The sequence below is a fragment of the Microcaecilia unicolor genome, chromosome 5 (assembly GCF_901765095.1).
Source record: "Microcaecilia unicolor chromosome 5, aMicUni1.1, whole genome shotgun sequence".
NCBI lineage: Eukaryota > Metazoa > Chordata > Amphibia > Gymnophiona > Siphonopidae > Microcaecilia > Microcaecilia unicolor.
This window is the reverse complement of record NC_044035.1, coordinates 147,836,561-148,124,918: the sequence shown is the minus strand read 5'-3', so window position 1 is coordinate 148,124,918 and position 288,358 is coordinate 147,836,561.

The window sequence follows — 288,358 nt, the reverse complement described above, 5'->3', positions numbered from 1 at the left end:
AGAGAGCTCAGTTTGATAGGAGATACTATAGGATGTCATTCTGAGGCCAGGCTAAGTCTAAAGCAGGAGAAGGTATTCTCTGCAGCCTATCTGTGAGATGGAAAATGCTCTCTGAAGCTGCTGCTATAAGTTGTTAGTTTTCTCCCCCTGAAAGAGATCCAAGCCACACCCACGAAGTTCAAACTGTCAGTGGGGAGGGTGAGGGGAGGAAATGGCAGTGCTTGATGAAAAAGAGAGCTCAGTTTGATAGGAGATATACTATAGGATGTCATTCTGAGGCCAGGCTAAGTCTAAAGCAGGAGAAGGTATTCTCTGCAGCCTATCTGTGAGATGGAAAATGCTCTCTGAAGCTGCTGCTATAAGTTGTTAGTTTTCTCTCCCTGAAAGAGATCCAAGCCACACCCACGAAGTTCAAACTGTCAGTGGGGACGGTGAGGGGAGGAAATGGCAGTGCTTGATGAAAAAGAGAGCTCAGTTTGATAGGAGATATACTATAGGATGTCATTCTGAGGCCAGGCTAAGTCTAAAGCAGGAGAAGGTATTCTCTGCAGCCTATCTGTGAGATGGAAAATGCTCTCTGAAGCTGCTGCTATAAGTTGTTAGTTTTCTATATATATATATATATATATATATATATATATATAAGAGGCAGTCTAAACACCTTATGGAGAAACCATGATGACGCAGTGAAGCGGAGAGAGGTATGTGTTGAACAGTGCTAACATCGTGCTATTAAAACAAAATAATCTAAATGATAATAACGTGGGTGGTAAAATCACACAAACGGGTCAAAACCATTAATGAACTGATATCAGAAATAAAAAAATCATAATTTTACCTGCACAAAAGCAATAAATGACTTGTGTGGTTTGCTGTTTCTTATGTGATCATGTGTGATATTCAGCACTGAATCACCTAAGCAATGCTGCATAAAGATAGGACTGTTTTATATACAGTTTGATTTGGCTGCCTAACTTAAGGCCCCTTTTACAAAGCGGCAGTAAGCCCAATGGCTTGATTTTGTACGTTTTGCACGTGGATGTTTTTTTTTTTTTTTCGAAAATGGACCAAAACAAAAAGTCCAAATCACTACTACTACTACTTATCATTTTTATAGTGCTACTAGATGTACGCAGTGCTGCAAATCACAAAACGTTGTTCAAAACAGTATTTTTGAAAAAAAAAATAAGCGTTTTTCTTTTTTGAAAATGACATTCTTTCCTATTCGGATTTTGGACGGTTTTTGCAAAACGTCCAAAGTCGGACTTAGACGTCATATCAAAAATGCCCCTCTTTTGTCACATAGAAGTACGTACATTCTTGTCAATGCACATGCTATATAACACATGGGATAATTTTATAAGTAGCATTTATATATCTATACTGTCATATACATATGCCTTTACAGTGGCGTTTTTAGGGGGGGGGCGGTGGGTGCGGTCCGCCCCGGGTGCACGCCGCTGGGGGGGTGCCACACGCCTGTCGGCGCCGCTCGTTCCATGCTCCCTCTGCCCCGGAACAGAGGGAGCAGACAGGCGCGTGGCACCCCCCCAGCAGGTAAAGATGCAGTGGGGGGGGCGCATCGGCGATCCGCCCCAGGTGTCAGCCACCCTAGGAACGCCACTGTGCCTTTATAAAGTTACCTTCATGCAGGGTAATTATATAAAGTATGGGAAGCGGACAGACCTTCCAAACTTCAAGCCATAAATGGCACCAAGAGTTCAATTAGTGACTCGAAAGTTTATCGGAGCTTCACCAATATAAGGTCCTGTTTATCTTTCTGCCCTCTCCCAGGTATAAAGGTACTATTTACCTGCAAGGTGGAATGTCCAGCACTCCAGAGAATATGGTCCTAACACCACCAGGTGGAGAGACAGAAAGACACAGAAGGCTATAGTAATAATATGAGAATAATTAATAATTGTTTATTACACTTACCAATCAGGAATACAATTAGACTACATAATATAATTAATTAATTCTCATATGAGACAGCTACTGGGACACAAACGTGACCTCTGACATTAGCTCTCTGGTTGCCTCTCTCCATAATTCTCCTTTTATACTCTTTTCTCTCATAGACTAGTATTGGAAGTACAAAGTTAGCATTTCTCTTATAAGCTAGTATTAGAAGTACAAAATCAGCATTTCTCTCATATTCCAGCCCATTCTAGCAAATTCTATCTTTACATAAGTAAGGTCCTTCATAACATATTTGTTTATATAAAGTAAGGTCAGTAAAATTATCCTACTTTGCAAAAACCATCTTCCCAGCAACTAAAGTTGTGTCTTTTCCATTATCTGCTTTTCATGGTCAGCAGCAAATTTTCCCTCTTACATTATAGTATTCTCTGGCCACACATATCTTTGTTATGATTACATATCTGTCTGTCTCCTCAGCAGAAGGGCAAGCTGACATGAGACTCACATTCTGTATAATTTCTTATAATTTAGCTTCTCAGTGATTCTTAACCTGTTCATAGCCTGTTCACAGAGGCATAGCTGTGCTCATAATTCTCAATTGACACAGATTCTAGAACAATGCAGTACTGCTGGGATAGCATGTAGTAATTCCAATTTTGGTGCACCGAATCCCGCAGTAGAAAATCATTTTCCATTTTCTACTGTTGGGTGTGTTCCTGATGGTAACTCGCAGTGCGCCCATATTGGCGCATGCTGTATGATTACTACATGGGTAGCGAGTGAGCCCTTACCGCTAAGTCAATGGATGGTGGTAAGAGCTCAGGCCATCAATAGTTGTGCACTAGTTTTAATATTAGCTTAGGCCTATTTCCCGGCCCGTTAAAAAATTGCCTTTTTCCCTGCTGTGTTAAAAAGTGGCCCAGTGTACGCCCAAAAGACGTGCCCACACTACTGCAGGCCACTTTTTACTGCGGCTTAGTATAAGGGCCCCTATATCAAACAATGAAATTTAAAAAGGATAATGATACTGAACCAAGAGCAAGAGGACAACGAAAGAAGCATTAACACAAAAAAGCCCTACCTAAAATAGCCATAGTGCCGAATTTATGTGTAGTATATCCTCCACGGGAAGAAAATATGCTAAATTAATGATAACATAGCTAATAAATAATAACTGATTTAAAATAGATAAAAATCTGCAAAACACTAAGAAATAATGAATAGCAAACAAAAACTAATTGTAACTGTTAAGTGAAAGTAACTATAAAATGCTAGAAAATAACAGCAATTGTGACAGCATCTTGTTAAACAGAGGCTGAAAAAAAATCTCATCAAAACAAGGCACTAACAGACTAAATAAACACACTATTTAAAGGACCAAAAATGATAAAGAACAGGGTTATGCACTTAAAAAAGTTAACTATTTTGTTAAAAAACAGTTGGCAAACAAAAATGGACAGTTCTAAAGATATATGCTGGTAAGAAAAATGGTGTTGTTAACCTTCCATAGTGTAATCAAAGGTATTGCTTCAGATAATTGTTATGAAACAACACCCCAAGAAGGATGAATAAAGAAAGAATAAACCACAAAGTGCAAAGATGCAGATACTAAAAATTGTTACTTACAACAAAAATACGAAAAATATACGCACTGTACTTGAAACTGGAATCAGCTAAAAAACCTAGGGGGAAGGAAGACCAAACAACAGCTGGCATGGTTAAAAAGTGAGGTGAAGAAAGCTATTAAAGCTAAAAGAAAATCCTTCAGAAAATGGAAGAAGGAACCGACTGAAAATAATAAGAAACAGCATAAGGAATGGCAAGTCAAATGCAAAGCGCTGATAAGGAAGGCAAAGAGAGACTTTGAAAAAAAGATTGCATTGGAGGCAAAAACACATAGTAAAATTCTTTTTAGGTATATTAAAAGCAAGAAGCCGGCAAAAGAATTGGTTGGACTGCTAGATGATCGAGGGGTAAAAGGAGTGCTCAGGGAAGACAAAGCCATAGCGGAGAGATTAAATTAATTCTTTGCTTCAGTCTTCACTGAGGAAGATTTGGGAGAGATACCGATGCTAGAAATGGTACTCAAAGCTGACGAGTCAGAGAAATTGTATAAAATTTCAATAAACCTGGAGGATGTAAAGGCGCAATTTGACAAATGAAAGAGTAGCAAATCTCCTGGACCAGATGGTATCCATCTCCGAGTACTGACAGAATTGAAAAATGAACTTGTGGAACTATTGTTAGTGTTATGTAATTTATCTTTAAAATCAAGCATGGTTCCGGAAGATTGGAGGGTGGTCAATGTAACACCAATTTTTAAAAAAGGTTCCAGAGGAGATCCAGGAAATTATAGATTGGTGAACCTGACATCGGTGCCATGCGAAATGGTAGAGACTATTATAAAGAGCAAAATTACTGAGTATATTCAAAAGCATGGATTAATGAGACAAATCCAACATGGATTTAGTGAAGGGAAATCTTGCCTCACCAATCTATTACATTTCTTTGAAGGGGTGAACAAACATGTGGATAAAGGTGAGCCAGTTGATATTGTGTATCTGAATTTTCAAAAGGCATTTTTCAAAGTACCTCATGAAAGACCTCATGAAAGACTCCAGAGAAAATTGGAGAGTCATGGGATAGGAGGTTGTGTCCTATTGTGGATTAAAAACTGGTAAAAAGATAGAAAACATAGAGTAGGGTTAAATGGTCAGTATTCTCAATGGGGAAGGGTAGACAGTGGGGTTCCCCAGGGGTCTGTACTGGAACCACTGCTTTTTAACATATTTATAAATGATCTAGAGATGGGAGTAACTAGTGAGGTAATTAAGTTTGCTGATGACACAAAGTTATTCAAAGTTGTTAAATCGCAAGAGGATTGTGAAATATTACAAGAGGACCTTACGAGACTGGGAGACAGGGCATCTAAATGGCAGATGATGTTTAATGTGAACAAGTATAAAGTGATGCATGTGGGAAAGAGAAACTCGAATTATAGTTATACTAGTAAAAAAGGCCCGTTTCTGGAACGAATGAAACGGGCGCTAGCAAGGTTTTCCTGGGAGTGTGTATGTTTGACAGAGAGAGCCAGAGTGAATGTGCGGGTGTGTGACAGAGTGAGACTGTCTGTGTGACAGTGTGTGTGTGAGAATGAGAGTGTGTGGCAGGGCCCCCTCCCCTGTTCCTAATGACCCTCACCCCGTTCCCTCCCCTCCTTTTCCTCCTCCTTCCCACACTTTGGGTTCCTTAAGGCTTTCAAAAGTCTATGTACCCCCGTGGCCCTAACGCCCAGTATCTGGATACCCCACCGCTTTCTTCCTCACCCCTCCCCCAAGATGTAACACTTTCACGTCCTTCATTTTTTAAAAAGTGTCCTATCTACCCTGTGTCCAAATGCCCGGCATTCAGATTGTGTTCCTCTCGTAAATTTTCATTTCTTTCATTCATTCAGAACTCCCCCCCCCCCCCCCCCCCCACCGAATACTTTCGGTTCTTTCAGTCTTTTAAAACTCTGCTATGTACCCTGTGTGCTAATGGCCAGCATTGAGATTGTTTTCCTGTCCCAAAATTGCATGTCTTTCAGTCGTTCACAACTCCCCCCTCCCTCCTTCTCCAGTTTAACACTTTCGTTTCCGTCAGTCTTTTAAAACTCTCCTATGTACCCTGTGTCCTAATGGCCAGCATTCAGATTGTATTCCTTTCCCAAATGTTCATGTCTTTCAGTCGTTCAGAACTCCCCCCCCTCCCCTCATTTAACACTTTCAGTTCCTTCAGTCTTTTAAAACTCTCCTATCAATCCTGTGTCCTAATGGCCAGCACTCAGATAGTTTTGCTTTGCCAAATTGTCTGTCACTGAGGTCACTGAGGTCAGACGTCAGTGCGTGCCTGCCTAGCAGACCACTTCCGGCAGGCACGGTCCCAGGCACATCCTGTTGGAGGTGAGAATTATTATATAGGATAATGCAAGGTTCCACATTAGGAGTCACTGACCAGGAAAGGGATCTAGGTGTCATCGTTGATGACACGTTTAAACCCTCTGCTCGGTGTGTGGCAGCAGCTAAGAAAGCAAATAGAATGTTAGGTATTATTAGGAAAGGAATGGAAAACAAAAATGAGGACATTATAATGCCTTTATATTGCTCCATGCTACAGCTGCACCTCGAATATTGTGTGCAATTCTGGTCACTGCATCACAAAACATATAGTGGAATTAGAAAAGGTACAGAGACGGGTGAGGAAAATGATAAAAGGGATGGGATGACTTCCCTATGAGGAATGTCTAAAGCAGCTAGGGCTCTTCAGCTTGGAGAAAAGACAGCTTTGGGGAGATATGACAGATGTCTATAAAATAATGAGTGGAGTGGAACAGATAGACGTGAATCACTTGTTTACTGTTTCCAAAAATACTTGGACTAGGGTGCACACAGTGAAGCTACAAAATAGTAAATTTAAAACAAATTGGAGAAATATTTTTTCACTCAACATTTTTATTTATTTATTTTTAGATTTGCTCACACCTTTTCAGTAGTAGCTCAAGGTGAGTTACATGCAGGCACAGTGGTTATTTCCCTGTCTTTGGAGGGCTCCCAATCTAATTTTGTACCTGAGGCAATGAAGGGTTAAGTGACTTGTCCAAGATCACAAGGAGCAGCAATGGGATTTGGGTCAGTCAGCTCTGGATGTCAAGATTGGTGCTTTAACCACTAGGCCACTCCTCCACTAAGAGGCAGATGCAGCAACCAAACGTAAAAAAATCTAAATCGTTAAAGTCCCTAACGATTTTAAAATAACGAAAAATGCACCAAAAAAAAAAGTCACACATGCTGAGATCGGTATTGAAACGTACAATGTATCAAAGAATCACAATACACATCGTTAATCGGCCCCCAAATCATGCGCAGAGCAGCCAAGCGTTATGTTAGCTGCTCTGCGCATGCCACAAACAGTCAAAACACAGTCAAATCACAAGCACATGGCTCCCAAATCAAAACAAAAATAAAAAAAAAGGGTCGGGAGGGGGCAAGGACGCTCATCAGGAGCGTCCTGTACGGACGGCCTTGCCCCCCCCCCTGCTGCTCCCCACTTTCCGCCGCTCCCCCCACCCCGAAAAAGCAAAATTCAAGCAGCCCCTGCCCCCTCCCTTCCTCACTACTCTCTCACCTCAGCTCCGCCTCCCGACATCCTCCGTCCTGTGCCCCGCCCCGATGGCGCGTCTTTCTCCTGCTGGGCCCGCCCCTGTCTGACGTCAGTAACCTACGTAGGAGCGGGCGCAGCAGGAGAAAGACGCGCTATCGAAGCTGGGCGAAGGCAGGCATCAGCTTTCTTCTTGCCCGTGCAGCGCCTTCGGACAGAGGAGAGAGGCGCTGCACGGGCCCGGTAAGAGGGAGGGGGGCCCGATGGAGGAGGGGAATGGCGGCGACGACCCCAAAAGGGGGCGGGGCACAGGACGGAGGATGTCGGGAGGCGGAGCTGAGGTGAGAGAGTAGTGAGGAAGGGAGGGGGGCAGGGGCTGCTAGAATTTTGCTTTTTTGGGGTGGGGGGAGCGGCGGAAAGTGGGGAGCAGCGGGGGGGGGGGCAAGGCCGTCCGTACAGGACGCTCCTGATGAGCGCCCTTGCCCCCTCCCGATCCTTTTTTTTATTTTTATTTATTTATGTGTTTTCTGACGTCCTTTGGACCAATCACAGCGCTTTTAGCTCTGCTAATGCGCTGGGATTGGCTCAAAGTTTGTTTATTTTTTTACTTAATGATTTTTCCTGGCACAGAGCTGTCCTAACGAGTGGTCCAGACCTCTCGTTAGATTTCCTGCCTTTTTCCTGCGTAAAGGCAATCGGAAAAGGTTAGTGCATGTCGTTTCAATGGGGTTTTCACACTAATTGCTCATCTCCATTCCGTTTTCGTTAGCTGCTGGCTTCCTCGGTAAAAGCCCTTTGATGCATGCAACGGATCAAATTTTCCTCGTTGGAGAGTCATTAAAGGCTCATTTAGCTTTAGTGCATCTGCCTCTAAGATAGTTACCATACTGAATAGATCCTTTTTATCTCAAAGTCCTTTTTCTTTGGAATGCATCTACCATCTTCTCTATGGATGGAAACAAATGATCAACTCATTTGTAAGCTAAAAGCATGGCTTTTTCTTCAATAGTTTGAGGTTTGATCATCACTGTTGGGGATAATTGCCTGTTTGTTCATGATCTGTGGGAAGAGAGATCAAGTGTTAATGTGTTTTTATTTGTATTGAATGTATTTATAAATAGATTTTACATATATGGATTGTGTTTATTGTGTTGTAATCTTTGGCAATCCTAAATTAATTTAAATTAAATTAAGAGCCTGATTGTGAGAAGAGGTGTAGAGTTTATAAGCACTGGTCTAGACATGGCGGCAATGATCTGACTTATCAGAACAAGGCAGGCTGGGGACTGGAGCAGGATCACACAAAGCATGAGGAGGGGAGAACCAAGGTTTAGGATGCTGCAAAGAACAGCTACTTTTCCTGTTTGTTAAATAATGGAGAAAACAACCCTAATGCAAGGCCTATCATTTCACTCCTAAAATTATACCAGAAATAGCATAGCATTTGATTTAAGTTATAAGCAGAAACCCCAAATTCAAAAGCGATTTCTAATTTACACTCTTCTTGACAACCCCCAAGGTCTTTTTCAAGACCAAAGACTCAACTTTCAGTGACTCTTTCTGGTACGCATTGTCAGACATCTTTTTGAGTCAAAGCAATCAGACTCCTGAGGAAGGCACGTGTAGTGCCGAAACAGGGTACCTTGTAGAATCTTCAACTAATAATATTGTTTTGAACTTTGACTGTTTCCGGTCTGTTTTTGGAAGAGCCTGGTTCTGCTCCCACTCCTTTTCGCCTTTGACAATACTCGTGGGACACCATTGTTCTTTGTCCACTTCGGTGGTCTTCTTACTCCTACAATTATACCAGAAATAGCATTTGATTTATTTAAGTTATAAGCAGAAGCTCCTATAAACGTTGCTAAAAGTTAGGTGTGCCAATTGGGTGAGCGATTATAGAATAGGGAAAGTTACACACATAACTTAATTTGCTAATTCATGCTAAATTGGCACTTAATTGGCAATAAGTATCAGTAATTGGCAATAATTTGTGGTTATGTATGTAACTGTCTTATGCCCCTAATCTATAAACAAAGCGCCTAATTTCTATGCTGAACAGCTCCAAAGGGGACGTGGACCTGGAAGGGATATGAGTGGGTCAGGGACGTGCCAAGAAATTAGAATACTGTCAATTATGTACCTAACTGCCAGTTCTTAGGCATGTGCATTTATATCAGCCTTTCACCTGACGAAAATGCTCACACTTACAGCTAGGTGGGAATGTCACGGTTGTGCCCCTGTTTCATACTCTCATTCACCTCGCCCCCTGGTGGTTAGACCTGGTGGCTGCTATGGACTGACTGCTTGCTGTTTCCCTGTGTTCCAGAAGATATTCCGGTCTGGTCTGGATCTTCCAGCCTTCCAGACTGTTTTGGAACTAAGCAGTACCCGTACTTGGTGAACTCCCTTGTATGTTGCCTGGGAACTTTCTAGTTTGCCTTGCAACAGAGGTCGTCTGATGAGTTTCTCGTCAGTGAGTGTTGTTGCAGTGCTACCCTGTTACTTTTATCCTGACTTAGACCCTGTCTGGTTTCTGGAGTATTCTACTGCCTGCTGCCTGCCTTTGACCCTGGTCAGTTCCTGGTATATGCTACTGTTCGCTGCCTGCTTTTGACCCTGTCTGGTTCCTGGAATATTCTTCTGCTCGCTGCCTGTCTGGGACCCTGGTTCGGTTTCTGGAGCATTCTATGGTTTGCGGACCGGCTGCTGAACCCTGCAGTTCTGACTTCCTCCTCGGTCTCTTAGTCCTGCCGGCCGCCCGCACCTTGGGGCTCAACCCCTGGGGAATGGCGGTCAAGCGCAGGTGAAGTTTGGCTGATTCCTGTCCTACTTGCTCCAACTTGCGTTGCCTCGGCTGCAGTTTTCAGTCAAGTGGTTCCACTCTTGGGTTTGCCGGTATGTCTGTTCTGCCTTGTCTTGTGTTTGGGTGATTCTCCTGCCACTGCCGCTCCTCGGCAGTGGTCCAAGAGCTCACTAACCCAGTCATTTCACGAGATCCCTGACAGGGAAAATGTGGACTTACACCAGTATTCAACAGAATTTGCACTAAAATTTCAGCGCCATTTCTTGAATTTACTCCAAGGTGCAGAAGACATAGCTAACACATGCAATAAAATAAATAAATAAATTGTACAGATTGTATATTATAATTGATGTGCGTTAACACGTGTAACAACCACAACCACTTGTTTTATATTTAGACCTACTAACAGGAGAAATAGATTAGAATATAGTGGAAACATTTTTACACACTGAATCCTACCTCCTCCCCCCCCCTTTGTCCCATCTCGTCCGTAGCCCAGTGAAACATTGTCCATAGGAATTTATAAAGATGGGATTCTAAAATACTGCAGCAAGCCTGTTACAGTCAGTTTTATTTCATATATCCACCTCAGGTCCACATCGTTGAAAAGTAGTTCTGACTTTTGACAGTAGTGATAAGGAAAGCTCCCAAGTTTGATAGGAACTGTCCAGCATTTGAGACAGCTATGCCATTGCAGGCGTTCAGTGCATTTGATTTTACACAAAGCGCTGTCTGGTGGAAGATAATACTAATTTAATACTGGGCAGGGTGCCACATAAAAGACAAATTTAAATTAAATATTGCAACTGTCACATATTTCAATAACTGTAATGAGAAGAAAATATGCATTTTCCACCTTTGAATTTTTTTTGTCTTCATGTGACACACATTCTTTTTTCTATTTCCATCTTATCTGACTCCTTTTAATTTCTTCTTCATTTTACTTTTCCTTGTGCTTCTCCTTTTCTTTATGTCACTCTTCTGTTCTGTTTCTTTAGCATCTCTCTTTAACTGATCTCATGTCTTCATTTTGTTCTTTTTCATCTTTATTTTGTATCTCCTCCATAACTACCTTTTCACATCTCATCTCACCTAACCTCTCCTGTCTTTGCTTTTTGTCCTCTATCTCTCCTCTGTCCTCTCCCACACATTAGTCTCCCCACTCCTACCTGCTATTCTCCCCCTAAGTGCCTTTCTCTGCACCTCTTTGGTTCTCAGTCCTCCCTGTTTCTTACCTCCACTGTCCCCTATGCAACATCTTTTTCCCTGTTCTCTGGTTCTCCACCCCTTTCAAGTTCTCTGTTTACATCCTGTACATCCTGTACATACATCCAGTTTCTCATACACCTGCACGCAACTATGGAATGAATTACCGATTGCCATAAAAACAACACACGATCTGACAACCTTCCGAAAGTTATTAAAGACCTACTTATTCATAAAGGCATACAATAAAGATTCCCCATAACGATCTGACTTCCTAATTATTCCAATCACAACTATTAAGGAACCCTCCTATCTGTTCATCCTAATTACATCCTCACGACTGAATAGTATATCTTGTCCTGATATCATTATGTTATGTTATGTTGATCTTTCAATCCACTTCCAATCCAATATGATTTACTTATGCACTCTTATTTGTAATAATTGTAAAATTATTATTCTGTTAATATGATTGCTTTGATATTCTATGTACCCATCTGTATCTATATTTTGAAATTCTTATCCTATAATGTGTATATGTTGCTATAACATTTTGTAAGCCACATTGAGCCTGCAAATAGGTAGGAAAATGTGGGATAGAAGTGCAGCAAATAAATAAATAAATTCTCTAAATCTCTACCCACATCATAATTTCCTAGCTTCAACCAATATGCCCTCTCAGCTTTTATTTTTCTCAACCTCATGTACCCCATAGCTAGCCCTTTCTCCCTTTTTCTCTAAACTAATCCTCTAATCTCTGTTCCCTTCATAACACAGTACCCCTCTCTCAATCCCCAGTCCTTGTCTCTCCCTCCTCATCCCCTCGCCTCTTGCCCTAACCAGGTAGCCTTATTTAACCCTCAATACCATCTTGCTATTGGGAGTCTCACACATATGGTAAGCATTTTCCACACAGGAATCTTATATGGTAGGAATTTGGGTTAAAGTAGCAGGAATCTAGGAGACTCCTGCCAGATGTTGATGATTTGGAAGGCATATGCACTTCGCAGAGGTAATCTTGCATACTTTCTTTGAGTGTAAAATGCTGTTTTTGGTACATAGAAGGTTTTTAAATGCACAAATTAATTTTATTTTTCTCAAACTTTACATTTCCTTTTATATCTTGTTGAAAGCAGCAATATCAGTGCTGTGCACATAATCATCAAACTTGGTGATCTCCTCCTCAAGCATGTCAGTATCAACCCTGTCATCCTCCACCACACACTGTATCTGGAGCTTCCTAATACCGTAGCCAACAGGAACAAGCTTGGAGGATCCCCAGATCAGACCATCTGTCTGAACCATCCTCACACACTCCTTCAAGTCTAGCCATGTCTGTCTCATCATCCCACAGCTTGACAACATACAACATACATAGAAGGGTTTTAATAAAACTACCTCAGGCAGAAGGAATGTGTCAAGAAGATATTCACTTTTACACACCTCAGACTAGATTCATTAAATAGCACCGAAAAATCGGAAAGAATTATGCGTCGAGCTCTATTCTATAAGAGGTATTTGCACTTCATAGAGTAGCGCCTGAGCACCTAATCCGCACCTAACTTAAGCCGCCTGCATTTACGCCTGCGGAAACCAAGTGTAAATTCTGGTGCCTAAATTAGGCACGGATCAGGCATATTCTATAAAAATGTACGTAACTCATAGAAATGCCCTGAAACACCCCCAAAACATGCCCTCTTGAAATTATTTACTATAGGAGTTAGGCACATATCCTTACAGAATACGGCATATGTGCAACGCCCAATTAAGCTCAATTAATGTCAATAATTGGTTGTTAGCAGCCATTTATTGGTGCTGATTGGCTGATTAAACAATTAAATTGCGTGCGCAAGTTGGCTATGCACACTGATTTGTGGTGCAACTTTAGTCATCTTATAAAGAATCTGGGGGCTCACATGTAGGCTTGTTCTGGGGCACAGTTTGGGTGGAATACAGGTGGAGTCACTGTTTATGCAAATACTTAATAAAATACATGTGTACTTTCTCCATAATTCTATAAAAAGCGCTAATAATTGCTGACACAAATTTGGGGCGTACAGAAATTGTGCATGCAATTTAATTGAATGAGCCAATTAGCACCAATCATTGGCTTGTTAACAAGCAATGATTGGCACTAATTGAAATCAAATAACACGACTGTGCATAAATTTAGGCGTATGATCTGCTCTTAAATTTTATACAGAAATGGATCGGTCATGGGTGTTTAGGAGCATGGACATGGATTCCAGTTACATGTACAGTTATGGAATAAAGGGGTTCCACACATAAATCTAGGCGTTGCATTCACACTTCGTTTTGTTGGTGCAAATGGATGCACCTAAATTTACGCACGACCCCTGCACTTAAGCACTGTTCTATAAACCATACAATAGCACTTAAGTGGGGGGTTTTTTCCTGCCAATTTTTTAGGTATCATTTATAGAATTCATCACTTTGGGCTCTTTTTACTAAGCAGCGGTAAGCCCAACGCATGCTTACTGCTCGCTATACAGGAAGTACCGCCGGGCTACCGCAGCAGCCCAGCAGTACTTCCCACCCCTAGTGCGCTGTCATTTCTGGTGCTACAAAAATGAATTTATTTTTGTAGCGCTGGAGTGTATACCCAGGCAGTGCCACGTGCTGCCTGGTTACTGCCAGGTTAACGTGGGAGCCCTTACTGTCACCTCAATGGGTGGCAGTAAGGGTTCCCCCTGAAATGGCCACACGACAAGTGCTTTACTTGCTGCCCGGCCATTTCCTGTAGGAAGCGAGACTTCCATTTTACCAGCTGCGGTAAAAGGGGGTCTTGGTGCGCCTGTAAAACACGTGCTGATGCCAGCGCCAGCCCCCTTTTGCCGTAGCTTGTTAAAAGGGGCCCCTTTATTTGCTAACATTTACATCTGCTCTCCAGCAAGAAAGACAAGAGCAGAGATATGCTACCAGTTTCAAATCAAGGGTTTCTGTTCCACTAGGTGAAACACTCCTTGTTTCATAAATTAATGTAACAGGGAATTCAGGGATCTCCCCAAGATCCTCTCTCAGTGCATCATTGGAAGAAAATGCAGAAAGAAAGAAACTTCCAACAGTTTTGCTGTTTGGCAATTGAAGAGTTAAAAGGAGCCTCTTGCTGTTTTTTTGTCACTTTGTCACAGATCTAATGACCATTGATAATAGTTGAATAAGAATTGATGGGGAGATAGATTTAATTAACCCTGGTGTCAGCAGCCCAGCACTGCTGCCTGGTTTTGTGTTAATGGAACATCTCAAGGCAAAACTCTCCAGAGCTTTGAGTGGTTCAGCTAGAGGGAAGAAAAACTGTTTGTATTCATCAGATTTCCCCTTCCAAACAAACTCTGTGCTGCCTACCAAAGCCAGAAGCTCAGCAATAGCACATGTTCAAGGGTGCATGCATGTAAGCATACACCGAAGACCAATAGTGGGACTGGCCAGCCAACCTTCAGCCCTCTCTGTGTACTATGCAAACAGAGAGGTCAATCTTGGAACACAGGAAAGGTCATTAAAAAACATATTTCCACAAGTGACACAGTGTTTTACAAGCAGAAATATATAAAACTGCTCTAATAGAATTATGTATATAAACTTAGATGCTTACAGGCTGTATAAGCATATTTACCTGGAAAAAGGGGAGATATTCCTGGGAGAAGGGGTCAGGGAGGGAGTAACATATATGCACATACTGTACTTTATAAAATATGCATGCATGCACTTAAATTAAACCAGGAAATTTGTACCTGCTAAACAGCAGGTATAAATATACCTATTTTCTTGCATTTTACTGCTCACATTTTGGAGCAAGAAGCTGCTTCACTGTTAGTACCCTGGATTTGCATGTTTTCTCTAATATCATCTTTCTACCTTAAACTGCAGCTGACAAAACATTTTGAACCTGACACGGCCCCAAGTCGGGTCTTTCCAATTTGGGTACTTTGTCAATAAAACTTTTGGTTGTTTATGCCTAGCTGCTGGAAATTCTTTGGTTTACCCCTATCCCTTCTTCAAGGTGTTCTTTAGATAGGGCTTCTTTCCTTCTCCATTTTTTTTGGAGCTTGGGATCTGCTGATAAATATATGAGCGCAAGTTCCCTGGGATAATTTTGAAAGTTGAAGTATGTGCATGCTTTCAGTTTGAAAAGTTGCCATATCGGCATGATGAACAATATGCATGCATTATTTACCAGTGCATTAGTTATAAACCTACTCTTTAAAGCAGAGGTTCTGAATTCAGTCATCGGGACACACCTAGCTAGTCAGGTTTTTAAGCTACCCACAATGAATATGCATAAGAGAGATTTGTATACAATGGAGGTAGAACATGCAAATTTATCTCATACATATTCATTGTACTATATTCCCACAACTATAAATTATCTTCAAACATTTATTATATACTACAAAATTAGTTTAAAATCTATCACAACCACTATTACATCATTGTAGTGCTGTCTACACACATACTCCCTTCCTCAAACTTCCACTAATCACATTGCCCCTTTTGAAACATGACCCCCACACCATCCTACTTGGGAAAATGGCAAATTCTAATCACACAGTGGTGTACTTAATCTCCACACTGAATCACATCACGATGCCAAAGTGTGATTGTCAACTGTCCAAATGCTGTTCCATAGAAAAAGTACAGCCGCAGCTCCACCACTGCCTGAATTGGATACATCAACTTAACAAATTGAAATACTTCCAAAGTCCCAGGAGCGGTCAAATGTCACACTATTGATCCTGAAGCTGAAATGCAGTCACAATATTGCTAGAGCTCATTTCATACAGATACCGAACCCAACACGGTCCGTGTTTTACTCCATTACGCGTTATGAGGGGTCGGACATCTTGAAATAGAATAACAATCACTAGACAATATCCCCCATCCTACATATGCAGACAAAAATACATATACTACATAAGTGGAGGAGTGGCCTAGTGGTTAGGGTGGTGGACTTTGGTCCTGGGGAACTGAGGAACTGAGTTCATATCCCGGCAGAGGCAGCTCCTTGTGACTCTGGGCAAGTCACTTAACCCTCCATTGCCCGCCGCATTGAGCCTGCCATGAGTGGATGAGTGGGAAAGTGCGGGGTACAAATGTAATAAAAAAAAAAAAAAGTAAATATCACAATATACCTTACAATGCTGTATTGGCTAACGGGCGGAAACAAACTCGCTCCAAGCCAACACACTGCATAGCGGGTCTGCCACAAGACACCTACATTGAGGCTTGCCGGAAGTTCAGCTTATTTTAAAACCCCAAAGTTTGCCCTTAAGGTGTTTTACCTTAAAGGCAAGTTTATAATCTAGGTGCCTGCCTTTATGTGCCCCTTGTATGTGTAAATGTATAGAATGCTAGCACTTATGCATGTAAGTGTACACTTACCCACTAAAATGCCATCGGGGTGCTTGTACTGTTCTATTGGTGTGTGTAAGTGCAAGGGGGGGCATATGTATGGACAGTACTGTTCCCTCTAAGCTGTGTGTGATTCCTCAAACTTCATTGCTGCCAGTGGAAGGTGGTGCTTCAATATTGTGTGTTTTAATCACTGGGGACAGGAAGGTTCCCTGGAGTCCTGCAGAGCTTGCCTGTCCCTTACTATTGAAAATATGATGGTGAAACAGCACCTCCCATTGGCAGGACTGTAGGTAGAGGACTCCCATTCAGCTTAGAGGAAACAGTGATGGAGAGGGCATGGGCAGGAAAAACAGATGTGTTCTGCTCTTTGTGGACTGCCAGAGCATGGGCAGGACATGAGTGTGGCTATCACGCATGTAATTTATATAATCCTATAAATTATGAGGGCCCTTGCCACATTTACATGGCTGCAGTTATGCCCTATAGTTACACATGGGCACGTAAATATAAAGTGCACCAATATAGGCTCCACCCTGCATCCTTGAAGAGGGGTATGCCAGTAGTAGAAATGCCCCCTTATATATTTATGCATTTATTTTACCCAGCTTTGATGCCTAGAGGGAAATGTGGATGTTCAAAACTGGACATACTCATATATCTGCATTTATTGAATTACATTCACAGATCAGGGCCGCCGAGAGACATGGCCAGGCCTGGGGCAGAACCAGACTGCTGCAAACTGCCCCTACCCCACTTGTGCCCCCCCCCCATGCACCCCCCCCACCTTTTGTATTTGCCTCTGGGGGAGGGGGATACGCTGCCAAGCCACTTCTTGTATACCTGCTCCAACAGTCTGTCCTCTCATGCTCCGGTCCATGCTGGGAGTCAGGACCTGGATAATTGCATTAACACGATATCATGCTAATACAACTAGCCAGGTCCTGGGTGGCACACAGGAGCAGGGGAGGACAGACCCGGAAGCAAGCAGCAAGAAGAAACTTACTGGCGCTGAGCTCGGTGCTGGGGAATATTGCCCCCCATCCCCCCCTCTCAGCAGCCCTGTCACAGATCATGATAACCCAATCAAGGGAAAGTTAAAATGAATGACTGTCATATTCCCCCAACCCCAAAATCCTGGGTTCTTCTTATGATGATCTTTGAGAGAGATCTGATAAGCCCCAGATGCCTAAATTATGGATAATTTTACAGCACATCTTTAGAAAGAAGTATTAACCCATCTTCAGATCCATGAATCTTGAGAACGGCTTGTCACATAAACAAATATTTACATCACCTGAAAGCTGAGATTCACAGCTTTCGAATGATCTAAGGCTTGTTTGCGTATGTCGAGTGAACCTTGGTAAATCAGCTCATGAAAGATTGATAAATTATAGACCATTACCCCTGGAACTTAAATAGAATCGGTGTATATTGAACTAGAGGTAACAGGAAAGCCTTGAATAAATTGGATATGTGATGTAAACTGAATGCTGCAGGGATAAATAAATATAAATTACAGGTATATATATATATATATATATATATATATATATATATACACACACATACATACAGTGCAATCTGCTTAAGTGCAGGGGTCTGGGACCAAAGAAAATGCATGCAGTTAACCAGAGCATGCACTTAACCGTTGTGACCCAAAGAAGCTTATGTGACCCAAAGAAGCTTGACATCTGATAAACATATGTACAGTACTGTTTATTATTATACGTACAGTATACAGTCTCAGTTAACTGATATTAGACTTACTTGAAGTAATCAGTTATAGTCCTTTGTACACTCTTGGGTCTGTGAGTTCCATAGACCACGTCTGCCAAACAGTAAAAACTGTCATAGCACTGACATCCAGTGGCCTCCAGATAGGCTCGCACGGTGTTTAGACTCTCCAGTGCTCTTGCAAAAGTGACAGGAGGAGGTTGTTGAATTTTGTCAGCATGTGCTCGCTGCTAATTTCTTCATCTGTTCCATCATCAGCCGTTGTTGCCTGCGTGTAGGCACATATCTCGACATCAGTGCTGTCTTCAGCTGTTTGTAGATCGTAATCAACAGCTACGTAACGATGGAACTCCTCTTCAGTAACACTGGCTGGGATGTCAATAACCTCTTCATCTGACGCGTTTGCAACAGCTGCATCTGTTTTGTCCCTCTCCACATCCTTAACAAAGCTTGCCTGCTTGTAGCAGTTCACAATGGTTGCCTGTGTAACATGATTCCAGGCTTCTTTCTGCATATGTAAGGAATCCAACAGTGATAGATTACGAGCCAGTTCAACAGCACGTTTATCCTTGCCAGTCTAGTCATCCATAACGCTCATCAGACGACGTAGCACAAGAGCCCGATAATGTCTTTTGAAATTGGCTATTATGCCCTGATCCATAAGTTGGATCAGAGAGGTAGTGTTTGGTGGCAGGAAGACAGTCTGATATCATCCCTGTGTGCAGCACAATTATCACAAAGCAGCAAAATCTGACGCTTTTGTGCCCGCAATCTAGTGTCTAACTTCTTTAGCCACTGCTTCCAAATTTCCCCAGTCATCCATGAATTTGCATTAGCCTCGTATGACACAGGAAGTCGCTTAACTTTCTTGAAGCAATGGGGCTGTTTGCGCTTTCCAATGATGAGGGGTTCCAACTTCTGACTCCGATCCATATTGCAGCAAAGGAGGATCATCAGTCGGTCCTTTGATGTTTTACCTCCAGTAGTTTCGGCATGTTTGAATGCAAGTGTTCCATCAGGAATCGCTCGCCAGTAGAGACCATTTTCATCAGCATTGAAAATGTCATGAGGTGAAAACTCGTTCAAGATGGTAGGAAGAACTGAAGCAACCTAATTTTCAGCACCAAAGTCATCAGCGTCTTGTTTCTCACCATGCTGTTTCTTGAATTTTATGCTGTTCCTCTCCTTCCATCTTTCCAACCATCCAACAGTGGTTTTGAATTCAGTTAGTCCAAGACTTTCAGCTAGCTGGTTAGCTTTCTCCATAAGCAGTGGACCACTGACAGGAAACTGTCTGCTCCTGACTCGAGAAAACCACCAAAGAAGAGCATCTTCTATCTCCTCAGCTTTTCTCACCCATTTTTGTTTCTGTTGTGGATTTGTATTGTTTTGCCAGTCTTCCAGAAGCTGGTCTTTCTGAAATTTGACTGGGATTGACACCATATTCTTTAGCAATAGATGCTTGACTTTTGTTTGTTTTCTAATTTTTTAAGAACTTCTATTCGTTCAGCCAGTGTTAAAGTCTTACAGTTCCGCCGCGATGACGACCCCGGTGTACACTCTAACAACATTCTTTCACTTATTCTGCCTGTGGCAGTTAAAAAGGAAGTAAATTTGAAATCTCGTTGGTTGTCACACGCCAATCGGCTCCCATATTCCATGCGCGCGCTTATGCGGAGTCTTTCCTGCAGAGGAGCGGTCTTGAACCATGCATATAAGTGAATCTTGCACTTATCAGTGGTGCGCTAAACCAAAGTTTGTTCCCATAGAAATTGATGGTTCCAAAAACGCGACCGAAGTACAGCATGCAATTAAACAGAGCATGCGCTTATCCGACGTGCACTTAAATGGAGTGCACTGTACATACATACACACACACCCTATATATATGGATTTAATAACAATTACATACAAACCTTAAGTAACTATTACATAAACTTCAAGGAAGTATTATCTATCTATGGGTGAACAGGTTTAGGATGCAGAGAAAAAGTGAAATCCCACTATCAAAAGTTCCTGTCAAACTGGACACTTGTAATATGACCAACAATACTACTAACCAGTACCTTTGCTAATGCATTAACTCAAACAGTCCAGATAACAACATTTAAATAAATGAAAATGCCCTCAGAATATTTAATCACATACAGCTTCTCTATGGCATCTCAAATTTTTAAGATACCAATATTTTATACAGTTCCTAAGATACATAAATCTTTAAAGTCACCACTGAGTCACCTTATCATGTCCTTAAGAGATGTGGTGTTCGAAACTTTATCATAGTTTTTGGACTTATTTTCTTACAACCTTTGGTATTCAAATCAAGATCCTATATAAAATATACTGTTTATTTTTAAAGAAACTTGCAGGAACTTAGTAACATAATATCTAATATGTTGTTGGTCACTTTGCATTTGAAGGCCTTGTATTCTAATATTCCTCAAAGAGCTGCTATGCAAATATTACAGTTGAAGTTACAGGGCCAGCCCAGGATGCCACAAGTATGTACAACATTTTTGTTGACTGTTGCGGACTTTGTTTTCGGACACAATTATTTTTGTTCTGAGGATGTATTCTATTTACAAATCCATGGAATATCAATGGGTACGACATCTGCACCTAGAACTGCTAATGTATATGTTAGTGACTTTCAAGATAAATATTTGTATAGTTCCATATAGTTCCAGAGAATAGTGGTGTGGTATTGTTTTCTGGATCAGCAAGAAAAAAAGAAGCACAAGTGAGCCTTCAAGACTGGAACAGCTTTCATGCATAGAATTCACGTGTGGCCGTAACTTGCATGATAAGCTGGTCCATACCAGTGGTCATGTTTTAATCAATGATTAGTGTAATAACATAGGACATTAAGCATATGGTGACCTATCATCTGAGCATCAACTACTTGTACATCTACTTTTGTAGTATATGTTATTCAATGCCCATGTTACAAAATGTATGTGGGAAGGACAGCCATACAAATGTGGATCTGTTTAATTGAACACAAGAGTAGATTGCATACTTTGATGGTCACAGCTTCATTAGTACCATGTTGTGTGGAATTGGGATATCAGTTAGAAGATCTCACTAGGTTTATTATTGATTAAGTAGCCCCCATTGTGAGAGACAGAGATCAAGAACTTATGTTAGCAAGATGCGAGCAATTTTGGATTTTTGAACTTAACCCAGTTTTTCCTAATGGACTCAATGAAACCATCGAATGGAATTCTATCATTTAAGTATCGATTTTTTATGTGGATGTTTGTGCCTTGCTAGTTTTTGAATTCATATACAACATGTTTATATATGCGAATTGCTTAGAGTTGGAGGGGGGAGGTAAAGAGATTTTTTGAGTTACATGTATACCACAGCTATTTTCATTTAGTATGTGAGCTGCTATTTATTAGATTAACAACAGCATTCCTCTCTACATTACAGCATGCAGTTGATCAGTAGTTAGGTTTCTATGTAGCTTTTAAAAAAAGTTTAATGATAGTGCATATGACGTCAGGAAGTAAGCTGATGAGTCATCATGGAGTAGATGTGCAGTGCCTTCTGGGATCTCTTATATGACTACTAATGCACGATTTTATTTCAGGACTGCATTATGCCCCTGATGTTCTTTACCATGAACTCTGAAGTTGGAAGGACACTTGAGCTGCCACCTGAGTCCTTGAGAAAGTCATCAGGGATGAAGCCTGTGGTTGGGCGTTTGTAGGAGATAGCCAAAGTTTCAATGGGGCTACTCACTAGAGCTTAACTGAAATGATTGTTTCATTGGCTGTACAAAGCAGCATGACATGAAGAGCACAGATGAGATAAGTGGACTTTAAATATTTTTGTTAAACACAAGGGAGCATTATTTATTTAAAGTTTGGGTTTTAGATTTTTTTGTGACATCTAGTTGTCCTCTCTTCCTTTTGGCACCTCTGCTCTTATGGTGCCATGTGAAGAAAGACAAAGAAGTAATAAGGGAGAGAGAAGAAAGATAGGTTATAAGGAGTGGACAGACAGGCTAGATAGGAAAGGAGTGAGAGAGCTTAACAGGTTGATAAGCATGAATAAAGTGTGTGGTATTATCAAAAGATGATGGACAAAAATTTGGTAGAGAACTGGTAAATGATAAGAAAGCTGGAAGGAGAAAGCAAATGAGATTTAAGAGGAACATGAAAAGAAAGAGACAGTCTGGCTGGAAAAGTGATTGAGTCATACCAGATGAAACAGAGACAAAAAAGATAAGACAGTGAATACAGGAAAGAAAATGTGGATGGAGGAGACAGGCTGTGATGAGAAGAAAGACAGGCCAAAGAATAGAAACAGTTTGAAAGGAATAAAAGAGATTTTAAAAGATTCAAGCATTACATGAAAAATAGACCAAGCCAAGAGTTAAACAGAAAATGAAGTGAGATTAGGGAGGAAAAAAAAAAAGGAAACTGAAAAATATCTCAGGAAAGAGAAAAAGAGTGAGGTAATGAGAAAGGATAGAAGTACCCGTCAACAATAATCTGAAGCCAGTCACATACAGGTTTGAAAAATGATTCTATCTTCTGAATGATCATGTTACAGTTTATATCCAAATGTTTATGGGATTTTTTCTTATGTTATCTTAAAATTCTGCTCTCCAGGCACCTACAGAGGAAAGTATCCCTCAATGCCATGGGCCCTGACTGTTCTGCCTATTACTTACCTTTTGGTTAATCACAAGCAAACCTGTAGAAGGGACAAGGGATCAGTAGATTTATGTTTAGGACGCATCTGAAGTAGACTTTTACCCCAAAATTCTATATAGCGCACCTAGAGATCCGCGCGGAAATCCAAGTTGATTCAATAACAATGCATGTAACTTAATAAGCTAATAAGCACTGATAACAGCACTTAACAAGCAATAATGAGCACTAACTGGCACTAATTAAAATTTACGCGCACAACTAGCTAAGCGTAGTCTGTAACAAAGTGGGCTGAACTTCTAATGCGCGCAGGTAAAAAGGTGCATGGTTATGGGCGAGAAATGGGCATTTTGTGGGTGTTCTGAAATGTATGTGCATAGTTATAGAATATGGCCCACTGTGTGTAAATCTATGTGCCGGGATTTATGCCACGTTTTCGTTGGTGAATATGGAGGCACATAGTTTTAGGCGCTGAGATATCAACTAAGCGTATTCTATATACTGTGCCTAAATTTAGACGCCGATTATAGAATACACTTAGTCGGCACTGATTTTAGCACTGAGTTTTTAGGTGGAAAACAGAAAAGCAGATCAGTGGTAGATATATATATATAAACTTTATTAGCGGTATTGCCAATGCAATTTTTCTAGCAAAAAAGGTGCTAGTACTCAAATGCCAGGGCACCCTTCAGGGGTGGGGTGATCACTGAGGGACTCACCCCACAATAGCCAGGCCCCCTGCAACCAGTCACAGAATCTATGACAAGGCAGCATTGGTGTGTTGAGCCTGAGCTCTTTCATTAAAACTTGTGGTCCATGGGTCAATTTTAGCAGACACTGGAAAAGGTGCTGGTACTCAGTACCCCCGAGTACCCCCTCAAAAAAAGCCCTGGATATTGCATACAGGAATATTGCCCGACACAGGTTTTTTTCAAGATTCAGGTGATCAAGTAAGTGTCATTTTTAGATTCTACATTTTATACGTTCCAGTTGTTAAGTAAATTCAGTTTATTTTTAATTTTGTTTTTGCCACATAGCATCAATTGCTGTAAAATACAACCTTCTTACAAGCATTTCATAATACAGTTTATTCAATAGGTATGTGTCCTATCTGGATTTTCCTTTATATACAGACAAACTTTGTTATACTTTCTCTAATCTGAGCATGTATTTAAGTATGTAATATAGACGCTTTGACTTTTATGTGATTTATTTATTGTTTTTTTTATATTTTACATTTTTTGTACTCATTACTTTGATCTATGTAATTATAGTTTTTAATTAATAATTATTTATTAATATTGTATATACATTTATATATATATATGTATGTGTGTGTGTGTGTGTGTGTGTATGCATTTTTGATATAACACAATGTGAGTATGTTTACTATGTCATGGTCCTTCAGCTGTTATGACGAGTTTTTATATTTTATATCATTGTTTATATTTGTTATTTTATGTGTTTTATTATTCTAGCCCCTGACACAACCCTGCTGGGCAAAACACAGCCTGTGTCGGGCAATATTCCTGTATGCAATACCACTAATAAAGTTTATATATATCTACTACTGATCCGCTTTTCTGTTTTCCACGTTGGAGTTTGCGGATCGCTTGCCTTGCTGTTTCTTGAGACCTGAATTTTTAGGTGCCATATATAGAATGTCCCCCATAGTGCCCAAAGTTGTGCATCCAATTTAATTGACTATTGAGTCAATTAGTGCCAACAATTGGGTGCTAACAATCCATGATTGTTGTTAATTGGCAACAATTTGGATTTGCATGTGCATCTTGCTAAGCGTTGTTCTATAAAGGTGCACACGCAAATCTTTTAGCATGTAGCTGAAAAGTGTCGTGGCCATGGGAGGGCCATGGATGGGTCAGGGGTGTTCACTAAAGATCTATGCTCAGTGATATAGAATTTGGGGGATCCACATCTAATTTACACATGAGGATTTACACCATCCTGTGCAATTTTATAAATGACGCTCAACTTGGAGTTCAATTTATAGAATAGAGCTCAGCGTGCAATTTTTTCAGCACCCAAATTTGGACGCCATTTACTGAATCTAGTCCTTATTTCATAAAGGGAGTTCTTAGTATTTTTTGCATCAAACTAGAGACTCTCTTCATGAAATCAATGTCTCCTTCACTCTATCCTCAGCCTAATCTTGCTTTTTCTTTTCATAAGAGGAAGGGGAGGTTTTGAGAAAGGAGAGAGTTCCTTCAATGAGATCCTTTGCTACTGCAGATGTTTGCAGTCTTAGCATAGCATCCCTCCATCAGCCTAGGGATTAATACTGTGAAACCTGAGCTGTTTGGTGGTTTAAATGCTGTGTGAATTTTTTTTTTTTTTTTTTTTTTTAAAGTGGTATAAAAGAAAGAGGACTTGTGTTTTTGCTGCTTTCTTTTACAGGTTTCCCCCCTTTTAAGAAGAATTCTATAAAAGATATCTAAACTTAGGTGCCAAATATGCACAAATTTATAGAATAGGTGTGAATGATAGCTAGGTGCTATTCTATATAATCGGCGCACTAGTTGCATGTCTCGTAACAGCAAATGGGCTGTACCAGTGGGCGGAGCATGGGTGTGTCATGGGTTTTCCGCCTAGCAATGCACTCAACTTATACAATAGAATCAGATGAGCACATTGCAAGATGCACCAGCTTATGCCTGCTATTGACCTGGCATAAGCTGTGATGTTTATGTTTCAGCATGCCAAAGTGACTTTGCACAACTATTCTGTAGCAGCTTAGGTATGCTTTAATGCAATTATAGAATTGTCATTAAGTGCACTTCTTTGTCGCACCTACATTTAGACATCACTTTATAGAATTGCCCCCAATGTAGTCACTATTTCTGCTGTTAATGTGAGATGTAAGATCTAAATTAAAGTTTTTTTTTAATCAGAGACATAAGTGACAAAATCCAAGTTTTACTCATGCGAAACCAAACTCTTTCTTTTTTTATTTTCTGCACGCCGAGGCACAAGCCCCTTAATTCTGTAAAAGTCACCAAAAATTGTATGTACAAATTTGGGCATGCACCCAATATGCATGCGCAATTTAACTGAATAATGAGCTAATTAGCACCAATAATTGACTTTTTAACAAATTACTGGCACTAATTAGATTTAATTAGAATTTATGCACATAAAGTTTATGCGTGATCTGAAAGAGGGTACGCGGAATTGAGAGGGTCATGGGTATAATGAAGGCATTCTTAAAATTAATTATACTCTTACAAAATAACAGGGATACACATCTAATTTAGGTGTGTAAATTTGCACCACGCTTCTGTTGGTGCAAATGGCCGCACCAAAAGTTTGGTGTGATTCCCGGGCATAAGCGATATTCTATAAACCATGCCTAAATTTAAGTGCAGCATATAGAATAGCGCTTTTTTCAGCACAGATGTTTTTTCTGCACCATACATAAAATCTAGCCCAAAATGTTTCAATGGCACAAGCAGAATATGCCACAACTCATACACCAATAACCTAATAGCCCCTTAAGAACTTTTCATAATGAAACCCGTGGTTTCGGGCCTGGATTTGTTTAAGGGGGACTCAGATTATGACCTTGTTTGGAAGCTGGAGCCTTTATAGATGCTCAACTTTTCGCATGGTGGCAACAACGTGTAATAAAGCGGCATGGATATTCAGATGTCATTACTTTTTTCTTTTAAGTTTTGCTTTTGTCATACTTCTAATATATAGCACTTTATTCATGCTTTATGGTAAATTTATAGGCACATTTTTACATTTAGCACTTTACATGTGTACCTTTTGATTCACTATCAAGGGACTCAATGCAAGAGATAAAGCCCATAGACCCGATAGTAAACCCAAGAGTATATAGGGTGGACGCTTGGGTGATCTATAAAGTCTGAGGGTACCCTTTACATCATTTATATATTCCTTTTGCAGTAAAACTTTTTTTTTTTGTGAAAAATAGAAATATTTTTTTACTGTGGTTTCTTACTCTTAGTCTTTGAGGGTTTTTTTTTTGACCACTTATACACAACATAGACAATTAAGAACAAGCATCTGTTCAATGTGGAATTTCTTCTCGGCTTTCGAGGTTCCCTAGTTTAAGTGGAAGTGTTAGGGTATAATGGGCAAACTTGTTTGAATCTGTTTTTTGTATTCGCTCTGCTGGGGATCTAAGGACTTCAGATTACTCAAATGATCTGCTTTTATTGATGATGCCTCTGCAAGCTGTAAATGGGAGGAAGGGGAAATAGTTCAGTGGATAGGCTGCAATCGAAATCAATTTTGCTGGTCTGACACCCTCCACATCCCTCTTCACACCTCAGCTTTTTTTTCATTTGCAGATGTGATTGGTTTTCATGCCTCAACACATACCTGTCTTACAGTTCTGCCTTACAGAGTAGACTTTTAGTCACTCAACAAGAGCCTGGCTGACAAGTTGTCAGCATCAACTGGAGGAAGATAAGGGAGAGGAAAGAAAAGGAACCGCCTGACTGGTAAATACAGAGCTAAATCACAGTGTACAGTGCACACTGAGCATATAAAGGTACATATGACTAATGGTTTCCTGGAAAGCTCTGGGAATGATTCATTTGAGAAATTATGGGGCTCATTTTCAAAACACAAAAAAGTCCAAAAAGTGGCACAAAGTGGCAGATGGACATTATTTTTGCCAAAACATTCAAATCACTGTTTTCAAAACTCAGTTTTAAGATGTGTTTCTATGCAGTTCGTCTGCAGTGTGTCCATATCACAAGGGAGCATGTTGGGGGAGAGATTTGGGCATTCCCAGAACTTGGACGTTTTTCTGCCATAATGGAACAAAACAAAAATATCCAGGGCAAAAAATGAGATGTTTTAGTCTAGACCTGTTTCAATCATGGCAAAAGTCACAAAAAGGTGCCTTAAATAACCACTGGAGGGATTAACGCATGACCCTCCTTACTCCCCCAGTAGTCACTGACCCCCTCCCATCCCCCAAAAGATGTGAATGAAACAATACATACCAGCCTTTATGACAGCCTCAGATGTTTTGGCCAGTCCTATTAGAGCAGCAAGCAGGTCCCTGGAGTAGCCTAGTGGTCGGTGTAGTGCACTGTAGAGAAGGGGACCCAGGTCCATATCCCACTCTAGCTGGTACACTTGTCATGGGACATGTGAGCCCTCCAGAATACACTAAATATCTACTGTACCCGCATATATGTGACACCTGCAGACATAAAGGTTATCATAGTGGTGTAATAGGGTACAGAAGGTTTTTGGTGGGTTTTAGAGGACCCACCATACAATATACAGGGGTAATGGTGAGATGTGTACCTGGGACCATTTATGTGAAATCCACTGCAGTGCCCCACTGCTCTGCTGGGATGTTTGTGTGGCCAGTGTACTAAGAATGCTGGGCCCCCAGAAGTCACAATAGCTTGTTTTTGTATGTTTTTCCCTTGGATTTTTTATTTTTTATTTTGAAAGTGGTCACAAAAGTAAAATGCACTGAGCACAACATATCTAGGAAGTAGCCATTTTCAAAACAAAATGTCTTGAAAATGGCCATGTCCGCCACTTGATTTTTGTACATTTTCTGCAACACGCTCAAAATCGGATTTAGACATCATATAAAAAATGACCCCTCACATCTTACTACTGAGGGTTTCCCAAATATCAGTTGCTGAGAAAAGAAATGTTCAGTCTCTATTCCGGATATTTGGTCAGAAAACTAAGATATTTGGAAGATGCAGAATGCAGAGACTCTTACTGGCTTCTGTTTCCATCCGCTGCTGGTTATCTACCCATCCAATTATGCTAGTTTAATTTGCGTACCAGGGTTGTGCTTGGAAAGATTTTGGTTTCAGTTTGTTTAATTTGAGTTTTGTTTTTGTTTTGTTTATATTATCTTTTTCTGAAGTTTGGGGGGTTGTTTTAGAAATCCAATTCATGATTTCTATATGGGAATACTGGCATCTGCAGGTTTATATCACATATATGTGTAAAAACTAATTTCAGAAAGCTGCAATTTGTACATGGAAATCAACATAAGATAGAGATTTAAAGGGGGCGTGGCTTAGACATAGTTTGAGTGGGACTAAAATCTACACCTCATGTCACAAGGAATACACAAATATGGGGAAAAGTTCCACAGTGGCTTTTACACCTACTCAATTGCATGTATAGGTTTTGGTCAGCCCTTTACATGAGAGATCAAACATAGTAACATAGTAAATGATGGCAGAAAAAGACCTGCCTGGTCCATCCAGTCTGCCCAACAAGACAAACTCATATGTGCTACTTTTTGTGTATACCCTACTTTGATTTGTACCTGTCCTCTTCAGGGCACAGACCGTATAAGTCTGTCCAGCACTATCCCCGCCTCCCAACCACCAGCCCCGCCTCCCACCACTGGCTCTGGCACAGACCGTATAAGTCTGCCCAGCACTATCCTCGCCTCCCACCACCGGCTGGCTCTGCCACCCAATCTCGGCTAAGCTCCTTAGGATCCATTCCTTCTGAATAGGATTCCTTTATGTTTATCCCACGCGTGTTTGAATTCTCAATTTTACCAAACTGGAGCAAAAGGGGGCCTTTGCTGGTGTTGGCGCATGTTTTACATGTGCGCTGAGGCCCCCTTTTACAGCAGCTGGTAAAAGGGAAGGTCTCGCTTTCCTGCAGGAAATAGCCGGGCGGCAAGTAAAGCACTTGCCTTATGGCCATTTTGGGGGTAGTCCTTACTGCCACCCATTGAGGTGGTGGTAAGGGCTCCTGCACTAACACGACGGTAACCAGGCAGCATGCGGCACTGCCCGATTACCACCAGGTACAGTCTGGCGCTACAAAAATAAATAATTTTTTTGTAGCGCCGGAAATGACGGCTTGGTAGGGGGTACCGCCGGGCTGCTACGGTAGCCTGGTGGTACTTCCGTTACAGCAAGCGGTAAGCCCGCATTGTGTTTACCGCTGCTTAGTAAAAGGAGCCCTAAGGGAGTCATTCTCTGTAATCTCGTGTAATCACCTTTATAATAAAACCTTCTTAAAATTGCAACTTCACTACTTAATTGTTGGCACTTTTATGTGTAGATTTCACATGGATGTATTGGCACTTGTACATGGCGGTTGTGAGTTTGCCATTTCCATGTGTACATGCCAACACCATGTGGACGTTTCCATGTCCATGCCGTTCATTTGTTTCAACTTGTATCTTTGTAAAATGGCTGCTCCTGCTGCATATTATTATTATTATTATTAGCATTTGTATAGCGCTACCAGACGCACACAGCGCTGAACACCTGATACAAAGAGATAGTCCCTGCTCAAAAGAGCTTACAATCTAAATAGCATATTCTGGCAAATACATGTGAACTCATGCAGGTATTTTAGAAATACTCTACATCAGCAGATCCTTTTGTAAAATATCACCAGATTTGTCCTGATATGGACATCTCAATTCCAAGCTCTGTGTTCTATGTAATATAGGGTGCTTAAGGCCAGATTCTATATAAGGTGCCTATAAAATTCACGCAGTAAACATTTCCGCCTAAGCGTATTCTATAAGCGGCAGCTAGATTTAGGCACGGTGTATAGAATACGCTTAGTTGATGTTCCAGTGCCTAAAACTATGCGCTTCCATTTACACCAGTGAAAATGTGGTATAAATCCCTGCGCGTAGATTTATGCACAGTGGGCCATATTCTATAACTACGTGCGTAAATTTGGGAACACCCATTTCCCCGCCCATAGCCAAGCTTCTTTTGAATTACATGCATTAGAATTTAGGAGCAGTTCATTACAAAATACGCTTAGCGAGTTGTGCATGTACAACTGCTTGCCCTGGAATTTTGAAGCCAAGCCCCCTCCCTATCCATCTTCAAATCCTTGCTTAAAGCTCACCTCTTCAATGCTGCTTTCGGAACCTAACCTTTCGAACATATAGACTGCCCCAATCCGCCTGACCTATCAGATTGACAGTACATTTGTCTCTTAGATTGTAAGCTCCTTGAGCAGGGACTGTCCTTCCATGTTAAATTGTACAGCGCTGCGTAACCCTAGTAGCGCTTTAGAAATGTTAAGTAGTAGTAGTAGTACATTCTAATTATTGCTCATTAGTGCTGTTATCAATGCTGATCAGCTTGTTAAGCCAATTAAGTACCACATGTTGTTATAGAATACGCTTGGATTTCGGCATGGATCTCTAGGCACTTAGTGTGCTAGAACAACAGACATTAAACAAAAAGATATTTCATTGTTTGGCTGTGTTGTTTCAAAATGGGAAACACCACAAAAAGAAAGAAAGAGATGCCATTGTGATTTCCTGGCTTTTTAAAATGAATGTGTATCTCTACTGCTTTTTCAAGGCTGCTTCCTGAATATATTTCTTTATAGTATTTATACACCACATTATCTCAAACAAGTTCGGGCTCAATGTGGCTTACTTCAAACTTTAAAGCAAAGTACAATAAGGATTAAACAAAAGTAAAAGATAATAAGCAGCAGAATGACTCTTCCCATAGCAGCAGAATGACTCTTTTGAAAATAACAAACTGGCTAAGAGAATTGTAATGGTCAACAGTGGAAAGGAATTACCTAAAAAAAATTGCTTTCAACAATTTACTATTTCAACTAACTGCTGATTCTTGCCACTGAGGAATACTCCTATAGTAAATACAGCAAGGATTCTTTTAATCTATGGAGGAAAAGACTTCAGAAACTCTGTATTCACTATCTGAGATAACATATTCACGATATCTCAGATAGTGAATACAGAGTTTCTGAAGTCTTCTCCTCCATAGATTAAAAGAATTCTTGCTGTATTTACTATAGTAGTTTTCAACAATTTACAAAATTTTAGGTAATCAGAAACATGCCTAATTGACTTTGGGAAGGAATTCCATTGCTTAGTACCTTGGTATGAGAAACTGGCATCATGAATTGATTTGTAACGGAGATTCTTACAATTCGGAAAATGGAGAAGTAGATGGGCACTACGTGATGGTAATTGCAGCTAGTGTTGCACATAATCAGGTAGAAGACCGAACAAAATTTGATAAACAAGGGCACACAGTTTAAAGGTGACTCTTGTGTTTATAGGAAGCCAATGCAACTTGATTACAAGAGGGACTAATTTGGTAAACCGAAGGGCTTTGCATACAAGACGGGCTGCAGTGCAGTGGCGTACCAAGGGGGGGGGGGGCGGTCCACCCCGGGTGCACGCCGCTGGGGGGGGGGGGTGCCGCGCGCCTGTCGGCTCTTCGTTTTCATGCTCCCTTTGCCCCGGAACAGGTTACTTCCTGTTCCGGGGCAGAGGGAGCATGAAAACAAAGAGCCGGCAGGCGCGCGACACCCCCCCCCCCCCCCAGCGGCGTGCACCCGGGGGGGGGGGGGTGTCGCGCTGTTCCGGGGGGCGGGGCGCATCGGTGATCCGCCCCGGGTGTCAGCCCCCTTAGGAATGCCACTGCTGCAGTGTACTGGACTGTTTGAAGTTTTTGGTAAGAGAGATTTTCAAACCGGAGTAAACAGCATTACAATAATCAAACTTGGACAACACTAAGGATTGTACTAAAGAAGGAAATACTGAATTTAAAAAGAAAGGCCTCAGTCTTTTTAATCTCCATAAGGAATTAAACTCACTAGAAAGTAGCACAGAAACCTGTGGTTCAAATGATAAACATTGGTTGAATTATTCTCAGGATTTTCAAGGTAGCAGAAAAAGGGTAAGACACATTATCAATAAAGAAGTATTTGTGAGCAGAATTAGTTAGGATTAGGAACTTGGTTTTGTCTCTATTTAGCTTCAATTTGAAAGCAGCAGCCCAAGATTCCATCAAATCTAAGCTGGATTTAATTCTAGGCAGGACTTCATTTAAGTTCTCCATAAACGGTAAGTAAAGTGTCACATCATCAGCATAAATAAAGGTATTAAAGCCCCTCAAATCTAGAAATCTACTAGGGGGTGCATCATTATGTTAAACAGAATGGGAGGAAACGAGGAACTCTGGGGCACCCACATACAGAGAGCCAGGCGAAGATAAATTACCAGATAACTTAACTTGATATTGCCTAGAATTTGAGAAACCAGTAAACCATTGCAGGACTTCTCCGCAAATGCCAAACTAATCCATCAGGCCCAATAAAATATCATGGTCCACTGTATCAAAAGCACTAGACATACCAAATTGTAGGATCAAGACTTTCTTGCCCCGACTTAGATCCATTCAGAAGTTGGTAATCATGAAGGTAAGAACTGTCTCTGTACTGTGTGAGGGTCTAAACCCTGACTGAGAACTATTTAAGATTGTATGAGCCTTCCGTACCCTTAACTAACAGTGGTATGGATACTTGACTCATGCTAGCCTTGGTGTTCATAGGAACAGGCATGAGAATTATTTTTCCTTTGTCTGCAGGGAATAAGCCCTGAGACAGCTACTACTACTACTACTACCGTGTTTCCCCGAATATAAGACACTGCCTTATATTAATTTTTGCGCCCAAAAAGGCGCTAGGTCTTATTTTCAGGGGATGTCTTGATATTTCGGGGAAACACGGTTGGCCCAGCCACCTTCCCTCCGTCGCTCCTGCAACTACCGGTAACCCCCCACCCGAGGTCGCCCCCCCCACCCGAGATGGCGCTCCCACCCGAAGTCGCCGGACCCCACCCCCCTCCGTCGCTCAGAAACTAACCTGAACTTAAGCCTCCTTTCACTTTCCTTCCAGTTCACAGGAGCAGCAGGGCAGGGCAGGCCTCTCCTTCCTTCTGAGCCCCACCCTCGCCTGATGTTACGTTACATCAGGCGAGGGCGGGACACGGAAGGAAGGAGTGGCCTGCCCTCCTACTGCTGCTGCTTGCTGCGAACTGGAAGGAAAGTGAAAGGAGGCTTAAGTTCAGGTTAGTTTCGGAGCGACGGAGGGGGGTGGGGTCCGGCGACTTCGGGTGGGGGCGCCATCTCGGGTGGGGGGGGGCGACCTCGGGTGGGGGGGGTTAGTTTCAGAGCAATGGAGGGGGGGCCCGGCGATCTCGGGGGGGGGGGGGGCGACCCTACTTACCGGGAAAAGAAAAACTTTGCTAGGCCTTACTTTCGGGGGAGGCCTTATATTTTCCAAGGGCACCAAAAACCTCGGTAGGTCTTATTTTATGGGGATGCCCTATTTACGGGGAAACACGGTACTATTTAGCATTTCTATAGCGCTACAAGGCATATGCAGCGCTGCACAAACATAGAAGAAAGACAGTCCCTGCTCAAAGAGCTTACAATCTAATAGACAAAAAATAAAGTAAGCAAATCAAATCAATTAATGTGTACAGGAAGGAGGAGAGGAGGGTAGGTGGTGGTGAGTGGTTACAAGTGGTTACGAGTCAAAAGCAATTTTAAAGAGGTGGGCTTTCAGTCTAGATTTAAAGGTGGCCAAGGATGGGGCAAGACGTAGGGGCTCAGGAAGTTTATTCCAGGCGTAGGGTGCAGCGAGACACAAGGCGCGAAGTCTGGAGTTGGCAGTAGTGGAGAAGGGAACAGATAAGAAGGATTTATCCATGGAGCGGAGTGCACGGGAAGGGGTGTAGGGAAGGAAGAGTGTGGAGAGATACTGGGGAGCAGCAGAGTGAGTACATTTATAGGTTAGTAGAAGAAGTTTGAATAGGATGTGAAAATGGATAGGGAGCCAGTGAAGCGACTTGAGGAGAGGGGTAGTATGAAAGAAAGGTTAGACAAAAGACAACTAATGAAAAGGTCAGGTGCCGACTTCATTAGATAAGTAGGGCACACATCAAGAAGACAATGAGAAAAGTACTTAGAGAGATAGAATTTGACAGAATCAATAATTGGCAGAGAAAAGGATAACCAAACCCTATCTGCAGGTAAGCATAGGGAAAAACCATTAGTAGAACTCAGATGGTTGGTGAAGGAAATGTTAGTATCACTTAGTTCGCTTCTAAATTTTAATAATTTTCTGCTCAAAATAGCTCGCAAGCTGGTCTTCAGATGGGATAGGTACATTCACCACGGCTACTGAATTGGAGTTGACCATGGAATTAACCAAGAAGTGTAACTTCCTAATGCTTAGTTTGGGGCCACCTATATATTTTGCATAGTAAGTTGTTTTGACTTTCCTACTTACATGCTTCTACTCCTTGCACAGACTCCTCCAGGTGGCCCAATTGTCCTCAGATTTAGATTTAGCCCAGATCCTTTCTTGACACCTACATTTTCACTTCACCTCCAGAATTTCTTCTGTAAACCAAGGGGAGGATTTCCTAGAAGACCTCAGGTTCATTTTCTCAGGTGCAATTCTAATGTCATCCCCAAATTGAAAGAAATTAGATGAGAAGGAAGATGACATATGAAGATGATATCCATTGCCCCAGGTACAAATAAGTACCTGTATATAATATGTAAGCTGCATTGAGCCTGCCATGAGTGGGAAAGCGCGGGGTACAAATGTAACAAAAATAAAAATAAATAAAATATAAGGTTCCTATTCCAAACAAGAGGAAATCCAGGAAACTTTCCTTGAAATAAATTTTCACAAAGTGTTTTCTGAACAGAAATGGGACTTCGGGTAATTGTTTAGCACATTAGGGATGTGTACAGACAAAATGCTTGGAGAGTCTTTATTTTAAATGAGGTTTTAGCAAGTTTGATTTTTGTGTGTGTTTGTTTTTTTCGCATGCATTGTGTGGGAAATTCAGTAAAGGTTGCCCAAAGTTAGATGCGTGGATAATACGTACTAAGTGCAAATTTTAAAATGGTAATTCTGCATAGCTTAAGTTTGCATTTTCATATAAGAATAGCCATATTGGGTCAGACCAATGGTCCATCTGGCCCAGTATCCTGCTTCCAACAGTGGCCAATCCAGGTCACAAGTACCTGGCAGAATCCCAAATAGTAGCAACATTCTGTGCTACCAATCCCAGGGCAAGCAGTGGCTTCCCCATGCCTGTCTCAATAGCAGACTATGGACTTTTCCTCCAGGAACTTGTCCAAACCTTTTTTAAACCCAGATTTGCTAACTGCTGTTACTATATCTTCCTGCAAAGAGTTCCAGAGCTTAACTATTTGTTGAGTGAAAAAATATTTCCATCTACTTGTTTTAAAAGTATTTCCATGCAACTTCATTGAGTGTCCCCTAACTGCTGTCAGTTAGGTGCAGAAATGCAAGTATTCTACAACACCGCACCTAAATACTGGGCATGCCTCTGACCCGCCCATGCCCCTACCTTGGCCATGCCCCTTTGGAGATGTGCACTATACAAATTAGGCACGCTGGTTATAGAATAGTAGCATAGGTTAGATACATGCACAAGTACTAAAGACTGGCAATTAGTTCTTCTTAAGGACAATTATTGGTAGCACTAATTCAGCCAATTAGTATCTGATAATTGCGTGCAAATATAAGCACCTAACTTTGCTTTCTTTTTACAGAAATCTGGAGTGCATTTGCTCAAAGAACTTTATTGCATGGATAAATCAATTGCACACAGGTAAATTCATGGGTATGTTTATGCACAAGCAATTTAAGTGCACTTTAAGTTTTAGGCACTCATTCAAACCGACTGTGTGTTCACAAATGCATGCCTCTATAGCATATATAAATGTGTTCATAAGGTGAATACGATCACAAGAACATGTATGTATTAGGGGGGCATTCCTGTGTATTATTTTGGGGTAGGGAGTGCATTTAGATGCATACTTTAAAGCAGAGGTTTTCAACTCAGTTCTCGGGGCACACCCAGCCAGTCGGGGTTTTCAGGATATCCCTACTGAATTCAATGGCAGTAAGTTAAACACTTGCCGTGCAGCCATTTCCTGGGGAAGTCCTTACTGCCTCCTATTTAGCCTGGTGGTAACTGACAGTGCTAATTACTGCCAGGTGTGCCCCCATTGCCTTAAAAAGAACATTTTTTGCGTGCCAGAAATGGCATGCAGTGGGGGCAGGAACTACAACCAGGCTTCTCCAGAAGCCCATCGGTAAAGCTGCATTTCTGCATGGCAAGCCCAAGGTGGGCTTGCTGCGCCTTTGTAAAAGGGCCCCTAAGTTAGGCAGTAACTGTCCTTATTCTGTAAATTGTGATCACAACAATGCGCACTAACCCCGAATACTATAAAAAGCTCTAAAAATTGCAAACACAAATTTGGAATGCATCCAATTTGTATGTGAAATTTAATTGCATAATGAGCGTTCAAAAGCGCATGGTTCGGAACAAGGTATCTTTCAAAGATATTACCAAAACAGGGAAGATAGGGTATCCCGATAGAGAGGTTGCAATAGAGACCATAGTAGACCAGGTGTCTTTAAATAAAAAGTGGACAGATTTTCAAGATTGCACATTATCACTGTCAACTGCTGAGCAAGATGTAAATAGGAGCAACAAACATAGTTTGAAATGTCTGGATGCAAATGCCAGAAGCCTAAGAAATAAGCTGGGAGAGTTAAATATATTGCACTAAATGAAAAATTAGATATAACAGGCATCTCTGAGACCTGGTGGAAGGAGGATAACCAGTGGAACACTGTCATACCAGGGCACAAATTATACCATAGTGATAGGGTAGATCAAATTTGGTGGATCAAATTATATCGTAGTGATAGGGTGGATCAAATTGGTGGAGGGGTAGCATTGTATGTTAAGGAGGGTCTCGAATCAAATAGACTAAAAACTCTGCAGCACCCAAAACACATCTTTGGAATCCCTATGGATTGAAATTCCATGTGTCAAGGGGAAAAGGATAGAAATAGGAGTGTACTACCGTCCACCTTTCTGAGAAGTTCTGAGAGAAGAGGACATTTCTGTAGGTAAGTGATATTATTTTATTATGTGCTTGGTAACTTAAAGATTAGGTTTAAAGGAGGAATTGTAGGATATTGATAAACACAGAATTAAAAAAAAAAAAGCAAACTTTATTAGCCAGTCTCCATACCCTTTTCCCATAGTTTTAAAACTTAAATTTTCTGCCACAGCATTAACAGATAGTCTCTCTAGAAGGCACAGTAGGGCCTAGTTCAGGAAAAAAAAATAAAAATAAAGGAGGGAGAAGCAAGCATTATTAACTAGTTTCAATAGTGCACAAACCTTTTCCCCATAATTTTAAACTGAAACTTTCTCTAGAGGTAGAAATTTAACAGCCAAGAGTATAAAAAAGATAGTAGCAAGGCTTAAACTGTACTAAAAGAAAGTTATTTTCTGTTCCTGCCTGCTAGAGAGGTAGCACTGCTACTGACCTGAATTACGTGTTAATTAAAGTGTGAGGAAGAATATTTGCAAAGGTTTCTAAGGGCAGTCTGATTTCTGGGCTAGCTTCAAAGGCTTTGTTTGAAACAGTCTCCTTAGAATCCAAACCATATAGAGAGAGGAAAGGTCCCACTTAACTTTCTTTCCGAGAAGTTCTGAGAGAAGAGGGCATTCTGTGGGTAAGTGTCCCGTCCCGGGCCCTTACCTGGGCTCCCGCAGCGGGGAGCGAGAGTCAACGGAGTCCGCGGGAGCCAGCACGGCGAAGACGAGCCGCCGACGGGGCCGGCGCTGCCGCGGGTCGGTCCGAGGCCGGCGATCCACTGGAGCGAGTGCCGGCCTCGGAGAGGGGGATACGCCGGCCAAGATGGCGGCGCCGGCGTCATCATCTCCCTGCTCTGGGGCGGACCGGCGAGCCAGCTCTGCCTACTCGCGCCGGATTGGCGCATTGATGGGGAGACTCCGCCTGCCAGGCAGGCTGGCCACTCCAGGCGTCCCTTGCCTGCCTAGGCCGGGGGGATTGGCTCCAGCTGTTGAGAGGGGATGGACTGGCGGGAGATTTAAGCAACGGAACGGGAAGAGCCCAGTGCTTCCGTTTCGAATGTCAGAAGCCGACGCAGAGGATCAGGAAGGGTTCACCTTCAGAGACGGTGTTCCCCTTCCAGCTAGCTGTCCTTGCTAGCCACCTTCAGAGACTGTGTTCCTCTTCAAGCTAGCCGTCCTTGCTAGCCACCTTCAGAGACTGTGTTCCTCTTCCAGCTAGCCGTCCTTGCTAGCCACCTTCAGAGACTGTGTTCCTCTTCCAGCTAGCCGCCCTTGCTAGCCACCTTCAGAGACTGTGTTCCTCTTCCAGCTAGCCGTCCTTGCTAGCCACCTTCAGAGACTGTGTTCCTCTTCCAGCTAGCCGTCCTTGCTAGCCACCTTCAGGGATTGTGTTCCTCTTCAGTGCTAGCCGTCCTTGCTAGCCACCTTCAGAGACTGTGTTCCTCTTCCAGCTAGCCGTCCTTGCTAGCCACCTTCAGAGACTGTGTTCCTCTTCCAGCTAGCCGCCCTTGCTAGCCACCTTCAGAGACTGTGTTCCTCTTCCAGCTAGCCGTCCTTGCTAGCCACCTTCAGAGACTGTGTTCCTCTTCCAGCTAGCCGTCCTTGCTAGCCACCTTCAGGGATTGTGTTCCTCTTCAGTGCTAGCCGTCCTTGCTAGCTGCCCTTCAGAGACTGTGTTGCTGACTATCAGCCAGGCCGGCCGTCACCCCGCGGTTCCAGCAGTCCTGCTGGCTGCCTGCAGCTGGGGGCTCAACCCTCGGTGAACGGCGGTCGCCGCGGGTGAAGATTCGGGGTGCGCGGCGGTCCTCTGAGGTCTCACCGGGCCTCAGGGAACCTAAGGGCTCACCAATCACCCGAACAGGACAGGAAACGGAAGCCATTAGCTCGCCTACGCAGCCTGATCTACGGGACCTGGCCAAGGTACTTCAGCAGCAGCAGGAGCAGCTGAACGCCCTGTCAGGGGCGCTCCAGAACGTATGCTCTCAACTTTCAACGCTTCAGGTACAGAACCAGGCCGCTGCGGTCCAGGGGGCCGCAGCAGCTCCCCGTTCGGGAGGGTTCCGCACGGGACCTCGGTTCCCTGAACCGGCACGATACAATGGGGCCCCCGGAGGTTGCCGGGGGTTCCTCAATCAGTGCAACCTGGCCTTCCGGATGCAACCGGAGACATTTGCTTTGGACCAAAGTAAAGTGGGATATATCATGGGCCTATGCGAAGGGAAGGCCCTAGCCTGGGTGGCCCCACTAAACGAACAACTGGACCCCATCTTGGATGACTATAGTGAATTTCAGCGCCGGTTCCGTATGGTGTTCGACCTTCCTGGGAGACCATCTTCCGTGGCGTCGGAACTGCTGCGAATTCATCAGGGGGACGGGACGGTGGCCGATTATGCCATTCGTTTCCGGACTTCAGCCACGGAGCTCCGCTGGAACCCGGAGTCCCTGATGGCAATTTTCATGGAGGGGTTACAAGAACGAATCAGGGACGAATTGGCAGGACGGGAGGTCCCAGGCCAATTGGATGCCCTGATTTCGCTCTGTATCCAAGTAGATACCCGGTTCCAGGAGCGAGCTAGAGCCCGGGCAGAACGGCAGAAGTGGGCGCGGGGAACGTCCCGGACTGCCAAGGGGCCGTCCCCTCGCCGTGGGAACCGGGACTCCGAGGAGAATGGGGAGGAGCCGATGGTGATGGGCCGTCAATGGCTAGCTCCCTCCGACAGGAAGAAACGCTTGTGGGACGGACTGTGCCTCTATTGTGGTGAGGCTGGACATTTTATCCAAGCCTGTCCCTCCCGGGCGGGAAAACGTCTCCCCCAAGGCACCCTGAGGGGAGGGGTCTTGGGGCATTCCGCTCCCCTGCCGGATTCCCTGATCACACTGCCAGTTATACTACGGTGGCACGAGACCATGATCCAGACCCGGGCCCTAGTGGACTCTGGGTCGGGGGGCAACTTCATCGGGCACGAACTACTGCAACAGATGGGCTGGCCCACGCTCCTGCGGCGGCCGGCGCTGCAAATAACCTCCATCCAGGGAACTACATTACCGCAGCCGGTCACGGAGATCACCCCCTTTTTGGAATTACAGGTGGGGGAGGATCACCGGGAGGAAGTCCAATTCCTGGTTCTATCCCGGACCATTCATCCGGTGGTCTTAGGATTGCCATGGCTACGGAGTCATAGCCCGGTTATTGACTGGACCGGGGGAAGCATCCGAGCTTGGGGTAGTTCCTGTCGAGAGAACTGTTGTAAGGGCCGGACCGGCAGCTGCCCTGCCCTAGCTAGTGTGCCCGGGGGGGCACGGATTGAGCTGGGTTCCCTGCCTATGGACTATAGAGACTTTGCAGATGTGTTTAGTCCAGTAGAGGCGGAGGTTCTACCGCCTCATCGGTCGTTCGACTGTGCCATTAACTTGATGGCAGATACCATGCCACCGCGGGGCCGACTGTATACCCTGTCCCGGGGGGAGTCCAAGGCAATGCAGGAATACATCCGGGAGAATCTGCGAAGAGGCTTCATCCGGCCCTCTACGTCCCCGGCCGGGGCCGGATTCTTTTTTGTTACTAAAAAGGATGGCTCCTTGAGGCCCTGTATTGATTATCGGGGGTTAAATGCCATCACGGTAAAGGATCGCTTTCCTCTACCGCTCATTCCCGAACTCTTTGACAGGCTACAAGGAGCCCAGATGTTTACCAAATTGGACTTGCGGGGGGCCTACAATTTAGTTCGAATCTGGCGAGGGGACGAATGGAAGACGGCTTTTAACACCCACGAGGGACATTTCGAGTATCTGGTGATGCCGTTTGGCCTATGTAATGCCCCTGCGGTGTTTCAGCGACTTATTAATTTTGTGCTCGAGGATTTGCTGAACTCCACGGTGATCGTATATCTGGACGACATCTTGGTTTTTTCCCAAAACCCCGCGGAACATGTGAGTCATGTTCGCGCAGTGCTGCAGCGGTTGCGGCAATACCGCCTGTTTGCTAAGCTCAGCAAGTGCGCTTTTCATCAGAGGTTGCTACCATTTTTGGGACACATTCTGTTACCCGGGGGGCTACAGATGGAGCCGGAAAACTCCGGGCGATTCGAGAATGGCCGCAACCGCTGGGATTGAAAGCACTACAACGTTTTTTGGGATTCGCGAACTACTATCGCCAGTTTATTCCTCAGTATTCACAACTGATGGCGCCGTTGACAGCGCTCACTAGAAAAAACGCGACTGTCCGGGACTGGCCGCCCGAGGCGCAGGTGGCTTTTCGCCAGGTGAAGGAGGCATTCAACTCAGCGTCCATTTTGTTAGCCCCGGATCCAGAGAAACCCTTTATTGTGGAAGTGGACGCGTCCGCATTGGGAGCCAAAGCGGTCCTCTCACAAGTGAATTCCAAGGGCCGGCGCCAGCCTTGCTCTTTCTTCTCTCGTAGATTCTCCCCGGCGGAATGTAATTATACAGTAGGGGATAGAGAGCTCTTAGCATTGAAATTAGCCCTGCAGGAATGGAGACATCTGCTGGAGGGAGCGGAACATCGGTTCACGGTGATCACTGACCACAAAAATCTACTGTATCTGCAAGAGGCTCAACGGCTCAATCCCCGACAAGCCCGGTGGTCATTGTTTTTCGCCAGATTTGATTTCCAACTGGTCTTTCGGGCTGCTGCTCAAAATACCCCTGCGGACTCTCTCTCCAGAGCATTTGAGGTTCCAGAAGAGACAAGGGAGATCCATTCCATGTTGGATCCGGCATGCCTCAGCGCGGCCGTGGGGGAGGTCGCTCCTACGAAAGAACTAGTGCCGGCCGCTGATCGAGCGAAGGTAATGCAATGGGGGCATTCGTCCAGATGGGCGGGACATTTTGGGTATCAAAAGACTCTGCGTCTCATTGCCAGACAGTATCAATGGCCTCGGATGAGGCGGGACATTCTTCAATTCGTCACCACCTGTCCTGTGTGCGCCCAGACTAAACCGGTAATCGGGACCCCCATGGGGAAGTTACAACCGCTGTCCGTACCGACAGGCCCCTGGACGGAGCTTTCCATGGATTTTATCACCGACCTCCCCAGTTCCCGGGGACACATGGTGATTTGGGTGGTAATTGACCGTTTTTCCCGGATGGCCCATTTTGTTCCCCTGCCGGGACTTCCTTCGGCAGTCGCCTTAGCCCAACTCTTCATTCAACACGTTTTTCGACTGCATGGACTGCCTCTTCGGATTATTAGTGACCGGGGCCCCCAATTCACCTCGCGTTTCTGGAGGGCCTTGTGTACAGCATTGGGGGTGAAGACCCATTTCTCATCAGCGTACCATCCCCAAACCAATGGCATGGTCGAGAGGACGAACCAAACATTAAAAGGGTTCCTACGAGCATTTGTCAACAAACGCCAAGATAACTGGGTCTCCCTACTTCCTTGGGCCGAGTTTGCATATAACCACAGTGTCCACTCGGCCTCGGGAGACTCTCCATTCTTCTTGGTGTATGGACGACATCCTCGACTTCCAGCACCTTTCCCGTCTGGATCTCTGACCCCCATGGTTAATGTAACTCTAGCAGACCTGCAAAGAGTCTGGGAGATGGCCCGAGAACAACTGCAGAGGGCAGCTACCAATTACAAGATCTTCGCAGATCGTAATCGGAGAACCGCTCCCGTCTTGCAACCAGGGCAGAAGGTATGGTTAAGCACGAAATACCTCCGACTCCGGGTGCCCTCCCGTAGATTGGGACCTCGGTACATTGGACCGTTTGCAATCCAATCCCGACTTGGAGCTGTGACATATCGATTGCGGTTACCTAGTACCCTGCGGGTGCATAACGCTTTCCATATTTCCTTATTGAAGAGTTTTCGAGGGTCTCGATGGCACCCCCAACGACAGGAAATCGAAGATCTAGAAGCAGATCCCGATCCAGAGTATGAAGTGGACGAGGTTCTGGATTCAAAAAGACGGCGGGGGAAGCTATATTACTTATTGTCCTGGAAGAATTTTGGTCCCGAGGACAACTCCTGGGAGCCCGCGGCGAATGTACATGCGCCGGAGTTGATCAAAGCTTTCCACGCCCAGTCGCCTTCCAAACCCGGGCCCAGGGAGAAGGGGGCATCCGGGGAGGATACTGTCCCGTCCCGGGCCCTTACCTGGGCTCCCGCAGCGGGGAGCGAGGGTCAACGGAGTCCGCGGGAGCCAGCGCGGCGAAGACGAGCCGCCGACGGGGCCGGCGCTGCCGCGGGTCGGTCCGAGGCCGGCGATCCGCTGGAGCGAGCGCCGGCCTCGGAGAGGGGGATACGCCGGCCAAGATGGCGGCGCCAGCGTCGTCGTCTCCCTGCTCTGGGGCGGACCGGCGAGCCAGCTCCGCCTACTCGCGCCGGATTGGCGCATTGATGGGGAGACTCCGCCTGCCAGGCAGGCTGGCCACTCCAGGCGTCCCTTGCCTGCCTAGGCCGGGGGGATTGGCTCCAGCTGTTGAGAGGGGATGGACTGGCGGGAGATTTAAGCAATGGAACGGGAAGAGCCCAGTGCTTCCGTTTCGAATGTCAGAAGCTGACGCAGTGGATCAGGAAGGGTTCACCTTCAGAGACGGTGTTCCCCTTCCAGCTAGCCGTCCTTGCTAGCCACCTTCAGAGACTGTGTTCCTCTTCAAGCTAGCCGTCCTTGCTAGCCACCTTCAGAGACTGTGTTCCTCTTCCAGCTAGCCGTCCTTGCTAGCCACCTTCAGAGACTGTGTTCCTCTTCCAGCTAGCCGCCCTTGCTAGCCACCTTCAGAGACTGTGTTCCTCTTCCAGCTAGCCGTCCTTGCTAGCCACCTTCAGAGACTGTGTTCCTCTTCCAGCTAGCCGTCCTTGCTAGCCACCTTCAGGGATTGTGTTCCTCTTCAGTGCTAGCCGTCCTTGCTAGCTGCCCTTCAGAGACTGTGTTGCTGACTATCAGCCAGGCCGGCCATCACCCCGCGGTTCCAGCAGTCCTGCTGGCCACCTGCAGCTGGGGGCTCAACCCTCGGTGAACGGCGGTCGCCGCGGGTGAAGATTCGGGGTGCGCGGCGGTCCTCTGAGGTCTCACTGGGCCTCAGGGAACCTAAGGGCTCACTAATCACCCGAACAGGACATAAGTGACATTATTTTATTCTGTGCTTGGTAACTAAAAGATTGGGTTTAAAAGAGGAATGGTAGAATATTGATAAATTTGTTGCCAGAGAATGTGGTAAAAGCAGTTAGCTTAGTGGAATTTAGAAAAGGTTTGGATAACTTCCTAATAGAAAAGTCCTTAGTCCATTAATAAGATGGACTTCGGGGATGAGCTCTGAGCTCAGATCCAAGATGGCCGATTGAACAGGTCGCAAGTCTTACCGCTCTCTCTGTGAATCCGCGATGCCAAAACGTCGAGGGAAATCGGCGGCCATTGCTCCCCCAGACCGACGAACCTCAACGTTATGTGGCCCAATAGATTCCTTTTTGCGGGGACTTCAGGTGTCCGAGACTCGATCGGTGAGCGGCGGAATGGTGGCGCCCAGGGGGAACGGAGGACCTGTGACGCCGCCTTCGCTGGATGTAACACTCAGCCCCGATCAGCGAACCCCTCCCCCGCAACCCCAGAGCGTTTGCTCACCAGTGCTGGCGTCGTCCCTGAGGCAGTTGGAAAATAGGGCCACGGGAGAGACGATGGGAGCTGGAAATCTTGACCTGGAGAGCAGAGGAGCTGAGAGTGGGGTTTCCCCTCAGTCTACCCTGGTGATTCCAACTCAGTTTGCGGGAGGCACGATGGCTGATGTAAGATCAGAAGGCGAAATTGTTTCTACCGAACATACACCAAGCCAAGGTACTTTTAAATTTCTTGAGGAGAAACCTGCAGAGATTACCTTAGAAAGCCTATGGGCCTTAATAGCTAATTTGGGCAAAGCTTTATGTCCACAAATTAAGGACATTGAGACTCGAGTTATAAAATTGGAAGAAACTATTACAGCAGTTGAAGCTGATAAGAAAGAAATATTGATTAAGACTAAATCTCTAACTGAACAAGTAGAGAAAGTACAAGAAGTACAAATAAACACGATAAAAGATCTCACTAGTATGAGAAGAAAAATTGAAAATCTAGAGAATGCTCAAAGGTCTAATAATTTGAGATTTTTGAACTTTCCGAGGACGGTGACAACTATTCCAAGGGAAATGTTGCATAGATACCTTAAAGAAATACTGGGATTTACAGATAATAATATTCCTCCTATAGAGCAAGTTTATTACTTACCAATTAAAATTTCTGAAACCTCAGTACAACAAACTGATCAACCCTTGGACGTCTCTGCTATATTAGAAGCTTCAACAACAGACTTAACTACATCAGCAACATTGGCATTATCGTTAGATAAAGCCTTGATTATGAAAATGTTCTTTAGAAATAGAGAGAAAACTTTCTTGGGCTTCAATGTCCGTATATTTCCTGATGTGTCTAGAGACACTCAAAAAAAACGAAGACAATTTCTTTTGTTAAAGCCAGGTGTTCTCCAGTTAGGAGCTACATTTCTTTTACGTTATCCTTGCAAGTGTATAATTTGTTATCAGTCGGTTAAGTATGTTTTTTTTTGAATCTATACAACTTTCTGAATTTATTTCAGCTAGAAGGTCTTAGAGGTTAAGCATTGAAATTGTAAATGGATACCAAAGCGACCTGTCTTAATTTCTTATTGTAAAATTTGGTAAAATCTCCGCATTGTTAATCTTGGATCTATATGGTGGACTAGAGTGTACTTTGTTCAATATTTTGCTTTTTCTTTATTTAAAGATGTCTTATTTCAGACAAATGTACCTTTACTGATTCAAGTGTAATACTTGTTTAAAAGTTGAAACTAATAAATATAAAATTTAAAAAAAAAAAAATAAGATGGACTTCGGGTATATCCACTGCTTATTTCTAGGATAAGCAGCATAAAATTCATTGTACTGTTTTGAGATCTTGCAATTAGCTCTGATAACAAACAATTATTGGTGCTAATGGGAATTAATTAAAATGTATGTGTGTAAATTTAAGTGCAGGATCCACGCATGGGTCCATAAAGGGGACACGGCCATGGGTGGATCTGGGGCGTTCCTTTTATTTACGCACATTTTTATAGAATAAAGGGGATCCATGCCTAATGTAGGCATGGGGATTTACACCAAAGTTTCATTGGTGTAAATGCCTAAATGTAGTTGTAGTTCCCGGCGCAAAGTGCTATTCTATAAATGGCACCTAACTTTAAGCGCCATTTATATAATAGCATTAAGTGCTTTTTTTGGCGTTGATTGTTTAGGTGTCATTTATAGAATTTAGTCCTAAGTGTGAAGGAGGCTGCCCAGCTTTATAGAATTAAGGGGAAATGTGTTATTTTTCCCTGCTTGTTTTCATTTGGTAATGTAAACAATATATCCCAGGTCATTGCAAATGACTTCCCATCCCTATGTACAACCAGGCTTAAATGTTTACTATGTGGATTTTATAGGCGCCTTATATAGAATCTGGTCCTAAGGGAGAATTGCCATTATAGAATAGAGTATAAGTTGGCATGCACATGCCTAGCTTTAGGCAGGAGGATTTGTGTTGTAGCAAAGGCTGATGTAAATGCTGATTGCCTAAAGTTGGCAGTTGCGCGTTCAAATCTTAGTATTCTATTTACATGTACAGAACTGCAAGACATGCCCCTGACCAACCCATGTTCACACCCTCTTTGTAGTTGTACTATAGCATTTAGATGCTAAGGAGCAAATTCTATAAGTAGTGCCTAAAAATCAGCGCCAAAAATGTAATGCACTTAGCATGATTCTGTAAGGATATGCATCCTTTATAGAATCACGTTTAGGCATAAACTGTGCCTAATTGTAGGCATCTGCAATTAGGCCTGCTATAAGAAGGCTTAAATGCCGACGTTTTAGTTAGGTGCAGTTTGGCCATATTCAATATCAGCATGCATCAGGAGTGGACTGACAGTGGGTGGGGCCCCCAGGCAGTAAAGATCATTGGGGATCCCCCGGCCACTGATCACTGCCCCAACGCTGCACCACTGCCCCCTTCCTGCACACTACAGCCCCCCTCCCACACAATACAGACCCCTGAGCCAAAGTGGGACCTCCCCAGTCCTACCTTGAAGGGCTATGGTGGTCTAGTGGCATCTTTGGGGCAGAAAAGAGCCCCACTCTTTCCTGCCCATTATTGCTACTGTGCCCAGCACCACTGTGTTTTCAAAATGGCTGCCGAGACTTCCCGCAGTAGTCTCGCAGGTCTCGGCAGCCATTTTTAAAACACAGTGGTGCTGCCAAACAGAGTAGCAGCAGCGGGCAGCAAAGAGTAGGATTCTTTCCTGCTCCCGCCAAGACCATTAGTCCATCAAGGCCCTTCAAGGTTGGACTGGGAAGGGCCCATTGAGGCTAGGAGGGCTGCAATGTGTGGCAGTGGGTAACCGGGCAGAGCCTCTGGGCCCTCGGGCACTGCCCATTTGCCTGAATTGTCAGTCTACCCCTGATGTGTATAAAATTTGGGAACGTCTCAGAAACGCCCTTATCCATGCCCCCAAATATATATGCAAGTTATTATTTACAGGCACATTGTTATAGAATATGATATGCATATAAATTCAAATTATTGCCAATTAGTGCTGATAAGTGGTTGTTATCATCCAATTAGCACTGATTGGCTCATTGCTCAATTAAGTTACGTATGTAATTGGGCACGCGCCCAATTTAACTTTCCTAACTCATAGCACCATATATAAACTCCGGCCCTAAGTGTATAGAATAGTGCCTAAGTGCCATTTCATGTGTAACTACAAACTTCTGCCAATTAACATCAATTAGTTCCACTTAAGGCTATTACTTGTACTTACAGTCAATTGGTGTCTAATTTAACAATTAGGTTAGGTGCACAACTGGAACTATTCTACAGCTTGCACACCCAAATTTTTATGTTGTCTTGTCCACAAGGAGGGTGAGCCCTTAGGTCCCGCAAGGCCCAAAAGGACCTCAAAGGACAGCCGCGCAACCCCAAGTCTTCACCCGCGGCGACCGCCGTTCACCAAGGGTTGAGCCCCCAGCTGCAGGCGGTCAACGGGACTTCAGGAACCGTGGGGTTACCGGACTGGCCTGGGCTGGAATCGGGAGAGAAGTGGGCAGGTGGAAAGAAGAGTCCAAAGACTGGCAGCAGATCAGGACCGGTAGCAAAAGCGTAGTCGGGGTCAGGCAAGAGGTCAAGGCCGGCGGCTAGTAGAGAAGTCAAAGTCAGGCTGGAGGTCGAGGCATGCAGCTAGGCAGAGATACAAGGAAACAGTCCAAATTCCAAAATCCGCAAAACCAGGAAGACAACCAAACACAGGAACCACGGAGGTAGGCTTCGGGAACAGAACCTGAAGCAAAGTGCTAGCTCAGTTCCCTTCTTTAAATACAGTACAACATCAGCCGCCCCGCCCCCGTAGGAGCAGCCCACCAATCCGGCCCTGGGTATCGGCAGAGCCCCTCTGATTGGCTCTGTCCGATTTCCCAGGCGGGACCACCAACTTGGCCTCCCAATCCGGCGCCTCAGAGGCGGAGCACCGAGCCCTCCTGCCCAGGAGGGAGGAAGATGCTGACCATCGCATTTTGGCGCCGCCTCCTTCGGCGGCGCGAACATCGCCTCCACAACCGGCGACCGAGAGACCGGCGGCCGCAGTCGCCGGCCTCCGGTCCCGGCCGGAACAGCCATCACTGCGGCGGAGCCCGACTCCACACCGAGGCCTACGGGCCGCTACCCCTCGCCACGGAGGACGCTGGCTCCCGCCCTCCGCGGCGGAAGAGCAGGTAGGGGCGCGGGACGCGACATATGTAATTAGAAAGTTGGGCATGCAACTTTATAGAATCCAAGTGTGTGTGTACGTGTTGAGGCAGAGCAAGGTGGAGGAAGGACATTTGGCAAACTATACAATACAATAAAATACAATTGATGCTTATATGCTGTAGGTACCAGAATATGGATCAATGTGGCTCACAATCACTAAAAAAGAGAGGGACATTCCCATGAATTACAACTTAGTAATATTAACTAGCTTCAATTACTTTACAAGGAATTTGTGAAAAAGTCAAGTTTTAAGTTACGTTCTAAACATCAAATAATTAGGTTGATAATAAACATTTAAGGGAAGCATATTCCACCATTTGGTGATTTGAAAATAGAATGTCCATTCCAATTCAGATTTATAGATCATTTTGTAAGGGGAAGGAAATTGAGCAGTGGTAAAATTCCACTGCTATGCATATAGGTAAGCAGTTTAATTTAGACTAGCAAAGAGGCTGTCCTAAATTAAACTGCTTAGCTGTATCAATGGGGTAATTTTATAAGCTAATGTCTAGGTTTAGGTGCTAGGAACATGCATACATGTTGATATTTTAGTCTTTTACATGTGCAAGTGGCAACTTTTGTCCTTAAATGACCTCTTATATAATAGTGATCACTGTAAAAGTACAGGTAGTGGAGCACATGGGCAGAGTTTGGGCGGAATGTGGGTGAATCAAGTAAGTATCTGTGTGGATTGTAGAATATTATAATTTACCTGCATTCTTGCAAGAGGTGCAGTCATTTACACTAGCAATAGCGCTGGTGTAAGTGATCACGCCTAAAATTAAGGCATGTTTTCTGTGCCTACACCAGTATTTTATAAAGAAAAGTTGGCACACACTGGTCAATATTCAAAACAAATTTGAATAAAGAAGCTGACCGATTAAATCACTTATTCGGGGTTATCTGCTAAATTTCTGCAGCATTTAAGTGGTTATCTCCACTGAAAATTAGTGAAAGTCAGCTATTTTGGGCGTGTTCCAGGGGCAAAGCCAGCACTTGGCTGGTTAAGTGCTGATATTCGCATAAATGGGACCACGTAAAAGTCAGTCCTATCTTTATACGGCAACCCATGGTCGGTTAAGTTCTGAACATTGACTTAACTGTGAACCGCCAAGAATGTTAGATGGTGTAAGTAATACATATTTAAATAAATGTGTTAGCTGGCGCCGCATAAATAGGATATTCAATGACGAAGCCTGGATATGGCCTGGCGCTGAATATCCAGGAATAATGCCGGCAGTAGTCAGTAAAACACTCAATGCGGCTGATTGAACACTGACCCCCAGATCTTGAGGGGAGGAAAGGACATACGCAAGGTGAGTAATGATCATGATAGGAGATCCCACCTAAAAGAAAAGAGAGCTGTTGTTTTTAGAAAGTGGAATCACGTATTCCCTCCATTTTCCCAGCTTTTTCTGGCCTCATGTTTCTCCCACATCTTCCCACTCAGCTTCTCACCTTCCTTCTTTCATCTGTTTCTAAGATGTTTTCTGTCTTTTTATCAACCAGGCAAAAGAAGAAGAAGAAAAAAAAAAAGGGACACTCATAAATCAACACAAAGCTGCCAATAATATGCTCCAAAAATAATCTAAAAGGCCTTCAGTATCCATCAAATGGAACCCATTCATCTCATTTTTGTGAAAGAACAAGAAGTGTGTGTTCTTGATGAGGGACATCATAAAGAAAGTGTGTCATGTGGTGTAAAACCACTCACAGAACGTTATTAAATCATCAAGCCTTCATCTGTAGCAGGGTGGTGGAAACACATAGGGAAGAGTCTTAAAACAACAAGAGCAACAATAAATGCCTACAAGCCCACATATTCACTGCACAGTACCTTACATATACCAAATCCAAAGAAGAGGGGAGGGAAATCAGAAATGTCAAGCCCCTCTGATCTGGATGATCCAGGTAGAGAAATAGACTTAAAATATCATTACAGCTGCTAGATTTATTATCCATAGCATTCTGCACTGGCAATCCAGTTCTTGAGAAACTTAAAAATCAGACCTCCTCAAAACAACCAGATAATACTGGCGATAATTCTACTAGTGGACCAAATGCTCCATCACGAAATGGCAATGATTTGCTAGAAACACAGAAACATATAATCATGACAGCAGATAAGGGCCAAATGGCCCATCCAGTCTACCCTTCCTCAATAACCACTAGCTCCTCCTTTTCCTATGGGATCCCACGTGCCTGTCCCATGCTTTCTTAAATTCCGACACAGTCCTCGTCTCCATGACCTCCACTAGGAGGCCGTTCCACGCATCCACCACCCTTTCCATGAAATAGTATTGTCTTAGATTCTTTCCTAAGCCTATTTCCTCTTAACTTCATTCTATGCCCTCTTATTCCAGAGTTTTCCTTCATTTGGAAAAGGTTCACTCCTGTGTATTAACGCCATGAAGGTATTTAAATGTCTCTATCATATTCCCTCTCTCCCGCCTCTCTTCCAGCATATACACGTCGAGGTCCATGAGCCTGTCCCAATATTTTTAATAGTAAATTCTAACAGAAACCAGAATAGTAGTATATATTATAGTAAAAGATAAAAAAACAAAACAAAAAAGGGAAACAAAACAAAAAAAAGAAAAAATAATTATTATTCTATAATAAAGTTGTGCTCAGTTTTTTTGGTGTACATACAATGACCCAAAGGCTCAAAGTGTAAAACAACACATCATTGCACGCCCTACCTCCACCCTAATTTTAACATAACCAGCTGAAAATAGTTATTTATAAAAAATGCAAAAGATGTTCGCTACTTAGCTTGGATGGTATAAAATATGTAGCTATTTGCTTGACGTGCAGATGCAGATGTTTATGTAGCTCCTTGGTCACTGTAGTATTTTTTCATTTCAAAATTAGTGTTTAGCTCCAGTGTTTAACTCAGTCCATAACTTCAAACTGAAGTCAGTGTTCAAAGTTCCTAGTCCCTATTAGGTGAAAGATGTTTTCATTTGCCTTCTGCAAGATTTTTCCAGCTGGAATGTGCTCACTCACGAGCTTTTTCTTATTCATTGGCTTGGTTATGAAATAAGCTGCTTCCTGTAGTGATACCCATTAATGATCTTTTAAGTTTCTATAAGGCTGTAAAAACTCATTTGTTTTAATGAGTTCTGATGGACTGTTTAATTGTTAAGTTGGCAGATTGGTTTAATTGATTTTATGTTTGTGTGTATTGTGTGCAATTGATCTTAAGTTGTATGTCTCGTGTTCTTATTATGGATGTAAACCATGTAACCTGTTCTGGACAAGGTCGACAGGACGGACTATAAAATAAAATACAATAAATAAATAATCTAGATAACAGACTGAATATCGCCACTCTCTGGATAATTTGCTTACGCTTCACTCAGCAGCACCCTAGAATTATCCAGATAGTACAGAAGCAGTCTGGAAGAATTTTCAGTGACATTATCTGTGTGGAGTGTAGTTTTGTATCTGGACACTTTATTTACGGGCCCTTTTATTTGCCACGCGCCAATCTGGAAGTACTGTCAGGATACCGCAGGAGCCCGGCAGTAGTTCCTGAAAAATAATAAGATGTAAAGAAGAAAAAGGGGGAATGAAGGGATATAGTTGAGGAATTACATTAACTTGCACTGTAAGGTTTAAGGACATGTGCTCAGAACATAAAGATCAGATATTTACCTTTAAAATGTTTATTTACAATACAGGTAATGAAATAATGCGAAAAAGGCAGTTTTTAGGGATTTTACACAAGGGAAATGTGCCACAAGATAAATATTGTTAGAGAGTCTGAATTATAAATTAGGCTGGATTAATAGTAACTCACTTTGAGGGGGGCTGCTGGTTGAAGTAGTGAAGGAGGTCCTTGCTGGAAAATAAGTCTTTTTATTGCAGAGTTGTTGCTGGAGCCTGGAAAAAATCTTATCTTGGATGTGTCTGTGAAGTTCAGCAAGGCCCAGGTATTCAGTGAAGGTCCAGTGAGGTGAAGATCCGGAAGAAGCAGAGAGAGAACTGAGAATGTTCCAGTTTTTTTTTTTATAATTTCTTGTTGAACCATAGGCTGAAGTCCGGTGAGGTGTATTTGATCCAATGAAAAAACAGGGGTAGGTTCTCTTCTGGCTTTTGAAAATGGAGCAGGGTAGCTGGTCACATGTTTAATGACATCATAAGAGTTTCTGGCTGGACATCTGCTGGTACTCAGAAGGTATTTGACAGGACTAAAAGAGTCATTGTCTGGAGTAGATGGGCTTTTCAGTCTCTGAGTCAATATCTGTGAGTTTCATCCAATCTTTTTGATTGCTGACAATATGCAGACTTTTGTTCTTTGGAGATGTGGCGATTGGCGTTTTAAGTATCCATCCGGCTAGCCTGGTATCAGTGGTCTTCAGGGGGAGGGTGAAGGTCAGACCAGTTTATATGATACTGCTCCATGAAGTCTTTGCAACTGTATATATTACATTTATATAGGCAGTGCTTTTTTTGTGCCGGTACGCAATGGTACGGCGTACCGGCACCTTTTTTCACAGGTCCATCCAGCGATTTTCCTCCATCTCCTGCCCTCCCCTCTCCAGCGATTCTCCTCCCTCCCCTGCCCTCCCCTCGCCAGTGATTCTCCTCCCTCCCCTCTCCCATGTCAACTCTGACGTCATTTCCTTTCGGCGAGGGCGGGCGGGATGCACGCTGAGAAGGAAGGGAAGCGAAGGACGACGGAGGAGCTTGATGCCTTGACAAGCGCCGCCCACCAGTTCGCCGCTGCGACTTGGTTAGAGACAGTGAGTGGAAGGGAGTTTGACATGGGAGAGGGGAGGGAGGAGAATCGCTGGCGAGGGGAGGGCAGGGAAGGGAGGAGAATTGCTGGACATGGGAGAGGGGAGGGAGGAGAATCGCTGGACATGAGAGAGGGGAGGGAGGAGAATCACTGGACATGGGTGGATGGCAGGGGGGACGGGGGGGTCGCTGGACATGGGAGAGGGGAGGGCAGGGGAGGGAGAAGACTCGCTGGACATGGGAGAGGAGGGCAGGGGAGGGAGGAGAATTGCTGGCCATGGGAGAGGGGAGGGAGGAGAATCGCTGGCCATGGGAGAGAGGAGAATCACTGGACATGGGAGATGGGAGGGAGGAGAATCACTGGACATAGGAGAGGGGAGGGCAGGGGAGTGAGGAGAATGGCTGGACATGGGTGGATGGCAGGGGGAACGGGGGGTTGCTGGACATGGGAGAGGGGATGACAGAGAAGGGAGGAGAATTGCTGGACATGAGAGAGGGGAGGGAGGAGAATCACTGGACATGGGTGGATGGCAGGGGGAACAGGGGGGTTGCTGGACATGGGAGAGGGGATGACAGAGAAGGGAGGAGAATCGCTGGACATGAGAGAGGGGAGGGAGGAGAATCACTGGACATGGGTGGATGGCAGAGGGAACGGGGGGGTCACTGGACATGGGAGAGAGGAGGGCAGGGGAGGGAGGAGAATGGCTGGACATGTGAAAGGGGAGGGCAGGGGAGTGAGGAGAATGGCTGGACATGGGTGGATGGCAGGGGGAATGGGGGGTCGCTGGACATGGGTGGATGGCAGGGGAGACAGGGGGGTTGCTGGACATAGGTGGATGGCAGGGGGACAGAAGGGTCGCTGGACATGGATGGATGGAGGGGAGGGCAGGGAAGAGGAGGGCTGCTAGACATGGGTGGATGGAGGAGAGGGAAGGGAGAGAGAAGAAATGCTGGACATGGATGGAGGCGAGGGAAGAGTGAGGAAGGAGATGAGATGAGGGAAAAGGAAGAGAGGAGAAAAACTGCACATGGATGTAGAAAATAGGCAGAAGCTGGATCCACTGGACAGTCAAGTCTGCGGAGGACCCAGCTTTTACTTACGGATGTAGGGCAAGAAATGAAGAAGAAAGGCGGAAAGTAAAGAAATAAATGAAAAGGAAGCCCTAGAAATGGAGTTAAGAGAACAAATAGAGAGCAGCAGAATCGGAGACTAGGACCAATATGGATAGAAAAAACAAAATCATCAGACAACAAAGGTAGAAAAAATCATTTTATTTTCATTTTAGTGTTTGGAATATGTCCAATTTGAGAATTTACATCTGTTGTCTTATGTTGCACTGGGAATACTGGAGCTGTAACAACTTACAGAAATTATTTATAATGAAAACAAATCACGTTATTTTTTTCACTCATACTAGTATATTTTCAATGATGTCTGTTTATATGCGCTATGGCTGGTATAAGGGGTGTGGCTGATGTGGGTGTGGCTATAATAGGGGTGGAGTCATATGTGGTGACTCTGCCCACAATGAGTACCGGCACCTTTTTTTCTACAAAAAAAGCACTGTATAAAGGTAAATATATATATATATATATATATAGTTAAAAAATATATATATATATTTAGGTAAAAGGGGGCCTCAGCACGTATCAAAATACGCACTGATGCTAGCGCAGGCCCCCTTTTACTGCAGCTTAATAAAGGGACCCCTTAAAGAGGCAAAAATGCATCTATTTCAAAAAGTAAAGCAGATGTCCACTTTTCTTATAAAATACTGGTATAAGTGGCTAAAAGTGGACCTTCATTTAAGGCACAATCACTTACATCAGCCCTATAACTGATGTAAATAATGATGGCTTCACATAGCAAAAACACACATAAATTATAGCATTCAATAATCCATGGATGTACTTATCTGCACTGCCCAAACTCTACCTATGTTCATGCCCACAATGAAAGTATGCGCCAAGCAAATGACATGCATAATTTTACACTGGTATGTTGTCTTATGCATATAAATGACAAAAATACCAACATTTCCACTCATTTTTGATGCCTCAAATCAGGCATCATCTTACAGAATTAGCCCCACAGTGCTGCTGAAAATCCACAGATAGTGCTGGCTAGTGCAAACATCAGGATAATGGCAGCATTTATATGGATATTTGCTTTTCGAATAACAGGGTCATTAGAAATCCTATATAATAAAACGCACCTCCAACATTCTGAAGCCAAGAAAGTGAAGCCTTCAAGCCTTGAAGCATTCCTGCAACGTTCCGGAACTACGTGTCATCAACTGAGGAGATGGAGCCTTACAGAGCGCACGAATGCTTCAAGGCTTGAAGGCTTCACTTTCTCACACACACACACTCACTTTCTGTCTCTCACATACACTCTCACACACTCTCTCACTCACACACACACTCTGTCTCTCACACACAGACTCACACACACACACTGTCTCTCTCACTCATTCTCTCTCACATACACACTCCATCTCTCACCCACACACTCTTTCTCAAACATACACACTCCGAGGAAAGGGGAGCATGGAACACGCTGGGGAGGAGAGGGAGGGAGGAAGGGGGCCAAGAACTCGGAGGAGAGGGAGGGAGGGAAGGAGGGGGGTCATGGAACTTGGAAGAGAGAGAGGGAGGGAAGGAGGGGGTCATGGAACTCGGAGCCCCCCACACACACACTCACTCTCACACACACATACACTCTGTCTCTCACTCTCTCTCTCTGTCTCTCTGACACAAATACACACACACTCTGTCTGTCTGTCTCTCTCACTCATTCTCTCTGTCACTCACACAGACACTTTCTCTCTCACACACACACTCCGAGGAAAACCTTGCTAGCGCCCGTTTCATTTGTGTCAGAAACGGGCCTCTTTTACTAGTAATAAAATAAAATGAAACAATGAAGATTTGAGGTCAATATTCAAAATTGTATTGTACTAACATTTTGGAGTATAATTCTGCAATTTTCATCTGGTATACAATCCACTCTTATAATATCAAACCAGATAAACACTTTTAACCTGATTAAGAATAGTGTAATGTGCTCAGAAACTAAATGTGACCAACTTAAATGTGAATAAACCACATCATAAAGCCACTAGTATCTATCATCGCACAGAGGCTTGCTAGTCAAAATCATAAAGTCTTTATATTGATGAATCAAAAAAATAATAAAATAACTTATCTTGCTCTTCCTGGTCTCTATCCAGCTTATTTTCGAATGAGATCGCCGGCCATCCTCCGACACAAATCAGGAGATGGCCGGCGATCTCCTAAAGCCGGCCAAATCGCTATAATCAAAAGCCGATTTTGGCCTGCGCCAACTGCTTTCCGTCGTGGAGCTGGCCAAACTTCAAGGGGGCGTGTCGGTAGGGTAGCGAAGGCGGGATGGGGGCGTGCTTTGAGATGGCCGGCTTCGCCCAATAATGGAAAAAAGAAAGCTGGCCTTGACGAGCATTTCGCCGGCTTCATTTGGTCCCTTTTTTTTTCACGACCAAGCTTCAAAAAGGTGCCCCAACTGACCAAATGACCACCGGAGGGAATCGGGGATGACCTCCTCTTACTCCCCCAGTGGTCACCACCCCCCTCCTACCCAAAAAAAATAGTAAAAAAATATTTTTTTGCCAGCCTCTATGCCAGCCTCAAATGTCATACCCAGCTCCCTGACAGCAGTATGCAGGTCCCTGGAGCAGTATTTAGTGGGTGCAGTGCACTTCAGGCAGGTGGACCCAGGCCCATCCCCCCTACCTGTTACACTTGTGGTGGTAAATGTTATGTCCTCCAAAAAACCCCAAAACCCACTGTACCCACATGTAGGTGCCCCCCCTTCACCCATAAGGGCTATGATAATGGTGTACAATTGTGGGGAGTGGGTTTTGCGGGGAGGGGATTTGGGGGGCTCAACACCCAAGGTAAGGGAGCTATGCACCTGGGAGCAATTTTTGAAGTCCACTGCAGTGCCCCCTAAGGTGCCTGGTTGGTGTCCTGGCATGTGACCTGTGCACTGCAAATGCTAGCCCCTCCCACGACCAAATGCCTTGGATTTGGCCGGGTTTGAGATCGCCGGCCTCGGTTTCCATTATCGGTGAAAACCGATGCCGGCCATCTCAAACCCGGCCATCTCTGACATTTGGCCGCCCCAACTGTATTATAGAAACAAAAGATGGCCGGCCATCTTTTTCGATTATACGGTTCGGAACTGCTCTTTGCGGCGCAGGCCAACTATTTGGCCGGCACTGTTCGATTATGCCCCTCCACGTCACTTCTTTCCGACCTTCACCATTGCTGTTATTATAAAGTCTATGTACCGATAGATCTGGCTGGTCTTTGTTTTTTTATTTTTTCAATTGCACAATTTTTCAATACCGAAAGATATTCCTATGAGCATCTCAGCGTTTACCACCAGCTGATTTCTACCATGAGTTAAAAATGCTGCCGCACCTTAGTAAAAGACCCTTTCTATCTCTAAAACAGAAGACTTCTAATCTCTAACTAAGTGGAAGAGGACCCCCCCCAGAGTAGGACAGGAAACTAAGATAGTGTGAATGCATGCATCAGCTCACTTCACCAGTTTTAAAGAGGGGCCATCAACACACCGTGTTCCACTGAGCGAAATTTCTATTTAAAGGAACTGGGAGCAAGACCCATGAATGTCATGAAAAAGCAACCATCTGGATTTTAAAACATCAGAACCAAGGAAGTCATGTAAAGCACAGAAACAGGAGAAATATGTTCATTCACTAAGCGACCCATTAAAAGGCAGGCTACTAAGTTCTTCACAAGCTGAAAGCCTTTAACTAAGAGGTTGAAAGGCTATAAACAAAGAAAAAAATAAATTCCAATAATTCGGAGGTGCTACGATCAAAATCTATAATGCATCCTTGAAATCATTCAGAACTGGAAAGGGTTTTATAATCTGTAAAAAGTGGCCTTTGTTACAGTTTTGGTATAGAGTTTAAAAGTTAAAGAGTAATGAAAGAGAGCATGCAAATTGTGAACGTCAGGCAAATTACAGACAGTGTGGTCATCAACAGAGAAAGAGTGCAGGCAAGTTGACTGTTTCAAAATGATTTACCACCAGTATTTGTTTTCTTTAAATTCAAAGCCAGATTATTTGATAACATTCAAGTGCAAGCTTCCACAATGGAAGAAATTAACCCTGGGATTCTATATATCGTGCTGAGATTTCCATGCGGAAATTGAAACGTATTCCATAACAACACACATAAGCTAATCAGTGTTGATAATTGGATGTTAACCAATTATCGGTACTAATTGGCATTAATTAGAATTTACGCCCTGTTTACTAAGCAGTTTTATAGGCATGTTAATGATTTTAACACATGTTAACCATGTATGCGCATTAACCATGTACATGCCTACAATATCCCTATAGGCGCCTACATGGTTAGTGCATGTGCTAAGTGTAGGTGTGCTAAAAACAATAGCGCACCTTAGTAAATAGGGCCCTAAGTGTAATTTGCAACGTTCTAAGTCATGTAGCTGAAAAGTGGGTGTGGCCATGAGCATGGAATAGGTGGGTGAAGGGTGTTTCTAAAATCTATGCACATTGTTATAGAATACACCCAGTCCATGCATAATTTAGGTGTCAGGATTTACACCATTTTACTTAACATAACTGCCCATGACTAAATTTAGTTGTGCGAAGCAGCGCTCAGCATATTCTATACAATGCGCAGAAATTTAGGCTTATTCTATAAAGTACACCTAAATTAAGGTGTACACTCTTAGGTGAATTTCATTTTGGTGCCGTTTTTTAAAGTGTGATATATAGTATATAGTCCTATATGTGTTAATTTTGTTTATTTATTTATTAGGAATTCACTCAAGGCGGTGTACAGTAAGAATAGATCAAACATGAGCAGTAGGCAATTAGAGCAGTAAAAATATTCGAACAACAATACAAAGTATGGCATGGTATACTACTTGCAATGACAACACAATATATGTACTAGAACATTATAATTGGTAGTGAAGGGTAAGGCAAAGTTGTAACACATAGATGAGTACGAAAGTAGGAAGAATTAGAAAGTAAGGTGATTGGTTTGAAGAAAGTTGCACGTGAGGTCAGAGAGATGGTTAAGTATTATCTCAGCTAGGGTAGGAGTGGATAAACATGTCCCGCTGCAGTATGTGCATTCCGAGTCAATCCTTGTGTGTGAGTGAGACTAACAAGTTAGTTACTTCTTCCGTTAAAGGCTTGGTTGAAGAGCCACGCTTTCACCTGCTTCCTGAAGTAGAGGTAGTCTTGTATTAAGCGGAGCCTTTCAGGCAATGCATTCCACAGTGTGGGGGCTACTCTGGAGAAGGCTTGCTTGTGGGTATCACATCGTGTAATGTCTTTTGGAGAGGGTGTAGTTAGTGAAAGTCCTTGGGAGGACCTTAGTGTCCTTGGTGTTGTGTGGAGGATCATCCTAGCGCTATAAAAGTGATTAGTAGTAGTAGTAGTAGATATTCAGGGCCATTTCCTTTCAGGGCCTTGAAGATCAGACATAGAGTTTTAAATTTAGCCCTGTATTGCACTGGTAGCCAATGAAGTTTTTGCAAAAATGGACAAGTCTAGGCTCAATGAACAGGTAGAAACAGCATTTAACAAATAGTAGACCCCATGTTTTCTCAGCAACTCACAGATGGGAACTTAGGGCCCCTTTTACTAAGCTGCGGCAAGAGGGGGCCTGTGCTTGCGTCGGCATGTGTTTTTGATGTGCGCTGTGGCCCCCTTTTTACTGCAGCTGGTAAAAGGGTAGTCTTCCTTTTCTGCAGGAAATGGCCACGTGGCAAGTAAAGCACTTGCCGTGTGGCCATTTCAGGGGGATCCCTTACAGCCACCTATTGAGGTGGTGGTAAGGGCTCCTGCACTAACCTGGTAGTAACCGTGCAACGCACGGCACTGCCCGATTACCACTGGGTACACCCCGGTGCTACAAAAATATTTTTGTAGCGCCGGATATGATGGCGCGCTGGAGGTGGGAAGTACTGCTGGGCTGCTGCAGTAGCCTGATGGTACTTCCTGTTTAGTGAGCGGTAAGTCCGCGTAGGCTTACCGGCACTTTGTAAAAGGGGTCCTAAGTGTAACCCAGGGCCCATCCTATTCACCCTGTAGCTGTTTGTGCTCTTTAGGAGCCCAGCCCATATATCTTGAAATTTCTGGGCTTGTTTTTGGGACTGAGCCCTCTAGGATCTGCAGTCAGTGTGGGACTTGTTCCTATTTCTCACACACACACTCTCTCTTGAGAAATTGTAAATTCAAAGCCAAACCAATCTTGTTGGGAAGCTTAAATTAAACAAATTTCTTAAAAAGATGGGTTTTTGTATTTTTCTTAAATAAGGGGAAAGATGACTGACATATAGAAATCACTCCAAAGCCTTGATGCTTGAGCTACAAGAAGTCTATCATATATTTTAAATCTCTTCACTCCCTTAATAGAGGGAGAAACAAAGTGTGATTTGTAACAAGATCTTTTGTTCCTAGTTTTAGGAGTAAATTCTAGATGATCTATTTTATAAGTTAGGCATTTACCATTTAAGATCTCGTATAACAGACAAAAGAATTTAAACACAATCCTCGCCACTACAGGCAACCATTGTAGTCCTACAAAATATAAAAAAATCGTATCCTTCTTCTATAATGTAGCCCAAAATTTACCAAAAAGAAGACAAGGTTCAATAACAAACAGCTTTACTGACATATACACATTAAGGGGGTCTTTTACAACGGTGTGCTAGCGTTTTTAGTGCGTGATAAAAATTAGCACACGCTAAACGCTAAGACTGCCATTATATTCCTATGGGCGTCTTAGCATTTAGCGCAAGCTAATTTTAAGCGTGCACTAAAAACACTAGCACGCCTTTATAAAAGGGGCCCTAACTGCATTGTACACTGTAGCATATAATGACATTTACAAGAACATAACCATAAGGTTGATCGATAAGCAAATATTAACATAAAGCATTCAAATTAGTTTCAAACATAAGGAACCTTTAGCCTTGCAGCGCTGGTACAAGTCTGCAGGGAAGTTCAAACCAAATTAATCAATAGAAAAAAGAGAACTTGCAGGCAAAAAGGGCTGAACAACAACAAAAACAAATTAAACCTCTTTTTATGGTGTGTACACAGTTCAGACGGTGGCCACTGTAAAATGTAGGAAATGTTAGTTTCTTAGGGCCCCTTTTACCAAGCTGTGAGAAAAGGGGGCTGGTGCTGGCATCGGTGTGTGTTTTACACGTGCGCTGAGGCCCCCTTTTACTGCAGCTGGTAAAAGAGAAGTCTCGCTTTCCTACAGGAAATTATCAGGCGGCAAGTAAAGCACTTGTCACGTGGGCATGTTGGGGGGGGGGGGGAGTTCTTACCGCCACCCATTGAGGTGGCAGCAAGGCCTCCCACGTTAACCTGGCGGTAACCGAGCAGCCCGCAGCACTGCCCGATTACTGCCAGGTACAATCCGGCACTATAAAAATAAATACATTTTTGTAGCACCAGAAATGATGGCGCTATAGGGGTGGGAAGTACCACCAGGCTGATGCGGTAGCCCGGCGGTAATTCCTGTATAGTGAGCGGTAAGCTCTCAGTGGGCTTACCGCCGCTTAGTAAAAGGAGCCCTTAGGTAGTTCTGTGAGCACACTGTGGAGCCTTTTACCAAATAGCGGTAAAAAGTGGCCGTTAGTATGGCTTTTTTTTTCCAGCTTCAGTGACGGAGTACTGCTTTGTGATTTCAGCACATAATAGGGACTTGCCGTCTGTGCTGTTTTTTTCTTCTTTTACTCTTTCTTGTCCTTATATGAGTATTGCAATTGTTCCTTTTGGGAGGATACATTTTAGCCCCTGATGCAGCCCTCTGTGGGCGAAACACGGCCTGTGTCAGGCAACTTTCTTATATACGATATCTCTAATAAAATTCTTTGGATGTCACTTTGATCTGCTCGTTTATTCTCCACGTTAGTCTGGCCTTACATGGATCATTCCGGCATGCTAAGGCCATTTGTACCACTTGGGTAAAATGGCAGATTTTTCTGTCTTCCATATTAATGGCCATGCACTAATTTTATGGACGCTTATAGGACTAGATTCTATATATAGCACCTAAAAAAAATCGGTGCTGAAAAATACTCGCTTAAATGGTATTCTGTAAGCCACACCTAAAATTCAGTGTGGTTTATAAAATAAACACTTAAGCTGAGAGGTTGTGCATAAATTTAGGAACAGCTATTTGCACCAACGAAAATGTGATGGAAATGCTTGTGCCTAAATTTACTTGCAGAGCACCCATATTCTGTAATGTGTATAACTCAAAACCGCACCCCTATTCTGCTCCAAAATGGCTATAACCCTCCAATTTCCATGCCCCTTTTTTGGGCCTCAGATAAAGTTTTGCCAAAAGTGGATGCGCAGAAAAATGAAAATTGCCCGTGTATTCATTTTGGGTCTGAGACCTTACCGCCAGCCATTGACCTAGTCTCACGCGGTAACCGGGCAGTAATGGTCTACGCACACAAAATGCTGATTACCGCCCATGTGCCAGAAAATAAAACTTTTCTGGTGCGCATAGCAGGCGCATGTCAAAAATGAAATTACCGCAAGGGCCACGCGGTAGCTGGATGGTAACTCAAAACTGACACACGGCGCGTGTAGTCACCAACGTGGCTTAGTAAAAGGGCCCCTTAAATATACAGAGTTTTATCTATTATCATTCACTTTGATTTTCAGCAAGAGAAAAAGACCTCAGATATCTGGGCCTTCACATATTCCTTATTACTATTTGTGTCTGGCCAAATGGACTAGATGTAAATCATTAGTCTAAAAAACCTTCTGCTATTTAGCTAAGTGCACACAAAAATTCCAAAAATGTTTATTCTCTGCACAAATTATTCCAAAAGTGCATATTATCATATATCAGTCCAAAAAAAACCATACATTCGCTTGGCAACACTTAACTTAGCTGCACCATTCCGACGGGGATCTCAGTTTCACTTTTATCAAGCTTCCTCAGGGGATCCAAATGTGGTGCTGCCACAGTCATCAACACAGAGCATAACAGTAAGCTTCCTCCTGCAATAAAAACAAACTATTAAAACTTGTGTCACACATAAAAACTTTAACACTAGGTGGGCATTCAATGTTAAACTTTTTGTGTGTGACAGAATTGTAATAGTTTGTTTTTTTTTTATTGCAGGAGGAAGCCTACCGTTATGCTCTGCATTGATGTCTGTGGCAGTACCACATTTTGGATCCCCTGAGGAAGCTTGATAAAAATGAAACAGAGATCCCCATCGGAATAGTGCAGCTACGTTAAGTGTTTGCCAAGTGAATGTATGTTTTTTTTGCCTGAAATTTATGGACTGATATAGGAATATTTTGTGTGGAGAATAAACATTTTGAATTTTTGGGTGCACAAATATTATTAACAAGGAATGTGTGAAGGTCCGGACAGCTGAGGTCTTTCCCCTCCACTAAGTATCAAAGTGAATGATAACAGATGAAACGCTGTATATTTTAAAACATTAGAAAGGTTTTTGGGAGTTACATTCAATAATGTTTTGGTTAGGCATTATCCAGCTTTGAATTTGTGCATGTGCTAATTTTTCCATTAGCTCGTGAGTCACTGTTGCCACCCATTATGTAGGTGGTAAGGGCTGACACACTAACACGCTAAGTACATGCTAATCAGTTTAGTGTGCGGCAAAAGTAGCTGCACTAAACAATTAGCATAGAACATACCAATCTAAACCCCGAGACCCACCCCCCAGTGCTAAAACATATGTAGATTTTTTAGCACTGGGGTAGTGCACACATATCCCAAAATTACTGCAGGAAGCCTTCACTGCACCCTGTGGTAAGCTATTTTGTGCTGTGGTAAGCACTCATTTATGTTTTCTGAAGCTTTGTAAAAGGGTCCTTAATGTGGGTAAAGCTTTTAAACATGAGATGAGAAACTTAACCATATGCTCTCTGTGTAATCTGTGCAGAAAGCCAATACCTTTCAAAGCCCTACTTTGTCGGTAGTCTCTTCCTGAGCTGAGTGGCCTCTAATGCAGCTCATTCCCTTCTCCTAGAGACAGTGAAATTTATACAGGTTACTTCCTGGGTTGTTGGCCAGATGCAGCTCCACTCTGGATTCAGAGGAGCCTTTGTCAGCAAAGTCAGGCAATTGCCTTTGTTCTCCTTATTCTATGAGACTGGATGGCAATTCCACTCGCCTCCTTTTGGAAACTCTGTTACTTGCTGGACTCTGGAAATCAGGGCCAAAAGCTCTGGGTCACTGCAGACCAACCTTCAAACCTCTACTCTCCCTTGGTTCCCTTTCAGCCCTCTGCTTTCAGCTTTCAACTTTCAACTCCAAACTCCCAGCTCCGAATGACACACTATCAGGCTTATTTTCAAAAGAGAAGGGCGCCCATCTTTCGACACAAATCGGGAGATGGGTGTCCTTCTCTCAGGGTTGCCCAAATCGGCATAATCGAAAGCTGATTTTGGGCGTCCTCAACTGCTTTCCGTCGCGGGAACGACCAAAGTTCACGGGGGCGTGTCAGAAGCTTAGCGAAGGCGGTACTGGGGTATGCCTAACACATGGGCGTGCTCAACCAATAATGGAAAAAAGAAGGGCGTCCCTGACGAGCACTTGGGCGACTTTACTTGGTCCATTTTTTTTTACGACCAAGCCTCAAAAAGGTGCCCGAACTGACCATAGTAAACATAGTGGATGACGACAGATAAAGACCTGTATGATCCATCCAGTCCGCTCAACAAGATAAACTCATTTTACATGGTATGTGATACTTTATATGTATACCCGAGTTTGATTTGTCCTTGCTTTTCTCAGGGCACAGATCGTAGAAGTCTGCCCAGTACTGTTCTTGTACTAAGTTCTGAAGCTAACATCGAAACCCCTTAAAATTTACACTCCAGCCCATCCCTATCTATTCAGTCATGATCAGGGCATAGACCGTAGAAGTCTGCCCAGCTTCCGTTTTGTTTCCAATTACCGGCGTTGCCACCCAATCTCCACTAAGATTCCACGGAACCATTCCTTCTAAACAGGATTCCTTTGTGTTTATCCTACGCATGTTGAATTTTATTACCATTTTCATCTCCACCACCTCCCACGGGAGGGCATTCCACATATCCACCACCCTCATCCGTGAAAAAATACTTCCTGACATTAGTCCTGAGTCTGTCCCTCTTCAACCTCATTCATGTCCTCTAGTTCTACCACCCTTCTCGTCTCCGGAAAAGGTTATTTGCGCAATAATACAGATGACCACCGGAGGGAATCGGGGATGACCTCCCCTTACTCCCCCAGTGGTCACTAACCCCCTCCCACCCTAAAAAAACCTTTTAAATATTTTCTGCCAACCTCAAATGTCATTTCCAGCTCCATGACAGCAGTATGCAGATCCCTGGAGAAGTTTTAGTGGGTGCACTGCACTTCAGGCAGGCGGACCCAGGCCCACTCCCCTACCTGTTACACTTGTGGTGGTAAATGTGAGCCCTTCAAAACCCACCAGAAACCCACTGTACCCACATGTAGGTGCCCCCCTTCATCCCTAAGGGCTACAGTAGTGGCGTACAGTTGTGGGCAGTGGGTTTTGGGGGGGGATTGGGGGCTCAGCACACAAGGTAAGGGAGCTATGCCCCTGGGGAGCAATTTCTGAGGTCCACTGCAGTGCCCCCTAGGGTGCCCGGTTGGTGTCCTGGCATGTCAGGGGGACCAGTGCACTACGAATGCTGGCTCCTCCCACGAACAAATGGCTTGGATTTGGTTTTTTCTGAGATGGGCGTCCTCGGTTTCCATTATGGCTGAAAATCGGGGATGACCATCTCTAAGGATGACCATCTCTAAGGTCGACCTAAATTTTGCGATTTGGGCATCCCCGAGCGTATTATCGAAACGAAAGATGGATGCCCATCTTGTTTCGATAATGCGGGTTTCCCTGCCCCTTTGCGGGACGCCCTGCGAGGACGTCCTCAGTAAAATTTGGGCGTCTCCGAGCGTATTATTGAAACGAAAGATGGACGCCCATCTTGTTTCAATAATACGGGTTTCCCTGTCCCTTTACGGGATGTCCTGTGAGGACGTCCTCAGGAAATCTTGGGCTCCCCTTTCGATTATGCCCCTCCACGCGTCCCTTTCACAAAGCTGTGGGAGAGCTAATGTGTGGGTAGCATGTGACAAATCGGCACCACCACCGGGGTAGTGCGGGTGCCTGGCGGTAATTCTGAGTTTGGCCTGCGCCGAATCCCACGGTAGAAAATATATTTTCTCTTTTCTACCATGGCGGTGTTCCCGGCAGTAATCAGCAGCACATTCATGTTGGCACGTGCTGCATGGTTACCACACGGGTAGTGTGTGAGCCTCTACTGCTAGGTCAATAGCTGGTGGTAAGGGCTCAGGCCATAAATAGGCATGCACTAGTTTTAAGTTTTGTGCACGCCCATTTCCCAGTCCATTAAAAAATACCCTTTTTCTCAGCTACAGTAAAAAGTGGCCCAGCGTGCGCCAAAAAGACACATCAACACTACCGCAGGCCACTTTTTACCATGCCTTTGTAAAAAGACACCTATATTTGCCTCAGCAGTCGCCTAGAATTTAAAATAGCCTGTACAGAAGTTAACCCTGTTGCTGGTGGTAGAAGCAGAATGAATTCAGCAACTTTCTGTGAGTTCCACTAGCATGATTTCATATTTAGCTGCCTGCAGGCTATGGTGTGAGTCCCACATCAAGCACCTGTGCCTCTGTTTCTGGATTTATTTTAACCAGGGAAAGAAAACTGCAGAACTTGGCAAGGTTAATACTTGGTTCTTTATAACCTCCAGGGGGCTGGAACTTCCCTGTAGTGAATCCCTCACATAAGTAAATTTTAAATAATACAGCAGCCAATGCAGAAGTCTAAGATACACCATATTGCAGGATATAATTGTCATAAAAGATTTAAACTAAGTGAGTATAGAAGAACAAAGGCCCAGGACCCTTGAACAGCTAAGCAAAATGGGAGAAAGTATCAAATGCAGATGATAACATCTAATATCACCAAACTGTAGGCAGTGCCAATATCCAAAACCTGCCAGAGCACATTTAGCAACAATAACATTAAAGTCTTTGTAATGTTCTCTCAGGGACCTAAAATTTGAAACTCATCCAAAAATCCTTGGAGCTGGTTCAACACCACCAATCTGATTAATTTACTCCAGAAAGGAAGACTCAAAATTGGTTGATAACTACTGCAATTAGAAGCATCTAATGATAGCTTGTCAGAATGGATTGAACGACTGCTTTCTTAAATGAAAGGGGTAAATACTAGAGATCAGAAAGGCATTGACTATCTAGGACTATGTATCATCCACTAATTCACTGATGTTTTTACTACCCAGGTGGGACATGGATGTAAATCACAGGTTGTGATTTGAGAAAACAATTTTATGATCTCATGCTTATTATTAAAGGCATATGCATCCCAATGAACAACTTTGAACATGTCAACTAATTGTTTTTTCCTGTACCAAAAACATCACAATCAGTCTTATTCAGATAAAAGCTAGTTAAATCTAGTAGCTAATTTCTGAGGCAGTATGTTTGATTTCTGTTCATGTACTTTAGGATCTTGGCAATTGCTCCAAGTCCAAGGGCCACCAATGGGTTATGTTTTTTATGATATTCCTAATGAATATGCATGAAAGAGATTTGCATGCCTTCTACTTCCATTGCACGAATATAAGAATAGCCATACTGGGTCAAACCAATGGTCCATCTAGTCAATCCAGGTCACAAGTATCTGGCAGAAACCCTATTAGTAGCAACATTCCATGCTACCAATGGCAGGACAAGCAGTAGCTCCCCCCCCCCCCCCCCCCCATATCCATCTCAATAACAGACTATGGACATTTCCTTCATGAACTTGTCCTTACCTTTTTTAATCCTAGATATGCTAACTGCTGTTACCAAATCCTCCGGCAACTAGTTCCGGTGCTTAACTAATCTTTGAGTGAAAAAAATATTTCCTCCTATTTGTTTTAAAAATATTTCCATGCAATTTCATTGAGTGTCCCCTAGACTTTTTGAAAGAGTGAAAAATTGATTTACTTCTACCCATTCTATACAACTCAGGATTTTATAGACCTCAATCATATCCCCCCTCAGCTGTCTCTTTTCTAAGCTGAAGAGCCCTAACCTCTTTAGCCTTTCCTCATATGGGAGGAGTTCCATCACCTTTATCATTTCGGTCACTCTTTTTTGTACCTTTTCTAATTCTGCTACATCTTTTTTGAGATACAGTGACCAGAACTGAATGCAATACTCAAGGTGAGGTCACACCATGGAGCAACACAGAGGCATTATAATATTCTTGGTCTTATTTTGCATCCCTTTCCTAACAATTCCTAGCACCCTGTTTCCTTTTTTGGCCACCGCACACTGGGCAGAAGATTTCAGTGTATTGTCTACAATGACTAGATCTTTTTCTTGAGTGTTGACTCCTACGATGGACAATCATTCAACTATCTGAGGAATTACAATCCCTTATGGAGGAGCTGGCTAATTACTTTAGAGACAAGGTTGAGAAAATTAGGTCTGCATTATTAAAGTCAGGAGTTGATTATACTAGGGGGCCTCGAGATGCATTAACAAAGATAGATATTGGTATTGTAGCGAATCAAATATGGTCTGATTTGATCAAGTTTCAGCAAGTGAGGTTAATTCTACACTGGAAAAGCTGGCTGGCAAATTTCATTTTCTTATCACTTTCCTTACTTACCAAATAGTATTCCAGTTGAGTCAGTTGAATGGTTAACATCATTAGTGAATACAATGCTTGGAGAAGGTAATTTTCCTCTAGAGACATGGAAAATAATTTTAGCTATGATACCAGACTCAAAGGATGCTGACTTGTATGAGTGGCTATTTTCATCCAGTGGCAAGTATACTTTGGCTTGCAATCAAAGTTTTCATAGTTTTCATAATGGCTTTAGACCTATGCATAGTACAGAATCTTTACTCGTGACAGTGTTTACTACGGTTAAGATACTTTTGAGCCAAAATATTCCCTCAGTACTATTGCAGTTGATATATCCTGTACTTTTTACATCGTGGATCATATTCTGCTGATAGGATGAGTGAATGGGATTCACTGAAACAACTTTGAAGTGGTTTCAACGTTTTCTCGGTAATTGGCATAGTGCTAGGAAGATGGGAAATCAATCAAATAGTTGGAGCCCCAGTTTTTGGTGTCCCTCAGGTTTCCCTGTACTGTTCAATATTTTTATGAGCTCCTTGGGAAGTTTTCTAAATTTGTCTTTATTCTATATTGCATCATATGCAGATGATATTTTTACTTTGTTACCATTATTAACAGTTTCTGATGATATAGAGAAGTTGATTTCAGAATGTATTGACAGGACTCATTCCTGGGCATCACAAAATGAGTTAAAACTTAATACAGTAAAAATGAAGCTGCTTTATTTTAACACATCCTTAGCAATGTTCCACAATAATGTAGCACTCAGGACAGGAGAATGTTTAATTTTTGATACTTCCTCCCGAGTCCTGGATTTTATATTAGATACACAATTAACAATGGAATATCAGATTAATAATTTAAGTGGGAGGATGTTTTTTTTAAATTAAACAGCACACAACAATTAGATCAACATTTTTTCTGGCTCAATTTAGATTATTGGTACAGGCTATTACTTTACCACAATTGAACTACTGCAGCTCTTTATGGGGGTCTTTTACTAAAGCTTAGCTCACGTAACCTGCAGAAGGCTCATTTTATTCCTATGGGCCCTGCTGCAGATAACACAAGCTAAGCTTTAGTAAAAGACTCCCTATATGTTGGTTTTAATCAAGTTCTTCAGAAGATGTACAGGTTTTACAGAATTATGCAGCTAGATTAATCGTCAAAAGAAGTTTGATCATGTTACACTGTTGCTCAATGATCTACATTGGTTGCTGGTTAGGGCCAGAGTTGACTTTAAGATCGCCTGCATGGTTTACAATATTTATTATGGCTATTGCCCTGTAGACCATATATTTTTAGTGTCCTACCCATTGTCTTGTCAGTCTTCTTGGTACAACTATTCTTTGAATTTAAATCTCCCAGCACTTAATAAGATCTGATATAAACACTTACATGATAGTTCTTTTAGCAGTTTCACAGTTAAGTTATATTTGATCCCAATCCAACTTCATGGTATTGTGGATTACTTTCTGTTTAGGAAAGCTTTGAAAACCTTCCTATTTGATAAATATTTTGAAATATGACATTTAAATTGTACTGATTTTTACTGTAACCCACTATTACTCCTGTTGAGAAATTTGTGGGATAAAAAAGCCAGAAATGAAATGGAGCCTATGATTTGGATTATTCTTCCCATTGTGCATCACTTTGCATTTGTCCACATTAAATTTCATCTGCCATTTGGATGCCCAGTCTTCCAGTTTCCTAACGTCTCCCTGCAATTTTTCACAATCCACTTGTGCTTTGACAACTTTCAATAGTTTTGTGTCATCTGTAAATATAATCACCTCACTCATCATTCTGTTTTCCAAATTATTTATAAATATGTTAAGTAGCACTGGTCCCTGCGACACTCCATGATTCACCCTCCTCCATGAGAAAAATGGCCATGAAACAGTGTGGCAAGGTGGTGGCCATAGCCAGAAGGATATTAGATTGCATAGAGAAAGGTGTAACCAGCAGAAGAAAGGAGGTGTTGATGCTCCTGTACAAGTTGCTGGTGAGGCCCCACCTAGAGTATTGTGTTCAGTTTTTGAGGTTGTATCTTGCTAAAGATGTAAGAAGGCTTAAAGCGGTCCAGAGGAAGGTGACAAAAATGATATGGCGAATGCACCAAAAGACATATGAGAAGAGACTGGAAGACCTGAATATGTATATTCTAGAGGAGAGGAAAGACAGTGGAGATATGATACAGATGTTTAAATACTTCTAAGATATTAATGTAGAAACAAATATTTTCCAGAGAAGGGAAAATGGTAAAACTAGAGGACATGAATTGAGGTTGGAGTAATATCAGAAAATTCTTTTTCACGGAGAGTGTGGTTGATGCCTGGAATGCCCTTTAGAGGGAGGTGGTGAAGGAAAAAAAGTGGCGGAATTCAAAATGGCATAGAATAAACACAGATGATCTCTAATTAGAAAATGAATGGTATAAAATGAAAACGTAAAGGGCTGCATAAATGTTTCCAAATCAAGTGGTGCTTAGATGGCAACTCTGGCTGTATCAGCTAAGGCTGGTGCTGGGCTGGCTTGTACTCTTTCTAAAAATACACACAAAGAAGCTACTAAGTAGTACATTTAAAACAAATCAGAGAAAATATTTCTTCACTCAACGAGTAATTAAACTCTGGAATTTTGTTGCCAGAGAATGTGGTAAAAACAGTTACCTTAGCAGAGTATAAAAAAAGGTTTGGATAATTTCCTAAAAGAAAAGTCTATAAGCCATTTTTCAGATGGACTTGGGAAAATCCAGGGATATACAGCATTTAACTAAATGGAAGATTTGTCCACAGCTCTATTGTTTTCAACAAGAGAGTGCTTCTGTGAATGTTTCCAGAGTAAATGGATTAAATTGAAAAAAAAAAAGTTGTTCTGTGAGCATGTTGGGAGTTAACTCACATTGTCTGTCGTTTGCTCAGTGTCAAGCAGCTCTTTTTAAGATGTGTTAATTTTTTTTTACCATGGACATTCTTAATTTGAAATAAAAGGTTTATAATGAAAAACTCTTTTATAGCCTATCAGAGTAATTTTAATTGAAACTGACATTTGTAAATTTCAAAGGTTATTTTGGGAGAAAGTCTGACATGCATATCATTAATCAGTTTAATCATCAGATTGTTCTCTTTTAAGCGGTGCTACTTTGAAAATGTATTTGCATTTGTGTAAATTAATACAATTTCTTATGTTTAAATCTTAATGAAACCTGGTGAAAGTTGGTCCTGTACTACTTGCATCTTATTTCCTCAGTTCCATTGGTGTTAAAAATGTTTCTAAATTCTTTGGTGGCAATTCTATAAATTGGTGCCATAAATTAGACACCACAAGAACACCACACTTAGGGGTCCTTTCACCAAGCTGTGGTAAAAGAGGCCCTGCGGTGGCATCAGCATGTGGATTTGCCACGTGCTAAGGCCCCATTTTACCGCATTGCGTGAAAAGTTTTTTTCTTTTAAAAAAGGAAATGTCGGTGGGGTAAGTTAAACACTGGCTGTGCAGCCATTTCCTGTGGGAGCCCTTACCGCCTCCTAACCCGGCAGTAACTGGGCAGCACGTGGCACTGTCCGATTACCACCAGGTAAACCCCGGCACTAAAAAAAGAATATTTTTGAAGCACTAAAAATCGGGATGGCGCACAACGGAACTACCGCTGGGCTCCTGCGGCTTTGTAAAAGGGCCCCTTAGTGCCAACTCTATAATGGCACTTAGGCATGCTTAAACTGTTACAGAATACAGGCGTACACCATAGCCATAGCTACTTATGTCAATTCAATAGCAGGCATAAGTGGGTGTGTCTAAGTGCACTATGCCACACCCACAATTTATATTATTCTATAAGTTGTGGGTGTTGCTAGGCGAAGCGCCCATGACACACTTATGCTCCGCTCACTTTAATGCCCCCATGCAGTTATGCACGTAAAGGGTCCTTTTACTCAGCTGCGCTACAAAGTGGCCTTAGCGCACCCTTATGGGGATTTTTCCCGCATGCTCAGGTCAATTATAGTGGAGATAGAAAATGGCCACTTGTCCATTTTCTGAAATAATGGCCAGACTCTAATTTTTCCATTAGCGAGTGGCCATTTAAAAACATTAGCACTTGAGCCCTTACCACCACTTATTTTCTAGGCAGTAAGGGCTCTTGTGATCATCACATGCTAATTAGCATGCAGACGCACTAATTGATTAGTGCAGAAATGCCAGATCTCCATCCCCAGACATACCCCCTCAGTAAAAAAATAAAATTTTCTTTTGTAATGTTAAGCTGCCTATTAGAATGATTTAGAAAAAGATGTGAAAGAAACAGTACATTCCAGCCTCTATGACAGCTTCAGATGTTATAGCCAGTCCTATTAGTACAACAAGCAGGTCTGTGGAGTAGCCTAGTGGTTGGTGCAGTACACTATAGAGAAGGGTACCCAGGCCCTTATTCCACTCTGTTACACTTGTGGAGGAAAGTGTGAGCCCTCCAAAACTCATCAAACACCTGCTATACCACATATAGGTGACACCTGCAGACATAAGGGCTATTGTAGTGGTGTATAGTTGGGTACAGTAGCTTTTAGGTGGGTTTTATTTTTGGGGGGAGGGGCTTACCATACAATATAAGGGAGCAATAGTGAGAAGTATACCTGGGACCTTTTATATGAAGTCCACTGCAGCGCTCCTAGGGTGCCCCATTGCTCTGCTGGGATGTCTTTGTGGCCAGTCTACTAAGATGCTGGCTCCGTCTACATCTCAATGACTTGATGTGTGTGTTTTTACGTGGATATTTTTTCTTCAAAATGGTCCAAAAAGGAAATGCAGTAAGTGCATTGTTGTACTTACTGCATTTCCTTTTTGGACCATTTTGAAGAAATGTCTAGAAAAGGATATTTTTCAAAACAAAAAGATAAAAACATTTTTCATTTTCAAAAATCACTATATTCGCCACTTGAATTTTAGATGTTTTGAGCAAAAATTGATTCAAAAAGTCATTGATAACAAATATAAATATATGATGGTATTGGTTTTGGGAGGTTTTTCAGACCAGTGATTACTTTTTAACTGATGGCTGTATTTCCTTCCTGTCAGTTTTTAATAGCCTCTGGTCTGTGATTTGATCATCACACATTTGGATTACGGCAATACTGTGCATACTCTTACGCCTGCAGTAAAAGGACAATCAATGATCTTAAACAATCACTAAGAATAAAAGAAAAAAAAATTACTACTTCTGTGCTCTCAAAGGAGTTTGGAAAGAGTCATGCCTGTTTGGCTCACCTCTTCAGTGGTCAGCTGCTTCCCATGGCAAAACTCTTACCCTTGTTCTCAGTATTGCAATGACATTGACAGGTTGGAAGAGGGGGCCAGGTAGATCACAAGTCGCCACAACTACAGCTTACTAGGCAGAATCCTGGTAGGGACAATGCAGGGAAAATATTCTCTCTCCAGTTCCCCCTTTGCTTCCTCTACGGTGCTGACTTCCATCTCCCATAACATGCCTGGTGTTGGCACAGTGATGATACTGGCAATTTGGGGGCAAAGGCATGTAGATCATGATGTTTGGCATTGCATATTCTTTGACAACAATACTACTAAATAGGGACAAGCTAAACCCACTAGAGTTACCCAACATTCATTGATTTACACCTGGACTCCAGTATATTTAAAGTTTACAAAATATCTTTATTGAAAAAGTGTGCCTTTGACAATCAGCACTTATCCTACCTAAAATCAACAATACACCCATTCATTCACCAATCACACTCAGTACCTGACTAAAATATCCATCAGTGCAAACTCACTTAAATATACATAAAACATTATCATTCGCAGTTATTACAGAGTTATAAGTCTTTGGATTGCTGTTTCAATCTCCAGTTTAATCTCTCAACCCGGCTTTCCACTCAGGCGTTTTATTCAAACTAAGCTATACTGGTTTCACCTTCAGTCCGCTTAGTTTGATCCCTTGTATAATCCACCTTTGCAAAATGTAATCTCTTTAAATCCCATATACAGGTACATGGTGAAAGGTAACAATCCCAATGTTCGTCATAAATTGTTCCTCATGCACATGTCGGTTCCCCAATGCTGGACCGCATTTCGTTCACTTCATCAGTAGAAACCACCACCACATTTTATGTGGTGGTGGTTTCTCCTGATGAAGTGATTAAACTGGAGATTGAAACAGCAATCCAAAGACTTATAACTCTGTAATAACTGCGAATGATAATGTTTTATGTATATTTAAGTGAGTTTGCACTGATGGATATTTTAGTCAGGTACTGATTGTGATTGGTGAATGAATGGGTGTTTTGTTGATTTTAGGTAGGATAAGTGCTGATTGTCAAAGGCACACTTTTTCAATAAAGATATTTTGTAAACTTTAAATATACTGGAGTCCAGGTGTAAATCATTGCATGTTCTTTCCCAGCAGTTGCAGGTTACTAAGGAGGTTTCTTGCATGAACAATGTTAGGAAGTCCTTCTCCATACAAATCCCCACGCTCTTCCTTTCTGGCTGCTATCCTCCATGTTCCACAGCATTGCTCTGATGGCCAGCATTGCAATGGCAATGACATTGGCTAATTGAGGGTAGGGCCTTGGAAATCACAGTTCAAAGTGCAATAAAAACCCTGCCGCTCTAGGAGCCCTGTTTACTAAGCAGCGTTATAGGCGCGTTAACATTTTTAACGCATGTTAAACATGTACACGTGTTAACCATGTATGTACCTACAATATCCCTATAGGCGCCTACATGGTTAGCATGTACGCTAAGTGTAGGCACGCTAAAAACACTAACGCACCTTAGTAAACAGGACCATCGGCTACTGGGTAGAGTCCCAGCAGGGACAACACTGACAGCTTCTTTGCCCCACAGCTCCCTATCCATTTTCTCTCTGGCTTGGTCTGTGAATGTTTATGTGCCAGTAAACAAGTTATTAATTACACTTACCACTATTTAATATGTTCATTACTGTAATTTTTTACTTTTTTTTATTTATAGGAAATAGAAATAACACAAAACAAAAAAGAAAAAAAATGATACATTTTATTGGACTAACAATACATTTTTAATTTCAAATTTTAAAGAACTTTTGAAAAAGTTCATATTTCAAATAATGATGAAAAATTAATTTACTTTGAGTGCTATCTTATAAAAGGTAGACTGAAAATGTCCAAACATGCAAATCTTTGAATTAAAAGTAAATGTTAATGATTTGTGAGCCTGTGCTATTTCAGTCTGGGAATCCATGATATAGGTGTAGGACTGTGCAAAGATGGAAGGAGTTATGACGAGGTGTCTTCTAGTGAGTTACAAGATTACTTCTGATGAGCTGGAGTCTCTGAAGGGATGATGATGAACTTGCAAGGATCAGTAATTCTTCTTCTGGGGAGTATAGTTAGCTTCCACTAAATCTTAAAATCTACAGCCCTGCTTTTCATTCAGTAATATATCTTTTGCAAATGTTACTTTCATTCCTTCCAGACTAAGGGTGTTAATTTAATTTCCAATATGAGTAGGAACACTTATTCCTGAACACACTATATAATGATCACCTCTCAATTCCAAAGAAGCTACTCTCTCCTATACTATATTTTAAGGGTCATTCATTAAAGTGGTCCTAAATTTAGGTACCAATAATGCACATATATTTTGAGAATAATAGCACTTTTGTGGGTAATTGGTGCCAATAATTGACAGTTATATACGTAAGTGCTCAGAGTAGTGAGGTCTTTTGAAAAAGCATGCAGCAAAACGGGTCCTTGATGAGACCGACATTGACTTGCTCCTGTGACTGTGTTTATGCGGCACTACTACTACTACTTAACATTTCTAGAGCGCTACTAGGGTTACGCAGCACTGTACACTGAGTAAAAGAAGAGCAGAGCTGCACGATGGCATTTTGAACCCATAAGAAGAAAAGTGGTTTTTCAGCGTCTTTCTAAGGGGCTCTTTTACAAAGCCGTGTAAGTGCCTACATGTGCCCAACGCATGCCAAATTCAAGTTACCACCTGGCTACTGTGTGGCCCAGGCGGTGATTTCAATTTTAATGCGTGTCCCCTACGCATGCCAGAAAATAATTTTTATTTTCTGGCGTGCAGCGCTACCAGGCGGTAAAAGGTATCTGATGTGTGTAGGCCATTACCACCCAGTTAACGCGTGAGACCTTACTACTAAGTCAATGGGTGGCAGTAAGTTCTCAGAACCAAAATGGACGAATGCAATTTTCATTTTGCCGCACGTCCATTTTCGGTCAAAATTTAAAAAAAAGGCATTTTTACAGGTGCGCTGAAAAATGGATCTGCGCATGTCCAAAACCCGCGCCTACACTACCGCGGGTCATTTTTTCATTCCATGTTAATAAAAGGACCCCAAAATGATATTGATTCAAAAAGTCATTGATAACAAATATAAATATATGATGGTGTTGGTTTTGGCAAGTTTTTCAGATCAGTGATTACTTTTTTTAACTGATGGCTGTAAAAAAATAGTGTCTTGTTGAAGGTTGCAGCCTTAGTTTCATGAGGTCTTTTCCTCCTATTTTTTTTTTTTTTTTTGCATTTTTTGGATATTTACAAAAATATATTGAAAACTGTAAAAATTGGTGATGTTTATATATGTGTGCAAAACTTTTCAAGAATCTAGTTTACGTTCACTATAGAGTGTATGCAGATGATATTCAGTTCTTTTTTTCATTTGATGAGATTGCTGATGGTATACAACATTATCAGTCTATATTTGGTGTTGTTGCATACTGGATGACAAGAAATAAATTAGTGTTAAATGAGGATAAGGCAGAAGTGATGTTAGTTGGAGAAATATATGAAGAACTAATTCTCAGTATAATAATCTTTGTGGGTTGAAGAAGTTGGAGGGTAAATCCTTTCCGGTTGGCCGTGAGTGGTTTAATAGAACATGAATTTAAAAGAACATATTGATATATTGTTATTTGAGTTAGGCATTTGTGTTAATTTTATTATTTGTATCAGGCTGTTCTCTTGAAGATATCATCTGACCGAAACTTGGGTCCATGTCAAAGGGAATAGGAAAGAGAGTTTGATTGAAGCACCAGTTTTGTTAATATGCACTCACTAGTGCCTGCTTTTGAAGAACACGCGGTTGGGAGCAATACATCGCCACTCTCAATACCTGCTAGATCGTTAGCACTACAAGATAATTGAACTTAATACAATCATTGCTTGGAAGACATTTTAGAATTTGGCAGGCAGGGAGGGCAGTGCTATGATGGTTGTAACGAGTGTCTGATTTGTTTCTGAAGGTTCACCTTCAGTATATGGCACGACACCATTGATACACTGAGCACCAAAAAAAATGTAAAAATATTTCTATATTTGATTTTTATATCTTTAAAATTTAAGTTTTTGATATTATTAAAATAAAAATGTTTGATCTAAAAACCTGGAATGAATTATTTAACACAGTATTAATATATTGTAGTTAAAATGTAATGCCAAAAACTGGAGAGTGATGTACTTGGGGTGCAGAAATACAAAACAGTTGTACCAGATAGGAGGGGAGAGGTTGGTAAGCTTGACTCAGGAGAGGGACCTTGGGGTAATGGTGTTTGAAGATCTCAAGGTGACGAAACAGTATGACAAGGTGGTGGCCACGGCCAGAAGGATGCTAGGCTGCATAGAGAAGGGTATAACCTGCAGAAGAAAGGAGGTGTTGATGCCCCTGTACAAGTCCTTGGTGAGGCCCCACTTGGACTATTGTGTTCAGTTTTGGAGGCCTTATATCACTATGGAAGTAAAAAGACTTGAGGTGGTTGTGATGAAAATGGTAGGGGGTTTATAAAGCAAGATGTACATGGAGAGACTTACTGACCTAAACATGTATACCCTGGAGGAAAGGAGTAACAGGGGTGATGTGATACCGATGTTCAAATATTTTATTAATCTGCAAAGAAACACGGGAAGGTGGCAGAACCAGAGAGCATGAATTGAGGTTGAAAGGGGGCTGACTCAGGAATAATGTCCGGAAGAATGTTTTTCACTGAGAGGGTAGTAGATACCTGGAATGTCCTCCCACAGGAGGAGGTAGAGATGAAAACAGTAACGAAATTCAAAAATGCGTAGAACAAGCACAAAGAAATCCTGTTTAGAAGGATCGGATCCAAAGAAGCTTAGCGGAGATTAGGTAGTAAAGCAGTGTAAATGCTGGGCAGACTTCTACGGTCTATGCTGTGATCGAGGCTGAATACAGTTGGATGGACTGGAGTGGACATATTCAGGGACTATGGCAACAACTTCAGAAATTTTGGAACGGAACCAGTGCTGGGCAGACTTCTACAATTTGTGCCCTAAAAAAGGCAAGGATAAATCAAGATCAGGTATACATGTGATGCATCACTTCATACCATATGTAATGTTTAACTTATTGGGCAGGCTGGATGGACCATACATGTCTTTATCTGCCATCGTCTACTATGTTACTATATTATCCAACTGGTGATACAGTCATTCATGCCAGGATGGTATAATGCTCCAATACCACAATTGTTTCTATTATATAACAGCTGGAACTCATTGCTGGAGGATGTGGTGGTAGCGGTTAGTGTATCTGGGTTTAAAAAAGGTTTGGACAAATTCCTGGAGAAAACATCCATAGTTTGTTATTGAGACAGACACAGGGGAAGCTACTGCTTGTCCTGAGATTGGTAGCATGGAATGTTGCTACTATTTGGGTTTTTGCCAGGTACCTGGATTGGCCACTGCTGGAAACAGGATGCTGGGCTAGATGGACCATTGGTCTAACCCAGTATGATTATTATGAGAAAAAAGGCTTCAGTTTCCTATATATAGCCCATTCATATAGGGGCAACAGATAAAACCCTCACAGACCGAAAAACCTCCACTTATACTCAAACACAGGGATTCCTTGTTGGGCATTCATTACGTGTTGCCAGGAGAGATAGATTATGAATTAGAAGAAAGAAGAGGTGGCTATAAATTGGGCACCAGCATTTACACTGGCTTTTGGCAGGCATAAATGCTGGTGCCCAAAGGTAGACAAAAAAGGCCCAGATTCTATATTTGGTACCTACAAAATCAGCACTGAAAAAAAACACGCATAGTGCAATTCTATAAGGGGTATGCGTCCATTATACAATTGTGCTTAGCACATAACCATGCCTAAATATAGGCACGATTCTATACTTGCGCGTGTAAATTTTGGGAACACCTCCAGAACACCCCTAACCATGACCTCATATAGCTACACATGATAGAAGTTAGGCACAGCTCGGATACACATGTTGCATTATATACGCAGATCTGATATGCCCCTATCTCCTAATTAAGCCCAATTAGCACTGATAATTGGTTGCTACCACCCAATTAGCATTTATTGGCTCGTTATTCAATTAAATTATGCAAGTAAATTGGGTGCACACCCAATTCAATGTTCGTATCTTTAGATGCTATATACAGAATTCGGGGGAAAATGTGTGCTAAGCTAGGGCATTCTGCATGGAGCACCTTTTATAGAATACTTGCTTTTCTGGGAGATCATGTGATGCAGTGAAGAGAAAGGACATGTGTTTGACTCTCTCCAGGGCTCCCGTACTCCCTGGGCACTTTCCGTTTGCATCTTTATTTGAAGTTTTTGTTCCAAAGAATATAGCCTGTAACATATGGACAGATATCTTACCAGATCGGTGGTTTCGATGTCGGGTAAGCTTGCTAAAGCAGACAAAAACAAGCAGCATGAGAGAGAGGATAATATGGTGGTGGAGGCCTCTGTGCCGCTCGCGTTTTCTGCTCAACAACTTACAGAAGCTGTGGGGAAGGCAATGGAACCGCGCATCAGACAACTCTCTGAGCAGCTCCATGGTATAGAAACTCTACTTGCTGAGACCACGAGATGCACAGGAGAGTTAGAACAGCATCTATCGGCGGTGGAGGATGCGGGGATGGAGGCCGGGAAATCACTTGAACATATAGTGCAGAAAATAAAAACCCAAGCAGGGAAAATTGTAGAGCTGGGAAATTGCTCTAGGAGGGGTAACCTTCGTATGATTGGATTGCCTGAGCACCTCCCGGAGCGCAATTTAACATCTTTGCTGGATACTAGGCTCCAAAAATAGTCTGCCTTAACAGATAGTGTGGTGTGCTCTGACTGGAGCAAGTGCACCGCATGGACCGGTTTCAAGAAGGGCACAACAGGTCCTGAGTGGTGCTTGTCAAAGTATAGAATTTTATCCACAAGCAGGAAATATTGCAGGGCTACCAACTCAAAAAATCTCCTTTGCACAATGAGGGAGAACCCATACAGATATTTCAAGACTATTCAGTGGAATACAAAAGCACAGTCAATTCAATCCTGTTCCCAGTTACATGATAAGCAATATAGGTCCATGCTATTGTATCCTGAACTACTGAAAGTTAACTTTGAGGAAAAATGGCAGACCTTTGATTCCCAACACAAAGAAGGTCCAAGTCTCCCGCAAAAAACACACAAAACAACAAAAAGAGCGGAAGAAAAATCAAAACAGACCAGAAAAAAAAACATTCAGAATAAGAGCACCAAAGAAGTTTATTAGGACCCTACACGGTCCGTGTTTCGGCCAACCGGCCTTCTTCAGGGGTCTAAAATCAAACAAAACATTACAGGCCAACATACATATACTCTTAAACTATATGTGAATGCGCATATATAAATAATAATAATAATAATAATAATAATAAAAATAGTATAAAAATATACAATTTAATTACAAAACATCTAAGAATACTCATATTTAAAAAATAATAACATCTGTAGTATTAGAAACATGACACTGTAGAAAAATGAAATGAGATTGAGAATAAAGAGTGCTATATCGAGCAACCAGATACTCATAAAGGCCAATATAAAAAAGGCCAATATAAAAAAAGGCCAATATAAAAATGAGGACACATATAAATATGATGATATAATATAATTCAAAATTTACCCTTGCCCAATTACATCATTAAATCTAGAAGTGTTCTCACAACCTGACAATGTAGAGAAATTTTCTAAAATGAAATAGTGCTAAATCAGACATCCAGATACCCATAAACATATGCTGATATAATAGTATGATATAATTGAGGATTTACCTTTGATTCCCTCCAAGCAGTGCTCAGATTGCGTGTTTGACTGATTTGTCCTCTGATGCTACCTATTATATAGTATTTCAGTTTTATTTTACTGTTAGTTTGTTTAGCACAGTTGGATTGAATCTGGGATGTGTCCAAATGTTGTTAAGGCAGAGGGTTGCTTTATAGAATACTTCCTTAGCGTGGATCATACTGGCACCTAACTTTGAGCAAGGAACACAGAAGAACAGTCCACCATAATCATCAGCACAGAAAGAAAACAACAGAGGTGACCAAAATAGGAACAATACACAAAGGTACACAACAGTGGAGGAGTGGCCTAGTGGTTAGGATGGTGGACTTTGGTCCTGGGGAACTGAGGAACTGAGTTCGATTCCCGGCACAGGCAGCTCCTTGTGACTCTGGGCAAGTCACTTAACCCTCCATTGCCTGCTGCATTGAGCCTGCCATGAGTGGGAAAGCGCAGGGTACAAATGTAACTAAAATAAATAAATAAAACACTCCTTTCTTCAAAATCTTATATTGACTTGATACAAGCTGTGTTTCGGCTTAATGGCCTGCTTCAGAAGTCTGAAGATCACAGTTTCCTGGATAAAATCAACATTCAAGAATCAGGTGCATCTGATAACTGACAATACAACTCATATCAATTCAGAAAGTTTCAGACTCTCTTTGAAGACTAGCTCCAAGGGACCTAGGCAGGCTGTTTGAAAATTGTCTTCATAAGACTCCCTCCTCTTTTTGTTCATTAGTTTGGGAAAAGACAATGTATGAACCAGGGGCGTAGCCAGACAGCAGATTTTGGGTGGGCCTAGGTAAGAAGTGGGTGGGCACCAAGTGTCCTTCCCCACCCCACACACCAGCTGGCGGGAAAATGCTTCTCCCCACCTTGGCAGTCTGCAGGAGGCATGCACTGAAAACTGAGCATGTGCAGGTACCAGTATCATGGAGAGCAGCATTTTTGTTACCATCAGGGGAAAGTCTTCAGCTGGTGGAGCTTGGGATCCCCAACAGATACTGCTCAACGTGTGCTACTGTTGGGTGGGCCTGAGCCCTAACTGGGTGGGCCTTGGCCCACCCAGGCCTACCTGTGGCTACGCCACTGGTATGAACACAATAAATGCTAACTAGCTTTCCCATCATTTTGGCTTTGTTTGTCATACTTAAAGTCTACCACTGCATGCATGTTTCAAAGTTTAAGTTCCTTGTGATGTCACGGTCATAACCTCACTGCATGAGTGTGACTTAAGACTCTAATTCTATTTGAAAGAAATAAAAAGTAGGTGTCATTTTCTTTTCTGAGTATTGACGTAGGATAAAAAAATTGCAGCTAATAGGAAACAAATAGGATTCATTCCAAACAGATGAGTTCAGCCAGAGTCTGAGAAAAACAAATTGTTCTGTGACAAATATATTTTGACAGTGCTGCTGAAGCTGCTGAGAGAATTATGACCGAGTAGGAGGAATAGCTGATGGGGAGATAGCCATCTGCTTGTTTTCTTTCATTCTGACTGGTCTCTCTAACAATGTGTGTCATTGCCCATTCCTGGGAAAACATCCTCTGTTTAGTGCTACAGAACACACTCCAAGGTAACAGCCACTTCCTGCTAAACTACCTGCCAACAGCTGCCTGGGAACTGGTTGAGCAGACACCACAGCTTTCTGAGGTATCCCGTAATAGACAAGAATACTTAGGTAGCTTATTCTAGTCTAATTTCTAATTTAGCAATATCTAGGCTTGTTATTCACGTGTTAGTTAACCCAAACAAACAAAAAAAAAATCTTACCTTGGTCACAAGACCTTACTCTTTGCTAGGTCTCTAGCCAAGCTCATTCCTTGCACCCCTGTGGTATCAGCTAGCTGCAACGCTCGAAAACAAGTTGAATATGCTGCAAATTCCACAGATTTCCAGCTTTTTTTCTTTAAATACCTGAATTTCTCCTCAGTGTGTTGTTCCTTTCTGTAAATTTACAGATACGTTTGCTCTTTGGATAAATTCTTTCTCTTTGGCCTCTCAGAGAACATTGAACTCTATACCAGTTTAATATACTTGATTCTTAAATTTGATGTTTTGCTCATGATTTACAGTCTCTAAGCAAATCACAATATAAATGTCCCGCCTTCTTCTGACGTCAGAAATGACGTCAGAAGAAGGCGGAACCGAGTGAAGGGAAGACACGTCGGGGCGGCCGGGGGAGCGCCGCCTCCTTCTCACTAACGCTGCCTACGCTGCCGCGCGCCGGAGAGGTAAATTTAAACAAACAAAAAAAAAGGATCTGGGGAGAAGAGGGCGAGGTAAGCATGGTGCGGCGGGGCGCCCCCCAGAGGATGGCGCCCTCCTGCCATGCTTACCTCGCTTACCGCGTCGGCATGGCCCTGGACTGAAGGGGAGAGAGATGGCTTAGTGGGAGACCTGTGAGAAGCAAGTTGCAGTAGTCTAAGCGAGAGGTGATAAGAGTGTGGATAAGGGTTTTGGTAGTGTGCTCAGAAAGGATATAACTACCTGAGACCGCTCCTGCCTGAGTCACGCCCGCAGCAGCACTTATTCAGCAGGCGTGCTTCACTGCTAATGCTGGCTCTCCTGCACATCTTCAGATCTGAACTGAGCATGTACGAGAGATTCAGCATTAGTTGCGAAGCATGCTTGCTGAATAAGTCCTGCTTATAACATTATCGGCTGAGGCTGGCAATCTCTTAACCACGCCCCCACCCTACCTTCGCTACGCTGCCGACACGCCCCCTTGAACTTTGGCCGGCCCTGCGATGGAAAGCAGTTGAAGCTGGCCAAAATCGGCTTTCGATTATATCGATTTGGCTGGCTTTAGGAGAAGGCCGGCCATCTCCTGATTTGTTTTGGAAGATGGTCGCCCTTCTCCTTTGAAAATAAGCAGGATGGTCCTATAAACCCTGATACAGCTATTGTGAAACACTGGCCACCGTTGGTGGAACCACTTCACCAGCCAAAGAAGTTCCTAAGGAATTTCCTGCAGATAAGTCATTTCTCTGCTGTATTTATTGAAGTCTGTTTTCCACTGTTTGCAAAACTTGCACTATTTGGAAGAAATTTGAAAGAATTGGACTCTAGCACTGACTGTTAAGTTATATTTGACTTGTATTAAAGTATTGGGAGTTTATTTAAGCCGATGATGTGTCTTTATCCGAGATGCCTCAAAGCTTGACATTTATAGCTCAGGGTGGGTTCTGAGGCTTTTTCTTCCTTATCTAATAAGCTCTATTCCTGTTTGTTTGAGGCAGTCTAAGTAAATAGTGGGGTTCCCCAGGGGTCTGTGCTGGGACTGCTGCTTTTAAATATATTTATAAATGATTTAGAAATGGGAAAAATGAGTGAGGTGATGAAATTTGCTGATGACACAAAGCTATTCAAAGTTGTTAAATCACAAGAGGATTATGAAAAATTGCAAGAGGACCTCATAAGACTGGGAGACTGGGCATCCAAATGGTAGATAACGTATAATGTGAGCAAGTGCAAAGTAATGAATGTGGGAAAGAGGAACTTGAACTATAGCTACATGAGGCAGGAGGGATGTTTGGCTGGGGGGGGGGGGGGGGTGGAGCTGGGTATCCCCGCAAACCAGGAAAGCAGAGGGGTCCTGAGCTGAAAGTGAGGGGGCCCAGACTCCCGAGGCTCCCCCATTGCTATGCCACTGCTTAAAACAGGCTAAATCAATGTTATAAAGCAGTGCAAAACAGCATCAGCTCAATTAGGTAAATAGCCAAGTTTTAATTTTTTCAAAAGTCATAATAAAAATTCTTGGAACAAATATCCAGAGGGACAACATTCCATATTCTCAGACATGCAATAAAACATCATCCACTGGGCCCTTTAAGTGTTGGCATCCAAGGTCTTTGATATGTTATAGAAGGGCAGGATTAGACAAAATGACATCACTCACACTTGTTCTAATAGTTGAGAACAAGGTAGCCGCCATGTTTTTGGAGCTGGTTTAGCGTGTTAATGGTAATGCTTTGGTAAAGTTGTTTATGATCAGGGCAATTTTTGGAGGAAGAGTGTTGTGAGCCTGTTGAGTTTTTGATGCCATTTTTTGTATTTTTAGATGATATAGAGGGGCAAAATCGAAAGGGGCTGGCCATCTATAAGGGCGGCCATCTCTAATGACGGCCCCGTTAAGCTGCGTACCCGACTGTATTATCGAAACAAGATGGCTGGCCATCTTTTGTTTCGATAATACGGCTGGAGCCGGCCAAATCTGAACATTTGGGCTGCCCTTAGAGATCGCCGGCATTAGAGATGGCCGCCATTGGTTTTCGCCGATAATGGAAACTAATGGCGGCCATCTCAAACCCAGCCAAATCCAAGCCATTTGGTCGTGGGAGGAGCCAACATTTGTAGTGCACTGGTCCCCCTGACATGCCAGGACACCAACCGGCACCCTAGGGGGCACTGCAGTGGACTTTACAAAATGATCCCAGGTGCATCTGGTCCCCCTGACATGCCAGGACACCAACTGGGCACCCTAGGGGGGCACTGCAGTGGACTTCAGAAAATGATCCCAGGTGCATAGCTCCCTTACCTTGGGTGCTGAGCCCCCCAACCCCCCCCCCCAAAACCCACTCCCCACAACTGTACAACACTACCATAGCCCTTAGGGATGAAGGGGGGCACCTACATGTGGGTACAGTGGGTTTCGGGTGGGTTTTGGAGGGCTCACATTTGCCACCACAAGTGTAACAGGTAGGGGGGAATGGGCCTGGGTCCGCCTGCCTGAAGTGCACTGCACCCACTAAAAACTGCCCCAGAGACCTGCATACTGCTGTGATGGAGCTGGGTATGACATTTGAGGCTGGCATAGAGGTCGGCAAAAAAATGTGTTTACATTTTTTTTTTTGGTGGGAAGGGGTTAGTGATCACTGGGGGAGTAAGGGGAGGTGAACCCCGATTCCCTCCGGTGGTCATCTGGTCAGTTTGGGCACCTTTTTGAGGCTTGGTCGCAGGGGCGTAGCTACGGGTGGGCCTGGGTGGGCCCAGGCCCACCCAATTCCAGCCCAGGCCCGCCCAGCACCAGCGCCAGCTCCCATTGCCGGCCACTGCTGCTTTTCCTGATGAGCAGCAGGGCCGGCGCCCGGTGCTACAAAAAGAAGAAGCGCTCAGCTGACTGAGCTGAGCGCCAACGCGTCGCTAAGGACAAGAAAAAATGTTTTTAAAAAAATGCGGAACCGCAGGCAGCCTCGAAGCATTGGCTGCTGGCTCTGTGCAGGCTCCTCCCATCTCTTACATCACTGCCCCTGTAGCAAAGCAGGGGCAGTGACGTAAGAGACGGAAGGAGCCTGCAGAGTCAGCAGCCAATGCTTCGAGGCTGCCTGCAGTGCCGCGTTTTTTTTAAAACATTTTTTCTTGTCCTTAGCGACGCGTTGGCGCTCAGCTCAGTCAGCTGAGCGTTTCTTCTTTTTGTAGCCGGCCCTGCTGCTCATAAGGAAAAGCAGCAGTGGCCGGCAATGGGAGCTGGGGCTGGTGGGCCTGAATGGGAGAGGGAAAATGGATGGCAGGATGGGGAGAAAGAGGAAAAATGGAAGGATGGGGAGAGAAAGAGGGAAAACAGATGGGAGGATGGCAGAGAAAGAGGGAAAATGGAAGGATGGGGAGAGAAAGAGGGAAAACAGATGGGAGGATGGCAGAGAAAGAGGGAAAATGGAAGGATGGGGAGAGAAAGAGGGAAAATGGAAGGATGGGGAGAGAAAGAGGGAAAACAGATGGGAGGATGGCAGAGAAAGAGGGAAAATGGAAGGATGGGGAGAGAAAGAGGGAAAACAGATGGGAGGATGGCAGAGAAAGAGGGAAAATGGAAGGATGGGGAGAGAAAGAGGGAAAACAGATGGCAGGATGGGGAGAAAGAGGGAAAATGGAAGGATGGGGAGAGAAAGAGGGAAAATGGAAGGATGGGGAGAGAAAGAGGGAAAACAGATGGGAGGATGGCAGAGAAAGAGGGAAAATGGAAGGATGGGGCGAGAAAGAGGGAAAACAGATGGGAAGATGGCAGAGAAAGAGGGAAAATGGAAGGATGTGGAGAGAAAGAGGGAAAACAGATGGCAGGATGGGGAGAAAGAGGGAAAAATGGAAGGATGGGGAGAGAAAGAGGGAAAACAGATGGCAGGATGGGGAGAAAGAGGGAAAATGGAAGGATGGGGAGAGAAAGAGGGAAAATGGAAGGATGGGGGAGAGAAAGAGGGAAAACAGATGGGAGGATGGCAGAGAAAGAGGGAAAATGGAAGGATGGTGGCGAGAAAGAGGGAAAACAGATGGGAGGATGGCAGAGAAAGAGGGAAAATGGAAGGATGGGGAGAGAAAGAGGGAAAACAGATGGGAGGATGGCAGAGAAAGAGGGAAAATGGAAGGATGGGGCGAGAAAGAGGGAAAACAGATGGGAGGATGGCAGAGAAAGAGGGAAAATGGAAGGATGGGGAGAGAAAGAGGGAAAACAGATGGGAGGATGGCAGAGAAAGAGGGAAAATGGAAGGATGGGGAGAGAAAGAGGGAAAACAGATGGGAGGATGGCAGAGAAAGAGGGAAAATGGAAGGATGGGGAGAGAAAGAGGGAAATGGAAGGATGGGGAGAGAAAGAGGGAAAACAGATGGGAGGATGGCAGAGAAAGAGGGAAAATGGAAGGATGGGGAGAGAAAGAGGGAAAACAGATGGCAGGATGGCAGAGAAGAGGGAAATGGAAGGATGGGGAGAGAAAGAGGGAAAACAGATGGCAGGATGGCAGAGAAAGAGGGGAAAATGGAAGGATGGGGAGAGAGAAAGAGGGAAAACAGATGGGAGGATGGCAGAGAAAGAGGGGAAAATGGAAGGATGGGGCGAGAGAAAGAGGGAAAAACAGATGGGAGGATGGCAGAGAAAGAGGGAAAATGGAAGGATGGGGAGAGAAAGAGGGAAAACAGATGGGAGGATGGCAGAAAAAGAGGGAAAATGGAAGGTTGGGGAGAGAAAGAGGGAAACAGATGGGAGGATGGCAGAAAAAGAGGGAAAATGGAAGGATGGGGAGAGAAAGAGGAAAAACAGATAGCAGGATGGGGAGAAAGAGGGAAAATGGAAGGATGGGGAGAGAAAGAGTGAAAACAGATGGCAGGATGGGGAGAAAGAGGGAAAATGGAAGGATGGGGAGAGAAAGAGGGAAAATGGAAGGATGGGGAGAGAAAGAGGGAAAACAGATGGGAGGATGGCAGAGAAAGAGGGAAAATGGAAGGATGGGGAGAGAAAGAGGGAAAACAGATGGGAGGATGGCAGAAAAAGAGGGAAAATGGAAGGTTGGGGAGAGAAAGAGGGAAAACAGATGGGAGGATGGCAGAGAAAGAGGGAAAACGGAAGATGGGGAGAGAAAGAGGGAAAACAGATGGGAGGATGGCAGAGAAAGAGGGGAGATGGATGAAAGGATGCAGAGAAAAAGGGGAGAGTGGAAGGATGTGGAGAGAGAAGGGACACTGAACAGAAAAGGGTAGAGAGATAGACACTGGTTAGAAGGAGGGAGAGAGACATTAGATGGAAGGATCAGGAGAGAGGGTAGATGGGTGGAAGGATGGGGAGAGAAAGAGGGAAGACGCTGGATGGAAGGATAGGGAGAAAGAGGTGACACTGGATGGAAGGATGCAGAAAGAAAGAGGGGAGACTATTGGAAGGATGGGGAGAGAGAGGGGAGACACTGGAAGGATGGGGAGAGAAAGAGGAGAGCTGCTGCATGGAAAGGGGGAGTAGTGAAAGATTGGAGAATAAGAGGAAGGGGCATGGGGAGAACAAGGGTGAGAAAAAGATGAAAAGCCATAAGTAGATGAAGGAAATTAAAGAATGGATAGTAAGAATGAATTAAATCTGGACACAGAGAGAGGCAGAAAAATATTGAAGAAAGCAAAGAAAAAGGAGAGAAAAATGACAAATGGCCAGGAAACCCTGGCAGAAGAGTCAAGCGAAAACGAAGGAAAGCAGAATCTAGAGACTGGGAGCAACACAATGAGAAAAAGTAAATGGCCATACAACAAAGGTAAAGAAAATAATTTTATTTTTAATTTAGGATAAAGTAATATGGTGTTAATAAAGTTTCAGAGACCAATACTTCCTTCCTTAGGTCAGGAGAGGATACAGTAACAGCATTATACTGACCTGAGGCAGGAGGTTTTGGCCTCTGAAAGCTCACTGAAAAGGGTGTTAAGGCTATTAAATAAATTTTCTGAAATCTGATGCACTGAAAAGCAGCACTTTACCCTGTGTGACAAATGCATCTGAGTGTGACTACATTTTGCTGGGGGGGGGGGGGGGGGGGTAGAGAGAAAATTTTGTGCCCACCCACTTTGGGTTCAGGCCCACCCAAAATTGGCAGTCTGGCTACGCCACTGCTTGGTCGTGAACAAAAAGAGACCAAGTAAAGCCGGCCAAATGTTCATCAGGGCCGGCCTTCTTTTTTCCATTATCGGCTGAGGCTGGCAATATCTTAACCATGCCCCCACCCTACCTTCGCTACCCTGCCGACACGCCCCCTTGAACTTTGGCCGGCCCTGCGATGGAAAGCAGTTGAAGCTGGCCAAAATGGGCTTTCGATTATATCGATTTGGCTGGCTTTAGGAGAAGGCCAGCCATCTCCTGATTTGTTTCGGAAGATGGTCGCCCTTCTCCTTTGAAAATAAGCAGGATAGTCCTATAAACCCTGATGCAGCTATTGTGAAACACTGGCCACCGTTAAGTATAAGAACTGCTGGTATAACCACAAACCATGGCTGAAGAAACAGCATTTTAACTAAGGTACAGAGCAATCACGCAGCTCAGTTCAGATCACATATCTCCATGGTATCAATTCGTATAGACACCTGCAGAGACACACATATAATTACACGCTCCCCTACAGGGTTCTTTGGGTGGCTGCAATGCAGAAACATTATGCGGCATAGCTTTTGTCTCTGTATCTGAGTGCTTAGCTTTCTTAACCAGTGTGAATCTCTGCCACCTCGAGGTCTGCTGAGTATCTTTCTGTTTAAGTAGCTTATCTCCTCTGGGAGATTCTCCACATTCACTTGCTGCAGGGCCCACCATGAGCCATCAGGTGTTTGCACCCTTTTTGTAATTCCATTGCCAGTGAAAGTCATCCAAAGGGAAACCCCCACTTATACTTAATGTTAGCAGACCGTAGAAATGTGGTGACTCTTGTGAATTCCTGTAGCGTTATGGAGGATAGATCTTGAACAACTTCTACTTTCAAAGCTTCTACTTTCAAAGCTCTGGTGGATCTCAGAATCTTTTCTTTGAGTTGATAATTGTGAAGACAGACCATGATATCTCGAGGTGCATTGTCCTGCCTAGAACACAGTGCCATGTGCATTCCATCTCTTTCCCTGAATCAAGCTCTGCAGTCTGTAGCAAATGCCTAATGATGTCCTGCACCACCTGTGCACTATCTGCATCTCAAATTGTGCCAACATAATCTATATTCCAGATCTTCAATCCAATCCCAGAGCACTTTGGTGTCAGTACTCTGAGAATCGTGATAAGCATGAAAATCTGCCATGTGTTCCTTGTATTGAGCCACTCTCTCTTCCAATTCCTCCTGCTTGGTGGATAGCGTGTTGATTTCTTTTTTAATTCCCTCTAGGGCTTCCTTCAAATCCTGCCTCACCAGCTTAAAGTCTGATTTAAGGTCCAACATTCACTTGCACAGTTCACAGCTTCTCACTACTCCCGCAGCACCATCTGAATCAGTCTTGCCCTCTACCTCCAACTCCAATGACACTATTTTGCCCATGCCGGGCTCACCCACTTGAGATCTCCAACCATCTTTTTTCGCATTGAGGGAGAGCTGATTTGGGAGTCTCAGCTTTCTTTCAGGTTGTCATCAGGTCAGGTACCAGTAAAACTCAAATAGAGTTGTGGAGGAGGTTGACATGGGGAGATATAGTTGTATGTTAAATCAGCCTACACTGAGCTTCAGCCCCAGGCTGCCATTTCTGGCTGCCTCCTCCATTCGATTACTTGATTGTATTAAGAAAAGTACTGTTGCATATAGAGAACTGTCTACTAAAATGGAGTAAATGAGTAATAGCTGAAGGTCATGGAACTTCCTTGTTTTATAAACTATTGTGTGACAACCTATTCCTGTCTCGAGTTGGATTGTTGAAAGTCTGGATAGCAGATCTAGGAATTGGAATAGGCAATGGAAAAACTTTTTGGGTATTTGTGAATAGATGTAATTTGTTCTCAACCCAATCCTTGAGACACATTCAGCCAGTCAAGTTTTCAGGACATCCACAATGAATATGCATGAGATAAATTTGCATGCACTACCTTCACTGTATGCAAATATATCTCATGCATATTCATTGTGGGTATCCTAAAAACCTGACTAGCTAGGTGTGTCCCAAGGACTGTGTTGAGAACCACTTGATTAGTCCAATCTCTACTTTTTGACTCATCAATGGTGTGGACTTCTTTGATTGGAAGTTATGGAAAGCAGGTCTGCTTGCTACTAATAAATGTTGACACTATCTGCAGTAATCTGGTATTTTTTTTTGACATGGTATATGACTATCCTGCTCTGCAACCTTTCTCTAACAGTCTATTTAGAAAAAAAGTCAGGCTATATTTAATATCCAAGAGATGTTGATGAAGGAGATAGTACTTCTCAGATCATTGAGCCAGGCTGTAGATATTCCACCTGTGCATAAAAAGCTGTTTGACATCTTATTAGCCTTAGCTCTATAACTGGCATTATTGAACTGGAAGTCTGTTTCTTGCCTTAATGATATTGGTGGCATACAGTTTCTAATCCCTCAAGACAAGTTGACAGATACTTCTCTTCAATTTGATAATAAAGTTTGGAAATCTCTGGATGACTGGCAGTCACATAACTCCCACTGATCTGTATACGGAAGGTGCCCCCTAGTGGTAGTATTGCAGAACTAAAGCTAGGGGTCAATGGCTAATTTTGAATCACAGCACAGTCCTGGGTGGCAGCGAAGGGGGGAGATCACTGCTGTCCGGGACCACTGAAGCACCAATGTTGACCCCTGAGGTAAGTCTCGGGGGAGGGGGAGTTTGAGGGGGAGAGAGAGTAGGCCTTGGGGGAGGAGTGGAGTTTTATGTTGGGGGCAGAGCCTGTTGAAGAGGATCAAGCTTGTTTGGATCAGGAGTTGGGTGCTCATTGGGAGGGATGAATTGGTTGGATCGGTGGGTCAGGTGCTCAGTGGGGGAGGTGGGATTGGTTGTATCAGGATGCCGGATGCTCATCAGGGTTTGCTTTGTGTCTGTGTGGGGATAGTTGACCTTATGTGTATGTGTGTGTGGGAGGGCGGGGCAGAGGAGATAAGCCATCGGAGGGATCCTGCTTTAGGGGAACGGCAGAGTTGTTGACATGGGGAGGTTATCAGAAATCATGAAGAGAAGTGTGTTGGGAGATGGGTTGTGCTACCATGCCTATGCTTTCTTGCTTTTTGTTTAAGAGGGTCCACACCCTATCTAGCACTGCAGGTAACTTAGTGCCCATGTGTTGTCATCCCGCACAGCCTTGTACTTATTGCACAGTAATTGTTTTGTTAACCATACAGTAATACAATATTTACCACACTTTAGTAAAAGAACACTTTAATTACTTAGAAGAGATACTTATGTTATCTCTGTCTGTAAGATTATCCAAAATAAAGGATCTAAAATACTTCCTAGGAATAAAACAAAATCATTTATAAATACACTCAACTGTAAAATTAATTTGTACACTGAATACAAATGCTCTGCTATCCAATCAATGGTATTCAAACCTCTCTCTAATTTCAATTGCCCATTCAGAAACTGTGTAAATAAATACAATTACATAAATAAATGCACAAACAAATATCTATCTATAGCAGACTTATATAGTAGGTATGGAATTATCTATTGCTGTGCTTTGGATAAGTCATCTGAGCTGCCACAGTCGCTGCTCTCTTTTTTTTTTGATGCAAACAGATCTTATTGTGTCATAACCAAGTTTCAATCATCTCACTCAGAGTGTTGTTACTTTCTTTGCCCAAGTAGCTATGAGTGAGTGGGCAGTAGCCGTAGGATGGTTACATATAGAAATGAAGAGTATTATTGGATGATTATCTTTCTGCGAAGTTGAAACTTTTGCAATCCAGCCCCTACTATAAATAATGTGGTCAAAAAGGAAGGGCCTTACAGGCATATCTTGCACTGCTGAAGATGTCAATATATTTCCCGCTACAGGGAAGTATGTGTGGTGAGCATTTTTTGCTTAGATGCAAATGGGAAAAACTCTATTACATATAGTTTCTTTTCGTCACAGTACAAAATAGCCACAATGTAAATTTTTCCATAGACTGATTTTAGAGGAAGCCACACCCTCATGTTCTGAAGTACCTGTGGCAATAAATCATTTGTATAAAGGTGTTCCATGTGTGTGTAGGAAACACCTAATGAACCCTGGTCAGTTTTTATGTAACTTGCTGGAGATAGGATGTGAGATCACTTCTGAAAGCATGGCCATTTCTGGAGCTAGGGAGGGAGTCAGATGGAACACCTGTCCAGGGAAGGAAGGAAGGAAACAGGATGTGTGAACAAATAAGAGGAAGAAAGAGGTTTTATTCATCAACTGGTTGTATTTAATGAGAAGCCGAGAGAGGATTTTTTTTTTCATTCAGTAGAGAGGATCGATTTGTCATCCTCAAGTCAAAAGAAAAGGTGAGGTTGCTCCCAGGCGAAAGAGCTGGAAGTGTAGGGCCTGTGTCCAGCAGTCCACTTTAACATAATTTGCATCAGCACCATGGCGCTAGCTTCAGACAAAATTAATAGAACTGGAAGTCCCTAGTTTACCTGTCTTATGGGTTTTCTACTTTAGGCAGACAAGTTAAAATGTGATTGAAATGATCCTCGAGGACAGCTGTAAGATGTGCAGCCAATTAAACCTTTCTTCACTCTTCAGCAGGCTAGAAACTGTATTAACATGTAAAATAATGTAAGGATGCAGGTGGGTTTATGGCTGATTAAACAAGGGGGATGCTTCAGTGAAAATTATCCAATTTAATGCTTCTGTCCTGCTTTCTCCAGGCACCCAGAACAATACACGTAGCCAGTTTGAAAACAGCCATTATCAAAGGACTAGAGCGTTAAGGAAAAAGTGACCTTAAATCCCCCATCTCCTGCATCTTGGAAAGATGATGTGGTGGGTCTGTGTCTCCAGGATATCTCTGGCTCTTCAGAGACAGCAGAGCAAAAAGAAAGGAAAGAAAGAAGGTGAAAAAGTCATTGAAACAAAAAGAGAGGAAAGAAAGAAGGTGAAAAAGTCACTGAACTCTAATATTTTATTAAAGTTGGTTTTGCATTTCCTTATACTTCTCAGCTGTTCACCTCTTTATTGATTACTTCTAGAAATGTGAACATGAAAAGCTTTTGGTCCTTTTTCAGATAATTTTCATATTTTTCTCCAGTTTTTGGACTTATTTACCTCCCTGTTTACTAAGCTACGCTAGCCATCTGTGTCAGCATTATCGCAGCGCCAGCTGTTAGCGTGGTTTAGTAAACAAGGGGATTAGTTTGTTTCACACATAACATTTTCTGATGCTTGTTTAAAATGTTTTAATGAGTTTTATCTGACTTAGGGGTCTTTTTACTAAGTTGTGCTAAAAAGTAGCCAGCGTGGGGCTTCCTGCATGCTGACGCCAGTTTTAGCATGGCACTAAAATGGCCCCATTTTCCATTTCCCCTATTAATGGCCACACACTAATTTCCCCATTACCGCATGGCATTAGCACGTGAGCAGTTACTGACACCTATTTTCTATGTGTTAAGGTGTCACACGCTAATCATACGCTAATCAATTAGCATGTGATGATGTAGCTGTGCTAACCGATTAGCACAGTACATGCCTATTCTCTGCCCCAGTGCTAAAAAAGAAATTATTTTTTTTTAGCAAATGGGAAGCGCACGTCAATCTCAAAACTACCACAGGACACCTGAGTGCGCTCCATGGTAATGATTTTTACCCCGTGGTAAGCACACATTACAGCAGCTTGGTAAAAGGGCCCCTTAATGTGCTTTCATTTCATTTCTTTTTCATTTCATTTAAGTATTTATATATCGCTTAGACCTAAGCAATTTACAGTTTCATTTTAAGTTAACATGTGGTTAGATTGTTTTAGTGCACACTAAACTTTTGAATGCATGCTAATGAATGCACATTCCTACTTCCCAGTTTTAGATACCAAAGTACACATGTCAAGGAAGAGAGTTTTGTCTTTTCTCTAACACATGAGGGCAATTCTATAGCAGGGCATCTACAATTAGGCATCTAGAGGGCACCTGATAGGGAACATATTCTACATAAAAACATAGGCACCTATTTTTCTTTATAGAGTACTAGCATAACCGAGTATAAATGTACCTAACAGGCATGAGTGCTTACGCCAGATTTAGAGCTAGTGAGTCACCACCTAAGTGGTGCATCAAAAAAAAGTGTTAGAGATAGGTCTGAAACTTACTGTACTCTGTAAGGCAGGGCTCAACAAATCCCAGTCCCCAGGTTTCCATGGTGCCTAAAAATTGCACACTGGCACCAGGGCTTTAATGCACCTCCATATTTTAGTGTGTGTGTGTGTGTGTGTAACACTACCCAGCATCTGTTATGCTTGTGCAGTACAATTTGGCTCTGTATGTAAGTTTATTGGCAATGGAGGAACCAGCTACACATTTTCATGATGTGGGAAGCTAAAGAGGCAAATCTCACTATCGAAGAATAATCCGAATCATAGCTACCTGATGCTAGGGTCCACCTTGGGGGTCAGAGTTCAAGAAAAGATCTGGGTGTCGTTGTAGATAATGTATGCTGAAATCTTCTGCTCGGTGTGCGGTGGTGGCCTAAAAAGCAAATAGGATGCTAGGAATTATTAGGAAAGGGATGGTGAATAAGACCGAAAATACTATAATGCCTTTGTATCTGCACCTTGAGTATTGTGTTCAGTTCTGGTTGCTGTATCTCAAAAAAGATATAGCGGAATTAGAAAAGGTTCAAAGAAGAGTGACCAAAATGATAAAGGGGATGGAACTCCTCTTGTATGAAGAAAGAGTAAAGTGGTAAGGGCTCTTCAGCTTGGAAAAGAGACAGATGAGGGGAAATATGATTGAGGTCTATAAAATCCTGAGTGCTGTAGAACGAGTAGAAGTAAATCAATTTTTCACTCTTTCCAGAAGTACAAAGACTAGGAGACACTCGAGGAAGTTACATGGAAATACTTTTAAAACAAATAGGAGGAAATATTTTTTTCACTCAACGAATAGCTAAGCTCTGGAACTCTTTGGCAGAGGATATGGTAACAGTAGTTAATGTATCTGAGTTTAAAAAAAGGTTTGGACAAATTCCTAGAGGAAAAGTCCATAGTCTGCTATTGAGACAGATATGGGAAGCAACTGCTTGCTCTGGGATTTGTAGTGTGGAGTGTTGCCACAATTTGGGTTTCTGCTGGGTATTTGTGACCTGACTTGGCCACTGTTTGGAAGACAGGATACTGGGCTGGATGGACCATTGATCTGACCCAGTATAGCTACTCTTATCTTCTTATGTAAATGTAGAAAGTGATTTTTAGCAATATGGGGCACCTACATTCAGTCCTTGGCCCTAAGAAGTCAGAATCTTGCTCTGAATAGATTGCACTTGAAATAAGTTGCCTTAGGCGCACATCTGTTTGGTGATGAGTTAATTTACAGATGGGGGTAGGGGAGGAGGAAACAAGAGGGTGAGATGGGGGGGGGGGGGGGGTTAGAGTTAGATTTGATATTTTGTTTACAGGGTGGGAGGCTATAAGAAACAAAGCATCTAACCTGGGTTTCAATTAAGGTACAGGAGAAAATTGCTAAAATAACTGGTGTAAAGTCTTTTATAGGGTAGAACATGGTTGTACAATGTTGTTCTTTGTGGTTCCTTTTCATATTGAATCTGTTGCTATGATAACCTAATACAACAGATGTTAACTAAAAATACTAAGAGGATTGTGACTGTTCCATTATGGATGCCCTATACAAAATCAGGTTTATTGGAAGTTATTTTAGAAGGTCTGTGCAGCTCTTACATGTGTAAATAGCAGCATTTGCATGGAAACAACCAACACATGTAAATAGTTATTTTAGAATGGCAATATTTACACACATATCAATTAAAAAACCCAGCGCACAATAATTTATTCCAGTTGTATGTGGAATAATGAAGTATATACACTGAGAAGTGCCTCAGTGGCAACTCTTCACTGGCTCATATTAATCTCACATTGAACTTAAATATAATTCATTGTCATGCAAAAATTATTTTAAAAATGTAAAAATATATGCAACTTATCTTAAATATTCATGACTTGCCATATTCATGAATTGTATAGCACCTCCACCAACATGGGCCATATTTCACCACTGTTGCTTGCAACCACACCAACCCACTCCTGGTATCTAGTTATTACTTTCCAATATCAGTATTTACACATAACCACAGCATGCACAGTTCCAAAGGGGAATGCTGTAAATGTATTTTGGGTATGTATTTCTGATTTTGAAGGCCAATATTAATATACTTAATCTCTCTATATAAAAAGCAACACCAACATTCTATGAAGCCTCCAGCCGGAAGTGTGAAGGGGGCGAGATATCCGGTTTCCCTATGAGTGTCTGCCCCGCCCTCTCTGTAACACAGTCAGTGAAGGAAAACAGCAGAGCACGAAATCAAATCGCTGGTTCTGTAACAGTGAAGGACTCAGAGGGGGGAGGGGAGAGAGGCCAGAGGGCAGGGACTCACACACTCCCACATGCACACAGAAGAAAACATTGCTAGCCCCCCCCCCCCCCCCATTTCATTTGCATCAGAAACGGGGCTTTTTTACTAGTTTAAAATAAGTCAGCTACTTGCTCCTTTCAGCCTAGGATTTGCTTGCATGATTGAGGGTCCAACTGTGTTTCCCTCTGTAGAGTTTAAACTCCAACTCAAAGACTCAAAAAGAAGGTTCTTTTTTCACTTACTTCCCCAATTTGCTCTTCCTGGATATCTAGTTTTTTAAACTTCACACATGTGTATGATAGTGCTTACACATCCAATGCCCTGAGCGATGTCACCTTTCTTTTGAACAACTGGAGGGAGTGCAAATCTCGCTCATGAATATTCATTGTGGGTATCCTGAACCTGACTGGCTGGGGTTCCTCCAGGACCAGGCTTGGGAAACACTGTTCTATAACCTCCCTGTTTCTGGAAAAGGTTTGTTCATTAATGTCTTTGGGATATTCAAAGTGATTTAACTGACCAGGAATGACTCCTGGCTGATTAACCTGCTTATTTTCGAAGGAGATCGCCGGCCATCTTCCGCCACAAATCGGGAGATGGCTGGCGATCTCCTGAACCCGGCCAAATCGGTATAATCAAAAGCCGATTTTGGCCGGCGCCAACTGCTTTCCGTCGCAGAGCCGGCCAAACTTCAAGGGGGCGTGTTGGTAGGGTAGCGAAGGCAGGACAGGGCGGGACGGGGCATGGTCATGAGATGGCTGGCTTCCCCGATAATGGAAAAAAGAAAGCCAGCCCTGACGAGCATTTCGTCGGCTTCACTTGGTCCCTTTTTTTTCAGGACCAAGCTTCATAAAGGTGCCCCAACTGACCAAATGACCACCAGAAGGAATCGGGGATGACCTCCCCTTACTCCCCCAGTAGTCACCAACCCCCTCTCACCCCCCCCCCCCAAAAAAAATATATACTTGCCAGCCTCAAATGTCATACTCAGCTCCCTGACAGCAGTATGCAGGTCCCTGGAGCAGTATTTAGTGGGTGCAGTGCACTTCAGGCAGGTGGACCCAGGCCCATCCCCCCCTCCACCTGTTATACTTGTGGTGGTAAATTTTAAGCCCTCCCAAACTCCCCAAAACCCACTGTACCCACATGTAGGTGCCCCCCTTCATCCCTAAGGGCTATGGTAATGGTGTACAGTTGTGAGGAGTGGATTGGGGGGGGGATTTGTGGGGCTCAGCACCCAAGGTAAGGGAGCTATGCACCTGGGAGCTATTTTTGAAGTCCACTGTAGTGCCCCTTAGGGTGCCCGGTTGGTGTCCTGGCATGTCAGGGGGACCAGTGCACTACAAATGCTGGCTCCTCCCATGACCAAATGCCTTGGATTTGGCCGGGTTTGAGATCGCTGGCATTAGTTTCCATTATGGGCAAAAACCGATGCTGGCCATCTCAAACCCGGCCATCTCTGACATTTGGCCGGCCCCAACCGTATTATCAAAACAAAAGATGGCTGACCATCTTTTTCGATAATACGGTTTGGGACTGCTCTTTGCGGTGCCGGCCATATAGATGGCCATATAGATGGCCAGCGCCGTTCGATTATGCCCCTCCACATGAGCTGGTCAGGGCTAGCCACTAATTTTCAATGGCACTTAACTAGTTAGTGCTGCTGAAAGTAACCAGTTAGTACCATATTGAAAACCAGCTATTTTGGGTGAGTTTGTGGACAGAGTCGGCACTTGGCCAGTTAAGCGCTGATATTCAGCACTTAACCAGCCAGATTAACTGCAAAATTAATACTGCATAAAAGTCAGTCCTATCATTATATGGTAACCTATAGCTGGTTAAGGGGTGGGGTGGGGTCTTTTACTAAGGCACACTAGCATTTTCAGCTTGCGCTACAAATAGGTGCATTCTAAATGCTAGAGATACCATGGGCATCTCTAGCGTTTAGCGTGTGCCTATTTTTAGCATGCACTAAAAACGCTAGCACATCTTAATAAAAGACCCCCTAAGAGCTGAATATCACACTTAACTGGCTGTGCATTAGCCAGCTGCAGAAACCTAGAAATTCAACGCCAGTACCAGGACATGACCTGGCATTGAATTTCTGGGTTTAACACCAGTGGCAGTCAGCAAAATGCTGATCGCCGCTGGCTGCATATTGGGCCTTTCAATTTTTAAATGTGCATGTCATATCGCCCATATCCCTGCTGTCCTCCAGGATATACATATTCAAATTTTCAAGACTTTTCTCATACGTCTTGTGGCACAGACCAAATAACATTTTGATCACTTGCCTCTGACGGCTTTGAATCCTCCTTTGTCCTTGGCAAGTTACAGCCTCCAAAACTGAACATGGTACTCCAAGAGTGGGCTCCAAGGGCATTATTACCTCTTCTTTTGATGCCATGGACTCTCAATTCTTGATGTCTTGGGAATACTGCTGCCATTGTAGCTATCTGCCATCATGTATTAAGCAAATTTGATTAAAAATGGATAGAAACCCAAACTGTTAGAATGCAAACTTGCTTGCCCTGTTGACTAAGGACCTGAATGATCTGATTAATTCAGAATCTGAAAATAAACTGAACGGATTGGTAACCCAACAACAAACTGAACCAAAACTTTTTCCTATGCACATCCCTACCAACTAGCTATATCACAGACTTTTTGTGTCCTCAGAATGGGTAAAATGGCCCCATAGTACTTTTGCTGTAATTCCTGGATATATTGCAAACTCTCTTGCAAAAATGGTTGCATCATGGCTAGAGCATTCTCAGTAGGCAGTGCTAGACTGTGAGTATAAGATTCTTCTCTGTCACATATTCAGTGGAGACCGTGGCAAGTTGTTTACCCTTTTCTTACCACTTTGCCTTATTTCACTCTGCTCTTTTTTTTCTTTCTGGAACTGAATTTAAAATTCAGATACAAAAATATGCTACTATGGCATTCACCCTGGATGTGGCTGCATATATGTTTCTGTAGACTACTACCAAACAATTGTACGTGCACTGCAGTCTTTTTAAGATGGAAAATTACTGTAGAAATCCAAAATTATTATTAGCAGAAGATGAACTGTGAAGTAAGTTTGCCAGAGTGTTACTGTTTATATAAAACGCACCTCAAGTGTCAGGTCTATCTGTACTGTTATATCATCTAAAATTCTAGGTTATGCAGTTATATAAAATTTATAGCAAAACCCCACTGAATTGCTAGATACTTTGGCATAATATAATTTGATATCTTGGGAAGGAAGATGCAGTCTCTATGAATAGTCTCATCACAAAATCAAAAATAGAATGAATTCTGGCAGCTTTCCCTGTTTGTGCTTAAAGAAGATGTTCTATTGTGGGGTTCTAGTGAAACCACTGGTGCTTCATCCATGTTTGAAGCAGCCAGCAGTGTAAATATCCATTAGGGATGTACATTTAGGGGGTCTCCTACTAAGCCACGGTAGCATTTTTAGCTTGCAATAGAAATCAGCTGGCGGTAAACGTCGAGACACTCGTTATATTCCTATGGGCGTCTCGGCACTTACTGCTAGCTGATTTCTACCGTGAGGTAAATATGCTACCCCGGCTTAATAAAAGACGTGGAGAGGCATAATCGAAAGGGGCGCCCAAGTTTTCCTGAGGGCGGCCCCGCAAGACGGCCCTGTGAAGGGGCGGGGAAACCGCTATTATTGAAACAAGATGGGCGTCCATCTTTCATTTCGATAATATAGTTGGGGATGCCCAAATCTTAACATTTAGGTCGACCTTAGAGATGGTCGACCTAAATGTTGAGATGGTCGACCTTAGAGATGGCCGTCCCTAGTTTTCGGTGATAATGGAAACAGAGGACGCCCATTTCAAAAACGACCAAATCCAAGCCATTTGGTCGTGGGAGGAGCCAGTATTTGTAGTGCATTGGCCCCCTCACATGCCAGGACACCAACTGGGCACCCTAGGGGGCACTGCAGTGGACTTCATAAATTGCTCCCAGGTGCATAGCTCCCTTACCTTCGGTGCTGAGCCCCCCAACCCCCTCCAAAAAAAACCCATTCCCCACAACTGTACACCACTACCATAGCCCTAAGGTGTGAAGGGGGGCACCTACATGTGGGTACAGTGGGTTTCGGGTGGGTTTTGAAGGGCTCACATTTACCAGCAGAAGTGTATCAGGTAGGGGAGGATTGGCCTGGGTCCACCTGCCTGAAGTGCACTGCACCCACTAAAACTGCTCCAGGGACCTGCATACTACTGTCATGGAGCTGGGTATGACATTTGAGGCGGGCAAAAAATATTAAAAATTTTTTTTTAGGGTGGAAGGGGGTTGGTGACCACTGTGGGAGTAAGGGGAGGTCATCCTCGATTCCCTCCGGTGGTCATCTGGTCAATTTGTGCACCTTTTTGAGGCTTGGTCATTAAAAAGAAATGGACCAAGTAAAGTCGCCCAAGTGCTCGTCAGGTACACGCTTCTTTTTTCCATTATCGCTTGAGGACGCCCATTTGTTAGGCACGCCCCAGTCCTGCCTTCGCTACGCATCCGACATGCCACCCGCGACGGAAAGCAGTGGAAGACGCCCAAAATCGGCTTTCGATTATGCCGATTTAGGCTACCCTGGGAGAAGGACGCCCATCTCCCGATTTGTGTCGAAAGATGGGCGCCCTCCTCTTTCGAAAATAAGCCTGTAAGTCAACTTAATGTGCATAAAATGAAATTAATATACATAAAATTGATTTACACTCATTAACATTTTTACTTGTTTTTTTTTTAAATATCGTTAATATTGAACAAAATGCATAATAACAAAGTACTTTGAACACAATAGAAAAGAGACATGAGTACAGACAACCAGCCAAGATCAGAAGAAGTAGAAAGGTAGTATAAACCAAATAGCCTGACAAATTAGTCCCAGCTGATCTACCACAAGGCTCCTCTTAAACCAAGGTTACTATTGATACAGTGCAGATAAAGAGGAAAGCAACACAATTCTCCACTTCCCCCTCCAATCTCATAGAAAAGTTCACTAAGCTACAGCATTCTGATAGTTCTCAGATTTTTGCCCCTCCCCCTTTCCTCAACTCCCCCAAATTCCCCCTGCTCACTAAGGCCTGCTAGCGGCTACTGGTCCGGTAATGCTGACACAGCCCATTCAAAGCGCCCTGCAGCAGTTTCAAAGTTGGCGCACACCGTTTCCTGTGGTAGAAAACGTTTTTCTGTTTTCTACCATGGGGGCATTCCTGGCAGTAATCGGCAGTGCAGTCACACTGGCACACACTGCCTGATTACCGCACGAGTAGCACGTAAGCCCTTACTGCTAGGTCATTGGGTGGCAGTAAGGGCTCAGGCAGTATATAGCCACATGCTACTTTTGATTTTACTGCATTTCCATTTACTGCCCCCAATAAAAAAAGCCCTTGGCTTTTCCCAGCCACAATAAAAAATGGCCCAGCGTGCACCAATTTTACACATCCACACTATCACAGGCCACTTTTACCACAGCTTAGTAAAAGGATCCCATGGTTTTTCTATGTTGATTCTGGTTTTCCTTCTACTTATAATATGGGCACACGAAAGAAAAAGATTTAAGGGGCCCTTTTACTAAGCCGCGTGGGCGCCTACGCATGCCCAACACGCGACAATTCGGAACTACCTTACTCAAAGTCCTCCTCTTCAATGTCGCCTTTGGCACCTAACCACTACACCTCTATTCAAGAAATCTCGACTGCCCCAACATGACATTTCGTCCTTTAGATTGTAAGCTCCTTTGAGCAGGGACTGTCCTTTTTGTTAAACTGTACAGCACTGCGTAATCCTAGTAGCGCTCTAGAAATGTTAAGTAGTAGTAGTAGTAGTAACTACCACCCAGCTACCATGTGGCCCTGGTGGTAATTTCATGTTTTACACATGTCCACTACGCGTGCCAGAAAATATATTTTCTGGCACGTGGTGCTAACCAGGCAGTAATCGGCATTGTACTTGCGCAGATGATTACTGCCGGTTAACGCGTAAGAACTTACCACTAAGTGAATGGGTGGCGGTAAGGTCTCAGGCCCAAAATGGATGTGTGCCAATTTTCATTTTGCCACATGTCCATTTTTGGCCAAAAAAAGGCCTTTTTACAGGAGCACTGAAAAATGGATCTGTGCGCATCCAAAACACGCGCCTACAGTGGCACAGGCCATTTTTCAGCACACCTTAATAAAAGGACCCCTAAGTATACCCTTAACAACCTTCTTCTACTCCACTTTACACAATATTGGAAGACTTCATTGTCTTGATTCATAGTTTGTTTTTTCATCGTCTTGTTTTATGATGAACTATTTTATTTGTTAACTGTAAATTTACTAACAAAATTATTGTGTTATAGTATGTTGGATTTGGTAGCCACTGAGAACAAATTATTCAGATTGACAGACTACAAACAATTTTAAATAAATAAAATCAAAAGCATGAATGCTGGTCGCTTTGTCAAGTGCTGAAACCTGCAGCGCCCCAGTGAATCTGACAAGAACAGGGCCGTGCCGATGCGGTAAGCGAGGTAAGCGCCGCAGGGGGGCGCCCACCTCTGGAGGGCGCCGCCGCGGTGCTTACCCCTCACCCCGCCGAGGCCTTTAAATCTTTTGGTCGCCCCGGGTGTCACCAGAAAGGGGGGTGCCGCCGCTCCTCCCGCTGCTCTTCATCCTGGCACCCCCCCCCCCCCCCGCACCAGCCCTTTAAATTTATTTACCGACGCGATAGTGAGCGCAGCACCTCGTGTGGAAGTAAAGGAAGCGGATCCGATCATCTCATTGGGCCTTCCCTCACTGTCCCGCCCTCCTCTGACGCAACTTCCTATTTCCTCTAGGGCGGGACAGTGCAGAAGGCCAATGAGATGATCGGATTCGCTTCTTTTACTTCCACACGAGGTGCTGCGCTCGCTATCGCGTCGGCAAACAATTTCTTTTAAAGACGGGTGGCAGGGAGAAGACGAGGCAGGGTGAGGGTGGGGGACAGATGGGGTGACCGTGAAGGTGGGGGAGGACTCGGATAGCAGAAGGGACTGGGTGGGAGACAGATGGGGTGAGGGTGGGGGGCACTTGGATAGCAGAAGGGACTGGGTGGGAGACAGATGGGGTGAGGGTGGGGGGCACTTGGATAGCAGAAGGGACTGGGTGGGAGGCAGATGGGGTGAGGGGGACTTGGATGGGCAGAAGGGACTGGGTGGGAGACAGATGGGGTGATGGGGACTCGGATGGGCAGAAGGGACTGGGTGGGAGACAGATGGGTGAGGGTGGGGGGCACTTGGATAGCAGAAGGGACTGGGTGGGAGGCAGATGGGGTGAGGGGGACTCGGATGGGCAGAAGGGACTGGGTGGGAGACAGATGGGGTGAGGGGGACTCGGATGGGCAGAAGGGACTGGGTGGGAGACAGATGGGGTGAGGGTGGGGGGCACTTGGATAGCAGAAGGGACTGGGTGGGAGGCAGATGGGGTGAGTGGGACTCGGATGGGCAGAAGGGACTGGGTGGGAGACAGATGGGGTGAGGGGGACTCGGATGGGCAGAAGGGACTGGGTGGGAGACAGATGGGGTGAGGGGGACTCGGATGGGCAGAAGGGACTGGGTGGGAGACAGATGGGGTGAGGGTGGGGGGCACTTGGATAGCAGAAGGGACTGGGTGGGAGCCAGATGGGGTGAGGGGGACTCGGATGGGCAGAAGGGACTGGGTGGGAGACAGATGGGGTGAGGGTGGGGGGCACTTGGATAGCAGAAGGGACTGGGAGGGAGACAGATGGGGTGAGGGGGACTCAGATGGGCAGAAGGGACTGGGTGGGAGACAGATGGGAGAAGGGGCATGGAGCTGGAACTGGGGTCTGAAAAGTGAGCAGGAGGGAGAATGGGGTCATGCCTGGGGCAGGGGTGGATGGGAGAATCAATGGATCTGGAACTAGGGGCAGCCGCAGGTGGGAACTGGGAGCCGAAAAGAGGGGGCAGTGAGAGAGGGGGGATAGATCCTGGATGGAATGGGGAGTGAGAGGGAGGGCAGACCCTGAATGGATGGGAGGGGGAAAGAGAGAGGGCAAATGGTGAATCGAAGGAGCAGAGAGAAAGGGCAGACAGTGGATAGAAGGGAGTGAAAGAGCAGACAGTGGATGGAAGGGGGCAGAGATAGAGGGCAAATGCTAGAGGGAAAGGAGAGAGAGAGGGCAGATGGTGGATAGAAGGGGGAGAGAGAGATGGCAGACTGGGGCAGATGGTGGATGGAAGGAGCAGAAAAAGAGGGCAGATGTGGATGGAAGGAACATTAGAGAGGGCAGACACTGGAGAGCAGAGAGAGAGCGAAGACAGATGCTGGATGGAAGGAAGACGGTGAAAAGAAGATAAGGAAAGCAGAAACCAAAGACAACAAACTGTAAATATATATTTTTATTATTTTGCTTTAGGATATAGTATTTAGCTGTGTTAATAATGTTTATAAATAGAACATGTAAATAAGGTAATCTTTTTATTGGACTAATTTTAATACATTTTGACTTAACTTTCAGAGAACAAAACCCCCTTCCTCAGATCAGGATAGGATACTGTAACAGCACTATACTGTATTGACCTGAGGAAGGAGATTTTGGCCTCTGGAAGCTAAATGTATTAGTCCAATAAAATGGTATTATTTTATTTTCTGTATATGTTTTATTTCTATTTGTTAATTTGTAAAGTGGTGATTGGTATTTGTTAGTTTTTTCAAATTTACATCTGCTGTCTTTATATTTTGCACAGTACTAGGGGACATTTTCTGTTTCTGTGGTGTTGCATTGTATGCAGAGTCTGGCATCGGGGGTTCAGTTTAATTTTTGTCTAAATAGAAAGTTTATGATTACTTATCCTATAGTGGATTAGGGTGTATCTGTGTTTGAAAAAGACATGGCTTTCAGTTGGCATTGACTGTGCAGGATCTACGATCTGTACTATTCTGTCTGGTTTCGTTTTACAATAGGTGAATTGATGTTCTAGTGCTCACTGTAGTGTTTAAGATGCTTTCCTTTTCCTTGTGTGACTCGTAGAAACGACTGCTTATGGTATGGTAAAATTGCTCTATAGGTCGTGAGTGTTTTGTATTCTCGGTATGCCTAGTACTGGATTTGGGGGGGGGGGGGGTGTTAAACAATGACCGGCCCCGGGTGTCAACTACCCTAGCTACGCCACTGCTGCCGACGTCTCCCTTCCCTTGCACTCGTTGGTTCCCTCAGTGTCCCGCCTTCTTCTGACGTCAGAAGAAGGCGGACACTGAGGGAACCAAGAGCGCAAAGGGAAGGGAGACGTCGGCAGCGCTCCGCTTTCACCTGACCGCTGCTGCGACGGAAGTAAAAGATTTAAAGGCCCCAGGGTGCGGAGGGAAGGGCAGAGAGGCATGGATGGGAGGGCAGGGCCCAGGGAGAGGACAAATTGCTGGAAGGGAAGGGGAGGGGAGAGAGGATTGCTGGCTATGATGGAGGAGGGAAGGGCAGAGAGGGACAAGAATGGACATGGGGGGCCCAGGGAGAGGACAAAGTTGCTGGAAATGGAGGGGAGGGGATAGAGGAGGCAAGGATTGCTGGCTATGGATGGAGGAGGGAAGGGCAGAGAGGCCAAGGATGGACATGGGGGCCCAGGGAGAGGACAAATTGCTGGAAATGGAGGGGAGGGAGAGAGGAGGCTTGCGGGCTATGGATGGAGGAGGGAAGGGCAGAGAGGGACAAGAATGGACATGGATGGGAGGGCAGGACCCAGGGAGAGAGGAGAATTGCTGGAAATGGATATAGAGCAAGAAATGAAGAAGAAAGGAGAAAAGTAAAGAAATAAATGGAAAGGAAGCCCTGGAAATGGAGTTAAGAGGACAGATAGCAGCAGACTCAGATACTGGGCCAGCATGATCGGAAAAAAGAAAGTCACCAGACAACAAAGGTAGAAAAAATTATTTTATTTTCATTTTAGCATTTGGAATATGTCCACTTTGAGATTTACATCTGCTATCTTATTTGCAATGTATAGCCAATTTGTTTCTAAGAATATTGCTGACAATTCCTTTCAGTGTGGCAAGGTGGTGAGCGATCATTTTCATGGGGGGGGGGGGGGGCGTGATCATTTTCACGGGGGGGGGGGGGGGGGGGGCGCCAACTGATAGTCTGCAGGGGGGCGCCAGAGACCCTAGGCACGGCCCTGGACAAGAATGACAAGTTTTGACCAGATGAACACCATAGAGGCTGTGGAAGGATTGGAGGTGTTTAGCTTCAGTGAGGGAATCTGCTTTGCTAATCTCTACAGAAAGAGGTGCTTATGCTGGGAGATTTCAATCTGCCGGATGTAGATTGGAAGGTTCCATCTGCGGAATCGGAAAGAAGTAGAGAGATCGTGGATGCTTTTCAAAGTGCTATGTTCAGACAAATGGTGACAGAATCCACGAGGGAGGGAACGACGCTGGATCTGATGCTCACAAATGGGGATAGTGTGTCAAATGTCCGAGTGGGTGCCCACCTGGGCAGCAGTGACCATCAAACAGTTTGGTTTGATATAACAGGTGAAGTGGAGGGCGGCCACTCAAAACTCAAAGTCCTGAATTTCAAGCATGCTGACTTTAGTAAAATGGGAGAATACCTGAGGAAGGAGCTGATGGGCTGGGAGGACATACCAGAAGTGGAAGGACAGTGGTCCAGGCTGAAAGAATCTATAAATATGGCCACAAACCTTTATGTAAGGAGAGTAAATAAAAGCAAGAGAAAAAGGAAACCAATATGGTTCTCCAAGCAAATGGCTGAGAAAATAAAGGTTAAAGAGTTGGCGTTCATGAAAACTCAAGAAGAGGAACACGGAGAGGAATACCGGATGAAATTGAAAGAAACCAAGAGAGAGATACGTCTGGTGAAAGTGCAAGCAGAAAAACAAATGCCTAGAAATGTAAGGAGGGGCGACAAAAATTTCTTCAGGTATATTAGTGAAAGGAGGACGACTAAAAAGGGAATTGTGAGACTGAAAGATGCAGTGAACCGCTATGTAGATAATGATGAAGAAAAAGCAAATTTGCTAAACAGATACTTTTGTTTTGTTTTCACAGAAGAAAATCCTGGAGAAGGACCACAATTAACTGTCAAAAGTACATATGAGAATGGAGTGGATATAGCACCATTCACAGAAGAGAGTGTGTATGAATAACTTGAAAATCTAAAGGTGGACAAAGCCATGGGACCGAACGGGATCCACCCCAGGATATTGAGGGAGCTCAGAGAGGTTCTGGCGGGTCCTCTTAAAGATTTGTTTAATAAATCCTTGGAGACGGGAGAGGTTCCGTGGGGACTGGAGAAGAGCGTATGTGGTTCCTCTTCACAAAAGTGGTGATAGGGAAGAAGCTGGAAACTACAGGCCGGTAAGCCTCACTTTGGTTATTGGAAAAGTAATGGAAGCGATGCTGAAGGAAAGGATAGTGAATTTCCCTGAAGCCAATAAGTTGGAAGATCCGAGACAACATGGTTTTACCAAAGGTAAATCGTGCCAAACGAATCTCATTGACCGGAGAATTGAATCAGGGACGTGCTATAGACGTAATCTACTTAGATTTCAGCAAAGCTTTTGACACAGTTCCCCACAGGAGGCTCTTGAATAAACTTGACAGGATGGAGTGGAGGAGTGGCCTAGTGGTTAGAATGGTGGACTTTGGTCCTGGGGAACTGGGTTTGATTCCCACTTCAGGCACAGGCAGCTCCTTGTGACTCTGGGCAAGTCACTTAACCCTCCATTGCCCCAGGTACCTAAGCCACATTGAGCCTGCCATAAGTGGGAAAGCATGGGGTACAAAAAAAAAATGGAAATGGAATATATTTGCAAGTGACATTGCCGAAGGGTTACAAGGTAAAGCTTGCCTTTTTGCAGATGATACCAAGATTTGTAACAGAGTGGACACCCCAGAGGGAGTGGAAAACATGAAAAAGGATCTGCAGAAGCTAGAAGAATGGTCTACGGTTTGGTAATTAAAATTCAATGCGAAGAAATGCAAAGTGATGCACTTAGGGAGTAGAAATCCACGGGAGACGTATGTGTTAGCTGGTGAGAGTCTGATATGCACAGACGGAGAGAGGGATTTTTCGGTGATAGTATCTGAGGATCTGAAGGCAACGAAACAGTGTGACAAGGCGGTGGCCGTAGCCAGAAGGTTGCTAGACTGTATAGAGAGAGGTGTGACCAGCAGAAGAAAGGAGGTGTTGATGCCCCTGTACAAGTCGTTGGTGAGGCCCTATCTGGAGAATTGTGTTCAGTTTTGGAGGCTGTATCTTGTTAAGGATGTAAAAAGAATTGAAGCAGTGCAAAGAAAAGCTACAAAAATAGTATGGGATTTGAGTTACAAGACATATGAGGAGAGACTTGCTGACCTGAACATGTATACCCTGGAGGAAAGGAGAAACAGAGGTGATATGATACAGACGTTCAAATATTTGAAAGGTATTAATCCACAAACGAACCTTTTCCGGAGATGAGAAGGTGGTAGAACTAGAGGACATGAAATGAAATTGAAGGGGGACAGACTCAAGAAAAATGTCAGGAAGTATTTTTTCACGGAGAGAGTTGTGGATACTTGGAATGCCCTCCCGTGAGGAGGTGGAGGAGATGAAAATGTTAACAGAATTCAAAAATGCGTGGGATAAACATAAAGGAATCCTGTTCAGAAGGAATGGATCCTCAGAAGCTTAGCGTAGATTGGGTGGCAGCTCCGGTGGTGGGAGGCGGGGCTAGTGCTGGGCAGACTTCTACGATCTTTGCCCTGAAAATGGCAGATACAAATCAAGGTCAGGTATACATATAAAGTAGCACATATGAGTTTATCTTGTTGGGCAGACTGGATGGACCGTTCAGGTCTTTCTCTGCCGTCATCTACTATATTACCATGTAACTGTGGGATTTGCAAGACAACTGGTGCACCTTCTGATTTTTTTGAATGAATAAAGGGGTGGAATTATGGGATGGGGCAGACCTCTGCTGTGGCCAGTGTAGACTAGGATGCCTAGTAGACAGAACTCCTGGGAAGGAAGTAAGAACTTGTCAGAAGCCCCTGAGTAGCCAACATGAGGTGACCTTGGATACTAGGGGGGTAATTTAAGAAGCGTTTTCCGTATACAGAGCATGTTTTACATATGGAAGAGGGACTCTTACAAAATAGCAGGGTGAATATGCCCATACATGTGCCAACAAGAGGGTGTACATTTAGACATGTGTTGGTGTAGGCATTCCTAGGAGTATCTGGGTGAAGCAGGAGTAGATTCGATATACATGTGTGCACAGAATACACACACATATTTAAACTTTCTTTGGAGCAGAAGTAAACTTGTGCATGGGAATTTGTACACTATTAACGATAGATGCATACTTTAGTAAATTGTGCCATTTTATGCCAAAATCCATTAGTGTTCTGTTAAACTCTAAATCATCTACACAAAAATGTCTTAATTATTTCCTTTGGACCTCTATCCAATCTAATTTAAGATAATGTGTGTAATGAAGCTTTCAATTCTCAGCTAGCGTTTTTAGCATGCGCCAACACTAGAGACACCCATATATTCCTATGGGTGTCTGTAGCATTAGAATGTGCTAATTTTTAGCTCGTGCTAAAAACACTAGCGCACATTATTACACAGGGTCCTAAAATTCTGTTAGTGGGTGCTCAATACAATTTACTACAAGATAATCTAATAAAAATACAAGACACAGAATATAAACTTTCTTCTGAGATTAGGATTCTGGGAATACTATTCAATTATACTTTATCTTTTGAACCTCAGATAAATTGTTTGATTAAGACATTTTTTTATCATTTATGCAGATGCTTCTCAACCTTGCCACCTTTTCTCACAGTTTTTTCACTTCTTTTATGAGGGATTCAAGCTGAAGACACATGGAACCAGTCCCTCTCCTGCAGGACCGGCCCAAGGCAAGATGTCACCTGAGGCGGCGCTTGCATGCCACTCCCTCCCCCGGGCCAAGATGCTGCCTTCCCTTGGGCATTTTACCTTATCATGGTGACGTTCCAAACCTGGAAGCGGCAGTGATTCCCATAGGCTGCCCTGCCACCTCTAGCACCCGCCTCTTCCATTTACTGTGGCTCCATGAGCAAAATAGGAAGTTACTTCAGTAGGCCACAGTAAAGGGAAGAGGTGGGTGCCTGCGGCGGCAGGGCAGCATATGGGAATCAATACAGCTGCTAGGTTTGGAACTTCACCGTGACGAGGCAAAATGCTGCAAAGCCGCCCTCCCCCCGAGATGCTGTTCCTGACGAATGCCGCCTGAGGTTCCTGCCTCAGGTAGCCTAATGGTTGAGTCGCCCCTGCTCTCCTGGGATCACATTTTCTGTCTGCATAGAGGCAGAAGCTGTAACTGGAGCAACAGCTTTGGTGACATGTTTCCCAGGCGTACTGCAGTTGCAGAAGTATTTCCACCTGTAGAAAGAAAACAGAAAAAGCCCTACCAAAGTCCCCAACTTTTCCTCAGCTGTCCTGTAGGCTAAAAGTAGCAGCTGTCTTCTTTTGTATAAGGTCTAACCCTCAGAAGTGCAGGGACTTCAAAAGAGATTATTTAGGTCACCTCTCCTTTTAAATTGGAGACAGAAAGGAAATCTTGGAGCAAGCAAGTAAAGAAGTTCCTTAAAGATAAATTTAAACTAAGTCCTCCCTACTAAGAAAAAAAAAATAAAGCAATGTTTTTATCTGCAATATAAAATTAGAATTTAAATAAACCCTTTCCTAAAATAAATAAATCAGGCACTGTACTTGTTGCAAAAAAATCTACTTCAATCTATAATGTCTTCCTTCTAATTGGCTGGAGACCCTATAAATCATAAACAGAGGCTTCCCTACTACTACTACTACTTAACATTTCTAGAGAGCTACTAGGGTTACGCAGCGCTGTACAGTTTAACAAAGAAGGACAGTCCCTGCTTAAAGGAGCTTACAATCTAAAGGACGAAATGTCAAGTTGGGGTAGTCTAGATTTCCTCACTGGAGGTATAATGGTTATGTGCCGAAGGCGACATCGAAGAGGTGGGCTTTGAGTAAGGATTTGAAGATGGGCAGGGAGGGGCTTGACATATGGACTCAGGGAGTTTATTCCAAGCATAGGGTAAGGCGAGGCAGAAAGGGTGGAGCCTGGAGTTGGCGGTGGTGGAGAAGGGTACTGAGAGGAGGGATTTGACCTGTGAGCGGAGGTTTCGGGTAGGAACGTAAGGGGAGATGAGGGTAGAGAGGTAATGAGGGGCTGCAGATCGAGTGCATTTGTAGGTAAATAGGAGAAGCTTGAACTGTACGCGGTTCTAAACTAATGTTATGCCGAGCTCTAAAATGCAACCTAAAATACTAAACTAGACTCTAAAGCACTATCCCCCTGATATTCAAAGTTATTTAACTGGCCAGGAATGGTTCCTGACTGGTTAAATAGCATTTAAGCGCCTAACCATGATATTCAGTGGAAGCTAACCGGTTAACTCCCACTGAATATACTGGTTAGCGGCTAGCTGCTAACCAGCTATATTGTGTGACATAGCCAGTTGGGTGAGGCTATTCAGCGCCTAATTGGCTATATTGAGTGGTTAAAATAGGCCGATTAAATAGCAACAGGCCTATATTTAATCGCTATTAGCATAGCCAGTTAACCCTTTAGCAGCCAGAATAAACCTGGATATTCAATGCCATCGTCGGATATGGACCTGCATTGAATATCCTCAATTAACGCTGGCGGTGAACAGCAAACACACTGTCTGTCACTGGCTGAATATCGGGCCCTATTTATATAAAATTCTAACAGAGACTTAAAAGGCACTACACTATTATCTAAACTGACTTTGCTAAATAAGTAGAGTAATTTAACAAAACAAGACAATGAAATAACCTATTCAATCCCAAGTTTACCTTTTCCCAAGTCTGAATGCAATTTCTATTAGGTTTCTGGGAAAATGTGGGTCTGGAACTAGGAATATGGATTTTAAAAAATCTATGTGCAGGAAATAAAATACTGAAGGGCTGCAGAGTGCTAGTAAGGGAATTAAAGGCTCTCAGGGCAGACATTTGCACTGCTTACAGTTGAATTACTTTGTGACTGAAGGTGAAGAAGGCACATGCTACAAAAAGCAAACTTGAATCTTTTTATAGTAAAGTGGCAGAGAAACCATATGCTCCCTCATTCTGTTACTGTGCACTGATAGTCGCTACTAAGTTATTTAAATTAGACAAGTTGAGACTCAAGGGGAGGAAAATGCAGCTTCACAATTATTGTGGATCAATGCAGAAAAGCCTTTAAAAAATGACGATAACATCGCAAAGCATAGCTAAGGGAAAGATTTTAAATTACCAGATACTTCTACATTCAATTACAGATGGGTGACATGGTTTAAATTAGATTTACATGTACCTTAAGACAGTGGGGCCAAAAGATGTGGGTGTTGGGGTGGGAGAGGTAGAGAAAAGATAGGGTTGTGTTATTATTAAGATTATCGTGATTAGTAAGGATATGTATTCAGGGGCAGCTCAAGGCAATGAGATGGTGTCCCCCCCCCCCCCCAAACTCTCTCCTCAGAGCTACAATCAGGGAGTAAGTAGTTGGGAGTGATAGCAAATTACAAACTGACAGGAGCCAAACAATTAAGTTTATTACAAAATAATGAAAATACATAAACGATATATACATATATATTATGTGCACATAAAACCAAAGTGGAGCAGCCTAATGGAGCCAAACCACACACAAAAGAAAAATGTCTTGTTCATTCCTTCAGGGTGGAGCCCTCTGGTGCTGGCACCCTCTAAGGCCTGGGGTGAGGAGCAGAAGTACTCACAGAGAATGTAAAATATAATCATTCATGGAGCATTCCCAGATCAATCAATAAAGCTCTCCCAACAAGACGTACAGAGCTGAAATAGAATGTTTCACTTTACAACTCAACAAACAAACTCTGGTGTCAAATCAGTGATAGCAACACAAACTCCCTCCAGTACCAGACATCTCCCACCTGCCACCTTGTTAGCCACCAGCCCCCTTTACCCAGCCCCAGCATCAGACTGGTCTCATCAGCTCCCTTCTCCCACTAAATTCACTGCATAGAAGGGAGCTCCTTTCTCCCACTAAATTCACTACATAGAAGGGAGCTCCTTTCCTAGCTCAAGCCACTGGCACCACATAGGAATTGCAAGTAGAGAACAACAAATGAAACAGAAAGTAGATTCTCTACGATTTTAGCAGCTGTGTGGTGCTGACAGCCAGAGCAGCTGGATTGAAGAAATGAGTTCCCCACTCTATAGCTGATTTAGGGGCATTTTCAAAAGAAACATCCAAGTTGCGATTTGGACGTCCTTGCAAAATGTCCAAATCCAGGGGCAGGGAAAACCGTATTTTCAAAAAAAGATGGATGTCCATCTTTCATTTCGAAAATATCGTCAGAGAAGTCCAAATCCTTAAATTTGGACGTCCCTTGACATGGACATTTCTGACTTTCGGAGATTTTAGAAACCAAAGACGTCCATTGTCAAAAATGTCCAAATGCAAGCCATTTGGACGTGGGAGGAGCCAGCACATAGGCGCCCGGTATAAGAGGCTTGGAGAGGCTAAGCCTCCCCCCTGCTGCAGCAGAATGGATCAGCTGTGGAGTCCAGCTGCTCTGAGGGGATTAAATTGTTGATTTACCTCCATCCTCACAATCCTCACAGCAGGAGCTGCAGTGAAAGCCCTCTAGCAGTTGTAGAAATTGGTTTATGGTTTGTTTACCTTACTGCTGGGAAAGCGGGGGGGGGGGGGGGGGGGGGGGGTTGGCTGGAGGTGTCCTGGGTTGCCAGGGAGATATTTAACGAGGATGACTTCCTGACCTGCACTGAGGACGGATAGCAGCAGAATGGATACTGGGCCAGCATGATCAGAAAAGGTCACCAGACAACAAAGGTAGAAAAGATAATTTTATTTTAATTATAGTGCTTGGAATATGTTCACTTGAGAATCAGGTGCTCAACATTAACGTTTATATTTATTTACTTATTTATGGCATTTTATCCCACATTAAACATGAATTAGGGTGTTTTGTGGCTCTACATGAGAATTGTGATGATATGATCCCTTGTTTCATATTGTTGACAGTCTGCATTTTCCGTATGGGTGGTATATTGGTGTATTAGGTCTGCCTAATATTTATGGTACAGTAAGGTTCTGAGTGTGTTTTTGCACAAAGTTGTGCATACTGTTTTGCAGTTGAGCGATTGTGGTTAGAATATGCTTTGAGCAACCACTTTATTCTTTGACATATGATACATATCTAATATCTAAATTTAATAAAAGGTATTGTGACTTTTATTATTATTTATTTATTTTTTCTGCGTGTTATCAGACAATTATGGATTTAAGCTCCACCCCGGCCCCACCCCTAACCCCGCCCCTCTTTAGCCTCCCCAACAGTTGGGTCACCGCCTGCCTATGAGCCAGCATTTGTAGTGCACTGGTCCCCCTGACATGCCAGCATACCAACCGGGCTCCCTAGGGGGCACTGCAGTGGTCTTCATAAAATACTCCCAGGAACATAGCTCCCTTACCTTGTATGCTGAGCCTCCCAACCCCCCCCCCAAAAAAAAAAAAACACTACCCACAACTTTGCACTACTACCATAGCCCTTACAAGTGATGGGGGGCACTTATATATGGGTACAGTGGGTTTGTGGTGGGTTTTGGAGAGCTCGCTGTTTCCTCTACAAATGTAACAGGTAGGGGGGGTATGGGCCTGGGTCCACCTGTCTGATGTGCACTGTAGTACCAATTAAAACTGCTCCTGGGACCTGCATGCACTGTCATGGACCTGAGTATGACATCTGAGGCTGGCACGACATATTTTTAAACTTGTTTTTTGAGGGTGGGAGGGGGTTAGTGACCACTGGGGGAGTAACAGGAGGTCATCCCCGATTCTCTCCGGTGGTCATCTGGTCATTTTGGGCACCTTTTTGTGCCTTATTCGTAATAAAACATGTCCGGGTGAAAATGTCCAAGTGTTCGTCAGGGATGTCCTTGTCTTTTTTGATTATGGGTCAAAGACGTCCAAGTGTTAGGAACTCCCGAGTCCCGCCTTCGCTATGCCTCCGACACGCCCCTTGAAATTTGGACATCCTTGCAACGGACTGCAGTTGGAAACGTCCAAAATCGGGTTTCGATTATACCGATTTGGACATCTCTGGGAGAAGGACGTCCATCTTCTGATTTATGTCGAAAGATGGACGTCCTTCTCTTTTGAAAATGAGCCTGTTAGTGGCACCAGCCCAAGCAGGTAGTAGAAAGGAGCAGCTGGCACAGGTTTTGGTGGAACCAAAAGAAGCTGGTGCAAAACAACAATATGAAAAGGGCGTCCCGTCCCAAAGAGTGACCTTCACCACCACAATGACTGTTCAAGGCAATGAGTGAGATTTTCTACTGATACATCTGGGGTATACATTTGGAAAAATCTGCATGCTTTGCTTTCTAAGGGGGTCTTTTACTAAAGATTAGCTCAAGTTATCTGCAGCAGGGTCCATTTTATTCCTATGGGCCCCTTGTTTTGCCTAGGGAGCAGTTGGGGCTTTTGGCGCATGCTGTTGATGTGAATGAGCGCACTGTGGTTGAGCCTTAACAGGCTGGTAAGCCGAGGAGTTGTACCTATGCCTCTGATAGTAATAGGCACCCCTCCTTGGTTTGCCAAAAGTCCTCCTAGCTGAGGAGATAGATGCAGAAGATGCCCAGTGGGAGAGAGAAGAAATGGTATTAGTATGTTTTTTGATTTGGTCAGCAACTTTCTCAATCTTCTCTCTAACCTCAGCTGAACAGAATGTTCCAAGTCAGAACACAGCCATGAAAGTCTGAGCATTGCTATACTCTGAGCAGAGATCCTTGATGCCACATCAAAAGTGTCATAAATGCCCCTGGCCAAGAACTTTTGACATGCCTTCAGCTGCTTGCCCAACTTGTGAAGTGACTCGGCTTGCTCTGGAGGGAGTGTCTCAGCCAGGTCTGACAACTTGCGCACAGAGTTTTGCAAGTAGATGCTCATGAAAAGCTGGTATGACTGTATTTGAGAGATGAGCATTGAAGCCTGGTATATCTTACTCCCAAAAGAATCCAGGGTTCTAGCTTCTCTACCCGGGCATGCCGAGGCATAGGTCCCTGCAACTCCTGGCTCTTTTGAGAGCGGATTTCACCACCATGGAATTGTGAGGCAACTGAGGATTATCAAATCCAGGTGCACTGTGGATCCGATACTGGGTGTCGATCTTCTTGAGTATGACCAGGACTGACAGAGAGGACTCCAAATTCCTAACAAGGACTTCCTGGAGTACCTCATGGAAAGGCACAGTCACAGCCTCCCTAGGAGGGGACGCATTGTCTAGGACCTCGACCACCATGGCCTTGGGATCATCCTTCACTTCCAAAGGAAATGGAATGGCATCAGCCATTTCCTTAACAAAAGAAGGGAATGAGAGGCTCTCTGGAGGATATTTTCTCCTTTCAGGTGGAGGGGAGGTTTCAGACGGAATTCCATAGGATTCATCTGAGGAAAAGTACCTTGCATCCTCCTCTGAATCCCATAAGCACCCCTCTTCAGTGTCAGACAGTACCTCCTGATGGGAGTGTCTAGACCGAACCTGCCTCAACATGGAGGAACCATGCCCTCGAGAACGGCATCGAGAAGTCAGTTCCTGCCTCAACTCTGGTGAAGCTTCCTCCACCAACATCGAGAGAGTGCCAGCTTGGGTGGCAAACACTGGAGCCGCATGTGGCATTGGTATCTGGAGCCGCAACGGTAGGCAGGGTAGGTGCAAGCACTCCCAATGCTGATGCATACCATTGCAACAGGCCATCCAGCAGCTCAGGGAGCAAGGCCCAGATGCGTTCATCGAGGGTCGACACTGGAAAAAGCTGGGGTGCCGGTTCAGGCGCATGTTGCAGAACTGCTGGTGTTGATGCAGGAGCTGGGTCTTGGCTGCTGAGAGACCGACGCATCGGCACCTCCTTTATGGAGGGAGAGCGGTCCTCCTGGCGCCAACGCTTCTCAGATGCGGAATCCTTTGATGCCCCGGAGCTTCCGGCACAATGCATCGAGGGCAATCGATTAAGCTGCTGGACCTTCATCTGAAGTGTGTCACCAAGGCTCCTCGCTCGGAGCCAACGATGATAACGTGGAATCCACATGTCACCTCAGGGTCGGGTCTAATGATGGACAGTCCCCGGGGTCCCTGGACAGCAGGAGGCCTCAAGGTAGGTGGAGACCCACTCAATGCTTCACAGCTCCCAGTGTCTAAGGGTCTAGCAGCAGCCATGCTTACCAATGCTCCCGATGCCAGTGCAACACTCATCCTCGATGCTGACACCTCCAACCTTGATGCCAATGTCGAGGAACTGGACTTGGCTCCAAAAATCCTCTCTTGTTGACCCTCTCTGGAAATCTGGATCCTCTTCTTCATGCAAAGACAGAGAACACAGTTAATGGGGCTATGGTCGGGCTCAAGACACTGAAGACACCAGGAATGGTTGTCCTTTCCATTGATCATCTGATTGCACTGGGTACAGCGCTTAAAGCCACTGGGAATCTTTGTGGACATGGAAAGAAAAACTTGCTCATCTAAATTAAACAAAGCTATGGTGCCTGAAAAGGGGCAAGGCATGGCAGAAAAACGAAGGGAAAATTCCAGGTTGAAGTCAAGGGCTAAAAGCGGCTGAACAACTATGAAAAAGAAAGGAAATTTAAAATCGGGCAAAGCAAACTAAAAATATATGGGAAAGGTTAAAAAAAGAAGCTTCCACAACTGGGAACACAATTTAAGAATGAAAAATCACTGAAAGGCATAAAAAAGTACAGTAGGACCGAGCATTGTGAGGAGATGGTAAAAACAAACATGCCCACTGCTCACCCCGGTGAAAAAGAACTGAGGAGACCACGTTCTTGCAGTGGGCACGAAAACACTCACACATGCGTTGTGGAATGTGTCTCACACTCCACAAAGCTCTACTTATACTTGTTATAAGTCCTGGACCGGGCAACATGGGTTGGCATCACCCACATGTGAGAATAAATAAGCCTGCTTGTCCTCGGAGACGTGGTCCTATTCTATAAGTGTGCATACAATTGCGCAGCTAACTTTAGGCGCCATTTATAAGATTTGGGGGGAAAGCACTTAGGCATTACCTTGTAGCATTGTGCCTGTGTATTTAGGTGTCTAACTGCTGTTAACCCCCATTTTGGTGCTTAACTCCCATTTTAGCGCCCCACGTTACTGATACGTGCCCAATCGTTTGTGCAGTGCCAGAAGCTGTAAGCTTTGAACCTTAAGCTTAGCTTGCAGCTTTGCTACTTTAGATTGATATAGTTAAGTTTCAAGTTGAATAAGAAATTGAAATACCGCAGATCGGCAGCCATCTCAGCGGCGTACAATCATATAAGCAAAGGGTGCACTAGTAATAATTAGAAAGAGGGAAGGAAAAGGCAGGATGGAGGAACTGCATTGTACGATAGGGAAGCAGGGAGGAAATAGCAGAGCAGAGGGAGAAAAAGTAGTATATTGGCAGGGAAGCTGAAAGAGCAGTTCCTGCTAGAGTTTTCTAGCAGGTCTTTAGAAAAGGAACACTGACAGAGATTGTGTCTGTGTTTTCAATTTGTATTATTATTGCTTATCTCTCTCCCTGTGTAAAAGCTGACAGTGTGGAACACAGAACAGCACAGCGGTAGAAACTGAGTAAATGAATGCATAACAGTACACTGCTGTTTTTCTGACAAAAGTGACTGTGTGTGTTCTAAAATTATATTTTCGTTATATGGATTGTGAATTCTTGGGATCCAAGATTAGAATTTTTCCTGATTTGTCGAAGAATACCCAGAAGACGTGTCAAGAGTTTTTGGCCTTGCACCCTCAGGCACAAGCTCTGGGCAGGACTTTTTTGCTACGATTTCTTTCTACCTGTCACCTTGGTTTTCATAATAATCCCTATGTCTTTAGTGATCCTAAGCAATTATTGGAATTTGTGGTTTCTAAGGAGGAATTGAAAATATAAACATGATTCCCACAGTTAATTTGGGAATATTGTAGGGCTGGCCGAGGTCTATCTCTGAATTTTGGGTCTGTTCTGTTTTAGATATTTTTTTTTCCTTTAATACTATTTCTGTATCTTGGTTTCATTACCTTGAATTGTGGGCAAATGTGTACATTTTCTTTTTCCTTTATATTTACTTTATGTAGTATATTTTGCTTGTATTCCTTGTAAGAAGTGATTGTCTAATTTGAAAAATTAAAAATAAAAGTGAAAAAAGTGACTGTGAGGCTCATTTTCAAAGCAGTTAAACTTACAAAGTTATGTGGAGAGACATTTTCGACATGACTTTTAAGTCTGACTTTGGACGTTTTGCTCAAAACATCCAGGATCCAAACAGCAAATATGGTCATTTTTTAAACAACAAAACGTCTATATTTTTTTCGAAAATTTCCACTTGCTACATGTTTTTGTGCTTTGTGCATTTATCTTTTTGGTCCATTTTCGAATAAAAAATGTCCAAGTGAAAATCACACAAAATCAATCCATTGGGATGTAGGAGGAGCCAGCATTTTAGTAGATTGGCCATACAGACATTCCAGCAGAGCAGTGGGGCACCCTAGGGGGCACTGAAGTGTACTTCACCTAAAAGCTTTCAGGTACACATCTCACCTTTGCTCCCTTATATTGTATAGTCAGCCCTCCAAAACTCACCAAAAATCTACTGTACCCAACTGTACACCACTGCAGGTGCCACCTATATGTAAGTATAGCAGGTGTTTGATGGGTTTTGGAGGGCTCACACTTTCTACCACAAGTGTAACAGTTACAGTGGGATATGTTGACATCTCTGTTATTCAATTACCCCCTCCCCCCTATGTTTGTAATAATAGATAACAGCCTTTATTTTAGAAAAATATCAACATACAAATAGTGGCATTTGCACATGTTGATTGCATATACAGTGAACTCCATTTAAGTGCACGTCGGATAAGCGCGTGCTCTGTTTAACTGCATGCCGTACTTTGGTCACGTTTTTGGTGCCATCAATTTCTATGGGGACAAACTTTGGTATAGCACACCACTGATAAGTGCAAGATTCGCTTCAGAAGCTTAGCTGAGATTGGGTGGCAGAGCCGGCAATGGGAGGCGGGGCTAGTGCTGGGCAGACTTCTACGGTCTGTGTCCTGAAAATGGCAGATACAAATCAAGGTAAGGTATACCAATCCTGCTGCTCGTTCTTACCTTCATCTGCACTTCCCAAACTGTAAGGGTGTCAAGTACAAGAAGATCTTCGCCTCGTCCTTCCGCTACTGGAGCCCTAAACACTGGAATGCTCTTCCGCAACACCTCAAAACTCAAGTGGACCACGCCCTCTTTAAGAAGTTGTTGAAGACATACTTCTTTGCCAAGACCTACCCCTCACTTTATACTGCTGACTGATACACCCCTCCTGTCTCTTATCCCGCTAGTTCACCCTGTTAGATGCTTTCCCCCCTGCTTACTCCTTGTATACTTTTCTAAGCTTCCTATTCTGTAATTTTATTTCATGTTTTGTAAGCCACATTGAGCTTGCATGAGTGGGAAAATGTGGGATATAAGTGAACAGTAAATAAATAAATAATAAATAAATAAATAAATAAATAATATACACAAAAAGTAGCACATATGAGTTTATTTTGTTGGGCAGACTGGATGAACTGTGCAGGTCTTTTTCTGCCATCATCTACTATGTTACTAACAGGCTTATTTTCGAAACTGATCGCCGGCCATCTTCCAACATAAATCGGGAGGTGGCCGGCGAGATTTCAAATTTACCACCCCTTTAACTTCCACAGGCAGAATAAGTGACAAAATGTTGTTAGAGTGTACATTGGAGTAGTCATCTTCGCGCAACTGTAAGACTTTAACACTGGCTAAACGAATAGAAGTTCTTTAAAAATTAGAAAACAAACAAAGTGAAGCATCTATTGCTAAAGAATATGGTGTCAATCCCAGTTAAATTTCACGTATCTTGAAGCAGAAAGACCAGCTTCTGGAAGACTGGCAAAACAATACAAATCCACACCGGAAACGAAAATGGGTGGGAAAAGCTGAGGAGGTAGAAGATGCTCTTCTTTGGTGGTTTTCTCAAGTCAGGAGCAGACAGTTTCCTGTCAGTGGTCCACTGCTTATGGAGAAAGCTAATCAGCTAGCTGAAAGTCTTGGACTAACTGAATTCAAAGCCACTGTTGGATGGTTGGAAAGATGGAAGGAGAGGAACAACATAAAATTCAAGAAATAGCATGGTGAAAAACAAGACGCTGATGACTTTAGTGCTGAAAATTAGGTTGCTTCAGTTCTTCCTACCATCTTGAACGAGTTTGCACCTCGTGACATTTTCAATGCTGATGAAAACGGTCTCTACTGGCGAGCGATTCCTGATGGAACACTTGCATTCAAACAAGCCGAAACTACAGGAGGTAAAACGTCGAAGGACCGACTGACGATCCTTCTTTGCTGCAATATGGATGGGAGTGAGAAGTTGGAACCACTTGTCATTGGAAAGAGCAAACAGCCCCGTTGCTTCAAGAATGTTAAGCGACTTCCTGTGTCATATGAGGCTAACACAAATTCATGGATGACTGGGGAAATTTGGAAGCAGTGGCTAAAGAAGTTAGACACTAGAATGCGGGCACAAAAGCGTCAGATTTTGTTGCTTTGTGATAATTGTGCTGCACACAGTGATGATGTCAGGCTGTGTAACGTCAAGGTGGTCTTCCTGCCACCAAACACTACTTCTCTGATCCAACCTATGGATCAGGGCATAATAGCCAATTTCAAACAACATTATCGGGCTCTTGTGCTACGTCGTCTGATGAGCATTATGGATGACCAGACTGGCAAGGATAAACGTGCTGTTGAACTGGCTCATAATCTATCACTGTTGGATTCCTTACATATGCAGAAAGAAGCCTGGAATCATGTTACACAGGCAACCATTGTGAACTTCTACAAGCGGGCAAGCTTGGTTAAGGATGTGGAGAGGGACGAAATAGATGCAACTGTTGCAAACGCGTCAGATGAACAGGCTATTGACATCCCAGCCTGTGTTACTGAAGAGGAGTTTCATCACTACATTGCTGTTGATTATGATCTACAAACAGCTGATGACAGCACTGATGTCAAGATATGCACCTACACGCAGGCAACAGCTGATGATGAAACAGATGATGAAATGTGCAGCGAGGCACATGCTGACGAAATTCAACAACCTCCTGTCACTTTTGCAAGAGCGCTGGAGAGTCTCAGCACCGTGCGGGCCTATCTGGAGGCCACTGGATGTCAGTGCTATGACAGTTTTTACCGTTTGGCAGACGTAGTCTATGGAACTCACAGACACAAGAGTGTACAGAGGACTATGACTGATTACTTCAAGTAAGCCTAACATCAGTTAACGGAGACTGTATACTTACGTATAATAAACAGTACTGTACATATGTTTATCAGATGTCAAGCTTCTTTGGGTCACAATGGTTAAGTACACGCTCCGGTTAACTGCATATATTTCTTTGGTCCCAGACCCTTGCACTTAAGTGGATTGCACTGTACATGTAAATGATAATTTTAGAAAGCTGTTATTTACACATGGAGATCCATACCACACAGAGGTTTCAAGGGGGTGTGGTGGAGGTGTGGTTTTGTCATGACCTGAGCAGGACAAAAATCTATGGGCCACATATTCAGCTGATGGTGATCAGAAGTTGGAGAACAAGGCCAGTGCCAGGCAGACTTCTACAGTCTGTGCCCTGAAAATACAAAGGACAAATCAAAATCAAGTACACATATATAGTATCACATCATGCCTTATGCTATGAGTTTATCTTATTGGGCAGACTGGATGGACCGTACAGGTCTTTATCTGTCATCATCTTCTATATTACTATGGCATTAAATTTGGAAATTCAATGCTGGGCCATATCCGGCACTGAATTCCAGGTTTGTGGAGCCAGATAACACATAGCTGGTTAAGTGTGAAATTCAGTACTTAACCAGCTATGAGTTACCACATAAAGGGGCCCTTTTTCAAAGCGTCAGTAAGCCCAAAGCAGGCTTACCACATGCTATCCCGGAACTACCGACGGCCCAACAAGGTAATTCTGGCTTGAGTGTGCACCATTTCCGACATGCTGGAAAATATTTTTAATTAATTCATTAAAAACTTTATATTCTGCCTACAACTAAGTGGATTACAATATCACATACATCATCAAAATAAAAACAAGTAAAATTCAAATCAAAACATTTTAATAGCATGACACTAAACCGGTGGTAATTGGGTACCTGGTTACCACCGGGTCACCACGGGAGCCCTTACTGCCACCCTCAATGGTGGCGGTAAGTACTCCTCCCCACATAGCCGTGCGGTAAGAGTACCCTTACCGCATGGCCATTGTTTTTAGTGGCTTTTTGCTCACTGTGGTAAAAATGGCCCTTAGTAAAAGGAACCCAAAGATAGGCCTGACTTTTATGTAGTCCTATTTTTGCGGTTAACCTGACCGGTTAAGTGCTGAATATTGGCATTTAACTGGCCAAGTGCTGACTCCATCTCATGAATGCCCCCAAAATAGCCGGTGTTCAGTTTGGCACTAGCCGGTTATTTTTGGTGGCACTAACCAGTTAAGTACCACTGAAAATGAGTGATTAGCCCTGAACAGGTAATTTAACTGGCTAGGATCCATTTCTGGATGGTTAAAACACTTTGAATATCGACCCCCTATATGTTTATTCCCCATTTTACAAAGGGAACGCATGTTTTTTGTAAAATAATTTCCCCATTGTTTTACACCAGATCAGAGGCATGCACAGATTTTTTAAAAGTGCGCATTTCAGACAAGGTTTTACATGAGGAATTAAGAGTCATTCTTCTTAAATCCCAGCTGTTTGTTTTCCCCTCTAAAATGAAGACAAGTAATAAGTGCAGCCTCACTAGTTAATTGGTTGTACATGCCCATCTAGGCTTGTAAAACTGAACAGCTACACATAGAAGTGCCGAGTTTGTGCTGTTCATTTTTACAGTGTGTATAGTTGTAAAATGGCTGCTCCCACAAATAAATATGCACTGGCAGAGCCTTTTGTACAATACCGCTGGATCTGAGTATGTTCTGACCCGGATGTCTCAATTATGATCTAAAATTGGCCTTCACAAGTCACAATTCTATACAGACCAATCAGGCTTTTTGTAGTTCTGTTGTTAACATGGCTGTTGGCAGACATTCAGTAAATGTTCAGGGGGAGCAGCTTAATTTCAAAAATAATGATTCAACAATAAGGCTGATCATAGTGATTTGTGAAGGATAAGTATTCCCACCTGCGGCATTCAATTAAATATTTCACAGTGCATATCATTTAAGAAAATAGAAATAATTCTAATGCTTTTGCTATGTTGTACCTGTATGACTGTGAAACATCATCTGTCAAGCAAATTTCCAGGCATCCTCCGACAGCTTACTGACTATTGATGGGTTAATAACAAATAAGACATATTGCTTTGATTATGTCTTGCTGCACTGCAAGCCTCTTGGCTGGGTCTGTAGCTCATAAAACAGAATTTGGATCCAGCTGTCCTCTCTGGGCACAGCTTTATATTTGTGGATTAAGATATTATCTGGTTGATAGGAGAGCCCAGTAGCCCTCTTTGCTCTCTGTTATTATTCTTCTAGTTATTGGGATTAATTCCTCTCTCATCAGGAGTCGTGTGATCTGCCTAAGCAGAATTAAACTCCTTGCAGGTTCTTTTTTCCCTGCACCATCTCAGCTTGCTGCTCTGTCAGCTGCGAAACAAGTATGGGTAGGAGGCTGGTAAAGCAGCAGTTCATAAAATCACATTACCTTCTGAAGCCAAGGTGTTAATTTGTTCTCTTTGGGCCAGCTGAAACCCTGCTACCCTTATGGATTTTCCCTTGAAGGACCAAGCCAGCCTAAAGAGAAAGCCTAGGCAACAGCATTTGGGAGAAACTCACACCCAAAATATTTCATTGCTCTTCTTTTTTCCTCCTCATTTTCCAGGAAGATTTCTTTATATTTCTCATCAAAACTGATATACCCTATCCTCTTTGATTAAATATATGGGTTCTTCCTTAGCTAGTGTCATCTTCATACAGTGGAGAGAATGAATCAGAAGAGATGTGCACTAATTGCACACCATGGAAATTCAAGTAATTCTGTGAGAGCTTACGTGACCTTTATCTAGGTGGCCTATAGATCTAAGCATATCACATGGCTCCAAGTCATCAGGGGCAAACAGAACTAATTTTGGTTTTATACCATGATGTGTAATGAAGGATAAATCCTGGACTAGCTCAGCCTGTCCTTGATGACTTAGAGACATCTGCTAACCCTAATTTTGACACTTGACATCTTAGGAGTCAACTTTTCAAAATTATTGGGGTTGCTAAACACAACAGAAATTACCTCTCCCTGGACATAATCAAGGAGTTTGTTCAATTTTGGGAGTGTTCAAGTACCCACAGCACCTACAGAGTTGGCTCTTATGCTTGACATTCTTACCTTGGTGAAGCAAACCCACTGGACCTTCAGTTCAGACTGAAAATGCAGTAGAGTACTGTAACACCCCATAGAGAAAAGAGACCCCTGTTTCATGGTGTCAAGTGCCTCTGTTTTGTGCTAGGAGTTTCAAATTGTCCTCATAAATCAACTAGAGTGTAGTCAGATTATGGGGGAATGCCCTACTGCTCTTCCTCATAGTCCCACCCATTTACAGGGTCACTTAAGTAATGGGTAATCCTGCCCTGTAAATGGACTTCCAGAGGTAGGGATGAGAGGCAAGGATGTAAAATAAAAAAATGGTGAATCACTTATAGGTAGGTCTTTTTATTGTGTATATTCCTGATGTACCAGTCACAAACAGAAGGAAAAAAACTCCACAGATAGGACGCGCCAGGTGAAAAACAGTGGAGGACCAGAAAGGAAAACCTCTCACAGATGGTACACAAGACAGGGAACTGGCAAGTAGGTGAGTTTTGACTTCCTCTCTCATGACCTTCCTAGTCTTGAGTTCTCATTCAGCCCTAGAAATTTCCATAGTAAATTTCTCCTTTCCATTATTGTATTTTTCTTTTTGGTTTCAAATTCTCTTGCCCTTTCATCCATAGCTCGGTGTTTGTCATATGTCGCATCCATGTTGGAGGAGTTGCTCCTATGAGGAGGACACTGTGGAGGGAGTGAAGTCTTCTGGTTGGAGCGCTTCTAGAACTTTCGAGTCCCATACACAATGGGAGATGTCTAGAATAAGGCCAGTTTTGATATGGTGCTTTGGTTATGGGCTTGGAAGACTTTTTGGTTTCTACTCCCTCTTTAATGTTGGGTCTGAGGTGGTGGTGGCAGAGCTGGAGGGGAAGCTGGACAGAGGAGGTCATTATAACATTGTAAAATTTGGTAAAGACAATTCTAATGTTTCTCTGACTTTCCTTTGATTCGAATTGGAGTTAAAGATGTTTCCACTGATAATTTTGAGAAGAAATTGAACTTTTTAAATTAAAAAGAAAATTAGGCACAAAAAAATTAAATACAAATCCATATTCACTAAAGAATTCCCTTAGCTAGGAGCAAAATGGTGGAACTCACTCTTGAAAGAAAGAAATAAGACAAATAATTATTTACTCTTCTGAAAATCTTTAAAAAGTTCCTTACTACAGTTGGCTAAAAGTTCTCAATCATTACCTCATATTCGCTATTGTTTCTACACCTGGTCAAACCTGTCCTAATACACGTCTGAAATCTTAACTCCTTGATATCTTGTACATTGTAATCCTGTTACTTAATAATGTAAGCCACAGTGAACTGACATATGTTTCAAATAATATGGGATATAAATACCAAGAAATAAAATTAATCCATCTTTACAGAAGGTGCAAGATCTGGTGTTAAAACTACTGTCTATATTTGCGAGAGTAGAAGTTGATGTTATAAGTCAAATTAGATATTTAACTTGACGCAGTGATCAATTTTGAATAACATGTTATAACCCATGAAGGAGCATTCGGAAAGATGCAGGAAGATCTGTCTTCAGTAAAAGAAAGAAATATAGAGGGCAATCCTATATAAGGCATGCCTGCATTTAGCTCATCTGACATCAGGCATAGTATGCAATTGAAAGGGGTTGTACATGTGGGAGGAGCATGGGCAGGATGTAGGAGTGTCATCCATTAACACATGCATCTTATGCAATACTATCAGGTGAGTCTGTTGATTGACAGACCTAATCATGTGTTCCTAGCCTGCCATTGACTTAGCATAAGTGGAAATGCCTTCTTTTTGGTGCACCAATGCAGGTTTGTCCTGGTATTTTGTAATGGCATCAGGGCCCTGATGCCATTATAGAATTGGTGCTCCCATGCTGCATCGGGACACCAAAACATCGGTGCCAAGGTACAGAATTACCACCAGAGACCTTACAAGGGAAGCCAGATAAAGCTATTTCAACTAGCAATTTGTAAATTCAACAAATTGAGAGAGTGGAAACTTCCTTTTGAAATAAGAAGTCCTAGAATTTTCAACTCTCCACATATTCCTACTGTTACCCCAGTTCCAATATTTATAAATTACCCGAAAGAAGCTTTGGAGTTTCTGAAACAGTCCTCTCACCCTTTAAAATTAAAATTGACCCATGGACCCCAATTTTTATGAAAGAGCTCAGACTCTACACACCAATTCAGGGTTGTCATAGATTCTGTGACTGGTTGCAGGGGGCCTGGCTATTATGGGATGGGTCCCTCAGTGATTACCCCACTCCTGAAGGGTGGCCTAGCATTTGAGTACCGGCACCTTTTTTGTAGAAAAAGTGCACTGGTGAAGATAAATCTTGAAAGGAGTTTTCTGAAACTCTAAATCCTCATTCTGTGGATAAGGTGACCTTATTTGTCTCTTTAGCAGTAGAATTAGATTAAGATAAGTTACTTTGTATGTTCATGACTAAGCATGCTAAAACATTTTTAGGACAAGTGATACAAATGAGACTAGAGAAACTCAATATAGTTGTATATAACCACAAGTCTTAGCCTTCTGAGCTAATTTCTGCCTTATTTGTCCATGTATTTGTAAGGTCTTGCATGAAGATAGAAAATATTTATTTTATAGCATTATAAATGAAGGACAGGAACAGAAGTCAACTGAAGAGGAAGAAGACCTGCAGAAGGACCCAGAAGTGGAGGAATTAACAACTCAGCTGCTGGCTTATTTTGATGTAGATAAATATGCTGGACTCCAGGAGAAAGAAAGGTTATTCAAATTGGATTTAACATCTAGAGTAAAGAGCATGATAAATAAGATGTCTTTTTATACAAATTAAGACCTTATTCAACCTTTGGATATGGAAATTAACCGAATACAGTACTGCACAGCCAAAAGTATTCCAGAGAGGGTTTAACCATCGAGGATTCTGGGCCAAAGAGAAACTCCTCCTCCTTGGAAACCTTGTATTGAAGGGAAAAATAAAATCTTTGCAAACAGAGGTGTCCTTGATAGATGGGTATCTAAAAGGTTCTCAATCACCAAAGATACCGAGGAATATCCAAAATATTCAAACTGAAACATGCTGCATTGATGGAGAAAGATCTTAAATACATACGCTCCAATAATAAACTGAAAGTAACAGCTGATGCACAAAAATTGGGAGATATGAAGAAAACAGAAAAGAGAAATATCAAAGTAAATTATTTACAGAAAACCCAAAACAATTCTACAGGGAACTGGGAAAAATATCAATACAGTGAAAACAGCACCAACTAAAGATGAAACAGAAACATTCTGGAGAACATTATATGAGGACCTTGTAGAGCATAACCAAGATGCAGAAAACAGGTTTAAAAAGAACCCCAAATTGGAAGAGTCGTGGCCCAGGTAAAGTGACCAATATTTGGCTCAAACATTTAACATCCCTCCACCAAGGCATGGCATATTGCAAAAATCAATTGATCAGGCAGCCCGATTTGACATCACATTGGTTAATAACAGGCAGAAGTATTCTTCTTCCAAAGGGAAATCCAAATAACGTTCCTAAAAATTATAGACCAATAACTTGTCTACAGTCTATAAGCTATTTACTGCAATAGATGCTGATAGAATATATGATCATATAGACTCTAAAAACATCATAGCAATAAAGCAGAAGGACAATAAGAGAGGAGCATATGGAATAAAAGACCAGTTAATGTTGAATAAAGCCATCATGGCCAGAGCTAAGAAAAGCAAAAACCTTAGTATAGCATGGATTGACTGTAAGAAAGCCTTTGGTAGCTTTTCATATTCCTGGGTAATAAATTGCCTTGAAATGTACAAAATAAGCATAGAAACATAGAAAATTATGTCAAATGAAGGACATATGGCCTATGCAATCTGCTCATCTATATCATTCACTATCTCTTCCTCCCACGAAGAGATTCCACATTCCTGTCCCATGCTTTCTTGAATTCAGATACAGTCCTCATCTCTGCTACCTCCATCGGGAGGTTGTTCCATGCATCCACCACCCTTTCCATAAAGAAGTATTTCCTTAGATTACTTTTGAGTCTATCCCCCTTCAACTTCATCTTATGTCCTCTTGTTCCAGAGCTTCTTTTCAGTTGAAAGAGATCTGCCGCCTGTGCATTTATGTTGTGGAGATATTTAAATGTCTCAATCATATCTCCTCTCTCTCTCGTCTTTCTTCTTGTCTATCATATATAACCTTTACAATGATGACCATTGACTATTTTTGTAGCTGTCCTCTGGATCAACTCCATTCTAGTTATATCTTTTTGAAGGTGCAGTCTCCAGAATTGTACCCCAGTACTCTAAATGAGGCATCATCATCACCTTTTTCCTGCTGGCTGTTCCTCTTGCTATGCACTCAAGCATCCTTTTAGCTTTGGCTGTTGCCCTTTTTACCTGTTTGGCCACCTTGAGATCATCAGAAATGATCACCTCGTCTCACTCTTCTTTTCAGCACTTAAGTACTTCTTCTCCTAAATGGTACTGCTCCCTTGGTTTCTGTAGCCTAAGTGCATGCCCCTGCATTTTTTAGCATTAAATCTTAGTTACCACTTTCTGGACCATTCTTCTAGCTTAGGTAGATCCCTCCTCATAATATCCACACCATCAGGGGTGTCTACCTTATTACAAAGTTTTGTATCATCCACAAAGAGGCAAATATTGCTGGCCAGCCCTTCCACAGTATCACTTACCAAGTTGTTTGAAAAAGATGGGCCAAGGACTGATTCCTACAATGCACCACTGGTAACATCCTTTTCCTCTGAGTAAACTCCATTTACTACCACACTCTGTCTTCTCCCACTTAACAATAAATCTTGAATTGATTGAATACATTAAGATGGACATTCTGAAAATCAGGATCTAGTGAGGCATATTTCAAAGAGAATCCCAATCCCCACTTCAGTTTTGTTTGGCTCTTAATGCACTAGATTTAGCCTTACTCCTAAAGATGCCAACAACCCGGAGGTTACATCACACTTACTGTTTGTAGATGACCTGAAGCTCTACAATTTTAGTGACCAACAATTAGTGGAATAACTTTGAGTGGTGTAAGCTTTTCAGATAATATCAAGATGACTTTTGGTCTGGACAAATGTGGTAAAGTGACTTTCCTTAAGGGAAAATTGAGCAAAACGGAAATCATCTCTCTGACTGAAGACTATGAGATAAAGGAACTTGAACAGTAAGGTGTATATAAATATCTAGGAGTGGAGGAAGGAACCACTATAAAGCAAAAATCACTGTGGGAAAAAATAGTAATAATATTATCAGAGAATAAAACTGATATTGAAGAGTGCATTAACATCACAGAATAAGATATTGGCACTTCCTGCACTCCCATATAGCTTTGGTATTTTAGACTGGCCTCTTAAAGACCTTGAAAAACTAGATGTGTGAACAAGAAAACTTCTCCATGCCCATGAGGTCATATATAAGAATCAGTGTATGCCAAGACTGTACATTTCTAGAGCTGAAGGAGGAATGGGTTTCATAGAACTAATCATAGAAATAGATTACACCTATCAAGCTACTATCATAGGGATCCAGGCTTACCTAACAGCAACTAACCAGTTTTTAATCCACAATAGGACACAACCTCCTATCCCATGACTCTCCAATTTCTTCTGTAGTCTTTCATGAGGTACTTTGTCAAACACCTTTTGAAAATCCAGATACACAATATCAACCGGCTTGCCTTTTTCCACATGCTTGTTCACCCCTTCAAAAAAATGTAATAGATTGGTGAGGCAAGATTTCTCTTCACTAAATCCATGTTGACTCATTAATCCATGCTTTTCAATATGCTCTGTAATTTTCTTCTTTATAATAATCTCTACCATTTTGCCTGGCACCGACGTCAAGCTCACCGATCTATAATTTCCCATATCCCCATCTGAGACCTTTTTAAAATATCGGCGTTACATGGTCTACCCTCCAATCTTCTGGTACCATGCTCGATTTTAAAGATAAATTACATGTTACTAACAATAGTTCCGCCAGTTCATTTTTCAATTCTATCAGTACTCTGGGATGAATACCATCTGGTCCAGGAGATTTGCTACTCTTCAATTTGTCAAATTACCCCATTAAATCCCCTAGGTTTAAAGAGATGTAATTCAGCTTCTCCAACTCGTTAGCTTTGAATACCATTTCTGGCACCAGTATCTCTCCCAAATCTTCCTCGGTGAAGTCCAAAGCAAAGAATTCATTTAATCTCTCTGCTATGGCTTTGTCTTCCCTGATCACCCCTTTTACCCCTCGGTCATCTAGCGGTCCAACCGATTCTATTGCCGGCTTCTTGCTTCATGTTCCAGCCCTGCCTTCAAGCTCCAGCCCTGTCTTCCAGTTACAACCCTGTTTCCAAGTTCCACTTCTGCTTTCTAGCTCCAACCTGGCCTTCAAGATCCAGCCCTGCCTTCCAGTTGCCTATTGTGCCTTGCCTGAGTAACTTGTCTGCCATCTTCGGGTTGAATGGTAGTGTTAACTCAGCTGCAGCCCAAGGGGCTCACCTTTCCTGAACTGTGATAATATGTAGTAGATTCCATTTTGATATCTTATTGACATTGCCCTTAGCGGTACAAAGGGGGTATAAGTTGTGTCAATTAGTTTCAATTTAATTAACCTTCTTCTGTTCTCTCAATCCCACTCTCCTCTCTCAGCACTCCCTTTGAAGAATACCAATGAATTCACAAATTCCATCAACATAATCAAAATAAAACACTATTAAAATCTTGTACATATTGTAACATTTTCTAATGCCTGTGACTGTTTTAGGGCCAATTAATGTGACTTAAAGCCCTAATGCTGCTTGATGAATCCCCCCTAAATGACCCTCTCTTCTTGCAAAGTCACAGTCACCAGTGATAGAGTTCAATTCTGTAATCTCTCTGTCACAGAGATGACAAATTATGTTCACTGGCAAAGAAAACAGGGTTCTAAGTAACATAGAGGGGCTTAATAGATGGCCGGCCATCTTTGGGGCCGGCTCCGCAAGGGGGCGGAGCCATCCGTATTTCAAAATACGGTTGGGTCGGCCAAATTGATCGCCGGGTTTAGAGGAGATGGCCGGCTTCATTTTTCAGCCATAATGGAAACCGGGCCCGGCCATCTCAAACCCAGCGAAATGCAAGGCATTTGGTCGTGGGAGGAGCCAGCATTTGTAGTGCACTGGCCCCCCTCACATGCCAGGACACCAATCGGGCACCCTATGGGGCACTTCTAGAAATAAAAAAATAACAATAAAACTAGCTTCCAGGTGCATAGCTCCCTTACCTTGGGTACTGAGCCCCCCAAATCCCCCCCAAACCCACTCCCCACAACTGTACACCACTACCATAGCCCTAATGGGTGAAGGGGGGCACCTACATGTGGGTACAGTGGGTTTTGGGGGGGGGGTTGGAGGGCTCCCATTTACCACCACAAGTGGAACAGGTAGGGGGGGATGGGCCTGGGTCCACCTGCGTGAAGTGCGCTGCACCCACTAAAAACTGCTCCAGGGACCTGCATACTGCTGTCAGGGAGCTGGGTATGATATTTAAGGCTGGCATAGAGGCTGGCGAAAAAGGTTTTTTTTTTGTTTTTTTTTGTGAGGGGGTTGGTGACCACTGGGGGAGTAAGGAGAGGTCATCCCCTATTCCCTCCGGTGGTCATTTGCTCAGTTGGGGCTTCTTTTTACATTTTGGTCGTGAAAAAAGGGGACCAAGTAAAGACGGAGAAATGCTCGTCAAGCCTGGCTTTTTTTTTCCATTATCAGGCGAAGTCGGCCATCTCGTGAGCATGCCCCCATCCCGCCTCCGTCCTGCCTTCACTACCCTACTGACACACCCCCTTGAAGTTTGGCTGGCTCCGCGACAGAAAGCAGTTGAACCCGGCCAAAATTGGCTTTCGATTATACCAATTTGGCCGGTTTCAGGACATCACCGGCCATCTCCCGATTTGTGCCAGGACCTCTCTGAGCTCCTTCAGTATCCTGTATCCCGTCCGGCCCCATAGCTTTGTCCCCATTCAGATTCTCCAGCTGTTTATAAACTCTTTCTTCCATAAATGGCACAGTATCCACTCTATTCCCAGATGTTCCCTCGGCAGCTGACCGCGGTCCTTCTCCAGGATTTTCCTCCGTGAACACCAAAAAGAAATAATTGTTTAGCACGTTCGCTTTATCTTCATCACTCTCCACATAGCCATTCTCATTATCTTTCAGTCTCACAATTCCATTCCTATCTCTTCTCCTTTCTCCAATATATCTGAAAAAGGTCTTGTCATCTCTCTTTACATCTTGAGCCATTTTTTCTTCTGCTCGCACTTTCGCTAGCCGTATTTCCCTCTTTGCTTCCTTGAGTTTAATCCGATAATCTTTTCAGTGATCCTCTCGTTGCATTCTTTTGTATTTCTTGAACAAAGCCTCTTTTGCTCTTATTTTTTCAGCTACTTGTTTGGAGAAACATATAGGCTTCCTGCTTCTCTTGTTTTTGTTTACTTTCCTCACAAAAAGATCAGTCGCCATATTTATAGCAGCCTTTAGCTTGGACCACTGTTTTTCCACTTCTCCTATGCCTTCCCACTCCAATAGCTCCTTCTTCAGGTATTCCCCCAATTTATCAAAATCAGTACGTCTGAATCCTGTACTTTGAATTTTGTGCGTCCGCACTCCGCCTTCTTCCTTATATCAAACCAAACGGTGTGATGATCACTATTACATAGGTGGGCACCCACCCGGATATTGGAAGCGCTACCTCCATTAGTGAGCACTAGATCCAGCATCAACCCTTCCCTCGTGGGTTCCGTCACCATTTGTCTGAGCAAGGCACTTTGACAGGCATCCACAATCTCCCTACTTATTTCCAATTCCGCAGATGGGACGTTCCAATCCATGTCAGACAAACTGAAATCTCCCAACAGTAGCACCTACACCAAGAACAGAACAAAAAGCACAAGACGATCTCCAGTAACAGGGCAAAATGGAGTTCTTTACTGAAAAGACCTGACATGGGAAAGCTTTGGGACAGCTGGAGGCATCTTGTGAGGGTGGCTGCTGTGCTGGGGCCCCTCTGAGAAGGGGCCACAAGGTGAGGGAAAGGGAGGGAGACGGACTGTGGTGGGGAGAAGGGGAAGAGATATCCGGATCCTGTAGTAGCAATGCAGGTGGGGAGATTGGGGAAAGGGGGGGGATCAGTGATCAGGGGCCTCATTTTTAATTTCTGCCCTGAGTTCCACCATGTCTAAACCCAGTCCTGTTTAGCTGCTACGAGTTAGACTGAATATTCAAAATCAGAAAAGGGACATCTGGTGGAAAACCAGTCCTAAATATAGCTGTCCATAAGCTGACTGGACATGCCGAGCTGAATGTTAACTTTATCTATCAGACTTGTAAACATGCCCCTGTCATGCCCCATCATACTTCCAATCTTGGCTGGCTTGCGGAAGCCAGTCTCCATAAATATCTGGTTATCTATCGCCCGCTGAGTAACAACTTTGTCCGGCTTTGTCGGTTATAACTGCTTAAGTACTGTTTTGAGCTGCTGACCTGCCAGGTAACTTTTTGAATATTTTTGAATATTGGGTGGTTTGGTTTTCAATATGTGAGAGTGTTAGAAAATATTAAAAATAAAGTTTAAGAAAATACACATTCCCTACAATCAGAAAAGCAGAATTTCTAAATGTAGGTGTCATCAGAAATTTCCTAAATAGAGTGAGGAACCTATATTCCATGTGGCTTTTCTATCTAGCCTGCAGCAACTCTTCCTCCACAGCTCCCAGTTTGCAGCCAATAGGCAAAAGGTGTACTAACATTTGATTTTTGCAGCCAACTTGGGCTGCCACATCACCACTGAGAAAATACCTGGTGGTAGAAAGAACAAAAGCCACAGATGTGCCATTGCTGAGAGTCCAGGAATAAATGTCACAACTACTGCTGATACTGTTGTGACTCTGGAAGCAATGCAAAGGAAGCAACGAAAGAGAAAGACAGAAAAAAAAACCCACAGCTCATCTTGCTGTTGTTGCAACTCTGAGACCAAGGCAAATGAGGTAATATGAAAAAAAGTCACCATTGTTGCCACTAACCCATGAGCTGTCTCTAGAGTTCTCCCCTTCCCTTGTACCACCTGGTGCTAATGCTGAAACTACCTCCAGAGCTTCCCTCACAGTTTATGGTTCAAAATGGAATATGATTTGAAACAGGCTAAGCTAAGAAATATCACTTCCACATTTTTTTTCAGGTTATGTAAAGATTATTTTTGCATTTGCCCACTTCATGAGGATTTCTCTTTCCCTGTATGTTATTGTCTGCCAGGTAACTAGAGAATGACATGGGGATAAAATTTGTCCCTGTTACCACCCCGTGAGTTCGGTCTCCATCTCCATCCAGTCCCCGCAGGTCCCATCTCCATCCCTGTCCCGTCCCCGCAGGCCCTGTCTCTGTCCCCGCCCCATCCTCGCAGGTTCTGTCCCTGTCCCTGCCCCCATCCCCGTGGGCTCTGTTCTCATGTGCAGAATCCTCTAACACTTATGATTTTATATTTAAATCTTTTTATTAAAGTATAAAAAGGAACAATATGCTGTGCAACTGTTATGTAAAAATTACAAATAGAATACAATAATAACAATGAGCAGCTACAATAACCTTCCCACCACCACCACCCGCTACCCTTCCAACCCCAACAATAGCTGATTTCTACTACCCCAAGGAATCCTAATCCATTCTGTTAAAATGTCCATGGATACAAAATACAGCCTGTTCTGTATGCCCTAGAGGGGAGAAATAAGCCCTTTGAAGCACTGTTATGATTTTTTAATCAGTGGATGAATAAGAAATCATCAACAATCTCACGATTCAGTCTAGCTCTCCAGTCTTCCACAGTCCCTCCTGCAATAGAAGATGTCTTCTTAGAAGATGTGCTGGTAGCAGATGTACAGGATCCCCCATGCAAATTTTGCTAACTGTGGCCAGCATGTTTGCTTGTTTTTCCAAAAATAAAAATTTGTCATCTGCATCAAACGTAAATAACAGCCCAGTTCATTAATAGGCTTCACAGTAGAAAGTGATATGGGGACAAAGTTTGTCCCCGTCCTCACAGGTTCTGTCCCCATCCCCGTGGGATCTGTCCTCATCCCCACCCTGTCCCCGTGGGATCTGTCCCCATGGGCTCTGTCCCCATCCCCATCCCTGTGGTCATTGCAGGTCCCCGTCCCCGTGCCATTCTCTAGTTGTAACAGAATAACAGAAAAAAAAACCCATGATGAACTATTTTTTTTTTTAAATAATGGTGATACCCTGGCTGGGAAAGTGGGTAGGAAGATGCCCTGATGGAGGAGAGGGTAGTAAAACTGTCTGTGGAGGGGGAAAAAGGCAGAAAGTGGGAAAGAGGGGTAGTGTATGATGAGATGTTGCAGAGAAGTCACACTGAAGTTTAGATGGAAACTCCCTGGTCATACAGCTTTGGCTAACAGGGAATCCCCTTCTGGATGAAGGGGCTAGAAGACAGCAAACAGTAGTATAAGAGAGTTCAGTGCCACTGCAGAAGGCAGAATGGGGGAGCTCTGTGCCACTGCAGAGAGCAGCAGAGGACATTCAGTGCCACTGCAGAGAGCAGCACGGGGGAGCTCAGTGCCACTGCAGAGAGCAGTACAGGGGAGCTCAGTGCCACTGCAGAGAGCAGCACGGGGGAGCTCAGTGCAACTGCAAAGAGCAGCACGGGGGAGCTCAGTGCCACTGCAGAGAGCAGTACAGGGGAGCTCAGTGCCACTGCAGAGAGCAGCACGGGGGAGCTCAGTGCCACTGCAGAGAGCAGCACGGGGGAGCTCAGTGCCACTGCAGAGAGCAGCATGGGCAGTGGTGTGCTGGTAAATGTTTAACAACAGACTCTTTCCCCGGTCCACCTCTGCACACCCCCATCCACCTCTGCACCCCTCGTCTTCCTCTGCGCCCCCCCCCCCAAATTGCAGAGCTGGCTATAGCTGGGAAGAGAGCCTGGGGGGGGGGGGAGGCAATGCATTACTCTCTCCAGCACACCACTGGTTTACACCCCAACACAAATAACAAAAATCTTGAAATACAGATTCAGTCACACAAATCCTTATACCATGCTCCATCCTCAACCACTCAACCCCTTGCATCCGTGCCCAATACAGACACCCAACTTCTGTCACCCCAAAATGGAACAGCTCCTGATACACCAACTGAGATGTTCTTTTTTGGGGTGACAGAAACCATAACACGCCTACACAGGTACACATTAATCTCCCTCATCTTTTCCCCACAGAATCCGACAAAATCTGACACTTCAGCATAAATGCACAAACCCTAGCACACTTTCTGAACATGGGCACCTCTTCTTTTAAAAACTGCTAAATATGCATACATTACATGTGATCAATAAAACATTTGCCAGCTATCTTTAACCACTAGCCCTTCAAACACCTAAAACTTCATCATAGGCATTTTCTTTCTACAGCAGTGCAATCCTGGCTTCACAGATCATAATATGTAAAATAGACATCAAAGAAATAGAAGACAGTAAGAGCAGGAAACAACATGGGAAGCAAATGGGAAGGGGAATTTTGCACAGAGCCCCAATCCTATTTGGGACAAATTTTCCATGCACATCTCTTTTGCACCAAGAAAGAGGGAACCCCACCTATCTTGCTATTTTCCCATATTGGAGAGAGCCAGACAGATTTCTAGGGCCATAATTTCTGGAGTTGGTCTTGCATCATCAGAGTGCCACTGATCACCCTCCCCTCCCAGGATAGCCATTAGAAATGTTCCCTAATCTGCATGGCCTCCAACATGCAACAGTATCTGAGGCACTGGAGGGTCTATTCAGCTTCTGCCAAGGCAGGGAGTGAGTGCAAAGCCCTGAACCAGTAGCCCAGCTGGATCTGTAAACACCTTTGTCCTTTCTGCAGTCCGGTCGGCCTCCCTGCTGCTCCGCTCCCACAGGCTGCCTCCTTTTGCATCAGCTGCTTGCCCTCCCATCCTGGGCTCGGTTCAGGGTTGTAAAACCAGGCAAGCAAAGGGGAGACACTCCCATGCACTTAAGAGGACTGCTGCACACACAAAACCCATCATGGGGGGGGGGGGGGGGGGACGAAACAGGGGACTCAGTGCTGACTTCCTCTCTATCTTAGTCTGATTCTGTCCCTCTTCTTACCTCTCATTTTCTCTCTCCTCCCTCCCTTCCTTCCCTCCTGTGGTTTCTCCGAGAGTGAAGCTGCAGATTGAAGGTAGGACACATCAGGCTCCCTCCATCCGCTCCAAATCTTTCCTTCTACTGGGTCTTTCCCACCTGCAACAGAAGTTGCAACAGAGGGAAGGACCCGGGGCTGGCTGGAGAGAGCCTGTCGCAATCACTGCAGATAGAGCTGGGTCCCCGTTTTAACAACCGGCTCGCAAAAATTTGGAAAAGATAACAACCGGCTCTTGCGAGCCGGCTCCAGCACACCACTGAGCACGGGGGAGCTCAGTGCCACTGCAGAGAGTAGCACGGGGGAGCTCAGTGCCACCACAGAGAGCAGCACGGGGGAGCTCAGTGCCACTGCAGAGAGCAGCACGGGGGAGCTCAGTGCCACTGCAGAGAGTAGCATGGGGGAGCTCAGTGCCACTGCAGAGAGTAGCATGGCACTCAGTACCACTACAGAGAGCAGTATGGGAGCTGTGTGTCACCACAGAAAGCAAAATGGGAGCTCCATGCCACTACAGAAAGCAACTCCTTGTGATTCTGGGCAAGTCACTTAATCCTCCATTGCCCCTGGTACAAAATAAGTACCTGCATATAATATGTAAACTGCTTTGATCGTAACCAGACAAAGGCAGTCTATCAAATCCCATACTCTATCCCCTATCCCTAGCATGGGTGCTCAGTTTCATTGCAGAAAGCAACCCAGGAGCTTAGTACCACTGCAGAGAGTAGTGTGGGAGTTCAGTTTCATCTCAGAAAGAGGTGTGTGAGCTCACTGTTGCTGTAGAGAGCAGTGTGTTGATTCAGTGTCACTGAAGAGAGTACTGTAGGAGTTTAGGGGTTCTACAAATTTCTACAACATTGACATTGTAAGTAATACACTGATGTTACCGGAGTGTTGGATTGAACATTGAAAGGAAGATACTTGATAAGACATGAAGAGGTTCAGTTGAAGATAAGTACTTTTCTTTTCCGGGACTGTTGCTCTGTTGGATGTATGGACATTTTTGACTTCTTATCTTTTTATTTTTTATTGAAGAATAATTTTGTTGGATTTTGTTCTTTGCACTAAAATGAAACTTTTTTTGTATTCCCTACTGACCTTTCACCACAGACTTTTCTTTCAGTATGAGAGTTTTTCTCTGTGGTTTGTTTGGCTGGTGGTGGGGCCAACGATGATAGCCATGTAAAAGGGTGTCCTATAGATGGTTGGTACCCTTGGCTTCTGAGGCTATTTATTAAAAAATTTTTCCTTCATGTTGAGCAAATATTATATGTTGAGTTTCTAATTTTTTATATTTGCTAATGCAGTTTTGAATTTTTGAAGTAATACACTGTGCCATATTTTGTATTGTTATTTGAATATTTTTACTACTGTAATTGTCTATTGCTTTGATCCTGGGGAACTGAGTTCGATTCCCACTGCAGCTCCTTGTGACTCTGGGAAGTCACTTAACCCTCCATTGCCCATGGTACAAAATAAGTACCTGAATACATATAAACCGCTTTGAATGTAGTTGCAAAAACCTCAGAAAGGCGGTATATCAAGTCTCATTTCCCTTTCCCTTATGTTTGATTTATTGTTACTGTACACTTCCTTTAATGAATATCTTCAAAAAGGTGGTAAATAATTCTAAGAAAGAAAGAAAGAAAGAAAGAAGGAAGAGCAGGAGACCAGAAGCATTATTCCTGACAGCAGCATGTGAGTTCACTTCTATATCTATTCCAGAAGGAGTATAGCACCGTGATTGCTCCAGAGGAGCTGAGTTGCCATAGAGAGAAGATGGAAACAGTTCTGAAGTTCAATTCCAGGGTTAGAAAACTGAGAGTTCAGTATTGCTCTTGCAGAGGTCTTGAACATTTCGTGAGTCTTACACATGTTGGATGTTTTTATTTCTTGCCTGTTGCTTAACAACATATCTAGGCTACACCAGCATGACTTCTCATTGCCAACTTTCTTTCAAAGGCACAGTAAGGGAGTGAGTTATATTATACTTAACCTTAATATTTCCCTACACTTCAGTGGACTTACTTGAATGCTGTAATTAGTTCAAAGATCAGCACAGTGGCATATTTAAAACATTTGCAGTGATCAAAAGTACAAATGAAATGTGACCATTAGGATGACCTAACCTCAATTAACAGGAGAATGCGATTGTCTGAAAGTTTCTTATCTGAAAATAATACAGCCCAAGCTTCCTAAACCACTTTAACATGCAGTAACTGAGTATGTAAAACCAGTTATCTTGTTTTAATCAGCTAGATCTTTTATGCTCATTTTCTGAACATGCTCAGAACAGGTTACTATATTACATAAAATAAACCTTCATCGATGTCTTGGAAAGTACAGAGGAGTCAAGCATTCACCAGGTGAGTGACAAATTTCTCTAAGAAACTGATCAATGAAGACTCATTTTAATGAAAAGAGAAATAGCACTTGATTACTGTTATTAAGATATACCCCGCTGTACTGAATGGAAATCTTCTGACCTCAGTTGCTCCGTGCAGTTCTTGAACTGCTGCTGATTGCAAATGTGTGCTCATGAAACATCAAATGTGGAGGTTTTAAAGCTGTCTGACTACCCTCCGGGTTAGCACCCAGAGATGTGAAAACTGGAGACTCAAAGCCCCAATTTGCATAAGATATCTACGTCAGAAAGGAGACATCCAAGCACTGTTCCCACTAAGCTGAGCGCAGGAGTCCTTCAAATGCACTGCTGCCAGTGGTGGTGGTGGTCGGGGGGGGGGGGGGGGGTGCTTCAATATTGTGTTTTCAATCAAGAGGGACAGGAAAGCTCCCTAGAACCTGCAGAGCTTGCCTTTATTTCCCTATTGAAAATGTAATAGTGAAACAGCACCACCCACTGGCATAACTGTAGTTGGAGGACTTCCGTTCGGCTTAGAGGGAGCAGGGCATTCAAGTTGGGACATTCACAATTTATTGGCTATTTTATAAATGTCTCACCGAACATGGAGCTTTTTATAAAATATTTGTAGGTCCATAGGAAATACAAATGTATATCCCTAAATGTTCAGAGGAATCAGTCTGTAAAAATATGTATTAAAAAAATAGCTGCACCACTGGGCACCTTCTACTTGCAAGGGCCAGTGTTTACATGTGTAAGTGCCAATATTTGCAACCTATAAGAGATTCTGTATTTGTAATATGGTACAGATAAACTTCCACATATATTAAATTGAAACAGAAGTAAAGCATGCCACATCCTATAAGACCAGCAGGAATTGCAAATGGCCAGAAATTGCTCCTGGTCATTTAAATCACTTGTCAAGGGCTAACCAGGAATATTCAGTGGCACTTAACTGGATAGTTCTGCTGAAAATGTCCGGTTAGCACCTAAGCCAAAATGGACTACTTTGTGGGCATTCTGGGTGCAGAGTTAGCACTTAGCTAAGTATCGATATTCAGCTCTTAACTGTCTAGAACAGCCATTCCCAACCCGTTCCTCGGGGCACACTGAGTCCCATCGTGTTTTCAGGATATCCACAATGAATATTCATGAGTTTTATTTGCATGCAGTTGAGGCAGTGCATACAAATCTGTCTTATGCATAATCATTATGGATGTCCTGAAAACCCAATGGGACTAGGTGTGCCCCGAGGACTGGGTTGAGAATGGCTGGTCTAGAATAACCACATAAATAGGTTCACATACAACGCAGTCCTATCTTTATGCAGTTCATCGTAGTCAGTTAAGTGCAGAATATCGCACTCAACAGGCTATATTTTAAATGGCTGTGTACGCCCAGATATCAATGCTGGTAACCAGACATGGCCCAGCATTAAATATCTCGGAATAAAGCCAGTGACAGTTGCAAAACGCCAACTGCTGCTGGCTGACTATCAGGCCCACAGTTATTACCATCTTCAGAAAATTTGGTTACATTTACTGGGTTCCACAGAGCCCAATGTGTACCAGAGGCAGATAATAAAATACAAATGGAACCACTATAAAAATGTTCCCATGTACTAGAGGGTAGTAAGTCCAACAAATCCATCCTCCAAACCTTCTCTGTACCAACACTGTTTTTACATGAACTACATCTAAGAATTTGGTAAAGAATGGAGGCTACTTTCAAGAGCGATGATGTTATGTTACAAACATCCTCTAACTCCCAAGATCAATTTTATGGTATTAAATGTGATGTTGTAGTTGTAACCGATAGAAGAATTGATTAGTAGGGAAGCTAAACTCTTGCAATAGAGTGCAAAATGACAAAGACAGTACCTTCAATCAACTGGGCCAAAGTCTAGATGTTTTTTGATTGCCAGCCTCGAGTTGATTTTTTAAAATTTATTTATTAGGATTTATTTACTGCCTTTATGAAGGAATTCACTCAAGGCGGTGTACAGTAAGAATAGATCAAACATGAGCAATAGGCAATTACAGCAGTAAAAATATTCAAGTAAATTCAAAGTATGGCATGGAGGGGCATAATCGAAAGGGGTGCTCACGTTTTCCTGAGGATGTCCTTGCAGAACGTCCCGGCGAAGGGGCAGGGAAACTCGTATTATCGAAACAAGATGGACATCCATCTTTCGTTTCGATAATACAGTCGGGTATGCCAAAATCTTGAAATTTAGGTCGTCCCTAGAGATGGTCATCCTTACACTTGGTCATTTCTGATTTTCGGCGATAATGGAAACTATGGACGCCCGACTCAGAAACGACCAAATGCAAGCCCTTTGGTCATGGGAGGAACCAGCATTCGTAGTGCACTGGTCCCCTTGATATGCCAGGACACCAACCAGGCACCCTAGGGGGCACTGCAGTGGACTTCAGAAAAAGCTCCCAGGTACATTTCTCCCTTACCTTGTGTGCTGAGCCCCCCAAAACCCACTCCCCACAACTGTACACCACTACCATAGCCCTTATGGGTGAAGGGGGCGCCTAGATGTGGGTACAGTGGATTTCTGGTGGGTTTTGAAGGGCTCACATTTACCACCACAAGTGTAACAGGTAGGGGGGGATGGGCTTGGGTCCACCTGCCTGAAGTGCACTACAGTACCCACTAAAACTGCTCCAGGGACCTGCATACTGCTGTCATGGAGCTGGGTATGATATTTGAGGCTGGCATAGAGGCTGGAAAAAAATATTTTTTAAATTTTTTTGAGGGTGGGAGGGTTTAGTGACCACTGAAGGAGTAAGGGGAGGTCATCCCCGATTCCCTCCGGTGGTCATCTGATCAGTTCATGCACCTTTTTGTGGCTTGGTCGTAAGAAAAAAAGGACCAGGTAAAGTTGTTCAAGTGTTCGTCAGGGACGCCCTTTTTTTCCATTATGGGTCGAGGACGCCCATGTGTTAGGCACCCCAAGTCCCGCCTTTGTTATGCCTCCGACACGCCCCCAGGAACTCTGGTCATCCCCGCGACGGAAAGCAGTTGGGGACACCCAAAATCGGCTTTCGACTATGCCGGTTTGGGAGACCCTGTGAGAAGGACGTCCATCTTGCGATTTGTGTCGATAGATGGGCATCCTTCTCTTTCAAAAATAAGCCTGACAGTATGCTACATTACAATGCCAACACAATACACAATAAAACATTTTAATAAACAGCATAGGGTGTTAGCAAAAAACATATAGAAAGATAAGATAGAGTAATAGGAGTAAGAAAATAGGGACTAGTTAAAGAGAGTTGCAAATGAGGTAAGAAAGGTGCTTGAACATCTTGGCTAGAGTAGGAGTGAATAGACATGTCCTTCTATACAATGTGCAGCTGGTGTCATTTACTTCTTCCATTAAAGGCCTGGTTGAAGTGCCAAGCTTTCAACTGCTTCCTGAAGTAGAGATAGTCTTGTGTTAAGCGAAGCCTTTCGGGGAGTGCATTCCCGAGCATGGATGGCTACTCTTGAGAAAGCTTGCTTGCGGGTATCACATCATGTGATGTCCTTTGGAGATAATGTGTTTAGGGAAACTCCTTGGGAGGGCCTTAGTGACCTTGAAGGTTATGTAGAGGGAGATCCTGTTCTTCAAGTACTCTGGGCCATTTCCTTTAAGGGCCTTGAAGGTCAAACAGAGAGTTTTAAATTTGACTTTGTATTGTACTGGTAGCCAGTGAAGTTTATGCAAAAATGGTGTGATGTGATCACGTCGCTTACAACCTTCTATTATTCTTGCTGCTGAATTTTAATACTAGAATTCAACCAGATAGGCATTTATCTGAGAAACCTGATAACTGGGAAAGAGGGCACCCTTGTCTAGTCCCTCTTTGCAAACTTATTGCACTAGATAAATACATTTTTAATTAAGTCCTAACTCTGGGTGAGGAATACAGTAACTATGGGGGGAATTCATCAAGCAGCGTTAGGAACTTCACGTGGCCGTTAGGCCCTTAACATGCATTAAGGGAATTAATGCACACTAAATGCTAAGAAGCCTATTTTATACCTATGGGTTTCTTAGTATTTAGCTTGCGTTAATTCCCTGAACGCATGTTAAGGCCCTAACGCTCATGCGAAGGCCCTAATGCTCCTTGATGAATTCTCCCTAAGTCATTTTAATGAACCAGGGTCAAACACAAACCACGTCATAGTCTGAAAAATATAGTACATCAAAAGTCTTTTCAGTGTACAATGAGAGTGCAATCATGGTATTACTGCAGTCAGGCATTAAAGAAAAAATATCACAGAACAGTCTGGAGTTATCGGGTGTCGTCCTGGCATTTATGAACCCATAATATTATAGTGTCAAGTACCTTGTTCAACTGCTGAGACAGTATTGTGTCTCAGATTTTATATTCAACATTTAATAGTTTGATTGGCCTATAATTGAATGTTAATGAGGAATCTTTTCCTAGTTTTACGATGGCTACTGTGTTGGCATCTGTAAAAGTTCCTTCTGTCAAACCCAAGGATAAGAATTCTTGGAATAGTTATTTAAGCATACGGGAAGCTTGGTAGAAATCTACTGTTATACGATCCTAACCCAGTGCTTTCTGAGCTGGCATGGCTTTGATGGTCAGTTCTATTTCAACCTCTGTGATTTCATGCTCCAAGCTTTCCTTCTGGTTATCAGAGGTGGCTGGATGTTGGAGATTTCTGAAAAGGTAGCTGATGAGGTCTGGGGAAGGGGGGATTTCATAGGTATATGAATCAGCATAATATTTGTAGATTTCATGGAGTATCTCATTATCCTTATATATTGCAAAATTCTTCTTGGTTATCATTGATTTAATCCTTTCTTTATTTTTATTAGTTTTGAGGTGCTGAGGAAAGAGATCAGCATTCTTATTATGTTCATAGCATACCATCTTCTGAGAAAAAAAATGGTAAAATCTGCTGGTTTGCTTAGAATCAAGTTATATTCCTTTCAATTGTTGCCATTATAACACTAATGACTTGCTTCTAGTACTGATATGCTATTGTTTCAGTGTTTTAATTTCTTGATTGAAAACATCCAGCTCCTGTCTAAGCTTTTTCTGCAACCCAAGGGAATAATCATCCCGAGTAATCCTCAGCCAGGCTGGGTAGAACAATGTGACGGGAACTTTTTAGCATGAAGCAAAAAGCCGACTATAGTAAAAGTCTTGCACTTTGCTGAAACAGCAGCGGAAAAGTCTTGAAAACATTGGTTTGCAGTGTAAAGTGCCCACAGTTCTTATTGCCCGCATAATGTCCCGTTTAAGGATAAAGTTTATAAACGTGGCTATGGGTCTGTAGACATAGGTGGACCCAGGCGTTGGGACCATTCTACCCTTAAAGGGCCCACTGAATTAGTGTGTGTCAGAACATTTGGCAACCAATCTTCCAAAAACAGCCATAGATCCACTTCTTGGATAGATTCAGGCAAACCCACAAATCTAAGATTACATCTCCTAGATCGGTTTTCCAAATCCTCAATTTTGTGTTCAAGCTTGGTAAGAAGCACCTGCATATCAGTTGGCTAGCCTCCTAATGTAAATGCTGCTGAGACTCCAGCGTAATGATTTTAACCTTTTTTTCAGTTGGGATATATCATTCCATTCCATTCCCACCATTTATATCCCACCTGTACCTACATAGAATCAAGGCAGGTTACAAAATATATAAATTACAGTGAACAGTTACTGAATAGAATCAAAATATTTTCTAAAAAGATGGGTCTTGAGAGCTTTCTGAAATTTCAAATAATTGGGTAATTTCCTAATTTGAACTGGAATCAACAATCATTTTACAATAGTTAATATTTGAAGTATAGGCAAATAAGAGAAGAAACAGAGTAGACTATTCGGATAAGTAAGGACATGGTTCATAAGTGATATGCAAAATAGCATGCAAGTTAATTAATCCTGGAATTCATAAACCAATGTGAAGAAACTGTAAAGAGAAATGAACCAAATGAACTGTCATGAAGCGCTTAAGCTGGACAGTTTTAACAGTAGAATAACACAATAAATAATCAAAATGAGATACTGACCAGATGGAACTGAACATGGGTACAAAGACAGCAGCCACTTTAAATTCTATATGTGCTCAAACAGGCAACCAATGCAAACCTTTAAGCAATGGGAAAGCATGATCAAATTTCTTACATCTGTATATTAATTTTGCTGCATTATTCTGTAAGAGTTGAAGCCCATTTAAAAGTTTATGGCCCTGCAGTAATTGAACCTCTTGCCACAAAGCCATTTCCCAGGGGAGACCTTACCACCACCCACTGAGGAGGCTGTACAGGCTCCCATGCTCATCGGCAGCAACCAGACAACTCGTAGGGCAGCCTGATTACTGCCAGGTAAACCCCCAGCTTTAGAAAATAAAAATGCATTTTCTAGCGCCGGAGTTGGTACATGGCAGAGGGTGGGACTACCGCTGGGCTCCAACAGTAGGCCTGATTTGCCATGTGCCAATGCAGTGGTACCCCTACCGCCCTTTAGTAAAAAGGCCCCTAAGTTTCTTGAAGCTTTTGTGTATCATTTAGATGTTACAGGTACCTGACTTCATAATACCATTTGAAAAGTATCAACCCCCACAAAAAATCACAGGTCAGAAATGTTGGGACTATTGCTAGCAGAGGTGGAGCCTAATGGTTAGCACAGTGGGCCGAGAACCTGAGAATCTGGATTCAGTTCCCACTGCAGCTTCTTCTGATTATGGGCAAAGTCACTTCTTTATCCTCCATTGCCTCAGGTACAAAAATTTAGAATGTGAGCCTACTAAGCACAGAAAAAATGCTTGCATATAATAAATGTAAACTGCTTTGGCTGTTCCATAGAAAGATACATAGGCACCCTGTATAAGAGGCTTGGGGAGGCTAAGCCTCCCCAGCCCAACCATGACCTCCCTGCTGCCCCCACAAGCGCAGGGCTCCTTCCCTCCCGACTCAGCTCCCAACAGCCCTCCCGACTCCCGACTCAGCTCCCGGCAGCCCTCCCGACTCAGCTCCCCAACCGGCAGCCCTCCTCCTCCTCTCTTTTCCTTCCCCCCCCCCCCCGCGCATGTGTTTTACCTTCCGTGGCAGCGACGTCAATGAGGAAGAAGTGAAGGCACTACGGGCTTGCCTCCAACTCCAGCTTCTCCCTGCCCTCTTCACACAGTGTCCCACCTTCTGTGATGATGCATTTCCTGTTTCCGCGAGGGCGGGACACTGTGTGAAGAGGGCAGGGAGAAGCTGGAGGCGAGCCTGCAGTGCCTTCTTCTTTACTGATGTCACTGCCATGGACAGTAGGGTTAAATGCTTGGGGGGTTGTCGGGGAGCTGAGGGAGGGCAGGGAGAATCGCTTGACATGGAGGTGAGGGGAGGGGAAGAGAACAGATTGTTGGAGAAGAGGGGAGGGCAGGGGGATAGAACAGATCACTGGAGAGGAGGGGAGGGCAGGGGGAGAGAACAGATCACTACAGGGGAGGGCAAGGGGAGAGAACAGATCGCTGGACATGGAGAGAAGGGGAGGGTAGGGAGAGAGAGAAGAGATCGCTAGAGAGAAGGGGAGGGCAGGGGGAGAGAAGGGGAGGGCAGGGGGAGAGAAGAGATGCTGGAGAGGAGGGTAGGGCAGGGGGAGAGAAGAGATGCTGGAGAGAAGGGGAGGGCAGGGGAGAGAGGAGAATTGCTGGCAATGGATGGATGGAGGGGAGGGCAGGGGAGAGAGGAGAATTGCTGGACGGAGGGATGGATGGAGGGGGCAGGGGAGAATGGAGAGTTGTTGGACATGGATGGAGGGGAGGGAAGTCAGGAAGGAGATGCACATGGATGGAGGGGAGGGGAGGGAAGGGAGGAAAAATGCTGGACATGGATGGAGTGGAGGGCAGGGAAGAGAGGAGAAATGTTGGACAAGGATGGAGGGAAGGAAAGACAAAGGAAGGAGATGCATATGGATGGAGTGGAAGGGAGAGAGGAGAAATGCTGGTCATGGATGGAGGGGAGGGAAGACATAGGAAGTAGATGCACATGGATGGAGGGGAGGGGAGTGAGGAGAAATGCTGGATATGAATGGAGGGGAAATTGCTGAATTTAAGGGCTGGATTGGAACACTTTGAGGGCAGATGTTGAAACTGGAGAAAGGATAGGGACAGGGCTACAGATCTACAGATGGTAGACAGGACGCATAAGGACACAGAAGGATGGTGGATATGGTGAAAGAAAAAATATCAAATGGAAAGAAGACACTGCATAAAACAGAAGACACTGAGACCAAACCTAATAGAAAAACTAAATGCTCACACAGCAAAGGTAGAAAACATTTTTTTATTCAGAATTTATTAATTGGAATATGCCAGCTTTTGGAAATGTGCATCTGTAATATTTTGCATGTAAGTTTCAATTTTTCTAGTATTGCTGCATGCTGAGTCTGACTTCTTTTTTTTTTTTGTTGTTGTTATATTTGTACCCCACACTTTCCCATTCATGGCAGGCTCAATGCAGTTTACATGGGGCAATGGAGGGTTAAGTGACTTGCCCAGAGTCACAAGGAGCTGCCTGTGCCTGGAGTGGGAATCCATCTCAGTTCCTCAGTTCCCCAGGACCAAAGTCCACCACCCTAACCACTAGGCCACTCCTCCACTTCTTGAGGTAACTTTCCAATTCAGTATTTTGCCTTCATATCTGTTGTGTCATGTGTTTTTCGTGTGTGATCAAGATGCAGTATTCTGTGGTTGTGTACTGGTGTTTTAGAGCCCGGTGTAATTATAATGCTGCCTTTCCACGCATAAGGTTGTAGCTCGTCCTGTCCTTGGAATTAGTGCTGTTATGGTTTGGTAAGGTTATGAGTGTGTTTTTGTACAAGTTTGTGTATAGTGTTTTGCAGTGGAGAGATTGTGTGTTGGCCTTACTAAGGTGGTACCAAAACATCAGAAAGGGTGTAGAGCCTAAATCATGACACAATACCTCTTGAAGGATCTACATATGGTCGTTAATAAAAGGAGCTCATTGTGAACACTATCCACCCTAAAAGGGTGTTTTGTGGCTCTACATGAGAATTGTGATATTATGATCCCTTGTTTCAGATTGTTGATGGTCTGCATTTTCCATATGGGTGGTATATTGGTGTATTAGGGTTTGCCCAGTGTAGTATTTATGGTACAGTAAGGTTCTGAATGTGTTTTTGCACAAAGTTGTGCATAGTGTTTTGCAGTTGAGCGATTGTGGTTAGTATATGCTTTGAGCAAGAACTTTATTCTTTCACATATGAAACATATCTAATATCTAAATTTAATAAAAGGTATTAATTGTGAATATTTTATTTTTACTTATTTTTTTTTCTGTGTTGTCAGACAATTATGAATGTAAGCTCCGCCCCTGGCCCCACCCCTAACCCCACCCCCTAACCCCACTCCCTTTAGACTCCCCAAACAGTTGGGCCACTGACCGCCTATGGAAAGACAGTATATCATATCCCATTACCTTTGTTCTGGAATATTCTGGCCTTTTCTTTTGGGTCTGCTTATTTCTGTGTGTTTCTAAGAGTTTCCACTGATAGTGGCAAGACAGGGATTTCTGGCTGACCACAAACTGACAAAGACCATTGCCATGACATCCCAACCAACTGTCTTGTTACAGTTGTCATGACATCTCAACTGTTTGTTACTGAGCAGAGGTGTGACAAGGACACTAAGGCCCTATCACAGGTCTCCTATGTACTTGCAGGATTGCAGATTGGGTGATATATGAGGTGGTCCTTTGTGTGATGGGAAGGGTATATAAGTAACTGCTCATCTAAAGAGACTCTGAAATAGTCAGGATGGCAGGAGAATTTCATATCCTTGTCACAACCTATTTCCGTGGGGGGGGGGTACTCCTCCTTTATAGAAACTAATTCTCTATAGCTAAGATTTTTTCTTTCTTCCTTTCTTTCCCTCTGTTCTGTAACCTTTGTATGAGGAATACAACTTTCCTTCCAATTGTTAGACTCTGTTCTGTAAAACTACTAATGCCAAGAGACAATAGCATGTCTTTTGCTGTTGCTGGTGAGTAATAAAGATACTTTTCTTCTTCTAACTTAGCCTGAGGTTTTTATAAGACTAGCATGACCAAACGTGCAGCCTAGAACACCCTTTACCTTACTCATCACTTACTTTGATCCCACAAGTTTAAACAACCTTTAATTGATTCTATCACCTGCTGCAACTTCAAAATCTCTCCGAGTCTCATCACAGAGGTCCAAATCAAGATAAGGTCATGGCTAAACTACCGTAATGCCCTGTACATTGGTCAAACCAAAAAGAGTTTGAGTCATCTCTAATTAATTAAAAATACTGCAGCATGACTGATAGTGGTCCAACGTGGTCAAATCCTCAGTTAATAGTATATTTGGGTAGCCCAACAAACAAGGAATTTCCATATTCAAGTCTATTTAAAGCAAAGGCATGAACCAACTTGTGTAATGAAGACTTATCAATCATACCTTGTTGGTGAGGTTGAAATGCCTATGAGAACAGGGTCATCAACTGCGTCTTAAAGCCTACCAAATCTCTCCTACAGAGACAGGAAGTTTTTGCATTCCTCTGGCCCATCAGTGGATAATGAACTGCAAAATTAATCTTTCAGAGTGAGGGAATAGACAAGCTAGTATTCTTTACAAGAAAGTAGGTGCCTACAGTTCTTTATAGAATAGGCTCCAACCAGGCATTCTCTGGGTATCTAACTAAAGGTACACAGTTATAGAATTACCCCCTAATTAACTTAACACATTCATTTATAGGTTAGCATGCATTATATCAATTTAGCACCCATTAACCCCGGATCCTATAAAGGTCACTCAAAGTTGTGCGCCAAAATTTTTGTGTAATCCTGCGATGTGCACACAACTTAATAGATTATCAAGCCATTAATAGTCAATAATTGGTTGCAAAAATGCAAATATTGACATTAATTGGCACCAATCAAGAATTGCACATGCACCTGGCTGTAAGCTCTTCTATAACACTGCACAACCAAATCCCATTGCGTGCAACTCAAAAGTGGGCATGGCCATAAGAGGGGTATGGGTGGGTCAGGGGACATGCCCAAAAGTTGCATACAGTGTGATAGAATTTTGGGGACGTGTTTGCTTGCTGCTCGAGCTGGTGTGTGAGGACTGTTTCTTCTGTATTTCCATCTGCTCAACTTGCACACCAGGATTTACATTAGGTTCCAGTTGGCGTAAATCCTGCAGACTGAAGTTGATGGTGGGAATCTGCGCTCAGCACTATTCTATAAAGAATGTTCATCCCAGAGCACCATTCATAGAATAATGCTGAGGGCTGATGTTTTCCGGCACCTAAATTGTGCACCATTTACTGAATCCATCCCTAAATGTTTAAGGAATGTTATTGAACCAAATATACACTAATAAATGCACATCCTTAATCCCAGATCTAACTGGTTCAAACAGCATAATTCTAGCCTGGGAAATGAGCCCAGGTTTTCTGTATGATGCTGAGATGTACTACCACTGAGTCACCTGGCTAGCATTTAGAATGCAGCTCAAAAGAAATTGTTAGAGAATTAATACAGCAGTTATAATAAAGAGAAATCTGACTGAATCATGAAAAGACCTACAGAATCAAAAGCCCTCCTGCAGGTTTTCAATCAGGGTAAAAATGAAGCACAGGAAATGCCACAGACATTTTCTTTAAGCACTAGGAGTTTAAAGGTCACCTTTCAGAAGAGCTGGAGGGAAAGAAAGGGAGGATGAATTTTGAGCATTTTCTTTGCCTAGGTGAGCCGTCTTGTCGCCTAATGGATTTTAGTGTTGTTCTTTTGGATATTTCTCTTTTAGATGCCAAAACCTGTTACCTTGGTGACCATACTGCTGAGGCGAGCCAAGCTTGAATCAACAGTTTGTAATAAAATTAAAGAGGACTTCAGAACGCAACCCCCTGGCTTCCTTCCTTAATGCGTACAGGTAGGTCTACCAGATGATGTGAGCTGGTGCAATCAGAAAGACCAGAGCAAAGGCAAGATAAATAAAATTGAAGAACGAAACTAGGTTTAACATATATTTATGTACTTCTTCTCTTGCCAGAAGAGGAGAAGGGAACAACTAGCAACAGGGTGGTAGGGCAGCTAGGCCCTACAACTCTGAAGAAAGGAGAAACTGGCAGTGGTGCAATGGAAGGAAATGCAGAGCTTCAGGGTAGGAAGGCCCTGCCACCCAAAGAGTGAAAGAGACAGCAGCTTATAGAAGAATGAGCAGCAGTGAGGCAGAGAAAACAGGCTTCACCACCTGAAAAGGGAGAGAAGGCAGCAGTCAATGGACACATGAGCAGCAGGGTGTCAGAGATGCAAGCCCCACCGTCCCAAGATTGGTAGCAGTGATGATGACTGATGAGTTTGCCCAGCAGGGATATGAGGATAAGTAGTGCTTACTGGAGCTACTCTTGGATCCCACCTGATAACTACCTCCTCACCATGCTTATCCTGTACTGCTGCTGGAGCTAGTGAGGAAGGGAAAAGAGAGGAGGAAAATGGGAGATGGTAGTTAAGGAGTGGCCAGGGGAGGGGAGGGAAGAACAGTGAGAAGACATGGTTGGGGAATATGGACAGAGGGACAAGGAAGATGGGGGGAAAAGGAATAAAGTGCATCTTATATATCTGAATTTCTAATGGTTTGAGCAACAGGCTGAGAACCAGGTGAACCTACTTCATATCCTATTGGAGCTCCTTGCAATCTTGAGAAAGTAATTTAACCCTCCATTGCCTCAGGTACAAACATAGGGGGTCTTTTACTAAGCTGTGCTAAAAGGTGGCCTGTGCTTTGGCTAGCGTGTGGCAGGGCCACTGAGAGAGGGGATGTTGGGGGGGGGGGGGGGAATTCCCCAGGCCTGGCCTCCAAGGGGGGGCTCAGGCCTGGGACTGGTACTGGCAAGCTTCATCTTGCTGCCTGCTTCTGGGTCTTTACCTCCCCTGCTCCTGCATGTCACCCAGGACCCAGATGATTGCATTAGCATGATAATGCAATCATCTGGGTCCTGACTCCAGGCACATACAGCAGCAGGAGAGGACAGACAATGGGAGCAGGCACGCAGGAAGCGGTTTGCTGGTGCCAGGCCCAGCCCCCCCCCCCCCCCCACCCCCGGAGGCAAAGACTGAAGGGTAAGGGGGCGAGCGGGTGGAAGCAGCGGTGCGAGTGGTGGGAGCAGCTTGCGGCGGTCTGGTTCTGCCCCAGGCCTGGCTGTGTCTCTCGGCGGCCCTGGCATGTGGGTTTAACTTAAATAACATAACATACTAAATTTAGGCACGGTTTATAGAATACGCCCAACACCTGTTTTCTGTGACTAAATTTAGTCATGGCCATTTATGCCAATGAAAACTTGTAAATGTCGACACCTAAATTATGCACAGAATGGGCATATTCTATAACAGTGTGCGTAAATTATAGGAAGGCCCATGACCCACCCATGCCCTTTCCATGGCCATGCCCCCTTTTCAGATCCGTATCTTAGAATTTATGCACATCACTTTATAGAACACACAGACATTTGTGCTTGTAAGTTCTAATTAAAGCCAATTAGTGTCAATAATTGTTTGTTAATTTCAATTATCAGCACTGACTAGCTTGTTAAGCTAATTAAGTTGCACACACAAATTCAGAACATGACCAGATTTGCACGTGCAACTCAAGTCACACTATATAGAACCTGGGGGAATATACATAATACAATTAAAATAGCCAACGTATATAAAAATACACTTTAAAACAGCAAAAAGAAAGCAGAATGAAAACAAATAACACTTTAAGGATAATACTGAGAAAAAAAAAATAAGATTTATGTAATTCTGAAACCTCAAGTTTCCCCACTTTTAGCATGGCTGTAAAATGGCTGATTTTTCATTTCTTCAATTAATGGCCAAGCACTAATTTCCCAATTAGAGTGTGGCCTTAGCATGTGTGCAATCTAATTGAATAATGAGGTAATTAGCGCCAATAATTGGCTTTTTAACAAGCAATTATTATCACTAATTAGATTTTAATGGCATTTATGTGTGTAAATTTAGGCACAGGATCTGCACCTAAAATTTACATGTGATTTGAGAAAGGGGCGGAAATGGGCAGAATGGAGGCGTTCCTAGATTTGACATGCATTGTTATAGCATAACGGAGACATGTGCCTAATTTTAGGCGTGTACATTTGCACCACGTTTGAGTTGCTAGAATTGGCCATGCCTAAATTTAGGCCCGATTCCTAGGCTTAAGCGCTATTTTATAAACTTCACCTAAATTAAGCGTAGCTTATAGAATAGCACTTTTTTGTGTGTCATATATAGAATCTAGTCCTTTATGTTTGTAATTTACAAAGAATATGCGCTAAAAACAAAATTAAAATAACATTGAAATAAACAGAAAAATGGCCTGAAAAAAGTAAATAAGGAAATTAAATGAAAAGCAAGGCACAAAATAATTTTCCTTGACAGCGTCAAATGTCTTTGTTAATGCCTATGGCTTTTATAGTTCACATTTGTTAGGCACGGTGTTGAAAAACCTCATAAAACTCATTTCCTCCATGCCCTAAATTGGATTAGAACTTAACAAAAAAGAAGCAGAAAAGCATAACTGCGTTAACATCTTGGAGATTTTTCCATCTGCCCATTTTATACATAGGTATAATTGTATTTGCATGGAGCACTGATAAAATGTTAAGTATTGCTTTCTTTCTTTTTTTTTTTTTTTACAAATACTCAAAGCAATTTGAAGATAAAGAGACTGCCAAATACACACATCCCCCATAATTTTCAGAGTGTAAATAACATGTTAGAAATCTTCTGTAGCCGTGGGGAAATGGGATGGGGAGGAATGATGAATCTGAAAAGACCTCATTCACACCCTGACAATGGACAGCTTGATGTCAGACCCCTGCTGTAGGAATGATTCCCTCATTTGGGAATTTATCCCTGACAATAATGTCAGTGAGAATGGACCTGAGATGAGTGAGAAGGAAAAGTAAAAAAAAAAGCCCCACTAAGGGTCAGCCCATAAGAAGAGAAGGAAGGTGAGAGAAAGGGAGTAAACCTTGTTCCCTGGTCTGACATATCTTTCTTTGACTTCACACATAATGAAGCTGATTTTGTAAAGCATTTTCTGCATGTAAAGTCTATTTTTTAAAATTGTGCAGTCAAATATGTGCCCATAAATATGTGTGTTAAAAAGATTGCTCATACTTATATGCACTCTATCTCTAACCCCCTAATTCCAGAAATTTGATGCCCTAATTTTACGTTTTGTGTGCAAAGTTGTGCGAATAGGTTCAAGGTTCAGCTTTATTTAATATACATCAAATCACAGATATCTAATCGGTTTACAAAGGGTGAAAATAAAATGGTGTACAAGAGAGAGAGAAAGAGAGAGAGAGAGAGAGAGAGAGCGCGCGCGATAGATAGAGTAATGGAATGACACATCAGGAAGCTAGCTTACAAATTTCCATTATAAGGAAAGAAGTCAAGGGGTAGGACCAAATGAACCCTTAATGGAACAAAAGGTGGGGAGGGACTAGGGAGAAAATGACTGGACATGATGACAAACATATTCCAGGACCTGTGGAACATCGACAACTGAATTCTATCATGAAGTCTTCTGGTCCAAATTATGCAATACCGAAAGCTTTTTTCAAAAGATATGATTTCAAGACTGACTTAAACTTCATAATGGGGGGGGGGGGGGGGGGGCAAGATGGCCACCGAGTAGGTTGTGCCATTAGTTTGCTCCTGACAACTCTGGATTTCTTTACATTCTCTTTGGATACTTGTTCTTCAATGCTTAAGAGGAGGGCTAAGCACTATGGACTCCCGCCGGACCTCAGCTTGTTAGTCCGCTTCATCTGGCGGAGATTACCGGCTTCTTTTCAGCTGCTTTAGGGAAACTGGCTGGTCAGGTTGTGAGGAAGAGCCCTGACCTCAGGAGTGAGGTTTTGCTAAGCCTTGTTGGTTCAATCCTGCCATCTGCACCAAGCAGCAGAAGATTTGTGGTGAAGTCGAGAGACATTACTGAAGAGTTGCTCTCTACTCCTGCGGGCGAAGCTCAGCCTCTGGAGCTCATGGCGGGAAGAGCAGTGGCATTTGATTCACCTCAGGTGATGAGGGAACAACAGAGCTCGGGGAGTGAGGTTTTGTCCCTATCCCCATTGGTAAAACCTATTCATATAACTTTGGAAGTGATTTGGACAGCATTAGATTCTATTTATAAACTATGTGTTGGCTTGAGCCCTTCAGTTTATTTATTTATTTATTAGGATTTATTTACTGCCTTTTTGAAGGTATTCACTCAGGTTCAGCATAACACGGAGAATATTTTGAGGCTGGAGAGTTCTTTAAATCAAAATAACCTTAAAATTGAAGATCTATTGTCTCAAGTGAAACAAAGCAGTTTCAGTCAATAACTCAGTAGGACAGAATAATGTTTCAAAGGAGACTAGTGAACTTTGATTAGTATACTCGCCAATTGAATGTGAGAATTTTGAATTTTCCTAAAGTTTTGATGAGCTCCCATAAAGATTTGGTCTACCAATTTCTTAAAGATTGTTTGACGTATTCTGAAACTGCTTATCCACCTGTTCACAAGATTAATTTTGTTCCTGTGAAGCGACAGGCAGCTGCATGTGAATTAGAAGATGTTTCATCAGACAGTATGGATATATCAGCTGTATTGGAGAGTTCAGTCGAAGAACATCTTGTAAGATGAACCTTGATTGTTTCTTTTGTCTTTATGCAAGATAAAGAAGCCCTACTTTATTTATTCTTCCGTGCTGGTGGATGTGATTTTATGGGCATGAAGATTTCAATATTCCCAGATGTATGTAAATGGACTCAGACCAGGAGAGTTAGTTTCTTGTCCTATCATTCCCAAGTCATCTCCTTAGAAGCAAGGTTTCAGTTATGATATCCCTGTAAATGTATGGTTTTTGTTGGATAATACTAAGTATATTTTCTATGATCCTTCACAATTTGTTGAATTTTTGGAGGGAAAAGTGGCTAGTGTTGGATCATCAAAGCCTTAGTTATAGCTATATAGACTTAATAGTGATTTTCAGCTGAGACTACTCATATATAGTATCTTTAATTTTCTTCTTTCTTAGACCAACTTCCTTTGGTATATTGTTTTTGCTCCCCTTCCTCTCTTATTATGGTCTATATTGCAAGTAAGAATATTATTGCTGGTTGAATAGTATTGTTTCTCTGATTTTTTTATTTGCTTGCTTAACACGAAGGTCCAGGGGTATGAGATTCCATTGAAGAGGGGCAACCATGGAAAAACAGGTTGATCTGGCATGGTGTGAACGGATCTGCAAATGAGAAGGAATAATAAGTAGATGTTGGTTAAGAGAACATAAAGGATGAGTCAGTACATAGTGGAGAAGTAATTTGAACAGAAACTGTGGGACTCCAGAATAGAAAATTTGATGTGTTAACACTAGAATCTTGAATGTGATAGCCTGATAGTGTCAGTGGTGTGTGTAACTTAATTCAATAATTAGTTGCTAATAGGCTATAATTGGTCTTAACTGGTTCTAATTGACACTAATTAGCAGTTAAACCTGTGTGACTGCCATTAGTCAATATTCTAAGTAGAGAGGTATTTTGACACCCAACAGACAGGACTTAACAAGGATCTGGGTTTTCTAGCCCATTATAAACCATAAAATTGTATTTCTCTGTTTACCACCCTCCTCTTACCTACCCACACCATCCTGTTAGAATATCAATGAAATGATGTCCCCATGCATACCTCCTACCCACCCCCACCCTCCCACCCTGTCAGACTGTCAAAGTAATGCTTGGATGTCTCACTCATATATATTATCTGCTACCACATTTGCTTATTTCCGATCTGACGAAGAAGGGCAACCTTCGAAAGCTAATCAAGAAATGTATCAAGTTATGTCCAATAAACAAGATATCATCTCATTTTCTTTTCCATGTTTTATTTTGTTTGATTTCTGTCAATATTCTAAAAGTTGCATATGCAAAATCCAGAGCAAACAATTACAAGAGGAGCCTAGACCTTGGAGGGGCATGGCACATCAGTGGCATGCCTAACACTTAAATGTGCAGGTTATAGCATACAAGCAGCCAAGAGCCTAACTGCCTACCATTAGGCATGAGTATTACACCCACTTTTGAGCTAGTGTAATGCGCAATTGCTATTATAGAAATAGTGCTTAGCAGGCATCATCCTGATGTCTAATTTTAGGCAACCTATAGAGAATTACCCATGTGGTCAGAAAGGGCTTTTATGCCTTTAGGAAATTAAAATCCATGAAGCAATATTTGGATGAATGCATATTGCATACGTTAATCCATGTGTTTGTAGTTTATAGGTTAGATTATGGAAATGTAGTGTATGCAGGATTGTCTCAGGTGACTTTGAAGAGACTTCAATCACTACAAAATATGGCTATTAGGCTTGTAAGTAACCTTAAGAAATATGATCATATTACGCCGTTCTATAAAAGTTATCTTTGGTTACCTATAGTGCAAAGAATTAAGTGTAAGGTGTTGACGTTGGCACATACTGCATACTGGGGTCCTTTTACTAAGCTGTGGTAAAAAGCGCCCTGCGCCAGTGGTGGGGGCCATTTTTTGACCGCAGCGGGTAAAAAGGCCAAAAATTGGTGTGGCCATGCAGTAAGATTTCATCTACTGTGTGGCCATGTGTGTGTGTGTGTGTGTGGGGAACAATTGTGGTGTTAAGGGCTTCCATGCTAACCCGGTAGTAACCAGGCAGCAAGCGGTGCTGCCCAATTACTGCCGGGTTAGTACTGAACTAGAAAATAGATAGCTATTTTCCCTAGTACAGTAAATAACGCATGACAGGGATGGAACTACTGCCGGTACCCATGTTGGACCGGCAGCATTTTCAGATTAGCGTGCGGTAAGCCCGCATTGGGTTTACCGCCGCTCTGTAAAAGGGCCTCACTATTATTGCCAAGCATCTTATTTGCATGCGTTGGTGATGCCATATATTCCCAGTAGGGCACTAAGGTCTGCACAAGACCAGAGAATGCTCATGCCTCACCAAACTAGATTTTTAGGGGAACGGACCCAGAAGAGGGCATTCTTCTACCTAGCACCATATTGGTGGAATGATTCGCTTAAAAAGATTTGAGATGAAGCTGATGCAAAAAAGTTTAAAGTAAGGTTAAAGACATTTTTATTTTACTCAGAATTTTGGAAGTTGAATGGTGCAAATGTCCACACCTAAAATGCTCAGGAATTCGCTGCCGGAAAAGGTGGTTAAGGCGGTTAACTTAGTGGACTTCAAAAAAGGATTGGACTGCTTCCTGGCGGAATAAGCCATAGAATGTTATTGAATGGACGAGGGAATACAGTATTTCTAGGATAGGCGGGACACATTGCTTGTTCTTTTGGCCGCTGTCGGTGACAGGGTGCTGGGCTCGATGGACCCTTGGTCTGTCCCAGCATGGTGATGCTTATGTACTTATGTACCATTATTCTATAATTACACATATAACTCAAAACCACACCCCTGATCCACCCCAAAATGCCCATGACCCTCCCATTTCCGTGCCCCCCTTTTTGGGTCACACAAATTTTAGGAGCAGATCCCATTTTGGACATTTGGTACTTTTCTTCCCATCTCTTTTGTTTTTGTGCTTTTTAAACTCGCAAGTGAGCCTTCTCCGGAGTAGCCCCCACACTCTAGAATGCGCTGCCTGAAAGGATCCGCTTAACACAAGAATATCTCTGCTTCAGGAAGCAGGTGGAAAGCTTGGCTCTTCAACAAGTCCTTTAATGGAAGAAGCAACTAACATAGTAGATGACGGCAGATAAAGACCTGTATGGTCCATCCAGTCTGCCCAACAAGATAAACTTATATGTGCTACAATATATATATACCTGACCTTGATTTATCCTTGCCATTTTTGGGGCATAGACTGTAGAAGTCTGCCCAGTACTTGCTCCACCTCCCAACCACCGGTGCTTCCACCCAATCTCCACTAAGCTTCTGAGGATTCATTCCTTCTGAACAGGATTCATTTATGTTATCCCACGCATTATTGAATTCCGTTACCATTTTCATCTCCACCACCTCCCGCGGGAGGGCATTCCACATATCCACCACCCTTTCCGTGAAAAAATACTTCCTGACATTAGTCCTGAGTCTGCCCCCCTTCAACCTCAATTCATGTCCTCTAGTTCTACCGCCTTCCCATCTCTAGAAAAGATTTGTTTGCAGATTAATACCTTTCAAATATTTGAACGTCTGTATCATATCACCCCTGTTTCCTTTCTTCCAGGGTATACATGTTCAGGTCAGCAAGACTCTCCTTATACGTCTTGTAATGCAAATCCCATACCATTTTTGTAGCTTTTCTTTGTACCGCCTCAATTCTTTTTACATCCTTAGCAAGATACGGCCTCCAAAACTGAACACAATACTCCGAGTGAGGCCTCATCAATGACTTGTACAAGGGCATCAACACCTTCTTTCTTCTGCTGGTCACACCTCTCTCTATACAGCCTAGCATCCTTCTGGCTATGGCCACCGCCTTGTCACACTGTTTTGTCACCTTCAGATCCTCAGATACTATCACCCCAAGATCTTTCTCCCCGCCTGTACATATCAGAGTCTCACCGCCTAACACATATGTCTCCCTTGGATTTCTACTCCCTAAGTGCATCACTTTGCATTGAATTTTAATTGCCAAACATTAGACCATTCTTCTAGCTTCTGCAGATCCTTTTTCATGTTTTCCACTCCCTCCGGGGTGTCCACTCTGTTACAAATCTTGGTATCATCCGCAAAAAGGCAAACTTTACCTTCTAACCCTTTGGAAATGTCGCTCACAAATATATTGAACAGAATTGGCCCCAGCACCGATCCCTGAGGCACTCTGCTACTCACCTTTCCCTCATCCGAGCGAACTAACTAACTAACTTGTTAGTCTCACTCACATACACAAGGAGTGACATGGGCTGCACATACTGCAGCAGGGAAAGTTTATCCACTCCTACCCTAGCTGAGGTAATATTTAACCATCTCTCTGATCTCATATGCAACTTTCTTTCAATTAGTCACCTTATTTTCTCACTCTTCTTACTCTCTTACCTATCTATATGTTCCATCTTTGCTTATACCCTACACTGACAATTAAAATGTTCTATTACGTATTGTGTTGACATTGTAAGTACTACTACTACTATAAATCACTTCTATAGCGCTACCAGTCGTGCGCAGCGCTTTACAATTGAACATGAAGAAGACAGTCCCTGCTAAAAAGAGCTTACAATCTAAATCAGGACAAACAGACAGGACCAAAAAGGATAAGGGAAGGACAGACAGAAGGACACATAAGGATAAAATAAAAGTTACAAGTCAGGAGTTGAAAGCAGCATCAAACAGGTAGGCCTTTAGCCCGGATTTGAAGGCAGCCAGAGATGGAGCTAGACGTAATGGCTCAGGAATCCTATTCCAGGCATAAGGTGCGGCGAGATAGAAGGAGCGGAGTCTGGAATGAGGGATGGGGATGAAGGTTCAAGAAAAACGGAGAGCCAGGCATCGAAGTCAGTGAGGAAAGAAGAAAGGGACTTATCGGGGGGTCGGTAAATATACTATGCTATACTTCGTATTGTTTTTTGAATATTTTTTTTACTGCTGTAATTGTCTATTGCTCATGTTTGATTTATTCTTACTGTATACCGCCTTGAGTGAATTCCTTCAAAAAGGTGGTAAATAAATCCTAATAAATAAAATAAAATAAAGTTATGCACGTCCCTCCTGCATTTATGCAACTGCAGTAATGCTAGGTCTATGGCTGGTGTAACTGCACACATGTTAATGTAAGATGCACTGATACTGGATTACACTAATATTCTATCATGGAATTTGGGTGATCAGATGCCCTTATAAAATAGACTCCCACTGTGAGCCTTTGGGGTACTTAGGTGGCGGCACCCAGTTACAGAAATGCCTCCAAGTGGTGTTAAATTTTTTGTAGCGCTCATCAGTGCTTATGCTTCAGTGCTGGACAAGGATGACACGCATAGGCAGGGCTTTTTTTTTGAGGTGGTACTTGGAGGTACTGAGTACCGGTACCTTTTCCATTGTCTGCTAAAATAGACCCATGGTCTCCAAGTTTTAATGAAAAATCTCAGGCTCTACATACTAATTCTGCCTTGTTATAGATTCTGTGACTGGTTGCAGGGGGCCTGGCTATTGTGGGGTGGGTCTCTCAGTGATCACCCCACCCTGAAGGGTGACCTAGCATTTGAGTACCGGCACCTTTTTCACTAGAAAAAACACACTGCGCATAGGTGCCCTGTCAAAATGTCATTACCAGCTCCCCCTAGCATCAGCCCCCTTCTGCTACTTGTCTGGCACTTCTAACTCCCCTGCAGAACAGCTGGAACATGTATTTTCACTGCCACAGCTTTGCCTGTCCTTGGCTGGCTCTGTCTGCTGGAATTGCACAGGAGTTGAAAGCAGAAAGTTAAGTACTTTCTGTACTGTGCAAGAAATAGGAAGTACTTGCTCTCTGTCTTTAACTCCTGTGTGGCGCCAATGGGCAGTGTTGGCTGAGGACAGGCTCCTGCCTTTCTGCAAGGGATTTACTGGTGCTGGCCAGGTTGAAGGAGACTGATGCTGGGAACAGTGCTGACAGAAAGGATCTGATGCTGAGGTTGGGGATGGGAGAAAGATGCTAGATAAAGGCTATGGATGAGAGAAGGGGGCTGAGGGTTGACACAGGCACTGGGGATGAGAGAAAGAAATGAGTGCTAAGCGGTGAGAATGACAGAAGGAACTGTAGCAGATAATGGGGGTGTTATAAGTAGGCTGAAGCTGAGGGCAGGTGGTAGAAGGAGGATCATGCTAGGGCTGGGAAAAAAAGTGTAATGCTGGTGCTGGGAGAAGGGGGCTGGGGGCTGACAAGGGGGCTGGTCAGAGAAAGGAGCTTGGCTTAGAAATGGTTCCAATACTGGGCATGGGAGGATGGGTCTGGGTACTTAGGGGATGGGTGGATGGATGGATGGGTGGTTGGCTGGGCGGGCAATGGTCAGAGACTAAGGCTTTTGGGGTTCATGGGTTGGGGGTTGGCAGAAGGGTGATCGCCAGAGGCTGAAGATGTTGGGATTAATGGATGAGTGGGTGAACGATGGCCAGAGGATGAGTCTGCTGGGATGGATGGATGGATGGGTGGCAGGTGATGGCCAGAGGTGGAGGCTGTTGGTATACACAAAATAAATATATAAATATTCCAATCACATGCACATATGACTCCTAGATTTTTGGTCTGGCTTATAGATCCTAAAAAAAAAATTTATTGATGCCTGCCTGAAAGATAGTGCTTATAAGTGAACTCTACTGTCATTTTTTTTAAAATCATTTATTTATAATTTTTTTCATTTTACAAGGATCACTTGCAAAACAGTAAAACAGAGATGATTGTACATTAAAACAATATTAGAAGAAAACAATCTCAACAAGATAAATGGATTTTATACAATCTTTCTCTTTCTTAGACCACAAAATAAATAGGGAGAGTGAAACAAGACAAGGAGATCAATTTAAGCAACAGCAATCAAAGCTAATGTGGTATTAACCCGATTATCCCCAGTTATTATTTATCGAAATCATTATTCCACATTGATCATCTGGTTGGTTTCTTCAAGACCATAACGGTGCATAGTCCATCAATTTCATTGGAAACATACTTATTGTCCAATATTAGTGAAAGTAATACACCTGATTTCATTTTTTTCCCTTTTAAAACCAGAAATTGTTTAACAATACAAACCCTTGAATCTTCAATCCAATTCCTGCTGATTAAAGTAATCCCAGCTTCACAGGCTTCACTCCTTTTGAATTAATATATTAAGAGGAATCACTCTACTGTCATTTTTAATATCATCAGTGCATCTGGTTCCCAACCAGAGCATCATGAGAAAATATTATGTATCAGCCTAGGAGAACAGAGCTCCATATGTAATGATAATGATAATGTTGGCGAAAACATATGGGAAAGCAGAAGACAATGAATTCACTTTCTTTCCTAGTACAAAGGAATTTCTAATATATATATTAATTTACTCAACCTCTTTATAGTCCTACACATGAAATATGTGAAAAGAACATTTTTTTTGCAATCTACAAATAATACAATTATTTGTTTACCTTGTCTACAGTTTGATCTGGATGTGGTAGAAGGTTGTTTGCTTTTCATAATAAAAATTACATTATTGAGCCTCCATTCAAGAAGATATTAGAGAACTTAAAGTTTATCCTTTAGGGGTAGAGATTTAAATATGGTATAAAGCTTCTTGCTTTGCCAGTCTTGTTTTTTGCTTTAAAGCATGTAAAAACTTTGTAAAATGTTTCTGGGACAAAATAAAATCAAAAAGTCACCTTGTAGCCCAAACCCCATCAAATTGAAAATCTTGGGCCTCATATTCAAAGAATTTATGTTCCTATTACCCTCACTGAAAATTAGGTAAGTCTGGGTGCCTAATCTAGGTGCCCATACAGAAAGCCTTGCAGTAGAGCTTGCACTGTAATGCAAACAAACAAACAAACAAATAAATTAATTAATTAGTACTGCAGCATGCTGTCATCAATGAGCATGCAAATTACTGCTGCATTAAAATCGCTCACCACAGCTCATTGCTAAAATCCCCTTTCCTGTCAGTGCCTGACTGGTGACTGGCTCAGGCACTGAGAGGAAGGGTAATATTAAATAAAAAAACAAACTGCTAGCACCCTGACCCTGCTTTCTGCACAGGCCTACTCCTGAGAACCTAGCAACCTCCCTCTCTTCCTCACCCTGATCTGATCCAACCCCCCATCCCCCAACAGTAAAAAATAAAATATCTGGTTGTCTAGTGGGGCCCCTGATCTGCCCCACCTGCCCCGACCCCAACATTAGCACAAAATACCCTGGTAGTCTAGTGGGAACCCTCCCTTCCCCCACCCCCACAAGCCCGCTCGACTTCAACCTGGTGTCTAGTGGCACCTCCTAACACTCAGCTCCTATTTCAAACCCCCCAGGCCCCCCTCCATATCTAAAGGCAAGAATGATGCCCATGGCACCGCCATCTTTAAAATGGGGGGTGTCCTGCCACTTATGATGCAATTTACCATATAAAGGATAATTTCCCTTATATGGTAGACTTGCCCTTCCTGGTGCATTCTAGGATGCACAGCTTGGTGCAAGGCATTGCCATTTTGAAGATGGTGGCACTGGACCCAGAAGTAAGTGGGTTGGTGGGGGGGGGGGTTAGGGGTTATGCTACACAACAGAGAAGGGAGGGGGGGCCCTGCTAGACTATCTGGGATATTTGTGCTGAAGTTGGATGTGGGGGTGGGGGAAGCAAATTGAAGGACCCATTATATTACTAGGTATTTTATTTTATACTGTTGAGGGACAGGGAGGGTCAAGTCGGGAAATGAGAGGGAGAGAGGCCGCTAGACTTGGGACAAGGTGGTCACTACACTTGGGGTGGTCAGGTTGGAATGAGAATAGGGAAGCCAACAGACACCCACACTTCTCAACCAATCCTTTTATGCTGCCCTGTACCTGGTTTCCCACACACAACGTGCAATAAAAATATTTTTTTTTCTGCATGGCCTTGAGATAGCTAATGACCACATTAACATGCATTTTAATGTGGTCTGAGATAAGGGTTTCCACATGAGTTAACACCGTGTGGAAACCCTTTTTGTACTGCCATCCTGTGGTAAATCTGGGGTAAACCTGGGGGTACCCACACGGGAAGTTTTCTGCATGGGCCCCTTTATACTCAAAATTTCATTAAACTCTGTAATTTATAAGCACCACAGAGGTGGATTTGGGGTGTAGAAAAAAAGTTAAGAGCTTTGTACTGATTTTCAGGCTCATAATTCTAGGCAAATAAATGGCAAAAAAGAGGCAAAACCAGTCTGCATGAACTATTGTCTCAAAAAAAAAACAAAAGGCCTAAATTTATAAGCATAAATGTTAAGCACCTAAATTAAGATGAATTTTCATCTGAAAATTATTCATCTAAATTCGGCTAAAAGTAGGACACACATTTAGGAGCATGTATTTCGGACTCAGCTTTTGTTTGAATATCAGGCAGCTTGTTAATAGTGAATAACTGTTAATAGAATTCATAATAAATTGAGTTCTTCTTTAAGGGCTGAGAAAATCTCCTGGGCCTGGTTCAGGACAGTGACTATGGAAGCAAGATTGTAGTCAAGTTGTCCACCCTTTATCTATCAAAACACTCAAGTCCCTTTGACTTCAAAACAAAGAGAAGACCAGGGAGTACAACATTCAGATATGCATCTCAACTACTGCAGACAAAAGGTTACAAATAATCTGTTCCCTGCCAATTATAATGCAATCACCATATGGAATGGTGTCTGCTTCAAGATGATATGAGGAATCCCAGCTATAATGCATTACTTTTAATGCTGGCTTTCTCTTCCATGCCACATGCATCTACAAGAGACATCAAACAAACAAGCACTGAATGTTGTGCAGTGATAGAGAGGAGAAAATGTTTATTGAACAGAAGGAAACCCAAATCCATAATCCTCTTTGTATTGGCATAAGCACTGATTAAGTGCTCAGGGAATACATTACAATTTTAGGTTCTTCTAATACAAGTGGAAATCACTGAGAGCTGAATACATCATGCATCGGACACAACTGGAACTGCTTTAGCAAATGAAAAGAATTATTTGGTAACTAACCACTAGTAAAGCCGAAGGACTGATCAGAGCCGGCTTAACCTATGGACCAGGTGAGGCACTGGCTCATGGTACCAAAATCATTGTTCCCTTTCTCTGCTCTTCTCTCTCCCTCCCCCCTCCCAGTCTACCTTCAAACTTGTCTTAAGGGCAAACCAGTTAATGCATCTACATTACGGTGTGCTAACTGGTTAGCAAACAGATAATGCAGGAGCAGTTGCCATCTACACGATACGTGCCGGTAAGTGCTCTTGAGGTAACTTTTAAAAATGGCCACATGCTAATGGCAACAATAATATATAAGTATTGCCATATTGGGAAAGACCAAAGGTCCATCAAGTCCAGCATCCTGTTTCCAACAGTGGCCACTCCAGGTCACAAATACCTGGCAAGATCCCAAAAAAGTACAAAACATTCTATACTGCTTATCCCAGAAACAGTGGATTTTCCCCAAGTCCATTTAATAATGGTCTATGGACTTTTTCATTAGGAAGCCATCCAAACCTTTTTTAAACTCCGCTAAACTAACCACATTATCTGGCAAAGAATTCCAGAGTTTAATTACACGTTGAGTGAAGAAACATTTTCTCCGATTCGTTTTAAGTTTACTACATTGTAGCTTCATCGTATGCCCCCTAGTCCTAGTATTTTTGGAAAGTGCAAACAGATGCTTCATATCTACCTGTTCCAGTCCACTCATTATTTTATAGACCTCTATCATATCTCCCCTCAGCCACCTTTTCTCCACGCTGAAGAGCCCTAGCCGCTTTAGCCTTTTCTCATAGGGAAGTCGTCCCATCCCCTTTATCATTTTCGTCGCCCTTCTCTGCACCTTTTCTAATTGCACTATATCTTTTTTGAGACACGGCGACCAGAATTGAACACAATATTCGAGGTGCGGTCGGGCCATAGTGTGATACAAAGGCATTATAACATCCTCATTTTTGTTTTCCATTCCTTTCCTAATAATACCTAACATTCTATTTGCTTTCTTAGCCACAGCAGCACACTGAGCAGAAGGTTTCAATGTATCATCATCGATGACACCTAGATCCCTTTCTTGGTCGGTGACTCCTAACTTGGAACCTTGCATGACGTAGCTATAATTTGGGTTCCTCTTTTCCATAGGCATAACTTTGAACTTGCTCACATTAAACGTCATCTGCCATTTAGACGCCCAGTCTCGTAAGGTCCTCTTGTAATTTTTCACAATCCTCCCACGATTTAACGACTTTGAATAACTTTGTGTCATCAGCAAATGTAATTACCTCACTAGTTAGTCCCATCTCTAGGTCATTTATAAATATGTTAAAAAGCAGCGGTCCCAGCACAGACCGCTGTGGAACCCTACTAAGTCCCCTTCTCCATTGAGAATACTGACCATTTAACCTTACTCTCTGTTTTCTGTCTTTTAACCAGTTTTTAATCCATAATAGAACACTGTCTCCTATCCCATGACTCTCCAATTTCCTCTGGAGTTTCATGAGGTACTTTGTCAAATGCCTTCTGAAAATCCAGATACACAATTTCAACTGGCTCACCTTTAGCCACATGTTTGTTCACCCCTTCAAAGAAATGTAGTAGACTGGTGAGGCAAGATTTCCCTTCACTAAATCCATGTTGACTTTCATGTCTCATTAATCCATGCTTTTGAATATGCTCTGTAATTTTGTTCTTTATAATGGTCTCTACCATTTTGCCCAGCATCAACGTCAGGCTCACTGGTCTATAATTTCCCGGATCTCCTCTGGAACCTTTTAAAAAAATCGGCGTTATAATGGCCACCCTCTAATCTTCCAGTACCATGCTCGATTTTAAGGATAAATTACATATTACTAACAATAACTCCGCAAGTTCATTTTTCAGTTCTATCAGTATTCTGGGATGAATACCATCCGGTCCAGGAGATTTGCTACTCTTCAGTTTGTAGAACTGCCCCATTACATCCTCTAGGTTTACAGAGAATTTATTAAGTTTCTCCGACTTGTCAGCTTTGAATACCATTTCTGGCACCGGTATCCCACCCAAATCTTCCTCAGTGAAAGCCGAAGCAAAGAATTCATTTAATCTGTTCGCTACAGTATTGTCTTCCCTGATCGCCCCTTTTACTCCTCAATCATCTAGCGGTCCAACCGATTCTTTTGCCAGCTTTCTGCTTTTAATATACCTAAAAACAATTTTACTATGTGTTTTGGACTCCAACGCAATCTTTTTTTCGAAGTCCCTCTTAGCCTTCCTTATCAGCGCTTTGCATTTGACTTGACATTCCTTATGCTTATTATTTTCAGTCGGTTCCTTCTTCCATTTTCTGAAGGATTTTCTTTTAGCTCTAATAGCTTCCTTCACCTCACTTTTTAACCATGCTGGCTGTTGTTTGGTCTTCCGTCCTCCTTTTTCAGTATGCGGAATATATTTGGCCTGGGCTTCCAGGATGGTGTTTTTGAATAGCATCCATGCCTGATGTAAATGTTTCACCCTTGCAGCCACTCCTCTAAGTTTTTTTTCACCGTTCTTCTCATGTTATCATAGAGGGGAATAATCGAACAGCGCCGGCGAAATAGATTGCTGGCTATCTATTTTGGCGGCATCGCAAACAGCTGGCTGAACCGTATTATCGAAAAAGATGGCCAGCCATCATGTCTTTCGATAATACGATTTGGCCCGGCCAAATGCCAGAGTTCGCCGGGTTTGAGATGGCCGGTTTTGTTTTTCAGCGATAATGGAAACTAAAAGCGGCCATCTCAACCCCGGCTAAATCCAAGGCATTTGCTCATGGGAGGAGCCAGCATTTGTAGTGCACTGGTCCCCCTGACATGCCAGGACACCAACCGGGCACCCTAGGGGGCACTTCTAAAAATTAAAAACAAATATACAAATAGCTCCCAGGTGCATAGCTCCCTTACCTTGGTTGCTGAGCCCCTCAAATTCCCCCCAAACCCACTCCCCACAACTCTACACCATTACCATAGCCCTTATGGGTGAAGGGGGGCACCTACATGTGGGTACAGTGGGTTTGGGGGGGGGGGGGTTGGAGGGCTCAACACTTAGCACCACAAGTGTAACAGGTGGGGAGGGGGATGGACCTGGGTTTGCCTGCCTGAAGTGCACTGCACCCATTAAAATCTGCTCCAGGGACTTGCATACTGCTGTCAGGCAGCTGGGTATGACATTTGAGGCTGGCAAAAAAGGTTTTTATTTTTATTTTTTTTAGTGTGGGAGGGGGTTGGTGACCACTGGGGGAGTATGGGGAGGTCATCCCCCATTTCCTCCGGTGGTCATCTGGTGAATTAGGGCACCTTTTTTAGGCTTGGTCGTGAAAATAAAAGGACCAAGTAAACCCGACGAAATATTGATTAACGCCGCTTTTTTTTCCATTATCTGTGAAAGCCGGCCATCTGGTTGCCACGCCCATGCCTGCCCATGTCCCGCCTTTGCTACGCTGCTGACACGCCCCCTTGAACTTTCGCGGCTCGGTGACGGGAAAGCAGGGATGGTGTCAAAGAAGCAGCTTTTGATTATACCGATTTTGCCGCTTTTGAGAGATCGCCGGCCATCTCCCGATTTATGTTGGAAGATGCCCGGCGATCACTTTCAAAAATAAGCCTGATAGTCTCCTTTTTTAAAATTAATGCTAACGTATTTGATTTCCTATGTATATTTACTTCAAAGCTAATATCAAATCCGATCATATTATGATCACTGTTATCAAGCGGCCCCAGCACCATTACCTCCCACACTAGATCATGCGCTCCACTAAGGACTAGGTGTATAATTTTTCCTTCTCTTGTCGGCTCCTGTACTAGCTGCTCCATAAAGCAGTCCTTGATTTCATCAAGGAATTTTACCTCCCTAGCGTGCCCTGATGTTACATTTACCCAGTCAATATTGGAGTAATTGAAATCACCCATTATTATTGTGTTCCCCAGTTTGTTTGCATCCCTAATTTCCTTTAACATTTCTGCATCCATCTGTTCATCCTGGCCAGGTGGACGGTAGTACACTCAAAAGGATTCAATGACTGTATCCCAACCATTGTCCAATATAAAGAGAACTGAGCTATTAAAACACCCATGTTAAAACAAAAAAAATTAAATATATACAAATGAACAGCAGATGCAATACTTCTCTTAGAGCGCGAAATATATACATAATGCATACTGGTATTAGTGTGTGCTTAATAATAAATTACAAAAATTTTGGTCATAAAATATGTATAAAAAACGTGTGCTTACATTTATACAGCAGGGTAGCCAAAACATATGAAATCACATCAATGTGTGGAGAAACTGAAAAAATATATCAAAGTATATTATACATTTGCTAAATATATTAAATGCACTTATAAAAATATGCACTCATGAAAACATAAAAACATACTTATATAAACACAAACAGATTCAGTCTTCTCTAACAGAGCTAAGGACATACATAATACATATTGGTCTTTGTATGTGTGATAACAAACGATATAAAACATCTTAGTCATGAATTATTAAATGTGCGCTTACAGATCACAGCGATGTATAATGTAGTTTGTGAACTAATAGTGCACATGTACAGATGTCATTTGTGCACGAGAGAAAGTACTATCATAAATGAAACCAATTGGATTTAGGCTTTAATAACAAGTGTGATAAAACTGGTAAAAATATATTTTAAAATCATTTGGAGACACGCAGACTTACTTAGGCGAACTGACACCGAACCAGATGACATAAAGAACCCATATTTATAAAAAATGGGGGAATGTTACACAAAATACTGAAACTAAGTACTGATATGACTTTGCACTGGTATCTAAAAAGAAAATAAAATGAAGGTACACTTACTCTGAACGGCAATGCACGTTGCTCAAAGCGAGTTCAGAAAAAGCACCGTGCATATGTGCAGAGATTTTAGAGGGAAAAGGCATGCCACAAAACTGGCATATGTAAATATATATACATTTAATATTGAAAACTAAAACTAGATATAATCACAGGAATGGAACAAAAAAATATATAGGAGTTAATTAAAAATCTAAAAAATCAATCTATAATTGTGGAAAGCGTCTGTTAGAACATATAAACAAACGTATGTGACATCACTTGCTCTGTTGTCTATTGGAACCATGCCTAGCATTATTATGAATAACATATGCTAGTTTTGGATGTATTTTTGGTCCCTGTTTACTAAGGCGCGCTAGCGTTTTTAACACACGTTAATGCTAGAGACACTCATATATTCCTTTGGGTATCTCTAGTGTTAGCGTGTGCTCATTTTTAGCACACACTAAAAATGTTAGTGTGCCTACACCGCAGCTTAGTAAACAGGGCCCTTTGTATCTAATGTAACCTGTTCTGAACCTGCAATTCTAGGGATTTTGTGGGATATAAAACTGTAATAGCAATGCAGAGCATAGCAAAAGGAACATTATTTACAGTGGGGGAAATAAGTATTTGATCCCTTGCTGATTTTGTAAGTTTGCCCACTGACAAAGACATGAGCAGCCCATAATTGAAGGGTAGGTTATTGGTAACAGTGAGAGATAGCACATCACAAATTAAATCCGGAAAATCACATTGTGGAAAGTATATGAATTTATTTGCATTCTGCAGAGGGAAATAAGTATTTGATCCTCCACCAACCAGTAAGAGATCTGGCCCCTACAGACCAGGTAGATGCTCCAAATCAACTCGTTACCTGCATGACAGACAGCTGTCGGCAATGGTCACCTGTATGAAAGACACCTGTCCACAGACTCAGTGAATCAGTCAGACTCTAACCTCTACAAAATGGCCAAGAGCAAGGAGCTGTCTAAGGATGTCAGGGACAAGATCATACACCTGCACAAGGCTGGAATGGGCTACAAAACCATCAGTAAGACGCTGGGCGAGAAGGAGACAACTGTTGGTGCCATAGTAAGAAAATGGAAGAAGTACAAAATGACTGTCAATCGACAAAGATCTGGGGCTCCACGCAAAATCTCACCTCGTGGGGTATCCTTGATCATGAGGAAGGTTAGAAATCAGCCTACAACTACAAGGGGGGAACTTGTCAATGATCTCAAGGCAGCTGGGACCACTGTCACCACGAAAACCATTGGTAACACATTACGACATAACGGATTGCAATCCTGCAGTGCCCGCAAGGTCCCCCTGCTCCGGAAGGCACATGTGACGGCCCGTCTGAAGTTTGCCAGTGAACACCTGGATGATGCCGAGAGTGATTGGGAGAAGGTGCTGTGGTCAGATGAGACAAAAATTGAGCTCTTTGGCATGAACTCAACTCGCCGTGTTTGGAGGAAGAGAAATGCTGCCTATGACCCAAAGAACACCGTCCCCACTGTCAAGCATGGAGGTGGAAATGTTATGTTTTGGGGGTGTTTCTCTGCTAAGGGCACAGGACTACTTCACCGCATCAATGGGAGAATGGATGGGGCCATGTACCGTACAATTCTGAGTGACAACCTCCTTCCCTCCGCCAGGGCCTTAAAAATGGGTCGTGGCTGGGTCTTCCAGCACGACAATGATCCAAAACATACAGCCAAGGCAACAAAGGAGTGGCTCAGGAAGAAGCACATTAGGGTCATGGAGTGGCCTAGCCAGTCACCAGACCTTAATCCCATTGAAAACTTATGGAGGGAGCTGAAGCTGCGAGTTGCCAAGCGACAGCCCAGAACTCTTAATGATTTAGAGATGATCTGCAAAGAGGAGTGGACCAAAATTCCTCCTGACATGTGTGCAAACCTCATCATCAACTACAGAAGACGTCTGACCGCTGTGCTTGCCAACAAGGGTTTTGCCACCAAATATTAGGTCTTGTTTGCCAGAGGGATTAAATACTTATTTCCCTCTGCAGAATGCAAATAAATTCATATACTTTCCACAATGTGATTTTCCGGATTTAATTTGTGATGTGCTATCTCTCACTGTTACCAATAACCTACCCTTCAATTATGGGCTGCTCATGTCTTTGTCAGTGGGCAAACTTACAAAATCAGCAAGGGATCAAATACTTATTTCCCCCACTGTAGGTGTAGTACTAATTCATAAATAATCCAGGTATAATCTGTGTGCATGAATGTATGTCTCTAATATAACGTAGGTGTTATATTTATACATCAGGGTAGTCAAAACCATATAAAATCACCTGGATATGTAGGAAAACTGAAAAATATGTCTAAATATTTATTGTGATGGAATAAAAATATTTAAACTAAAAACACTTATGGGAATATGCACTCTTAAAAACATACTTAAAGAAATACAGACAAATCCAATTCATTATTCAACCCAACTGGTGCAATGGTATTGAATTGAGAAATGAGGCATTGTTCTTGTCTATGTTCCCTCCTCGTCATGGTGGTTTCATCACTTTAAACACCAAAAGCTTCAAATCCGAAAATGAATGGTTTAGTGCAATACAATGTTCAACTGCTCTAGCGTTGTGTTTTCATATGTTACTCCTGTGTTCAGTCATGACTTTCCTTGTGATTTTTCCAATGTTTAGGAGGAACCAGGCCAGACAATAATATATATCACATTTTTGCTGTTACAGTTGGAAGAATGCCTAAGTGGGTAACTCTTGTTAGTACATCAACCAAAACTCAAAGGTAAAGGTAAAAAACCCTATGGTAGTCCAAGTAGAAAATCAGGAAGTAGGGGTGGACCACAAAATCTTCACAGCCTGAGGTAGATAAAAGCATATATTCCTATGGGTGTCTCTAGCATTTAGCGCACATAAGGGGTCCTTTTACAAAGGCGCTTTGAAAAATGGCTTGTGGTAGTGTAGGCACAGGTTTTGGGCGTGCGCCAATCCATTTTTTTGCATGCCTGTAAAAAATACCTTTTAAAAATTTTTGCTGAAAATGGACATGTGGCAAAATCAAAATTGCCATGCATCCATTTTGGGTCTGAGGCCTTACCACCAGCAATTGACCTAGCGGTAAAGTCTCACGCAGTAACCGGGCAGTAATGACAATACGTGCTTCCGAAAATAAAAATTATCTTTCAGACACGTGTATCAGACATGCACCAAAAATGAATTACCGCAAGAGCCACGTGGTAGTCGTGTGGTAACTCCATTTTGGTGCGCATTGGGCATGCGTTGATGCTTACGTGGCTTAGTAAAAGGGCCCCTAAAAATGCTAAAGCACCTTAGTAAACAGGGCCCTTACTGAATTCGCACATCCCAACACTAACAAAAGTGAGGAAGTAGGGGTGAACCAAAAACTCTTCACAGCCTGAGGTCGATAAAAGCAACTTTATTCAGCACCATATCAGTGTATGACTCAACACGGAGCCATGTTTCGACGGAATCAACAGTCTGCTTCTGACACTGTATGGAAAATAAATATGTGTATCAAACATTATAATAATAACAAAACGTCATTCTGTTTTTAGTTTTAGTTTTGCTTGTTAAAATTAATTGGTTGTTTTTATTGTTTTATTATTATTATTTGATAAACTGGAGAACTTGAGGGTGCAAACAAGGTCAGGCTGAGGATGCACTATTTTGTTAGTGAGGAGGTCTTCTCTATTAGCGGCCACAGCTCTCTTACTACCATTCTTGATACACCTGGATGGATATCCTCATTCTTGGAATCTTAATTATAAAATCTGGTAATAGTCACTGTGATTTCCAACTCTGTCTCACAGTTTTTTTTTAAATGTAAGTTCAATTTTTCCCTTTTTTTTTTTTTTTTTTTTGCACAAGGGTGTGTGCCCACTTGGAATGGATATTGTCATGGAAGGAAGAAGTTCCCAGGAATTTGTAAAGATGGAAAATTTCTACCCTTGTGTTTTCAGGCATGATTGTGACAAGGTGAGTGCTGTCTTGATAGATTTCAAGTAGAATAAAAATTAGATGGACTTATGAAAGCGATAGGCAGTATATAAGTAATGAACATAGCTGTTGGAACAGATTCATTGTTACAGAATGTAATATACAAAAGTATGGTAGAGAAATGCCAGCCAACAAAAATGTTTTTTTTTGAATCATGATTAGCGAGTTCAACTATTTCTGAGATGTTAATAAGTCAAGGCCAACTTCTTGGAACCAAGGAGCAGAACTAAAAGAATTTGTCATACAGGGTATTGCTGACAATTAAGCAGACCATGAATAGGGAGAAAGACAATCAATCTGATGGCTTCTCTATAGATGAAGAGGTCAAAATATTGGATCTTGATCCTCTGCCCTTGTGAACAGTTAAAATGGCATATCAATAGGCATCTGCTGGATGGCTTTGTGCTCATCTGCACATGGGAAGTTAGATATGAAGCCCTATAATACTGCTAAGAGAGACAAACAAAGAAGAACAGAGGACTATAATTCACTAGAAGATATGATCAGAGTTCTATCAATTCAAAGAATTGCAGGGAGTGGGAAAGAAGGGTGTGCCACTGGAGCTATGACTCCACCAATATTCTGCATAACTCAGAACCTAGAAATCTTTAGTATTTTGGGTCAGGCTATGAAGTCTAGAACATTCTAAAGAATAAATCTATGGCTTATGGAGATGCACACATGATGTGCATGGTTTATTGAATGAAAACACAATTTGCCAATGAGTTCCAGCTGATATTGAATACTTGCTGCAAACCAATAAAATGCTTAACAAAATCATGATTTCATATCAGACCATCTAGCAACTGCAAGTGTTTATTGTCAAGTCCCTTTTACCAGTCCAGCTTGTCTATTTAGTTGTTTAGTTAGTTATCTGCCAAAGTATGCATATGTAAACCTGGGTTGTGAAATGTACAATATTACACTGGCAAGGTAGATATGACAAGGATAATATATGAACATCTGACCTAACCAAAGGTACAGTGAATACTGAAATGCATAGCAGATTTTTAAAAAGTGTGTGGAGTATAAGAAAAACAATATAGTCAAGTGCCAACAAGGGTAGACAATACTGGTAAGAAAAACAGAAATGTTTTTTTTTCTCCTGTACGTTGCAAAATACAAAACTAATTAACTATATAAATAAATGTACATTTCACAAAGGTGGGCACAACTCAATCTTTAAAAAATATTGAATACAAATAATTTTTTTCTTTTCTACCTTTGCTGCTGAGCACTTTTATTTTTCTGATTGGGCTGGTCCCATTCTCTTCCACTTTCCATGTGTCAGTCTTCTAAATTCTTTCCCAGGTTGGCTTTTCCATTTCTTCTCTCTCCTCTTGTTGTCTTCCTTTTCCATTCAATCACCAAGAAATCCCACTCATCTTCTGCTCTATTCCCCTCCCCCCAACATCCTCTAGTCCCATCTATCTTCTGCTCCCTCTCTCTCCCTAATACCCCCTAGTCCCATTCATCTTCTGTTCCTTCTCCCCATACCCCCTCATCCCTCTATCTTCTGCTCCTTCTCCATTTCTCTCTCTTACTCACCCCCCCCCCCCACCATGGTCTCATTTTTTTTACCCTTCCCGCCCAGGCCTGCCCCTGTCTCTCTTGATCTCCTTGGAGCCCGCCACCACCACAGCACTGGAGTCATCCAGTGGCGCCCTGTATTGCCAATCCCCCAAGCCACCGGCAGCCTCAGCAAAAGCAGCATGCATGCTGCTTTAGATCTGCCCCGGAAGCCCTTCTCTCTGCTTCAACTTCCTGCCTATGCGGGAACAGGAAGTTGAAAAACAAAGAAAGGCTTCTGGGGCAGGTCTAAAGCAGCGCATGTGCAGCTTTCTTGGAGAGGCTGCCGGCAGCTCGGGGGATTGGAGAATGGTGTGTGGCAGCTCAGCTCATTTGGGGAGGCACTGCCCCCCCAAACTACGCCCATGTGCAAAGCTTCTAGATTGAGAATACACAGGGTATGAGGGAACTGGTTACACAGAGGAGTCCATCTACTGAATTCCTGCACCACCTTGCACAAAGAAATCTTTAGCTGTTGATAATCTCCAAATAAATAGAGCAAGGAAGAGTAAACTCAATATAATGCCCCTTCTGAATCCAGAACTATCAAGTGAGAGTTATTTGCCTGAGGCAGTCATCCAAGATAGTAAATGATGGAAGTGATCCTCTTATGACTCGGGTTGTCTGGAACACTACCACCTCAGAGAGGAAGTCAACAAAGTTGTACCTGTGATGATGGAAATGCCCAATTCTGTTATTTCTTTGAACTATTGACATGATCATGCTGAATATACAATCTTCTAGGTCATGACTGTGACTTCAACAGCTGAAGCAGAACAGATATTAGTTCTCAAGATACAAGTTTTCCACACAAAGGGAGCACAATCATAGAGATGACATTCGGGGGGAAAACACAATTAAAGAACTCAGTCACAGTACTTGAAGAACTAATAGTGTTAAACTTTGACAGAATACTGAAAAAGTAAATAAAACTAAAAATACATATTTGGGGGAGGGGAGAGCTTTGTCATATGTCTATTTGGCAGAGCAGTAGAAGAAACAAAATTAAGGAGTTGAGGCGACCACTGCATGTGGGAGGGGCCATGTGTGCTCAGAACTTTACACTAAAGTTATGAGCTCAGGAAAAGGTTTAAGGTTCAAGGTTCATGTTTATCTGATATACCACCCATTGGTGAGCCTTCTGGGCTGTTTAAGAATATGTGACCTGCTGAGCAAAAAAGTACCAAAAGTGGGGTTACAAATAACAAGCTTCAAATTTAAGTATTGACATGCCACTCAAGACTGAACTATCTGAGCAGTTTACAAGTAATACAATTCTAAAATGGAAATATATAAATGGACCACAAACATTTGAAAGGAAAGGGATAGTCAAGTAGAAAGTGTTTGTAAATTATAGAAACTAACCCCCCCCCCCCCACACACACACACACACATACACTACAGTAATGGCCAAAACCCTGATCTTCAAGAGGGGTGAAGGTAGGAGAAGAATTTATTTAGATCTATATAGAATGCAGTTTAGTTGTGGAATGTGTCACGGAATAAAAAGGGTTTTAGTTCTTGTTTGAAGATTGGGTGAGAGAGTTCTAGTCTCAAGGATATGGGCAGAGAATTCCACAGAGATAAAGGCTTTAAACGTTTGGAGGGGCAAATTTGGGCAACTTTCATTATTGTGTACTATAGAGTCAGTAAAAAAGGACTATGCAAATATTTATCTGTAACTTCCTATGGATTACAGAGATATAGATGTTTTAAGTTGCTACTTTTCAAATGCATTTTTCTAAAAAACATATTTTTTATTGATAAACGTTTCTCATTTTTTAAAGACAGAATTAGTTCATCTTTGAGGCTAAAATTTTGCAGGATTATGCAGTTGATATCCCTCTATCTTGTGGTATAAATAAGTCACATGGTACCTTTTCACTCAGCAGGTCACATATCATAACATAAATACCTTATAAAATTGAAAAGAGAAAAAAGGGAAAAGAGACGGTACAACTTCTATAGACAACATTGCTGCTATAGATCCCAGATCCAGGGCACTCAAATACCTCTTCTGTGAAACAGTTGTCCAATATAGGAGTCAAAGGCCTTCATAGAAAAATGTGTAGCTGTTTCATCTTGGTGTCCACTTGTGCACCTATCTTGTTTGTCAACAGAGAATATTCTTTTTTTTCCTTTTTCTTAAAAATGTATCTTGGAGTCTACCACTTTCCTTAGTAGAATAATACTGAGCTCTAAGTAAAAATACAGATTTACCTGCTTATTCACTCAATAACTTGTTGTAGCTGTAGTCTAGCTTGTATAATGAGTGTAATAAGCTATTGTTCTTATTCAAAATATGTGTGTTTTTTTCCATAGATGCTTTCCTATCTTCTTAACGTTTAATTTTCTTTTGCTGAGCTACTTTTTTCCTAATGCTGAATCTATTAATTCTCCACGCACAGTAGTTTTGAAAGCTTCTCAGATAGTCTGGGTCAATAGCTCTTTAGTTGCATTCAGCTGAAAATAATTGTCAATTACTTTATCAGTGTTGTCCAGAAGATTCTGATCTAGGAGAGGTAAATTAAATCTCCACAGATATTTACTTTGGCTGACAAACAGTATATTTTATAAAAACCAAAACTGCTGCATGATCAGAAACCAAAATAGGGTCCATTGTGGCATTCACAGTACAAAACAATAAGCCATTTGATATCAAGAAAATAATTCTAGAATAGAATTAGTGGGGGGAATGAAACAAAGGAAAAAGGCTGATTTTCAAAGGGGTAGACTCCTGACTTTAGGACCTATGTACTGAACTATTGGCAGGTTAGTATACATTTCTGTGAAATTTACTGTACCTAGGAGATGCAAATGAGCTTTAGGCTAATTTACATCCTCAGCTCAAGTTCCTGTGGAATTTTTTATGCATTGCTACAACCAGGAATTTTACACATTCCAGGCTGTGGCAATGTGGGACAATTACCCCCCCCCCCAAAAAAAAAAAAAAAAAAAAAACAACATGCCCTTTCTGAGGTGGTGACCTTAAATTAGGGCCTGATGAACCAATTTGAAGACCCTACTTAGTCCCCGTCCCAAGGAATGACCTTCTTTCCCAGAGGGTCCAGTGGGCTCACCCAGATGTGAGGTATACAATAATAGAAATATCCCCCTAAAGCCCTACTTAAAGGCCCTCCCCCTGGACCACCAATGATGAAAAGGCAGCCCTTTGAGTGGGTGAGGTACCTTGGAAGTAGGGGTTAGGGGAGGGGGAGGGGGAATGGAGGGCTTCAACCTGAAGGGGAGGGGGAAATGGAGGGGCTTGCAACTTGTGGGAGGTGGGGGCAGGCAGGGTTTGAGACAGGGGGGGGCAGAAGCTGTGGTTGACCCTGTTCTGCCAGCCTGGGATCATTAGGCATAGCTTTGTGGCCTGATGCTCCAGGGTGGTAAAATACCGTGATTTTTTTTAGCCCTAACGTGACTTGCAGTATTTCACCACAGGTTGCATTAGGGTATTTGTATAGTAATGAGATGCAAAACATGCCTTAAGCAAAGAAGAATCCTTTATAAACTTTAAATCTGGCCTCAAAACTTTTGTTTTTCAGGATGCTTATAACCCTCAATAATCCGCGTTCGTGCCTTTTAGTGGATAGTTCAAAGAGCACTGCCACATTTATATATTCTCTCTCTCGACTTTCCTATTTATGAATTATTTCCTTTCTTTTTTCCTATTAATTAATTAATTACATAAACCACCCTGGAATGCAATTGATGGAGGGTATATTGAGTCTTACTAAACTTGAATTTGAAACTTCTCACCAGTGGGATAATGTTGTTTTTGTGCAGAAGATGGTGTATGAAGATGACCTGGGGGTCTATGCCTCCTGTGGATTTGTCCCATACAGGAAAGCATATGTCCAGGCTGAGGACCCTAGTCCACCCTTTCCCATGAAGAATGAGCTTTCTGAGGTGATAAGAAATAATAAACCATAGAGGGTTTTGAGTTAGATCTCCTCCGATTGCTGTCTCATCGATCCTATGTCAAAATAAAGGCATGAGAATGGGAGCACTTGCAGCTACCCTTGAATGTCTGCCACATACATCCCAGCAGCTTTCTTTGAGGCTTAGTCTAGCACAGTGGCTTTAGTTTTTGGACAAATGATGAGACTCACAGGATACCTGAACCTCCATATTGAATCCAAATGTGATGCTTTAACATTTCAGCAAACTGTTAGTTCTTCAGGCTGAGCCTTTCGGTCTTCTTCTAATACTTTATCTAGGTTTCTGATTTTTATTTTTAACCAGAGCCCTAAAAACCCACTTGCTGAAAAAACGGCTAAAGCTTCAGGAGGAAATCATAGGTAAGCTTGCTTTCCTGTATCTCACTGCTCCTGTGTTCTGGTTGTGTAAAGCATGATCTGTCTTTTTGCTTACCTTGCTGAGTTGTTTCTTTTCTGCTTTGAATGCCTCTCGAGCTGTGTTTCTGAATAAACGCTGGAGGTTATCTAGGGCATGGGTGAGGCTTTAACAAGCAAGCACTTTGTTTATGGCTGTGTCCTAAAAACTATGTGTGTGCTGCTGGATGTCACAGATACTTGAGCGAACAGCTGGGCATGTGTTATATTTGACATTTTTCCTCTCTCCATGTCCATCATCTTCCTGTGTCCTCATGTGTTCTATCATCTCCCATCTGTGGACCTGTCCCTATCCTTCCTCCAGTTTCAGCATCTGCCCTCAAAACATTCCGATCCTGCCTTTATATTCATTAGTTTCCCCTCTGTCTTTGTCTTGCCTTGTTCTGTATTTCCCCCTCTTTGTCCCTATCCCCTCCTATGATCAGCATTGACCCTCTGTGTCCCTACCCCCCATCCAGTGTTGTCCCTTTCCCTCTATACCTAGCATCTCTTCTCTGTCTCTCTCCTCTCTCTTCCCTTCATCCCAACCACCCACCCTAGTGCCAGGATGTCTCCCCCTCTCTCTCACTCCCCTCCCCCACAGTTCAATATGTCTTTCCCCTAGGTCTTCAGGGTCTTTCCCCCTTTCTTCCCCTAGTCAGTCAGCCAGTCAGTCTTTCTCTTGCCCCCCCCCCTCCAAGCTGGAACAGCATCTATCCCTCTCCCTCCAGCACCTCTTCCTGTCCATCCCTCTTCCATCCTGTTCCAGTAGTGCAGCACTTAGCTCTCCCTCCCTCTTACCTGCAAGTCCAGCGTTTCTCCCCTTTTATCACTCTGCCCCCGCAGTCCCAGCATCTCTGTCTCCCTCCTACTCCCCATGGTCTGACAGTATGCTTCCTAACCTATCTTAATCACTGCCAGAAGGGGCACCACAGTGATTGAAAGGTGCTGCTTGGGTGCCCCAATCTTCCCTGTGACATGTTCTGTCTCCTCTGATGTAATTTCCTGTCTCGTGTGGGCAGGGCACGTCACAGGGAAGATTGAGGCACTGAGGCAGAACCTTTCAATCGCTGTGGTGTTCCTGTCAGCAGCAATTAAGGCAGGTTTGCAAGCACCATTGGAGCACTAGGAGCAGAAAGGAAGGAGAGAGGAAAGCTTCCGGCAGCCTGGGATAGTAGGTGGAGGTTCTGCCTCCCCAAGCCTCTTATACGAGGTGCCTTTGGTCATCCCATGGAAAGTTTTACACTGTGGTGACTGTCCACTGGATTGACAGAGTCTTTAGAAAGGAAATTTTCTTATCTGGCCTTAATAAGTTTGAAGGGTTCACACTCATTTGATGTTCTTGTATCAGTTCTCGAAGACATTCATATGGAGTTTGCCATTAGACAAAAAATTGTTAGAACAACAACAGACAATGATTCCAACTTTGTGAAAGCCTTTCTTTAATTGGATGTCACAATGATGATGACAGGACTGATATTCAAATAGGTTTAACAAGGGAGGAGAGGTTTCTGCTTAAGTAAATGCCACTGAGATCGCCGGCTGCCAATATTCAGCAGCACTTAAGCAGTTAGTACTGCTAAATATCTCTACTAAGTGGCCATCCCCTAACTGGCTAAGTTAGAGGTGGTCCAGGGACAGAGTCTGGGCAGAGCCAAAATTTAGTCAGCGGCGATATTCATTCTGCTAACCAGATAAGTAAGAGGGTCTTTTACTAAGCCACAATAGCGTTTTTAGCTTGCAGTAGAAATCAGCTGGCGGTAAACGCAGAGATGCTCCATTGGCGTCTCGGCATTTACAGCCAGCTGATTTCTACTGCGAGCTAAAAGCACTACTGCAGCTTCATAAAAGACCCCCCATGTGCATTAAGTTAGGACAGCAGAAAGAGATTTCCCAGTCAAAAGACATCAGACTGAACACCCCACTTCCTGCCAGTGCAGTTTTGAATGCCATTTTAGCTGAGCTGTTTTAATAGTGCCTCACAAGCACACCTCCATGAGTGACAATCATTTTTAGAATTTAGTTTTATTAAAAGCCAAGTGCACTGAACTGCAATAAAATTGTTGGGACAAAAAATGTTAACAGTAGTTCCATTCATTGTAGTCGCTGCTCTTTTATACAAAAAGTAATATATTAAATAATAACTACTTTACTTTCACTTAAGTAAACTTTTTAACATATTTTTCTCTGTACTTTAATAATTATTAAACCATGCATTTATTTTTACTTTTACGTAAGTACATTCCTTTGACCTAGTACTTTGAGCAACACTGAATATGCATTCCAACATAAGCACAAAGAAAGTCGAAGAAGAATAATGTTCCAGGACAATCAGACACGAATGAAGCCCAAGCTTATAAAAGTCCTTTATTTTCCAGCAGTGAAGCAAGAAAATCAGAACATTCAAACAGTTCACCAGCAACATAATCTAGGTCCACCAGAGGTATAAAGACTGAAGACCCTAAATGGGCCTTGATTCGGTGTAACGCCTTCTTAGACCTAATAGTCATCAAACTTATAATAATGAAATCCAGACTTAGTCAGTCAGACTCTTAGCGCACTGCATATAATTTCCAATAGCTGCAAATGCTAAGGCTGTGCAGTGGGTGACAAAATGTTCTGAGGGCTTCTCCATCATTCAGAACATTTACCTTACTAGCGCAGCTTTGTAAAAGGGGGTGGGGTAAGAGTTTTTAGTGACAGTATCACTCATTGGTTTTGTAGTAGCAGGATCTGGATAGTGGTTAATGATAGGCCAATATATTTAGTAGTGACAACTTAGCAAGATATGTTTTTGAATAGTCGTTCAAAGTTAACCAGATAATTAATCTAGTTAACTTTAATTGGCTATGGCTTTCAGCCCCTGGAAGTTTGTTGCTACTATCAGCCCCTGGAAGTTTGTTGCTACTATTTATTATTACTCCACACCAAGTTTTAACTGCTGGAGTTGACTCACAATTGGATGGTCTTAAGGACAAGGGGGCTAATCCTCGATTTTGCCGATTTGTGGCTTTTTGGATCAAGCACATCAAGACATCAATATTTACCTATGGATAAGTGGGTTAACCCTCAATTTTGCTGATTTGTGGATTTTTCAATCTAGCACATCAACATCATTATTTACCTATGGATAAGTGAAGTCAATGAATTTCAAATATGTTTGAACATGATTGAAAGAACTATGCTCATTGGCCACATGGGCAACAGGGCCAACCACCTCAGGCGTGAAAAATGGGTTAGCACACTTGTCGGAAAGACCATCCAATTATTTTTTGGTTTCAGATATTGAGCCAAGAGGTGGCCACTTGTATTCTCCATGGAGTGGTAGCATACTTTGAGGAGAAAAAAGTGAATCACTTGCCTGGGAACTGCATATGGAGTTGTAGCTATATTTCAAATGTTACAATTGCCTCAGTATGTAGCATGTAGCAAGTCTATGGTTCAATTTTCTTTCCAACTACTTTAGCTCTTGTTGCTGGATTTTCTTCTTCTCAAGAGCATAGTTAATAATAATCCCTCTCAGGGTTTCTTTAAATTCTTGCCATTTGGTTACCAAGGACACTGAACAATTTTCATTAAAATAAAAAATATTTCTCAACTGCCTGTTCAATTAGTGGTGGAAATTCCTTCTCTCCTAGCAATGCAGAGATGCCCTATTGTCCATGGGATCCCAACAAAGCTCCACATATGTAGCCTTTTGGGCTGATACCAAAATACCATGAATGTCTGCCTTAGTTTTGTTACCAGAGATTTGGGGGGGGGGGGGGGAGGGGATTATCAATATGGCCTACAACTGAGTTGGGTTCTTTTACCACAAGTATTTTAGCACAGGATCCCATTTTATGCAAAGAGTACCTGTGCTAAAATGGCACAACTTGTGGTAAAATAATTCAACCTAACAGTAGCCCATGGTGATAACTTCCCTCTCAGAGACCACAGCACAAGTGATGAATTGTGGTAAAAAGTATAGTCCCTTCCACTGGATTAAGCAACTTCTAGGGTTTAGCAAACCTTTCTCACTCTTTACTGATTTGATTATTGAAAATGAATTAGAAGCTTCCATTCAACAGGATGAATTTCTACTGAAGTATGATAAAGTCCCTCCCTAATAGCAAACATTAGGTAAGGTTGCCTTGGTATCTCCTGAAGAAAAACTCAGATGAATCTGTAATGGGTGCACAGATATATACCACATTATCGTGATTTACCAAGAATTTAGCTTTCATCCACCAACATTGATTATTAGAATACTGAGCAACTAACAGAATGAATTTGTGTGTTGGCCATTTGAAATGTGAAACCTGAACAGCATGCACTCATTACTTTACAAACTAGTATTTGTTCATCTAACAAGAAAAGCATATGTTTTGAATGAATTTTCACATTAAAGTCATACATGTTGTGTATTTTGCAATTTGTCCTTGTGAATTAATATATGCAGAACAAGAATCTTGAATCTTGGTACATAAAAGCTGTATAAATAGAAAGATTACAGAAAAATTATTGGTTGCATTCTGTTGAGGAAAAAAAGCACAGATTTGAATATTTGAGATTGTGTGCAAAACATGTTGTTGGAGACGTTTTGGATAGAGCCAGCCTATCCTACCCCCCTCTCCTTGACCTGACTACTTTCGTAGGATTCACTGCACCTCCACTCTATGTGGTTTTTTTGCTTCAAAACATGTTGTTAACATGTCTTGGAGGGGATTGACATTGGGGAACAAAATTATATCTTTGAGCTGAAAACTGTATACTATGGTTTCCCCATATTGTTTCAGAGCATTTGCAAACAAAATTGAGCAGAAAAAATATATAAACTTTTATATTTTGTATGCCTAGTCATTAGTGTGCACTCTTCCAAAACAGCACACACTCCTTCAAAAAGAGTGCACATTCTTTCACGATAGTACACACCTACACAAACCATCACACGTGTGAATAGTGCAATACATATTACAAGAGATGTAGAGACCGAAACACAATTGATTCTAGTATGTAACTATAGTCCCTTCAATTAGATTGAATCTCTAGGGGTCTATCAAACCTTTGTCATGCACAAAGTATCAAGAAATAGTGCATACTCTTTCTAAATGAGTACACACTATCTGCAAATAGGCACACTTTTTGTAAATATTGTACACTCTTTGCCTCTTTCAAAAGAGTGTGCATTGCTTTGGAAGAGTGTGCACTTTTTCTGAAAAAGTTTGTGCTCATTTCTAATGAGCATGCATTCCTAATGACATTTCTCCTGTAAAGACAAAATGAAAGAAACCCCCCTCTGCCCAAAAATGAACATTCTCAGATTGGCCACTGTTGGAAACAGGATGCTGGGCTCGATGGACCTTTGGTCTTTCCCAGTATGGCAATACTTATGTACTTATGTAACTGCGCGTTAGCCCTCCTGTGTCTTAGTAAAAGGACCCCATTGTTTGTAATTTCGTTTTTGGACTGAGTATTTCTGTGACATAATCACAGTCCTCTCTCTGAGCATTAGGCTGCTAACAGGGAGCCTGAAGTTCTTGGGGGCTATCTTAAAGGGGTCAGAGGTAAAGTAGTGCCACTTAGACCACCATCCTTCTCCCCACCAAAACTTATGATCCCATAATGAAACCCCCTCCAGATCCTACAGCAAAAATCTACCACCCCTTGAAGACACCCCTGAACTTTCTCCCCCCTAGCAAAGACCCCAGCCTCTCTAGAGTTCCTCTTCAAGTTGGTAATAAGAGTTATTTGGCAACTTGACCTCTAGCAGTAGTACCATAAGTCTACCACTAGGGTTTGATAGGCACCATTTTAATCCAGCAGTTTAGGCAGCAGGAGTGACTAGGTTTTGCTTCTTCCCCTCACTATTAGATACCAGGGATTGCACCAGTAGGTCCAACAGATGTCTCTGAGGGGGTGGGATTCTTTGAGAGGGGAGGAGGTCCAAGGGTGTCTTTGGGTCTTGGGAATATTTGCTGGAGGGGAGGAGGTCCAGAAGGTATCTTAGAGGGGTGTGGGGGTGTCTTTAATGCAAGGGATGGGGGTCTCTGCGGCACTACCAAGGGCTATCCTGAGGCTGAGTGGGTGGTATAGTTGCATGGGATTCAAGGGAGATGGAGGCACAAAAATCACTATAAGGGTGCAATTCTGGTTGTAACACTCCTAGAACTACCTTACATTTTGTCTACTTTCTGTCTTGCCTCTGAGACAGAAGTAACCTTCTGGAGGTCTCCTGGAGGGGGGGGGGGGGTAGACCCTCGAGTAAATCTTTACTCCCCCAGGCAGAACTCCAGGCAAGAAAAACATAATAAATGTTTATTCAAATTGTCAAAGAAGCCAATCAGTAATTATTGAAATAGTAACAAATAAACTCCCTATACAGTATAATATGTAGCAAATAAAAACAGTTTTCCCTGGCAGCTGTCAATATGTCCACCTGCTAGTGGACACACTGAGGCTCGTCATCCTCAGTTCTGTTTCCTCTTAAATACATTTTTCTTCCTTTCTTCATTATTTTATTTATTTATTTAACACATTTATAGCCCACATTTTCCCACTTAGTTGCAGGCTCAATGTGGCTTGTAACACAACACCGTAGCGGTAGGCTCTGGTTCAATAATATAAATACATAATAAATTCATAGGCATGTAAGAACATTAGTATAAGGCAACAAAGAGATAATGAGGGGATGGTGATAGAATTTTTGTACAATCCATATTTTCCTATGTCGCAGGAAGTAGAGGATTAGTTTGGGTCTTGGGGGTAGGCCTTCTTAAACAAGTTGGTTTTCAGTAATTTCCTGAAGTTAAGATGGTTGTGGATAGATTTCACGGTTTTGGGCAAAGCATTCCACAGTTGTGTACTTATGTATGAAAAGCTGGATGCATAAGTTGATTTGTATCTAAGTCCATTGCAATCTGGATAATGCAGGTTTAAATAAGTTTGGGATAGGCTGGTTCTGTTTCTGGGTGGAAGTTTTATGAGGTCCAACATGTATCTTAATTATAATTACCCTTCCTACCTAATGAATATGCATCTTTCCAGAATATTCTGTTTCCTGTTATGATGAATCATGCCCCTTTCGGACTGTCCGTTCACTTGTCTCTTAGATTGTAAGCTCCTTGAGCAGGGACCGTCCCTCTATGTTAAATTGTACAGCGCTGCGTAACCCTAGTAGCGCTTTAGAAATGTTAAGTAGTAGTAGTAGTAACATGTTCCATCAAATTTTATCATTTATTTCTTCATTATATTGAGATGGAAAGGCGGTAGAACTAAAGGACATGAAATGAAATGAGATTGATGGGGGGCAGACTCAAGAAAAATGTCAGGAAGTATTTTTTCACGGAGAGAGTGGTGAATGCTTGGAATGCCCTCCCGCGGGAGGTGGTGGAGATGAAAACAGTAATGGAATTCAAACATGCGTGGGATAAACATAAAGGAATCCTGTTCAGAGGGAAGGGATCCTCGGGAGCTTAGCGGAGATTGGGTGGCAAAGACGAGGCTGGTGGTTGGGAGGCGGGGTTAGTGCTGGGCAGACTTATATGGTCTGTGCCCTGAAAATGACAGATACAAATCAAGGGGCTGGTGGTTGGGAGGCGGGGCTAGTGCTGGGCAGACTTATATGGTCTGTGCCCTGAAAAAGACAGATACAAATCAAGGGACTGGTGGTTGGGAGGCGGGGCTAGTGCTGTGCAGACTTATATGGTCTGTGCCCTGAAAAAGACAGATACAAATCAAGGGACTGGTGGTTGGGAGGCGGGGCTAGTGCTGGGCAGACTTATACGGTCTGTGCCCTGAAAAAGACAGATACAAATCAAGGTAAGGTATACACAGAAAGTAGCACATATGGGTTGTCTTGTTGGGCAGACTGGATGGACCGTGCAAGTCTTTTTCTGCCGTCATCTACTATGTTACTATGTTACTATATTAGGGCCTGTCATGCATATAAGCATAAGTTTTCATTGGATAATGGGTAAAGTTACTCTGTTACTACCCCCACCCTCTTGCTAAGGCTATAATTTTGCTCACACCCACTTACTTCTCCTTTTGATTGTTTATCTGGATACAGCAGATGTCCTTAGTCATAGGAGTCTCTGTCTTAGTTGCTGACCAGCAACTTATCACAAATTAGCATAGGCCAAATGTCAAATCACAACCTTAGAAGGGTAGTTTTCAGAAAAAGCACATTTACAGCTGTCTTGCAACTCTTAAGTCTGCTCCCAGCTCAAGAACAGCAAAATAGCTAAAATAAAAACTAGAAATATGTGTGGTTTGCACCTTTTCATGGCCTCTATGATATACACAATGTCTTCTTTAAGATGACCCCTGGGAGCTTCAGGCCACATATTAGTAGTCTGGTGCTTCTGGGTGGAAAAATAATACCTACTCACAGCTGGCTTATTTTTTTTCACAAATAGCACAATTTACAAAATTCAGTACAAGCTGGTTATTCATGTACTGTGCAAGTTACTAGTCTGCAGTACTGAGTTACTGAAGGTTAGTGGCTCCCACGGTAAATTAAAATGGAATCAACAGTGATATATTGCCGCGGTTTAGTAACTTCCCCTCTAGAGAGAGATTTTTAAAATTCAACAACAATGGCTACCTGAATAGTGAAGAAAACGTGAAGCATGTAATAAGCAACCAAAAGATTCTTTGCAGTCATTTTAAGCAAAGATCCAGCATGTAAGCTATAAATTTTAAATATAATCCTCTCTTGATGTTGCAACAGTGAAAATTGTATCATAACCATCTAAACAATAACTCCCCCCGGGATAATGACCTTCATGTCAGATAGAGTATTGAAGGGCTGAAGATTTACAGCAAAAGTCCATGCACACTATATCAGGCTTCTCCCAGCAAATCACACATTCATCACATAAGACTCAACTATATTCATTACACTGTCACGCAATGCTCTCACACTATCAGCCAAAATCAGACATCTATCATAACTGCAGAGTCAATAAATCCCCAAATCAGTGTCAATCCATTCTAACCCATATCAGCCAGACTTCACTCTATGCCATTCATTCATCAGCCTTGTAATCTCAGTATTTTGGTAGCCAATGCTCTTTAGTAGCCATCCAAGCTGCATGCTGTCTCTACTCAGTCATTAGACTATCTGAAATAATGCAAACAGAGGAAAAGCAGAATACATTACCTATCACAGGTTAGCAAGCCCTAGACAAATGTCATCATAGGTCTGAGCCCAATTTGTTGGTCATCATTAATATGTGAATATTTTTTTTGTATTTTGTGATGCAATCAAAAATACTTTGCTTCTGCTCTTTATAAGGTTTCTCACCTTCAGAATGCTCTGACACTGATAGTGTTTCAAACAATTGTCCAGGTGAGGTTTAGTGGCTTATGTCCTCACCCTTTCAAGAACAAAATGAGGTCTACATCTCTTGGTACTTCTTTATTTGTATAGGTGAAAGGGAAAGAAAGAGATTAATGAGTCCAAAAGATAATTTGGCAGTGAGCAAAATGCTCATCGCCAATGGAGTTATTCCCAGATATTCAAAGTAAGGCCCTCTCCATGTTTTGCCTTCGAATATCTGGTTATTTTTGAGCTGGCTAACCCATAGCCACTTAAGTCTGTATTCAGCACTTCAGTGGCCACCAGTTAGTGCATAAAGATAGGACAGATTTTTATGCAGTTCCATTTAGGCGCTAAATCTGGCCGCTTAAGGTCTGAATATCCCCGGAACACCTCCAACATAGACACTTAAAATTAACAGTCAGCAGCCAGCTAAATCGCTTTGACTATTGGCTGGCTAGTGAATACACAACGTATTTTTTATTTTATTTATTTGTTACATTTGTATCCCACATTTTCCCACCTATTTGTAGGCCTAAAACACACTGAGGGCAATTTTATAACAGGTTCCCTATATATGAAGTTCTATTAAATACTTATGTTAGAGGCCGACCAATGTTTAGTTTCCATTTCAGCTTCATCGCCGAAACCAGCCCAAAATTTGTATTCAGTTTTGTTTCACAGCTCACACTCCCTCCCTCCTCCTCCAACCAAAAAGATCCTCTTCCGGAATCCACCCACCACCAGCAGCGCCCTTCCAGGACCCATCCACTTGCAGTTGGTCACCTTCCAGACCCATCTGCTGGCAGCAGCTCCCTCCCAGTCCTACCGGATTGTTCATAGCTAGTGGGGGCAGGATTGATCTCTACTTGCTCCTGTCTATGCTGACTTCTATGTAAAAACTAGTAAAACATGCCCGTTTCTGACACAAATGAAACGGGCACTAGCAAGGTTATCCTCTGAGTTCCAGCTTGGCCCCCTCCCTCCCTCTCTCTCCGTCTCCCTCCCTCCCGAGTTCCATATCCCCCTCCCCTCCGATTTCCATGCCCCCCTCTCCTCCAAGTTCCAGACCCCCGCACCTCCCTCCCTCTCTCTCCTCCCTTCCGAGTTCCAGGCCCCCTCCCTCCCTCTCCTTCCTTCCCCTCTGGAAACAGGAAATGAGGGCGGGACCAGAGGCAGAGCTGAGACAGAAGGGAAGGCAGGCTGAAGCGCCGTGCCTGCATGCCTTTTACTGCTGCCGGCGGACCCCGAGGTAAGAACTTTTAAATTCAGGCCGGCACGCAGGAAGGCGAGGGGCAGGCAGAGGACTGGAAGAAGAGGGCGGGCCACGCAGGTCAGGCTGCCAGTCAGAGGGAAGAGAGAGAGGGAAGGAGGCGTGGGGGTCTGGAACTCGGAGGAGAGGGGGCATGGAACTCGGAGGACAGGGGAGGAGGGAGGGGGCGATTCTCCCGCGATTGAATCCTCACCTCCAACGTTCTGTGGCTGGCTGGTGCTGGTTTCCCTTTCCTCTCGTTGATCCACCCTCTGATGTCATCACATTCTGACGCGAGGGCGGACCAATGGGAATTGTGTTATGAACCTAGGCATCCAGACGTAGAATGTTGGAGGTGCAAATTATTATATAGGATGACTGCTGGGACTTCCAGCAGCAGGGTATTGGGGAGGGGGGGAGGAGGGTATGTTGATAGGGTTACTATTTTTGTGGAGACAAAGAAAGAGGACACAAAAAAAATAAAAATGGTTGCTACCTTTGCTAAAAGAAAGTATTTAATTGTAGCAAATGTGTAAATGACTTTTAGTTAATGAATACACATCAAACAGTGACTGATTTACATTACAGCAGTAGAAAATAATCTACTTTTCAAAAGCTTCTAGATTTGAGTTTGACTGAATCTGAGCCCAATCGTACTTATCAGAAGAGTGGATATCCCTCAACAACTTTAGCTGGTTTCTGAGATACCTGGGAAAGTCTTTCCATGACATATACTTAAAGTTGTGCTACACAAATAGATTCAACCAGGAAGGAAACAGAGAGGAGTTCAAGCATCCCCATGTGTCCAGACTGACTAATAGGCCAGAGATGGTTACTCTCATTATGTGGGTAGATGTGTTAGTCATAGACAAAAAGAGGATGTTTTCGTATAAATTAAAAAACCTGGAGGACATATCGGAAGTTGGACATTACTTCTAAAAAGAGGACGTATTGTAACCCTTCATGTTGGGAATTGAAGGCTTTGGGGGAGGAGGAGGGAAGGGGGATCAGATCAGGTGTGCACCTTTCTGGGGTGAGCTTTTGCTTTTGGGGAGGGGGAGAGAGGAGGGATAGACTCAGGGTGGGTCTTTTGTCTTTGGGGACCGGATTGGGGTTGGGTCTTTACTTTTAGAAAGGGGATGGGGAGAGAGGGAAGATTGACCTTGGAGGGGGAGGGGAAGGAAGGAGAGTGATCAGATCGGGGGTCTTTAAAACTTGTGGAGGGAGCAGAATGGGAGGGGGGCAAATCACATTGGAGGTGGTTGAGAGGGAGGGGAGAGCTTTCCAAAATACCACCTGCTACCTAGAAGTTATGTGGATGCCAACCAATATTCACTACTGGCACCCACATAACTAACTGAGCAAAGTTAGGAATGCTTTATATGCGGTCCTACATGCCTGATTAGCTGTGCGGGCACAGGCACAGAATATCCCCGGCACCTGCATAACTCCAAGTTCCTCCTTGACTCTGCCCCTGAAATGCCCCGCTCCTGATATGAACAGTCAGTGCTGATATTCAGCAGCATGGGTCAGTATGTCCCACCTGGTGAGCTGGTCACTGCCATCCACACCATGATTTGCTACTTCCTCCTGGTGAATTTATATTTAATCTTTGGCTTATTTGCCACAGTTTAGTCTGTACTTTTACAGTGTTGTTCTGGGTTTTGTTTTATATGTTGCATTCTTTCTTGCTCCAATCCTGATTTTACTCTATGGAGACTTGTTTTGTCTGTATCAGTCCTCTACTAGGATTCGGCCTAACTCCTGTGCTAAGTCATTTCAATTAGTGCTGGTGTACTCTTGCTCCCAGTCTTCTTGATGAGTTCCCTCAGTATCCAATACTCCAGTCTTGGTTCTGGGTTTCATACAGCCAAGACCTGGCTGCCTCCAGGCCTGAAGGGAAATAAGCTGCTACAGGAGGAAGACCATGCCTAACCCCCCACTCCCCTGGATGTGGGAATGCCTTTTGGAAAGCCTATATGTGGACCTCAGTCTGCTCGCTATTCCTGGGTCCACCTTACTGATAAGACCTATCATAATTGCTATCAAAATCAACAAAATCATACTACATTTGTTTTCATTCAGATAATTGAAATAGCAGTTCTGAGTTCTACTTAACCCCTTTCAGCTTCTGCATTCTGGGCTAATATTGGAAGAACATAAGAACATAAAAATATAAGAATAACCATACTGGGTCAGACCAATGGTCCATCTAGCCCAGTATCCTGCTTCCAGCAGAGGCCAATCTAGGTCACAATTACCTGGCAGAATCCCAATTAGCAGCACCAGTCCATACTATCAATCCCAGGGCAAGCAGTGGCTTTCCCAATGTCAATCTCAATTACAGACTATGGATTTTTCCTCCAGGAACTTGTTCAAACCTTTTTTAAACCCAGATATGCTAACCGGTTACCACATCCTCCAACAATGAGTTCCAGAGCTTAACTATTCTTTGAGTGATGTCAGAGAGATCTTCTCTTTGTATGACATAGGTGACTTTGGGGCTAATTTTCAAAGCAACTTACAAAGTTCCATAGATTACTACAGAACTTTGTAAGTCTAAGTGCTTTGAAAATACACCTCCAAGTGACATAATTGACTGATCTGCTGCTGTTTGTACATTGTGAATCATCTTCAGGTTAAAGAAGTTTGTAATCCTTTATTGCCTACAATGTATGATTAGGGTAGGGGGCACTTACGCTTCAAATTTTATTATCATATAATACAGGATTAAGGATTTAAGAGCTAGAAAGTTTACCTTGAATATTAGTACAACACATAATTGCTCAGGAAGGGGAGTGAAAATTAATCGGTAAAAGTGTGTGTTATAATCATCCCAAACTAAAGAAAAAGATTTCACAGGAAAACTGGCTGACAATAAAAAAAAAAAACTTAATTATCACCATATCCCAGAAAATAATACATTATGACATGATATAGATTCTCTTGCCTTGAAATAAACATCCTGAAGAAGTATAGGGAAAAAGAATAACCCTGCTCATACTCTTTCCCACCCTGAATACCTCAGTATCTTGAGAAGCACTAATGCTCCAATTTCATGCTCCAATGTCAGGTGGCGGTAAGGGCTCCCATGCTAACCAGCAATAACTGGATAGGTCACGGTGCTGCCCAATTACCACTGGGTTAGCTTCATGCTAAAAAATACAGGCCAGTTTTCCTTAGTGAGGGAAATGCTGCGCCGCTGTGGCTGGAACTACATCCAGCGCTCGCATTGGGCCAGCAATAGCTCCAGATTAGCGTGCAGTTGGGCTTATTCCCACTTTGTAAAAGGGTTCCTGAGAATGGTATTTAGATCTGACTAGGTGTACTAGTACATCTTTATTTTGTCTAAAGGTGATACATATATGTCCATCAATTCAGCTTACTGCCAAACATCCTCCCAACCGCATTTTTCTTTCTGCTGTCCTTATATCCCTATACCCATCAATATTAGTTAGCAACTGAGAATGTGCTCAATGTATTTATAAAGATGCATTACTTATATTTGTCAGTGGTCTCTGCAGCAAGCTTCTTTTCACATAGACTGTAAAAATAATACTTCCCTTGATAGTAGAGCAATTTTATCTTTTTAAAGCTTTTATCCGTTTGCCAGTTTTCACCTAATCCCTCTTGTCTGCTTGTTGTAGCTGTCTGTTTTTAAATAAACTTACACATCTTTGTAAGGGCCTCAACTTAAACACTTGCACAGTGCTATCAGATTTATCCTTCAACATCTATTTAGAGGCTCATTTTCAAAGCACTTAGCCTCCCAAAGTTCCATAGAAACCTATGGAACTTAGCCTCCCAAAGTGCTTTGAAAATATGCCTCGTAGCAAGTCTCCCAGATAAAATAAATGCTTCATTCCTGTAAGCTTTCTTGCCCTCCACCAAAACTGTTCCAGGGTCTGAGGCTTAACAGAGAAAATAGTAGCACTGTCTTTTCTCCTGTTGCTAATTACTTTTATTTAAGGACCAAACCCACCAAAACCTTGCTAGTTTCAACATGACTCTGACATCAGAGCTGTGATTGGCTGAGAGAGACCTGGAGGGGCATAATCGAAAGGGACGTCCAAATAGTTTTGATTTGGTCGTTCTCGCACGTCCTGATCCCCGATTCTCTCCGGCGGTGGTCATTTTGGTTCGGGCACCTTAGTCGTAAGAAAAATGCGTCAAAGAGAAGGACACCCATCACAAAATCTGAAGAAAAAAAATGTCCAAGTGTTCGTCAGGGACGTCCTTTTTTTTTTTTGAGTGAAGGACATCCAAGTGTTAGGCACTTGAAAGGACTTCCCTGACGAGCACTTGGACATTTTTGTTTCTTCCGATTTTAGCGATGGGCATCCTCCTCTGCATGGGTCCCGCACACAGCAGCCCCAACGAGAGGTGTAGACTTCCCGTTAGGTTTTCCACAGTGCATGGGGTCGGAAACAGTAGTGCATCGCATCGCATTCACATTATAATAGTAATGAGCTCATTTGCATTCCATTTTCCTTAGCTGCTACCGTGACAGGAAAATGGCTTGAAGAACCCTTTTGTGCATGTCCCGGTTTACTACTTGCGCGCTAAACTGGCTAGAACCAGTTTAAAAAAACACGTTGCTGGCTCATTAAGTTTAGTGCAATTGGCCCTGAGATATCAACTAAGTGTATTCTGTATACTGCACCTAGATCTAGGCACCGCTTATAGAATATGCTTAGTCGGCATTGATTTCTGTGCTGATTTTTTAGGCACCATATATAGACTCTTCTCCTATGTGTGTATGTGAATTTATTTATTCCTTGAAATGAATTAGCACACACTTATTGCCAGCAGGGTAACCTTAATTTGCAGCCCAGTTTCCACTAGTGCCCTGGGAAATCCTCTCTGATTAATAACATCAGACAGAGCTTAGGCACAGGACACTGAACACCTTTCTTCCTTTTTGGCACTAGGACCAGAAGAGTCAGCAGCTGAGGCGAAAGCCAAGACTGGGTCAACACCAATTGTTAGTGCCCTGTAGAATGAGATTAAAAGGATTAGAAGCGGAGGGTCTCCAGGGTAAATCTCTCATTTTGGTAGGGGGGGAGACAAATGAGATTTTGTTTGTGCATGAGCAGTCAGGGTGGGATAGGGGCTCTGTGAGATTGATAGAAAAGATACAAGTTAATCAAATCTATTCTAATTTAAACACCATTTGTTCTATTTAGAATTATAATTGTCAGCATGTTTTACAACAGATTATCTCTGTCATACATTTATTTCTAACTGGAGAATTTTTTTTTCGCTTTTATTATTTTCTAGCTGGGGCTTACTTTCTTTTTTCAACTTTTTATTTTCAACATTTGTGCAAATTATACAAGTGTCCACTTGTGTCAGTAACAAAGGAAGCTAAAACCAAAATAAAAAGAAATGCATAAGAATAAAAATGTAGGTATCACCCCCTGCATTAGACCCCAGTCAAATCAAATAGGTAACTATGGAGCATAGAAAAAGAGAACTTATAAGTAATAAGGCTTAACATTAACACCCCTATATTTTTAACTATCACGCACCCTGTTTGCAGACTGGGTTATCTGTGAAACCCCTAACTTTTTCAATTCCAAAAAAAGCATGCAACTGATCCAGAAGAAAGAACTGATACCTAACTCCAGCATAGGAAACGATACATTTACATGGGTTCCTAAGAAAAATGGAAACCTCAATAGATAACATCTCTTGACGCATGAAACAATTTGCATCTTTCTTGTGTGCCGCAAGCCACATTTGGGTAGATCCAAATCCTCTGTCCCATAAAGGAAAAAACTTTTTTTCATTCTTATGATGTTATAGCACAAACCCTTTTGGCTACTCATTTGCTATTCCTTCTGTTAAACTCTGGGCCTGCCTTCAGGCTGGTGTGGCATTTAAGGTAAATGCTTTTTTATTGATGACAAAAATGAGAGTTTACATTACAATGATACAGAATATACATCAGCCAGTAATATTAGTAACATTAGCATTAGCATTTAAACCCTTTGCTCCCCTGCAAGAGTTTCATAATTATACAAATAGGGAGACAATTCTATAAATGCCACCCAGATTAGGTGCCAATTAAAACCAGCATTCAATGGGGCCCTTTCACTAAGGCGCGTTGATGCCTATGTGCGTCCAACATGTGTCAAATTGGCACTACTGCCCAGCTACCGCATACCCGGGCGTAATTTCATTTTTGGCATATGCCTAAAACACGCGGTACAATATATTTTCTATTTACCGCATGGTGGTTACCTGGCGGTAATCAGCAGTTTACGCGCATTGAACGCTTACCGCCCAGTTAGCGTGTGAGACCTTACTGCTAAGTCAATGGGTGTTGGTAAGGTCTCAGGCCAAAAATGGACGCATGTTGCTTTTAATTTTGTCGCATGTCCATTTTCCGGCACAAACAAAATGCCTTTTTTCCAGGCGTGCTGAGGAAATGGACAAGCGCACATCCAAAACATGCGCCTACACCAGCACAGGCCACTTTTAGGTGCACCTTAGTAAAAGGGTCCCAATGTTATTCTATACAGGGTAGGTCTCTTGCGATGATTTCTAATTTGTAGTACTCTACAAGTGTAGCACTATGGAGTTCCCATCCAAAGAGTTTTTTTTATGTTTCTCTAATAATTCAGAAATATCGGCATTATCTATCATTGTTGTACCCCACTGAGACAATGTAGGAGCTTGTAAGATTGAGGATTTCTGATCCGCAGAGAATCTTAAACCAGATTGCCAATTTTGAGCCATATTAGCAGAATATAAATTCAATTATCAAAAATACAAAAATCTGCTTAGAGCAATAAACTTAGAAACTATAAGTGTATGTTTGCTCTAAAACATAGACTGCTGACTGTGGAATAATCAAGAGTCAGATATAATGAATATCAAATTAGGCCTCACAAGCCAAGGGTACCAACTAAGTGGACACACCTGATTAGGCTATCATCATAGGCCAACCACCACCACCGGAAAACCTGCAGAGAGCAAAAAAACTCAACATATATATAGAGAAAAAAAAGGCAGTCTGCAGTAAAAACTGGAGGGTTTGTTAATGACTAATTCTTAATTTAAATACACAGGCAGCATCCATGCGGAGCTAGTAAGCAACTAAATTGTGCTAGCGGAAGAGTAATTAAATATGGTGAGAACCAATAGATTTTGGATGATATTAACAACAAATGCATATGTATGAAACATACAACTGATTGCACTTCCAAGGCAGTGATCTATATGATTACTTGCCCCTGTGGTCTTAGATATATCGGACAAACTGAACGCATGCTTAAAACGCATTTGATTGAACATAAACGTATTCAAAAAGAAAAAGTACACATGCCTTTAGTAAAGCACTGTGTTATTTACAACCATTCATTTGACCGACTTCGTTGCATTGTGATTGAACTGTTACCAGACAACGGTAGAAGGGGTGATATCTCAAGGGTTCTACATCAGAAAGAGCAAAGGTGGATTTACTGTTTACACACGACAGCTCCTAAGGGCCTGAATGGTCCGAAGGAATGGGAGGCGTTTTACTGATACACTGAGACACAAGGAAGTGACGTTGTGGCTATCCAACATATGGAGATTTCTTTAGGAAATGACATCAGAATAATTAATGAATTAATCGCAAGAGCGTCTTTATAATCTGTTGCCATTTTGTTGAAAGTTGTATGCAGTAAGGAAGATGGAAGTTATGCATACCCTCTCCTAATGAAGTAGCAAAACAGAGGGAATTCACTGACTGTCGAGAGAGAGACTGGTTGGTTTATACTACATGGATCAACGGAAAAAAAGTTTGTGTTTGGATGTCGGGAGAAGTTATTGAATTTTTGGACTTTATTGCTTCCTTCTTTCGGAAGATTCACCCATTTTGAGTGATTCATGAAACAAGCAGTTCTGCTCTTCCTTTTTGGATCAAACTAAGTACTTCTGCTTTTGTGGTGAATTATTCTATACTTCAAACCGTAATTCCTTACATTTTGTTGCCCCTGTTAGTTCTCACCATATTTAATTACTCTTCCGCTAGCACAATTTAGTTGCTTACTAGCTCCGCATGGATGCTGCCTGTGTATTTAAATGAAGAATTAGTCATTAACAAACCCTCCGGTTTTTACTGCAGACTGCCTTTTTTTCCTCTCTATATATGTTGAGTTTTTTTGCTCTCTGTAGTTTTTCTGGTGGTGGTGGTTGGCCTATGATGATAGCCTAGTCAGGTGTGTTCACTTAGTTGGTACCCTTGGCTTGTGAGGCCTAATTTGATATTCATTATATCTGACTCTTGATTATTACGCAGACAGCAGTCTATGTTTTAGAGTATTATTAAATAAATACATTTACAAATGAGTACAGGTGCCCTGTTTATAATACTTACGTCGAGCCCTGAGGCGCCGTCGCACTGCCCTTATCATGTCAGGGCTCTCCTGCTTTATTCGGCGGAATCTGCACATCAGGGACTCGAGGTCCCTCCGAATGCCAAATCTTCTGCAAGATATACGTTTGTACACCAGAAGTCAGGGGGTGGTCCTTTTTTCCTTCAGCACACAAATTCATTTGGAAATCAAATAGGAGAGATACACAACACTGATTGGGGGGAGGGGACATTACAATGTACAGGTGATGTCATTGAGGTGGACATGAGGACAGAGAGTACCATTTGTGTGCTGTATTTTAGGGATGTGGGAATGGTTTTCCTTTCTAGTACATAGATTCTATTAATGAATGTGCACGTGCACATATCACTGATTACCCTTGAATGCAGACTACAGTTAGTGCTTACATTGCTGAGGGAGCTCTTAAATGTGTAGCTACAGGAGGGGGACCTGATAGCCCAGGAGGGGGGGGGGAAGCAAACACTTACCTTTCCAACCTGTCTCTTATTTGACACCAGGCTTGAATAGAGACAGTCCTGGGGAGGCAGGTGGTGGCGGTGCATAAAAAGAATGCGCCGGTGCTTGAGACAAAGGTGTACCAGGCACAAGCTTTCAGCATTGCTGAAGTTTGGCTCTCACTATAAAGATGTTTGTCAGGGAATAACCGTTGGAAAAATGTGCATCGTCTTATATGGACGTCCATACGTGATGGACGTCCTTACATGCACAGTTCCATATATGGACAACCATCCCATATATGGATGGGTCAGCATGTGGACATCCTGGCATATATAATGGGTCCGCATGTGGATGGCCATCATGCATGGACATCCATGACGTGCATGGCTTGTCATCATGCATGCGGGGCCTTATCTGGATGAGTATGTCTTCCTTATATGGATCATTATCAAGTGTGCGAACCTCTTCATATATACACAATAAAATATATATGTTCCTTATGTTTCCTATAACTGCATGTTCCACAGGTACAGTGCATGTAGTTGCGGACATCCAGGTATGGGAAATATAAGGAAAATTCATAGTGATAAATACAGTAACAAGGACATGTTTCTTGCAGAACTGCCAAAGGACGTCCCTCTTACCGGCCCGCCGTCCTTTGTGCTTATGACTAATGACTTCTTCCTACTGTGATTCACACTTTTGTTTGTGTTGAATCGCAGTTGCTTAGAATGATCACCCGCAGAGTTTCTTAGGGCTGGCTCAGGCAGTCTGAATTGGGAGGTAGTAGCTAAAAACAGAATAAAGAAAGAATAAACTTGGAAGATAAGCTCCAATTATTAAAAATTGGTTTGGCACATATGTATGCACACACACACACACACACACACACACACACACACACACACACACACACACACACACACACACACACACACACACACACACACACACACACACACACACACACACACACACACACACACACACACACACACAGACATTCAAATCTAACACAATGTTTTTGTCTTCTGAAGCAAAAGGCAATAATTTCCAGAACTGAAAAAAAGAACAGGTAGAGATAGAAATTCATGCAGAATACTGTTTTCAATCTGTTGTATGATATTGTCTGTGTGTGTGTGGGGGTGGGTGGGGGTGAAAAGGAATAGGATTAAAGAGCACCCATACTTTCATGAGAATTAAGTAAAGAAAAACAGTCACACTCTGCTCTCTTTAGCTACTATCAATTTCTTCCTCCTGTCTGTTTTTCTTTTTCTTTATATAGGGGTTCTTTTACTAAGGTGCACTAATGGATTTAGTGCACACAAATGATTAGCGTAAGCTAAAAGATAAGACACCTATTATATTCCTATGGACATCTTATCATTTAGTACTGCTAAATCTGTTAGTACACCTTATGACTCCACAGTTAGCTATTTCTTGATACCCATTAAGAAAAATAATAACATAAAATTATAAATGTTTTTTTTAAATCTTATTAACAAATGTAGTATGGGGCTCACTTTCAAAAGAGAAAAACCTTTAAAAAGTGGCATAAAGCAGCATTTGGATGTTTTGCTTGCCAAAATGTTGAAATTGCTATTTTTGAAACTTATTTTGAAGACGTTTGTCTGTGCATTTCATCTGCAGTACATCCAAATCACAAGGGGGCATGTTAGGGGTGGGATTAGGGCATTCCTAAAACTTGAACGTTTTTCTGCCATAATGGAACAAAAGCAAAATGTCCAGGACTAAAACTAAGAGGTTTTGAGCTAGACCTGCTTTAAAAACAACAAAGCCACAAAAATGTGCCCTAAAAGACTAGATGACCACTTGAAGAATAAAGAAATAACCCTTCCTTATTTCCCCAGTGGTCACTGACCCCCTCCCACCCCCAAAAAATGTGAAAGAAACAATACATAACAGCCTCTATAACAGCCTCAAAAGTTATGGCCAGTTCTATTAGAGAAGCAAGCAGGTTGTTGGAGTATTTTTTTAATTGGGATTTATTAACCGCCTTTATGAAGAGACTAGTAAAAAAGACCCGTTTCCGAAACCAATGAAACGGGCGCTAGCATGTGGTTTTTTTTTTTTTTGTGTGTGTATGTGTCACAGAGTTATTTTGTGTGTGTGTGTGTGTGTGTGTGTGTGAGTGTGTGAGGGTGCGGTGTGTGTGCAGGTTGTTGATGTGTATCTTTTTTTGTTTTGTTTTGTTTTGTTTTTTGCTTGGGGGTTGGGGGGTGTGCTGTGCTGTGCTGGCAAAGTGGGTTGGATTGGTGTGTGGCTTTGAGGGTGTGTTTCTGTTGTATTGTGTGTGTGTGGTTTTGTCTGTCAAGGAGGTTTGTGGAGGGGGTCTTTCTGTTGGTGAAATGTAAATGTGGTTGTAGGGGGGGGGGGGGGTCAGCCTTTGTTGAGTGTTGTTTTTTTTTCCATGTTTTTTTTTTGTGTTGTGCTGAGGCAGCAGTGTTGTTTTAGATGGGCGGAAGGTTGAGGAGCACGTTCTTTGTCTGTCGGTATTTTTTGGCTGTTTCAGGGCTGCTGTAGGGGAATGCTGGAAGAGAAATGTGCTGATGGAAGCAGCGCCATCTTTTTCCATTGGGCTGGGGTTCTGGGCATCCTGGAGGTGGGTGACGGCTTGCCTGAGGACGGGGATGGTTGTTTTAAGTTGGCGGAAGGGAGAAGAGCACGGTCTCGGGCCGTCGGGGGGTGATCCGGTATGGTTGGTCCATTTCAGGCCGGCTGCAGGGGAATGCTGGAACATTTATGCACTACAGGAATCAGCGCTATCTTTTTCCGGGTGCTCGGGGAATCCCCGATGTGGGAGACAGCTTGCCTGAGGCTGGGGATGGTTGGGCACGTCCTTGGCTGCTTCGGCAAAAGGGGAAGAGGAAGGGGGTGGGGAGTTACCTGCAGCCACCTGAGAAACCATGTATTCTTTGTTTGTTTTGTATTATTAGTTTGCATTTCTGTTGAAGAAACAGTGGATGCCTTTCGAATGATGGAGGTGGTGCGTCGGTGTGCGGTTGTTTCGTTAGTTTGGCAGCCAATCTCCAGCGATTCTTAGGCAGGGAAGGAGTAGGGAAACACGCTTCGCGTGTTTCCCTACTCCTCCCCCTTCCTTGGTCGCTGTTTGCTGCTGGCTGGGTCGCGGGTAATCCTTCCAGCTGGGCCGCAGCTTGTCCTGTTCGCCCATGTCCCAGATGGTGACGGGCACGTTGTTTTCCGGCTCCTCTGACTCCATGTCAAGCAATCCCAAATATAGTCTGTGCTATAGGCCCTCTGGCACTCTTCAGTACTGGCATTAGGCATTTAAAAATTCCCCCCCCCCCCTCCCCCGGTCTATTTTTGCACATACCCACAGCAGGAATATTCTTCTCTCGTTCCAGCGGTGGTTCTGTGCTCTCCATGCTGCACAGATAATGAGCCATTCTGCTGGGGAATGCTCCTCCCTTATTGTCACATAGTTTCCTCTGATTGGTCCGTCTTACGTTGCCTAGTGTTGGCTGGGAATGGTGTTGTGATGGTCCTTTGTGTTTCAGAATGTTGAGGGTGTTTTTTCTGATTGGTCCGTCATGCGAGGGCGGGGCAGAGAGACATGATCAGTGTTCTGGCTTCACCACCATGAATCCATGTAGAACGTTGTCTTCAGAACGTTGAGGGTGAGTTTTATTATAGTAGATTCACCCAAGGCGGTGCACTGTAGGTACAGTTTAAAATCAAACTTAGAATTTTGTTAATAGCATAACAATAGTAAAATAAAGTGACTGACTGGGTTAAAAACTGGTTAAATGGGAGGAAACAGAGGGTAGTGGTGATTGGAGCTTGCTCCAAGGAAAGGGATGTTATCATTGGTGTGCCACAGGGATCTGTCCTAGGGCCAGCTCTTTTTAACATCTTTGTGAATGATATGGCAGAAGGGCTTTCTGGTAAGGTTTGTCTCTTTGTGGATGATACCAAACTCTGTAATAGGGTGGACACCCTGAAGGGAGTGGATGGCATGAAGAAGAATCTAGCAAAGCTTGAAGTATGGTCTGAAAGTTGGCAACTAAGATTTAATGCTAAGAAATGCAGGGTCAGGAGAGATCCAAGATGGCGACGGACTGAGTAGCATCTATGGACACGCTTTGATTCGTCCCTAGCGAACGCTGCTGTGAGCACCTTACCCGTCGGACGATGGGTAAGCGGAGAGGCAGGGTCCGGGAGGCTCCCTCCATCCTGAGCAGAATGCCCCAGCTGCAGCAGACGACGATGGACCGTTTCTCGGTGCTGCCCGGTCCTGAGATGGTATCTACGCCAACTGCGGGAGCCTGCGCTTTGGAGCAGGACAGCAGCATAGACAGGGCTTCCCTTAGCCCTGTCATGCGTGCGGCGCCCCCACAACCCAGAAGGGAGAATCTCCAAGCAAACCCTGCCGCTATGGAGAGAGACCAGGCTGAGCAGGGAGGGAGTTTTCAGGAGAAGAGAACTGGAGCTGAAAACTTGGAGGAACCAGAAATAACAACTACTCCTGTCATTTCATCAAGGACAGTGAGTATACTGGAACAAGTTTCAAAAGCCCCTCTACCGGATTGTATAATGGGAGAGGTAGTAAAACCTGCCGCAGTGACTTTGGAGTCACTTTGGGACTTGACTTCCAAGACCCAATCTGCATTACACAAACAGTAATTTTAAAAAATATGGGGACAATAAAAGTTTTGTCAGAGACTGCGTTGATTCAATTAAAGTCTAATGAAAGCCAAGCTTCTGAAGTTAAAAGACTGTCTGAAAAAGTTGGAAAGCTCGAACTTGTGGAACAAACCTTAGTAAAAGACAAGAACTTTACCTTAAGACGTCTGGAATATTTAGAAAATCAATCTAAGAGACTAACTTTGCGATTCATAAATTTTCCTAGGTCACCGTTGATTACTCCGACGCAAATGGTTAAAACATATCTGACGGAGACCCTGGGCATGCTGGAAAATTCATTGCTCCCAATAACTAGAGCTTATTATTTACAGACTGATGTTAAAACATCAGTAAATTTACCAGAACAAGGAGCAATGAATCTTACTGCATTCCTAGAGTCGTCTCTTGAGGTGATAACACAAAGAATTACACTGCTTATAACCTTTGCGTTGGAAATAGACAGAGACGCAGTTCTCAGACTTTACTTTAGGCACTTGGATTCTTTATTTTTGGGATCAAAAGTGAGAGTTTTCCCGGATTTATCCAGGGAAACTCAAAAGAGACGCAAGATGCTTTTGTTGTTGCGCTCGAGAGCTTTGGCGATCGGGGCAAATTTTCTTTTGAGATATTCATGTGTATGTAGATTAATCTTGCAGTCTAAGCAATATCAATTTTTTGACCCAAAAACAATTAGACGATTTTCTAAAAAGCAGAGAAGAGGTCAATGTACAAGTCTAGTCACTTATGCAACGCTGTATGCAGGCTTTGAGTAACCCACTTGGGAATGTAGCTACTTATTTGATTTAACTCAATGTGAAACTGCTTATTTAAGCAGGGAACTTTTTTTTTTTTTTTTTTTCTATTTCTTTCTTGGATCAATTTCATATTGTTGTGGTCGTTAGAAAGAGTATTATTTTGTGTAGAATAATTTTTTTGTAATGAATGGAATATTAATTCAATTAGTGTAATATCACTCATAAATGTTATGTTTGGTAAAAACTTCAATAAAGATAAAAAAAGAAAAAAGAAATGCAGGGCCATGCACTTGGGCTACAAGAATCCAAGGGCACAAAACAATATAAGGGGTGAAGTGTCTGATGACCTTAAGGTGGCCAAACAGGTAGAACAGGTGATGGTCAAATCCAGAAGGATGCTTAGGTGCATAAGGAGAGGGATGACCAGCAGGAAAAAAGAGGTGATAATGCTTTTGTATAAGTCTCTGGTGAAGCTCCACTTAGAGCACTGTGTGCAATTCTGGAGACTGTACCTACGGAAAGATATAAACAGGATGGAGTCAGTCCAGAGAGCATCTACCAAATTGGTAATTGGTCTTGGTGGAGGAGTAGCCTAGTGGCTAGTGCAGCGGACTTTGATCCTAGGGAACTGGGTTCAATTCCCACTGCAGCTCCTTGTGACTCTGGGCAAGTCACTTAACCCTCTATTGCCCCAGGTATAAATAAGTACCTGCATATACTAGGTAAAATGCTTTGAATGTAGTTGCAAAAGCCACAGAGAATTGGTATATCAAGTCCCCTTTCCATGTCCATAAAACTTATAGTGATAGGCTCATGAACCTCAACATGTATATGTGGGAGAGAGGAGATATGATAGAGATGTTTAAATACCTCAGTGGCATTAATATACAGGAGGTTAGCCTTTTTCAAATGAAGGAAAACTCTGGAATGAGAGGGCATAGGATGAAGTTAAGAGTAAATAGATTTAGGAAGAATCTAAGAAAATACTCTTTCACGGAAAGGGTAGTGGATGCTTGGAATGGCCTCCCAGTGGAGGTAATGGAGACGAAGACTGTGTCAGAATTTAAGGAAGCATGGGACAGACATATGGGATCCCTTAGGAAAAAGAGGAGTTAGTGGTTACTGTAGAAGGGCAGGCTGGATAGACCATTGGCCCTTATTTGCCATCATGTTTCTAACAAGTAAAGACATAGACAGAATGAAATAGGAAAAACTGAAAGCAGCAAATTGAGTCCTAATAATAGGACTACCATGAAACAAGATCAAAAATATACACACTTAAGAGCACTGAAATTCAAATAACAGATGTATAACACGATGTAAGCATAATACTACTACTACTACTACTACTACTACTATAAATCATTTCTATAGTGCTACCAGTCGTACGCAGCGCTTCACAATTGAACATGAAGAAAAGACAGTCCCTGCTCAAAAGAGCTTACAATCTAAATCAGGACAGACAGACAGAACCAATAAGGATAAGGGTAGGACAGACAGAAGGACACATAGGGAAAGGGACTATAATAGCGATGGAATATCTAATAAGCATGCAATAGTATATTCAAATAACATAGATATCATACTAATGCTTTTCTACAATTCAACTTACCATATAGCTGAGGGTCAAGTGCAGATATATATATATATATATATATGGGGACAAGATGCGTGGTAGAGAGCCAGTTGGGATTAATGGGTGACTCTTGATATTTTTTTTTTGTTACATTTGTACCCCGTGCTTTCCCACTCATGGCAGGCTATGGAGGGTTAAGTGACTTGCCCAGAGTCACAAGAAGCTGCCTGTGCCTGAAATCGAACTCAGTTCCCCAGGACCAAAGGCCACCACCCTAACCACTAGGCCACTCCTCCACTATATACAAACATACCTTAAGGGGCTGTATTACAAGTGATTCAGCATACTTTACAGCATGTTCAATCACACAATAGGGTTACCAATTAGTTTCTTTTGAAATTGGCAAATTTAATCCTCACAAAGAACTATTTCAAATTTGAAGATAAATTCGACATGCAAAAACATGGTGTAGCCATGGGTGCAGCAATGGCCCCTACTGTGGCCAATCTATTTGTTTCCAGATTTGAAGAACAACGTTTATATGTCTCTGTGTGGTGGGCACATATAAAGATCTGGTATAGATTTATTGTTGATGTCTTTTTCATATGAACTTCTACCAGTCAACAGCTGGAAGTTTTTTTGCAGTGGCTAAATTCCTTAGATCCAAATATCCAATTTGATATGCATTATAATTATGAGAAAATCAAGGTTTTGGATGTCTTGACAGTAAAAAGTAATAATCAATTAAATACAACAGTATTCACAGAATATATGGATCAGAATAACTATCTGCATTATTCCAGCTGCCACCCAAATAAATTTGACTGTTTACCTATAAGACAATTTTTACATGTTCGCAGGATTTGTTCTTCCATAGATCAATATAAACAGCAGGCTCAGAGAATTATCAGAAATTTTATTGATTGTGGATATCCTGCTACAGTTGTAAAAAAAAAAAAAAAAGGCTTATCGTAGAGTATGTGCCAATCAAGATCTACTGTTACAAACCAGATTGAAGGAGCAAATGGATAGACAAATCTGATTTTTCAATTTTTCAGTATTGGCCCCTCAGGTTGCTAACATCTTATATAAACACTATGATAAAAGGCCCATTTCGGAAACCAATGAAAAGGGCGCTAGCAACGTATTGCCTTTCTGCAATTAATGTTTTGAAAGGGATTGTTAGGCTAAACGTGTTCTCACCCTCCCTCCCTCCCTCCCTCCCTCTGAGTTGCAGGGCTGTTCCCTCCCTCCGTCCCTCCGAGTTGCAAGGCTGTCTCCCTGCTCCCTCCCTCCGTTCGAGTTCCAGGGTCGCCCCTCCCTCCCAGTTCCAGGGTCTCCCCTCCCTCCAAGTTTCAGGGTCCCCCTTCCCTCCAAGTTCCAGGGTCCCCCCTCCCTCCCTCCAAGTTCCGGGGTCCCCCCTCTTCCTCCCTCCCTCCCAGTTCCAGGGTCCCCCCTCCCAGTTCCAGGGTCCCCCTCCCTCTGAGTTCCATGGTCCTCCCTGCCTCCCTCTGAGTTGCACCAGCTGTTGAAACTCCTTACTTTTTTAACGTTCTCTTAGGTCCGTGATGCGTCGGACGTAACATTTCGTGGCGTACCAATGGGTGAGCGAAGCGATTCGGCGAGTGTCAGTGCTCCGCCCTCGACGTCATCACATTGTGACGTGAGGGTGAGGCAGACACTCATGGGCAAACAGCGATCTACACAACTACAGCTTCTGGCTTGGGCTTCAGGCTTCCAGCTTCTGGCTTCATTAGAACGTTGGAGGTGCGTTTTATATACAGAGATTGGCATGTGCTTCAGTTACATTCTGTTTTTCAGGCAGGGCCATGTATAGCATAATCTAGGGGTCAGAATATTAGAAATCTGGCAGTGGAAACGAATTTGCAAGAAAATGAAAGGACACAAATTGATTGACATTCCTCCTGTGGAAAATGTAGTTTTTGTGCTACTATTAAACACATTATTGATTGGACTGATGTTCATACTGGCCGACAGTATATGTTAAGACATGTCACCACCTGTGATTCCATTTATGTTATATACATCATTAAATGTTTCTGCAACAAATATTATGTTGGATGGACCATTAGGAAATTGAGAACTCATCTTGGTGAACACTATAGTAGGTGTAACAATCATGTAGTTACTACTCCTATGGTCCAGCATTTTATGGATTGCAATCACAGCTTTGATCAAGTTGAGTGGTGGATTATTGAGGAAGTCCATGTGCCTCCATTAGGAGGGGACAGAGAGCAGTTATTGAAGGAACATGAACAGTTTTGGATTTTTCATCTAAATTTGACCTCGGAATGAGGCATGAATGATACAGTTGAGTGGAACACTATTATTTAATTTTTATCAAAAAGGATGAAATTACATTACATAGGTTGATGATTTTTTTCAACTATGGATATATATTTTTGTCTTGTTGGAGTGTTACATGACACACAAGTATGTGATGTCAATTCGTGGAGGTTCAAGGAGGAGATCGTTATGGGTGTTAATCGAGCCTACGTCTTTGGCATCATGGAGTTTGATGGCATTTAATGATGAAGTATTTTTTGGCTGCAATTACAAGCTGATCACCTCTCTTATTCTATTCTTTATTCTATTTTATTTTGGGATTTCTATTCTACCTGTGTCCATTGGATTTAAGGTGGACCACAAAAAAGAGATCCTTGTCATATTTAGAGAGAAATTACAGCCAGTTTCAAAATAACTAAACAAATTAAAAAAATTCTAGCCTATTGTTGAAAACAGATATGTCTTTAGAGCTTTATGGAATAATAAATAATGGTATTTCATTCCAAATTTTTACACTCTGGTAATCAAAGGAAAGTTCTAGAATAGGTTTATATTGAATCTTGTACACTGTGCAATACTTTAATTTTAAGAAAATGGATGTTTGAGCCAAAGAATAATTGTTTGAAAGAAACTACATCCGGGATTCCCCAGCATCATTTACCATCAAGGATTTCCTTTTTCTTCCAGCTATTGCAGAAACAGGAGGGAACCAGTAACTCTACCTGTAAGGAGATAAGCAGCAGTGCCTTGATTGGATTTCCTCCCAGTAAAACCTATATTCATATCTTGTGTGACACACCTACCCAGGCATGCCTGTTGGCATTGGCCATGACAGAAAACATAGCTTAGATTGTTAGTAGTCTTGTTGCAACATAGTGCTGATGCCTGGTGAGGAACTGAGTGAAGCATGCTAGATTTTAACTCTATGTGTTCCACATTGCTAGAACAAGATCCTAGTCACCATAGCCATCTCTGATTAGCTATAGGGGAAGTGTTATGGAAGGAAAAATGGGTGCATAGATGTTAGCTTAGGCACCTAAACCTAGGTTAAAGGGTGATTAAGTGTTAAAAGGTCTGAGAAACAGATATTTAAAATGCTCAGACTACTTTGAGAACCAGGATCCTAAATTGTTGCCTTTAAAACTACTAGGGTTGAGTTTCTAAATTTAGGATCTTAGTTTCACTTGGACCAATGAAATGTTTGCTTTTCAATGAATACAGAGAAATGCAACTCTATTACTCTGGTTAGGTTGAACATGATTTTTAATTTCCAGTTTTGATAAAATTTTGACAAATTTCTCCTGATATCTGCTTTTTGTCAAAAGACAAGGGACCAGCTGTAGAAATGATGCAGTTTTACAAGAATCCTAAATTTAGGATCTTAAACTAAGGGTGCCTATGGGGTAGATTTAGAATGGCAATAAAAGTTAAGAGCTTAGCACTGATTTTCTGTAGTGGGCACATAATGTAGGGGTCCTTCTGCTAAACTGCAGTAAGACCGCAACTTAAAATGGCTTTTACTGGAGGACATGCTCAGGTGTCCTGTGGTAAGTTCCAAATCAGTTTGCCCTACTCACATGCTAAAAAATTACCTTAAAATCTTTGTTACAGAGGGTATGTCTGAGGGCAGAGTAAAGGTGTTTCTACACTCATCAGTTAGCACCTCCACCCAGTGGCATAGCAAGGGCGGGGCGTTGGGGGCGGTCCGCCCCAGGTGCCAGCGGGTGGGGGGTGCTCTGTCGAGAGCCGACAGCTCTCGTGTTCTGCCACCACCCTGCCTTTTTTTTAAAAATCCATGCAGCGATGCAGGCAGCGCCTCGTGTCTGCCCTGCGTGTGCTGTGAAAGGAAAAATCGCCTCGCTGGCATTGAGCCTTCTCTCGCTGTGTCCCGCCCTCTTCTAAGGTAACTTCCTATTTCTTCGAGGGTGGGACACAGCGAGGGAAGGCCCGACGTCAGCGAGGCAATTTTCCCTTGCACAGCACACGCAGGGCAGACGCGAGGCGCTGCCTGCGTCGCTGCATGGATTTTTTAAAAAAAGGCAGAGTGGTGGCAGGAGAAGAGGGCTCTGCCGGCTTTTGTTGGGGGGTGGGGCTCACATGAGAGAGGGGGAACTCAGAGGGGAGAAGGGGATTGGGGAGGGGTGGTGGAGCTCAGAGGGGTGCTCAGAGGGGAGAAGGGGACTGGGAAGGGGAGTGCTCAGATGGGAGAAGAGGTCTGAAGCTGGAACTGGGGTCTGACAAGGGGGCAGGAGGGAAAATGGGTCCATGCCTGGGGCAGGTGGGAGAATGGGTCTGGGGCTGAAAAGGGGGGATGCAAGGCATATGGTGAATGAAGGGGGCTGGAACTGGGGGCTGAAAAGGAGGGTAGTTGGGATAAAGGGGCTAGTACTGGAACTGGGGGCTGAAAAGGGGCAGGGGCTGAAACTATGGGGACTGGGGGCTTTAAAGGGGACAGGGAGAACTGGCTGGGGCTGAAGCTCGGGACTGGTGAGAGAAAAGGGCTGGGGACTGGTGGGATAGTGGGGCTGAAAAGGGGTCAAGCGGGAGATGTGGGCTGGGGCTAGAACTAGGGGCAGGTGGAATAAGGGGGCTGGAACTGGGGGCTGAAAAGAGGGGGCAGAGAGAGAGAGAGGGGACAGACCCTGAATGGAAGGGGGGAGCATGAGGGAGGGCAGACCCTGGATGGATGAGAGAGGGAGGGCAGACGGATTGAAGGGGCAGAGAGAAAGGGCAGATGGTGGATGGAAGGGGCAGAAATAGAGGGCAGATGTGGATGGAAGGGACATTAGAGAGGGCAGACACTGGATGGCAGAGAGAGAGCGAAGACAGATGCAGGATGGAAGGAAGACAGTGAAAAGAAGATGAGGAAAGCAGAAACCAGAAACAACAAACTGTAAATAAAACATATATTTTTATTTTTTTGCTTTAGGATATAGTATTGTAGCTGTTAATAAATGTTTATAAATAGAACATGTAAATAAGGTAATCTTTTTATTGGACTAATTTTAATACATTTTGACTTAACTTTCAGAGAACAAAACCCCCTTCCTCAGGTCAGGATAGGATACTGTAACAGCACATACTGTATTGACCTGAGGAAGAAGATTTTGGCCTCTAGAAGCTAAATGTATTAGTCCAATAAAATGGTATTATGTTATTTTCTGTATTTGTTTTATTTCTATTTGTTAATTTGTAAAGTGGTGATTGGTATTTGTTAGTTTTTTTCAAATTTACACCTGCTGTCTTTATATTTTGCACAGTACTAGGGGATATTTTCTGTTTCTGTGGTGTTGCATTGTATGCAGAGTCTGGCATTGGGGGTTCAGTTTAATTTTTGTCTAAATAGAAAGTTTATGATTACTTATTTTATAGTGGATTAGGGTGTATCTGTGTTTGAGAAAAATACATGGCTTTCGGTTGGCATTGACTGTGCAGGATCGACGATCTGTACTAATCTGTCTTTACAATAGGTGAATTGATATTCTAGTGCTCACTGTAGTGTTTAAGATGCTTTCCTTTTTCTTGTGTGACTCATACAAATTACTGCTCATGGTATGGTAGAATTGCTCTATAGGTCCTGAGTGTTTTGTATTCTCGGTATGCCTAGTACTGGATTTTTGGGGGGGGGGGGGGGGGGGTGTTAAAAAATGACCGGCCCCGGGTGTCAACTATCCTAGCTATGCCACTGCTCTGGAGTTATAACTTCACTTCATATGAAATCATCTTAAGGGGCAGCATTTAAGGAAGAGCTAAGATATCATTTCTGGTGATGTCATGATAAAGGGTAGGATGAGGGCAGAAGAGATATGTCTTGGGTAGAGATTGAGTGGGGTTAAGCCAGACCCTCAATTCTGATAACCAGGAAATGGGAGTGGCACCTGTCAAAATCACTTATGCAAATTAGGTTTGACAAAAGCTATCAAACCTTACTACTTATGCTGTTTTTCTAGTCACTATCAGATGCATTCACAAACCATCTGAAACCGAAGGCGCCCAGCTCAAAAACGAACAACTCCAAGGCATTTGGTCATGGGAGGGGCCAGGATTCGTAGTGCACTGGTCCCCCTCACATGCCAGGACACCAACCAGGCACCCTAGGGGGCACTTGTAACAATTAAAAAAAAATTAAAATACCTCCCAAGTCCATAGCTCCCTTACCTTGGGTGCTGAGCCCCCCAAATCCCCCCAAAACCCACTCCCCAGAACTCTACACCATTACCATATCACTTATGGCTGAAGGGGGTCACCTAGATGTGGGTACAGTGGGTTTTGGAGGTGGGTTAGAGGGCTCCCATTTACCAGCACAAGTGTAACAGGTAGGGGGGGATGGGCCTGGGTCCACCTGCCTGAAGTCCACTGCACCCACTAACAACTGCTCCAGGGACCTGCATACTGCTGTGATGGAGCTGGGTATGACATTTGAGGGTGGCATACAGGCTGGAAAAAAAAGTTCTGTTTTTTTGGTGGAAGGGGGTTAGTGACCACTGGGGGAGTCAGGGTAGGTCATCCCTGATTCCCTCCGTGAAAAAAAAGGGTCCAAAAAAGTGACCCAAATTCTCGCTTCTGGTGCCCTTCTTTTTTCCATTATTGGCCGAGCACGCCCATCTCTCCTCGGCCGATAAACATGCCCCATTCCCGCCTTCACCACGCCTCCGACACGCCCCCGTCAACTTTGTCCGTTCCAGCGACAGACTGCAGTTGGAGGCGCCCAAAATCGGCTTTCGATTATACCGATTTGGGCGCCCATGAAAGAAAGGCACCCATCTCCCAATTTGGGTCAAAATATGGGTGTCTTTCTCTTTCGAAAATAAGTCTGTTGTTAAGCCAATAAAGTTGTGCATGCAAATCCAGAATATGACCAGATTTGTGTGCGCAACTTAATTCACACTATATAGAATTTGAGAGTTTTTGCATAAGCTCCTCTGTGTGAAGATATTGGAGGAAAAGTTACCACCATATTGGCTTTGTAATTCTTGCTTTCTGTAGCTAGAATGTTGATTATTGTACTACAAATGAATAAAAATGCTGTTTAAAAACGAAGAGTAATAGTATAGTAAATGACAGAGAGAAGAGACAGACTGAAAGCATTCACTGCAGCTCAGCAGCAGAGCCCGGGTGACCGGGAAATGGGGACAGGAGTCAGGAAAAGGGGGAAGATAGCAGAGGATAAGGAAAAGATATTTAATAGGATTGATAGTAACACAAAGGAGACGAAACAAAGAGAAAAAAAAAAGGACTGACAAAGAATATAGAGAAGCAGGGAGTGTAAGTTTACATGACCTCCATGGAGGTAACTCAGAGCTGAGATCAGTGGTGTTCCTGGCCTGGATGGCACCTGGGGCGGAGCGCCGATGCGCCCCCCGGGTGCAGCGCGCCCCCCCCCCCGCTAGATGACACCTCCCCCCTCCAGCGAAATGACACCTCCTCCCGGGTGCACGCCGCTAGGGGGGGTGCTGCGGCGCGCACCTGCTCCTCCGAGTTCACTAAACTTCGTTCGTTCGCTGCAGCTCCCTCTGCCCCGGAACAGGAAGTAAACTGTTCCGGGGCAGAGGGAGCTGCAGCGAACGAACAAAGTTTAGCGAACTCGGAGGAGCAGGCACGCGCCGCGACACCCCCCAGCAGCGTGCACCCGGGGTGGACCGCCCCCACCGCCCCCCCTTGGTGTGCCACTGGCTGAGATATATGCACTGTCATATTACAAATTCTTGTCACTTGTTTACAATATTCCATCCTTGTATGGGTAACTCTAGTCCAGCCTAATAAGCTTGGCCAGTGACCGTAAATAGTGGCACAAAAATGTGGGTTCCTCAATTCTTCCATGGGGCCACGTGTAGCCTGGTAGGTTAGAGAGCAGTAAAAGGAGGAATGGCCATTAGGAGTGACATGGAAGAGAGAAAGAAATAGGGACAGAAGAGGGTGAGGTGATCATAAAGAAAAGAAGAACAGGACAGCAGGGGGGGGGGTCAATATTCAATGCAATTTAAATGGCCAGAAATGTCTCCTAGCTGTTTAAATTGCTTGTCAGGGGCTAACCAGGCATATTCAGTGGCACTTAATTGGACAGTGCCACTGAAAATTCTCGGTTGGTGCCTAAACTGAAGAGAGGGGGCGAAGCTCCAGCTTATATGGATAATCTTATCATCTTGCCACCAAGGAACTTGAGCAAATCTTCCCGATCCTATTTACGTCTCCACTACCCCTCGTGCAATGGCCTCAAGTATAAAACCAGCCACGCATCTACCTTTCCCTACATCAGTGCACGTTTGTGGAATGGTTTGCCCAACTCAGTAAAAGCTACCTCTGAACAACAGGCTTTCAGAATCTCCCTGAAGACTGCTTTATTCAGGACAGCTTACCCTGCAGCTCAGCACTGCCTTAATGTTTTCTGACCCATTATGTTGTGCGACCATACTGCATTCCTTACCTCCTCTCTCACTTCTCTCCCTCTGTCTCTCCCTACCAACTACCTCGCCCTTACTGTGTCTGTCTATTACTAGATTGAAGTGCCCTTTTATACTGCTGTTAGCCTTTTTGAACTAATGTAAGCCACATTGAGCCTGCCCATGGGCGGGAAAGTGTGGGATATAAATGCCTAAATAAATAAATAAATCTCTGCTCATTCATACTGTCACTTCACCCAAGGTAAAACATAGTTTCCAGACACGGGTTTGGGGGGGGAATCTGTTTTACCTTGGGTGATGTGACAGTATCACACCATAAGCTACAAGTATTGCACCTGAAGCAGCCCTGCTGGGCGAAACACAGCCATGTCAGGCACCTTTTTATCCAGTTATTCCAGAAGAATTAACAACCCTTCATCATGTCTGCTTCTTTGTCATCACTTCAGAAAAAATTCCACCTACCTGTGTTTTAAACTGTGCAGAAGGGCTCTCATAGCTTATAAAATAGACATATCTCCAGTCGTAGATGTACACGTATATTTAAGTGCATGTATAGAAAAAGAGCAGTGGAATAGAGAATAAAGAAGGTGAGAATCCAAAGATGGGCACCAGGATTAGGAAGCTAGGAAAGATTGGGAATAGGGAGTAAGAAAGCAAGAATGAGTGGGTATAAGACAGAGAGAGACTGCACAAAGCAAATCCATCACAAGCCAAATGAAATAGAAAATTAGAGAGAAAGAAAAAAATACGAGAAACAAATGGGAAGGAGGAAAATAGAATAATACATTGAGGCCAAAAAAGAGAGGCTAGATTAGTTTTATTTTCTTGACTCGATTCATAGATTTGTCTGTGTTCTATTTTTCTGTGGCTGAACTTGTAAAAGTACGAGAACTTGCCCCCTGGTCACTGCTGTGCACTTCAGAAACCATTTCTTCCCTTCCTTGTCTGAGGGTGCTGGGTACTACAGGAAGGATGGGGAGAGGAGAAGAAGAGCACAGCCTGATAATATAAGTCAGATACAGAGGGATGATCTTCCACACAAGGCTGCCAGGCTGATTGATGTTGTGCTCAAAACTTGGTTCTCCTTTTTTCTTCTTCTCCCTATTGGGTCTTTTCAGTTGGTAATTACAAGTGAAGTGGACAATCTGTCTTTTTATTTTCACCCTTTCTCCCCTGCCAGTAGCTAATGGAAATTAACTATTGAAGGAAATTGTTACAGAAATGGAGCAAAGGGACTGAGTGTCCTTATGTATGTGTATAGTGTATTCTTATACTGTAGGATAAGTGATTGGGTATGCATATATGTATACATATTATGCAAGTAACATAAAGGGAGAGAGGGCATAATTTGTGTACTCTATGGGTGTGATAAGAGACTTTGAGCAGATATTGGTATACAGAATAGATATCAAACCCAGAAAGAATAAAGTAAAAGAGAACAGGAGGTACAAAAAAAATCACTAAAATGAACTAGAGCAGCAGTGTTAAACTGCAGTCCTGAAGGGCTGCAAGCCAGTCTGGGTTTCAGGATATCCCTGATAAATAATAATGAGCTATATTTGCATGCAAATACAGTGCACTCCATTTAAGTGCACTTCGGATAAGCGCATGCTCTGTTTAACTGCATGCCGTACTTCAGTCCCGTTTTTGGCACCATCAATTTCTATGGGGACAAACTTTGGTTTAGCGCACCACTGATAAGTGCAAGATTCACTTATATGCATGGTTCAAGATTGCTCCTCTGCAGGAAAGACTCCGCATAAGCGCGTACATGGAATATGGAAGCCGATTGGCGCGTGGCAACCAACGAGATTTCAAATTTACTGCCCCTTTAACTACCACAGGCAGAATAAGTGGAAGAATGTTGTTAGAGCGTGCACTGGGGTCGTCGTCGTTGCGGCGGAACTGTAAGAATTTAACACTGGCTGAACAAATAGAAGTTCTTAAAAAATTAGAAAACAAACAAAGTGAAGCATCTATTGCTAAAGAATATGGTGTCAATCCCAGTCAAATTTCACAAATCTTAAAACAGAAAGATCAGCATCTGGAAGACTGGCAAAACAATACAAATCCACACCAGAAACAAAAACGGGGGGGGGGGGGGGGAAAAGCTGAGGAGGTAGAAGATGCTCTTCTTCGGTGGTTTTCTCGAGTCAGGAGCAGACAGTTTTCTGTCAGTGGTCCACTGCTTATGGAGAAATCTAACCAGCTAGCTGAAAGTCTTGGACTAACTGAATTCAAAGCAGGCCCGTGCCGATGCGGTAAGCGGGGTAAGCACCGCAGGAGGGCGCCCACCTCTAGAGGGCACCGCCGCAGTGCTTACCCTCACCCCGCGATGCCGAGGCCTTTAAATCTTTTACTTGCAGTCGCAGCAGCGTCTGTGAAAACGGAGTGCTGCCGACGTCTCCCTTCCCTTCGCGCTCTTGGTTTCCTCAGTGTCCCGCCTTCTTCTGATGTCAGAAGAAGGTGGGACACTGAGGGAACCAACGAGTGCAAGGGAAGGGAGACGTCGGCAGCGCTCCATTTTCACAGACGCTGCTGCAACTACAAGTAAAAGATTTAAAGGCCCCCAGGGCGCGCAGCGATCATCTTCACGGGGGGAAGAGGGGGGAGAGGGGCGCGCGCGCGCCAACTGTTCTTCTGCGGGGGGGGGGGGGGGGCGCCAACATTTTGTCTGCGGGGGGGGGGGGGGGGCGGCATAGACCCTTGGCACGGGCCTGATTCAAAGCCACTGTTGGATGGTTGGAAAGATGGAAGGAGAGGAACAACATAAAATTCAAGAAACAGCATGGTGAGAAACAAGACGCTGATGACTTTGGTGCTGAAAATTGGGTTGTTTCAGTTCTTCCTACCATCTTGAACGAGTTTGCACCTCGTGACATTTTCAATGCTGACAAAAACGGTCTCTATTGGTGAGCGATTCCTGATGGAACACTTGCATTCAAACATGCAGAAACTACAGGAGGTAAAACGTCGAAGGACTGACTGATGATCCTCCTTTGCTGCAATATGGATGGGAGTGAGAAGTTGGAACCCCTTGTCATTGAAAAGAGCAAACAGCCCCGTTGCTTCAAGAAAGTTAAGCGACTTCCTGTGTCATACGAGGCGAACATAAATTCATGGATGACTGGGGAAATTTGGAAGCAGTGGCTAAAGAAGTTAGACACTAGAATGCGGGCACAGAAGCGTCAGATTTTGTTGCTTTGTGATAATTGTGCTGCACACAGGGATTATGTCAGGCTGTCTAATGTCAAGGTGGTCTTCCTGCCACCAAACACTACCTCTCTGATCCAACCTATGGATCAGGGCATAAGAGCCAATTTCAAACAACATTATCGGGCTCTTGTGCTACGTCGTCTGATGAGCATTATGGATGACTAGACTGGCAAGAATCAACGTGCTGTTGAACTGGCTCATAATCTATCACTGTTGGATTCCCTACATATGCAGAAAGAAGCCTGGAATCATGTTACACAGGCAACCATTGTGAACTGCTACAAGCGGGCAAGCTTTGTTAAGGATGTGGAGAGGGACAAAACAGATGCAGCTGTTGCAAACGCGTCAGATGAACAGGTTATTGACATCCCAGCCGGTGTTACTGAAGAGGAGTTTCATCGCTACGTAGCTGTTGATTATGATCTACAAACAGCTGATGACAGCACTGATGTCGAGATACGCTCCTACATGCAGGCAACAACGGCTGATGATGAAACAGAGGATGAAATGAGCAGCGAGGCACATGCTGACGAAATTCAACAACCTCCTCCTGTCACTTTTACAAGAGCGCTGGAGAGTCTCAACAGCCTATCTGGAGGCCACTGGATGCCAGTGCTATGACAGTTTTTACCGTCTGGTAGACGTAGTCTATGGAACTCACAGACCCAATAGTGTACAGAGGACTATGATTATTTCAAGTAAGTCTAACATCAGTTAATGGAGACTATATTGTATGTATAATAATAAGCAGTACTGTACTTATATTTGTCAGATGTCAAGCTTCTTTGGGTCACAACAGTTAAGTGCACGCTCTGGTTAACTGCATGCATTTCTTTGGTCCCAGACCCTTGCACTTAAGCGGATTGCACTGTATATAGATCATGTTTATTCACTGGGGTTATCCTGCAAATCAGACAGGTTTGCAGCCCTCCAGGATTACGGTTTGACACTTTGAAACTAAAAATAAATTAAAAAAAAAACTATATTAAATAAATAAATGAACAAATACAATATGACAGTCATTTTAGAAACTCTCTTTGCATTTTGGTTATGCAGAAACCAGCATTTAGATGCGTATATTGCATATGTTTAAATCCCAATTTTGGAAAGCCTGGCTATACACATCCAAAATGTGAATCTGTGCTGATGGCAAGGGGGTATGGCCTGGGTGTGTTTGGGGCAGGATTAGGACGGGTCAAAACACATGCAATCACCATTTTAGAAGAGGAATGCATATTTATGTCTGCCAACATGAACGTTGGGATTTACACTTGCACCCGGGATGTCTAGGTTTTAGAAAATTGCTTGTTTTCTATAGTGCTCCACTAGAGGGATTAGGGGTAGTCCCTTCCCCCACCCCACAAGTGATACTGGCAAAGACATAGGGTTCTATAACAGCTTTGGAAAACATAGATGGGTACGTTACTAAGGGGTCCTTTTACTAAGCCACGTAATCGTCTACGTGCGCCCAATGTACGCCAAAATAGAGTTACTGCCTGGCTACTGCATGGATCTTGTGGTAAATTCATTTTTGGTGCACGTCCGATACATGTGGCTGAAAAATAATTTTTATTTTCAGATGCATGTATCGGATGTGTGCCAAGTGGCATTTGACGCGCATAGGTTATTACCGCCTGGTTACCACATGAGACTTTACTGCTAGGTCAATGGATGCGTAGCATTTTGATTTTGCTACACATCCATTTTCAGCAAAAATTTTTAAAAAGGCCTTTTTTTACAGGCATGCTGAAAAATGGATCGGTGCGCGCCCAAAACCCATGCCTACACTACTACAAACCATTTTTCAGTGCACCTTAGTAAAAGGACCCCTAAAATGGCAGACATATACATGTATGTGTTCTGAAATACCAACTTGACACATCTCAACCTGGAAGTCTCATTTCCAATTTGTACATCCTTTCTAAAATACACCTCCAGTACACCTTATTTCATAAATGTATTTATTTTATTTATTTGTTACATTTGACCCCACATTTCCCCACCTATTTGCAGGCTCAATGTGGCTTACACAGTACCATCAAGGCGTTCGCCAAGTCGGTTGAGAACAAATACAAGGTTTTATAGTGATCGAATGAGGTAGTTGTGAAGGGTCAGGAGGGATGAAGATTGTATATTGTCCAGTACAATCATTGGTCATGCTGTGGTGCTGGGTTAAAGAGTTTACGTAAGATTTTTGGGGTAGGCCTTTTTGAATAGGTTGTTTTTTAGTGATTTTCTGAAGTTCAGGTGGTTATGGATTGTTTTCACAGCTTTCAGGAGTCCATTCCATAGTAGTTGTGCGTTTATGTAGGAGAAACCGGATGCTTAAGTTGTTTTGTATTTAAGTCCTTTACAGTTTGGGTAATGTAGGTTTAGTTATGATCGTGATGATTCAATTCTGTTTCTTACTGGTAGATCTATAAGGTCTATCATGTATCCTGGGACTACGCCATATATAATTTTGTGGACCAAAGTGCAGATTTTGAAGATGATCCGTTCTTTGATTGGGAGCCAATGCAGTTTTTCTCGGAGGGGTTTGGCACTTTCGAAGCATGTTTTGCTATATATCAGCCTGGCTGATGTATTTTGGGCAGTGTGGAGTTTTTTTGTGAGTTGTTCTTTGCATCCCGCACAGATTCCATATAGATAACATATATGATACAAAAGTCTCAAACCGATGCAAATAAACTGTGTGAAACTAGAATCTTGCCTTTGATAGTGGCTAATGTGGGTCACTTGGAGGGGCATAATCGAACGGGGTGCCCAAGTTTTCCTGAGGGCGTCCTCGCAGGATGTCCCTGCGAAGGGGCGGGGAAACCCGTATTATCAAAATAAGACAGGCGGCCATCTTTTGTTTCGATAATACAGTCGGGGACGCCCAAATCTCAACATTTAGGTCGACCTTAGAGATGGTCGTCCGTAGAGATTGTCGTCCCCGATTTTCGGCAATAATAGAAACCGAGGACGCCCATCTCAGAAACGACCAAATCCAAGCCATTTGGTCGTGGGAGGAGCCAGCATTCGTAGTGCACTGGTCCCCCTGACATGCCAGGACACCAACCGGGCACCCTAGGGCATAGGCGGTCGGTGGCCCACTGCTTGGGGAGGCTAAAGGGGGTGGGGCCAGGGGTGGGGCTTACATCCATAATTGTCTGACAACACAGAAAAAAATAAGTACAAATAAAATAGTCACAATTAATACCTTTTATTAAATGTAGATATTAGATATGTATCATATGTCAAAAAATAAAGTTGTTGCTCAAAGCATATACTAACCAATGTATACTGAAAGCGCGGGGTACAAATGTAACAAAAATAAAAAATAAATATATTTTAAACTCAATGATTTCAAGCAGTTACCAACACTAAACCACATACACATACACAACTATGGAACAATTCAACACCAGATCATCCAAAATATTCTAAAACCAAACCATGTCTGATGTTATGACAAACTAAAATTAAATTAAAATGTTGATGTTTGTCACCTCAATAAGGTCAACAATCCCTGAACCGCAAAACACTATGCACAAACTTGTGCAAAAACACACTCAGAACCTTACTGTACCATAAATGCAGTGGCGTACCTAGGGTAGTTGACACCCGGGGCCGGTCATTTTTTAACACCCCCCCCCCCCAAATCCAGTACTAGACATGCCGAGAATACAAAACACTCAGGACCTATAGAGCAATTCTACCATACCATAAGCAGTCATTTCTACGAGTCACACAAGGAAAAGGAAAGCATCTTAAACACTACAGTGAGCACTAGAACATCAATTCACCTATTGTAAAACGAAACCAGACAGAATAGTACAGATCGTAGATCCTGCATAGTCAATGCCAACTGAAAGCCATGTCTTTTTCACAAACACAGATACACCCTAATCCACTATAGAATAAGTAATCATAAACTTTCTATTTAGACAAAAATTAAACTGAACCCCAGATGCCAGACTCTGCATATAATGCAACACCACAGAAACAGAAAATGTCCCCTAGTACTGTGCAAAATATAAAGACAGCAGATGTAAATTTGAAAAAAACTAACAAGTACCAATCACCACTTTACAAATTAACAAATAGAAATAAAACAAATATAGAAAGTAAAATAATACCATTTTATTGGACTAATACATTTAGCTTTCAGAGGCCAAAACCTCCGTCCTCGGGTCAGTATAATGCTGTTACTGTATCCTCTCCTGACCTAAGGAAGGAAGTATTGGTCTCTGAAACTTTATTAACACCATATTACTTTATCCTAAATTAAAAATAAAATTATTTTCTTTACCTTTGTTGTATGGCCATTTACTTTTTCTCATTGTGTTGCTCCCAGTCTCCAGATTCTGCTTTCCTTCGTTTTCGCTTAACTCTTCTGCCAGGGTTTCCTGGCCATTTGTCATTTTTCTCTCCTTTTTCTTTGCTTTCTTCAATATTTTTCTGCCTCTCTCTATGTCCAGATTTAATTCATTCTTACTATCCATTCTTTAATTTCCTTCATCTACTTATGGCTTTTCATCTTTTTCTCACCCTTGTTCTCCCCATGCCCCTTCCTCTTATTCTCCAACCTTTCACTACTCCCCTTTTCCATGCAGCAGCTCTCCTCTTTCTCTCCCCATCCTTCCAGCGTCTCCCCTCTCTCTCCCCATCCTTCCAGTAGTCTCCCCTCTTTCTTTCTGCATCCTTCCATCCAGTGTCACCTCTTTCTCCCTACCCTTCCATCCAGCGTCTTCCCTCTTTCTCTCCACATCCTTCCACCCATCTACCCTCTCTCCTAATCCTTCCATCTAATGTCTCTCTCTCCCTCCTTTTAACCAGTGTCTCTCTATCTCTCTACCCTTTTCTGTTCAGTGTCCATTCTCTCTCCACATCCTTCCAGTCTTCCCCTTTCTCTCTGCATCCTTTCATCCATCTCCCCTCTTTCTCGCCCCATCCTTCCATCCAGTGTCTCTCTCCCCACCCATCCGTTTTCCCTCTTTCTCTGCCATCCTTCCATCTGTTTTCCCTCTTTCTCTCCCCATCCTTCCGCTTTCCCTCTTTCTCTCCCCATCCTTCCGTCTGTTTTCCCTCTTTCTCTCCCATCCTTCCGTCTGTTTTCCCTCTTTCTCTCCCTATCCTTCCATTTTCCCTCTTTCTCTGCCATCCTTCCATCTGTTTTCCCTCTTTCTCTCCCCATCCTTCCATGTTTTCCCTCTTTCTCAGCCATCCTTCCATCTGTTTTCCCTCTTTCTCTCCCCATCCTTCCATCTGTTTTCCCTCTCTCTCTGCCATCCTTTCATCCATCTCCCCTCTTTCTCTCCCCATCCTTCCATCCAGTGTCTCTCTCCCCATCCTTCCGTTTTCCCTCTTTGTCTGCCATCCTTTAAAAAGATTTTAAATGCTCCCAGGTTTCGACCTAATTCATGTTTAATGTGGGATATAAATGTCATAAATAAGTAAATAAATAAATAAATAGATAGAAACGCTGAATGTTGAGCACCTGATTCTCATAACATGATGTCTGTTTTAGTGGCCCTTTACCAGGAGAAAAAAAAATCTTTGCACAAATATAATAACTTGCCCCTTCAAATGACACACTGATTAAGATTTATAACAAACTACTTCCTCTGTGTACATCCATATGCTGCACAAGCTGGAATGTTTGAAAATATAAATGAGATTAAAAATAAAAATGCTACCAACAATAAAGAAGAACAACGTGGGATGAAGCAGCTATCGGTTTGCTTTGTGTTGAGCGAACGCAGAATGACACCTGCACGAGGAAGGGGAAACACAGATTAACCTAAGTGGCTTCAACTATTGACATCACTTCATCTCCTGTTCTCAATGAATCCTCTTTGCCGGTAGGTGAGCTTAACCACGAGAAAAAATGTTTTAAAAAAAAGCGCGGCACCGCAGGCAGCCTTGAAGCATTGGCTGCTGGCTCTGCAGGCTCCTCCCGTTTCGTACGTCACTGCCCCTGGAGCGAAACAGGGGCAGTGACGTAAGAGATGGGAGGAGCCTGCAGAGTCAGCAGTCAATGCTTCGAGGCTGCCTGCAGTGCCGCACTTTTTTTAAAAACATTTTTTCTCGTCGTTAGCGTTGGCGCTCAGCTCAGTCAGCTGAGCGCTTCTTCTTTTTGTAGCGCCGGCCCTGCTGCTCAACAGGAAAAGCAGCAGTGGCCGGCAATGGGAGCTGGGGCTGGCGTGGGCCTGGAGGAAAAGTGGGTGGGTGGGCCAGAGCTGAAATTGGGTGGGCCCAGGCCCACCCGTAGCTACGCCCCTGGTTGATGGTCACTGAGGGACACGAGAGAATGGGATGGAGAATAAGAAATGGTAAGAGAAGATAAGTATTCTTGGAAACTAAATCGAAGGGCCTTAAAGGTGAGAAGTAGTGTTTTATTGATTAATCGCTGTACAACAGGGACTCTGATGATGGGGATGTATGTGGGCACAGTGTAAAATCAGGCACCTACAATGTACAACGATAATATTAAGAACATAAGAATAAACATACTGGGTCAGACCAATGGTTCATTTACCCCAGTATCTTGCTTCCAACAGTGGCCAATCCAGAAAGCTTTTGATACAGTTCCTCATGAGAGACTCCTGAGAAAATTAAAGAGTCATGGGATAAGAGGCAAGGTTCTAGTATGGATTAGGAACTGGTTATTGGGCAGAAAACAGAGGGTAGGGTTAAATGGTCATTTCTCTCAATGGAGGAGGGTGAACAGTGGAGTGCCACAGGGATTTGTATTGGGATCAGTACTATTAAACACAGATGAGTGAGGTAATCAAATTTACAGATGATACAAAACTATTCAAGGTTGTTAAAACACGAGCGGACTGTGAAATATTGCAGGAAGATCTTAGGAAATTTGGAAGACTGGGTATCCAAGTGGAAGATGAAATTTAATGTGGACAAATATAAGGTGATGCACATTTGAAGGAATAATCCGAAACATAGTTACCTGATGCTAGGGTCTACCTTGGAGGTCAGCACTCAAGAAAAGATCTAGGTGTCATCGTAGATAATACATTGAAATCTTCTGCTCTGTGTGTGGTGACGGCCAAAAAAGCAAACAGGATGCTAGGAATTATTAGGAAAGGGATGGTGAATAAGACTGCAAATACTATAATGCCTTTGTATATCGCTCCATGGTGTGACTGCACCTTGAGTATTGCGTTCAGTTCTGGTCGCCGTATCTCAAAAAAGAAATAGCGAAATTAGAAAAGGTTCAAAGAAGAGCGACCAAGATGATAAAGGGGATAAAACTCCTCTCATATGAGGAAAGGCTAAAGAGGTTAGGGCTCTTCAGCTTGGAAAAGAGATGGATGAGGGGAGATATGATTGAGGTCTACAAAATTCTGAGTGGTGTAGAACGAGTAGAAGTAAATCAAGTTCTTACTCGTTCCAAAAGTGCAAAGACTAGGAGACACTCAAGGAAGTTACATGGAAATACTTTTAAAATAAGAGGACATATTTTTCCACTCAACGAAAAGTTAAGCTCTAGAGCTCTTTGCTGAAGGATGTAGTAACAGCAGTTAGCCTTCTGGGTTTAAAATAGGTTTAGTCCATAGTCTACTATTGCAACAGACATGGGGAAGCAACTACTTGCCCCAGGATTGGTAGCATGGAATATTGCTGCTAATTGGGTTTCTGCCAGGTACTTGTGACCTGGCTTGGCTACTGTTTGGAAAACAGGATACTGGACTAGATGGACCATTGGACTGACCCAGTATGGCTGCTACTCTTATGTTCTTATGTACCAGTACCTGGCAAAAATCCAAATGGTAGCAACATTCCATGCTACCAATCCCAGGGTAAGCAGTGGCTTCCCCCATGTCCATCTCAATAACAGACTATGGACTTTTCCTCTAGGAACTTGTCCAACCTTTTTTAAACCCAGAATTGCTAACTGCTGTTATGTGCACTTTTGCTAACATCTAGGTGCAAGCGTTTTCACCAGTCCTAAGGCTGAGGTAAGTGATCTTTCTTTGAATCAAGGCATATTATCAGCCAGTTACACTAGTGTTTTATAAAGAAAAGTAGATGCCTACTCAGGTTTATAAAAGTAGGCTTAAAATAGGTTCTTTAATTAGTGCTTATAATAGGCATTTTGTTATAAAATTATCCTCCAAGGAGATGATTCTAGAAACCTTATGTGCCAAGTGCACATATAGACATAGCAAATAAAGGTCTACATTGAGAATGTCACATTCAGTGCTATTTTTTAAAGGGATGTAATATGGGCTACTTAGGGCATAATGAGGTGGGGAATGGGTGTGACACATAAGTAGCTATCAGGCTTATTTTCGAAAGAGAAGGATGCCCATCTTTCGACACAAATCGCAAGATGGGCGTCCTTCTCACAGGGTCACCCAAATCGGTATAATGGAAAGCCGATTTTGGGCATCCGCAACTGCTTTCCATCGCGGGGACAACCACTATGCGGCACTATCGGGTAATTGATGCTGAAAACCGAGCAATGACCCAGTCAGCGGGATAAGTCCCACTGAATATCGGCCTCATTGTTTATCTAAAGGATCTACCGACACTTTGAGTATCAACTAAACTTTTTTGATCCATCTATACTATATGGTAGTATTTATTAGAGCACAGTAAGATGATCAGATAAATGCACAGCTGAATATATTTTTTTCAACCCTAGGTGACTGGACCTTGCTGTCAGTCCTTCTCCATCCTGTGTTTCAAGACGAGTAATCTTATGTGTCAGAGCTGGTATATGATAAATTAGCTAGAAAAACAAAGTGTGATTAGGGTGACATTCACAGAATCAGTGACATTTCTCAAGAGAGCTGTTTCTAGGGAGTGCTAGAAGCAGTGTTTGCTTACTGTGTTCCTCTCGTGTAATCTGTTGCCCTCTTACCCACACTTCTCCTTCCACACCTGTCAAAGTCAGGTGTCCAGCTGAAACTGAGCATCCTTAGACTAATTTGTCAATGACAGCAGGCATTTTTCCTTAGATTTAGAAGGTCAAACTGTCCAGGGAAAACTGAAGCCCTATTAAAGTGAGCTTATGATGGATTCTATGTTCATAATGTTCTATACTTTACTTAGAGAAAGTCTGCACCCCCTTGAACATTTTTCACATTTTGTTGTGTCACTACATCAGACTTGCATACATTTTTTTCACTCTTTCACACCCCATGCTCCTCAACTTCCAAGATAAAACTATTTTTTTCTATACTGTGCATTCCCCCATATAGGGCTATAGAACCAATAAACAATAAATATTATTATACAATAAAACAATACAACAAAAAATAAACCTCCCACGAACCCTCCAGCCACCCCCAGGACTTACCTCCACACACCACCAAGGACACTAAGGTCCTCCCAAGGACTTACACTAACTACACCCTCTCCAAAAGACATTACACAATGTGATGCCCCACACTCTGGAATGCATTGCCTGAAAGGCTCCGCTTAACACAAGACTATCTCTACTTCAGGAAGCAGGTGAAAGCTTGGCTGTTCAACCAAGTATTTAATGGAAGAAGTAACTGTTAGTCTCACTCACACACACAAGGATTGACTCGGGCTGCACATACTGCAGTGGGACATGTTTATCCACTCCTATCCTAGCTGAGATAATATTTAACCATCTCTTTGACCTCACGTGCAACTTTCTTCAAATCAATCACATTACTTTCTAATTCTTCCTACTTTGGAAGGAGTGGCCTAGTGGTTAGGGTGGTGGACTTTGGTCCTGAGGAACTGAGTTTGATTCCCACTTCAGGCACAGGCAGCTCCTTGTGACTCTGGGCAAGTCACTTAACCCTCAATTGTCCCATGTAAGCCGCATTGAGCCTGCCATGAGTGGGAAAGCGTGGGGTACAAATGTAATAAAAATAAAATCTATATGTTACAGCTTTGCTTTACCCTTCACTACCAATTATAATGTACTATTACGTATTGTGTTGTCATTGCAAGTAGTATACCATGCCATATTTTGTATTGTTACTTGAATATTTTTACTGCTGTAATTGCCTATTGCTCATGTTTGATCTATTCTTACTGTACACCGCCTTGAGTGAATTCCTTCAAAAAGGCGGTAAATAAATCCTAATAAATAAATAAATAATTCCTGGAGGTCATCTCTGGTGGTATAGTGGAACTGAGAAGGAGCGGTCAACCTCCATTCCTGCCTCATCTGACTTCCAGAGGTCTGCCCTTCAGATTACCAATCTTTTACACAAGCAGATGTTTAGAACACTAGCATTTATGTGTGTATGCACATACCCCCATATATATGTGTGTTTCCCCCATATATTCACCTGCGTAAGTGTCAGTAGGGCTCCTAAGAGCTAATTTGCAAGTACCTGCTTTATTTACATAGCACATATTTGCAAGGGGTGATACACATGGGCGAAACATGGACAGGCTCCCACTTACAAGTGCAGCTTTAGAGAATATTGTAAGTTATGTGTGTTCCGGCTGCATATTTAGGCACCCTGCATGTATTATAGCTCTATTAGTGTAATACATGTTAGGCCTGCTGATACCAGTTTATGCTTCTATTCTAGAATGGAACCTAGGTTCTGTTATAGAATAGGCACTGTTGCAATATCATATTTTTATATATTTATTTATTTAGATTTTGCTCACACCTTTTTCAGTAGTAGCTCAAGGTGAGTTACATTCAGGTACTCTGGATATTTCTCTGTCCCAGGAGGGCTCACATTCTAAGTTTGTACCTGATGCAATGGAGGGTTAGATGACTTGCCAAGATCACAAGGAGCAGCAGTGGGATTTGAACCGGCCACCTCTGGATTGCAAGGTTGGTGCTCTAACCACTAGGCCACTCCTCCTCCTCATAGTGCCTTGGTGCAACTAAATGAAGGTGCCCAATTATACAATTGATCCCCCTCCCGCCCCCCAAATGGAGGGGAGAGCATTGCATTTTTACACCTTTTTTAAACTTCTGAATTAAACTTTCTAAGCAAACATCAGTGAAAAGAGAATTCCAAAGGGAAGGGGCTAAAAAGCTAAAGGCAGCCAAATATGTAGCCTTCATGCTAAATTATGATAGAGGAAGAATAACTAGATACTTCATTTGGGCTGATCTTAAAATACAAAGAGGACAGTAGAGAGTTACTAGTGAACATAGATAGTGGAGTAATCTTGTGTAGAATGCATCGTGAAGAAGAACAAGAATCAGAATCTGTAAGTAATAGGGAGCCAACATTATTCCTTTAATAAAAGAGAAATGTGATCAAAACATTTAGCATGGTACAAATGTATCATAGCAGTGTACTGTACTAATTACAACTTTTTAAAACAATAATGTGAAATACCTGCCAACAAAGAATTTCACAGTAATCACGAAGCAAGGTATTCAGAACTTTGGAATCCTAAAAAGGTCTGAGTGATCTGATGATCCTAAGAGCAAATTGAGATATGTGGCATGAAAGATAATGAGTTGTTCAGTAAAATGCCCAGATAATAGACTGCTTCTTTCAAGAGAATTAGGGACACTGCCACAAACAGTTAAAAATAGGGTAGCAAATACCTTACCAAAATAAATTACCTTGGATTTATGATGGTTAAGGATTAATCAATGAGTCTTAATCCACTCCATGACCAAGCATAGGGAGTTAGGAGTGAATTTTATATGTGGTGCTGAAAAAAAAATCGCTATTCTGTAAGCTGTGTTTAAAGTTAGATGCGGTTTATAGACTTGCTCTTATGCCTGGGAATTGTGCCTAACTTTAGGCATGGTCATTTGCACCAACTGAAATGTGCTACAAATGTATGTGCCTAAATTAGGTATGCATTCCCCACTATTCTATAACAACATGCGTAAATGCTAGGAAAGCCTCCATTCCACCCATGACCCTCCCATTTCCTTATCCCCCCTTTTTTTACTCATGTGTAAAATTTAGGAGCGGATCCTGTGCCTAAATTTATGCATGTTAATTCCAATTAAATGTAATTAATGCCAACAATTGCTTGTTAAAAAGCCAGTTATTAGCACTAATTAGCTTGCCATTTAATTAAATTGCATGTGCAAATTGGGTGTCCACCCAAATTTACATATGCAATTTTTGGCAACTTTTATAGAATTAGGGTGTTAATGCGTTGGGTTTGGAATTCCTTATTCCATGAGTCATGGGCTATGAATATCACCTACAAAAAGATACGGACTCGGTCTCAGTGACTGGATGAGCACTGCCAGAGGTGCAAGAAAGATATTGAATAAAGTGGGGGCCAACTGAACCTTGCAGAACACCACTGCCTAGTGAGATGAAAGAGTTTCTTAAACCAAATAAGAAATATGCATCACTCCCACTTCCTTCAATTTCTGGGAAAGGAGGCAGTGGTCGATGATATCAAAAGCTGAGCTCAAATCAAGTTGTATTCCTTCCCACCCCTTTAACATGTAGATTTAATTTAGCATAGCTAGTAAGGCAGGTTCAGTGCTATGTTCCTATCTTAAGCTGGTCTGCCTAGGATGGAGGCAGTTGGAGACATTCAGGAATGAGGATAATTATTGAGCCACTTATTTTTCAGTCAATTTAGCCAGAAAAGGTAACTTGGAAATAGGGTGCTAGTTACCTACCAACGATAGGTTACGCTTTGTGGCAGGGTGCTCCCTAGCTGTGACAGTTTCTACAATTAAGGGCCATATTATGGCATTTTCCAACTTGTGGGCATAATGTTTTCTGTTAAGCTAGAAATTACTAAGTTCAAAATCTTATCCAATAGAATTGGGACTAACGTCTTCCATAAAGAAGATGGTAAAATACTGTATTTATTGACGAGGTACCAAGATTAATGGAATAAGATAATTTCTCAAGACATAGTTCAGAGAGTGGAAAGAAAGTATCAAATCTATTTCAGGCGATTGAAGTAAGATTGGAAGAAAGTGAGCTATCCAGTGATGAAGAGATACTACCAGGGTCAACTCTATGCAACTCTGGGTTCAATAGTATAAAGCAATCACAAATCTTGCATAAAAATTGTGCAAAATGCTCTGGGTTGAAATCAGGGAGGACACTATTAGATCACACAGATAAACTGGCCATATCACAGAACAGTTGTCAAAGATAGCTAGCATTAGACCGAACAAACTTTCATATATAAGATTTTTTAACTTCCTTATTAAGACTATATCTGAATGGAGAGACCTACAATTGACTAAAATGTATGGATTCTTATGCTTGTACCAGTGGCATTTGACTTGCTTTGTCTGTTAAAATTTGTGAAAATTGCTAGTATATTTATCTATTTACTTACTTATTAAGATTTATTAACTGCCTTTATGAAGAGATTCACCCAAAGCTGTGCACAACAGCTATAGCATGATATGAATAAGTTACATTGTGTTAACAGGACATTACTGTCAGCATAAAACACATTTAAAACAATGAGGTGAATTTGGAGATAGGCAAATATCTAGCAACAGCAGTAATATGATACAGTGTCAGAAATATGCACAAAACAAAACAGTAGAACATTTATATAACACAAATATAAATGTCAGCAGAATATAAGCAATACACCATAATAGGCAGCATGATAGAACACTCATATAAAAGATATTACTCACACAGCCAGCAGAACAGAATGTAATATCTTAACAGACATAAAACAGGTAAGACAAGGGGATTAGGATAAATAAGTGGGTGATTAGACTGAAGGCAAATGACTGTATAGTTGAATAAAGAATGAGGAACTGGTCCCAGTTACAAAGTGTGTGGTTAGCTAGTCCAGATGTGGAGTGAATAGAGATTCGGGCACCATAGCTGTTAAAGGCTTTGGGGACGAGCCGGGCTTTTACCTGCTTCCTGAAATAGAGATCTTGAGTTAGACATAGTCCCTCTGGAAGTGAGTTCTGGAGTGTTGGGATTACTCCTGCCTCCCCCCATGGGTGGGTTTTATTAAGAATTAAGGGGAGAGAAGAAATCCTGTTTCAAAACACAAACAGGTTTATTCTTCCTAAGGTGAACTGCCAGTCTGTTTGCTGTAGTACAGCTGCCCAGGAAATGTTGAACTTGTTACATTTTGCGGGGGTGGGGGGGGGGGGGGTCCCATTACTCTGTCTACATTCAAATGAGGACAAACAGACAGGTAGATGGGAGCATTTCCACACAATCTGAGGAGATTAATTCACTGAAGGTAATAAAGCTTGTGGGAGAAAATATGTCTTCACTTTGTATGGCGCAAGCTGAATCAGAATGAGGGAATTGAAAACCTGCTCCCCATGAGTTTAGGGGAGAGGTAGATTTGTGGCATGGTGGGAACTCAGTAAGAAAGAGGATTGCTTCTGACGGATATTTGTTTCATGCTGAACTGTCTCTGGTGGTTCTGGTTGAAATGGAAGATAGCCTTCTAGTGGGGAAATCCTGCTATTGGTAGTTACAGAGTCTAATAAAGAGTAGAAACTGTAAACCCAAGCAGGAAGTAGCTCTTTAGTGGGGAACCCTGGAACTGTTGGTTACATAGCACTGTTAAAGGCAGGTAATCCTGAACCCCAGCAGGGAGAAACCCCAGTAGCTCCTCTTGAAGAGAGGACAAGCGAGGGACAAGGCCTCTGGGGTGTGATCCGCACTAGGTGAAGGGTGAAGGCTTGTGGGGTGCAATTGGCACTAAGGGTGGAATCCTCCTGGGTGTGATTGGCACCAGGGTCCCAGCAGAGGAGGACAGTTCTTGGGAGGATAGCTGGTCCCCGGAGCCCAGGGACAGCCTCTAGGAAGCCGCAGCAGGGACATGCTTAAATGGCCTGGAATAAAGCACAGCAGCCACCAGCCCAAAAAGTCTCCTGCAGGAGGGGTGAGATTTGAGGGGACTGGGAGAAGGTGGACTTGCAAGGAAAGGAGAGGAGGGACCTAGACCATTTAGCTATGCCCATACTCTTATAGCTACTACCTTGGCAAGCAAGACTGACAGGGTCTGAATATTATGTGAAGGACTAAGTCACCAATTCATACATGAGTCAAAGACTAATTTTTAATACTAGAGCACATATGGTTTAAGAGGTCTTATGCCAAGACTATTGGTGTTTGTGTATATATAAAGATCTGTATAAATAGTTAAATAAAACTTGTTTAATTTATTAGTCAGCCCTGTTCACGGCAGTTCTTTTTTCTTTCCCTGGGGGAAGGGTAATAATACCTGCTAATACTTTTCTTCCCCAGGTGGAGGCACTGAGTACCAAAGGAATAAGGGACCAAAGGAGACTGCCTTCGGGAGGCTCCAGTCAGGTCGGACCCCGAATCCAGGAGAGCTCAGTAAGGAAGCGTTACACTACCGAGAAGGCCCGCTGGTAGGTGTCATATTGCATGATTTGTTTTGATACAATACAGTTAGGGATCCATCTTGAAAGAAACACAGAGGACTTAATCTTTAGGTGCTCTTGCCCCTAAAAACTAAAAAAAAAAAAAAAAACAAGCCTAGACAATGGTGACAAGAAAGGGAGTAGTTTATTCAGAAGGGCCAGAAATTCTTTATCAGCACTGGAGAATGGACGATCTGTGAGTACACTGAAATTCCAAAGAATGAGTAAATTCCTTGCAAGGAGACTGATCTTTGAAATCAGGGTTGCTAGCTCAATAGAACAGGACTAACTTCTTCTAGAAAGAAGACAGCTATGCATTTACTTGGGGGGTGAGAGGGAGGGGGCAATTCCTTTGAAGACAGTTTGTTAGAAACAAAGAGGGCTGTACCCTCTCCATATCTATATGCAGTGAAGAAAAACATGCATAGGATATGCTTGAACAAGATGGCGAGTCTCACCTTAACCAAGATTTGGTTATCCCAAAGATACACAACTTGTAACAGAAAAACAATTGTGCACTAAAGCACCCAAACAATCACGCATTAAACAGACCTACAAGTACCTGGAGATAGCATGATTGTGGAGGCTAATGTGCTGACACAATGGTTGGGTTGCAGATGTCTAGCATTAGGTCAAGAAATGTGGGGGAGGCACCATGAGCAGGTGCCCAAAGGAGCACACCCTCTCCTTAACTAGACTCTCCTGGCTGCATGACACAATGGTGAGGAAATTATAGTTGGAAAACTTTTGATGTTGCCTTCAGCAGAATCACATGTGGGTGGAGCTAATGCTGGGAAGCACACAAGAGAGCTACAAAAATATAAATAATCATAGGATATGCAACACAAACGGCAGACAAGTGACCAAACAGTGCTAATTTAGATGCAGTTGCATCAGGCACAGCATGAGACTGTGGAAGAAAAGGGTATGAACTGAAATTGATCAAAACTCTGGAATAAGTTACCTTTGGAATTACTGAGGTAACTTCCATAGAGGGGTTTGAAAAGAGACTAGAGTTATTCATAGCTACTTATAAAACTGCACAAAGTGATGTATGAATAGTGAAACCAAGAATAGATATTTGGAGCACTTGCAAAAAGTCTGAACAAGTTGGTGTTTCTTTTTTCAGTGTATCCTGATTTACAGCAAATGCGTGCTCCTATAGCGTGAGACTAGAACTGCTTTGCTTTAAACCTCTCATTCCCTTCCCAGCAATGTGCTATTTTACAAAACTGTGACTGGAAAAATTCTTTTCCAAACTAGGGGAGGAGAATTAAAACAACAAAAACAAAATAATACAGGGTATGGCTCAGTGCATACAAGTCAACCATTATTAGCTGAAATCATATTCATGCAATATGGATATTATTGAAATTTAAGATGCAGACGTTTCATAGATTTGCCCTCTTATCAAATTATATTTGAACATATGCACTTCTGAATAGCTTTAATAATTTAAATCTGTGAATACTTTCATGCATCCAAACCAATTTGAGTAAATTAATGATTTAAAATTCAAAGCTTGATTTGAATAGGTGTAATTATCTCAGTAAATCTGTGCTGAGCATTCACAAATCTGAACCAGGTTAAAGGTTTGCTCGTCCCCGAAGACTATGAAGACTGACCACGTGCCTAGGCCTGAGACAAGAAGTGATTAGCTTGGATTCAGCATAGATGGCTGAACATGATAGGAGCCTGAAAATAAGGGAAACAAATATGGAGAGTATGCAAAGCATGGCTATAGGAATACTTTCTTGCTTAGCTTGTGATTGTGAGAGCTTTGTGGTTTTATGTGAGGGGAATGGTGTGTGGGTGTACATTGAGGTGTGGGCTGGGGTGTCTATGGATGTGTCAGGGGTTGTTTTGTGTGTGTGTGTGTTGGGGGGTTCTATATATACATGGGTGGATGTGGGTGTGCATGGATGTATGTTGGGGCATATGTGTTGGGAAGTGGAGGGTTGTTTGTGAGCACATATGAACATCAGATTTGCCGTTCTGAGTCAGATGAAAGGTCTATCAAGCCCAACATTCTGTTTCCAACAGTGGTCTACTCGGGTCACAAGTACCTGGCAGATCTCAAAAGGTTGATTCCATACTGCTTATCCAATGGATAAACAGTATGTACACCCACGTGTACCCGGAGGTAATCTGGCAGTGCTGCATGCTGCCTGGTTACTAGTGGGTAAACGCGGGAGCCCTTACTTGCAGCCCAGCCATTTCCTGCTGCGGTAAAAGGGGGCCTCGGCACACATGTAAAACACATGCCGACACCAGCACCAGCCTCCTTTTGCTGCAGCATGGTAAAAGGGGCCATCAATGAGTATACTCTTTTCCTGGATCCTGTTCCTGCCAAGCTGAGTCCTGTTCCAGACAAGCTGAGCCCTGTTCCTGGTTCCTGTTCCTGTCAAGCCAAGTCCTGTTCCTGGTTCCTGTTCCTGCCAAGCCGAGTTCTATTCCTGCCTTGTCTATAGTTTTGCTTCTGTTTGTTCTTGTTGCTTAGCTCCTGCCCTGCCTTGTCCACTGTGTCTTGTGCCTTGACTTGTTTGCTCTTTCTTGTGTCTGGATCCAGTTCTTACCCTGCCTAGCCTTGCCATGTCTGAACCCAGTTCTAACCTTGTTCCTATGTCTTGCCATGTTCCTGTCTGGGTTCAGTTCTAGCCCTTTGCCTTACTTACTTTCTTGCCTTGTCTGGATCAAGCTTCTGTCTTGCCTGTCTGCTTTGTCCAGTTGTGCCTAGTCTTGCCTTGTCTCGTCCGGTCTAGTCCAGTCCGGATCCAGTTCTTGCCTTGTCCTTGTTTTGCCTTTTCTTGACCCAGTTTTAACCTAGTTCTGTATTTTGCCTTTTCTGCCTGGGGTTCAGGTCTGTCTCACTTATTCTGAAGAGGAAAATGTCTCCAAGCCCCACAGCAGAAGCCCTCCTCCATTCAATGCCTGGCAGTTTGCAGCTCTCTTCCTGGTCTGCTGTGCTGCTCCCCCCCTTCCTGCACATGCATGGTATTTGTGAAACTAAGCATGCACGAGTAAGGCCTATACCCCGCGCATGCATGAACACCAAGCATATGCAGGAGGCAGGTCTCTGTCATGAATGCTTAGTTTTGTGAAAACCGAGCATATGTGGGGATGGGGAGGGCTTTGTGTGGCAGCAGCCCAGGATTAGCACCACCAATTGCTAGGCTTCGGTTGGAGGAGGGCTTCCGCTGGTGGGGCTTAGGGACCTCCACCAGCTCAGGCATATGGGGTTGCAGAGGAGTGGAGAGAAAGCCCCCCCCCCCAAAAAAAAAGACCATGGTCTGAGTAAACACCTGGCATGAACTTGGTAGTTTCCACATGGAACTGGAAAATAGTTCTTTGGAGAACTGAAGTATGTTGGTGTCTCTCCATTGTTGCTCTGGTTTGTTCCTCTTCTTCTCCCTCCTGTATATCATCTGTCGCAGCAGCCCTATCTCCTCCATCTATAAATGCCAATACATGAATAACATATGAATAAAAAATAATACCGGTTTAAATCAGCTATTAAGAATTAGGTGCTAGTCAGCTCATACTATAAACATTGCTTAATTAATATATAGCAAGTGGCATATCAGTACATGGAATAGAACATAAATAGCACATGGAAGACAGAATATCATAGCACTTAGTATGCAGCAAATAAAGTCTCATTTGCATCTGGCATTCTTTCATTTCTCTGTTTAGAAATCACATATTAGAGCATTGAACACTATTTTTTGCACATTCTAAATGCTTTTATCATGCACACCAAGTGGGACTCTGTTTTCACCTTGGGAGTCCAATTGAACTCGCTTCTAACACATTTCGGCTATTACACAAGTCATTCAGTGCTCTTTGTAAATCCACTCAATTAGATATCTCTTTGAAGTTAAAGATCTTTAATTATAATCCATGCTGTGTGATACTCTATATAATGGTCTAAAAGTTGCCTCCTTGAAATGGCTTCAACTTATACAGACCTACTGCAGTAAAGCTGCTCCATAATACTTGTAGCTCAGGCAATGTTACTCCACTTTTGGACAGGCATTGTTGGTTTCCAGAAGCTTCCAAGGTTAAATTTAAGATTATGTTAACCCACCAAGCATTTTTTATTGGTGTTCCTATCATATTTACTATATGTTCTACTGCAGGCTCTGCGTTCTTTTCAGGGGAACCTCCTGACTGCCAGTCGCGGTTTTCAGGATATCACCATTGAATTTAATGTGGATATAATGAAAACCTCAACTGGCTGGGTGTGCCCCGGGGATTGGGTTGAAAACCTCTGTCCTAGAGGCTTCCTAGGATTCCTTGCAGCATTTAGAAGATAACCCAATCTGATGGTTTATAAAGAGTGAGTCAATCAGCTTTTCTTTTAACATGGCTACTATAACACAGCTTAAATGAATTCAGCTCAAAAACTGCAAGCACATGTCAACAGGATTTAATGTTAGTCTGCCTGGTTTTTACTCCAAACAAAAGGCAAAAACAAACAAGCCTACCACTCTGTTCTTTTGTAAGCTCAGAGAAGTTAGGACCAGCATTTAGTGAGGCCATTCATATATAAAAGCTCTGCAAATTAAACACTATTGTAGTTAAGTAAATATCTTTGAAAAATTCACAATTCCAGGAATAACATGTATAGAATGTTTGTACGTTTGGGAAGCTTGCCAGGTGCCCTTGGCCTGGATTGGCCGCTGTCGTGGACAGGATGCTGGGCTCAATGGACCTTTGGTCTTTTCCCAGTGTGGCATTACTTATGTACTTAATCATTCACTCTGGGGGTCTTTTACTAAAGCTTAGCTTGAGTTATCTGCAGCAGGGCCCATTTTATTCCTATGGGCCCTGCTGCAGATAACTCGAGCTAAGCTTAAGACCCCCTCTGTATTTTGGTAAACATATAACATAACATAGTAAGTGACTGCAGATAAAGACCTGAATGGTCCATCCAGTGTGCCCAACAATCACACTCATTATCAATTCAAGATTTAATCAGCAATGAACATGATATTATAGACTTGATCATGGTCTTTCTTTGGTGTTTCCAGGTCATAGACCGTAGAAGTCCACCCTGCTTTCTCCTTATATTCCAACTAATGGAGTTACCGTCAAAGCCTATTCGAATCCATCTTGTCATTTGTGGGACACAGACTGTAAAAGACTACCTGGTAATGTCCTCACATTCCAAATTACTGAAGTTTTCATCAAAGCTGTCTCCAGCCCATCCTAAACCGGATTGCTATATGCAGGACTCAGACCATAAAAGCCAGCCCAGCACCAGCCTTAGTTGATACAGCCAGAGTTGCCGTCTAAGCACCACTGACATGCAAACACATAAGTAGCCCTTTAAGTTTTGTTTTTTATACCATACATTTTCTAATTAAAGATCCTCTGTGTTCATCCCATGCCTTTTTGAATTCCGCCACAGTTTTTTCTCCACCACTTCCCTTGGGAGAGCATTCCATGCATTAACCACTCTCTCCATGAAAAAGAATTTGCTGATGTTACTCCAAAGTCTCGGGGTGGAGGGAGGGAAGAAAGGAAGGAGAGGGATGCTGGAGAACATGTTGGATGTGGAGGAAAGAGATGCTGGAGACCAGTGCTGATACAGCCCCCTCAATTGTGCCACTTAGTGGACAGACCATCCCTAGAAAGAGGGATTCTGACTGCAACTATTATGTAGAGCACTATTTCCTGGCAATGAGCCTCCATGTACAACTTTCTTAGATTAATCTGTCATTCAACTGTTTTTCTGTTCCTTATTTGGATAACTTACTGGAGCATATGGTTTAAAACTATTACCCCAACTCTTCTCTATTAAACAGAATTATAATATTTTTTGATTAAAAGTTTTAACAAGCTGCATTGTCAAAACTTCTATCAGTTATCAATAATAAATAATATCATCATCTATCTGCATATGCATAGTTAATAGTGTATTGACTGAATAAGAGCTTTTAAATAGAAATACAGGAAAAGTATTGATATTTACATCTATATTACAATAGTTACTACAGAGAAAGTAGTCCATTTCTTCTTAAACTGAAAAACAAATATTTGCTAAACTAATCATCTGTCTCAGTCATAAACATTCAAAACATTCGTCAAAATATTGAACACTTGACAATTACCTCTGCATCTGTATTGTTTGTGACTTTTCCAAAGGCAACCAGCTGAGATATGGTATTTGGTCTTTCAATAATTTGACAATTGCTTCCAGCCTTTCAATGTCTTTGAAATAACTAGGGCTTTCACTACTTTTTTTTTTCTCTTTGGATAAATCAATCTAATAACTAAAATGTACAAGTATAGAAAGTAGAAGATCTTCTGTTAGGTGCATCTGAAGAAACAGTCTTAGGTTCAGCTTTTAAGTTTCAGGCAAAAGTAGGACAAAACATAAGTGGAAAGCCTTCAAGCCAGCTTGTTTTCACAACTTTGAAATAGTGAATCCATTGCCCATGGATTTAACTTTATTTGCAGCTTTGTGAAGAGAAATAAATTAGCAGAAAATTAACACGAATAAGAGCCTGCAGCAAAAAGCACAGTGCTAATTTAGGAGTGCTAATTTAAAATACTAGTCAAAATATTTTATGCCGTTACATTTTTTTTCCTATGAAATTTGTTTTTCCCTTCCAGAAATGAAAGAAAAGTTCTTCCAAAGTCTGCAGACTTGCATGTTTCCTGCACTCTTTTTGTTTTCTTTAAGACAGAAATATTTAGGGTAGCAATAGGGGATCAAGCTGAAGCAACATTTTTGCATATCATATCCTCCACATCACATACTCCTCCCCTCTTCACCCCTATTTTGAAATTAGTAAAATAGGATATTACAGCCTTATATGCATAAAGAAACCCTCCCCGTCCAGCTAGTTTCAGCTACCAGGTAAAACCACCATTATAATTGATAGCCTCATTCAATAAATTCTTTTGTGTGGTGTGAAGTCTGGATCCTCTATAGGACTGCACAGAATCTCAATATAAACTCTGCACCTCCAGTTCTATATCACAAACTCCATATTCCCCAACAATAGAACTATCCCTCTTACAAACACGCTACACAAAAAACATTCAGATTGTGAATATCACCTCAGGAACAGCAGATGTGCCTTCCACTGCCAGTCAGATGGGATTTTCTTTGTGTGGTGACTCTACAGGATGTGGAGACCATTAGTCTTGAGCATTTTTATTTTGGGTACCAAGTGCCTGCTTTCAAATAGGGCCAGACACTTTTCAAAATAACATAAAATCCTGCAAAGACACATTCAAAACCTATATAGCAAATTTAGCAAACCATAAGAGCCCTAATCCAGCTATGAAATGGCAGTGCTATAAACAGTATGGTGTGGAAGAGTGGCCTAGTGGTTAGAGCACTGGTCTTGTAATCCAGAGGTAGGCAGTTCAAATCCCACTGCTGCTCCTTGTAATCTTTGGCAAGTCACTTAACCCTCTATTGCCTTAAGTTCAAACTTAGATTGTGAGCCCTCATGGGACAGAAAAATAGCCAGTGTACCTGAATGTAACTCACCTTGAGCTACTACTGAAAAGGTGTGAGCAAAATCTAAATGAATAATAATAGTACAGTAGGCCTAGAGCACCAATATACCTTCCACTGGGAAACTAGAATAAGTTGGACTGTTACAAATTCTTGCACATGATAACAGAATCATTCACCTCAGTGGCATATGCAGAACACAGATAGATCCAGACCATACTGGTAAAAGAGAATCAAATGCATTTTGCCCTGTACTCTGCTAAATAGAAAAACAGAAAAGATGTACATTTCCCAAAGTGAACACAACCCAAGCCTTAAAAAATATTAAATTTGATTTTAGTTTTTTTTTTTTAACCATTGTTGTCTGATCTCAGTCATTTCTATTTTCTTTGTGTTAGTCTTCTCCCAAATTATTTTCCAGGCTTGCCTTTCCATTGCTTCTCTCCTTTTGTCTTCTTTTCATTCTCAAAGATGTAGAGAATGAAAAGAAGACAAAAGGAGAGAAGCAATGGAAAGGCAAGCCTGGAAAATCTTTCTGCCACTGATCTCTCTTTTCTTGTTTTCTTTCCAATTTTCTTTTCCCTGCATTTATATCTGCCTGTTTGACTTTAACTTCTTTCTCCCTTTCTTTCACCCTTTTATTAGTCTTCTCCTTTTTGGCTTTGATCTACCTACCAGTTTTTCCCATCTCCCTTCCATTACTCCCTCTGTCCCTCTCCTTCCCTAGTTTCCTATCCCCTCCCTATCTTTCACACACTCCCTAGCCCTCCATTTCCATCCTCGATGCTCACCCTCTCAACCATCACCTACCCTCTACCGCCTCTTATCCCTTTCACCAGTCAAGCTACATCTTTGTTTCTCCTTCCTTCCCTGGTCTCCAGGCTATTCTTCTATCTCTTACCCCCTACCCCATCTCCTAGCATAAGTGAGTCCCAATGCCCTCTGCTGGGGGAACCATTCATTTCACTGAATTTTCTTCACTGACCTTTTTTCCCTTGAAATAAGAGGGAAAGGGAGTGGTCCTAGGGAGGTTTCTCCTTTTCCTCCAGTTTCCCTCTTCCAAGTGGCACTAGTGTTTTGGCATTTTATTCTATTCACCAGTAGGTCACAAACTAGTCTGATTCTACCTTGTCTTTCCTTTCAATTTATTTCTTGAATTAAGAATTACTTGAAATTAAAGTGAATTTTGTATATTAATGATAGCCACTTTCTACCTAACCTATTTCTTCCTCATAACTCGAGCAAGTAGGGGAATGAACCTGATTTTTCATTTCATTAGCCACAGGGAGCCAGCATATGGACACAGAGGACTGCAAGTGAGCAGAGAGATCAGTATAAATATGGATGTACATTCATTACTATGGCTTAAAAAAAACTTAGTGCACACAAAATTGATTTAACCCACATTAATCTAAGAATTAATACACATACATTGATCTCTGTGCACTGAAATGTTCTAACACACATTAAACGTTCCTTTTGCTATGCTGCGGTAAGCATAGCGCATACATCTTTAAATGGGAAAAGGTTCTAAAATGAAGAAAACGGGAAGCACCATAAGCACTGGCAAGTTTGATGCAAGGCACTGATAAGAAAGGCAAAAGAAAAATTTGAAAAGAGATTTGCTATATAGAGAAAAACTCAATAAAAATATTCAGGTACATTAGAAACAGGAAGCATGTGAGGGAGTCAATTAGACCACTGGATCATCATGGCACTCAGGGAGGATAAGGCCATAGCAGAGAGACTAAGGGCTAGATGCATCAACCAAACGTTAAAAAATCTAAATCGTAAAAGTGCTTAACAAATTTGAAACATCGAAGAATGCACAAAAAAAAACAACTCAGAAATGTTCGGTGCGGTATTGAAAAGTACAATGTATTAAGCGTACGTTATCCCCGTCCTTAATTTGCTCCTTAAGCATGTGCAGAGCAGCCACAAACATATTAAACCTACCTAGGTTGCTTACGTCAGACTGTGGCGTGCGAGGGGGGGATCCGGACCTGCAAGCCTTTTAGCTGTCTGATCTAGCAGAAGAGTGCAGTTGAAGATAACTCTAAAAAGAACAACCGACCCTCATAAATCCCCTTTTGAAACAAAAGACCTTTTTGCAGTTTGTTTAAAGTACTGGGAAAATTGGCTTTAGGGTGTTAATTTTCAAAGCTGTTGGAGCTATAGAAATGCTAAGTAGAAGTAGTAGTAGTAGTAGTAGTAGTAGTAGTAGAAGGGGAGAGACAGGATTTTTCAGCTGCAGGGAGACCAGTATATTTTGTTTTGTAATGATGCAGGGCAGTGGCGTTCCTAGGGGCGCTGACACCCGGGGCGGTCGCCGATGCACCCTGCCCCCTGGGTGCAGCGCTCCGCCCCCCCGGTGCAGCGCGAAGCCCCTTGTCACCCCCCCACCCCGGCGAAACCCCCCCCCCGGGTGCAGGCCGCTGGGGTGGGGGTGCCGCGCGCCGGTCAGCTTCGTTGTTTCCATGCTCCCTTTGCCCCGGAACAGGAAGTAACCTGTTCCGGGGCAGAGGGAGCATGGAAACAACAAAGCTGACTGGCGCGTGGCACCCCCCAGCGGCGTTCACCCGGGGCGGGCCGCACCCACCGCCCCCCCCCTTAGTACGCCACTGATGCAGGGAAAAGCGGAGAGCCACGTGTTTGTGTTTGTATCTCACTTTTCTTTTTAAACATGCTGGCTTGGATTTTTATGGTGCAGGGGGCCTTAACGACAGGTCTGAGCACACGTAAAATTTCTGACGGTAAATGATTCGTTGCAATCATTGGTATGGTTAGTGCATTCCAAATTGTCCACATTTCAATGGTAGTTTCTCCTTTGCATTTCGTTTTCGTTAGCTGCTTGCTTCATAGGAAAAAGGCCTTTAATGCATGCAAGGGTTAGGAATTTCCTTCCTTAAAGGGTTGTTAGAGGGTTGTTAAGGTTTAGTGCATCTAGCCCTAAGAGAGGCATTTTTGATATGATGTCTAAATCTGATTTTGGATGTTTTGCTGAAAATGTCTAAAAATCATTGCAATTTTTGAACCAAAAAAATGTCTAACTTTTTGTTTTGAAAATGGCCATTTCCTAGACGTTTTGTGCTCAGTGCATTTTTCTTTTGTGACCATTATTGAAGAAAAGAAAAAAGCCCTTCCAAGGGAAAACACACAAAAACAAGCCATTGGGATATATGGGGAGGCCAGCATTCTTAAGACTGGCCACACAGACATCCCAGCAGAGCAACAGGGCACCCTACAGCGCACTGCAATGGACTTCACATAAAAGGTCCCAGGTACACATCTCGCTATTATTATATAGTGAGCCTTCCAAAACCCACCAAAAACTTATTGTATCCAACTATACACCACTACAGTAGCCTTTATGGTTGCAGGTGTCACCTATATGTGGGTACAGTAGGTTTTTGGTGGGTTTTAAAGGGCTCACAACAGTTAGAGTGGGATATAGGCCAGGGTCCCCTTCTTAATAGTCCACTGCACCAACCACTAGGCTACTCTAGGGGCCTGCATGCAGCTCTATTAGGACTGGCCAAAACCTTTGATGCTGCCATAGAGGCTGGTATATACTATTTCTTTCACATCTTTGTGTGTGTGTGTGGGGGGGGGGGGTGAGTAAGGGGAGGGTCAAGCCTTAATTTCTCCACTGGTCATTTAGGGCATCTGGTTATGACTTACTTGTGATTGAAACAGACCAAAACATCTAACTTTTAGCCCTGGATGTTTTTGCTTTGTTTCATTATAGCAGAAAAATGTCCAAGTTTTGGGAACACACAAATTTTGCCCCAACATGCCCCCTTGTGATCTGGATGCAGTGTTCTGCTAAATTTTGAGAGTTATTTTACTCCCAGACAGATTATTGACTGCTTATAAATAATTTCTTTCCAACATCCATTGAGTTGGAAAAAATAAAAATTGATGGCAGGCATGACATTATTCTGTGCAAACCATTATCAGGTAATGTCAGGCAGAATTTTATCAAAATGAAAATGTAATATACAGCAAAAGAATATAGCACTTTCTATGCATTTCATCCTGAGCAGATGCAAGGGTAATGGGTATTCTAGGTGAACCTTCAATCTTATACCCCACTTAATTAACTTTCATCACCCTGGCATGCAGCCTACCCCCATCCCAACAATCATGATCATCTCACAAAAATCCCATAAAAATGGAGATTAAAGTATGCTAAGGGTTATTTGAGTTTATGTGGCTGTCTGGACCTACTTTTTTGTTTTGACTGAAGTTGCTTTTGCTACCCCAAGAAGCTGATGCCCTAGGCGGTGCCTAGTTGTTAATGGTTGTGCTGGCCCTGCTCTCATCTCATTTAGAAGCCATTGCTTACACTATGTTCATATTGGACCCAGTTTCATGCCTCTGTTATTTCAAAAGCAGTTTTATCCTGCTTTTCTTTGACAGTTCAGAGCTATTCTGGGCTTTGAACCAATGAGGAGAGATATTCCCCTTAAATGTAAAGTTTGGCATACTGCTGGTTGCCATGGCTCGCAAGAACCCTTTTCTGAAAGAGTAAAAATACTTTGTTCAATGGGAAAGGCGTTGATAAAAATAAGACTTGTATTGCCAAGTCTGTAATCAGCTGAATCTGCTCCTTAAGAAGCACAGCCTGTAGAGGCTGTTGACATACTGGGCCCATTACTGCCAGAAAGGATGCTCTTTCCAGCAAGAGGAATCATTATCTGCAATTTTGTCAGCGATCAAGATATTCCACGTGGCGTACCAACTGGGGTAAAATAAAATTAAGCCAATTGCTGTGATTAGTCTGACATGTTGCATGAAACAAACTTAAGGCAATTAGTAATGCATGTAAGCAAATCTGCCTGAAATCAGGAGGTTTTTTTTCTTCTTTTATCCTCAAAGAAATCTGAAAGAGGTCAAATTGATACTGTTGCTAAGTGCCTCGTTCCGTCTATCCCCAGACACAATTTGATCATTTTAAAACTAAAACTGGAAGAAGATGAGGGAGGTTAACAAGCACTGTGAAAATAGACATTTTGCAGCACACAGTCAAATATTCAGTGGATTTCTTCCTTTTATGCAGGCTAATAAGACAATTTTTTAGTTTTATGGGGAATCTCTTACCATTAATATGTCATAATTAATCACTGGACTTCTCCTTTGTGAAATGTTAATCTAAAGCTCATTTTACGCATTTATATCCATTTCCATAGGTGGGTCATATTTTCTAATATGCTTCCCAAAATTTATCACTTACTTTTTTTTTTTTTACTTGCTTAGGGAGTCTTTTACTAAAGATTAGCAAAAGACCCCCTAAGTTTTTTTTTTTTGTTACATTTGTACCCCACGCTTTCCCACTCATGGCAGGCTCAATTTGGCAATGGAGGGTTAATTGATTTGCCCAGAGTCACAAGGAGCTGCCTGTGCCTGCAGTGGGAATTGAACTCAGCTCCTCAGGACCAAAGTCCACCACCCTAACCACTAGACCACTCCTTTAGTTTGAATCTAAGTACTAAGGTGTTGAGTAGAGAAGTCTAGGTTGTCTCATAGTGATCACTTTACTGTAGGTTTTATGGGGTCGGCCATATCCATTTCTTTAACCAGCCCCAGCTGATGTATTCTACATTTTGAAGTCCAGCTCTTTGTATTGAGTAATGTTTCCATACAAATCCCAGAATGCAGTGGGCTTTCAGCTTCTCTTACCAGGGTTTCAGCTACTGAAACCAGTATGCCAGATAGAAGGAGATTGCAGCTCATCTGCATGAGTCTTCCAGCTAGTTTGACTGTGGACACATTAGGACACCCAGCCTTGGATTGTACTATTCAATTATACCAATTTGGCCGGGTTCAGGAGATCGCCGGCCATCTCCAGATTTGTGTCGGAAGATGGCTGCCGATCACTTTTGAAAATGAGCTGGATGGTCTTTATCTGCTTTCATTTTCTGTGTTTCATAAAACAAATTACCTATGAGTAAATTCCACGGTATGGATGGCATTTTAGAGTGTTGCATATCTTCAGCACATTGATATAGACAGTCATTTTTCTGTATTGCTTCCCTCTCCTTTTTCATTTTTACTTCCTTCTCTAATTATGGCTTTGGTATTCCTGCAGTTTGGGATATAAAAGGAATCAAACAGGAATGGTTCAACATGCCCCTGGCAGATAAAACTTACAACTTAGCTTTTTTTGAAAATGGAATTCCATTTTCCCCCCAGGTTGGAATCTTGTTTCCCTTCAAGCACAGCACTAAAACAAGCCCTATGACAGGAGCTGGTGTTTCCAACAGTATCTCAATGTTTTCACAGGCTCCTTAATCTTGATAACATCAGATCCATTAAATACTGATTAACTGTACCTCAACACACTCTTCTCTGACACCTGCTTTGTTTGAAAAGACATCTTAATTAGTACTTTAGCCTGAGCTGACAAGCACTTCATGGTACACCCAAACACAGCATATCACAGGTAGTGAATACTTCTGTTAAAAGTACTGTAATGGTTGAGCGAGTGTGCTCAGTGTCACTCTGCTGATAATTTCTCCAATAGAATGTATCCAGTTTCTAGTAAAGTCCTTAGATTTGACTGCAAATCTTGTCAACATATAGGTTGAAAGCAGAAATTTTACCTAGCTATCCTGAAGTGCTGCCCAGTGGCAGTATACTGCTGAAAAATGCTACCACCTGAGCAAGGTGTAAAAGTTATTTCTTTTATAATTTAATCATTTTGGTGCTCCTTAAAAGCTCATTTTTGGACTTAACCAAGAGCGTGGCAGGCAGCTGTGAACAGAGAATTCAGATTAGCATAGAGCAGGCAGATCATTCTTCAAATTGTTAGCTCCTTCTCAGGATGTATGTTCCCTTTTCCACCCCACTGACACCCAGATGATAGTTTTCCTCTTTATCTAAACAGTCCTCAGGATACAGAAGGAAGTAGCCTAACAATCATGCCGCCTAAGAACCAGGGAAGCCAGGGTTCATATCCTGTTGTTGTTTCTTGTGACCTTGAGTAAGTCACTTCGGGCTACTTTTACAAAGCCGCGCTAACAATTCCCGCACGGCAAATGAGAGGACACCCATAGGAGTTGAATGGGCTTCCTCTCATTTGCTGCACCGAGCATCAATAGCACGGCTTTGTAAAAGAGACCCATAACCCTCCATTGCCTCAGGTGCTAATTTAAGAGCCATTTTAAAAACATGCATTAAAAAATGGGCTTAGCGCATGTTAACATAGGACCTTCCCGTGTGCTAAGCCCATTTTTATTATGGCAGTAAAATAGGGCTTTGTCTTTTTTGTATTTTTGAGGTCCCAGGCTAATCTGTCCATTAGTGTGCAGGACTTGCAAAATATTAATGCAGGAGCACTTACTGCTTCCCTTTTAGTAGGGACTGTGTTCCCACATTAACTCAGCCAGTTAGCAAGCGCTAATGTGAACTCGTTAGCCTGTTAACGCTTTCATGCCCATTCTTCACCCCTTCCAAAACATATTTAGAAAAAAATAATGTGCAGTTAGCTCACAGAAAAGAGGATATTATTGCAAAATGCTTAATGGTATTTCGTGGTAATCATTTTCCAACATGCTAAGCATGCAATAGAGCTTAATGCCTTTTAATAAAAGGGCCCCTTAGATTGTAAGCCCTCGGGAAATACCTGCTGTACCTGAAGGTGACTCACCTTGAACTACTAATGCTAGATTCAAAATAAAAAATCATTCACGACTACAAGCTTCCAGACTTACATAAGTACATAAGTATTGCCATACTGGGATAGTCCAAAAGTCCATCAAGCCCAGCATCCTGTTTCCAACAGTGGCCAATCCAGGTCACAAATACCTGACAAGATCCCAAAAAGGTACAATACATTTTATGCTGCTTATCCCACAAATAGTGGATTTTCTCCAAGTCCAATTTAATAGTGGTCTATGGACTTTTCCTTTAGGAAGCTGGCCAAACCTTTTTTAAACTCTGCTAAGCTAACCACCTTTATCACATTCTCTGGCAACGAATTCCAGAGTTTAATTACACGTTGAGTGAAGAAAAATTTTCTCTGATTCGTTTTAAATTTACTACTTTGTAGCTTCATCGAATGCCCCCTAGTCCTAGTATTTTTGGAAAATGTAAACAGACGCTTCACGTCTACCCGTTCCAGTCCACTCATTATTTTATAGACCTCTATCATATCTCCCCTCAGCCATCTTTTCTCCAAGCTGAAGAGCCATAGCCACTTTAGCCTTTCCTCATAGAAAAGTTGTCCCATCTCCTTTATCATTTTCGTTGGCCTTCTCTGCACCTTTTCTAATTCCACTATATCTTTTTTGAGATGCGGTGACCAGAATTGAACACAATATTTGAGGTGCGGTTGCACCATGGAGTGATACAAAGGCATTATGTCCTCATTTTTGTTTTCCATTCCTTTCCTAATAATACCTAACATTCTATTCGCTTTCTTAGCCCCAGCAGCACACTGAGCAGAAGGTTTCAACATATCAACAACGACACCTAGATCCCTTTCTTGGTCGGTGACTCCTAACTTGGAACCTTGCATGATGTAGCTATAATTTGGGTTCCTCTTTCCCACATGTATCACTTTGCACTTGGTCACATTAAACATCATCTGCCATTTAGATGCCCAGTCTCGTAAAGTCCTCTTGTAATTTTTCACAATCTTCCTGCGATTTAATGACTGTTAATAACTGTGTCGACAGCAAATTTAATTACCTCACTAGTTAGTCCCATCTCTAGATCATTTAAAAATATGTTAAAAAGCAGTGGTCCCAGCACAGACCCTGGGTAACCCCACTAACTACCCTTCTCCATTGAGAATTCTGACCATTTAACCCTACTCTTTGTTTTCTATCTTTTAACCAGTTTTTAATCCACCATCGGACAGTACCTCCTATTCCATGACTCTCCAAGTTCCTCTGGAGTCTTTCATGAGGTACTTTGTCAAACGTCTTTTGGAAATCCAGATACACAATATCAACCGGCTCACCTTTATCCACATGTTTGTTCACCCCTTCAAAGAAACGTAGTAGATTGGTGAGGCAAAATTTCCCTTCACTAAATCCATGTTGACTTTGTCTCATTAATCCATGCTTTTGAATATGCTCTGTAATTTTGTTCTTTATAATAGTTTCTACCATTTTGCCCGGCAACGACGTCAGACTCACTGGTCTACAATTTCCTAGATTGTCTCTTGAACCTTTTAAAAAAATCAGCGTTACATTGGTCACCCTCCAATCTTCCAGTACCACACTCGATTTTAAAAATAAATTACATGATACTAACAATAGTTCCGCAAGTTCATTTTTCAATTCTATCAATACTCTGTGATGGATACCATCTGGTCCAGGAGATTTGCTACTCTTCAATTTGTCAAATTGCTCCATTATATCCTCCAGGTTTATAGAGATTTCATTCAATTTCTCCAACTCGTCAGCTTTGAATACCATTGCTGGCACCTGTATCTCTCCAAAATCTTCCTTGGTGAAGACTGAAGCAAAGAATTCATTTAATCTTTCCGCTATGGCTTTGTCTTCCCTGATCACCCCTTTTACCCCTCAGTCATCTAGCGGTCCAGGTTCCACCTTCCCCATTTTGCTATCAGCTAAGCCTAAGTAAAAATATCTATACTGCATATACCAGTCAAATGGATCTAAACAATGTACAATCTCTAAAATAATATAAAAGAAAAAAGAACGCCATTATGTTCAGACAGGAAAGTAACTGATCAAACAAGAACAATCAAGTTTTCGCCCTAGTCATAGCTTTAAAACCATCATCACTGCTTTACTTAGCGACTTACATGCAGGATTTGAGAAGGGCAATATCACTGTTTTTGTTTCTCTAGACCCTTCTGCTGCCTTTGATACTGCCGATCACTGCTCATTCTTTTTCTGTCACTTTTTTGGGAACTACTTCTCAGTATATTCCAATCTCTTGTGCTGTTCCTCAGGGTTCAGTTTTATCACCCTTTGCTTTTTAATATCTTTCTGAACCCATTGGCAACTCTTGTACAAGATCTTGGAATTTGCCCCTTTTATTATGCAGATGATATTTTGTTGGTAGACTACACCATCTTGCTTCTGACATTTCATACTTCAATCAAGATCTTACTGCAATTTCTCATTGGCTGTCTGATAATCATCTTATTCTGAATTATGATAATACAGTGGCTTCATTTGAAAATGAAAGTGGATTTTAGCATTTGTCAAATGATCATGTCCTAAATCTTGTTCCCAGTTTTAAACAGTGCTTTTTTTGTAGGAAAAAAAGGTGCCGGTACTCATTGTGGGTGGGGCCACCACATATGGCTCCACCCCTATGATAGCCACACCCCTTATACCAGCCATGGCACATATAAACAGATATCATTGAAAATATATTATACTAGTATAGAAGAAAAAAAATAACATGATTATTTTCATTATAAATAATTTCTGTAAGCTCTTACAGTTCCAGTATACCCAGTGCAAAATAAGACAGCAGATGCAAATTCTCAAATTGGACATTTTCCAAACACTAAAATGAAAATAAAATGATTTTTTTCTACCTTTGTTGTCTGATGTCTTTGTTTTTCTGATCATGTTGGTCCCAGTCTCTGATTCTGCTGCTCTCTATCAGTTCTCTTAACTCCCTTTCCAGGTCTTCCTTTCCATTTACTTCTTTACTTTCCTCCTTTCTTCCTCATTTCTTGTCCTGCATCCATAAGTAAAAGCTGGGTCCTCCTCCATGGAATTGACTGGAGGAGGTATAACGTGGATCCAGTTTTTGCCTATTTTCTCCAATCCATGTGCAGTTTTTCTCCTCTTCCCTTTCCCTCATCTCCATCCATGTGCATCTTCTTCTTTTTTCTTTTCTCCCCTCCATCCATGTCCAGCACTTCTCCTCTCTCCTCCCCTCCACCCATGTCCAGCACTTCTCCTCTCTCTTCCCTCCCCTGTATCCATATAAAGCAATAATTCTCTCTCCCCTCTCCTCCATCCAAGTCCAGCATTTCTCCTCTCTCCCCGCCAACCCCTCCATGTCCAGCAATTCTCCTCTATCTCCTGCTCTCCCTCTCCATCCATTTTCAGCATTTCTCCTCTCTTCCCTGCCCTCCCATCCATGTGTATCTCCTTCCTCTCTTCCCTCCCCTCCATCCATGTCCAGTGATTCTCCTCTGTCCCGTCCTCTCCTGCCATCCATGTCCAGCGATTCTTCTCTGCCCTCTGCCATCCATGTCCAGCAATTCTCCGTTCCCTGCTCTCCCCTCCCAGCAATGTCCAGCAATTCTCTGTTCCCTTCCCTGCCCTCCCATGTCCAGCAATTCTGTTCCCTTCCATGCCCTCCCATGTCCAGCAATTCTGTTCCCTTCCCTGCCCTCCCATGTCCAGCAATTCTGTTCCCTTCCATGCCCTCCCATGTCCAGTAATTCTGTTCCCTTCCCTCCCCTCCCATGTCCAGCAATTCTGTTCCCTTCCATGCCCTCCCATGCCCAGCAATTCTGTTCCCTGCTCTCCCCTCCCAGTGATGTCCAGCAGTTCTCCATTCCCTGCCCTGCCCTCCCCTCCCAGCGTTGTCCAGCAGCTCTCCGTTCCCTGCCCTGCCCTGCCAGCAGTTGTCCATTCCCTGTCCTCCCCTCTCCCATGTGCAGCAATTCCTGGACTAGTCAGCAGTGCGAATGATGCAGGCAGTGATTGAAGGAGGCTGTCTGCGTCGGAGCTTCCCTGTGCGAGTCCCGCCTATGCGGAAACAGGAAGTTATAACAACGTAGGTGGGACTTGCACAGGGAAGCTCCGATGCTGACAGCCTCCTTCAATCGCTGCCTGCATCGTTCACACCTCTGCGTCTTAAAAAATAAAAGTAAGTGCAGGTCTCGTCGGGAGGGTCGCCGGGGGGGGGGGGGGGGGCAAAAAAGGTGCCGGTACGCCGTACCGTTGCGTACTGGCACAAAAAAAGCACTGGTTTTAAATATCTTGGTATTGTTATTGATCAGAACCTCACTTTCAAGCCTTAAATGGCTAATTTGGTTAAGACATGATTCTATCAAGATGGCATCAGTAGCGGTTGTAGGTTCCCGGAACTCCTGAGATTTAATGGCTACGCCGACAGAGAAATTCTATCCCCGACTCTCAGATGGGGAAAAGAAAGGGAAAGACGCAGGCACCTACCTCCAAGGGACCAGCGCCAACCCTAGTCTCTCGTCAGACGACGCTGGAACCTTTGGAATCGGGACCCATGGCGAGCAGGACTTTGCTTTGACGGGCTCACCCCATTTGGGGGCAGAGCGCAGTGTTGAGGGCGTGACATTGAGCCCTCCTTCTCTCACCGCTCCTCCACAACCCGGAAGTGAAGTTGAACCGGTGGAGCCACAACAGCTAGAAACGCTGATTGTGGAAGGAGGACCATCGTGTACCTCTACTCCAGGGAAGGAGATAATATCGCAGGGAGAAACGCTGGTTGGGCTCCCTGCTTCCCATGGATTCGCTCCGGAGAAAGGTGGAGGAATGAAAAGACCTACCCAGGTGACTATGAATACGTTATGGGAGGCAATCCAGCAGGTAAATAACACTTTGCTTCAAATAAACACTTCTATAAAAGGCGAAATTGTAGAACTGAAACAATCTACTCAGAACCTATCTACAAAAGTTCAGGAACAAAACAAAAAGATTCTAAAGATGGAAACTGAGATTAAACAATTACAGGATTTAACTTTGACTTTGGTCAAAGATAAAGAGATTCAGAAAGAAGGATGGAGTATTTGGAGAACTGTGGAAGAAGAAATAACTTGCGGTTGTTGAATTTTCCCAAATCCCCTTTAATTTCATCAACGGACATGCTTAGAAAATACTTCAGTGATATACTGGGGATCCCTGCAGAGGGTTATCCCCCTATAACAAGGGCCCAGTATATCTCTGGAGTAGTGAGAACTTCAAAAGAACAGCCTCAGGTTACCTCAAATTTAAATTTGACTGAATTTCTTGAAAATTCTTTGGATGTGATCACAGAAAGAACAACTTTAATAGTGACATTTGCTCTTGAACTTGATAGAAATAATATTCTCAGACTGTATTTTCGCCATTTAAATGATTGTTTTTTGGGACAAAAAATTCAGATTTTCCCCGACATGGCAAGGAGCACACAAAAGAGGAGAAAGGAATTTCTATTGTATAAATCTAGGATAATTAATCTAGAGGCTACTTTTTTGTTGAAGTTCCCTTGTAAATGCCATGTAACTTTTGAAGCAGTTAATTACATATTTTTTACTCCCTTGAAACTACTGGAATTTCTTGTATTGAAGGAAGGTGTTAAACCTCCTGAAGATTTGCCTCCCTGATTGAGAACGCTGATACGTTGGCTGTAAAATCCTGTTTTGCTCAACCGCTTTGAATTTAGATAACAACTATGTTTAGTTGTATTCTCATTTTCTTTTTATTTTTCCTAGTATCTTGATTCTTTAATTGTGGACAAATTTAAAATAGTTTTCCTTTTTATTTTCTTAGGAATGGCTGTAAGCAGTTATTTCTTTGTGTTGTATTTTCTGATATTGCCATTTATGTCTATAGATATAAATGAAAAATTAATAAATAAAGAATTGAAGAAAAAAAAAAGACATGATTCTTTGGCAATTCTGTGCAATTCGTTCTTATTTGAATGTAATGTAATCTACTCTGGTCTACCAAATACATCAATACGAAGGCTCCAAACAATTCAAAATGGAACAAATAATTTTGACCGAGTCACGCCACTCTTTCTACAATATCACAGGCTGCCAATTTCTTCCCGCATCCAGTTTACAACCGTAGGGCCCTGTTTACTAAGGTGTGCTAGTGTTTTTAGTGCATGCAAAATGCTAGAGTCGCCCATATGTTCATATGGGCGACTTAAGTTTAATGCACCCTAATCATTAGTATGCGTTAAAAACGCTAGCGCACTCTTAGTGTAGCTTAGTAAACAGGACCTCTAGACTTTACGCACAAAGCTCTACATTCTGGTATCCCCTCCTAGCTTGCTTCCATTATTGTACCTTATGCCCCCTGAGATTACTGAGATCTCTGAATGCTTGCCATCTGCAAATACCTGCTATTTGTGACACTAGACTAGGCACTACAGGACAATGTGCATTGTACTACACCGCACCCAGTTTATGGAATTCTTTGCTAGTCAATATTCTATTGGAACTGTCCTTCCTTAAATTTAGAACAATGTTGAAGACATTTTTATTCTGTAAGTCTTTTGGTGACTTAACCCTCATCAACAATGCAGGGACTCATGTCCACTGACCCCTACCTTTTGTGTATTTTTTTTTTTCATTTTTAGGCTCTTGGTTTGAGTGTTCTTTCTCCTGTTCATATTTGGTGCTCCATTTCTATTTGAATTTAAATTTTTTTTAAATTGAAACCACTTTGTAATGTCCACAGGAAAAGTGGTATATAAAATGAAATAAAACATAACCATAGCAATAATACAAGTGGATAGAGTACTTCAGATCATCCTGGTTGCTCGTTTCACTCCCGGCTCTGAGACTCCAACAGCAATGTTGAAAAAATGAGTCAAGCAGAGTTTTAAATTTAGGAAAAGAATGTTCTCCACAGATATAGGGAGAAGGTCATTCCAAAGTTTGGGGTACAAAATTTTTTTTTTATTACATTTGTACCCCATGCTTTCCCACTCATGGCAGGCTCAATGTGGCTTACAGGGGGCAATGGAGGGTTAAGTGACTTGCCCAGAGTAACAAGGAGCTGCCTGTGCTGGGAATTGAACTCAGATCCTCAGGACCAAAGTCCACCATCCTAACCACTAGGCCACTCCTCCACTAGGCCACTCTAGTGCTGAATGTCTAGTAAATTCATAGTGTGCTACCTGTGTCGACTCTTTCCTCTCCCCTCCTGTTTTTCCACACATGTGGCCTGTTGACCAAAGAAAATACCTCCTCTACTACATTCCAGTTCATCCCTGCCTGTTTCTCCCTACTTTCCACCTGTTGACGGGAGAGGAGGGTAAGGCTCCATACTGCTCAGTGAGGAGAGGGGAAGTATGAGGCTGGAATGGACACAACAAATAATTTACTTTTGTCTATTGTTTTAGTCTTTGCATCTCTGTAGACTTCCTGAAAAGAAGGGGCTGAAGTGGCAAACAGAACAGCTATTTTCTGCTAATCTAACTTTTCACATGACTCCAAAAAAATCTAAAAATTTATGCAAATTCCTGGAGTCTCAGGATTAAAATTGGAGAGTTCCCAGGAATGGCTATTATCTCCAAGGAAGAACCATCTGGCTTATGGAACACACCACTCATAGAAAAAAAGACTAAATAGTCCAAAATACAGTCGCGGAGGGGTGAAAACTGCACCCAACTTAGCTAAGAATTGCCAAGAATTGCTGAGGGACAGAAACATTTTTACCAGCTCTGATGCAAGTTTTTATGGTTCTCCTGCTGGTATTTTAGGCCCCTGATGCAGTCAAGAAGGGCAAAACCTGGCTAGGTTGAGCATAGTTTTCATCCCTTATTCCTATTGTTTAATAAAATTGCTCCTTTGGACTGTATTTTGGACTAGTCTTTTTTTTCTGATCTGCTCACATATTATCTGCTGATCTGGACCTTGTGGACCATTTGCCTATTTGCTTCCTGGGCACAAAACTCTTATACAATTCTGCTGCACGAAAGACTCAAAGCCCCCAGTTAGGCTTTGGTATTTAACACACCAGCAATATGTTTGAGCTACAGAGGTAGTCTAGAAAGGAAAATTCTAATGCAGCTTTCCTATCTTGAGGGGGAGTGGAACATGGCTTTCACCAAGAGTATGTGAGCGCTCTTGTGATGAAGGGAGGCAGATCTGCCAAGTTACCAGTTCCAGGAGGGAGACTTTTTTTGGTCAGTCATGGTTTTGAACTTATGTCCCAAAGCAGTTACTGCCCACTGCAAGTCCCATAGGGGTTGTTTTATTAAGCTGCAGTGGGAAGTGGTTTATGGTAGCATGGATGTGTGGAATTGCCGTATGCCGAGGTCACTTACTACCACGGCAATAAAAAAAATCTATTTTTAATATGGCAGTCATAAATGCATGTGTGCTAATAAATAAATTGGCACACAGCCATTTACTGCCTGAGCCCTTACCACCCCCTATTTAGTAGGTGGTAAGGTTCACGTGCTAACTGGGCGGTAACCAAGCAGTGCCAGACATGCCTAATCCACGCCCCCAAGGCACAAAAACAAAGCTACTGCTGGGCTCCTGGGCGCGCCTGGTGATAGTACTGTTTTGTCACGTGCTACATGAGCAGTAGCCCTATCGCTGCATAGTAAAAGGGCCCCATAATGCATTAGGATGTGGTGCTCAGAAATCCAGGAACTGGATAATTTGGCTGCTCTGAGGGGAGGTATTGGTTAGAGCCAGGAGGAAGAACAAAGAAATAAAACTTCAGACTGCCCAGTGACAGAAACACAGCTGCCTTAATGAAGCTAAGACAAAATACACAACAACAAACCCTGGCATCTTCAGAGGAGGGTGGCTCTGAAACTTCTCTCCCCCCCCCCCCCCCAGCTAACCTACAGCTGTACCCCATGAAATATATTAGATTTAACCGGGAAATAGAAAGAGGCAAGCACCAGGAGGCAGAGCCAGTGTTTGACATGTAGAGTGGCCAGGGCAGAAATTAGGGAGGGTGCCCCAAAGCCTGCCTGTAGCATCTTTAGTTACTCTCCCTCTTTCTCTGCACATATCTAACAAACTGCTAAAATGGCTGCCATGCCCTTTCACGGCAGCTCACAGTACCACAAGCTGCCACAAGAGGTCGTGGCAGTCAATCTGCAAGTGCAGCTGCAAGAGGCAAGAGAAAGGGGTCTTCACATCTGCCCACAACACCCCACTAGGATCACCAGGGAGACAGGTAGACCTGGGGGGGGGGCCTACCTAAACCTCAGGGGAGTCGGAGGTGGTTCGTTCAGGGCTGGGGGTAGGGGATGGGAGGGAGGATCAGGAGGGCTTTTAAACTCAAAAATAGTTATGTGGGTCCCAGCTGATATTCAGTCGGGGCCTGCATAACTTTCTTATATGGGCCCCGGTTGAATATCGGCCGGGACCCGCATAAGCTCTGGTGACCAGGGTAGTATAAGTTAGCCCCAGATATTCAGTGCTGGTACTCAGACATTGCCTGGTACTGATTATCAAAGACTAATCTAGCTGGCGACAGCATTTTTAAAAAATGCTGACCGTTGCTGGCTGAACATCAGCCAGAAGGTGGGCTCAGGCCCACCCAACATTAGCACAAGTTTAGCGGTAGCCAGTGGGGATCCCAAGCTCCGCCAGCTGAAGACTTCCCCCTGATGGTAACAAAAACGCTACTGTCCACAATATCGGCACCTGCGCATGCTCAGCTTTTAGCGCATGCTTGCTACAGACTGCCAAGGTAGAAAGGAGCGTTTTTTCACCAGCTGAGATAATTTTTTTTTTTGGGGGGGGTGAAGGGAACACTTGGTGCCCACCCACTTCTTGCCTAGGCCCACCCAAAATCTGTTGTCTGGCTACGCCTCTGCTATGCTGATGCATTTTCCTAATCTTTATGTTATTGTTGTTGTTTTTTATTTAATAACTTTCAAATGTACAATTACATCAATACAATGCAATTTGCAGAATCAAGAATTATGTAAAAGGAATAAGAAAGAAAAAAGGGAAATATATCTATAATAATAGCCACATTATAAGGAAAAAAAGGGGGGAATCAAAGGAAAGAAAATAAAAAAACAAGGAAAAAGACAGGAAAAAAGGGGGAAGAGAACCCCTTCCCCCTTACAGAATGGATTTCCAAATTAGGGACATTTCTTTGTCAACTCTACAGTATTCCCTACTCAATGAGGTATCATACCACTATCCTTACCCCCTCTTTGGATACCACAAAATCTGACAAGTGCTTAGGTTCACTAAAGGCATAAGATTTAGCTTCATAGGTAATACAACACATACAAGGAAAACGTAACAAAAAAAAGACATCCCTGGAGCTTGTGCCCTAGGGTGGAGCGCCAGAGATTCCTGGTAATGCTTCAGGGTACCCTTTGAAATATCTGGAAATATTCTAATCTTGGAACCCAAGAACAATTGATCCAAATGCTGGAAAAATAATTTCTGTACCACATTGCTGCCCAGTTCCAGAGCAAATGTTACGAGCAAGGTAGTTCTCTGAGTCACTATTTTCAGTGACGATTCCAGAAACTCAGTTAAGTTGAGACTATATACAGATCTTTGATAGTCTCTCCTTCTCCACTAGATCTTGATAGGGTCAAATATTGATCTCTCACAATTGGCAGTAATGATTCAGACGGCATTAACAAAACCGCTCTCAGATATTTCATCAACATATCAATAGCTGAAATTAAAGGTGATTTAGGAAAATTCAAAAACCTCAAAGTATTTCTTCTAGTTTGGTTTTCCAAATACTCCATCTTTCTGGTCATAAAGATCTTATCCTTGACCAGAACATTGCAGACCTCTTGTAGCTCTGAGACCCTTGAATCCATAGCAAATATTTGAGAACCTTGCTGATTTGCCACATGAGACTGGACAGAAAGTAGGCCATTAACATTAGCCAATTCAGAAGAAAAATTTTCAACTACTGCTTCCAAGGAAGCTCCTTCCCCCAAGTACAAAGGGGTATACACTTTTAGATGACTCTGTGCTCTAAGCTCTTTCCCGCTAACTTGATGATGTTCAGGGGGGATTATCCAGCACTGGGGGATTCGCCACAGGAAGCCCATATTCCACAGGTACTCCGAAGCCTTCACCAAACCAACCTGCACTGGTCAAACTTCCGAGTTTGCTGCCGAACTTTCCCCCTTCTTTTCCCCATTGTAAACAACAGGAATCGCCAAACCAGGTGAAAAACAGAGCTTCCAGCAGAATGTCTGTTCAAGATGCCATCTTGGATCCCAGCTCTGATCCTTATGTTATCAAAATATTTTTCATCAAGGTTTATCATATCAAGCTTCCATCCTGTGGAATTGTTTACCTCCTCATATTAGAGTGATGCAGAATTATTTGGTATTTAGAAAGATTCTGAGACCTTTTTACTTAAAAAAAAAAGTTACCTATGAGACATTGAGCTATTGAGATGTTGATATGATGAGTTTATTTGCAGTTTATTATTTTATTGTCTTTTTCCAGGAATTATTTTGTCTCTCTTACTGGAAGCTGCATAGAACTTTTGGTATGTTGTGGAATATAAGAGCATATGCAATGTAATACAATGATTGTAGCTCTGTTGAGCAGGGACTTTCTCTTTATAGAAACATAGAAACATGACGGCAGATAAAGGCCATATGACCCATCCAGTCTGTTCATCCTCTGTAACTCCTAATTCTTCCTGCTCCTAAGCGATCCCATGTGCCATCAATGGATAGCCTAAATTTAGGAAATGGAAAGATAAGTAACTACCTGCAGGGTCAATACCCAACCTGAAGAAGAGCTTCGGAGCTATGCTCCAGTGCACTCTAGCCCTACCCTATGCCCCTCCTATTCTCTAATCCTGCCTATGGCCACCACATTCTTAAATCCAAGGCCAGTTATGGGGCACCCTCAGTGAACTTTCAAACTTACGCCCCCATCCACATTTATCGTCAGGTCCGTAGCCTGCCTTGCCCTAAGAGTTGAATAACTATATTCAACAGTCTTGATCATCCCACAGATATCACACTTTTCAATATTAAACTTTGTTTTATATATGTATTTACACACACATACACAAGGAGGGTACCTGTATAAATGGGCTATTTGAAAATTGCCCGTGTTTCTTGCAGGTAAAGGTATGCGTGGATAGTTCAATCAGTAGGTATGGCTGTGGGACCTATTGTATTGTTTTGACAGCAGCTGTTCTGTGCTCCACCCCTGCCAAAGGATACGGATAGTGACCTGCACAGATCAACAAGAGGCTAAAACAGGTGCCTAGATATGTTCCCATTGCATCTATAGAATGTGTTTCCAATTTACCCAACAAAACCAGGACTAAAAGTCTATCGATACAATGGGACAAAACTAGGTCCTGTGGCAATTCTAAATGTGCTCTTAGGCTGCCTAGCACCTGCCTTGTTGCAGCTCATTTGTTATTGTAATCTGGGTGGCAATAGCAGTGCTAGATTCCAGTTTCCATGCACTTACAGGGGGATGATCAGAAGCAAATGCTATGTTTGTATACAGTGCTGTGTGCAGCTAGAAGCACTATAGAAATGATAAGTAGTAGTAGTAGAAGTAGTAGGGCTTAGGGCAATTGCCATGGGTGCCAGCTCTCTGTTACTGGTTCTGCCAGAAGGGGAAGTGAGGAGCTACCCTGAGGCCTCAGAAGCAGTGACATAGCTAGGTAGGGCCACGGGGGCCTGGGCCTCCAAATTTGCTCTGCACCCCTGGTTGGCTGGCAGGGATCCCCAACCCTTGCCAGCTGAAGACTTCATCCACTGCTGGTCTGCGGCGGTGCCACCGCATTGCCTACCCTGCTCTCTCTCTTCCTCTCACGTCGAGCACGCTCCTTTTAGTGAAATTGAGCATGTTCAGTTTCACTAAAAGGAGCGCGCCAAATGTGAAGGGAAGAGAGAGCAGGGCAGGCAATGTGGCAGCACTGGATGAAGTCTTCAGCTGTCAGGGGTTGGGGACCCCCGCCAGCCAAGGTATTTGCGGCAGTGGTGGGCGGTGAGGTGGTGGTGGGCGGGGCAGCGACCAAAATGTGCCTCAGGCTTTGGCCCCCTCCCACCTCGAGGTCTGGCTATGTCCTTGCTCAGAAGAACTGTCAGAAGGCGGCGGATCCAGCCAAGGCAAATAGAGGAAGGACAGCTAAGGAAGGATGAATGATACCAGACTGATGATGGCTGCTTTTCACAGCTGCCTAATACATGCTGAACAAAAGATGAATTTTACTGCATGTGATGGTGTAATCTTTTAAATCTGCATAAGTTAATATTGAGAACATATGGTGCAATAGATGGTACAATAGGTTTGTCAGGTAATATAATTTTAAACCTGGTATAATGTTTTCATTAAGAGACTTGGCTGAGAGAGGACAAAAATGATGAACATCAGAGATAAATACACACCAGAGAGAAAATGTGAAAGAAAAAGATTAGATATTTAATGGTTCACTAATTGTGCTCTCATTTTAAGGGCACATTATCTCATGGTACAAAATACATAACTTTATGACCTTATTCTTTTCTCCTAATGAGTTATTTGGCCACATAAATGTGCTAAGTGTTCAGGAGATTATGCTTGCAATCCTCTTTAAAAAATCATTGCACAGGGCCAGTAGCACATGCAAGGCTGGTAAGCACATGCTTAGGACTGCCTGTATCATGCAGGGTGGTGAGGGGTAAGTTTTGTGTGTATGTGTGTGTATGTATGTGTGTGTGTGTGTGTGTGTGTGTGGGGGGGGGGGGGTGATCTATGGTTCAACATCACAATGAAACAGGTGGGAAATCAGGAGACGAAAGGCAAATTGGTTCCAAAACAATACAGCTTTTATTGCTAGCAAGTGAACAGCACCGAGTAGTCTCAGGACACTGTGTGTCGTAAATCACCTGACACTTACATTTATACTTCCCTACTGGGCCTGCGCATTAGACCCATTACACGTCATAACTGTCATGCGCAGTAAACAATTGTAGTTCTTACAGTACATAATTGTAGTTCCCAGTACGTACACACGTCATAACACTGAAATGATACTGGCAGGAGAAACGAAACTTAGCAGCTTATTCTTTTTTTTTTTTTTTAACCATATTTTATTAAAGATTTTATGGAAATTTTACATCAATGTGGAAACATCACTGATCGAACAGACACATACGGAATAACTTACTATTAGAAAACATCCCACAACCAACTTTATCAACACAATATAATTCCTTCTTTACTATTATTCCATCATTCCCTCCCTCCCCTCCTCGCCCCCATTACTATCCCCTCCCCCCCGGAGCCAGATTTTCTCACGTTTCTCCTCGTATGGGCCCCATGTTTTCTGAAACATCCCTAGCAAACCCTTCCTCATCGCAGTCAGTTTTGCCATTTGGTATATATATTCTACTTTATATCCCACTCTTTGCAAGGGTGGAGTTTCCCGTGCCTTCCAAGCCCTTGCCAGCTGCATTTTGGCCGCAGCAAATATCTGAACAATAAGCTTATGTTCTTGTACTCTAGTTTTTTGTGGGCGGGCATGCAATAGGCAGTATTCTATCTGGCGTGTATAGCCCCCTGTGCCCAGTTCATTGACTATAGCTATAATTTGTTCCCAAAAGGCACATACCTTGGGACACTCCCACCAGATGTGTAAAAAGGATCCCTGCCCCCCACATTCGCGCCAGCAGTCCTTAGATATCTTTGGATAGATCTTGTGGAGGCGTAGGGGCGTATAGTACCACCAAAACAATATCTTGTACCCACTTTCAATCATCGGCTGAGTGATTGATGAGCGCACCAGGAACCTGAAGCTATTAGCCCACCAGCCTGTAGGGAAATTCTTTTGTAACGTTTTCTCCCATCTGTCTGTATAAAAGTCAATCGGGGAGCCCATGAGCAAAAGAGCCTTATAGAGTCTAGTTATACATCCCTTCCCTCCTCCTACCCTTATCGCCCGCTCTAAGCCCGTCTCCGCCAGCTCCAGCTCATCCCTTGCTTTCCTCTGAATATAGTCTCTCACACAGTGATAGTACACGAGGTCCCTGGGGGATAAGTCATATTCCTCCTTCACTATCTCAAAATCTTTTACCGCATTCTCATCCCATAACTGACCCAACCTATATAGCCCTTTGCGGGCCCACATTTGATAGGTCTTTTCCTCCGTCCCCAAAGAAAAAACCCGGGGCATCACTTATAGCCGTTTGTAAGAAATATTGCCTCTCTGGGAACACTCTATTTCTAACTTGTAGCCACGTGTTAAGCAGATGAGCTAGTCCTACCGGCACCTTGCGAAGAGCTGTCAGGATCTGTTGTTTCGGTCCCCATAACACATTGCCTAAATATTTAGTGCCCATCCATGCCCTTTCCCAGTGGAGCCATTTCTTGTTATTACTGGGCTGCCATTCAGCCAAAATTTTTAATTGGGCTGCTTGATAGTATAGGAAAAAATCAGGGACACCCATCCCTCCTAATGCTGGGGGGTGGTGCATTGCTCTCCTACGGATTCTTGGTGGTTTCTTTTTCCAGATGTAGGCAAATACTTTTCTATGCAGTTGCTGGAAAAAGGAACGCGGAATAGGCACCGGTAAGGCCATGAACATGTATAATAACTTGGGTAGTATAATCATTTTTATTGCATTAATTCGACCCGACCATGACACTGTCCTGGCTTCCCATCTATCTAGTTCCAGAAATAGTTCTTTACTTTTTTGGGGGTAGTTTGCCTGATATAGCTGATCTATTTTTGCTGTTATCTGCACTCCCAGATATCTAATAGAGTTTTGTGCCCATACAAATGGGTAACGCTGTTGTATCTCTCTCATATCATCCTGGTCTACTGACAGGTTTAGAATCTCAGATTTTGTCATATTTATCTTAAATCCTGACATCCTCCCATATTGTTCAAATATCTCCATCACCTTCTGCAATGACAGCACCGGGTTCGAAACTGTCAATAAGATATCGTCTGCGAAAAGCATTATTTTCTGCTCACGGGAACCCCGAACCACCCCTCTAATATCAACCTGTTCTCTAATTTTCCTGGCCAGTGGTTCTATCGACAATGCAAACAGCAAGGGAGACAGAGCACACCCCTGTCTCGTGCCTCTATACAATTGGACCGGCTCGGTTAACCCCCCATTAATCTTAAGTAGGGCTAGAGGTTTATCATATATAAGATTTATCCACTTGTCAAATCTCTCACCCATGCCCATCCTCCCTATCAAAGACTGCAGGAAGGCCCAGTCCACCCGGTCAAAGGCCTTCTCTGCGTCTATCGACAGCAGCAGGGCTGGGCTCCCCTCCTCCTCAATCTGTTGGATCACATGCATCAGGGTTCTTATATTGTCACTGCCTTGACGTCCCTCAATAAACCCCGCTTGATCTTGATGGACCACACGAGGCATTATCCCTCCCAATCGATTGGCCAAAATTTTAGTAAAGATTTTGTAGTCATTATTTAGCAGGGATATGGGTCGGTACGACGCGCACTTCTGCGGGTCCTTCCCTGGCTTCAAGATCAGTACTACCTCTGCCACTCTCCAAGAGTATGGCAGTGAATGTTCCTCGTCGAAGGACCCAATCGCCCGCAGTAGCAGGGGGGCAAGCCATTTCTTAAACATCTTATAGAATCTGATTGGGAAGCCATCTGGGCCTGGAGCCTTATGTGTAGGCATCCCTGTTATCGCCTCTTCCACTTCTTCTATTGTTATTTGCGCTGAAATGTCATCCCGGTCCTTCTCTGAAACCCCCTGTAAGCCCAGGTCCTTTATATACTCTTCCTGCTCTTCCCTATTTGCAGCTTGCTCCCTCTCATAAAGCTGGCCATAGTATTCCCAAAAAGCGTGTTGTATAGCCCCTGTGGAGGTGCACATCTCTCCACCCTCCGACTTTATAGCAGCTATAGAGTTACGTTGTGCTCGTTTTTGCAGTTTACGGGCCAATAACCTGCTAGCCTTGTTCCCGAACTCAAAGTGCTCCTGCTGCGCTGCTTGTAACTGAGCTGCTATTTCCGCTAGTTGGGTCTCATTTAGTTGTCTACGTATTTGTTGTATCTGTCTCTCTCGCTCATTATCCCTGGGGTCTGCCTTATGTGCCTTTACCAGATTGTCTAGTTGCTGCCGCAGTGTGGCCTCTCCCTGTTTCCTTTCCTTATCTACATGAGATTGCAGCGCAATGATATGCCCTCGCACCACCGCTTTCATACCTTCCCATACACTCACCGGTCGTGCTTCTCCATTGTCATTCAACCGGATGTATTCCTCAATACATTTCTCCACTGCACTTGCATGCTGAGGGTCTAACAAAAGTGCTTCATTCATACGCCAATTCCTGTGGCCCCTCTTCTCTCTTATAAGGCTTAGCTCTATGCTGACCGAGCAGTGATCTGACCAGGAGCAAGGCTCAATCTTAGTCCTATAAATTTTGCCTCGAAAGGTTTCCTCCCCCAACCAGTAATCTATGCGTGAGTACGTTTTATGCTTAGGGGAGAAATATGTATAGTCCCTTTCAGTCCCATGGATTTCCCTCCACATATCCACAAGGCCCTCGCGGGCCATCCATTCATTCATTGCATCTCTATCCCTTTGGGCATAGCCTGCTGTCCCCCCTGAGTTATCTACGCTCGGATTTAAGGTGACATTAAAGTCGCCTCCAATCAATAGAAGGCCCTTTGCTCTCCTCCTAATTACTCCCTCTATTTCTTTTATGAACCCCCCTTGGTCTTCATTGGGAGCGTACACATTCATCAAAGTGTACTGCACATTTAGCATTGAGGCCACCAGAATCAAATACCTTCCCCCGGGGTCCCGTATCACTTCGTTCACACTCCATGGGCACGCACTGGAAAGCGCTATTAGGACCCCTTTGCTTTTGGTTCCTGCAATATTAGATGCATAGTATATTAGGGGATATCGTTTATGTTTGACCAATTTTTCATGCCCGCGCTTCAAGTGCGTCTCCTGGAGGAACACAACATCTGCCTTCAAACGCAGCATTTCTCTAAACATCTGGTTGCGTTTCTGCGGGGAGTTAAGCCCTCTCACATTCAACGTTACACAGTTAAGAGCCATGGCATTTGCTTTTATATTGTTCGTACATCCAGGCTTCCTCTGGCCTTCCCCACGGGGTCTCCCTTCGTTTGATTATATCATATCTGTCTGCTCCTCCCACCCTCCCCCCTCCCCCTTTTCCCTCCCCTCCCCCCACCCCCTCCTCTTCATACATTTTAAGCACCCTTCTTCTTCTAATTGCTAGGTGCTACCCGTGAAGGAAGTGGCTCCTCCACACCCTATTGTCGTTCTTTTCTAGCATTGATACATAACTTCAACTATATACATGTAAAATCAATACTTTAAGCATCTCAATCCCTCCCCCCCCCACATCTCTATATACCCCTCTTTTTGATACCACTCAATCATCTTTTCAGTCCTCTCAGCACGCCATGGGGGCTGTATTCTCCAATCGCTAAGATTGCTTGCTCCAGCCCCGGGAATCTCAAGTCAAACGGTTTGCTGATTGTTGTCTCTGCAGCCTGTTGCGTCCTGCTCGCTGCCATTTTGGCTGGGTGGCCCTCCCTCCCGAGTGGCCTCTTTTTCCTCCTGCACTTGGTGGGAACTCGGCCAGCCCCTCTGGGAACAGTTGCTGTGCCTCTGCTCTCGTTCGAATCTGCTGCATTTTGCCTTCTTTATAAAACACCAGTGCGAAAGGATGTCTCCATTTATAGCGTATGTCCATCTCTCGTAGCTTCGCTGTGACCGGTTTCAATTCAGCTCTCCGCTTTAATGTCGCCGCTGCCAGATCTTGATATACCTCTATGCGGTGGGTGTCCCATTTAAACTCTGTGCTTTTGCGAGCTGCTTGTAACACTTTCTCCTTCATCCCATATTCTCGAAAGCACACGATGATATCTTTGGGCAGATTCTGTCTTGTCGGGCCCAGCGCCCTGTGTGCCCTTTCCAGTTTGATGTCCTCTGGGCTCACCTCGGTTCCATCCGTCAATAGTAGCGCACTAGCCACTTTTTGTATCACATTCTCAGCCTCACGGTAGGCAGGAGTCTCTGGTAGGCCTCGAAAACGGAGGTTGCAGCGCCTGCTCCTGTTTTCTAAGTCCTCAAGCTTGTCATTAATTTGTTGTTGCCCCAAACTAATATCAGAGATTTGCAATTCAACTGCTGTCAGAGCCTCCGTATGGTCTTCCATTCGCGTTTCTACTTCTTCTACTCTTTGGCCAATCTCCGCGATTTCTCCTCGCAAGCTGGCCCCCAGGTTCGTGAGTTCCTCCCGAACCACCTTCAGATCAGATCTTATTTCCTGCAGCCAGTCCCGTAACTCGGGTAGGATTTCTCCCAACCTATCTGTTTGTTCTTGAGAGGTGAATAGTTCTGGCGCCGTGTCTTGTGTGCACGCGGTCAGTGCCGGCTGTTCCGCCATTTTTTTTTTCTGCGTCGCACTGCCTTCAAACGCGAATTGCGTAAGATTTACCGCTCCTCCGTTCGCCTGCATCCTGAATTTTTCCTTACCACTATCTGGGTATCTCTGATAACTCTGTTGGCTATCAATTCGCCACCGTGGGGGAGAAGGAGATTGCTTTCTAGCCGCGGGTGCCTTGGAGCTCAGCGTTTAAGCAGCCATTCGCTTCGCTGACGTCACTTCCTCCAGCAGCTTATTCTTCACACACAATGCTCCTCTCTAGTACAGGAGATAAGGTTTGTTCGGCTCAGGAATGCAGGGCGGGGTGTCAGCACCCACCAAGGTCATCTATCCAAATGGTATTGCTACATGCAAGCTGATCTCGTATAGGCCTTGCTACTACAGTTACAAGCTATATGTCTAATAGCCCTGCATTCTGTCTTACATTAGTAAACAGCAAGACTGGATAAGGCACGAATGTCCAGTGCATTCATGAGTGTGGCTAAAAGCCAAAAGCAGAGGTAGAATGCATAAGTATAAGTCCATCAGTAAGAACAAAATATGAGGTCGTCCTGTTGTTCAGTAGTATTCGGGTGGTAATCGGCGTTCCACTCCTTCATTCCCCCCTTTTGATACTTGAACATCCATCTGGTGGAGAGTATCACCTCCATGAACCCTGAAAAGGAAAGAAAGGACAAGGATAGTTAGCGAGGGAGACAACAAGCGAGCCCTAAGCCCTTGCGCAGCCGTTGGTTGCTTCGCCGGGGTTGAGACGGAGGGCCCCTAGTGGAATCCCCCCCCCTTTGTAGCCGGTCTTATGCTGGTACAAGGGCATTGGCTCATAATTTGATTCAGGGGCAGAATTCCGCGTCAGCAACAAGGTTCGGCTTCAGGTTCTGCTTCATTAGGTTCAGCTTCGTCATACTGGGGAATGGGGGAGTAAATCTGGAGAGCCATAAGTTGGGCGGCAGCTCGGCGATCAGCGATACTTTCCATAGTGGAGCGGAGACACCTGAAAACCAAGGGAAGAGACAAAGGAATTAATAGACAGGACAACAAAAACAGGCCACCCATAACTAGGAGGCCTTGTAGGCTCCCGGAAGTTGGCAGCCAGCTAGTTAGAGAGGAAGTCCAATCCCAAGCGCTGTTCCAGGTTTGGACGGGGACGTGGGCTAATTTGACCATGCGGTCAGTTATCTCACTGATGACTTGGCTTTGGTCATCTATTTGTAAGCAGCAATTACTGAGGTTAAACTTGCCGCACACCCCGCCTTCCTGGGCTAGGAGGTAGTCAAGAGCTAAGCGGTTTTGGTAAACTGCGGTAATGAGCTTAGTGTTCTGGCGGGCTAGGATGTTGAGGGCAAAGGCCGAATCGTTAGTGAGGATTTCGAGCACGGCCTGTAGGCGGATAATGCGATTCAGCATGTAGATAGGAGTACGGTACCCGTATGTACCATCTTCAGCCCATGTGGCCGGTCCATAGTAATGAATGATACGTTCTGGCGGCCACTCGTTGTCTTTCCAGTCTCCAATTTGGACTTTTGGTTTGGTGCTTAGAAGGGACCGTTTTCTTCTGGCAATGTTATCCGGCCCCTTTTCCATGTAAAGGGGAATGCCCAACGTTTCGCCGACTCGCAGGGGGAGAAGGAAGAAACTAGGTCGGACGGTGCCCAAGAGACAGGTACCGTACCAGCGGGCCGGGAGCTGTTCATAAGCCCTGCGCCTGCAAATATAGTAGTAACCCTCCGGGGCTACCCACTTAAGGGAGGCATTCCCTCCGTGTGTCCATGTTGCGTTCAAGGTGGGTTCTGTCCAGATGGGCTCTGGGGCAGGAAAGCGGTCCGTCTGCCACCAGGTATGTCGACTCCCGTTAAACTGAAGGACCCCCGTGCAAGCGGAATCTCCCACGGGCACAGAATAACGTTTCGATGGCGCTCGACTAGCGCAGAGGGTACCTATGATATTGGTTCTCAGGGCCCATTCGTACGGCTTCGGGCGCTGGGGAAAGGTAATGTTAGTGGTGTTGAGTGCATCCCATGTTTGCTGTCGGATCTCTTTTGCTTCCCAGGGCCATTGTTCACCCATGTCGGTACCTCCACAGACGAAACAGTTGGTAATCCCCAGGGAGAGGGCGATGTTTTCGGCCAAGTTGAGGAACATGTTCCGAGCTTCTGGGGAGATGGGGAACTTTGTCGCTGTCTCTTCAGCGCGAGCAATTTCGTCGAATACCTCCTGGTACCCAACAACAGTAGTCTGGTAGTGCGTGGGAGGCTTCGTTTCAAGGCTTTGATATATGGTAATATACGTTAGCGGATCCATTCCTCCGCCGTCAATGCCAAGGCCCCACGTTCCTCTCCATGGCATGTCGTGCCCTCGAATGGGCCAGTCTAGGGACACATAATTACCAGAGCCTCGACGAAATTCGCCCAGGCCGGTGCATCCGGTATATCCGCCTCCCGTATAAGCGCATACTCGTTCCCAGCCGGAGGCTCGAGCGTCGCCGGCGCATGGGAGCCAAACCCAAGGGGAGCAGCATCTCATGTCTGGACTGAAGGGGCAGACATACTTGTGGTCGTTCACATATGCCTGACGCCAACTTTGGCTGCCACATTTGCGGGACCAAGGATGTTTGTCCATGGCGGTACATACGTCGAAGGTGAGTGTAGCCACAGTTTGGGTTCCGCCGACAAGGATGCGGGTGGAATTTATGTAATACAGAATGCCATCTCCCTCGACTCCCGGGGGCCCGGCCACATACGCGGGGAGTCCTACACTGAGGGTGACATTGTAGTATCTTGGCTTGGTGGGACTATGGCAGATAGTAAGGTTGCCTTGGAGGCATCGGTGGAACTGTTGGAGGCCATCCGGGGTGATGACGGCACAAGCCGGAAGGAGTCTGCAATCGCCTTCCGGGGGCTGCGTCTGGTGGATGAGGGTGGTAACCAGGTGATACCCTCCTTCTATACGATGGCGCACCAGGCGCAAACATTCAGTGCAATTCTGGCTCAGGGTGGAAGGATGGCTCGAGACTGAGCAGAGGAGGAGGAGTAGACTCAGCATTATATATATGGTGGGAGGTATCCAAGTCTCTGCAGCAAGAAGATAATAAGGCCCACGATAAAGGCTGCAATAAACACTGAGCCAAAGACGCAGTGGGTCCAAAAGCTGAGCTCCTGTTGCTGGGCAGGCATGAATCTATCGGTTCACGTTTTTCTGAGAGTCAGCCGTAGTGGAGCGTCAGGATGTTGATGCGCTGTCCAACGCTTCGGGGTGCTGCTGGTAGGAGCAGCAGGCTTCAGTCGGGTCCAATGTATCCACACTGGGCTGCCTGCAATTTTAACAGCGGTTGGGGTCGTTAGGAGAACAAGGGAGGGCCCTTTCCATTTGGGTTTCAGACAGTCAGATTCATCCCACTCTTTTACCCATACCTCCTCTCCTACCCTGAACCGGTGTATAGGACTGGTAAACCCCAGGGGAGCTACCCTCTCTGTGTACTGCTGGATGTCTTGCACTACCTCGTGCAAGGCTTTCATCTGTCTCACTAAGGAACTCTCACCCTGTATCTGCAAGGAGTCGGGAAAAGAGGGTAGTGGTGGTGGCCTAGCATACATCATCTCGTACGGAGTAAGGCCGTTAGCCTTGGGGGTACACCTGAGATGTAGCAAGGCCAGTGGAAGCAGGTCGGGCCATTTGGCTTTTGCTTCTTGGCATAACTTGGCCAGCTGGTTCTTCAGGGATCGGTTAGCTCTCTCCACTACTCCACTGCTCTGGGGTCTCCAGGCACAATGCAACTTCCAATCAAGGCCCAGTCTTGTACTGAGCTGTTGAGTTACTTCACTGGCAAAGGCAGGCCCGTTGTCGGAGTTTATCTGCTTGGGGAGACCATATCTGGGTAGGATATGATGCATCAGTAGGGAGGTGACTTCTTTAGCCATTTCCGTCCTAGTGGGCTGGGCTTCAATCCATCCGGTGTATGTACACGCTGCGACGAGGATGGCTTTGTAGCCCCGGGCCGGGGGCATATGCGTGAAGTCAATCTGGCAAACGTGAAAAGGGCTAGTGCCTCGGAGGACATGTCCTGGCGCAGGGCCGGGTCCCGTTCTTGGGTTGTTCCGAGCACAGGTAGCGCATTGGCTGGAAGCATTTTTGGTCCACAGGGACAGTTTGTTGATGTAGTAGGTTTTCTCGAGTAGGTGCCCCAAGGCGTCCCTGCCCAGGTGGGTGCGGTCGTGAGCCTCCTTGGTTACCGCCCAGGCCAGGGCTTCGGGTATCCATATGCGCCCGTCCTGTAGTATCCACCAGCCATTGCGTAACTCCAGACCCTCTTGTTGGGCCCACTCCGTTTCTTGGGGGGTGTAGATAGGGGTCTCTGTGGGGAGCTGGACGACGAGTACGGGGTCGGAAGGATGAGAGGAGTAAGGGAGCTGGCTTGCCCTTTTTGCGGCCTCATCCGCTCGTTGGTTTCCCCGGGCAATAGGGTCCGTCCGGCCGGTGTGGGCCCTGCAATGCATCACAGCTACTTTCTTCGGCTTCCACACCGACTCGAGTAATTGGCAGATCTCAGTGGCATTTGCAAGTCCTTTCCCCTCAGCTGTCAGAAATCCCCTCTCCTTGTACAAGGCTCCATGCACCTGGAGGGTGAGGAAAGCGTATTTGGAGTCGGTGTAGATGTTAACGACTTTTCCTTCAGCCCACAGGAGGGCTTTGGTGAGGGCGATCAGCTCCGCCTTTTGGGCAGACGTTCCGGGCGGCAGAGCCATAGCTTCGATCACATGGTCCTCAGACACGACAGCATAGCCAGCTCTTCGAATTCCCTCTATTACCTGGCTGCTTCCATCGGTAAAAAGGGGGATGCCCCCTTGCCAGGGCTGGTCCTTGAGGTCAGGTCTGCTAGAATGCACAGTGGCCATTACCTCCTCACAGTCGTGGAGTGGTGGTTCAGGCGCCGGAAGGAGGGTGGCGGGATTAAGGTTGGTTGTGTCCAGGATCCGCACCTCCGGATTTTCGCACAGGAGGGCTTGGTATTTAACCAACCGGGAGTTGGTCATCCATCTGGGTCCGTGGCTCTCGAGTAGGCCGCGGATGGTGTGGGGTGTAGTCACAAAAAGTGTTTGGCCAAACGTGAGTTTATTGGCCTCGTGTATCAACAGACAGGCCGCTGCAATGCTTCGGAGACAGCCCGGCCATCCTCGTGCCACGTTGTCCATGCCCTTGGAGAGGTATGCTACAGGGCGTTGCCAGGTGCCGACCAATTGGGTGAGGACTCCAAGTGCCAATCCCTTCTTTTCGTCAACGAACAAGTGGAACGGCTTAGTCACGTCTGGCAGTCCGAGCGCTGGTGGGGCCACAAGGGCCTCCTTGAGGTCCTGAAGGGCTTTCAGTTCGTGTTTCTCCCATTGGAGGTTTTGGCCCTCGAGTTCAGGTCCTTTTAACTTGGCATACAGGTCATGGGTCAGAACAGCGAAGTTGATGATCCAGATCCGGCAGTAGCCAGCGGCTCCGAGGAGTGCCCGCAATTCCTTCTTATTCGCAGGGGTGGGTTGGTTGCGGATAGCTTGGGTTCGAGGGATACCGAGCCTTCGGGTTCCTTCTCGGAGGCGAAACCCCAGGTACTCGACTTCGATCTCGCATATCTGGGCCTTTTTCCGGCTGGCTCGGTACCCCTGGGCTTCCAGGGTTTTCAAGAGGTATAGGGTAGATTCTGCACAGGCCGTGTACGTTCCACGGGCCACCAACAAGTCATCCACGTATTGGACGACCGGCCCGTACTCGTCTTGGTACGTTTTCAGGTCCTGGGCAAGCTGGTCACCAAAGAGGGTAGGCGAGTTCTTGAATCCCTGGGGAAGCCGGGTCCATGTATATTGCTGCTTGGTTCCCGTCTGCAAGTCTTCCCACGTGAAGGCAAACAACTTTTGGCTGTCGGCAGCAAGAGGGATGGAGAAGAAGGCGTCCTTCAGATCAATGACACTGTACCACTTGGTCTGGGCTGGCACTTGGGCAAGGATGGAGTAGGGGTTTGGTACGAGGGCAACTATGTCGGCCACCTGGTTGTTGACTTTCCTCAGGTCCTGAACGGGTCTGTATTCGGATGTTCCTGGCTTCTTAACGGGCAGCAATGGGGTATTCCACGCGGATCTGATCGGTTTAAGGACCCCTTGTTGAAGGAGTTTCTGTAGATGAATTTGCATACTATGCCGGGCCGCATAGGGGATGTGGTATTGTCCTTGGTTGACGACTTGAGCATTTGGTTTGAGTTCAATCCAGATTGGGATAGCGTTAACGGCCAGTCCTCCGGGGTTCACTTCTGCCCACACGTTAGGCACTTCATCCATTAGGGTTCGTCTCTGCTGGGAAAAAGGGGTGTTCTGGTCGTAACGGCAGTCGCCAGGCCCTACAGTTGGGGGAACGTGTAGTCTCCATTCTTCTCTCACTGGACAGACAAGTGTTACTGGCCGATCTTCAAAGCGAGCTTCCACTTCACCCGTGGTCTTAAACTTCAAGGTGGCCTGGAGCTTACAGAGTAGGTCTCGACCAATCAAGGGGACTGGGCATCCGGGGATGTATATGAACCGATGAGACACCATCGTCCCTCCGATCTGGACTTGGCGTTCCTTGAGGAGGGGTGCTGCAAGTGATTTCCCGGAGGCCCCCACAATTGGTATGGTTTCTTTTGTGGCCGGGGCTATGGCAGTGGTGATGACAGATCGCTGGGCCCCCGTGTCTAGTAAGGCTTTCATTGACTGCGTCCCCACTCGAATTTCCACCAGAGGGTCAGTGGGGACTCTGCCCTCCCGGTCCCTTCATGCAGTACTGTCCCGGGTGGCGTCCACAGCCATCTGCCATTCCCTCCGGTCATCCCGTCCTCTATCTCCTCGGCCTCGGCTTCGGCCTCGTCTGGGGCCCCTTGCGCGGTCGTTAGTCTCCTCCTCCCTCGGGCGGTCCCATGGTTCCTCCTCCCTCGGGCTGTCCCGTATCTCCTCTGGGCAGTCAGCCCACCAGTGCCCTTCTTGCCGACAATTTGCACACTGGTTACGTCCTATGGGGGACCGTGTTCCTCTTGTTCTTCTGCCCCTCCCCCTTGGTCTAGACCTCAGACGTTCTTCTAGTACCGTGGCCAACACATCTGCCTTCTCCCGCATCCGTCTAGTCGATTCCTTCCGGGCCTCCGTCTTCTCCTCTTGGTCGCGGTATCCGAACACACGATCAGCTATAGCTTTCAGTTGGCTAATGCTCATCCCTTCAAACCCCTCCGTTCTCTGCAACTTTCTTCGTATATCCGGTGCCGACTGACTAACAAAACTCATAACCACGGTCGGGAGGTTCCGGGGATCTTCTGGGTTTATTGGACTATGTCTTCTGAATGACTCCATAAGTCGTTCAAGGAAGTCCCCCGGGCTCTCGTCCTTCAGTTGGACTACACTGTGGATTTTCCCCATATTTGTGACCTTCTGCTTCCCCTTCTTCAAGGCTGCCAGGTATGCTTGCTGATACCGGCGGATAAGGGTCTGGCCTTCAGCGGTTCGGTAATCCCATGCAGGGGCAGCGAGGGGCGCCTCCGCTTCTATTAGGTTCTGTAAATTGGCATGGGTTGGGTTCGCATCCCGGACAGCTTGTTCCATATTTTGTTGTAGGAGGCGGCGTTCTTCAGTGGTCAGAATATGGGCGCTCAATTGCCTAAGGTCTCCCCAAGTCGGATTATAGCTGTATATAATGCCTTCCACCAGTTCTACCAACTGCTCGGGTTTCTGGTCGTAGGACGGCCCATGCAATTTCCAGTTATACAAGTCGGCACTTGAGAAGGGAACGTGGCTATAACTGTAGATTCAATGGGCTGGCCCCCTTCTTGTGCCGGGTTAGGAGTGAAGGTGGTGGATTGACGAACTGGGAACAAGTTGGTGGCCCCCCCTTTTCGGCTGGACGGGAGGGCCTGGTGCGGACTCGATTGGGGGAACCGGGTAACGCTCTTCACAGCCCGTCTACTCTTCCGGGTAGTCGCGTGGCCAGCTGGTTCAGGTGAGGCTGGTGGGGAAATCTCTTTGGCCTCCGACTCTGACCCGGAGGCCTGGGCGTTCTCCGGGCCTTCTGCTAGGCCCGTGAAGTCGGGTATATAGGGGCATATGGCGGTGGCGCAATATCGTCTTCGTACGCTTCCGCCGTAGCAAGTATCGGGGCCTTCGGAGGCTTCTTTTCGGGCAAACCCTGAACTTTCCCTCGGGTTTCTTTCGGGAGTTTCTTTCTAGAAAGTGTGTTGGTGGTACTGGGCGTAGTTCTTGCCTTAACAATAGTAGCAGGGGGCGTGGTCTCAGTGGCTTCTACGCTAGGGGCGGTCGGCCGTATGGGGGCGGTCCCTGCGGCCTTCGGAACGGCAGCGGTTGCCGAGCTTTGAAGAGCGAAGGCATGGGTCGGCAGGGCTTTAAGTTTAGTTTTCCGGCCCTTTCTCTGCTTTACCACCATGAGAGCGGCCTTTTCTACCTTCCGTTGGGCCCAAGCTGGCGGGTCCCGGACTACATCCAACCACGCTTCTATGTATGGAATGTCCTCTGGACAGCCTGGGTTCCCTTCAATTATGACAATATTCATGATCGCCGCCACTTTCTCATACTCGAATGACCCTCCCGGGGGCCATCAGCAATTCCTAGCCCTGGCCACATAAATTGACATCTCTGTATCATCCCGGCCCTGCTACACTTATCTTGATCGAACACTTCGCTAAAGTGTTCCGTCATTAAATCTAGTGGTGTAGACCCACCCCCGCCCATCCTAACCTGAGTGCCAAAGGACGGTGACGGACAAAGGGGGAAAGGGGCGGTGGAGGAGTAAGGGGTCTCGTTCCACCAGACACAGAAGGGTCAACACTCGGCCTGACCAGGACGCGGTCGCCCGGCCTGGAACTGCAAGCCCAGTCACACACTTTCATACGCCACAAGAAACCTCCCGTTCGCTGCTCGGTTTCGCGTCGGAGCCTAGTGAGTTTCGGGACCTAGTCTTATACCAATAGTCCGTATTAGTCACTGGCTAAAAGAGGGTGATCACGCCTCTTCTCTTCGGTCCTTACTGGGCCGGTCACTACGTAGAGTATACTCGCCTGTCCGCCGGGGTCGCAGGCCGCGCCGTCGTACGCTTCTCTCTGAATGGAAAAAAAAGGTGTCTTGCTGGAACCTCGCAGCCCACTTCCAGTCAGCCGGAATCAATCGGGCCCTCCCGCCGTGAAGTGGACGCTAAAATCAGCGGTGGCCACTAACCACCTTCCCGGCTGGGGGAGTCGGTGATCCGATCCGACTGCAGTGGGAGGGGAAAGAATATAATCCGATTTCCCTTTCTACTTCAGTCCCATCTGGGTCGCCAATGAAAACAGGTGGGAAATCAGGAGACGAAGGCAAATTGGTTCCAAAACAATACAGCTTTTATTGCTAGCAAGTGAACAGCACCGAGTAGTCTCAGGACACTGTGTGTCGTAAATCCCTGACACTTACATTTATACTAATCCCTACTGGGCCTGCGCATTAGACCCATTACACGTCATAACTGTCATGCGCAGTAAACAATTGTAGTTCTTACAGTACATAATTGTAGTTCCCAGTACGTACACACGTCATAACACTGAAATATACTGGCAGGAGAAACGAAACTTCAGCAGCTTATTCTTCACACACAATGCTCCTCTCTAGTACAGGAGATAAGGTTTGTTCGGCTCAGGAATGCAGGGCGGGGTGTCAGCACCCACCAAGGTCATCTATCCAAATGGTATTGCTACATGCAAGCTGATCTCGTATAGGCCTTGCTACTACAGTTACAAGCTATATGTCTAATAGCCCTGCATTCTGTCTTACATTAGTAAACAGCAAGACTGGATAAGGCAACGAATGTCCCAGTGCATTCATGAGTGTGGCTAAAAGCCAAAAGCAGAGGTAGAATGCATAAGTATAAGTCCCATCAGTAAGAACAAAACATGAGGTCGTCCTGTTGTTCAGTAGTATTCGGGTGGTAATCGGCGTTCCACTCCTTCACTTTTACTGTGCTAGTGGGGGGCCTGTTTTTGCCATATGCTGAAGCTCTTTTTACAGCTGCGGGAAAAAGGCTGAAAAAAGAAGTGGCCATGCGATAAGACTGAATTTACCATATAGCCATGCGGGGACAGCCCTTAACCACCACCCATTGAGGTGGCAGAAAGGCCTCCTGCACTAATCTTGCGGTAACTGGGCATGGCTGAGTAAACAAGGGGGTTGGTATTCTTTGTTTTTGTTTGTGTATCATAAACTTTAAAAGCTTCCAATAAGTGTACCATAAGAAAAGGAGTTTCAAAATAGCCCCAAACGTGTCCAAAAAATACTAAATATACAAAAAGTCACTTCATTGTCCATAATGTGAGACCAATTAACTTACCTTCTGCGCCTCTTGGTAAATGCATGCTGTCCAACGAGGTGCCCTGTTTCGGTTTCTTCATCATGGATACTGTAGTGTTTTCATAATCCACCAGCACTTCTGCAGCCAATAAATTCCAATCTTTCTCAAATTTCAAATAATTATTACATGGGGAATATCTGAGGATTGAATCAAGGTAGATCTTACAATTTCCAAATCTGTCAACTGAGGTATATTAGTATACCCCAGTTGACAGTATACGCCCAGCAACACAACATAACCAATGATCGTACTGGACAATATACAATCTTCTTCCATCATCATAGTGCCTCATACACACCTACCTCACTTCGACCACAATATAACCTATTTGTTATCAATCGAGTGGCGAATGCCTTTACGGTACTATGTAAGCCACATTGAGCCTGCAAATAGGTGGGAAAATATGGGGTACAAATGTAACAAATAAATTAAAAAACTATGGAATGGACTCCCAAAAACTGTGAAAATAATCCATGACCATCTAAACTTCAGGAAATCACTAAAAACCAACCTCTTCAAAAAGGCTTACGCCACCGATCCAACGTAAATCCCCACATCCAGCAACACAGCATAACCAATGATGTACTGGACAATACACCATCTTCACTCCCTCCAACTTTCATGGTACCTGATACACAACTACCTCATTCGACCACAACATAACCTTGTATTTGTTATCAACCGACTGGCGAACACCTTTACGGTATTATGTAAGCCACATTGAGCCTACAAATAGGTGTGAAAATGTGGGGTACAAATGTAACAAATAAATAAATAATAAATCTCAGTTGCTTTAGCTAAAAGAAAATGGTTTGAAAGAGATACCACTGACAGGCCTTTAAAGATAATGATTGTAGCTCTGTGTTGATTTTACTCGGAGAACAAGTTTTGCTTTTAATTGCCTCAAGCTGATGGTACTGGGAAGGTTCCTGATGTAAAGTTTCTTTCACTCTGTTCCAATAGCTTCCTATTTCTAAAACAGTATTGTTTCCATATGGCCACCATTCTGATCCTACCAACTATGCCTTCAGTTTATATCCTCTGTAATCTGTGTCTTTGCACAAAGATGTCAGTCTTCCTCCTCCACCTACTTTGTAACTTTCTTGGTGCTTTGAGTCATCATTTCACTGGGCTGATGCTGTTCTGCTTTTTGTGTAGTGCATTGGAGTCTTCTTGCCTCCATGGTACAAAGAGGAAATGGTTGCTGCATCTCCAAGTTCTCAATTACCAAGTGTCCTTTGAGATAACATTTTCTCCTAGACTAACAAATTTCATACACTCAATTACCCCAAACCTATGCCACTTCTAATGCTGCTATGTCCACTGAACCCCGATGGTCAAATCTTTAGGGATAATCTACCCACCCACTGAGCACCAAAACCCAAACTTTTCATCCTCATTGCTTTAGGGGTCTTCCAGCCAATGTTGGTACCATTTTCCCCTCTCCTGGTTCCTTGGGGTGCCATTGTTTGTTTATTGATTTTACATGTTACAAATCTATTGTCCCAGAAGCCATGTTTGGTACTGGTCAGTAGTAGCTCCTATGTGACAGCCTGTGGAACGATACAGAATATGAGAATACAGATGAATATTTAGGCTGAATTCTAATCTTCTCAAAGAGGGAGCTTAAGTCTTTTTTCATGTGATCTTTCTAGCAGTGCAACAGAAAATACACTTCTGCTGTCAAATTCTCCTGGGCAAATCTGCCTATGTAGATATTCAGGTACTCCTTCATGTTCCCCTGAATGGGGTGTATGTTTCCTCCAAAGTCCAGTACTAGCTTAACCCTTTTGGTGCTTCTTTGCCCTATGCCAGAGGTCTTTCTTTCAATGTTGATGACACCTTACACTTACCCCAGTGCCTTGGGGGTCTTCATATAATTCACATTTCAACTTTATTTAATATACCACAAATAAATCTATTAACTAAGTGGTTTACATACAAAATAAATAGGGAGGGGGAGAAAACAAGGAGAAATGAAACCAAACAAGTACATAGCCTGATATTCCAAGTGTTTTCAAGCAGGTAAGAAGAATGGAATAATTTATTTTTATTTTATTTGTTGTATTTGTATCCCACATTTTCCCACCTATTTGCAGGCTCAATGTGGCTTACAATATTCCATTACGGCATTCGCCATTCCAGAGGAAAAGAAACATTTGGTGTTACATGAAATACAAGGATGACAATATCGAAATAGCTTACAAAGTTCTGTTATGGCATTCGCCATTCTGGAGTAAGTGATATATTAGGGTTGCATGGAGTACATGGATAACAATATAGCATTAAGCATACGGGTATAGCGAGAGAGTGTGAAGTGTATTTGAAGTGGTATTTTGTAATCATTAAGTTATTGCTCGAATTACGTGCTTAGGTCTAGCGAAAGAAGAAGAACTTCCCTACCTGAATCAAGGGTTTCATGGATTGCCAAGACAGCGTGCTCAGTTGAAAAATGTACTCCGCAGCCAGTTTGACATGGATGTAGACAGTTAGTTTTCCCCAAAAATTATGTCAGTTGTAGGGCAACTACTTTCTCTGTAACTTTAGACACAAATGGTAACTGAGAGACAAGACAGTAATTTTGTGGGTCAGAGGGACTGGGCTTTGAATCCTTTAGATGTGGATAAATGGTAACCAGTTTCCAATGCAAGGAAAAGGAGCCAGTAGAGAGACTTGAAGTAACCACTGAATGAATATGTTTGAAGTGGATCAGTTGGCGATGAAGAAGAGTTAGAAGTAGAAATTGTCTTTGTAATCTTTGCACATTCAGAGACTGTACACTCAACGAGAGGATTTTGTCCAACAGGCACAAGATATGAAGATCCATTTTAAACAATGTGGATATCTGTTTAAAGTAGTACAAAAAGTGTTTAAGAGAGCATATAATACTCCTAGGATGTGGTTGTTAATAAAGCACAACAGAATGTGGAAAATAGGTTAACATATGTATTACCATATGTTAAATCAGCAGATAAGGTTACAGAAATTATATGCAAACATTGGCCATTGTTGGCATTACATTCAGAATTTAAGGAAAGTTCTAGATTTGCATATACATGGGAACAAAATTCAGTTAATAAAAAGAAAATTAATAAAGATCTTACGGGAAGGCATTTTAAATGTAAAGGTTGTAGTTATCTCAAACAAATTGTAATTTTTTTTAAATTTCTATTTTTTTATTGATAATCAACACCACCAACAAAAGTACAAAATGTCAAAATGCCTAATTTTACATCTTCTAACATAAGTATGAACATTTGTCAATCCCTTCTGTCATCAATAACAAATTGTAATTTATCTTAGGTAATTTATGGCAAAGATGTCCAAGTGGCCTATGGTACATAGATGAAATATCGATTAGCTCAACACCTAAGTAATATCAGGTTAAAATATATGGATGCACCTCTAGTTGACCATTGGGTCACCACTTCACATAGTGTGGAAGATTTAAGGGTTGTGGTGTTGATTCAATTAGATTGCAGTAGAAGGGGAAGTATATTACAAAAATAGTTGCGAATGGAACAAAAATTAATATTGATTGGAATACATAGCCCAAAGAGCCTTACTAGAGAAGTTGAATGGCCTGTATGTTAGGGGG